Genomic DNA, 244,817 nt, shown 5'->3' with positions numbered 1-244,817 from the left:
ACAGTGGTAGGTACTTCACACATGTTCTCTTTACTCCCACAGGGTTCTCCTTGTCACCCTGAAATAACACCATTGCTGCCACCATATTTATATTGTCACCAGAAAGGTTAAGTGCTTAATCCAAGGTCACGCTACCGGTTAATGGCTAAGTTAGAAGTTGCACCCTAGTCTCTTTCACTCCCAAATCCAACCTCTTTCCACTGCGTGAATTTGGTCTCCTCTGGATAATCGGTGGGTAAAGAAGTCCTGGAGACAGTGCACCCTTCCTCCCAGTGGTTATGGTCTGGATGCAGCTTCCAGGGGACTGGACAAGCGGGCTCCCTCCCAACTTGCACGCCTCCCAAAACACCCTGGCCCAGGGAACTAGTGGAAATCAATTGAGCTTCGTCTACTTACTCCCGCACCTGGGCCCAATTTTTGCCAGGATGAGAGCACGCAAGCCCAGTGCTCTCCCTTGGACACGAGGGGGCGCCCGATGCTCACAAAATCCCTGGGATCCCAGCAAGCGTCCCGCAGCCCCTGTTTGGTAGTATTGGGAAAGAACGTGGTCCGTCCTCTCAGAAGTATCACTTAAATGAATCAAAATCTACCATGCTTTGAAAGAACCCTGGCTTAATTACTGGGATTCTGCAGTAGACACATCGTTTTGGACAACCTAAAGCCAACATACTCTCAGTTTAGTACTATGAGAATACAATAAAAGGGCAGGTCCCCACTGTCGGATGGAAAAATCGCCATCCTTGCAGCCCAGCTGTTGCTAATGCCTAGGATAACCCGGAGGAACCAGAACACAATCACTGATAAATGTAATAAAAAGCCAAGTGATCAAACATATTCCAAGGCATACAAGAAAAATAGCCCCTATCTCCAAAGCTCTGCCCATCTCGGGCGCCTCCACTCACTGCACTTGGTCACCTTTGTGCAGAGGGAACAGGCCTGGGTGAAGCTGACCACTGGGAAAAGCTGTTGTTTGTGGCACCCAGGAAGCCCAGGGAACAGCAGAAAGAAGGACGGTGTGCTCTCATTTGGAGACGCCTGGGGCAGACGCCCCAGGTGCCTGCCTCTGCACTGAGGCCTTTCAAAGCTGTGCTCTTGGCAACAGACTTTGAAATAACTGGGTGCTGGCAACACAGGCTTGGCATTAATATGCAAATAAGAATACTCAAGGCTCCCACCTCATGCTTTTGGATCTTTTTAAAAGTCCAGCCACTTACCATGACTAACATAAAATAAAGGCAGAAGAAAAAGTGGTACAACCTTTGCTTGGTTTCCCCCACCAACCTCCTTGTGCTGGAGCCAAAGCACTTTTCAAATCAGAGAGAGAGGGGGCTGGGGTCTCAACTAGGAGCAGGGACCGCTAAGGGCTAAGGATATTTTCACCTCCCCTCTCTAACAAAAGCTGGCCATGAATAACAGGCACTACTCAGCTCCATCAATCAACCTCAGTTGCTTTATTTTCATTGCTCCCAGTGTATACGAAGCTAAAGTTTGCTACAAAGCCCCCATGGAGGCATTCAGGAAATCCCGGGGATTTACTTACTGCGGGCTGGCTGTGAGCTTGCCAGGCGGCGAATGTGCACATCTTCCTTACAGCCTCCTTCCTGCCGCTCTGCCTTCCCTGCCTCTTCCTTTGTTTGCCTGCTCCCCTGAGATGGGCCTGCCAGGAGACGCCCCCGAAGCAAGCAGGTATCTATAATAAGATGTGACAGCGAGTCTGGGGACTTCGCTGGCTACACATCATTATAAAAAGGAATTCTACATCATTATCCATTGCTTTTCTGAGACACGAACGTGAGTGGTAAGGCTCTCCTGTCCCTAGCGCTCTGAGGACAAGGGCAAGCACAGAGCAGGTGTTGACGGGCCAACCTGCCGGCAAAGCCTCGTGCCCGTGGGAGAGGGTCAAACTCCAATACAACCTGCATCAGCTGTCAAACCAAGCCTACTGCAGACAGCTGAATGGTGAAGAAACAAGCAACACTTGTTGAAGTCCTTAGAAGATGAATTACATCTGTTTCAAAATTCCTGGCACCCTTGAAGAGGAATCGGAGTTCATGGACATTTCTTTGCCTTGGTATCCTCAGAGAGCAGGGGGACTTCAAGCTTTTGCTGTAGGGATCGTGCCATGAGATGAAGGGCTGGAAACAGGGGAGAGACTCTATTTTAATTGACAGCACAGAACCAGGGAGAGGTAACCTTGAATCAAATGGAATGGGATGACCACACTCACATGGATAAAAAAGAAACCCTCCCAGGTTCCACCTCTGCAGGCTGGTAAACAATTACCTCCATGTCCCCAATCCACACTCACTCACCTGCACTCCCATCTCCCAGCCCTTCACTATCCTGCTTCTGATCTCTGGCCTTGCTCTTCATATGAAACACAAACATGCACCTGCTGCTTCTGGAGACACAACCCCTTGATGGGGTTCAGGACATGCTACATCATGTTCATATGGCATCTTACGGGCACAGGGGTTCACACCTATAATCCCAGCACTTTGGTAGGCCAAGATGGGAGGATCATGTGAGTCCCAGCATCTGAGACTAGCCTCGGCAACACAGTGAGACCCTGTCTCTAGAAAAAAATTAAAAATTAGCCAGGCATGGTGGCATACACCTATATTCCCAACTACTTGGAAGGCTGAGGTGAGAGGATCCCTTGAGCCCAGGAGTATGAGGCTGCAGTGAGCTATGATCACACCACTGCACTCCAACCTGGGTAGCAGAGTGAGATTCTGTCTCTAAAAATAAATAAATGGCATCTTAGCATTTGAAAAATAACAGAAGCAAGAAGGTCACTTTTATCTCCCTGCCCTGTACTCTCTAGAAGCAGGTTATAAATCCTCGGAAGGATCTTCTGATCTCCCTCTAGAGAAAGTTATTTGAGAGGTGCCCTCCCTATACACAGAGAAAAGCTGCCAAAGACCCAGAGACACCAAGAAGAATCTGAACAAACAGGCCCTGCTAAGTTTCCCTGGTTTGTTACCATTAGACCTTACTTATTTGTCTTCCAGTTACCCTTCTCCATGGGGGATGGGAAGGCAGGCCCTGGAAAGGAATCCAGAAGGAGCATCATGGTATGTCTCTAACTTTCTTTTTTTTTTTTTTTTTTTTTTTTTTGAGACGGAGTTTCGCTCTTGTTACCCAGGCTGGAGTGCAATGGCGCGATCTTGGCTCACCGCAACCTCCGCCTCCTGGGCTCAGGCAATTCTCCTGCCTCAGCCTCCTAAGTAGCTGGGATTACAGGCACACGCCACCACGCCCAGCTAGTTTTTTTGTATTTTTAGTAGAGACGGGGTTTCACATGTTGACCAGGATGGTCTCGATCTCTCGACCTCGTGATCCACCCGCCTCGGCCTCCCAAAGTGCTGGGATTACAGGCTTGAGCCACCGCGCCCGGCATGTCTCTAACTTTCAACTGAGGCTGCTATCATGTTTTAGCATGCTTCATTTGCCAGAATGGAAGAGAACAATTTGCCTAGCCAGGACTGTGTTGCACTTAGCAAAGGATGAATTAAACTACAAATACAAATGACATGGCCCTCCATTAGCCAAGTTTCCTAACAGAGCAACCACTCCAAAAAATAAGCCCTAGGGGAGTGATGTCACCACCAGCTTGGGAGTGAAAGTCCCTTGCAATTGCCAACTGTTGGAAGGGCTGGAACACGGCCAGAAAGGAGTAGGTTATGACACAGGTGGCTGGGGTCTAGAAGACGATGAAGACATGAAACTTATAAGATGGACAGGGACGAAAACCGGGGCTCCAAGAACAATTGACGAAAACCGAATATACAGCCTTAAAATAGAATGTGGACCTAAATACCCAGGAGCAGCCTACTTTGTAAGATTTGAAACAAAATTTAATATGAATGGAGTTGAGTTCTAATGTAGTGGTGGACCAAGAGCCTTATCAGTGCTAGCAAAATGGCAGAATTCTCATAGCATCAAGGTGGTTCTGCTGATGTGAGCTGGCTGAAGGATACAAAATACATTAAAAAAATAAGAGATACAAAGTTGTTTTGCAAGAGCTTCAGCACCTAGTGATGTCTAAAGAAAATATGAAACTCCCTCAGCTACCTGAAGGGCACCGTGGTGGCAGTTATCAAAAAGTGAAACCACAGGGCCTTCCCCTCCTCCCTCATTGAGTTTAAGCAGTCTGCATTTTTCACAGAGGTAAATTTTCTAGGTACATCTCGTAGACCTGAAAGTACTGAAAAGAAAGCTTTTGTTCAAAGGAAATATATCTTAAGATACTGTAAATGATACTAATTTTTTGTCCATTTGAAATATATCAGTTGTGCTATAACAAATCATCACGTCAAGTATAACCACTGTTCATGTAGTTGAGCTTCTGGGATCAAGAAACTCCATTTAAATTGATTCCCATCACAACTGGTGGAACACATCTAACTCAACTGTAAAAACACACATCACACAATCACCTTGCTGCTGATGACATGGCCTGGGGTCTCTGCCGTCTCCCCCTCCCCTCCCTGCAACAGCCCTGCAGCCTGGGTGAGCTTGTGAGAGTAGATGGGATGATTGAGGGTTGCAGCCTGTGGAACTACTGCTGAGTATGTGGAGTGCTTTGCCTGCATCCCTGGTTTTTTTCTTTAAGTCTTTTTTTTTTTTTTTTGAGACGGAGTTTCGCTCTTGTTGCCCAGGCTGGAGTGCAATGGCACGATCTCGGCTCACCGCAACCTCCGCCTCCTGGGTTCAGGCAATTCTCCTGCCTCAGCCTCCTGAGTAGCTGGGATTACAGGCACGCACCACCATGCCCAGCTGATTTTTTTGTATTTTTAGTAGAGACGGGGTTTCACCACGTTGACCAGGATGGTCTCAATCTCTTGACCTAGTGATCCACCTGCCTCGGCCTCCCAAAGTGCTGGGATTACAGGCTTGAGCCACCGCGCCCGGCCTCTTTAAGTCTTAAATGATGCCCCTGCCAAGCCATCCTCTTGTCCCCACACTCCTCCACTCCCACTCTTGCCAAAGCACAGACTGTAACCCCTCCACTCCCCTCTGAGATTGGCCTGTGGTGATGAATTCAGGGATCTCCCCGCATCATCTCTCCCCCACTTTATCGAGGGTGCTGTTTTTTCCTCCCCCTTCCTCAAGTCCCTTTCTGCACTGTCACCACCCACTACTTTCCATGACACTTTTCTTGCTTTGGCCAGAAGCCAGGTAAACTTGGAACAGTCTCTGACCTCCTTTGTTCAGTTTTGGATCTGCATTTATTCACTTGCCACCAGCCTGGGAAGTGAGTATCAGGTCTTCAGCCCTGCCACCCTCTGCTGTCATCATCTGCTGATGAGATTTTTTGGCTCAGATTTTGATAAGGTGAAAATAACAGTCAACCTGGGTTACTCAGACCTGCCAGCTCTCAGAGTCTTTGGTGGTTAAACTTGGAGAAAGGCCTCACAAAGACACTCGGAAGCACACATGATCCCTCTGAATTGTATTCTTTGCCTTTCATTTCATCCTCAACTTTTAAAAATTGAAGAAGTTTTAAACAGGGCTCTATCTGCTCATCCTTGCAATCCATTGGGATCTAGTTTGGAATCTGGCAGCTGGAACATAAAGAACTTTGAATTCAGCACATCCTTTGGTTTTGGTGGTGCTGCATCTCAAGATCCTCAGCAGCGATTAAAGAACTCCATGTGCACCCCAGATCCTGGAAATTGATGGTTTTGACGTCCTGGCGAAGTGCTGCATTTTTCCACTTTCTGTTCAGGACCACTAAATGCTGAAGTGCGGATGCATACCAAAATAAACGCAATTCATTGTGTACCAAAAGAAAACAAAAAGCAGCACTAGAGGAAGGTTTCCTAACACTTCTCTCACTCTCTCAATCTCTTTGTCTCTCCCCCCGCCCCCTTCTTCCCACCCCACCCACCTCTTACCTTCTTTCTTTTTCTTGTCCTCTTCTCCGTTAGTTTTATTCTTGAGCTCAGCCGTCAGAGGCAGCCTTTGATGGATATGTGGTTGGTCCTTTCAGCTCATCTGGAGAAGGATGCTCAGGTGCCATTGGACTTCAGACACAGTGATCCTCAAGGCCAGGCAGTTTAACTGCACTAATGATGGACAGACTTTGAGGCAGCAGAACGTCTCTCCCCTTGAAGATAAAAAGTCGGGGAGGGATGAGGCTTGGGACGGGGAGGGATGAGGCTTGGGCGAGGAAGGGAAGTGAGGAACTTACAGGGATGGAGGGATGGGAAGGAGGAGGAGTCCTCTTTTTGAGTTAATAGAGTCAGAATCCTTTTGCTGACCAGAAGCATACATATGGTGGCTGTTTTAAGTGGAAGGAAACGACCCAGTCTTCTGAGGATACAGAATTTAAAGTTGAGCAAGGTGGCACCCAAAGTTGTGTATTGCAGAAAGGGAGGCATTCTGATCTTGCAGATGAAAGGAGTGTTTCCTGTTAACAAACAGCACAGGAAATGTGTCCTGGGTTGTTTCCATTTGTCTCTACAGACCAATGGGTCATCCTGAAGAATTAAACTTACATTCAATGTTAGAAAGGTCAGGGGTATTTCAAATTGTGCTGGTCTTGACTTCATAGCTTGCTTTTCAGAACTCATAGGAACCTTGCCCACCCCTGCTTTAGGTGGTCTCTACTTGCTTCTTCAACTCATTGACTAATGAGCATTGCATGTCTCATGCTGAACTGCAAAGTGGAATTTATTTTATTTTTTTCACTGTTTAAGGAATTTTTATTAAAGCAAGAATGTTATAATCCAAATTATGTTTCCTTGCTCAGTTTTCAATTCTGTTACTTAAAACAGAACTGACATTTTGAGCTATTCCACAGTAAAGAATTACAAAATTAAAGAAAGGAATGCTTTAAATTTTTGTACTTTGCTTAAAATTCTTTTTCCCAAGGTCTATAAATCATTAATTTGTTTTTATATTTTACTATTTTGTTGTTGTTGTTGTTCTTAAATCAGTAAGTAATCTAGGACTAGCATTATATTTGCTAGACTTGGCATTTGCTCGGTATATAAGTTTCAAAGTGTCCTTTCCTTTTTTTATTCATTTTATATTTTGCAATTTTTTTCCCATAATATTTAAGTTTTTCGGTGTTTAGATATTTTTCTTCAGTGAAGCACAAGTTTCTTTTCGTGGTCCCTGATCAATTTTAAACAGTTGGAACACCGGTGGCACTGTTAACGGCTTTCTGGGCAGCCTCTTTAGCTTGGTAGACTACAGCTTCATCAACCTTAGAACGGAGTGACTCTGGAGACTCAAGCATATGAAGAAGTTCTGAATTATCAATCTCCAACATGTCAGTGATTTTACCAGCAAGAGAAAGGTGCATGGCTTGAATTAGAGGAAACAGCCATTCACCCAACATTTGCTTTGCTCTTAAGGGACAGATGCCAACATGGAAGCAGTCAAAGGTTCTTGACCTTGTACGTGAACAGCAAGCTGTTGCATTGTAACTTGTGGCTGTGCTTTACGATGTTGTTGAGGATTGCAAACTCTCGCAACATTTTAATACTGTGGAACAGTGTGGACAGCAGTAGCTGCAGCTGCAGGATATGGACCCATTGTCTGTGTTGATGTGTTAGCAACACGCTGTGTTGACATGACTCGTGGAACCTGTGAAGAAGCTGGTCTCAGTACTAAATGGTGGTCTAGGAGCAGCTGGGCAAATAGCACTGGGCATATTTTGGAATGGATGAGATCTGGCACCCTGAGCAGTCCAGTGAGGACTTGGTCTTAGTTGAGCAATTTGGCTAGGAGAATAGTATGCTGCACAGTTGAGTCCATGGGACAGCTGCCATGAAGTAACCTGAAGGAGGTGCCAGCCGGTAGGGGTTGATTACAGGGTTGGGCACAGCTCATACACTTGCCATTCTCTGCATATACTGGTTAGTGAGTTGTGCTGATGCTTTTCTTTGCGCTGAGCTAAAGCTACATACAATGGCTTTGTGGCCACAATTCTACAGTTCATTTCTGTAACTGCTTTAGTAGCTTCTTCTGGGGAGGAGAAACATGCAAAACCAAACCCTTCGCTGTACCAAACGGAAAAAACTCTTTACGGAGACGTTCATCATCAATACCATCATCAAGGTTTTTCACATAAAGATTAACACACTGGTATCTGGTGATCCTATCTTGCTTCATCTGTTCAAATTTCCGTTTAAGTTCTGTCTGCCGTTCCACCCTTTTCTGAGCTCGAACAACATAAATTTGTTTTCCATTGAGCTCCTTTCATCTCATCCACAGCTTTCTGTGCATCTTCATGCCTTTCAAAGGTTACAAATCCAAATCCATTGGATTTTCCACTTTCTTCAGTCATTACTTTCACACTTAAGGCAGGCCCAAACTTGCCAAAGAGATCCTTAAGGAGTTCATCATCCATGTCTTCTCCAAAATTCTTGATGTAAACATTGGTGAACTCTTTTGCCCTAGCTCCAAGTTCAGCTTTTCTTTCTTTAGGAGACTTAAATCGGCCAAGAAATACTTTGTGACCATTTAGGAGCATTCCATTCATTTTTTCAATAGCTCTTTCAGCTGCTTCCTGCCTCTCAAAGTGTACAAATCCATAGCCCTTGGAACCATTTTCATCACAGACAACCTTACACGAAAGGATGTTACCAAAAGCAGAAAATGTATCATACAGTGCTTTATTATCAATGGATTTGTCCAGATTTTTAATGAATATGTCGCCCACTCCACTTTTTCGAAGTGATGGATCACACTGAGACCACATGATGGGTACTGGCTTGCCCTTTATAACATCAAAATTCATGGTGTCCAAAGCACGCTCAGCGTCAGCCGGCTGCTGGAAGTTCACATACCCGTAGCCCAAGGAGTGGTGGGTGATCCTGTCCCTGCAGACCCGGATGGAAAGGATGGGCCCGGCCGGGCTGAACTTCATCGCCTCGGTCACGTCGGGATGGAGGTACCCCACGTACAGTGAGGCCATGGGGTAGCTGGGGGCGTTGGGGTTCATCTCCCCATGGCTTCTCGCTTCTCACAGGGTCACAGGCCGCAGCCTTCCCCTGAGGAGAAGAGAGCAAGTGCCGGGGTCCGGGGGCGGAGCCGGGTAGAAGGGGAGCGGGGGTAGGCGCAGAGGGACAAAAAGCATCCGGAATCAAAAACCTGGTGGATCCGCTGCCGCTGACTGCCGGCTGCCTGCGGGGAGCTAGGGTGGCGATGTCCCGGCCAGGCAGCGGGAAGGCCTCAGTCTCTTGGTTCTTTCTTGGAGCTGCTGCGGGGCCGCGGCTGGCTGGGCAGGTCAGTCTCCACTGCTTCACCGGGTTGTTTTATAAAAGAGGAAGAAAAAAATATAAAAGTCTATGGCGGGGGAGACGCGGAATTTTTGTAAATTTTGGGGGGTTTTTTAAAAAGATTTTTTTAGATTTTTTTTTTTTTTTAATAATAAATGTGTGTTCCAAGCCCAGCGCACACACTTTGCACTCTCAGCACTAACTGCCAGGGAGAACGGGGAATTTATTTTCTATTTTTTTGTGTGTAAAATATACCTATTACTCAGATTCCAGGGAATAGCTATTGAAGAGATGTATCCTAAATGTTTTATTTCAAGACAGATTTATTTATGCAATTGTTACCAGGTGGAACATCTTGACTGTGAGTTGTCCAGGTTCTTAGCACGTTGAAAAAAGAACTGAACAAAATCCACAAAGCAACAAAAGAACGAAGTAACTCTCCTTGAAGAGGTCCTTTATGAAATAAGAGAGGACACAAACAGATGGAGAAACATTCCTTGCTCATGGTTAGGAAGAATCAATATCGTGAAAATGGCCATACTGCCCAAAGTAATTCATAGTTTCCACACTATCCCCATCAAGCTACCAATGAACTTCTTCAAAGAACTGGAAAAAAACCACCTTAAACTTCATATTGAACCAAAAGAGAGCCCGCATAGCCAAGTCAATTTAAGCAAAAAGAACAAAGCTGGAGGCATCACACTACCTGACTTCAAACTATACTATAAGGCTACAGTATAGTATGATACCAAAACAGCATGGTACTGGTACCAAAACAGAGATATAGACCAATGGAACAGAACAGAGGCCTCGGAGGCAACGCCACACATCTACAACCATCTACCTTTGACAAACCTCACAAAAACAAGCAATGGGGAAAGGATTCCCTGTTTAATAAATGGTGTTGGGAAAACTGGCTAGCCATGTGCAGAAAGCAGAAACTGAACCCCTTCCTGACACCTTACACTAAAATTAACTCCACATGGATTAAAGACTTAAACATAAGACCTAACACCATAAAAACCCTAGAAGGAAACCTAGGCAAAACCATTCAGAACATAGGCATAGGCAAGGACTTCATGACTAAAACACCAAAAGCAATGGCAATAAAAGCCAAAATAGACAAATGGGACCTAATTAAACTCCAGAGCTTCTGCACAGCAAAAGAAACAGTCATTAGAGTGAATCGGCAACCAACAGAATGGGAAAAAAAATTTGAAATCTAACCATCTGACAAAGGGTTAATATCCAGAATCTACAAAGAACTAAAAAAATTTACAAGAAAAAAACAAGCCCATTCAAAAGTGGGTGAAGGATATGAGCAGACTCTACAAAAGAAGACATAGATGAGGCCAACAAACATGAAAAAATGCTCATCATCACTGATCATTAGAGAAATGCAAATCAAAACTCTATTGAGATACCATCTCACGCCAGTTAGAATGGTGATCATTAAAAAATCTGGAGACAACAGATACTGGAGAGGATGCGGAGAAATAGGAACACTTTTACACTGTTGATGAGAGTGTAAATTAGTTCAACCATTGTGGAAGACAGTGTGGTGATTCCTTAAGGGCCTAGAAATAGAAATTCCATTTGACCCAGCAATCCCATTACTGGGTATATATCCAAAGGATTTTAAGTCATTCTATTATAAGGACACATGCACACAAATGTTCATTGCAGCACTGTTTACAACAGCAAAGACTTGGAACCAACCCAAATGACCATTGATGATAGACTGGACAGGGAAAATATGGCACATATACACCGTGGAATACTAAGCAGCCTTAAAAAACGATGAGTTCATGTTCTTTGTAGTGACATGGATGAACCAGGAAACCATCATTCTCAGCAAACTGACATAAGAACAGAAAATCAAACACATGTTCTCACTCATAGATGGGTGTTGAATAATGAGAACACATGGACACAGGGAGGGGAGCATCACACACTGGGGTCTGTGTGTGGGGAAATAAAGGAGGGACAGTAGGACGTGGGGAGGTGGGGAGGGATAACATGGGGGGGAAATGCCAGATATGGGTGGTGAGGAGGAAGGCAGCAAACCACATTGCCATGTATGTACCCATGCAACAGTCTTGCATGTTCTTCACATGCACCCCAAAATCTAAAACACTATATATATCTATATATATATATATATAGATATATATAAATTAAAAATAAAAGAACAAAGTAACAGCACAGATTTATTAAAGCAAAAGTATTTCCCACAGAGTAGGAGCGGGCTTCAGCAAGCAGTTCAAGACCCCCCCCATTAAGATTTTATTAAGCTATAAAAGTTTGGTAATGCCCCTACATGCCCTTTAGAGGCCTCCAACTGGTCACACCCTATGAAGGATTGGCCTGTGACCAATCAGTGACTGAAGTAGAAACTTCTGTCTTGTTATCGTAGGAGCTAGGATGCATGCTGTATGCTGCTTAATCTTGCCTAGAACTGGCTGTACCTACTGTTCTTTGCTTATGCCTTAACCCTTGGTTACCCTAATTCCATATTCTCCTGCCTCACAAGGACTCGACAGTTACCCTTTCCCTTTCAAGGAGGCTTGAGAAAACCTCTAATCAGACTCATGAGAAAAACTAGAATATGACCACAGGAGGCTGTGGTCATGAAGAAAGCCCCCAGGTCACATACAACCCATGATTCCCAGCCTTCCTGCCTGTTCCCACCATTCCCTCAGCTTGGGGGATATCTAAGATCTCTTGAGAAGCTATAAATTAAGAAGACAAAGAGGAAGAAGTTGAGGAAATCAAGAACAAGTTGGGACCACTAAGCCCATCTTTTTGACCCCATCTGTGGTGGGGGCTGGGAGTTGTGGCACTCTGGCTCCTAAGTGATAGCTCAGGCCTTATGGTAAGGACATGGGCTCGGACATTGCAGAGAGCCTGGCATGGAGTCCTAGTCTCACGACTTAACCTGCTATGTTCTTGGGGTATGTTATTTAATCTCCTGGCACCTAAGTTATTTTACTGAATAAAATGGGAATATGACAGTACCACCTCTCAAGCTTAGTATGAGAATTAAAAGAAATAATGCATTCAAATGCAAGCTCCATGAGAGTAGGGACGTTTATTTCATTTGAACTATAACATCTAAAGCTCACTACCGAGTCCAGCTCAGCCATAGAGACTCCCCCCACTCATGTGGCACTGAAGGTATTGAGAAGCAGACATCCACATAGAACAGTAAAGTGGGTCTCTCTGGAGGCCAACAACCTTCCACGCTGAGAGCCTCAGGGGCTGACAGGATTCCAATCTGAAGGCCTCAAACAGACTCTGAACCACTCGTTTATTTTTTTTTGAATAGGTGGTGATTCTTAACAAACAGATGTTCAGTATTTTCTCATAACACAAAAATAAACCAGACAGGCAGCTGGTGCCTGCTTACCACTGATCACAAACTAAAAAGTATTCTCCACAAGGGAGCCACGGGGGCAGGGTCAGATGTCCTGTGCTTAAAGAATTGTTTTAACCAGGGTATGATATTTATATATTGTCCTTCCACTTTAGAATGCCCTGAGTAGTTTTCTACTTGGCGGGGGGGGGGTGGGGGGGTGAGGGAAGGGGGAGAGCAGCTAGGTTTTTCTTGCCATTGTTCTTCCTAGCAAACAATATACTCTATCATACACTCAGCATTTCTCAGCAATCATACACTCAGCATTTCTCAACAGCCCACACCAGTATCCTTGGTGCTCAAATATTTGTTGAGTGAATGATGTAGGTAAACCACTTAGCACAGGGTGGAGCACAACCCATGCTCATGCAACATAGATGATGTTCTGCCAGAGATGCTCCCTGCACGCTGCTTCTAACCCATCCAACATCCACCAACAGTCCTCCTATTTGGCTCTCTCATGCAGATTTGCAAAGGGGGACTGTGGGATTGCAGTGGCAGCTAGAGACTTACTGTTGGTGCTTGGAGCCTGCTGAGGGGTGGGCCCAGCCTGGGTGAGGTGCCAAGCTGATGAATTTCACACAGCAGGGGTCCTGAAATGTTTGAGGAGAGGCGGCTGGGTGCTGGTAAAGGAGTCCATGGGAGAGCTGGCAGGAAGCCGAAGATGCAACATGCTTGGTTTGTTTCAGGAACTTTCCCAGGACTGGTCCAAGATCCAGGAAAGGAGGACTTTTTTTTTTCCTTTGTTCTGTATTCTCTTCCCTCCTGATTGTGTGACTTTCTGTTGCCAAACCACAGAACCAAGCCTCATACAATTAATTCTACAGCTGGACAACATTTGGATCAGATGAGCTCCTGTTAGCTGGAGAGAGAGCTGAACTACAAGTCAACACATTGTTTCTATGAGAAATTCATTCTCAATTCCAAATAGATGATTAATGTCCTAGGTCTCAGAATGAAATCCATTCTGTGCCCTGTCCTGGAATCCAGACAAATCAGGGCTTGTGTGGGTGTATGTGGGGAGGAGCACTAGGGAGTTCTGTTTGCATAATAAAAACCTCATAGGACCCCCAAAGAAGAGTCAAGATAGACTATGGGACAGATAGCCCCAATGCAGAAAATTCTTGAACAGATTGGAGGGATGCAAAGTAAGGCCAAGGATAGTTTAGCTCCATAACACTGCAAAAAGTTTTCTAGCAGGGGAAGAGCTCAACTGAAGAGTGTGTGTGTATACATTGGCTTGTCTGGAGGCACTGTCTTGAGAGTAGCCCTCTAAGTATTGTTCAGATTCCCTCCCAGGAAACCCTTAAGGAATCCAGTGGCACTGTCCCAGGGAAGGAAGGATACAAACCAGCAGAAAAGGCTGAGGAAAGATGTGTAACACTAAAACCCAGAGAGGGGAGTCCCCTTTCAGGCATCTATCAGAGATTTCTTATGTTGGTGAGAGGGTCCTCTCACCTCACCAAGAGCAGCGATTTTGACATTTCAGTATTGGGGATGGGGAGGAGACTGACCAGATCACCATTCAGCAGCCAAGGACTGACTTGGTCACCCAAGGGTAGGAATCCACAAGTAGTGAGGCAGGATTATGGGTGCCCACAGCCTCCTCACTGCCAGGAGAACCCAGAACACCCACCCCACCCAATCCTGCCTGAATGCAACCCTCTTAGCTTGTCATTTTTGAGAGAGTTGGAGTTACTCTTCTAAAAACACTTCCAGAGAGGGGATTCAAGATAGCCGGCTAGAAGCATTTCATACTCACCTCCTGCCCTTAGAAGAACAAAAATAGTGTATAGACGGTAATACTTCAAATACATTATCCCAGAGAGAATGCTAGAATTCAACAGAGAAGTGACAGGAAACATCAAAAGCAGGGGGAAAAAAGGGAGAGGGGCAGCCTGCCTGGCGACAATCGGCTGGGAGCCAGGAGTGCCTTCTTAACATAGGGAAAGGGTGAGTGAGAGACTTTCATTGGCCACATACCCACTGTGGGATCATGAAATCCTGGCCACAGGAGAACCTCTTGACCCTCCCAACCCCTGAAACCAACAATATGGAGCTGCTGGGAGACCATGGGATGGAACTGCTCCACAGAGGGAGTTCACACTGAGTCCCAGCACCCTTTCTGAGACCTAAGCAGCTACAGCAAGGCACCATTTTCAAAACTAGCCTTTGGCAGACTGCATGCTGTCCTGGGGCCCAGCAGCAGCAGGACTGATGTGTTATGGAAACTCAGGCTGTTGCTGCTGGAACTGGAGAGCCAGCTGGGAGCACTCCTATAGCTGGGACTAAGAAGTGAGCAAGACATGGGCTGCAGCTGCCATTTCTGGGAAGTGAGTACCACCAGAATGGAAATTGGGACACAAGCAGGGAGCAAATTGCTGCTGGGACATGGTCACCAGCTGGGTGGGGGTCTCCTGCAGCTAGGGCAGGGTTACTGCCGCCAAGACTAGGGATAAGCCCTACTGGGACTAAGGTGTGAGATGTGTGCCCCCACACACACACTGCCAATCCAGGCTATAGTCACTGCAAACGACTATACTCTTTTTGGTGACAGGGCCTGAGCATGGATGCTACCATTCCTCACCTAAGCACTCCACCTAGGGCCTGAGGATCACCCTTGCTGTCACCTCCAGGAGGTCTGAGCACAAGCTCAGCCAATCTGGCTTCACCCATTCTCAATACCAGGATAAAGCACACAGCCCAGGGCCCTGGGGATTGCCCAACTCAATCCACCACCTTTCACCTGAACACTCCTCCCAGGGACCTGCAGTTAGACCTAAACTCCCAGCACTACCACCTCAGGTGGCCCTGACCAGCAAAAGCCACCTGCAGGCCTGCAGACTGGCCTTCTCACTCCATTGGAGCCACCACCAACATCCACGCATACTGCCTGGGACCCAGAGAACTACCTCACTTCTGCTACTGCCATCACCCTTGCTATGCCAGCTATCCATGTGCTCAAGAACCCACCCATTCAACTGATCCACCACTGCCACTACTGGCATCTGAGCAATCCACCTGGAAGCCTAAGAATTGGCCCACCAACAACCATGAACACAGGAACCAGTGTACACCACCTTGGGGCAAAAATATAGGCATGCTCAGCCCACTGCTGCCACCACTGGGGCCTGAATGTTGGCACACATGGCATGCTAGTCCCCAGCACGTCACCACAGCCTCCACTAATAACCATACCCTAACTTACTAAGGAAAGCACAGATACTACTATGCTGTTTACAGTCAAAGAAATCATACAGAGACTACACTACTCCATGCACTCAGAATCAAAGCCAAAGTATTCTACCCAACCAACACCACAGATATATCTTCAGGAAAAAGTCCTCCCCTGCGAAAGTAAATTCAAAAATGAGAAGAAACAACTATTACCTCAGGTGTGAAGCTGTTACATCATATATCAACATAAGGACCCAGGAAACATGAAAAAGCAAGAAAATATGACACATCCAAAGGAACATAATAATCCTCTAGCAATAGATTTTAATCAAAAAGAATTTTTTGAAATTCCAGATAAATAATTTTAAACACTGCTTTAAAGAAGCTCAGCAAGATACAAGAGAATTTTGAAAACCAGTACTAAAAACATTAGAAAACCATTCAGGATATGAATGAGAAATTTAACAAAGAAATAGATATTTTTTAAAAGAACCAAATAGAAATTCTGTAAGTAAAAAACTCATTAAAGGAAATACAAAAGCTTTCAAGAAAGAATCCCATTATCTCAAAAATCCCTTTTGAAATAATCCAGTTAGGCAAAAATAAAGAAAAAAGATTTTTAAAAAATAAAGCCTTGGTGACATTTGGGGTAACATAAAGCAACTGAATATTTGCATTATTGGTATCCTCAAGGGCAAAGAGACAAAGGATTAGAGAACCTATTTAACGAATAGATGAAAACTTCCCAAGTCTAGTGAGAGATTTAGTAATTCAGATACAGCAGACTCAGTAATCCCCCAAAAGACTCAATGCAAAATGGTCTTCTCAATGGCACATTATAGTCAGTCTGCTTAATGTCAAAGGTAAAGAGTGAATCCTAAATACAGCAAGAGAAAAGCATCTAGTCAACTATAAAAGAACCCTTAGCAGACTAACAGCAGACGTCTCAGCAGAAACCTAACAGGCCAGAAGAGAATGGGATGACATACTCAAAGTGCTGAAAGGAAAAAAAAAAAAATTGCCAGCCAAGGATATAATTTCCAGCGAAATTGCACTTCACAAATGAAGAAGTAATAAAGTGTTTCCCACATAAGCAAATGCTGAGATAATTTGTTACCACTAGACAGGACTGGACTTACAAGAAATGCTCAAGGGAGTTCTAAACCTGGAAGTGAAAAGACAATATTTACCATCATGAAACAGAAACATACAAAACTCACTGGTAAAGTAATCACACAAAGGAGGAAAAAAAAGGACTCAAATGGTTCTACTACAGAAATTCACTAAACTACAATGACAATCAATATGAGAAAAAGAAAAGAACAAGAATATTTACAACAACCAGAAAATAACTAACAATATGACAGGAACAAAGCTTCACATATCAATAATAATTTTGAATATAAAAATATTAAATTCTGAAATTATAATGGCTGAATGAATTAAAAAACATGATCCAACTATATGCTGCTTATAAGAAACTCACCTTACTAGTAAAGACACATAGAGACTGAAAGTAAAGGAATAGAAAGACATATTTCATGCAAACGGAAACCAAAAGCAAGCAGGAGTAGTTATATTTAGATAAAACAGACTTTAAGTCAACGAACAGCAAAAAAAGACAGAAACAAAAATTTTTTTAAAAAAGGAGGTCAGTATATATTGATAAAGGGATCAATCCAGCAAGAGAGCATAACAATTCTAAACAAATATGCACCCAATACTGGAGTACACAGATTCATGAAGCAAATATTACTAGATATAAAGAGGTAGACTACAGTACAATAATAGTGGGGGATTTCAACACCTCACTTTCCATATTAGACAGATCATTTAGACAGAAAGTCAACAAAGAAGCATTAACTGTAAACTGGACATTAGACCAATGGACCTAACAGACATTTACAGAACATTCTATCCAATAATTACAAAATATACAATCTTTTCATCAATACATGGAACATTCTTCAGAATAGACCATATGTTACTCCATAAAACAAGTCTCAACACATTTTTAAAAATCAAAATTATATCAAATATCTTCTCAGAGCACAAGGGAGTAAAACTAGAAATCAATACCAGGAGGAATTCTGTAAACTATACAAATACATGGGAATTAAATAACATGCTCCTGAATGACCACTGGGTAAATAAAGAAATTAAGAAGGAAATAAAAACATTTCTTGAAACAAATGAAAATGGAACACAACATACCAAAATCTGTGGGACACAGCAAAAGCAGTGTTAAGAGAGAAGTTTATAGCATTAAGTGCCTACATCATAAAGGTAGAAAAATTACAAACTAACAATCTAACAATGCACCTGAAGGAGCTAGAAAAGGAAGAACAAACCAAACCTCAAATGAGCAGAGGAGAAGAAATAATAAAGATCAGAACAGAACTAAATGAAAGAGAGGCTTAAAGAAATACAAAGCATTAACAAAATGGAAAGTTATTCTTCAAAAATAGAAACAAAATTGATAAACCACTGGCTAGACTAATCAAGAAAAGAACCAAATACACAAAATCAGAAATGAAAAAGACATTACAACTGATACCATAGAAATACAAAATACCATCAGAAGCTATTATGAACAACTATATGCTGACAAACTGGAAATCTAGGAAATAGATAAATTCCTGGAAACACACTACCTACCAAGATTAAATCAGGAAGAAACAGAAAACTTGAACAGACCAATAAAAAGTAGCAATATTGAATAATAAAAAGTCTCCCAACAAAGAAAAGTCCAGGGCTTTTCTTTGATCCACAGCTGAATTCTACCCAATGTACAAAGAACTAATACCAATCCTTCTGAAACTATTCCAAAAAAGAGGAGGGAATTCTCCCTAAGGCCAACATTACCCTGATCCCCAAACCAGACAAAGACACAACAAAAAAGAAAACCACAGACCAATATTCCTGATCAACACAGATGCAGAAATCCTCTACAAAATCCTAGCAAACTGAATTCAATAGCACATTAAAAAGATAATACACCACGATCAGGTGGAATTTACACCAGGGATGCAAGGATGGTTCAGCAGATGCAAATCAATAAACATAATACATCACGTTAACAGAATGAAGAACAAAATCATATGATCATCTCAATAGATGCAGAAAAAGCATTTGATAAAATTAAACATCCTTTCAGAATGAAAACTCTCAACAAACTAGGAATACTTCAAAATAACAAAACAGATAACATTGTGCTGAATGGAGAAAAGTTGAAAGAATTTTCTTTAAGAACTGGAACAAAAGTATGTCCACTTTTAACCAATTCAGCATAGTACTGGAAGTCTTACCCAGAGCGATCAGGCAAGAGATAGAAATAAAAGGCATCCAAATCGTAAAAGAGGAAGTCAAATTGTCCCCCTTTGCTGATAATATGATCTTGTATCCTGAAGAGTCTAAAGACTCCACCAAAAAACTCTTAGGTTTGATAAATGAATTTAGTCAAGTAGCAGGATGCAAAATTAACATACAAAAATCAGTAGCATTTCTATATACCAGTAATGAGCTAGCTGAGGGAAAAAAATCAAGAAGGCAATATCTACAAAAAAAAATAATAAACAACATATCTAGGAATAAATTTAACCAAGGAGGTGAAAGATCTCTACAAGAAAAACTGCAAAACACCGATGAAATAAATTGAAGAGGACACAGACAAATGGAAAAATATTCCATGCTTATGGATCAGAATTAATATTGTTAAAATGATGATATTGTCCAAAGCAATCTATAGAATTAATGGAATCCCCATCAAAATACCAACACTATTCTTCACAGAATTAGAAACAATCCTGAGCAAAACAAAACAAAACAAAAAAAACCAACAAAGCTGGAGGCATTACACTACTTGACTACAATAGCTATAGTAACCAAAATGGCATGGTATTGGTATAAAAATAGACACAGAGACCAACAGAATAAAATAGAGAACCCAGAAATAAAGCCACATATTTAACAGCCAATTGATATTTGACAAAGCCAACAAGAATCTATACCGGGGAAAGGACATCCTCTTCAATAAACGGTGCTGGGAAAATTGGTAGCTGCAGGTAGAAGAAAAAAAAACTGAACTCTGTTCTTCACTGTATACAAAAATCAACTGAAAATGAATTAAACGCTTAAAAGTAAGACCCAAAATTGTTTTTAAAACTTAGAAAAAAACCTAGGGGAAACATTCTTGGACTTTCTTATAGGCAAAGAATTTGACTAAGACCTCGGAAGCACAGGCAACAAAACCAAAAATAGACAAATGGGACTATAATAACCGAAAAGCTTCTGCACAGCAAAGGAAACAATCAACAAAGTGAAGAGACCACATGTTAAATTGAAGAAAATTTTGCAAACTGTTCACATGACAGGGCACTCATATCCAGAACACACAAGAAACTCAAACAACTCCTCAGGATTCTTAAAAAGATCTGGGAGAAGTGTATTTATTTCAACAGTGGCTCTGTTCCCTGGGCTGTGATGTGAACATGGACTTTTCTCTTCTCAGCCTTGGTTTCCTATCTTCCATGTACAGGAGTGTTTACTGCTCTTCCTATCACCTTCAAATGACGGTAAAACAAGACCAAACTTTATCATCTGCTCTTCAGCCTCATTATAGATAAGATGGTGTGCATCATTTCAAAGGACCAGACAAAATCTCGTTCACCTGAGTAACCTCCTCCACTAAAAAATAAAGAGCACCAATTTCTGTTTATAATCATCATTCTCAACCAAGGCTCTGCATTAAATCACCCAAGGAACTTTTAAAAACACCTAAATGGCTGTTCTAGTTTCCGTTTGCTTCGTAAATGATAATAGTCATGGTTTCTATTGACTGAGGGTATACTTTATGCTGGGCATTGGGTTACACTCTTTTTATACACTTCCACATTGGACTCTCACAATCAAGCCCCCTATTTTATAGAGGCCACAGCTGAGGCTCAAAGAGCTTAACAGCAGGAAGATGGCCCACATCCTATGCGGAAAGGAGCTGGCTGGGAAATTGTCCTCTTGACAAATGACTGTTAGAGGAACACTAGTTATTAGAGAAACAGGAATATACACACTTTCTCCCTGGTCTGCCTTAGCCATGGACAGCATTCAAGGACTAACTATCCTGGTGGTCACTTCGGACTCTGATATCTACTTGTTTCTGGACAGTTGTTTTCTATAATTTATACCAGACTATCATGGACACATACAAAATGAACGCAGAGGCTTGATTTTTAGTCAAATTGCTCTGGATTCACTTCCAGGAAGGAGTGGTACAGAATTGGTGTGACTGAGAGCACTCAAAGTTTTTACACAGCAAAATACAACTGATTCATGACTGGGGCTCATGAAGCACACAGAAAACATCTGATAAAATACACATTTATTAGAAATTTTTCAGCAGCATAATTTCCCGTTGTTTATCTAATCAAAGTACCTTTCAAAGTAATTACAATCAGCACTCAAAATATGAACAACAAATATTTTGAGAAGGCTGGAATAAAATAATCAGTAGTATATGTTTCATTCATCCATCCATCCATCCATCCATCCATCCATTCATTCATTGTTTAACAAATGTGCAATATTAGCACAGAGAGCCAGGAATGCTGTTTGCTATGGGAAAGTGTGTATTCCTGCCATGGTTCCTGTTGTGGAGACTATACCTGCTCACTATTTAAGAGAAGAGCTGGAAGCCGGGCACAGTGGCTCATGCCTGTAATTCCAACTACTCAAGAGGCTGAGGTGGGAGGATCACTTGAGCCCAGGACTTCAAGATCATCCTGGGCAACATAGCAAGACCCCATCTCTTTAAAAAAGCAATAAAAATTAAAGAGCAGATCTGGACTGTACAGTACATTCTATTATAAATGGACACATTTAGCCAAAGGGCCTAGAAAAAGCTTAAGAATGGTTTCCCTTTCTATTCAGGTTCAACTTAGGAAATAAATAGTGATTATAATGATATTTTCATAGAAACAAAACCCCAGTTGAGGCTTTGCTTAACTGGTATTTTTATTTATTTATTTATTTATTTTGCACCTTATTTTATGAAGACACAGATTTGGTTTCAGAAATTTAGCTACTGAGCTCCAGCTACTAGGGTAGGTGACCACCTCGGATGTCAGGTGAGGGCAGAAATTGCTTCAGGGTCCATCAAGCAGAAGAGCTCATTTAAAACTACAAACTCAATGCAGGACAGTGGCACTTAATGATACAGGATTTCCTCATAGACATCACAAATAAAAATGTTGCCTTGGCAGCTAGTGAGAGAACATACATGAAACAGAGGGTTCTGGTTAGACAATGCCAACACACAGAAGGGGCAAACCGAATTGCTTTCTCTACCTTCTGTATTATCTGAGGAGTCTACAGTCAAGTTCAGATGTCTATGTTACACATAGTGGCCCTTATCTATATACCCATTAATCAAACTGACAGGTAATATTGAACATTAAGTGCTAATGTGTAAAAATGGACCCAAGAGCAGAGTCTGTATTCCTTTCCTAGATAATTTTATAGGAGATATGAGTGGTGCCTCTTCTTTAGACACGGCTAAAGGTCCCAAGTCAATTCCTTTTCCTGTTGGATCATTTACTATCATGATCACCACCCAAATCAGCAGACACTTTTATTAGCAAATTCAAATTCAGTAACAGGATAATCTTTCCAAAATTTACAAATATACAGTATATTTATAGTATTACCGTCAGACAACTTCAGTGCAAAGATATACATATAATACATGGTGATAATTATTTGTAAAAATATGAGACGGCATAAGTAAAAAAAGACACACAGGATACTCCCAACTATAGGCATACAGGAAAAAATATATTTTTCATAAAGTACTGAATGTTGACTTTTTTCATCTCTTTGTAAAAAATATATGTGCAAAAGTGTGTTTCTAATTATTCCTTAAATAGCTGGCATAGCTATACTTCAGAGTCTTCTTTAACAAGATTTGCGGTGTCTTTAAAAGTGTCTTCTGTTGCAGAATAGGTTGGCACTGGGTCTCTTTTTGAAGGAGGCTTAGGCTTAGCAGGGGGAGAAGGTGATGGAGGTGGGGTCGCAGCAACACTTTCCTTCTGTTCGTTCTCCATCTAAGAACACACCATAGCAGGAATCAGCCATATATTCCCCCAAGGAAACCATACATGATTTTTCATAAAGAAGACTATTTGTGGCCACTCTGCTCAGAATAATCTAAGTGTGTGTGTCCAATTTAACCAAGCAAATAATTTCTAAGAAAGAATGTCTGTGCTAAGAAAAATTGCTATAAATTACCTGGGCATAGATTGGATTTTCAAAGTTGGTAGTTTGTTTAGCTTTTCGTCTGAAGAGATTCCATTTTGTCACCTAAATGAAAAGGGGAAAACAAAACGCTCTCAGTATTGGAATTCTTTTGTGGGTTTCTTTTCCTCCTGTCTCAATTTTAAAATTTCTTCTTACTGAAGGATAAAGCAATTTGGGACGTAGGACCATGTGACTGAGCCCATGTAGTAAATTTTCAGTTTCTCCTATGGTCTCACTCTAGGCTCTTTTCATCGAATGGTTTTAGAAACTTCTTTAATTTCAAATTTAGAACTTACAGAATCTGTGCCATAGTGTCTACAAGCAGATCACCTGGCTACTTCAGTACAGAGAGAACACATAAAACAGACACATACAAGGTGCATCTGGAGAAAAAGAGATTTCTGGGGCTGCCTGAAAATTGGGCAGAGATAAACTATAACTCTTATTCTCTAAAATAACGGTCTTTTTATCCCTTCTCCCTTCATCATCCCCTCCTGTATCATAATAATACTAATAACAAAAACATCTAACATTTGTTGAGTTCTTACTGTGTGTCAGGAATTTTTTTTTTTTTTTTTTTTTTTTTTTTTTGAGACAGAGTTTCGCTCTCGTTACCCAGGCTGGAGTGCAATGGTGCGATCTCGGCTCACCGCAACCTCCGCCTCCTGGGTTCAGGCAATTCTCCTGCCTCAGCCTCCTGAGTAGCTGGGATTACAGGCACGTGCCACCATGCCCAGCTAATTTTTTGTATTTTTAGTAGAGACGGGGTTTCACCATGTTGACCAGGATGGTCTCGATCTCTTGACCTTGTGATCCACCCGCCTCGGCCTCCCAAAGTGCTGGGATTACAGGCTTGAGCCACCGCGCCCGGCCAGGAATTATTTTAAAAGGTTTACCAGTTTCTGATGTTTTCTTAACAACTCCTGGAGGTACGTACACTTACTGCCCTAAGTTGCTGAGCCACAGCAAGATTATACAACTAAATTGCAGGTAGAAGGGCAGGTAATGATTACTCAGGGGACCCAGAGGCCCACAAACTGGAGAGCCCAAGGAAAATCACCTTGGGCCATGGTGTGTGGCCCACGCTCTACTGAAAAGTTGCCTGTCCTGCCGACTGCCAGATAAAAACCTGGTGGGAGACAAGGGAACAGACAGCCTACTCCCAACAGAAGCTGAGGGAGCCCACGGGTTTTATGGGGTGTCTCTTACTCTGTGAAAGCAAGGCACCAGCCTGTGGAGGAATGGGGAGCACAGAGCTACAGGAGAAGTAGAAGAGGTCTTCACTTTAACCCATATTCAAGTGAGTCCCTGCATTGTACATAGTGCCCCCAAAGGGGAACATGAAGACATTCAGGTCAAAGCCCTGCCTCTGGGTGCTTACAGTTAAGTGGGGCAGGCCAAAGTCTCTTAGATGTCATTGCTTCAAAATGGAATGGCTAGCTTGGAGTTAAGCAATTACTAACAAGAGAAAAGTGATGGTGACTTTCATTTTTGCCTCCTTGGGAGATCTCATGCATATCAATGGAAAATACACTTTTGAAAAATAATAGAACTGAATCCCAGTTCATGGTTTGTTTTTGTTTTTTGTTTGTTTGTTTGAGATGAAGTCTCGTTCTGTTGCCCAGGCTGGAGTGCAGTTGCGCAACCCTGACTCACTGCAACCTCTGCCTCCTGGGTTCAAGCGATTCCCCAGCCTCGGCCTCCTGAGTAGCTCAGGCATGCGCCACCACATCCAGCCAATTTTTGTATTTTTGGTAGAGATGGGGTTTCACTATGTTGTCCAGGCTGATCTCAAACTCCTGACCTTGTGATCTGCCTGCCTCAACCTCCCAAAGTGCTAGGATTACAGACATGAGACACCATGCCCGGCCCATGTTTTTAATTGTTAGTCTTTCAACATATTTATGGATGAAAGATACATCTGTGAGACTCTGGCATGTTCAAATCAACCTAGGTGATCTCACCCAAGCGCCTCTACTGCTTTTAAGCCATGCTGGCTGTTATCTCAGTGCCCAGGAGGCAAGAAATACAGTGAGATCCCTGGACAGGCCATGGCAGACAAATTTTAGAGGGTCTCAGCCTCACTAATGTAAAAAAGTAAGAAGAGGAACCAAGGGATGACAAAGGGGAAGAGAAAGAAAGGACTACAATTGGTGAAGATCTGCTCTCCTTTGAAAGAGGCTGTCAGTATACATTCTGTTTCTCATGAGAGACATGCAGGTCAGAGGTTATGGCCTCCCCACCACATTCCCCTTCCAGCTCCAGCAGAGGAAAATCTCTATGTAGTGAATAAGATCACTAGACTAGAGATGGACCAAGAAAAAAGGCTGAGAATATACATCTGGCACTAGCCTGGGGTTGACTCAAACTTGGAAGACCAAATATATGACATTCAAGCCTCCACGTGTCTGTGGAAAATTAATCTTAAAAATCTATTTTTAATACAGCTTCAAGAAAAAATGTTCAGTCCCTTGAAAAATCTGAAACTGAAAATTCCTTTCTAAACAGGATTTATGTATGTCTGTGTGTGAGAGAGAGAGACAGAGAGACACACACACACACACACAGAGAGAGAGAGAGAGAGAGAGAGAGAGAGAATATGTGTGATATAAGAAGGAATAAGGAAGGGAATTTGAGAAGGTATACAGAAACCTTGATACAGACTCTTCTCATTAGCATCAATTTCATTCAAATTTTATTTTTATTTAAATAAGCAGACCAAGAACCAATGTTTAAGGTGATAATGAGACTGCCAAGTTACCCAGATATCAATGTTTATAGATTATAAAATTTAATAAAATTGTATCAAATGATAAAATTTCTAACTACTCTTAGACTTTCATTTCTTTACATTACTTCACAAAATTGGTCATAGAATCTTAAAACAGAGACAGTCCAGTTCCTAGTGGTTCTCAACTCAGAGTGTGTGCACATGTGTTGGGAGAGGGGAGGTGATTTCTGGAGTCACATTGAATTAAGGGAGACACTACTGGAATTTAGTGGACAGGGACCAGAAATACTGAAATTCCCTGCAGTGCATAGGGCAGTTTTGAAGCACAAAGAACTGTCCCACTCAATATGCCAATAGTGCCCCAGTGAGAAATACTGTATTATTGAGGACTTTAGCCCCAGAGGTAAAACGGTTTGTCCAGATTCAAACAGCTATATCTGGGATAGCTTCATATGTGTTCATTAAAACTAATAATTCATTAATACAGAGTTTAATGTCAAATATATTTATTGAATTTTTCTGCAGACCAAATAGTGTACCAATTGTAAAGGACCTGCAGGCATGTTTAAGAAGTTCCATCTAACGGCATTTTTTTCTTTCAATCTCCAGTATTAAACACCATCGAGGGCAATAACATTAGTTAGATGATTGGTTGGACAATAATTAAAAGATGGATGATGAATGGACAAAGAGTATGTAAATTAGTGCCATCTAGCGGTAAAGACTGTAATAGCAGGAGGGCGAAGACCAGCTTAAAGGAATAAAGATACATGTAGAGAAATCATGGCAAACAGAGCAGAATCTTTCATCTGTATCTTTGACACAAGGAAATCTTTATTCATACTGAGTCAGTTTCTCAACTTAAATGTCCCTGGTCTGAAGATACTGGATCCAGAAGTCGATTTTTTCTTTTTTGTGATGTGTTCTCCCATGTTACAACAAACATTATTCCCAACTCAATGTTAGAATGTAGCTTTATTTGGTGGAAAGTTTTTCAATCTATTATTTTTAAAAAATTATATTTATTAACTATCAATGTATCTTTAAGCCTGTCAGAGTCTCCCTCGTTTGCTTAAGGTTAATAACAACCCGGCCATCCCAAAGTTCTTTCCAAATCCCACAGTATTTCAGGAGTCAGCAACTGTTACCTGAGTTCCATCAGCATCTGGGGAAGTTGGCTTTGTCTCTGGAACTACCTCAGAAGGGTTTATGGGACTTCCATAGTTCTTATTCTCCACATTTCCAGATACAGTCACCTGTGGACATATTAAAGGCCATTACCCAATTTGGAAAGAATTCAGTAGTAAACAAATTTGCTGTAAAGTTTGTGCCAACTCTGGCTCTTTTTGCCATCTCATTCTTCCACAGACATCGTCAGGCACCATTTTTATTGCATCACATAACCCAGTAAGTCAGGTCAAAACATTAACTCCCATCATCCCCAAATCAAGAGCAGCAACCACTAATCACCTCATACCATAATCCTGGGAGGCAAATACATTCCTCACCGGTCATGCTCTCACTTATTACTAGCAATTTCTACTATATTTTCTATACCTTCTTACTCCCACTGTTGACCAAATTTTTGGATAAAGAAACTCTGTTTATGGGCCGGGCGCGGTGGCTCAAGCCTGTAATCCCAGCACTTTGGGAGGCCGAGGCGGGTGGATCACAAGGTCGAGAGATCGAGACCATCCTGGTCAACATGGTGAAACCCCGTCTCTACTAAAAATAGAAAAAAAAAATTAGCTGGGCATGGTGGCACGTGCCTGTAATCCCAGCTACTCAGGAGGCTGAGGCAGGAGAATTGCCTGAACCCAGGAGGCGGAGGTTGCGGTGAGCCGAGATCGCGCCATTGCACTCCAGCCTGGGTAACAAGAGCAAAAACTCCGTCTCAAAAAAAAAAAAAAGAAACTCTGTTTATATACTGGAAGCCAAATCCTGGAAGAACAGCAAGAATAATTCCCCAACCCCACTGGTGAACTGAGAATTCTTTCTCTGGATCTTAATAATTTCTTTGAATATTAATAAATCCTATCTTTGGAAATTAAAATTTCATAGAACTACTAAAAAGAGGTTGAATTTTTGAAAAGATGAGAATAATAGAGTTAATACTCTTCTACACATTTTTCTATAATATTCATATAATTGCAAGTTTCCCTTTTCAGACCAAATGACCATGAATATATAACAAACTACAAGGTAGACAATTCACTTCTTTTCCTATATATTCACATTCATTACTTTGTTTATTCTCAAACTTGCATATGCATTTGTATACATGACCTCATTTTATTTTAAGTGAAGATGTCAAATAAAATATCATATCTGTTTTATCATGCAATTAAAGTTTTCATATCTGTTTATTAATCAGGCAAAATGCTTTCAAGATTTAAACATTTATGATCTTAAAATCACAAAATATTTGTAAAATAAACATTTCTAGCTTCCGTATTAAAACGTACCATATCTCAAGTTCAAAAGGAGTGGAGCATAGGTGTTAACAATGTCAGTTATTTATTGTCACTAAGGCCATAGTTGTTTTGACAAGAGACACACATTCACAGTTGACAAGTACTGGAAGCAGTACTAGGGTTATCAATGCAGACCTTATAATAAGTTATTCCCTTCACCTATATTCCTGTCTCATCTCCCAGCTCTTCTTCTTCCTCTTTTTTTTTGAGACGGAGTTTCGCTCTTGTTACCCAGGCTGGAGTGCAATGGCGCGATCTCGGCTCACCGCAACCTCCGCCTCCTGGGTTCAGGCAATTCTCCTGCCTCAGCCTCCTGAGTAGCTGGGATTACAGGCACGCGCCACCATGCCCAGCTAATTTTTTGTATGTTTAGTAGAGACGGGGTTTCACCATGTTGACCAGGATGGTCTCGATCTCTCGACCTCGTGATCCACCCGCCTCGGCCTCCCAAAGTGCTGGGATTACAGGCGTGAACCACCGCGCCCGGCCCCAGCTCTTCTTCTTAAAGATCACTGAGCGATAAGGCTGCAACAAGGAAATTTAGATATCTGTCCATCAAGTCTAGAGACCTTTGTACTTTTTGGAAAAAAATCACAACAGCAAGCATAAGAGGTCCCTCTCCCTTTAATCCACCTCAAACCACAATCTTGTGATAGCAGCAAGAACCAGAGACTGGGCCCAGTCCCCCATTCCTGTATAATGATCTGACAAGTCTCCACTCCTTCATTTCACAAGTATTTGTAGATAAGCTGAGGTGTTTCAGGCACTGTGTTTACCAGGCCCCCAAAGGGACTCAGACCTTTTGCTCTGACACCCCTCAGAATGAAAGGCTCTTGGTCAGCAGCCCCAGCACAGCTGCCAAACCTCCACCACTATGCAACGGAACAGGATTCTGATTGTTTTCAGGTCTTATGTCCTTGGGTTGGTCCTGTTCCTGCAGATAGGGCAGCTGTGGCATGGACCAGTCACTACGCTTCCATCCATTTGGAAGGAAGGTTAGGAGAATCCTAAGAAGACATGACTCAATAGATTAAGATCCAGCGACAGCAGTAACTGAAATAAAGGACTGCACGGTTTCTCACCTGGGTTGGCTGAACCACTTTGACAGCACTGTCTCTGGCTGCTGAGTACATTGGGTTTTCAAATATTATGGGCTGCTTCCCCATTTCCATGACAAAGTCTTCACTCTGACGGCAGAGGGAGAGATTTACACCATACTAATCTAGATCACACACAAAAAAGGTGCCTTCCTCATACCTGGAGGTATGCTAGGTGCTATGCCCAAGTTACCCACAGGAGAACTCGCAAAAAAAAAAAAAAAAAAAAAAAAAGCCAGCAAGATACAAGGCCTCCATATGGCAAATTTTTATGCAAAGTAACATAACAGGCAATAATTTACCAACTCAAGGAAACAGAAACACTCTTCTTATATCTAAATTCTCTTAAATAACTCACTTGGGGATTGGGTCTGTGCAAGACGAAAGGATAATGGTGGAAGGAGAAGAATGAGAAGAGAGGGAAAGGAAAAGAATGGATAATATTACATTTTCAGGGAAGGAAAAAAAATGAAAGATTTGAGGGAGAAACAAAATACTGAAAGTGGTTTCCCAATACTGATTACAGAGAGCCCCTGGGTGCCGGGACTGCGGCAGCCCCCTCATAAAGTGTTTATTTGGTCATCCCAGGAGGTATTATTGTGCCCATTTTACAAACAGGGACAACGAAGGTCAGAGATATCAGCTTCATGTCTATTGTCACATACTTAGTAGGTGGCAGAGCCATGGTCTGGACCAACGCCAACTCTAAAATCACTGTTAATTCCATCACTGTACGTTGGTGGAAAAATATATGACACTAGAAAAAATATAGTTCCCTACTCCTTTTATACATATGTCATCAAATTAAAACAAAATATGTCCTCCCCACCCATTGCCCCCCAAAAAAACAGGAAGCTCTTCAATATTCAAGTCAAACTTAAGACTGATCATGATTCCAATTCAACACTGTGGCTTAGAGCAGGGGTAAATTCCAATTTTATTACTAGTGTTTTTAGACACCTTTGCGCAACAAATCTAATGTTTCCTAACTTGGTTTGTGTAGTGCAGACTTTATTCTGAGAGGCCTACTACTGATTTCAGTCTTCTCTAGATGAATTTTGTTCTTTGTAAAAAGTGTTTATTCTATAAATGACAACCTTCGAGTAATCATTTTGAAACCATACTCACCATTGCCATTGATCTGTCAATAGCAGTCTCAGGTCCAAAATCAGATACTCCAATATCCATGTTAAGATCTGCCCCTGATCTGAAAGTCACCCCATTTCCATTTTCAGAGGGTTTGACAAGACTGCTTAAGCTGGAAGCAAGTATCCAGAAAGTGTCTTGTTATTTTAAACAACAATAAGAACAAAAAAAAACAACCAACCTTTCGCAATAGTACCCTTTCTTCCACACTGCTGAATCTTCCTTAAATGCAACACTCAATTCCCACTCTAAATTTCCACTGTCAAATGGTAGTAAGTTCCCTTAGCTACCTGGAAATGTTAAAGCACATTCCTGAACCCTGAGATCTAAAAGAAAAAGCGTTCAGCACATACCAGGATAAAGCCTGGGCATCACACAGCTGCCTTTTCACTCCCCTCTGACTTGCACCCCTACCAGTAGGCACAACCATTTGGACTACAAAACACAGCTTGTCACCACTCAGGCTTTAGAGAAGAGTTGGTTAAGAAGTTGTGATTTGAAGTGACTGCCTGACATCCTCACTGCTTTTCGTTTCTGCAGAATAGGTGAACTGCGTATTGTGCTTTTTAAACTTAAAACGAAAACTAAGTCCTTCACATGGCTTCCTGTGAATTACTTAGGCTTCAAACATTAGTGTTCCCCATAATGAAACTGACCTTGGCAGCTTGGGCAGAGCAGGCAAAAGGGAGCCAGTTCGCCTATAGTGGAAGAATCCTGCAATTGCCAGAGCTCCAATTACGATGATCAAGAGGACTGTCAACAGCACAGCTACTGCAGCTATGGAAGAAGAGAGCAGAGAGCACATCAACACACGGAAGCCCTCAATCCTGGCAGAACCGGGGGGCTAGAACCACTCTTTTAAAGACTGTGTTAAGTAGAAAAGCTGTGACAGCATTCAATTTAGGGGCCATGAGTATTTCCAGGTTGCTCACATTGTCTTTTGTTTTTTTGGTTTTTTTTTTTCGAGACCGAGTCTCGCTCTGTCGCCCAGGCTGGAGGGCAGTGGCATGATCTTGGCTCACTGCAACCTCCACCTCCTGGGTTCAAGCGATTCTCCTGCCTCAGCCTCCCGAGCAACTGGGACTACAGGCGCTCACTACAGGCGCTCACTGCCACACCCAGCTAATTTTTTGTATTTTAGTAGAGACAGGGTTTCACCATGTTGCCCAGGCTGGTCTCAAACTCCCGAGCTCAGGCAATCCGCCTGGCTTAGCCTCCCAAAGTGCTGAGATTACAGGCGTGTGCCACCGCGCCCAGCTGCTCACATTATTAAAACTTACTTGTTCCTGGAGAGATGCCTTTTGAAAACGCCATTTCACAATATTTTCCGGTGTAGCCGTTAGGACACCTGAAAGGAAATAGAAAATCATTCACTAGCTGTTAGTTCTTGGACTTCTTTTCTGAGCACCTCCTGAGGTAGAGAGAGCTTTGACTGCATAAATTACATGTTGAACAGACAGGCATCCTGCATGACTTTTGTTTATTCTGCCAAGAGAAGATAAGCAGACAGAACGGGGCTCTGATCTTAGAAATTCACTTCTAATGGAGTAGCTGAGGCACCTACGGGGTCAGTCATATCACCGAAACCCATTGGTGTCTTCTCTAAGCTATGCGATGCTTCCTTGGGGAGTAAAAATGGAAACCATGGTTACGTTTTTTCTTTTATGTGCTTTCATTAAATGCTTTTAAAGACATCTATTTATCTTGCCCCAGGTGAGAGCTTTCGCAACACAGTCATCGTCTTTCCGAATCTTTCTCCCGGTCTTTCTGCTCATCATGAGACCTTGTACCAAAGCAGCACTCCAAACAGCTCTTCTCCCACGGTCCTCTTGTAATTAACAATGTCAGGTGAGTAGGAAAATGCTGTTGCCAATTCTCTTAACTCCTTGCTCCCCGAAGTGTGGTCCAAGACCCCGTAGCCTCACCCAGAGCTTGTCAGAAATGCAGAATCTCTGTGCATGAGAATGGGCCCTTGAACCAGATCACCACGGGATTCTCATGCACATTCTAGTTACAGAAGCGCTGCCTCAGTTCTCTGTGGACTCCCTCCAGGGAAGGTGAGCTGGTTAAAATGTAAGAATTAGTAAACCGGTGAGGTTCCTGTATTTGTTTTCCTGGCTACTTTAAGGTCTCAAATTTCCCTGGAAGAGGTGAGGCCTATAGCTGGGACCTCTCCATTCAGACTTACTTGCATTTGGGGAGGTCAGTCTCATCAAAATAGCAATTTCCTCCGTGCATGCACCTGCACGGTGGGGGCAGGTTGATAGGCAGTTCGATAGCTGCAGGAAGGGAAAGCCATGCGTGTGTTAGTCGGCTGTACTCAGCAGAACGCCCGCACCATGCAAACTTGCCCGGGTTAGGGGTAGGAGGAGGGGCGGGCCAGCCAGTTAGTCTCCCTGTCAAAGCTTACCTTCCCCCTAAGTCCAGTGAATTTCCCTAAAATCTTGGAGAGTAACATACATTTAGTGGAAAGAGAGGGGGCAGTGTGTAGAATTTTTCCCAAAGACTCTGGAGCATATATTAATAGTTACAAGAGCATAGTGGTAAAATAATCTCTTAAGATGTTCACATTATCATTTGAAGTTTTCAGAATTCTCCTCCATGAACCCAGTTAAAATCAAGAGTTTAATGGAGGCCCACCTTGAAACTTCCACTAAAGGCCCCAAAACATCAGTAATTGATCAGTCAACAGGCAGTTACATAGTACAGATATACAGATACTTGATAGGCAGCTAGCTAGAGAGCTCCTGAATTTTCAAGTCCTCCCAAACTGCCCTGACTCCAGGTCCCTGCTCCCAGCTCGGCCAATACATACTCCTAGGATGTACCTGATGGGTGATTAGTGCTTCAGTGTCTTGTATGTTGAAGATGCTTAATAAGCATAGATCACATGTGTATATTATTTAAAGTCTGGATACCTTCCTGGCTCAGACCTTCAATACGAGTCTCCACTCAGTGTTTACTGTATCAGACAGGCCTTCCCTGAACACTATCTAAAGGAGAATTCCCACCCACCCCATCCTCATTCCCTCTTCCCCTGCCTTCATTTTCTCCATAGTGCCACCTGACCTACTGTATATTTAGTGACTTCTCTATTTATTGTCCTATTAGAATGTAAACTCAATGAACACAGGGGTTTGTCTGTTTTGTTCACTTCTGTTACATCCAGCACTTAGAACAGTGCCTGGCACACAGCTGGCACTCAAGAACTCTTACTGAACTAATTGCTTCATTAATTATTATACCAAACTGAAGCCCTATATGGAATGACTACCATCACTCATGTTCTTACTTGGGTTAATGTTCTTTAAAACAAGAATCTTAATATCATTCACTTGGCAAAAAGTTTAAATGAGAAAAGTAGTAGATGAGGTGACAACCTGGACCACACTGCTCCTACGATGTGAAGTTGCAATGAGTGGCAAAATGATCTATCCGCAGCATGGAACACATCTCAAAGCTTGAAATTGTCCGAACATTGCTCGAAATATTGGAGTCCTACCAATATTTCCCCAGTAACGTTGGGATGAGTGCAAGAGTAGGGGAAGAGGGGAGACGAGAAGCAGTTTTTTCTCCCTGGATTCATTCCCTAAACCTGCCAACTTTTCAGCCTGCTTAGGATGAGTCAAAGCGTGGTTCCTGGTCCAACTGCCTGCTCCCCCTGGTGGTAGAAGGTGGTTAAGCGTTTTTATTTCCCCATCAGCTAAAACTGGGGAAGGCCCCAAGGATGTCAGCCATAAAATGGGTCACTAGTGAATTTCAGGATGACTTTTTCACAGGCTTTTCCCAGCACAGGATGCTAGTTAGGGACACTAGTTATTCCTCCCGGATTATTAACTCCTCAACTTAAAAGAGTCATTGAAAAAAGGTCTTGCCAAGAATAGATCATCCACAGCATTTGGAACGAAAATTAAACCACAGTTTCCTCATGCTGGTCTTCATCTCCTGATAATATAAAGCACTTTTCAAAAGGTGGCCCTTTCTTCAGATGTCAAAACTGAACATGGTTCTCTACCCTGAGGAACTCCAATTAAGGTTGAACGGATTCTGGGGCAATGGGAATCCAGCCTGAGGTGAAGGTCCTATCAAAACTCACTCTTCAAAATGTCTTTACAAAACAACACAGCAATAGATTTAGGGACACTGGATCTATATTTCTGCAGATCTTAGCAAATAATTCTCAGAAGTCCCTGGAACACGGTTCTGCTTGCCCCCTAAGTCCCTCTCAGCCTGTTCATGCCTCCCACATCCCTCATCCCTCCTTCCTGCCATCCCCATCTGCTGCAAGGGACCCAGTACACAGGGATTCTTCAGGCTCCTGAAGACAGCAGAGGAGTGCTCCCAGGCCCCCGTGGCTGCTCAGGCAGTACCCCTACCTGCATCACACTCAGTGTTGCTCCCTTCTATAAAACTGGAACCCTGGGGACAGGCACAGCTGTATCCTCCAGGTCTCAGAAGGCAGAGGTGGCTGCAGATCTGTTTGCAAGGGTTGGGCACTGGAAAACAGGTAAGACAGCAGTTAGGTCCTGATAGAATGAATAACCTGACTGTGGACGCACCCAGCAACTGAATGTTGCTCTGCCAGGTGACAGCAGAGTCTAGGCAGCATCCCAATACCTCTAGTCCAGTGCCACCTAGCTACTCACCCTCATTTCACTATGCTCTCTGCCACCCCACTGCATAGTCCCTCCACGGGCCCTCCTGCCAATTTCTGTACAACTCACATTTCCTGTTGTCATCACTTATCTTCTCTGCTGGCCTGGGAGGTTTGGAAGGTGGGTATCTGGTTCACTGCCTAACCTCAAAACCTACTCAGTGCTAAACAACTTGAGACGGTTCAAAAGACCAGTGAGATCCACATATTATACCAAGATTTGTCACTACCCAAATCTGGATAGATCATAACGCATGGTCTACCCAAAGCATACTGGATGTGATTTCCACCCCAACCTTCCAAGGAGAACTTTCTCTGGGCTTTAGTTACCTTAATTGCAAGAAAAGGGAATTTAGAGCAATGATTCCTCAGAATTGCCTGGGAGCTATTCGAAACTATTGATGTCCATTCCGAGATTCAGATTTAAATTCATCTGGAATAGAGCTCAAGTATTAGCAGTAAAAGCTCCCCAGGTAAGTTTAGAATCTTCTGAATTCTACCTTAGCATATATTATGATTTATCCAGCAGTTGTACTAGAGTAGATAACCTTTACCTTCCTTCTCAGACTAACACTCTGTGATCCCAATTGATCGTCTTTCAAGATGTAACCATAGACAAAGCATGGCTACAAATTAATAAGACATCTTCCAAAACCTGTCAAAATCTGTCCCATTACCATGTCATCAGCCCTCCAGAGAGGAGCTTTTCAAACTTGAATTGTGATACCAGTCACCTGGGGAATCTTGCTAAAATGCAGATTCGGATTCAGAGGTCTGGGTGGGCCTGAGAGACTGCATTTCTAGCCAGCTCCCTTAGGATCCAAGGCTATTGGCCCATGGCCCACACTCTGACTAGCAAGGGACTGGAGCAGTGGTTCTCAAAATGTGGTCACTGAACCAGCAGCATCAGCGTCAGTGGAGAGCTTGTTAGGAATGCAAAGTCTTAGGCCACCTCAGGCATATTGCATCAGAAGTACAACAGGTGGGGACCAGCTGTGAGAGCTGCAAAGGTACTTAGGACACAAGAGCTATTATTTTGGTCAGGTCTAGAATGTTGCTGGACTGTTTTGGAGACAGGCGATACTACTTCCAAAACAAGGGAGCCATGCCCCAGAAAAGGCATTTGCCACCCCTGTCATCTCATGGGAGTCTCAGCTCTGAGTTGCAATTTTTCAAGGCTGATCAGGGTCTCAAAATATCAGCAGACTCAAGAGAACCCTGGACTCCACCCATGACTCACATATGGGAATAGGAAGGGAGCGGCTTGTCATAGGCCACATATCCATTCAACCTGGGACTTTGCCATACCGAACACGGGGAATTTAGAGCAATTCCAAACAGCTGGGCCAAAACAGCAAGATGCTGAGTTTTGGGCTGGCTAGAATTGAGCTTAAAAGTTCTTTCATTTCTGAGATGAAAACTTACCAATTTGACAGGAACACAAGTTACTAAATCTCTCTTGGCCTCAGTTTCTTTATTTGGTATAAGAACAAAATGTCTTTATAAGGTTTTAGAGTTCTTTATAAGGTAATTGAAGTAACAGATGTCTGAATTAACACTGAAGAGAGAATCTGACGTAAGGACTCAGTAAAAGACTATTTCCTTTCCTCACTTCCCCTTGCTCCAAACACTGCTTAAGGATGAATTAGAGCACAGGTAACCTGAGGAAGCAGGGCTCAGAACTAGGAAAGTGAGACAGAGGGAGCACGTAGGAATGCACATGACTAGCCATTTTAAACTAAGACCTACATAGCTCAGGTTGACCTGACTAGCCTCACCTAGCAATGGGAAGGATAAGATTTCTGATGGCCATTTTGTGACTTGTTAACCCAACCCACACTCAGCAAGGGATTGACTTCTGCTGAACTCTGTGGCCTAGAAGTACATATCCATAACTCCACACAACGAGGGCTATTTTTACTTATCTGCTGGCGGTTTGCATAATTTCATTTGACCTCCCATTTTATCCTTCTTTGGTTAAAATGGTTAAAACGTTCCTCTCCCCCAGCACCCGTACATACACACATACCCTTTTCAGGCACCAAGAGATTAGCCTGTTATTATCTACTGCCATCTTTCAGCAGTAGAGCCATTATTTTGAAATAAGGTTTCCAAGTAATGAGGAGCATCTTATACCAAAGTTGGTGATTACCTGACTTATTGTATCTGAGTTGATGGAAGATTCGGACTTGGGTGAGCCAAGGGTTCACTACTAGAGTTTTCTCTTTCTTTCCTTGTCCAAATTTATTTTGTTTCCATACTTCTCCCTTTTCCTTAGCTATCCAGTATAACTGGTCTTCAAAGATGTCCAGGCTGTAAGGGTGCATTGCTGCTCGCCCACAGGGGAGAAACCAAACAAAAGGTTATTGAAAAGAAAACATCCAGTATACCCTAGCACCACCTGCACATCTGATGGCATTCTGCTTGAATTCTTCCCTCAGGCAATGCCTTGAAGCTCTGGGAATATTCAGGCAGACTTTAGACACACGGGACGGGGAGAGTGTGCTGCACTAGGAGGTCAAGAAGACAGAAATTAAACCACATTCATGTATACAACACCAGTAACGGGGCCCTAGCTCGCTTTCCAAGTTACTGATTATATTACATTTTTGGAAAACAATTTATGTGGCGAGATTTTATATTTTCTTTTGAACATAAGATGTCTATCTGATCAAATAGGAAAAATGTACTATGTGCTGGGTCATTACAATTCTGCAGAGTCTGAACAACAACAAAAAATGTTTCTCTCCTAGATATGTACAGTTGTGCATACTGGGCAATCTAGTAAGGTGAAAAGTTATCGAACGTGTCCAGAAGCGGTTAGACATTGATTAACATTGGTACACATGCAGCTACCTCTGTGGAGGTAACCTAACAGGAAATGCAGTTATTTCAATATCTTCTGCTGAGCTGCACTTTCTTAAAAAGTTGTGTAAAAAGGACAAATAGGATTTAATTATTGCTAATGAAATCATCTGCATTTAATTCAGCAGGTGGGAGTTGCTGGGGTTAGAAGGTGGTCTCTGAAAAATTACACAAGCCATTTCCTAAGAGCAGGGCTCCTTCTTGAGAAAATAGGCAAAGACATTAGAATATATTAATTAGAAATTTAATATATTCCATTCGAACTCATTTCTAACCTTCCTTTGCTATGACTCTCCTATCAGTCCCATCAAATTTTACGGTTTCAATAACGTCCTCCTTGAAGTCGCTCCAGTAGATCCGGTCATTGTTCAAATAATCAATGGAAAGACCAGTTGGCCAACCAAGGTTCCCGAAAACCAGGACATTGCGGGACTCTCCATTCATCCAGGCAGACTCGATTTTAGGTTCTTTTCCCCAGTCAGTCCAGAACATAAGCCTGTAACAGAAAGTTTCTTCGTTGTAGCGTCTCACCTGGTGGGACTGCATTACAGTAGAGCACAGGGCATTACCTACAGGGAAACCAACTGTTTTGCTCGGGGACCTGGGTGCTCAGGGACACTGGTTTTATATTTTACAGAAGATGGGGAGCAAAAATAGGGGAGCGAGAGTGTGTGTGATCTGTCCTTCCTGAAAACTGCACCTCCTTAATAGAAATTGGCCAAAGGATGGACATTTTCGGAAAGCTCTGCACATTTGAAGAAATATTATTGAAGGCCTACTTTGTGAGAGGCACTGTTCTGTGTTTGGGATCTGTGGGTCAAGATGGCCAGGGGGAGACCTATGTTAATTCTAGCTAAATAATTATAAGCTTGATTGGCTCATAGTACACTGAAGTTTATACACCAAACTAAACTACATTATTGGTGTAGAAATTAGAAATCAAGTGGCAACAGGAGGTCTAAGGTAAAGACCATCCAAGAGCGCAGTGACACCAGAACACCTCGGGGTGGTTGCAGAGCAGGGAGGGCTGCTGTGGTCCCATGAATGCCTTCTCAACACTGAGACCGCATAAGGGCCTCATAAGGAGAGGTTATACAAAGATCTCTGCGAAGGGAGGCGACCTCTGCTCACAAGATCTGGGAGGGTCTTTGCAGATGGGAGCTGGCAAAGAGGAGAAAAGCCTTGCAGGGCGGAGATCACGGAACACCTCAGGCTCTGCCTGGGTTCTCGGAATATGGAGTGTTTTTCATCGTTCTATGTCCGCTATACTTCTAATGCAGCTGCACCCTGATAACAATCGGTGGTGAACTTGGAGTACTAGTTTAGCATGTCTTAGAAGGATCTCAGGTGCTCTCCACCTGGCTAGCTTACTCCTTTACCCTCCCTTTCCATACCCGTAAGATCAAGGAGACTGTGCACATAATAAAAGTGTTTGGAGCCCACAGCTCCAAACCAAGCCTGGTTGCCATGCTTGCATTGGTCCCCTAGACCCATGCTGTAAATTCTGTTTTTTTTTTTTTTTTTTTTTTGTATCTCTGTATTTCCTTTTCTCAATCCCTCTTCACCCCTGGGACTAAGGGCACCCATGTACGGGGCTGGGCTGGTTCCCAACAGCATCTATCGGAGAACAAAACATACAAAGATTTCTATCTTCATGGAGCTATTCTGTTGCCTGGGCTGGCATGCAGTGGCACAATCATGGCTCCCTGCAGTCTCACCCTCCTGGGCTCAAGCAATCCTCCCATCTCAGCCTCCTGAGTAGCTAGGACTGCAGGGGTGCGCCACCATGCCTGGTTAGTTTTTTGTAATTTTAGTAGAGATGACGTTTCACCAATGTTGCCCAGGCTGGTCTTGAACTCCTGGGCTCAAGCAATCCGCCTGCCTCACCCTCCCAAAGTGTTGGGATTACAGGAGTGAACCACCACACCTGGCAACTCTTTTTAAATGTATATTTTGCATCCAATGAATAATTAACTGTAGAGCAAGAGACTATGTAAGCAAAGGTGATCTGACATTGAAGAATTATCTAGACCAGGGCTTGCATGATTTCAAATGCCTGGAGAGGAACACATATGTAAGATGAATGAGGGAGATCCTGGTTGTGATATCAAGTGAGTGGGAGAGCAAGACCCTGTGTAAGAGCTCCTGTCAGCGCCCAGGAAGGCAGACCTACCCAGTGTTACCAGTTCCTCCGATTTCCAAAGTAAGAAATACAGATTTTCTTTCTTTTCTTAAGTTTTAAATGTCAACACTATGTTTAAAAAAAAAAAAAAAAAACCTTTAAAGCTCTGTGTTGTCCAAGCCAAAAGTGTCTACAGGCCAGCAACTGCAGCTTTGCCGCCTCTAGTCTAAACCAGGCATCAGCATAGACTAAGTCTTAAATTCTGCTGAGGAATGTGTGGATTTTAGACAAACTGGGCTCTGGAAAAAATGTAGCCAGGGGCCTTTAAAGTCTCAGCAACTGGTAAATACCGCCTAATTTGGTTTTCATTAAAAATGGCGCACATGTGAAAGAAGCCAGTCACAAAGAACCACATACTGTAGGATTCCACTTGTAGGAAATGTCCAGAATAGGCAAATCTATAGAGACAGAGAGCAGATTAGCTGTTACTGAGGGCTGGAGAATGGTGGCTCAGAGGAACAGGGTTTCCTTGTAGGGTGATGAAAATGCTTTAAAATTGACTGTGATGATGGATATACAACCCTGCATATGCTAAAAACCAGTGAATTGTACACTGTAAATGGGTAAGTTGTGTGGTATGTGAATTATATTTTAGTAAAGCTGTTTTTGCTTTTGTTTTTTAAGATAGTAAGCCCAGCATGGTGGTTGCACCTGTGGTCCTAGCTACTCAGAAGGCTGAGGCAGGGGATTGCTTGAGCTCAGGAGTTCAAGGCTGCAATGAGCTATATCAGGCCCCTGCACTCCAGTCTGGTTGACAGAGCAAGACCCTGACTCTATAAGTAAATTAATTACTTTAATTTAAATTAAAAAATATTAAATATTCTGGCTGGGTGTGGTAGCTCATGCCTGTAATCCAAGCACTTTGGAGGCCAAGGTGGGTGGATTACCTGAGATCGGAAGTTCAAGACCAGCCTGAACAACATGGTAAAACCCCATCTCTACTAAAAATACAAAAATTAGCTGGGCGTGGTGGCGCACACCTGTAATCCCAGCTGCTCAGGAGGCTGAGGCAGGAGAATCACTTGAATCCGGGAGGCAGAAGTTGCAGTGAGCTAAGATCATGCCACTGCACTCCAGCCTGGACAACAGAGCAAAACTCCGTCTCAAAAAAAAAAAAAGAATTTCTATGAAAAACAGTGAAGGGATATCAGAGTGTGATCATAATATCAGACGGATTTAAACATTAGTTACAAAGGAAAAAATTAAACAGCACACTGGAAACAGTCACATCATTCAAACCACAGAACACATTTGCATCTCTTTGCTCCTAAGATATTGTGTGGATAAGATATAAGCAGCAATGACTAATGCTGAGGACAAGTACTCATCACGGGTTAATCTTATCAGTTAAGTATTTGTAATATTTCATTGCTGAGTCTCTGAAGGTATGATTTAACATATGAAATATAACAGAATCAAAGTAATAGCTCATAGTGTTCTACCTACAAATACTGGTGTATCCACAGAGGGCTAGACTGGTCCTACCCAAATAGGAAAATTATTTGGGGTTATTCAAGAAACTTTTTTAAAGTGTCACTATTCTGCAGCTAAACTAATATGTAAATACCAAGATATTTCAGCTTCCTGATTATCCAAATAAACGTCTTGAAATGTAGAGGAAAAATAACAAAAATTGTTCTCACTTACACTAAGATAATTTATAGGTAAGCTGCAAATTGAAACATTTCTACAACTGGATAATATATATTTATACATGTGTCATTTTAAATATGTACATATTTTGGATACAAATGTTTAATTATTTCCAATGAAATATGACCAAATCCCTAGCTGAATTTCAATGAATGAGTTACTTTAAAACATACAAATGAAAGGAAAAACAATTCTGCTGAAACTTTCAGTTAAAGCAGTTAAATCCACCAAGAACTTTAGAGTTCAGAGCTCTGATTTTGGCAAGGAATCCATGTAACCAGAAAGATCCTCAGATGTGTTCTCAAAGGAATTTCCCCATCAGAAATGGTTGGTTCTAGATGATTTCAAGACCATGTTCTAATTCTTGAAACAGTCATAGATGCTACTCTCAAAAACCTGAAGGACAATTTCAGTATAACTAGGAAAAAACATTAAAAGAAACAGAATTTGATGAGAATCCAGGGAGAAATATATAGAACATTGAAGACTGCTCCAAGTACTTACCCTAGTTTGGGATTCACAGCAACGGCAGTGGGTTGATCCAGGTCAGTGGAAATCAGCCACTTTCTGTACCTTCCATCAAGTTTGGCCACCTCAATGCGTTTATTCTTGACATCCGACCAGTAAATATGCCTGAATTCAGAGGGACACAGTTAAACAACCGCAAAGCCGAGAATAATCATTACTGGGTAAGAGGTTTGAAGATGAGAGCATTTTGTTTGAAAGTTCTGGCTGGTGAGAGAGCTACTCAGATACCCATCATCAGAGCGCAGTCCCCCTCTCAGAATGCCCAGTCTCTCCGGCCAAGGAATATCTTTGGCAGGTTACACTTGGAAAAGTGACGAACTGAGGGGACTCCTGCTCACCAGCCAAAGTACCTGAATCAGGCAGCTCCGCAAGGATGGCAGACACAGCAGTCAGACTAGCCTCTGGCATTTATTATGAGACATGGGCTTCTAGTAGAAATCATAAGGCACCATCGGGCTGGTGCGTTAACTCTGACTGCTCACGAGTCTACTTCCTCTTCCTCAAGAAAGAGCCCCATTAGAATCAATAGGAACCTGGCATCAGCTCAAAGATGAGTGGAAACAGCCTATCAAAATAACAAACACGGAAAGACTGTCCTGCCATATTTCCATTTCCATTCTGAGGCTGCAGGTCTCAGTCTCTTACAAGCAGAAAAGGTTCTATCACTTTCTTCATTCTCTTATTCATTAAGGCGGAGAAAGAGGTAAAACTTAAAACAAGAAGACAGATCTGCCATTGCCTGGTTGGTTTTCAGAAGAGAGTATTACTGTCTGGATGTTGAGTTCCTGACGCTAGCACCAGTTCTTGAAGGCCCTGTTTCTTGACCAAAAAATGCTGAATTGAGTCTCCTGTTAGCCTGCAGGCACAGCGGGACCCAACTGGCTTCTTCAAAGATGCTCAAGTCTTCCAGGAATACCAGCCACATTTTTAGAAAGGTGAAAAAGAATTTATACTGCAAATGACTCTCTATTCTCCAGGAGAGCAATGACCCCTGAATCTTCCCTCTCTAACATGTTTCCATTATTAGTTCATTTTCAAGGAATCACTTTCCCAGCAATGTAACTCAGTGTAAACTTCTTCCTTGAAGGAGCTAACTTCTCCACATCTGTTTGCACCTCACACATCTACCTGATGATAACCCTACTTAAGGCTCTACTTAAAGACCATCCAAAATGTGTGGCTGTGGTCCCTGGGCTACTAGAAGGTCTAGAAGAACAGAACAGACTGACATGTCTATCAACTCAATCCCAAAGACTAAACAGGAAAGTCAAATTTCCAATCTGTTTTAATTATCAAGGCTGCTAAAAACACAAGATGTAGATTGTTTATCCCCGAGATAACTACCATAGGAAAAAAAAAGTTTCACTTCAACTGCTTTTCTGGGAGAATTGTAAGGGTGCACCATTTAGTCACAAAGTAACAGTGCTACCATACAGTTAATTTTGGAATCCACAACTCTGCTGGCAAGAATGCTGTCCTAGATACAATAGTGAATCTTAACCTGGGTGCTTTTCCAAATTTTTTCACTGCCCACAAAAAATACAGGATATGATAATGTCTCCATGACATGCTTGGGTAAGTGGAGGTAGTCGCTGGGGCTTCAGCAAGCCCAACCATAGCCCGGCTGCACCTGTGGCATATCCAGGCCCAGCCTTACTCATGGGCCATGGCAAGCAATAGAGAACGCTAACCAGGAAAACAGAACAGATAAGTGGGGAAATGTATGGCAAATTTACCTTCCAACCCAGTCCACTGCTATTCCATCTGGCTGCATTACATATTTCAGTTTCAGGTCAACTTCCTGCACAGGATTATTGCGGCCGGATTCAAAGTTGGGGATGTAGGCACGTTTGATAGCACCAAACCTAGAGCCCTCCCCTCGCACAGTGTAATACACAACACCTGCAAAGGAATACACACAGGTCAGTTTCATATCAAGAGCATCAAGTAAAAGAAGAACTGGGGTCTAGTCAGGTGAAGTACTGTTCATTTATTGACATCCCTACCTTCTTCCTCACTATTGTTATAAGGTAAATAATTCAATGACATCAGTATAATCAAACCTTAAAACCTAACAAACTTGAGCTACGAGCTACAAATGCTTCAACTGAGAACTTAGTGAGATTTAGTCATCCCTATTTCAAAGTAATTGAATTTAAACGTATTTCAACAAAGTGCTTATTTACCCTTATTAGGATCAAGTTCTAGTTTCCAAAACGGAATGTATAGAGATAAACGAGGGCAGGCTGTTGAGAATTTGAAAGCATACTCAAGACCAGAGGCAACAAAGAAGCCATGTTAATGAGAAGTCCTGTTTTATATGTAGACAGATGGATGGTGGACAGCAGTCATGTTAAAAGCATAGGAAGACTGTGACTGTAAAGACATGCATTGAACACCTGCTGCCTTCCTAGGTATGCACCATTCTTGAAAAGCTTATTGGGTTGCATAAGCTTCTCATGTTCTTTTCGTATAAAAAGAACATGAATTTTTATAGGAATCTTACCTATCCTCTGTTAAGATAGGATAGTTAATATAGTATAGTTAATATGCTATATTAACTATCTCCGTTAATCAATAAAGCTGACTATCCAACTAGGTTACAAAATCCGTGATTTAACATATGTGAAATACAACAATATATGTGAAAATACAACAATAATAAATCCTATATTGGCATAGTTATTGATAGTTTTCAAAGTCTTTCATATATACTATCTCATTCAATCTTCAAAACAACTCTCAGAGGTAGGCAGGCAGAACAAGATTACTACTTTGATTTTGTAGATTAAAAAACTAAGATTCAGAGAATCGCTATGATTATTTAGGATCCTAAAGCTAGTAGATTAGGGAGACTGGCATAAAAGGTAAGTTTACAGGCATAGAAGACAAGTTTTCTGACTCCTACCTTACTGTCATCTCTCCCAACCCCATATAGAGCCATGAGAGATTCAACAATAAGCATTATTCATTTTTCCCTTCATTAGACTAAGTTTTTTTTTAATCATCTACCACATAGAGTATACTAGATGTTGGGTCAGATGCTAGGCATTTAGAGATAAATTAGATTCAGTCTTTGTCTCCAAAAAGCAGATGTCTAGAGGATAGAGAGATATTATGTGGCCAACTAGTATATAACTCAGAGTAACATGTGTCATAAAATGACACAGGCTCATGGTGAACAATCATAGAACTCTGCCAGGAGGAGTAACAGAAGCTGTCACAGAGGTGGTGACATTAAACTGGGTCTTTGAGGCATCAGTAGAAATTTTCAAGGTGTACAATGGTAGGAAAGAACAAGATCTGCAGTATCAATGACAGAAATTCAAAATACAAGGAGATGTGAGATGATCCAGAAAGGACAAACCCTAGTGATGAGAGGAGTTTGGGAAATAAATCAGGAAAGACTGGCTGGGATTCAAGGCCACACTAAAGCATCAGAAACATGCTGGATTGGAAGAGTTTCCTCTTCCACTAATGCAACAAAATTTCCTCATTAAACAATACATTCTTTAAAAATCGACACCTTAAAATTCTATAGAGTCACTTAATATCAATGAAAGATTCTGAAGTTTATACTCACTGAGGCCTGTGTCCTCCGGATCCCAATCATAATCAACAGCTTGGATATATTCTTCATCTTGAAGATACTCTGAGAAACTCTCAGATGAGAGATTATATTTTCGAATTCGAACATTGTCAGGCAATAGCAACAAAGGAGAGCTACCTGTAAACAAACAAGGGGCTACTTTATACTTTCCTTATATAAAGCAGAATATAAAATGCACAGCATATACTTGCCCCTTTTTTTGAGAACATGAGTTTTATAGGAATCTGACTATCTCTGTTAATCAACAAAGCTGACTATCCAAGTGGGTTACAAAATCCGTGACTTGACATCTTGCCTCCACTTCAAGTGGAAAGCTAATATGTCTCTTAGGGACATTACCAGTTCTTTATTCTTTGTCCTCAGTGGTAGTTTGGAACAAAGTCAGACTGGGACCCCTACCTAGAGTCCTCATTTTCATGGAATTGTTTTTATTTACTAACATCAAAATAGACAAGATTGCAGACATTCTATCTCCCAGAAGGAATACTTTTATAGGCTTACTAAAAGTTTACCAGGAGAGTCTCATTCCTCATTCTTTACTGCTAGATTTTATGACTCTTTTAGCAGGTAATCAGTTCTATGACCCAATTTAGCCTCTGGCTAGTGAAAAAATAAACCTAGTTTGTCCTTGATTTATTTTTTTAACCTAAAGCAGCTACTTAATGGTGACTCATCCCAAGATGCTCTGTCTAGAATCTTAATTTACTGGCATAATATCAATTGAATCGAATTTAAGTAACTTTTAGAAGTTCATTTTATATATTTCTTCTATCTTGACATTATGTTTTATATGAATATTCCAATTTGTTTCAGTCATGTCCTTAGTTAAAAGATTTAAACATAATAAAATTTGCTGCTTAATTACCAGACCAACTGTTCAAATGCCTTCACTCTGGTTTTCATTCACTGTCAACAGTGTTTGGAAGGTCAAATACTTAAGTATGTTAGTCAAATGTGTGCTTTAAAAGCTCAATTTGTATGAAGAAATTGAACAGCTATTTTGGCCATTTGCTCTTAATTTACAAAATAAAGTGCTATTTTCTTATCAAGTTCCTTAAACTCTAGTATGAACTTCGAATTCAAAATAAGGACTCATGCCTCTTAACTAGGATAGGATGATTTAGATCAGGCCTCTGGGATTTAGAGTATAATACTTCTGACTTAACATTCTTTCTCTCTTTTTATCAAGCCTGATTCTCAGATACTGGCAACAACCTAAAATGTAAAACTCATGACTAAAGTGCCAGACTTCTTTCTGTCTGTGATCAGTAGCCCATGAACAATGGAAAGTGGATATTTCAGCAGAGTATCCTTGATTTGCCCCAATTTGTGAGCCCTCTTGGACTACTGGGCCTCAAATCTTATTCTCAGTGAAGTGGGAGCTAGAGGGTCTTGTTACTTTCGTCTATTGACGACCATCCCGTAGGAAAGCTTTTGCTGTTGTTTGAACCTTAAGGAAGATGACCTCTTGTCCACTTTCTGAAGTTTTTATTTAGCTGGACAAGAGGCTAAATCCATTAAAATAAGTAACACCTGACTCTTGTTTTAATTGCTACGTATTTGTTGGGGGATGTCGCTATTGTTTTAAGCTGGCAGGGGAGGAGAGAGAAGGACAGACTAAAGAGGTGTTGGAAGAGAAGTAGCTGGAGAGTTTAAAAAAAAAAAAGAAAGAAAAAAGAAAAGAAAAACTCAGAATCTAAAGTTTCTTTCCTCATACAGTGTACTCATCAGTATTTATTTCCCCAAAAGTCAATTAATCCCGGAATGAACCCATCATACCCTCAGCTGCACATCGTTTTCCAAGGCGGTCACTCATAGATGTGAAGCCATCAGCACAGACACACTCATAACTTCCTTTGGTATTTCTGCAGTGCTGGGAACAAATCCCAAATTGCTCACATTCATTGATATCTGCAGGTAAAATAAAACCAAATATGCAACATCTGCTCCCATGCATTCTTTAGAGACCTGACTTCTGTTTAAGGTCCATATTCACCAGCAATGAGGACCAAGAAAGGTACAGATGAAAATAAGCAACGATACAAACATTTGAGAAACACTAGGTTTCAGATACTGTTCCACATGCTTTCCAAATATTTTCCTCGTACAATCCCGCCAAAAGGCTATAGGAGGTATGGATAATTAAGCTCACAGTTCCAAAGCTGATAAGCAATGGAGACAGGATTTAAACGGTAGGACCCTGCAATAGCAGAGCACATTTTCCCTTTCATAAGGCACCTGTTGTGTTGTCTTTTTCCGTGTCCTTTCCCTTCTGCTAACCAGCTTCGGGAACAGGAGTCACTGATTTGGTTTTCAATTGAGTTCTTAAGCTTCAGGTCCAAAATGAACTCTTAGAAAATCTTCTGACTATGATATATCATGAGTTACAAAGAGTAAATTCAAATAGTAAAAGGCACCTAACATCATGCTCATCACTCACCATCTTGATAAGCTACCTTCTGACTCCTTACCTTACAATTCTTCTATATCTGGTGTAACTGTAGGTATGTAACAAATATGTGTTGTTTGACATACGATGAAGTAAGTCTAGTTTGTTTCTTCTAAAGACTTTGATTTCACACACTGGTGTAATAAGCAGCCACCATCACCAAGGCCTTCATCATTCATATTGATTCCACAGACTTTACTGAGCACACAGTATCTGACAAGCACTTAGGTAGATGCTGGTCAGATAGCATGCATGCAGGCAGGGGGCAAAGCAATTCTTCAGTAGTTTAATTATCTAGAACCATGAAACCATGAGTATGGCACCATTAGGGGAATTAAATATTGATTTATTTAATAAAAGGGAATGGGTGGAGAACCTTAAATGTAAAGTTCATCTAAACAGGAATTGGAAAACATATACTCTACCTAGACAGGAAGTTCTGTCAAAAACACTGGTTTCAAACCCAGCTGTACAGGAGCAGATAAATCCTCCTTCATTTAATTGGGTACAGTTTTGCTCGCATATATTTTCAGCACATGTTCTTTCTTTTCCTATGTCTGAAAAACAAAATCACAGCATCACAAACCAGATCAGCCACAAATAACAGTCAAGTGGTGTAACAAAAGGAGCACCTACCCATAACCAACCATAGGACGTCTTAAAATGACACCTTTCCACAAGCCTTGGAGAGGACAGAGGGCTCTGGGTGAATGTGGATTCCTATTTCTGATAATGGCCTGAATGCCACTTATAAAAATGCATAAAATATTAAAACCCTGAGGCAATTTTCATATTATATGCAGCACTCCCAGGGTCATCCTCAGAGCATCCAATTCTGGCCTCCAGAACTGTGAAGCCTGATGCTCTTCAGCTATTACCACCTGCTCTATCTTTAATCCTACTGCAGATAGATAGGCACATATAAATAAAAGACATAGATACATATAGGTTAGAACAAAGTTACAAATAGGAAGAAACTATAAAATTTTAAGAAGACTATAATTTGCCTAACATTGACCAATTGATACATAAACACTTGATGTACATACATATATGTATATGTACATGCATGTATGTACATATGTGTGTGTATACATATATGTATACATACGTACATGGGTGTGTATAATATATGTACATAAACATGTATATGTATGTATATCAAGTGTTGATGTATTTTACTGCACCCTGGTCAACACTTGATATACATACATATATATGTACGTATATTTATATACGTACATATATATGTACATTTTATGCAAAATGTACAAAATTCATAGAAAAGAAATTTTATAGTTTCTTCCTATTTGTGAATATATATAAAAAACATGATATACATACCTATATACGTCTATATACATATATAGACGTATGTTTGTGTGTATAAATATGTATATATACATACATATATACGTCTCAGTCTCCATCTATCCTCAAACCTCGGTCTTACAGAAAAACTGGTGAAGATATATATATATATATATATATATATATATATATATACACACACACACACACACACACACATATATATGCACATACATACGTATTGTATATATGTATGTGTATATGTGTGTGTGTGTGTGTGTGTGTGTGTGTGTATGTATGTATGTATGTATACCAAGTGTTGACCAGGGTGCAGTAAAATACATAGAGTTCTAAGTCATACTGCTCTTACAGCCATAAATTAGTACACATGGAAAGAAATTTTGTACTATGTATGTATGCATCAAGGACTTAAAAATATTCATACTTTTTTACCCAGTTATTCCACGTTAATGAATTTTCCCTTGAGAAGGAAAAAAATATGCAGTATGATTTATGTTTAGTGGTTATAACAATGTTTATAATTAGAACATTTTGAAAACAACTTGAATGTATCTTCAGTGGTAGGGAATAAATTATTATAGTATACTTTAACAAATTTAAGACATTACCAATGCACCATTACTTTATGTAACACTAATGTAGAAAATGTCTGGAACACACACTAACATGTTATTAATTGCAAGACATATCTTGGTTTCAAAGATGTTGAAATATTAAAAAAAATACACCTAGAATCAATAAGTTATTATTATCTACATGATGAATTGCTATGCAAGTATTAAAATTTATAGTTTCAAATGATACTTTGACATGGGAAATATCTATAACAAATTGAAAAAAATTGAAAAGCTCCAGTTAGTATAGAATATTGCTTAATTTTTAAAAATACTAAGAAATATTTCTTGCATACACATATGCAAAACAAAGATAGCAAAAGTACACCAAACTTTAAAGGTTAGTTCTCTCTTAGTGATGGGATTCAAATGATTTTTACTTTTGATTAGTTAACTTTCACAGTAAACAAAACAAAACAAACCCAACTCATGGTTTATTTTTGTAGAGCCCATATGAACGATCCTTGTTATTTTGGGATCCAGATGTTCCAGGATAGACTTTTAACAGCTCACACTCTACCCTAACAATTCATTGCTCATCATTGCTCCAAGATCTTGTCTCTACCAACATTTATCCAAGCTGTCTGGCTTTCATCCTTGTCATTCTTATTGGTTTGCTTCTTTTATCCTCAGTTTCCATCTATCCCCAAACCTAGGTTTTACGGAAAAACTGGTGAAGATGAACCTAGACAGTGAGTGATAATGGGGGAAAGAGAGGCAGTGGTTATCTCCATTAAGGATTTAAGCTTCATCTACCTCTCAAATAAAAAGTTTCCTGGTCATAGGCTTATGAATATTTTAGCCAAAGAGACTATAGTATCTCCTGGTTCAATCCTTTCAAATCAAAATAGATTTTTATCTATCTGTTTTCTATACACAATAAGATGAACTTAATGACCTCCAGAGTCCTTTAGGTATAATGACCACATCAGTATATGTGGTCTGAGTAGACTAAAATCACTGAGTTTCAAAAAGAAAAATAATCAAAATAAAGTACATTGAAATTCAATGGAATGTTGCCCTTGGAGTGCAAACTTCAAAACTGTACACAGGAAAGCCTTATAATAAAGATCTTAGCCTTTATTATAGGGGTTCTTAACAAGTATACATTGCTAAATCACCTATTCAGATTTTCTTTTTTTCATGAGCCATTTTCAGTATTTTGTGTCTTTCTAAGAATTTGGTCACTTCATGTAAGTTGTCTAATTTACTGCCATAAAATTTGTCATAATATTTCCTTACTATCTTTTAAATTTCCATAAGGTTAGCAGTGATGTCCCCTCTACATTGCTACATGAATCTGACCTATGTTTATTACCTTGGACATCATTGAGCCAGTCACATAACCTCTATGAGTTTCATATGCATCACTAGACTTTGTAATTTCCTCCCAGCTCTGAAATCTATAAAGGGATTGGGAAACCCAGGAGTCAAGAATTTCTGGACCAAGTGATCCACTGAATGAGTCACACTTTTGTGAGGCAAGAGTACTTAACAAGAGCAGAAACCACACAATACTTCGGGATTCTTCCTAAAATGTGAGGGCTTTCTCATAATTGCTTTTCATTTGAAAACGACCACCATTTTAATCCATATAAATATTTCCCCAAACCCAGACATATGGCATTCTATTTATAAAAGAAATACCCTACTTTCCATTTTATGAAGAAGGAATAAGAAATACCAGAGAAAGAGCAAGTCAATCTATCTTTATGATCACATAAATAGTATTTGTTACCTGAGGTTAACTTCTTTCCTTTATACCTGAATGATGCTTAAAAAAAATGCTAATAAACATTCCTTTATACCTGAAGGATGCTAAAAAAAAAAAAAAAAATCCTGATGTATTTCCAGTTTGCCAAGAGAGTAGATTGTAGGTGCTCTCACTACAAAAAACAATTTTTTAAGATAATTATGTGAGATAACGGATATGTTAATTTTCTTGACTATAACACTTCATTATATATAAGTAGATTAAAACATCATGATGTATACCTTTAATTTTAAAAATTCAAATATGTGTCCCAACCACCTCAGTGATGCTTTTGGAGAAGAGGCAGAAGGAGGGGAAGGAGGGAAAAAAAGAGGAAGAAGAGAAGAAAGGAGGGGAAAAAACACAGGCAAATAAATTAACAGCACCCAAGAACTAGTATTTTAAATAAGAATTCTATGCCTCAAATTATTGGCCCAGAGAAATAAGAATTGAATTCCATATCACATATCCACTTAATATGTGAAAAGAGAAGCTGCATCCACACCTGAATTAATGTTTGTGCTACTTATTTCCTTTAAAAAGAAAAAAAAAAAAAAAAACCTGCTACTAATTAAACGCCATTTGAAAAGAAAAGTACTGTAGTCGATTTTAAGCCTTTTAACTGGCACAGACAACTGAAAGAATAACCAGTGCTTGACCGCTAGACCCAAATCCAACTTGGAAGTACTCCAAACTCCTGGAACTGTTCACCTATCAGCCTCTGGGAGTCAGAACCCAAACCTGCCCTTCAGTTTTGTAAAGTCTATCATGTTCAGCTTTTAAAATATTTAATCAAGTCACTTCATTCTAACAATAACTCCAGGTCTCACAGAAAACGCATGTGAAATAAACAGCAAGTCAACTCAATATGTCTGGTCATTCAAACCCCTTTGTAACTCATGCAGGAGAAAAACTGCCAGAAAATCTTTTGGATGCCTAAGTTAAAGGCCAAGAAGTTAAAGCACATGGAGCTCACTAGGATGACAAAGTCACAGGCTCCTAGAGTTTGAAGAATGGCCTCCTTTTTTCCGTGAGGAAACCAAAGACTGGTGAGGTCAGTATGTGACAAAGTGGCACAGCTAGTGTCAGGGATCCAGAAGCCAGCCCTCTTAACCTGGACTCACACAACTGCTCCAATGCTGCCTCTGCCATTCTGTGTGACTTCAAGCAAGTAACTTAAGCTCTCTGACCTTTATTATACAGACAGACAATAAAAACAACTCAATGGGGCTAACCTGAGTAACACATTAGATAACATATATAAAAGCACTTTATAAGTCATAAATGGATTACAAAGGTGTGACTTAGTAACATGCCGTCCCAACATTTCCATCGAAATATTGAATTAGAATTGTTCCTTGGTTATGGTTTGTTTTTTTTTTTTGTTTTTTTGTTTTTTTGTTTTTTTTTTGAGATGGAGTTTCACTCTTGTTACCCAGGCTGGAGTGGTGCAATGGCGCCATCTCAGCTGACTGCAACCTCCGCCTCCTGGGTTCAGGCAATTTTCCTGCCTCAGCCTCCCGAGTAGCTGGGACTACAGGCGTGTGCCACCATGCCCAGCTAATTTTTGTATTTTTAGTAGAGACAGGGTGTCACCATGTTGACCAGGATGGTCTCGATCTCTTAACCTCATGATCCACCCACCTCATCCTCCCAAAGTGCTGGGATTACAGGCGTGAGCCACCAAGTTGGCCCCTTGGTTATGTTAATCATCCTTTTCCCATACAAAGCGCTCCCTCTACTTTGTTTTTTTTGTTGTTTTCTGTTTGTTTGTTTTGATACAAGGTCTCTCTTTATTGGCTAGGCTGGAGTAAGGTGGCACAATCACAGCTCACTGCAGCCTCTAACTGCATTCAAGTGATCTTTCCACCTCAGCCTCCTGAGTAGCAGGAACTAGAGGTGCATGTCACTATACCCAGCACATTTTTATATATTTTGTTAGGACGGGGTTTTACCATGCTGCCCCAGCTGTTCTTGAATTCCTGGGCTCAAGTGATCTGTCTGCTTCAGCCTCCCAAAGTGTTGGGATTACAGGCGTGAGCCACTGCACCAAGCTACTCCCTCAACTTTAAAAATAAAAATCAATGTTCCTTCCAAGGTCCCCCGTGGTGTTCCTTTCTTGATCAACCATCCTCAGAAGCTTTTTCAAGTACCAAGGATACTGCATTTGGCTTAAGATTTGTTTTTAATGTGCAGATTAATAAACAAAATATGTAGCCTTAAGAGGCACCCATGAACTGGAAAGAGGATGTGCTCTGCAGTGAAGCAGACCAGAGTTCAAATCCTGACTCAATCTCTTCATGACAGTAAGATCTGGCCAATTCATTCAATCATGAGTTTGTTGCCTCATGTCTACATAAAAAAGAGGTAACAATACCTAACTCATAAGATTGCTACCAGGTACGTTGAATGTTTGACACAGTGTCTGGTCTAGGATAAGCACTCAATCACAGCTAGCTATAGGCTTGACTGCAATTCAAGCAAAAAGTAAATTCAAGAAAATGTGGTTAGTGTCTACATTATGTCATTGCAGGCTTTAATTAAGTAAACCTGAGTTACTACAATGAAGTATAAAGATAAATGTTTACTTACTGCAACCCAGTTCATCAGACAAATCACCACAGTCATCAGCATCATCACACACACTGTCATGTGGAATGCAATGGCCATTGCCACATTTGTATTCATATTCCGTGCAAGGTTTAGGGGTGGGTTTTCTACCTGTAATGTAAAAACGAGTTAAAAATCAAAACTTTTTCTTTTATGAAGCTAGATGCTTCCTTCTATGACAGAGACAGTTTTTGCTTACCAAATAAACAATTGCTTCCCTACATTTCCCAGTCTCCCTTTGCAGCTGGGTTAGAACCATGGACCAGTTCTAGCCAATGGACTGTGAGTTGGAGGAGCCATGTGTCACTACTGGGCTGAAGCAATAAAAGGCCCATGTGCTTCCTCCATGTATTCTGTGCTGCTGTAGCAACCTTGGAAACCAGGCAGCACAGCCATAAGATGCAGGAGGGCTGTGGAACCAGCACTGGCCTTTATATGAGTGCTCAATAAGGCTTCATTATGTTACACCCCTGAGACTTTAGGATTTGTTGGTTGCAACAGCAGTATTAATTGCTCTGAATATCCTAGAGTGATAAGGAAAGTAGAGTACTTCCATAAAAAATACCTAAAATATTTGGCATTGGATTAACAGTCAGGAGGCAAGCAACAAGGACACTGATATTGGAGGCAGGAAAGATGGAGATCACGTTACGCAGTGTCAAAGCATTTCGTAAACCTATCACCTCAAAAAAACTGGAAGGCAGATCACATGCTTACTGAAGCTGTCAATCATGGAGCAAGGTTAGAAGACAGAATGTTAGTAATGGGCATTGATTGCCATTCCTGAGTTGGGCAAGATAGCATAAGAAAGAGAGAAGCTAAGGGAAGAACTAAGGGTTAACTTATAAGCAGAAATAAAATAAACCCAGAAATGTGCTGTGTGAGAAAAGCCAACTGTATCTACATCCCAAACAATAAAAGTCTTAAGTTTAAAAGGCTTTGAGACACAAAGGCCCAATAAAACCTCTTCATTGGATAAAATGACTGCCCATCTATTTTTCTACATGGATTGGATGTAAGTGACAATCAGTTCAGACAAGGTATATGAGGGAAAGAAAGCAAAGAAAAAAGCAGATTTGAGAACTATGTCGCAAAAAGAGCACTAGGTCAGGTTACTAACTTTTAGAACGGATTAGAAGCAAACAGATCAAAAGCCTAGTAGGTTTCTGAGTGAAAGAATAATAGAATAAACCATAATATTATGACTGTTAGAGAACTGGGGGAGGGAAAAAAAAAAAAAAAAAAAAAAAAAAAAAAAAAACCTCTTGGGGTCCCGACCTTCTGTAAGCAAGAAGTAGGCTGAGAAACTTGTGCAGGGCCTAATGGGAGTATATTTCCCTTTCCCTCTTCATTTAAAGAGGCAAATAGACAAGGAAAAACTCTCAAAGGGTAGAGTCAGAGACAATGAGGGACATTTGGACATAGGAGTTCCTCTCAGAGCAGAGGCACAAGCTAATCAGTAAATCCCGTCCATTCCCCAAAGAAGGGACCTTTATGATGTCTTCCCAGAGTCACTATGTAATTTACTCTCCTTTCCAATCCAGTGTGCTTTTGAACATAAAGGTGGTGCTATTCATAATTCCACCAGGGCAGCAGACATGAATCAGGACTGTCCTCTGCCAGCATGCATCATCGTAGCCCAGTGGGACTTCAGAATTGCTACAGACTGGTGATTGCCATGATTCTTTTTTTCCAATGGGAATGTTTATTTCTATTGTGTTGCCCCTGTTCCACCAGTACCTATTAGGAGTCGATGGCACTGATAAAACTAGTTTATTAGTTTGTGGGTCTCCAAATCAAGAGAAACTACATCTGGAACTGATTGAGTGGCTACTGCCCATTACCCAGAGGTCCTGGATTTCAGTTTCTGAATGGACTATGAGCTATGTCCCTTGGGGAGGGGTTAAGAGTGTGAAAAGAAAATCATAAAGGAGTATTTAGTGATGCAAGGGTAAATTGTATAAGAATGAGTTCTTGCAGTCTCCCTTATACTTAGATCAGGGCCATGTGACTGGTTCTGACCAACGGATCGTGAGCACGAGGATATCTGGTATTTCCAGGTTCAGGAAGTTAAGAACCTGTGTGCCTCCACCATGTAGATCTTCTCCTGCCTTCGCAACCTTGAATGTGTTCCTGATGGCATATTATAGGATGGGGGAGAGTTGCTTGTCTGTCATTAAACTTAACATGAGTGAGAAATGAACCTCTGCCATTTTAAGCCATTGAAATATTGCAGTTTGCTTCCTGTGGTGGCTGGTAGTGGTTTCCCAGACTAAAACCCTGCTCCTTGGAAAGAATACAAGTTTATGGATCTTTTTTCCACTCTGGAATTTGACCATGTGCTACAAATGTCTTGCTTCATTTTTTTTTTTAAGGGCATTATTAGTAGGGGAAATGGAAAGAGAAAAGGGGAAGGGGAAAATCTACTCAAATTTTTAAAAAATTATTTTATGGCCAGGTGCGGTGGCTCATGCCTGTAATCCCAGCACTTTGGGAGGCCAAGATGGGCGGATCATGAGGTCAGGAGTTCAGCCTAGCCAATATGGTGAAACCTTGTCTCTACTAAAAATACAAAAATTAGCCAGGTGTGGTGACATGCAGCTGTAATCCCAGCTACTCAGGAGGCTGAGGCAGGAGAATAGCTTGAACCCGGAAGGCAGAGGTTGCAGTGAGCCAAGATGGTGCCACTGCACCCCAGTGTGGGCAGCAGAGCAAGACTCCATCTCAAAAAAAAAAAAATAATAATTTTATTTCTGGGTTTTCACCCTTTTGTGTTATGCCTCAAATAAATGTATTAATGATGTAGCCACAGATTCATCTCTGCCAGTAATAATAATAATAATAACAATAATAGGAATACAACCTTGAAGGTTGCAGTAGTGTCAAAGTCCTCCGTGACAGACAGTGCCCTCTGTGTTTCTAAGGCCACATCAATACAAAAAAATAGAATGTGGAAAAAATATGCATGTATCTTAATTTTCCCACATAATATCTTTTTAGGGGAAAAAAACTAATTGGAGTTGGGGAAATGATCTTCCTCAAGGACTTTTCTAGGCAAATTAAATTGCCCAGAAAATTGATCAACTTTCCCCTTCAATGAATAGATTTTTAAAACATTTTGAAAGTACATAAAAAGCACAGATATTTCAATGCCTGAAATCTCAAATCCAGCCAGCTTGAAACTTCCCTCTTAAACTAATCTATCACTTTTCTCTTCCGGGAAATCAATTTTCACTTTTGACAAGGATATTAGACAAGCTCCGTTGACACCAGTGCTGACTTACTTCACGTGATCTCTGCAGCCGGACACCTGCCTAGATTAGCAATTAGCAACTCCAGGCTGAAGAATGATCACATCTTATATTTGAAAGAAAATAAACTATGAATTTGTGAGGTGTGACTCAACCAATATTTAGTGTTTGTTCTCATTTTCTTACGAGAAAAGAGGAGGGGAAGGCTTATTAAACATTTAAACAAAGACTGAAAAATTAATGGATTTTCCAGCATCATGATCAAATGAGACAGGAAGAAAGAGGCAGAATTACAGGGAAGCAATGCATGTGATATGATCTTGTAAACAATTATGTCAGCAGAGATCCGCAGTCATGGGCACAACTCTGTAGAACAGAGTTCTGAACTCCCAGGGGTACATTTTGCAAACTGCCGACCACTTGGGGCCCTTCCTTTCTCCTTCTCCCTTTGACTTTTGCTTACAGTGCTCCTCTGTCTCATCAGTTCCATCTCCACAGTTATCCACACCATTGCACAGCTCGTGACCATAAATGCAGCGATTGTTGTCACACCGGAAACGGTCTGGTGAATTACAGGGAATATTCACTGAAAGGAAAGATGGAAAAATGAAATTACAAGAGTAGACTCTAAGTGTCAATATCTAAATTACTCTGGTGCCAGCACCAAGCTTGCTTCATCCATGCACTCATTCACTCATCTGATTAATCAGTCTGCAGATACATCTTACATATCTAGTACACAGTAAGGCACTGTGCTAGGCGCTAGATATGACGGGGAACAAGACACAGTCCTTGTCCTCATGGAACTTTCCTTCTGATAGAGAAACACACTTTTCAAATTAACCATTCAATTACAACTGTGAACTATCCACTGGGGTGATCTGGCATAACTTAGGGAGAGGAAGGCTTGGAAGAAACTTCCCATAGCTTCTGAGTCAGGAAGAAGCATGGCAAGTCTCTGGACCTGAATAAAGGCCTCCGTGGCTAAAGCATGGAGTGTGGAGCATAATGAGGGCTGCGAGGCTGGACAGGTTGGCAGTACACGGGCTCTTATCCTGACAGCCAGGAGGCCATCTGTTTGATCCTTCTGATGGCAGTTGTCCTAAAGTCTCTAGAGCATGAGTTGTTTATTGAAGCTTTAAATTGTGTTGGATTTTCCTTCCTGAATTCCTTCACCTCTTACATTAAAATCCATAACTCACAATCAAAACCCGAATCATCTGTTGTCCAGAGTGAGGCCTCTAGCTGCTGCCAGTACAGCTGTAAGGAACTCAAGGATAGTCCCCGGGTCCCCTAATTGTTTGGTACAGGGAACATGGTTCTCTATGCATGCACCACAAATTCAGTGAGCTCAACATACATGTGGGCTTCTTTCACATGGAGGATTTGGGCTGCCTGATTTTCCTTCCGCCTCTCTATCACACACAGGGATCAAGAAGAGAGACTTGTAATGAGATTGGTTGAAGGGAAAAGATCAGATCTAAGGGCTGGTTCTTGGAAATATTTTTAATAGAACTATTGCAATAATTATTTTCTGTGAAAGGCCAAGTACAATATTATAAAACAGTGTTGGAAATTTATTAATGTAGCTATGTCCCTGACTCTTCAAAGTTTACTTTTACTAGCCATGGACATTTTACCTCATGGAGAGAAGAGATTTCCTAAGGACTTCTTTGCAAGTTAGACATGTCTAAGATACGTCTCAAGTTTCAAAACAAGGCTAGTTCCTAATGAGTAAAGAAAAATGTGGGGATGCCACTGTGAAATCCATAATGAACACTAATTAATGTTTTCTGAGGAGGAACAAAATACTGAGACATGCCATTTTCACTAGTCAAATCTCTGGGCTAAAAATGAGTAGGGATGAAGCTGAGAAAGGGAAGGGAGGATGCAAAGTGAACTTCCAGGAGGAGTGCTTCTGAGATCCCATCTCCTAGGTTGAGGGCTTTTACTTACACACAATCCTAACGCTTCAGCTTGCATCAGAAGCATTTGAGAACCCTGTTAATGTATACATTATTAGGCCCTTAATTTTTCCACAAAATTAAGACCATTTTGGGGAAAGAGCTGAAAAAGCAAGGTCTTTGAGTTAATGCCTTTCCTTCCGCTACTTCTCCTGGTCTTGATTTTTTTATTTCTATTTGGATAGGGTGCAGCCCCTGAATTTGCATTTCTAACATGTTCCCAAATGGCACTGACATTCCTAGTCCAGCGAAGACACTTTTGAGAATTATTACCCGAGAGTTTCTCCGATGACTCACAGCATGTAGCAAAATGACTGAAACAAACTCTATTTTCCTTCACTTTCTTAAAATCAGTAGTTCTCAACCAGAGGACTAAACTAAAAACCTAAGAAGCTTTTTAAAATAAACATATGGGTAGGCTTCATCCTTGGAGATTCTGCTTTATCCAGTCTAAGCTTAGGGTGAGACCAGGGCACGTGATTTCCAAATACCCTTTCTTCCTCCACTGCTACTGACATGTACCTGAACTGAGACTCACAAACAAGCAGGGTTTAAAACATATATATATATGCATCATTCAACAAGAGGGAATTAGATGGCCTTGAATCACAATGTTAAAAGAAAGTGACTGTAAAGATTAGAAAGTCTTAGCATTTTCTAAAGGTGTTCCAGGAAGCTCTAGGGATTTGGAGAGGGTACTTCAGGGGCACCCAAAGTAGTAGCAAGAGAGGTACAGCCTCCTCCCTGCCCTTCCTCAGACTCAGCCACAATAGACCTGCCTTTATTTATGCTCACTGGGATTTCAAGCAAGATTTCCTTTAAGGACATTGTTTTCTAAGGCCACAAAATGTTTGAAACAATGGAGGTTTTCCCAGCTTTCTCAGGTTACAGAGAGAACAGAAGCTGGAAGACCAAGTGAAATAACACCAATGTTTATCCTGTGTCAACGACTGTACATCTGTCCTCCAGGCTCACAGGCTGCATGTAAGAAACATTGAGATTTGACAGAAAACGCCACTCTCGTTCACTCCATTTCGCTGCCTCTTACAGCACTGATGAAGTTCTTCATCTGAACCATCGCCACAGTCGTTATCGCCATCACATTTCCAATATTGTGGGATACAAACATGGTTTTTGCATTCGAACATAGTAGCCTGGCAGTATGCGCCATCAGGAAAGCGTGTGGCTGCCATGGGAAAGAAAACATATTCAAATTACTGTACAAATTGACTAGTTTGGGAAAGCTTCCTGCTATTTCTCCTTTGGCTCTTGCCATAGCCTGCTCTTCTTTATTCATCAAGATGTACAGTAGCCTTGACCTGTCTGAAAGTCGGATGGGCCATGTCTTAGGGCAGGTGTCAGAGCCCAGTTTCCAATGGCATGAATTATCCTGTGGACAGCATTGAACTTAGTCTCTACAGGCAAGTGTCGGGACTGGTTTGACCCGCTTACGTTTATAAAGTCTCCTGGGCAACCACATCATCAACAGTAACCATCATGGATGGTTATCAGGGATGCTAGTTATTGTTGATGGATCAGCAATAAGGATGGATCAACAGCTTGCATTATTCAATTGATCCATAAAGACTCAACTTTGAGTAATCATATTGGCTTTCCAGTTTTAATCATTTATAAACCCCTCGTGTGACTGAGAAAAATTTTAATGCTATAAATTCAATATGTTCTAATATCCAACCCAAGTTCTTTATACTACTGTTTTCATTGCTTAAATATTTGTTTTTAACCTGAAATGTTTTTCAGTCAATTAATGATTTGTATAGTAGCTTATAATATATAAATAAATTGTTAGCACAGATTACTTAATACATTCTCCGTTTAAAATACCAAGGAAGTGCACTTGAATGGCCATTACCATATATATGATTATGGTGACTTAGAACTGATCATTGTCAGTGCATGCTGAACAGACAATACCTATGGCCTTTTAATCTAAGAAGTGATAGCTAACCGATGTCTAAACGATCACGTCCATACTCCTAGGTAAGTAGTACTACATATGTGTCTAGGGACTTACGACAATCAGCTTCATCAGAGGCATCCAAACAGTCAGCGGTTCCATCACATTTCAAATCACTGCGTACACAATGTCCACTTGTACACTGAAAATACTCAGGATGGCAGGTCCTCATCTCTGAAGACAAAAGATCATCATTCCAAGAAGGCCTTGTCATTTTCAGTCAGATATTAGGTACCTGGAGTACAGTGAGTACTCCGTCACATTCCTATCCACGCCCTGTGACTGACTCGAAGCAAACCCACAGCTTGTGGTTAGCAAATTAATAAATTCTCAAAACTCACACTTTCCCCACTCAACATACAGAGACAGAAGTACCTTGCTCCCTTCTATTAAATAATCTCCAGTTCTTAAGCTTTTCCTCAGAAATCACAACTCCCCAATTTTCAATGTTTCCTAATTTTCCTAAGACCTGACACCTAATCAGTAAAGAGCTATAAAAATTACTTGGGGTTTAGGATTCCTCTTTCAATGATCTGACCTCTACACAAGAGCGTCACAGTGGTACATGTATATTCCTTAGGGTGACTTTCTGTGGACTAGTAGCAAGATCAATGTCTTTGTTTACAAGGCTAAAGCAGATTAAAATCTGCTCTTAAGAAGTGTTGAGATTAAAATTAGATTTTTAAAAATTCCTTGCTATTTGTCTCTATTATGACTGACCTAGACTGCTATGAGTTAAGAATAAAGCACAGGAAATACAGAGCACAGAAGATACTGTGTTATGCTAAGGTTTATATATTACACATATGAAAAGTGATTTTCCTCCAAAAGCCTTATAAACACTAATTTGAAGTCCCTACACTGTCACAGTACAAAATTCTACGGTAAGCTTCGCCAATGACAGTTACCACAGTCCCGTTCGTCTGAGTTGTCCCCACAGTCATTGTAATGGTCACAGATCCATCGCGAGGGAATGCACTGCTGATTGACACATCGAAACTCGCTCTCTGTGCACTCCCGGGGGACTGGAAAGGAAAGGCACCTGCCATGAGTGTGCACCAGGAATCACACACAGGAGACATCTTGTGAGCTGGTCAAAGTACCCTGGGTGCCCAATGCCCTCTGCTGTCCTAAGCCCCAGAGGTGTGCTTGGGCAGGTCATTCACCCTCCAAAACTAGACCTTTTACCTTAATTTTGAGTCTGGAAAGAATGGCCTTTATTAAGAGGTTTGTCCAAAGGTGATTCTTATCTCTTTCTTTCTTCTTTTCTTTTCTTTTTTTTTTTTTTTGGAAACAGGATCTTTGAAAATTGCTGGCTTTGAACTCCTGGACTAAAGTAATCCTCCCAGCTCAGGCTTCTGAGTGGCTGGGACTGCAGGTGTGTGCCACCCTGCCCAGCTTGATTTTATCTTAAGATTTTTTTTTTTTTTAAATTTCATGAAACTCTAGATAACCTCTTATAGCATTCAATATGAACATTTATTTATTTAAAAACATGCCAGTTGGATTATCCTTTTGTGTAAGTCTGTAGCTGAATGATATTTTCAGGTGAATGATATTTTCACCTTCCAAAAGGTGAGTAAAGTTAGAATGTATTTCATTAGTCAATTAGAAACTGACACATATCATGAGTCAGTGATATGTGCTCTGGGTAGGACTTCATTAAGCTTGTTTTCAGAACACAAAATCGAGTGTGTTCTGACCATCTACTTTGATATGATTCGGTCTCTTGGCTTCCTTTCCTCATTTTCCCTATCAAATGCCTTGTAGTCATACCTTCAACTGGGAGAGAGAAACTGAAACTTGTCCTGTTATTTAATCATTAACCCTCCTAACATAGTCAGCTATTCCAAGAAGGGTAATAATCCAAACACAAGTTCTCTCTCCTCTCCTATGAAGGCCATTTTGGGGAAAGAGCTTCAGAAGCAGTGTTCTGGTTTAGCACTTTTCTTCCCTCTACTTCCCTTCGTTCTGATTTTCTGTTTCTATTTATCTTATTATATTTTTCCTTTATCATAAGTCACTCAAGTTCTTTTGGGAAAAAAAAAAAAGTTGAGTGTAAATAAATTCAGTACACAAAAGATAAACTTCAGTAAATATCTTCCTCCAAAAGCTTGATTTGAAGTATCTCAAAAGGAGATGCTTATGTCTTTAGTGGACAAAAAAGTAAAAATGTACTGACCAGCAGGAAGAAAGAGATGTCATCCTACCCAATGAGAATCAATGACATAGACAGTTGAATTACAGAAAAAGAGCAAACGTCTCAGCTCTGGTGGCACATAAGGACCACAGGACTGTGAACACTCACCACAGTTTTCCTCATCTGAGTTATCACCACAGTCATTTTGCCCATCACATTGCCAGCGAAGAGGGATGCAGTGGTGATTTTTACAGCGGAAATCCCCCACAGGACGGCATGTTCTCTCCTCTGCAAAGCATTGCAAAGACTTCATAAACCAAAATGCACAAAGTAGTACTAGCTTCTTTGTGAGACAGTCTGAGAATTGTGTTACCATATTCTTGAAGCTCCCAGAGAGAGGAATGCCAGCAATATTCACCGTCAACATTCCCTCTTTTAGCTACCCTGACCCCAATCTACTTCTTGAAACTAGGTCCATTCCCTTTGGTAGAAACTGTGCAAAAAGATGAAATGGTATCTGGTTTGTAATTTGCAACAGAGGCCTGGTATGGGAGGCTCAAATGATGCCAGAATAAATAGAATATTTCAATCACATTGTCTTCAGTTGATTGGACTCAGTGTTCTTAAAGCAATCCAGTATCTTCCTTACTTCTCTTCCAACTAAACCCAACACGCATACTCATAGACACTTTGGTTTCATGTTAGACTATATGACTAAAATTGACAAATTCCTTTAATTTATCTGGCTTTCCCATGTTGCCAGAGGGACTACAGATGTCCAGAAGATAAGAGGGAAAATCAGAGAGACATTCAGAATATGAAAATCTGCAAATAAGAAATATTCTAATTTGGAAATATCCTTTTGAGAGATAGATACCAAGTCTTTCCTCTAACCCCTTTCCACCAATTTCAACCAATTTATCAAATTAGACAAACAATTTAAACTTGTCAAGTGTAACTAAGGATTCTACATTTGGAAGAAATTATACAAGTTTCTAACATCTTAGTAATGACATCCTCAAGCATAGCATGATTTAAAATGCTATAAATTAAATTGCCCCAGTAATTCTGCAAAATACGACAAAAAATTTAACATGTTCTTAGAAGAATCAACAAGCTTTTTTTTTTTACAGAGGTAAGAAAAGATGACATGCAGCCGGGCGCGGTGGCTCAAGCCTGTAATTCCAGCACTTTGGGAGGCCGAGGCGGGTGGATCACGAGGTCAAGAGATCGAGACCATCCTGGTCAACATAGTGAAACCCCATCTCTACTAAAAATACAAAAACTAGCTGGGCGTGGTGGCGCATGCCTGTAATCCCAGCTACTTAGGAGGCTGAGGCAGGAGAATTGCCTGAGCCCAGGAGGCGGAGGTTGCGGTGAGCCGAGATCGTGCCATTGCACTCCAGCCTGGGTAACAAGACCGAAACTCCGTCTCAAAAAAAAAAAAAAAAAAAGATGACATGCGAAATCCACTCTCATCTCTCATCTAATAAATGGCGCGTGACATGTGAAGTTTCTTGTCCCACTCCACTCCCCCGCGAGCCCTCCTACCGCAGCCTTGCTCATCACTGTTGTCCCTGCAGTCGTCCACACCATTGCACACGGCCCACTTTGGGATGCAGCGGTAATTTGTTTTGCAGCTGAATTCTGTGAAGTTATCACAGAGATGGGCAGAGCTCACTGAAAAGGGAGGAGGCAGTAAAGTCAGAACTGGAGGAACGAGAAGGCACCCTTCCACTGCCACACTGAGGTCGAGGTACTGAGGAGTAACAATGACCATGTTACCAAGCAAACTGACCCTGGCATTAATGTGTCTGTTTTATGATCTGCCTACCATGAGCAGAAAAACAGTCCTAACTTTTCACACTATCTCAGCATCACTCATTTGTTTTATGGTATAACTTTGTGGGTGGGGTTGGGGAAGGGCAGGGTTTGAAGTTAGACATCCTATGTATCAAAAGGAGGTATTAGCCACTTCAGAAACAGTGTCTGGTTCCACCTGCAAGCCATACAGCTATACTCTGCCTTGCAGTGCCAGAGTTTGCAGGAGTGTCAAGGGAGAGCATCCCATCAGGGTGAAAAAGAAAGCTCCTTGTCCTCTCTTGGTCCACATGGAAGTTTCCTTGTGTCTCTCCACTCTGGTCATGCCTTGGCCCTCCCACAGGAACTTACTGCATTCTTCAATGGGCTCATCCGAGTGGTCTCCACAATCATTATCCACATCACACTTCCAGGCCTGTGGGATGCAGCGGCCGTTGGCACAACGGAACTGGCCCGGCCGGCAGGTCCGGCTGGCACAGTGGGAACTGTCTTCATCTGAGTTATCCTCACAGTCATTAAATGTGTCACACTGCCAGGATTCTGGGATGCAACGTTTGTTGGCACACTGCCACTCATTGGTGTCACAGCGGTGATTGTCTGAAAGCAGGGACATTTGGTTATCAGCTTGGAAGGCATCAAGAATGGAAGGTCCTAACAGACACTGATGAATCCTGAATCACTCGATCATGATTCTTTTTAGAGGACTTATTTCCTAATGTACTTATCAACCAGTACGTCTACATGGGGCACTGCTTTTGACTATTACTGTCTCCCAAATTCTTAAATATCTTTTTATTGCATGCAGTGTAAGAACTGAATGCCCTGACCCGTTAAACATACCTTCCTCTGTCCCTATTATCCTACTGGAAAATAATCTTCAACCTTTGTGTTTGTTGCTGTTATTGATGTGTTGTTTTTAGTTTGGGGGGGATTTTATTTTTTTTGCCTATTTAATTATTTATTATTTATTTTTCTTGAGACAGGGTCTGGCTTCATCACCCAGGATTGAATGCAGTGGCACAAACTCAGCTCATTGCAGCCTTGACCTCCCAGTCTCAAGCTATTCTCTTACTGCAGCCTCTCAAGTAGCTGAGACTACAGGCACATGCCACCATGCCCAGCTAATCGTTTGTATTTTTGTAGCTATGGGCTTTTTCCATGTTGCCTAGGCTGGTCTTGAACTCCTGGGCTCAAGCAATCCACCTGCCTCAGTCTCCCAAAGCATTGGAATTACAGGTATGAGTCACTGTGATCAACCTTTTTAAATCTTTTCGCCTTTTAAAATAGAAACATAAATAAATATTACAACTGAGAGTCCCTCTTAACAATGGGGTTGGAAACCCCTCATTTTCTCCTCAATGTTAGCTCTCAAAGGGGATTCAGTGCCTTGTACATGGCAAAGAGCCACCAATAGAGACAATTTACTGTTTACATCAACCATTTGCCTTGTGAAGACCTTAAGACTTCTTTTAAAAACTTCATAAAAATAGAAAAAGGGTGGAGCCTGAGTTTCCTTCTAGGACTTTTTAACTGGTTTTTATTTCATGATATTCAGGAAATACCCACAGAATCATGATTGTATAGAATCAACACAGAAGTGGGAAAAAGAGGCATAAAGCAATTCAACACACCACAGAGAAGACGGTCTTCATCAGACCCATCAGGGCAATTTTGGTGAGCGTTGCATAAAGACTGCGGGCTGGTACAGTTGCCATCACTGCACTGGAACTGTCCTAGCCGGCAGAAGCGCTGTGGGCAAAGTGTTGGTTCATCAGAGCCATCCGAGCAGTCTTTCTGTCCGTCACATTTCCACCAGATAGGGATGCACCTGCACAGGGAACATATGGCACTTCTTTAGCAAAGCACCAGGAGCAACAGTAATCTGGAGAGAAGAAGTCAACACTGAATTCCAAGAAATGATATGCATGAGTTCCCCTGTGGCCCCAGAAGAGGATCAATTCAATCTCAGTTACAGTGGTGTATTTTCAGAGAAAATATAACTTGGCAAGATACAACAGGTTTGTTAAGATCCAAATACGCATTGAGAATATGCCTTAAGGATGATGAATAAATTCCTTTCACAATAAACAATATATAACCAGTGGGTATTTGGAGTTGTGTTCTAGGAGCAGTCAGTGATTGGTTGAGATTGTCTGCCTGGGTGATATAAAAGGCATTCAAGTAGTGTTTGGGAAGTCTGAAGGCAATAACAATTGTTGAGGGTCTTTTCACGATAAGGGTATGCTAGATTCTTAATCTCAGATATCTTAATCACCACAGTCATCTACCTCTGCATCTGAGACGCTATAATCTGTATTAACGCCTCTCTTCATGCCACTCTCTAACTCCGGTCCTCTAGTCATCAATGGCCTGTGGACATTGTTAAGGAATGTGGCCATGTTTCATAGCAAACACAAACGATCAAAAATGGCTTTGAATGTGTAACCCTAGAGCCCATAGCATAGGCAGCTAAGGAGCTAGGCCAGCATAGGCTTGGAAAAGACAGTGAAATTCTATTGCTTCTGAGGACTATTTTTCAGTATGTACTTACATACATTCTGGCTCCAACACTCAGGACAATTAGAAATGAGAAATACATGGCTTGCTCCCTTTCTATGAAAGCTTGCATATATAGGCATAACAGTTTGGTGAACAAATTCCTTCTGTTCATAGAAAGGATTATCTGAAGTTGGAGTCTGAGAGTCTTGCTGTGTTACACACGAACCAATTTAATTCACCAAAACCTTGTCTCATTAGAAAACTCCCATCTCTTGGAGCCTTGAGGGTCAATGTCTGTCCAAGGGCTAGAGAGGCACTGAGGAGAGGGGAAAGAGAGGCTTACTTTTCATTGTTAGCACAAAGGAACTGGGTGCTGGAGCACATGGGCAGGCAGTAGGTGCTGCCACTCAGCTGAAGAGTGCGGAAGTCATCCGGACACTCACAGGTGAACCCTTTTCCTCCTGGTTTGATGAGGCAGAGATGAGAACAGCCACCATTGTTGGTACCACAGGGATTGCTTACTAGTGGAAAAGGAAGAAAATTATGTTCATTGGGGCTTAAAGACAGTATTAAGCACAGATTAGCTGATTACACAACTTTATATTAAACTCATCACCTCTTAGAGAACAAGAAAAACAACGATCCTAGATTTATTATTTTCCCCAAAGTTCCTAAACAAAACAGATAATGGAGTTATATAAGCGACAACCCTTTGCTTTAAGAAAGTTCATTTATATCCTACCAGAGGTGAGTCATACCCACTGGTGTTTCTGACTAGAAAAGATGTGTTTCTCTAAGTCCTGGGACAGCAGGCAGTAAACTTTGCGTATAATCATGTGCCCAGACATAGCTTTAAGTTTTAATTTCCAACAGATGCTATACTCACTCCCTCATTCTAAGTATATAGGTACCAGAGGTTTGGCCAAAACTAATGTAGATGAATAAACCGAGTGGCATCTTTACTAATTTTCTGGGTTACCACTTATTTATTTATTTATTTATTTAATAGGTGAATACTTATTTGAACTTCTTTTTTTCTTTGTTTGTTTGAGACAGAGTCTCACACAGTCACCCAGGCTGGAGTGCAATGGCATGATCTCAGCTCACCACAACCTCCGCTTCCTGGGTTCATGTGATTCTCCTGCCTCAGCCTCCCAAATATTTACTTAAACTTCTAATAAAATGATATGAATATTAACTTCCAGAAAGAAATACTGAATTTCTTTATTTTGCTAATTCTCATTTTTCCTTAATTCCAAGTTTATCATGTTTTAGCAAGACATCACAACAAAGCAGACCAACAAAAACCCAAAATATACTCCAGACCTTTATTACATTATCTCTAAATCATAAAGTTGCCTTAATTGCATAAAAAATAAGTTCACAATCAAATAAAAACAAGTTCTTATTTATGAAACGCACTGCTCTTGACATTATCTTCTAGAAGATAAGAATAATATCTATTTTATACATAATACAATATCATACACATTTATTTAGTATTTAGTATTCAAGGCTGAAATGCCATATTTTTCATTCCTTTAAAATATTCCAGTCCTCCCACAGATAAAGTAAATATGGCAACACAATAACTGTTAAATCCTATCAAAAACAAAGAAAAAAATATGATCTTAAAGAATTGAGCAAGTTTTAAGAAAAAGGAGAGTTCTAGGTAGTCTTTCCTAATGGAAGAGGCATAAACTCTAAAAACATCTACCTACTCTCAACTTTCAGCATATGCTTTGAAGGAAACACTAACAAGTAACAACAAACTCTTTGTAAATCATAAAATTCATGCTTAAAGACAATAACAACATGCACATAACCCAGGGCAACCACGCCAAACCCCTCAACCACTTACTCACCAATGGGCTGCCTATATGGATGGTACACATGGATATCAAATGGTCTGTGTGTTGTGTTCACCAATGTCTGTCTTTTTGATCCATCATATTTGTTTCCCTTTTCCACTGTCCTTGTATTCCAATCTGTCCAATAAATAGTGTCTTCAAAAATGGTAATAGCAAAGGGGTGAGGCAGTGTTCCATCATACACTGTGTGTCGATTGCGGCCCTCCAAATCAGAGTACCTGCAGCAGTAAGCAGAGACAGTCACATGACGAAGGAAATCCCTCTCCTCTAACGTCTTGCAGGATAAATGAATTCACAAATTAGTTAATAAAATTCTACCTCCTAGAGATAATGTAAGTTCAAATCCTTAAAACTCCTCATCTTTAATTAAAACAAAAACTAAACTTAAAGGATTTATTCAAATTGAACAAAAGATGTAGAAGTGAAAAAGCAATGCTTAACAAAATAGGAATAGTGTCAGGAGGTTAAACAAATGCTAAGTCCTAACCACAGCTGTTTAGGACCTCTTATGTTGATGTTCCTCATTAAGCACCCTTTTGACACCCTGGGGTGAACATCATGTGTGTTTCTTCTAACACCATTGGAAGAAACCAGAAGACAGCAATATAGTACTGTAATTCTACCTTCTCATTAACATTCAGGACGAGAAGCTATTCTAGGAGATAGCTGGGTTCTCAGAATAACCTAAGAGGAACACAACTTACAGGCCTGCAGGGTTAACTTTGCAAACAACAGCAGGACATTTATTACTAATCATGCCATGACACTATTAGCGAATACTTTTCCAGATGCATAAGCCTCCAGAGAAGGTTCTCAGATTTCAAAATGTTACAGAGGATCCTCAGTCAAATTTCCAAGTCCTCTCAGTTTTAAGGGCTCATTCATTACTATAGGTCTATATCAAAAATCATTTCTAAAATAGTGACAATTTAATATTTTTAAAATTTGGAACTGATCCTAAAATTCAAACAGGAGATAGAACAAGCTAGCAACTAAGAAACTGATGTTAGCCATGCAATGTTAAAAATATTTCCAAAAATATCATAATTTATAGTAACTTATAGAAGCCATAGGGAAATCTGAAGATGTGCTTGGCCTCTGTTGATAAGGATGTAGGTGAATGACCAGAAATTAGTCACCACCTGTTTTACTTATTTGAGACAGTCTCACTCTGACGCCCAAGCTGGAATACAGCAGTGCAATGTCAGCTCACTGCAACCTCCTCCTCCTCCTCCTAAGTTCAAGTGATCCTCCCACCTCAGCCTCCTGAGTAGCTGGGACTTCAGGCAGGTGCCACTACATCCAGCTAATTTTTGTAATTTTTGTAGAGACAGAGTTTTGTCATGTGGCCCAAGCTGCTCGAACTCCTGAGTTCATGCAATCTGCCCGTCTCAGCCTCCCAAAGTGCTGGACTATAAGCATGAGCCACTGCACCTAGCCACCATCTATTGTATAAAAAAAAAAAATCATAGGCCAGAAAGTAGTCCTGACACCTTTCCTTTCAGTTCCTGTGTAATCCCTGTAGAGAGATCTCAGACACCTCTATGAGTATTTTTTGTCAAGGGTAGAACTACAGGCAAAGCTCCAGTGATTTGTTGGTGCATCCCAAGATGTACAAGGAAGGAACTGGATGCTCTATAAAAATATATTGTTTTATGTGTCTATGAAATATAGTTCTGAACACAGTCATTGCGACCTCTCCAGGTAACCAATTTAATATGGCTTATGAATATTAAAGTTTCCTTCATTCCCAGATCACAGTGCCTCATATTATGATTTGACTTCTAGACTGAAATCCACTGCCTAAATTTTAGAATCCATCTACATAAATAATCTATATTAGACCTTATCAGAAAGTGAACAGAATATTGTGCAACTAGAAAATTTCTTTTTTCGCTTCTAATGCTCCTGGAAACAGTGTCTAAATGTATGCTGAGTGAAACCTACTAAGCTTTCAAGACCCAGAATAATCTATAAGACCCAAAGAACAACAAAATTCCATGAGAAAGTTGTTGAAGCTTCTATGGGACAGAGTCTCGCTCTATTGCTGAGGCTGGAGTGCAGTGGCACAACGTTAGCTCACTGCAACCTCTGCCGCCTGGGTTCAAGCAATTCTCCTGCCACAGCCTCCCAAGTAGCTGAGATTACAGGTGCCTATCACTATGCCTAGCTAATTTTTGTATTTTTCGTAGAGACGGGGTTTCACCATCTTGGCCAGGCTTATCTTGAACTTCTGACCTCATCATCTACCTGCCTCGGCCTCCCAAAGTGCTGGGATTACAGGCATGAGCCACCACACCTGGCCTCTTTGAACATCTTGATGCTTCTACTGATTCAGTATAGGACTGTATGGGAAGCTAACTCAGCTCTTTGATGTGCCTTTCAAGAGAGGATACACACATTGTGGGAAGGGCTAAGGGTATCACCATCAGTATATCACATCAAAATGGTATAAGTAAACTAGAAGTAATACTTTACCACTTCTGATTAAAGTTAGTCTCTACTCTAAGAGTGAGTTCGTATCTGCTATGGTAAATTCTGCAGTGAAAATGCTAAGGGCTATCTTAGTGTAGCAAATGAACCAGTTCAATAAGAGAACATTCTGGGATTGATTGATTATGCCTGTCATGAGCACAGGAAGGAAGAGCACTAATGTGCCAGGTATTCCTTCTTTTTCAGTATGCCAGGTTTTCCTTCTTTTTCAGTGGCATGTCCCAAGGGCGTATGGTGTTAGAGAACTTCAAACTTTTCTACTACACTAACTTTGGCAGCAAAGTAAATATAACAGAAGAACAAAATTTCTATTAAAAAAAAAAAAAACAACAAAAAAACAGGAACTTTGAAATAGCTCTACTGAATGAATGGCATTTCCATGATTTTGAATGCAACAGGCTGTACCTGGATCATTATTCATAAATTCTTATGCAGAAGACATTACTATGGTCCAACTAGGCCACAACTAGCAAAATTCAAAATAAATACATATATTGGTTGATTAATAATGTGCATCATCCTTTTTATAATGAATACTTTTTATTGAACAGTATATTTAACAAACCTTAAAAAAATTATCCTATTACCAGAAAGATGTAAATGCCTTATCATATTGGATTAATGTTAACAGACTCTACTGCTACCTAACACACTGCACTGTACTTAACCATAAATGTGCCAAAGTATTTTAGGGAAAGTTTTTCAAATCCTTTTATTCTTTCCCTTTTCTCAAATACTAAAATTTATTAATCATATACTTCATAGGGGAGAGCAAAGTAAAGAGATTAAAAAACTAAGATGAGTTGCACATTGAGCTGACCACCATGGGGAGAGATTATTAGCCCCATTTTCTAGATGAAAAAAAACAAGAAGAAGTAAAAATGCCAGGTCATAAACCCTGATCCATATGACTTCAAAGTTCACTCTTTCTATTACACCACACCATAGAGGTTTAGTTAGAAGTATGACTTCCTCCGAGTGACTTCCAACAGGCAGGCCAGTTAGACAAGAGAGGGAACTAATAGACTGAATCACAAGCTCTGATGTTTGAAATAAACAGTTACACAATTGTTTTATGCTTTTCTATGTACGTACTCGATATAACCCAGGTGGGCATCTGCCCAGTATAGTAGATCATTGGTGTAATCAATGGTGATGCCATTAGGCCACTCTAACTTGGTGGAGATAATCACAGACTTGTTGGCTCCATCCATGCCTACTCTCCCAATGTATGCACGGTGACCCCAGTCTGCCCAATAGATGTACCTGTCAGGGCAAACAAAAAGAGTCAGTCCCTGATGCCACAAGAAGTCAGTAGCCAAAATATACACCTTTTCTCCATTTAGAGAAATGGAGTCTACATTCTATAGAGCCCCTCAGAAAGGAAAGAGAGCTAACAGCAAATAATCTTTAAAAGAGAAAGGAAGGGGACAAGGTAGAGAAAGTGCTCACAAACAAACATAACTCACTGGATTTCAGTGGCTTTGATATGGAGAGTCCAGTAAAGAAACTGGCTTTTCAAAACCACAATTTTGTTTCCATGCAGCCAAAATACACGACGTGAAAAGTACAAACGTGTGTCAGGTCAAAGAAAACAGAAAAGCTGATGATGATGTGAAGAAGCCATGCTTCTACTCATTACACTGAATGATTTACCCAGTAGGAAAAGCAGAAGACAGACCCCAGGAGGACACTGGCCTTGAGATAGCTACATGAACAGCCTTTTTGGTAACAGAGGTGAACTAGGGAGGTGAAAGAAAAGTCCAGGATTGCAGGGAGACAATTACCCATATTGAGGGTGAAGGACAATTCCTCTGGGATTATCAAAGCAGAAGGTGTTGTTGGCATCCACACAGTGCTGGGCCAGCATGCGACGGTGTTTACCATTTAGGTCAGAGACAAAGAGGCTATCCAGGTGGGCATCCAACCAGTAGAGCTTTCTAAAATGGAAAGCCAGGAGTTAACTAATACAGTTACTTTGTGAAATGGTACATATTTAGCCACACAGTTTTCTATCCAAGCTACTTGAGCATCACAGACCGTTGTTAGAAGGCACATTTCTTCACACAAATGAGGGCAGGGGAAAATAGGAAGTTGGTCTTTCTGAAGTGAGGCAACAGAGGGTACAAGACTGTGTACAATAATTCCCACTTTAAGGTGCTGTCATGTAGGAAATATTGGGGCCAACCTCACATCAGGGGTCTGGTTTTACTTTCCTCATGCAGCATAAGGCACCCTCTTCAGGCAATGCAAAGGCTTAGTGGAACAGGGAAGCAGAGGTGAGTATCACGCATTACAGTTTAAATGGTAGAGTCAAGGAAACAGACCTGTTTAAGTGTGTCACTGAAACTGCACAGAGCAACGCTGATTTATGACATCCTTAAGATAAAGATTATGATATCTGTAGGATAAAGAGACATCCCTGCCTCTGTCAGACAAGCTGTCAAAATGAGTTTCTTAACCTGTGACATGTTTTACTTAATCAAACCTAAGAAGCTTTAGAAATGTATTAGGATCTGTTAGAAACTGCTACCCCAAGGATATTTCAGTTATAAATATATTTTTATTCAATAAAATTTATTTTTTCTATAAGATTCTTTTTTTTTTTTAGATGGAGTTTTGCTCTTGTTACCCAGGCTGGAGTGCAATGGCGTGGTCTCAGCTCACCATAACCACCGCCTCCTGGGTTCAGGCAATTCTCCTGCCTCAGCCTCCTGAGTAGCTGGGATTACAGGCACGCGCCACCATGCCCAGCTAATTTTTTGTATTTTTAGTAGAGACGGGGTTTCACCATGTTGACCAGGATGGTCTCGATCTCTTGACCTCATGATCCACCCGCCTTAGCCTCCCAAAGTGCTGGGATTACAGGCGTAAGCCACCGCACCCGGCCTCTATAAGATTCTTAACCCAAGGTCTTTACACAGAATCAGGGAAGCCAGCTTTGGGGATCTGTGTACTTTCTAAAACGAATGTGAAATTTTAAGAGTATAAATGCCTAATTGCTGTTATCCAGCAAGGGGCCCATGGCTTTCACCAGAGTCTTAAACTATCCATAACCTTCCAAAGGGTTAAATACCCCTATAAAGAGAGGGTCACTTAGGATTTGATATTCAATTCCAACCGGCATAAGAATGATTTTCCTTCTAAAAGACTTGAATGCCTCTTTGCAATAAGTGACCCCTTATCCATTCATGCTGAATATCTGAATAGTTTAACTTAGGTCAGTAGCATCGTTTCAGGCTTAAGCAAGAAGGAATGAGTATGCATATATATGCACAAGTCTTGCCAGTTAATTCACTTGGGTAAATGGGTAATCCTGATGAATGAGATGGCTACAATCTTGGATTCCATCATTGTAAACACTAAGAACAGTGGCAGTAATAGTAGCTAATTCTTGAACACTTACTAAATGCCAGGCCTTAGACCAGGGACTTTTTAAAACATTGTATTATTTCAGATCACAATAGGCTTAGAAGGAGTTGCTATTACTATTCTTATCATATTATTATTCCTGCTGCTATTATCATTCAAGTGCTGGTAGACTGGCTACCCCATAGGGCACTCTACTCTATTGAGCTTACTGCTTTCCCATTAATTTCTCTTTTTTCCACAATTAAAAGACATCCTGTAAGCAGATTCTTTTCAAGAGAACATGGAGAAGACATTCCATCTTGACTACTGGAAAACTTAAGATAACTGAGAGCCAACAGTATCTTCCAATGTGCATAATGGTTTAAAAAGTTATATCAGGGCCGGGCGCAGTGGCTCACGCCTATAATCCCAGCACTTTGGGAGGCCGAGGCAGGTGGATCACGAGGTCAAGAGATCGAGACCATCCTGGTCAACAAGGTGAAACCCCGTCTCTACTAAAAATACAAAAAGCTGAGGCAGAAGAATTGCTTGAACCCAGGAGGCGGAGGTTGCGGTGAGCCAAAATCACACCATCGCACTCCAGCCTGGGTAACAAGAGCAAAGCTCCATCTCAAAAAAAAAAATAGAAAAGAAAAAAAAGTTACACCAAATGTAAGGGCTTTGGAAACCAAACATATAGTGTTGGCAGCAGAAATCTTTATTAATATTGGGGAAAAAAACTGTTCCTAATTTCAGTGTAGCTAGTATCTTAGAACTGCCCCCTACCAATGTAAATGTAACTGGGCTCCATTCTCCCTTTGTGTTTTTAGGAATGTTGAGCCTGGTTGTGCACCTTCCCGGACTTTCAAGAAAAGTTCACCCTACCCTCGCCCAGAGTTTCTTGCCCATCTTCATCATATATAGTTAATTCTCTTCTGATCAAGAACACACCTAGATAGAGAGGAAAGTAGCTGAAATCCAAAAGAAATGTCCTTCTACCAGTTTCTGAGAGAGAGGGCTGAATGACAGTATCTTACAGTTCAAATATTATTTTTTCTGCACTGGAACAAAGGATAGTGGCAAAAACAATACCATATTCAGTTCTGTTCCTGGAAATCATTAATCACTATACTTTGTGACATGTAGGATATATACAACAGGAACTGATATATAAAATAGGAATGCTTAGTCCATGTTTCATTCATTATTCAGCAAGCACTCAGCACCTATGTCAGGCCAGCTACTGGTCAGAGAGAACTAGGAAGCAAACTCTCCTCATCTGTTGTAGGATCTTTACCCTTAAGGTGGTCAGATAGGAGGATTTGGGGAAGACTCCTCTGGAGGTCTGGGCTGACTGCAACAAGAATCTTCACAGCATAAACGGCTGCAGCTTGATGTCCACTGACCACCAGGTCCATTAGTTTATGCTGCCAAGAATCTGATAGATTTGATATTCAGCTGAGAGGTTAAGAAGTGTGGTTGATCTGGTAGTTAAGTTAAAGTATCACTGGCCTGCCCTGAAGACTGTCAGTTTCTGGAAGGGAAGTCTCAAAGCAAAAGTCTCATGTTAGCCATTCTCTAGTTTTCATGACCAGCCCATGTGGGGAAGGACTAGTATTGGCTGTTTTTTTTTGTTTCATTTTGTTTTGTTTTGTTTGAGACAAGGTCTCACTCTGTCACTCAAGCTAGAGTGCCATAGCATGATCTCGGTCCTATAACCTCCATCTCCTGGGCTCAAGGGATCATCCTACCTCAGGATCATGAGTAGCTGGTACCACAGGTGTGCACCACCACACCTGGCTAATTTTTTAATTTTTCACAGAGACAGGGTTTTGCCATGTTGCCCAGGCTGGTCTTGAACTTCTGGGTTCAAGCGATCCTCTCACCACAGCCTCCCAACGTTCTGGGATTACAGGCATGAGCCACCACTCCCAACTAATGACTAGCATTGTAAGCAAGCCTATGCATTCCAGAAGAGAAGGGACCATGTTTGCCTCATTTCCTCAAAATTCCTACTGCTTATCATCACACTGGGCATGTGGGAGGGACTCAGGAAGTAATGACTGATTGCAACAATGAAGGCATGAATCATGCCTCATTTCATCGCCAGTTAAGTGAACGGCCAGCAACAGTGAACTCTCTTCCCTTGCAATTCCTCTTTCCATAAAAAAGATACCATAAATTCTTAAAATAATTAGATATTCCCTCCTGTATCTCTCATTTGAGTATCAGATACAAAGCAGAAAATAACCCTGCAGAAGCATTAAATGTATCTGCATATTAACCCAAGTTGAAAAGAATAATTTCCTATCGAGATGAAAACGTGGTTAGAATTTTTTTTAATTTTTAACTTCTAAAAAGCTCATCAATGTTTTCTTACCTGGAAACCCAGTCTACAGCCAGACTCTCTGCAGCTGGTAGTCTGTGGCTTATGATTGTCTCCTTGTTTGTCTTATTCAGAAACATCCTCTCAATGACTTGCCTGTGCGTATCAATCCAGTACAATCTCTTTTCTACTCGGTCAAAATCTAATGCCACAACATTGCCCAGTCCTTCCAAGATGAGGGAGTAAAAATAGCCATCTACAGTTAGATTTCTCAAATAGTAACGGTTACTAAAAATGAGATACGGTTCGATGTTACTGTTCTGCCGGCAGGTCTTTCCATCTGGTTCTCGGAGGTAGCCTGGGGCACACTTACAGATGTAGGAGCCTATTACATTCTCACACTTCTGGCTACAGACAAAGGGCGTCTCTGTGCATTCATCAATATCAACACAAGTCCGCTTATCGGACATGAGCTTATAACCAGGACGACAGGAACAATAGAAACTGGTTAAGGTGTCTGTGCAGTTGTGATCGCAGCCACTGATTGAAGGGTTCTGACATTCATTAATGCCTGTAGGTAAAAGGCAGTTCTTAGAAATCATAAAATATCAACAACCACTCACTATAATGATTCAAAGTCAACATTTCTACTAAACAGTGTCAATTCTTAATGAATCATGCTAAAATAAGACAGACAACAGAGACTTCCAAAGACTGCGGATTATTGAAAAGTCACTATTTTTCAACTTCCTCACCAACTTACTCCTTCATCAGTGGTTTAAACAACTAATATAGGAGAAAGGAGAAAGAAGAGGAGAAGAAAAGAGCCTGGCCACTGTGCTGGTAAAACAGAGCTCAGGAAAAATTTTCTAAGTGCTCTGATTTGTAGTATCTTTCAGTGTGACTGTTGACACCGCGATCAACCTCAGGCTTCCAGTGTGACATCACTGAACATGGAACCACGAAGAAATGCACACATTTGCCTCTCACAAGACAGCATGAGCTCAACACTAGGTGCAACACAACACTACACGTCCCTCTGGCTGGTCCTGTAACACATGGTCAACCTCACTCAAAAATGATCTACGTACGGAGGAGAGCATGTTCTTATTAGCGCTCTATTCATCAAGGAGTAATATATTAAAACTTCATGCACTGCAAAATCCCTGATCCAAATATCAGGCCAAGTTCTGCTGCTAGTTTACTGTGCACCCCTAAACAATTCATTTCCCAGATAATAAGCTTTACAGTCTTATTACGTGCAAAGAGAAGAGGGTACACAAGGTCACTGGGACTCCTCCTAGTTGTAAGAGTAGATGTTTCATAGGTTTGGAAGAGACCTAATGAGATCACTTCCTCTTCAAACTAAAAATGTTAATTTGAATTACGTACTACTGAGAATTTCATTCTTATAGTTTAGGTAAAGCTAAATTAATTAAAATGTAATGGGAATCTATATGAATTAAAACTAAATATAAGAAAGTTCCATATGATTTTTGTGTAAATGTCTAACATGTTTTTCTTAATTTATTAAATGGTTCTTGAAACTTATAGAAGTTTTTCTTATAATAGAGCAAAAGCCAGTTCTTAGATTATTTTTAATGTTTTTAAATTTCTTTTATTCTTGAACTTTTAAGTTCAGGGGTACATGAGCAGGATGTGCAAGTTTGTTATAATAGGTAAACACGTGCCATGGTGGTTTGCTGCATAGATTTCTTAAAAATTATGCATAGATATTCTCTTCTCTACATTTCCACACCAGTTTCTGTCTGGAATTTAATTTGGATGTTATTTCATATAAATCTTATCTTTCATATAAGGACAAAAACTACCTTATATGCTTCTGGGTCCATTAGGCAAACGCATTCAATAAGTACTGACAACGAATCAGTGGAATAAAGAAAACATATGAAATTATATAATCTCTCCCTCAAAGTATGTACATTGTTATTACAGAGACAATACCAACATACATGAAACAATGGCTACAAAGATTAAACACCACAAACAAGATGAACTGCCAATATTATGGAGTTCAAGACAGTGCTAGGCAAATAATACTCATGTTATAGATTCCTGACTGCTTTACTTGCGGTTGGATGGCAGAGATATTAAACTCTCCCATTCAATTACCTGAGAATGAAAATGAAGAACAGGCCAAGGACCTCTAGCAGAGGGTTGCTTCAGGCAAAAAGTCATTACAAGGTTCCCTTCATTCTTGAGTACCTTATTTGGCCATGACATTAAATGATGGCGTGAATACCTGTTCATCTTCTGTTCTCTCTAATGACTGTCTAAGTAAAGAATTGGTCCAAAATAATGTGTGTTCCCATCTTATATACCAAGAAACCTTGGTAACCTTTTGCTATATCAGGAATAGTGACTTTATGGTAACTTTGTAGTTAGAGGACAGGTTGGAAAGTCTAAGTTGCAAAGGGTTAAGAATCCATATTCTGTCTCTCCAATTTCCTTTTCCCAAATCCTCTGTTGTACTCACCACAGCCTTTCTCATCACTGTTGTCCAAACAGTCATCTAGGTGGTTGCAGAGTTTCATCATCTCGATGCAGCGCCCATTGTCACACTTGAACTCGTGAGGTGGACACGTGGGTTGTAGGGTGTGGCACAGGTGCGTGAGCTCATCAGATCCATCACCACAGTCATTGTCATCATCACAGACAAAGCTTTTACTAATGCAGCGCCCGTTCTGACAGGTAAACTGATTCTCTTGGCAGGTCGGGTATGAGCAGCCCCTCTCATCGCTGTAGTCACCACAGTCGTTATACCGGTCACACCTGCATCACAAGATCCAGCACCCTTTTAGAAAGGTTGACAACAAACCTCAACTACTACTCCTTCTCTATCTAACTGAGTGCCAGGCCAACCATTTCAATAAGATCACCAGTGTCCTTGGTCCCCTTTCCCCCAAAGTTGTGAGCAAGTTTCCACACAACTTCCTCAGGGGCTGGCTGCTACCATTAGAAGCGTGGATCTATAGCTATTAAAAATAATTGCATTCATTTTTTCCTTCGTTGGCCAACCAACTAAATAGAACTTTTGTAATTTTGGTATACATCAGATCTATGAGACGGCTTATGAACACTGGCACTATCTATGTTCAATAGATAATGAGACAGCTGGTGGGCACTGGCAATGTACTAGGTAATCACATGATGGAAGTGCCCATACCCAAGTGGAAACTTGTGGGGTGAGTGCTATATATTATAAATGATAAGATTATTGGGTATGTCCTCGAAGAACACATATCTTCCCACTGGTAACATTTACATTGTCAGTTCTGTTTCTTCCTTCTTTCATTACACTTCTGCCATCTACCAAGAGATGTGAGTTTCCATGGTGATGTGAATGAGGGCAAGCTAGTGGGTTAGCATGGCATACTGGCAAAGGAAGAAGGCATGCTGTAGTAGTAGAAGCTATCTTGGGACCTAACATATGCAGGCATCATTATGACAACATAGTTTCCTGAAGTTCTGTGAGCCAAACTGGTCTTTCTTCTCCATATTACCCCAACAGCCCATAAAAGTTACGATGACTAAAGTGGGTCTCACATAAGCATAAAGGAATCTTTGACAAGAATGAACAAAGCTAATGGTTTTAAATAATTTAGCACAGAAAGCACAGGAGCTGCACATACAGCATTACAAGATATGAAGGCACCAACGGTGAATGTGGTCAGTTTTACAACTGACCTATAACCAGATCTGCTAACCAGCACAGCCATCCACAAACCCAGGGCCTTGTCAACCTGATTTACAGCAAAATGTGTGCATGTAATTGTGAAGAAAGTTGTGGTCAAGGCAGACTGGCTCAGCTCCACTGGGTCTCCTGGGAACTATTTAGCTCACTTCCAAATGGTTAGAAACACCAGTGCTTTCCTTTCCCTAATTTAGATCCAATGCAAGAGGAAAACAAGTCACCAGGTGAATCCACCAAGCTTTCAGACACTATTGCAAGTCAGTATTCCAGCTCACCACCAAGCTGTCACCACTTAGTTTTATCATCCATGATTTTCAGCAGCATCAGTAATAAGCCAAGAAAAAGTCAATAGGGAAAAACATCTCCTGTCCCACTGTGCCAAATGGGGGAGCACACTTTCTGCCAAGCAAGCAGGGAGATGCACACTGACACCACACCTAGTGAAGCCCACTCCAAACGCACAGATTTTTGGCTTATTTAAAAGCTGATAGCTCAGGTTTTCAAACAGTATTTTTTTTCTCTTCTATCATAGCCCTTTTCAAGGAAATTCAGAAAGCTCAAGGAAAAAGAGATAGAGAGAGAGAGAGAGAGAGAAAGGGAAGGAAAGGGAAGGGAAGAACAAGGGAGAAATGAAGACAGGGAGGGAGGAAACATGACTGTGCTGTGAGATCATAGCGATGATAAAGGAAGAACACAAAATTAACACCTGCTACAGTTCTTGTGCCTAGAGTCTAAGCCTAGGTATTCGAAATATATTTACATCTAAGACTAATGCTATTAGCTATTTGTGAAATTCAGAAAACACAATAGAACTCTTGAGCAGTAGGGAGAAAATATAGACAAAGAATTATCCACTTTAGCTGGAAAAAATGAAAATCTACACATTACATCCATATTACTTAAATCCAAAGCATATTCTACTGCAGCTTCACTACAAAAGAATACAGCTCCATCTCTTGAATGTCTTTGGATTATCGGTGCACAAACTACCACCTCTCAACAATGTCCACTCATCAGAGGATGAATCACTCACAGAGTGCATTTTCTTGATAGCATTTACCTCCTTCTATATCACTGCTGAGTCCCTGCTCCTTCACCTCTTCTTTCCTCAGGATCACAATAAACACACCATTGTGTACCACACAGGACTCCAGTGGTACCTTAGTGCCTGTTGATTAGCTGCCTGCCCCTCCAGTCAATGACCCCTGTGACTCTGCTGCTCTGATCTCGTGCCTACTTAGTATATCTTTCCCACTGTCTTCCTTCGTACGCTAGGAGCTAGCCATTCCTGTTGCGTTCAGTGTGCCTATATCCGTCAACAGTCCTTGACATAAGCAGTATCTCTTGGTGGCTCCAGTTCCATGTGCCCAAATGCCTAAGACATACTTTCACCTCAGGAAGTCCTACTACATCAAGCTCATCTTCCACCTTGAGCAAGCTCCTTTCTGGACTACCCTACTTTTGTTAATGCTCTTACTATTCCCCGAGTCAATCAGGATTAAAACTTACAAATTGTTCTTCTTCTCCATTTCCTTCCACAATCCAAGTATTTGTTAAGTGGGATGAAGAGAAGTTGGGACATTAAGAAAGTATATAAACCATTTGAAAAGGCCCATTTGGAGAAAGGTGAGAAGTCGGTGGAATGCTGCAGGAGAGGTCCCCCAAACCAGCAGGCTGTGAGCCGATTCTGTTTGACCCACATGGTGTTTTTAAGAATTTCAAATTTTGTGTCCAGCATTTAAAATCAGACTATTTTGTATGAAAATCCAGATTTCCAACTTCCCACAAAAAGAGAGCATCAGAAAGTCTGGCCTCCCAGCCCTCCTGCATGATATTGATCAATGTCTGCATCCTTAGTTGGAGACATTGTCTCAGTTCACTCCACCTGCCTCTCCTTGATCCTGAGCCTAAGAGCCAACCTCTATTTATCATCATGCTTGTGCTGTTATCTTTCCCATAGCAGAGAGAGGAGAGTGAAATAGTTATTTAAGTATCTAACTTTTTTCATTTTAATGCAGTCATATTGGTATAAAGCCAGATATATTACTATCATATATTAAAATATTTTCTTTTGCCTTTTTTTTTTCCTTTTGATTTTAAAAGAAATCCAAACACTTTCATAGGCCACCAAAAGCATCATAGGCCACTGTGTCTAATAGGTAAGTCAGCCCAGGCCACATGGACATTTGAGGCTTGCTGGGTAACTGTTGAATCCTCAATTCACCTGAATACAGCTGGGATACACAGTCCATAAGCACAGGTGAATTCGTTTTCAGAGCAAGTTCTTCTGGTGCAATTCTGATTCTCATCGTAGCCATCAGCACAATCCACATCGCCATCACAGACCCAAGACTGGGGAATGCACCTCCTCTCCGGAGGTCTGTTATTCACACAGAAAAAATCGGTATGCGAGCAGTTTTGACTCTCTGAAACCAAAGCACACAAGAATCAGAAAGCATAAAAGCTCAGTGCAGCAGCTAATTCTCTTTGCTTTAATGTTACTTACCATTCTAAGGATGAAAGAAAATGGGAGGAAAACACGTAGACAAATCACGTTGCTATTGTAACAACAGATCAAAATAAATATACCTCCAAAAGTTCCATTTAAATTGCTTTGGACCCTGGCTTTTTCAAAGAAATCAGTATAAGAAAACACCTCGTTTATTTTTTCCATAAAATACTTTTGAATGGTCATACTTTTTCTCTTAGGACTTCAGAAAACCACTCCTATTTTGTTAATTGGATACCAAATGCCTTATATTTTGGTAGCTTTTTTTAGTTTACAAAGTATAATCACACAGGCACAATGTGAGACAGGCATTTTTATACCAGTTGCATAGATGAGAAAACTGAAGCTCAAGTTAACTGGATGTCTCAAAGTCATAAAACTAGGTGAAGAGCTAGGGCTTCAAACCTGTCCTCCAGATTTATAGCTTTTTCAACTACATTATAACTACCACCCCAAGCAGTACTGGGGTGGAGAGGAAAGGCATATGTTAAGAGTTGTCAGAAACCATGATGCCAGGAGGAAAGAGATGAGATGCTGACATCGAATCATTAGTGCCCACAAAATAAAAGAATGGGTATTTTATCCAGTCTCATTGCAGGTGAATAAGAAACAAAAGACAGAAGGAGATCTTGGTAAAAAGAGATGAGAGAAATGCATATGCCACAATCCATGTATGGGCAGCTGTCAACCACCCATGTCAGTGGATAGGGTGGACAGGGTAAATGTGGAGTTGTGGCCCACCACCAGTCACAGGAAGGTATCATCAGATGCAAGCAGCAGGGAACCATTAAGTCTATTGCCCTACCACAGAAAGACATTCTCCTAACACTGGTTAGATTAATTCTTGGACTAGCTAAGATATCCATACCCTGTTGGTAATGAAAATGATGTTCTATTATCTACTCAAGAGGTATAACACCCCTCCCTCCATATCACTTTAAGGTAACAGAGTAAACGAGAGACAATTCATTGTTATACTGTGAAAGATGCTACTAAGAGTGGCCAAACACTGGGTGCAGTGGCTCATGCTTATAATCCCAGCACATCAGGATGCCAACGCAGGGGGATTGCTTGAGCCCAGTAGTTTGAGACCAACCTGGGCCATATAGTGAGACATCATCTCTATAAAAAAATACATTTAAAAAATCAGCCAGGCATGGTGCTGGGCCTATAGTCCCAGCTACTCGGAAGGCTGAGGCTGGAGGAACGATTGAGCCCAGCAGGCGGGGGCTGCACTGAGCCATGATCATGCTGCGGCACTGAGCCATGATCCCACCACTGCACTCCAGACTGGGCAACAGTGTAAGACCTTGCCTCTGAAAAAGAAAAATAAAGCGGCCAGCCAAGTCTTTTGTGGGCTTTTTGCCCTAGAAATGTAGGACATTATGTCCATCAGCCAAATGCAAGAGAAAGAAAGTAAACATAAAGTCATTTTTCATCAATCTGAAGCATTTAAGTGGATGATACCAAACACTCCAGCATGGTGAAACAAAGGTAACATCCTATCTAGGTCCACTCAACTAAAGAGAAATCTGCAATCATACTTTCCAAACACAGAAAAACAACTCTACTGCACTTCCCCGGAATGTGACTCTGCAAAGGAATCATCAGCTTCACTTACCACACTGGTGCCTTTCATCCTCGTCACTCATATCCCCACAGTCATTATCACCATCACAGATCCATTCGCTTGGGATGCACCTCCCATCATCACACTTGAACTCATCACTGAGGCATGTTCGCACCTGGCGACCTGAAAAGATCAATAGCATTCTCAGTAAAAAAAAACTGTTTGTAGTCCAGGAATCTGGAGAGAAGCTGGCTGTAGCATGGGCTGTCTAGAAAACCTGAAACAGAGCATTATTTAGTTATATACATCTAGATAATGCACATTATTTAGTAATATACATGAGACTAGTACCAGTGACCAACAGTTTGAGGTAAAAGTAGTCAACTGACAGTGCAAAGCCCTAATTATCTTTGGTACTAAAATGAGATACAATATTCCCTATGGGTATGGTAGAGAAAGAGCAGTTCTTTTCCCAGGGAAGATATGAATTACCTACTATTTCACATGTTTCTATTTTAAAATCTACTTTTCTTCCAAAACCATTTTGTTTTGTGCAAATTCTCTCCCGCCTACACTCGCCATCCCCAATTCCTTCTTCTCTTTCCTTCTTTCCATAACACTTACCACCACCTTTCAACATACTAGACAATTTACTGATTGGTTGCCTGTCTCCCCTCTTTAGAATATTAGCTCGATCTGGGCAGGGATCATTGTCTTATTCACTGACACAGCCCAAAATTCCTACAACATGGCTGTTCAATAAATACGGAATTAAAATAAGTCACTGTTCTACTGCAAATTAGCCATCAAAAACTCAGACGCTTTAACCCTAACCCCACGTGTTCCTATTTAACTAATCAAGGTGTTATAGGCTTCCAAATCCAGGGTGCCCTGGAATTAGTCTAAGGCAAAAGAAAATATAATTGCAACGGATAAAGACACAGCCTAATAACAGTAACAAGAAACAGGTCCTTTCAGATGCTGCTATGAAAAGCGTGTACATTGATCCAGACTTTTTGAAGAGACATATCCCCGTTGACACAGCAGCACCACTTCTGGACATCTAGACCATAAGGATCTTTCCATTTGTGCATAAAGAGGTTTCTGAAAGGATGTTCACCCTGGCACTGTTTTTCATAGTGGAGAAATGGAAACAAACTACATTATCTAACCACTAGGAAAAGGATAAAAATACATGGACCATTTGTATTTCAAAGTATTCTTTGGCAGTGTACAGGAGTGAGGCAGGTCTGTATTTGCTGACATGATGTTAAGCTTTTTTGAAAAAGCTAACTGCAAAAAATACATATAATAAAACTGTGTTTTTAAAAACTATATATCAATATATATAAAAGTAAAGTAAGATATATAAAAGATAAAAGTAAGAAGCATTCACAACCACACTTAATAGTGATTATCTTTGAGGAGTGAGGGATGGAAGAAGGATGACGAAATGTAAATTTTACTATTGTGTATATCTCGTTATTGCTGTAAAATATATTTCTGAATATTATTACTTTACTATAATTAGGATATATATCATATATAAATTATGTGATTATTTTTATTTAAATATATCAGGTCATTGGTACTCATTGCTATTACTATAGCTTTCATTACCATAGAAAAGTTTAAAAACTCATGTTCATTCTTCGTATATCTGAACCAATAATTCATACATCTGAACCAACCTCCAAGACTATTCCACTCATCTAGTAGCTATTAATTATTTCCTTTACGGATCCTCAAAACTCTATGTGCCCTTTGCTTTCTATAAAACTTTAAGTGTTGGAGGAAAAGAACTTAGTGAAGTACTCCAAATACCACTCTTAACACAGAATTTAAACCTGAGAGAAATTTGGAATAAAAAATAGCTTGACTTCAGCAATAAAACTATACTAATTATCCTAAGAAAATATCCTCAAAATAAAATGTCTCAAAATGTGGTGTTAATATTTACTGTAACGATATATACAATGGAGGAATAAAATAAAAGCAACCTAATGCTTAATAATAGAGGCAGTTAACTTGATACCATAACCACTCAATGGAATATTATAGTCATTAAAAGGCAGTATGAAGACTATACAACAAGGATGAGCAAACTTTTTCTTAACTAGGTAGTAAATATTTTTGGTTTACAGCCCCTACGGTCTCTGTCGCACCTACTAGACATTGCCATTGTAGAAGGACAGCAGCCATAGATGTGATGTGGCTGCATTTGAGTAAATGTATCTGTTATCTATAAAGATGGGTAACTGGCCTAGAGCTAGTTTTCTGACTCCTATATAGCAATATATGATTTATTGACAGGTTTTTTTGAAAAAACAATGTAGAAGGTTGTATTTTTACATTTTTACAATTATGTAATAAATGTGCATGGGTATAGATTAGAATTTGCAAAGGCAAATAGCAGCCTCCAAACGTAAAGAGGCAAAACTGCCCCCAGGAATACAACCAGATGCCTCTGCAACTTCTTGGAGATCTTGTGCTCATAAGCTGGCAGAGAGGCAGAACAGAAAGAGGATGCATGCTCCTAATATACTCCTTCCCCATGTACGTGACTCCAATCACTTTTGGATCTTCTGACAGCTTTCTGAGCCAATAAGCATTCAACCAAATTCAGAAGCTCTATGTGAGAGCCAACTGAAATTAACTTCTAACAGCCAACCACCATATTAGATGCATCATCAATATAATCTTATTTTATCAGCATCAATCAGCAGCTTCCATATCCTGATCAGCTTCCCGCACAGTGCTCTACACTAACAGATCGTTAATGAATATCTGCCGAGTGGTTTTAGCATTCCAGATGAAAGCTGGGGCAGAAAGTGCAAGCATTCAGCAGCCATGACCTTGGCCTGTATTTGAAGTGGTTGGAAGAGACTGAAGTTGTCTAGGTGCATTGTGATGTTTTTCATGCTTGCTTACTCTCTTACCACAAGAAGCAGGTTCATCAGAGGCATCAGAACAGTCTGCTTCGTCATCACAATACCAATGCTGAGGAATACAGTGCCCAGATGTGCACTGGAACTCATCGCTGCTGCACGTTTGAGTGGCTGCAGAAGGGAAAGAAGATAAAACCCATGAGCAAAATGCAAGCATGTTCCCATCAGTCTTAACAATCTGCCTGTATCTCTGAGCTAGATGATAGTTGCCAAGAAAGGAAGATTGAACCTGGAAAATGGGTGTTGGTTTAAACTTTCTACGGAGAGGGAGAAGTATGGGAGACAGAAGGAAGTCAGTCCTGCCTCAGTTCCCCAATTTTGTTTTTCTAGATTCCAGAAATTTTTAAAATATATATATATATATATATATTGGCAAAGTTATCTTCTCATTCATCCTTGGAATACCAGACTTTTATTTGAGTAAGTGGGAAACTCTGCCTATGTTTGAACATTGACTCTTTTCTCGAGTAACTTTAGGTAGCTCTGGTCATATGCATTTTCCAAATTGTTGTGTGGGTGCACATCTAATTCAAGTCTTGTAATTCTTCTGGTCTAAAAAGGCTCTCTGGCTTTGGACCTTGATATCTGACTATTTGCCAGGGTAAAACTGAAATGAAAGCAGAGGTCCCTGAAAAGTCAGCAATCTATCTAGTCCTATCTGGTGGCTGCATCCTGAATTCCTCTTCCTTGTGCTGCTGTTACTAGATCAGATTCCTCTTCTTGTGCTGTAGCCTGGCTTGGTGATAAGTAATTATGATTATTTGGTTTCCTTGGGAAGGGACCCGTAGCAAGAGGTTAACCACATATGCCTAGAACACAGAAGGGCAATTACTAAATCCTTAAATTATGAATTGTTTACTCGAATGGTTTCAAAGTTATCAGACTTAAGAAAGGCCTTTTAATTTGAGCTATAAATACAGAAAATTGTTTGAATGAACCAAATTGCTAAGTATGAAATAGAGATTTCTGAAATTCAAACATATCTAGGTGATATAAAGATACTTTCAATTACTGATCAGGCACAGTGGCTCATGATTGCAATCACAGCACTTTGGGAGGCTGAGGCAGGTGGATCATTTGATCACCCAAGAGTTCCAGACCAGCCTGAGTAACACAGCAAAAACCCTTCTCCACACACACAAAATACAAAAATTAGCCAGGCATGGTGGCATATGCATGTAGTCCCAGCTACTCAGGAGGCTGAGGTGGGAAGATGACTTAAGCCCAGGAGGTGGAGGTTGCAGTGAGCTGTGATCATGGCACTGCACTCCAGCTCAGTGACAGAGTGAGACTGTCTGAAAAAAAAAAATAGTCCTCAATTTTAATGGCCATTATAATAATATTAAGAGTAAATAATAAGGGTTGAATGGGCAAATTCTGCCTGAGTACATGAAGAGGAAAGGCTTTCAACACTGGGAGAAATGACTCTCCAATAGTAGCAGATGTCTTGAAGAAATATTTGGGGTCTGGGAATTCCAGCCAGGGAACAGAGAGAAAGAGCTTCTCATACCTCTGCAATCACATATGAAAGCAACTGCCTACCACCTTTACTTAGAAGGTCAACGTGAAATGACAATCAAAATCAGCCCAAATACCCACACTTCATATATTTTTATTAGCTCATAACATGCATCTCTGGAACGATGGAAAGAGAAGCAGTTTTATCTTACTCACTGCAATAAATAGGGTTTTCATCGCTGTTATCTCCACAGTCATTGTCTCCATCACACAAATAAATGCGAGGAATACAAATATTTGAATTCTGACATTTTGTGTATCCAGACTGGCAAGTGCGATCAGCTTGAAAAAGACAACCAGATAAACATTTTGAATATATCCACCAAATATGTACTATGAACAGTATCCGTGCTAACCGATCTATTGTAAAACTCAAACCACAGGAAGGGTGGCATTTTCAAAGCTATTAAAAAGGCAGGATCCATGACACTTACTCCTATATCTGTATTTACGGATTCTATAGTAAAAAGACATATTTCCAGCTGATACTGGGGAGAAGAGACACTGGTTAGTAACTTAAATAATCTGTTTTCATTAATTATTAGTATCAACAGTTCCAACTCTTGGTCAAATAAACTATGGCATTTCCACACAATGGAGTAATATGTAGCTATTAAAGGAATAAAGATTTCTTTATACTGAAAAGTAATGACAGTATAATCTTTAGGATATATTCTTAATAGCAAGAAAGAAAAATTAAAAACAGTAGCCTATCTTTTGTATAAGAAAAATAATGATATAAGTGTGTGTGTGTGTGTGTGTGTGTGTGTGTCCAGCAAGAGAGAGATACTTATATTAAAAACAATAACAAAGAAAAGATAAACTAACAAAAATTGTCATCTCTCTGGATGGATTGAGAAAAGCACAGAGGAAGCAGAAAGGAGAGGAAGAAATGAAGGACTTCTATAAATGTACCTTGTCAAACAGTTTTAAGTTTTGAACTATGTATATTATTTTATACAAATAAAATGAAAATGAAAAAAGAAAATAAAACTTGGAAAGAACCATAAATGAAGCTAACTATATATCGTTAACAGCATAACCCTGCAGAAAAAAAAATCCAAGTATCTTTAAAATCGGTATTTTGACTGCATATCTCTAGTGGGACATAATCTAAAAAGCAAGGAGAATCTTGCATTTAGTAGATTTATTGTTAATAGTATTATTTGACTGGTTGTAATAATGCTGAAATTATTATAGGCATGTTGAAATTACTATAGAATAAAACAAGTAACGAATTAATGTCAAGAGAAACCATGATTTTAAGCATGAGAAGAGAATGTGATTATAAAATCTAAATGTAAACAATCTGAAATCTTAAATGTAAATGGGAAACATCAATAAAACTTTTTTCCTTAAAAAACATATTTTCTAGCTCTGACCATTGAAAAGGACTAGAAGCAATGAAAGCTAAGTAGGAACGAGCACCTCAACCCAGTGATAATTTCTAAGTACCACAAAAGGAATGAGGTCTCCTTGGATAAGAGGCTAATTCCAGAACTGGGACAGGAAATATAAGACAAGCTGGAGCTTTAAGAAGATGGATTGGGGTCATGTCAAAGAACAGAAAATACAACGTAAGGACCCCCATTGGCCTAAGTTTAGATGACTAGGCACCAAACAGAACAGTTGACAGCACAGTATTAAAACTCATCAAATACATAAAGACCAAAAAGTTCAATATAATATTAACAAAAGCTTCATGCTCCAATCATTACTCTGAAACTTGACAAGAAAAAGGCATTCATCCTGTAGATTCTAATCACCAACAAAAGCTGATTAAGAGAAATGTCTTCTTTATAAAACTTCAGCTAATAAATGTGGCAGGAATACTAGAATTCTAAAGTGCCCATTTCATAACCCTTAAAGAAATAATAGGTTTATGGAACAACGTTCTTAATACCATGGGTGCTAAGACCATTGGGTGAAAGGATGATAGGAGCTTCAAAGAGAAGATTCAGGCTGACACCAGAATCCACTTAAACTGGAGCAACGCAACAGCATGTGCCTCATGAGGTGATGCAATCGGAAATGCACAGCTCCACCTCTCAAATACTCTTACCCAAAGAACTGCACCTGTTATGATCGAAACTCTAGGTCGAAATACCAGTTGACAGGAAAGAAGAGGGATAAGATAAATTAAATGGATCAGTTATGCAATTAGTCAAATCCAGAATGTGAGATATTCTACAGGATAAATCACCCAATTTTTCTAATGCATCAATGACATTAAAAAGTGGGAACTGTTGTCGCATAAAAGAGATTGAAGAATTACAACAATCAAAATCAATTTGTAGATTGACAAAATTTGAACATGGACTAGGTACAAAGGGACATTAAGTAAGCATTGCTGATTTTGCCAGGCATTATAATGGCATGGTAATTGTTTTCCAGAATGTTATCAGTGAAGTGCATGTCTTGGAGTCACTTTAAAAATACTAGAAAAAGGGAGAAATTCATGAAACAAGATTAGTATTTGTTGGTCCTTGCTACCACGCCCAGCCAAAAATTCATGTTTTAGATAAATTATATTTTATATTTAACAGCCTACAGCACCCGGTATTCCCAGGCAGTCTCCCATCCAAGTACTAACCAGGCATGACCCTGCTTAGCTTCTGAGATCAGACAAGATCGGACGTGTTAAGGGTGGTATGGCCGTAGACACCTTTGTTTTTATATTATCTCCCATGATCCAAGACTTCAGACTCCCAAAAGCACAATAAGCACTTAAGGTAAACTTACGGCAATTTTTTTCATCTGAAGTGTTATTATCGTGGCAATTGTCTACACCGTTGCAGACGAACTCGAGAGGTATGCACCTTCTGTTACTGCACATAAACTCCGTGGTGGCATTGCAGTCCCTGAACAGGCACCCTTCCTCATCACTGCCGTCACCACAGTCATTGTAGAAATCACAGCGGTAAGAGTATGGGACACAACGCCCATTGGCACAGGTGAAGGCTGTCGGTGAGCAGGTGTGGAGTGCTAAGAAGAGGAAAAACGTGAGAACAAACCCTCTCTATTAAAGCATTATCCTAATTTTTAAAAAGATACAATTAAATAAAAGGGACACGTCGAATTTACCTTCCAAGGCAAAGAATGCTGCAAAATGGACTGCGTGCAAAGTGAGATAACACTTTAAATTAGTCAGATTAAGCAAAACATGTTGTACATCTTTCTTAAACAAATTATTTTAGGTATAAACCAAGTAATTTAAGCACAGATCAAATTCATTCTATTTCTCTATACTCGACCACAGAAAAGCATGCAATTATAGTTTATTTCAGGAAAATAAAAATTCCTAGCCCCTATCACAGTCTGCTAGGAAAAGGTAACCAACCTCAGAACTCCCTGAGAAAGTCCACTGTGTTTTACTCACTCCATTCAGATGGAAGCTGAGGATTGGACATTATTTTCATAAAACTATTGAAATAGTGACCTTTGTGCTATGAAAATTAGTAAAATGATACACTTCCTTAGTCCCAAGCTAAAGCCATGCTTAGCAGGTACCATGTCTCATGCTAAGGGTTTTTTACATATTGTTTCTCTTACTCCTCACAAGAATCCTAGTAGTAGCTCCATTTTACAGATGAGACGTCTGAGGCTTGAGACATTAAGTAACTTTCCCAGGGCAATACAGATTACAAATGCAATCACCAGGATAATGACTGTGCTTGTGCTCTTAACCACTATAGAGGTGATTTAACAGAAACAGTCTGGATTATCAGAGGAAACATTTTTCAGCTCTACCAGGATGCCTAGGCACACATTTCAAACCCACTCACATACAGCAGGATTCTGTACCAAACACTTGACATCAAGGTGTCATTAGCTCCTACCAAAAGCACCAACTCACCACAGACACTTTCCATCTCATCACTGCCATCCCCGCAGTCGTTGTCAGTATCACACTTCCACTCTGCTGCGATGCAGCGCCCGTTGGAGCAGGTAAAAGAAGATGCGCCACATCGTTGACCATTGTCCACAATGCAGTGCTTCCTGTTGTTGGCCAAATACCAGTTGCCCTCATGTGGACACTGGCACTCAGCACCATTTGGACCTGAATGAAGATAGTCCCAGAAGAAGCAAAAGATGGATGCAGCCACCATTCGCAATGTCTCCTCCTCCACAATAGTACTTGCAACAGTGTCTACATTAAATGCTCTCTAAGACAAGCCATGGAAATTCTGCCCATTAACCTTTCAACTATATTCTGAGTCACTTTTCCATCAAGAAGAGCAATCACCAATTTCTAATAAAGGCCTGATTCCTTCTATACAACAGGAAATATCAATGACTCTCTCTTCTAAGCATAATTTGCAAAGCAACAACATCAAAAGGCACATCTTCTCATGAATTTGTTGTTCTTTATAAAATGCATGATAAAGCATGTAAGATCCCACCTGCAAATATCACCAGGAATATTTCTAACTATAAATAATACCTCTTAAGCAGAAAATGTAAATCCTTTTATAAGGAAGGTAGGCTCATTGATAGAATTCCTAGTCAAGACATTAAGTAAGGCATCCAAGGCCTTCATCTTTCTTTCTAACTCCATCAAGCTTGTATTTAAAATGCCTTCATAAGCTGAGCACCACGGCTCATGCCTGTAATCCCAGCACTTTGGGAGGCCGAGGGGGGCAGATCACTTGAGGTCAAGAGTTTGAGACCAGCCTAGCCAACATGATGAAACCCCGTCTCTACTAAAAATACAAAAATTAGCTGGACATGGTGGCGTGCACCTGTAGTCCCAGCTACTAGGGAGGCTGAGGCAGGAGAACTGCATGAACCCAGAAGGCAGAAGTTGCAGTGAGCTGAGATCGCACCACTGTACTCAATCCTGGGCAACAGATTAAGACTCCATCTCAAAAATAAAACAAAATGCCTTCATAAAAAGGGCTCCATATAGAATAGAAAATAAGTCTACCAAAGTCTTCCTCTCAAAATATAGCCCCAAGTCTGTTTTATAAATTACCCTAAAATCAAAGAGAATTTGGATATTTTTTCTCTGAGTAAGAGCTTCAGCTTTCCTTACCAATTGGTATTGTGATCATTATTCTCATGTTTCAGTTTTCATGGTCAATGCCTTACCTGGTGAACAGATATGGCTGCAGCCCCCATTAAACTGTTCACAAGGGTTGTTACACTGTTGTTTCTGGTTCTTCACAACAATGTTGATTCCTCGGGGCTGGAAGAGCAAATCTGTGGTAATTGCAATCTGACCTGATCCGTCATATTTGTTAGCTCGGTAAATTCTTTGTGTGTATAAGTCAGTCCAGTAAATATGCTGGCCATAGAGAGTCAAGCCAAAAGCATGAACAGCTGCATTGACAATAACTTCACGATCCATACCCGTCAGAGTGCTGCGTTCAATTCTTTGCCTAAAATGAAGCAAAAAAATAAAAATAAAAAAGCTGACATCTCAAATGAGACGTTTTCAACTGGCAACCCAATGTATGGGCCTCATCACTGTTTACACGAGCCCCCAACTTTCTTTCCAAGTGGGGCATATGGCAGCTAGAAATGTTTCTTCTGGTTATGGGAGGTCTTGTTTGCTTATCAAACAATGGCCTATATAAAATCATTGACTTCCAAATACGAATAGTAATCCTACAAAAGGAACCAGGTGGACTTTAGAAACAGGAAAATGTGAAATAACTCACGTAATGCATGGAACTCAGTGTTGAGCACAATAAAACTTTTTCTATCCCCCGTTTTTAGTGGCATTTTCAATTTGACATTTATTGAGTACCTTGAGGTGTTTACTTGGAATAACCCAAGCTTAGACCCAAAGCATCACTGCTTTGTTTCAAATAGGAGAATAAAGAAAAGATCAGGATGTTAGGTGCCTGGCATTACAAGACTAAAATTCCAAAGAAATATGCAAGAAAAATTAAGATTCCCGATATGTAGACACCAGCCATTATGGGCAAAAATCATTTCATCCCTTCAACTATGCCTTTAGGAGGACTGGAATGTGAAACATTTGGAGGGTACTTGGAGAAGTTACATAAAAAACTAGAGGGGGCAAAAGGAAAATATTAAGAAATGTGCTGAGGAGAACCTTGCCAGAGAAGAAAGAGTCTATTTAAAAAGATGACCAAAAGTCAAAGAGTAAAGAAAAGAATTTTCTAACAGATACTGAATGATCAAGCCCAGAAAAAAACTTAATAACAATGGGCATTTAAAAGTCATTCAGATTTGATGGCACTTACCTAGGGCCTGCAGAATGTAAATTGAGTAATTTCATTTTTAGTTATTAATTAAGTTACATTTATAATTATAGCTGAAATTATAGATATATTTAGTAATGCATCTTTAGATATCTTTTAGTTCATAATTATTCAATGCATGATATAAATTTTCACAGGTATGTTCACCAAGTTACAATATAAATATAGTTCCTAAAACTGACTCTATAAATTTTGTTAATGTCTATCTGGCATATTACATTTTCATCACATGATGCAAATCCCTCTTCTTTGGAAATGGGAGGAAAAACTCTTCTTAACACCCACATGAGTAACCAGAGACACCTACAGACTAGGATCAACCCAGTAGAGAAGGTCCTCCTCGTAGTCCAGAGTCAGCCCACTGGGCATGACCAGGCTGCTGTTCACAATGGGTACCCGGAAGTTTCCTCCCAATGTGGCTCTCTCGATTTTGGCATGCATATCCCAGTCAGCCCAGTACAGGTACCTAGTCATACAAAAGGAGTCAACAATTAATTCACAGGAAACCTCAGAGTCCTTTAAAAAACAACAAAAAAAGGACAACATTCTTTAATTGCAAATTTCCAGTAACATGGCCAAAGAAACCCCATTTTCACTTACACAACTCGTCCAAAAGGGATATGTTGAGTCAGTGTGTTGACTTACTAGTATGTTGCCAACCTTTCTGCTATCAGAGGGAGCTACATGCTGCACTTTCCTTCCCAGGTAAAATCACTCAATGTGTTTTCACCTTTGAATCTGTAGCCATCGTGTTATACGCTCATAACACATTGGCTGTCTATGAACATCATTTCAGGCCCCACTCTTTAGAGAAATAAGCAGATAGAAATATAACAAAGAAGATGATGGCATACCCTTGGCAGGGATCTAATACAATTGATCTTGGTTTTGAAACACGGGCTATCACAGTACGGTTGGACCCATCTTCAGCCATGGAATTAATCGTCTGGTTGAGGTAGTCACTGTAATAAATTCTTCTAGTAATCCAGTCAAAGGCAATGCCATCAGCAATCCCTATACCTGGACACATACCGACAGACACATACACAAGCACATACAAAGGCATTAGAGTCTCAACATGCATTAGAAACACTCAGTCATCCATGTGTGTTGACCCCATTGTGTCTACTTCTGGGACAAGCAGCGCCTGGAGTGTACTTACCTGAAGCAATGACAGTTGGAGTATGGATTCCTGAAGACAGGCTGACATAGGAAATCTGGCCACGTCCAGAGACTAAGTTTTGCGTGAAGTAGATTCTATCACTTACAGTGTCATAATCTACAGACATGACAGTTCTTCCCACATTTATTGTTTGGAAAGGTGGGCTATGGTTTTCAGGGTCCAAATGTAAGCTTCTCAAGGAATCAGACAAGGCAAAGATGAGAAAATTTTCTGTTGAAATGGCACAACTCCGGCCATCACTTTGCAGGGTCCCAAAGGCACAGTCACATTTTGGGGTGTTCAATCCAGGTAGAGCAAAGCAGAGGTGGGAGCACCCACCATTATTTTCCAAGCAAGGGTTGTTGTTGACCTCTGCTGGTGACCGGGGCTGGACTTCCTTGTCAAAGATGGTCACATCTCTTAGCCAGTTGATATTGTCCCTTATCACTGTGGGGGGGTCTGTGTTCTCCGGTTCCTTGCTAGCTTGGAAGACTTTTTTCAAATTCCTATCTACCCATATGATAGAATTTCTAAAAACAGTGATGCCATAAGGAGTTGGGTAACGACTGCCATAACGAATCACTTCAGAGTTCTCTCCACTGATATGAATCCTTGCAATTATATCTAAAGAATCATCAACCCAATAAACGTAGCCATTGCTGCGGTCCACTGCTAAGCCCCGTGGTGTGACAATGCCCTCTGACACAAGCACAGTTCGATTGGTACAGTCAAGGGCAGAACGCTCAATCTTTGGTCTCTGCCCATAGTCAGCCCAGAAGAGGTATCTGTTCTTGGGATCTACAACGATATGCCTAGGCATGTCCACTGTGGCTTTAAGAAGAACACGGCGGTAAGTAGTATTGATCCGAAGAACTTCTATCAGTGTTTCAGACACAAAGGCATTGGTGAAATAAATATTTCCTACAGGAAAATGAAAGTGCATGTTGGTCAATGGAGAAGCAAAAAGAAAAATGGGGAGAACTTTACAAATTCACAACAAAATATATAAGGTTAAGGTTTACATCACAACATGTTGTCTTTTCCAAGATGATAAATAAGTCTCAGTCTAGGCTTAGAAAAATAAAAACTTACTCCTAGGAATTAAAGAGAGTGAGTCTTCAGATTTAGAGAGAATGTACCTATCTTCAGCTCCTAAAGTAGATTAGAATTTATAGCAACATCATAACCCACTTTCTACTGAAAGGTATATTTTCCAGAATGTTCTTCCTTTTCTACCTGAAACACTAAATGCTTAACACCTATTTGAAAGTCTCTAAATATATATTGCTGTAGCATAACTTCTACCCCAATGTGATAAAAGTAGCAAAGAGGGAGCACCAGCAACATCTCAGGTTGTTACTGATGCTATCAAATGTTCTTTGTGCTTAAGGTTAACATGAAGTTTTTCCTTAGCACAATGTAATGCTAGAATAAAAATATAACTTTGTGAAGAGAGTATTTAGAGAATGATCCCAAATTACTGATTCCATGTAGTTGAAAGCCTGTTGCTGAACTATCAATACTACTAAGACACACATATTTTGTTCCTATATCTGATTCAAACCACCTCTAGAGAAATGAGGCCAAATGCAAAACATGTTACTGATAGATTTTTCATTACCTAACTCTACTTGCTATGTATGTATTTGCTCACTTACAATCCTTTAATCCAAGATTGGCAAACTTTTTCTGAAAAAGGGCCAGATAATAAATACTTTAGGCTTTGCAGAACATATGGTTTCTTTTACAAGTACTCAATGCTGCCACTGTAACATGAAAGCAGCCATAGACAATACATAAATAAATGGGCATAGTTATGTTCCAATACAATTTTATTTACAAAAACAGGCAACAGGCTGCATTTGGCTCACAAGCCATAGTTTGCTGACTACTGCTTTATCTACACCCTCAGAAATAGTACTTTGTAATCAGGAATGAGAGTTAGGAACCCAATTAAAGCTTTATTTAACCATATTACCATATTTACTTTTTGCAATAAACTCTCACTATAGTACTTAGATTTTCGTAACACATGCTAATATTTCTAAGTGATACTTCCCAAGCTTGATCCAATGTTACTGATTTTATGTAGAATTGGATTGTATTCCAAAATATGTAATAGCACTAATTATGAGTTTTATTTTTACTCAAATGAGTGATAAAAATGAGTGGTAATTCAAGCTAACAAGCATGAATCAATACAACTAAGTTGATGTAATACTGGAACAGGCAGTTAAATAAAATTACTAATAAAATATCTCATAATCTAAATAATTTTTATATATGAACAAAAGGAAGCAGTTAAGAATTTGGCAACTAAAATTCTTAACTTTAAAGCAAATGAATGCTGTTCCATAGTTTATATTATTTATCTCTTTCTCTTGAAAATTTAGAAAATTTCTAATGCAGAAACTAGTTACAAGTCAAAGTGAAAAAAAATCCACATAATTTAATATTTTAGACATTTTTGTCTTCAGATTATGTTAATAGAAGAAAATGATAAGGATTAATTTGTTATGAATCTGTAAACTGAAACACCGTATCATTTATCAAATAGATACATAGCTTTATCTAGATACAACGTATCTTAAATGATCTTAATACTTGTCTAGAAAAACAAATCTGTAGCACATGCAGTTAGGCTAAACTTTTTCTAGCATAAAATAAGACGACAGAGATGCAAACACATTAAAATCACATACAGCTTACATACCTGCTACCCAATCCACTGCAATACCCCGGACGCCATTTTCCCCTATTCCCTGTGTGACAATGTTCATCAAAGAAGATCCATCTGGTTTAATTCTACGGATTGCATTATCAGATGTCACTGAGCTACTAAAATCACACCAATAAATAAAGCCAGAGGACATATCAACATCCACATGCAGGGCATTTCGTCCTGGAACAGTTAAGAAAAGATAATTCAACAATGCTGCCACTGGAACTAGAACTCTTAAATGTTTGTCCTTCCTCTCAAACCCTCATTCCCACCCCACTGCTGAGCATCTCCCCATTATAAAATGAAATCCTTTTTTTCCAGTTACAGTGAGCAGACCTGCAAACCACAGCTTGATTTCTAAATACTCTTTTCCCCAATGTGGACCTGTGGATCCCAGGAGAAATACTGATTATAGGGTTAGCCAGGGAAGGTATGAGGTGAGCATGAAATATCTTATTGTACCAAGAAACAAGGCGTACACAGAAGTATACAGGTGGCCACATGAAAAGGCTCTGCCTGGCCAAAATGGATCAACTAGGACATCAAAAGAAAGATTACAGCAATTGATTATAACACACTGAATTTAAAAAGATAAAAATTTGACCCCACAATGATAAATTTTTAAAAGATAAACTGGGGGGAAACAAAGAGCTCTCGTTTATAGAAGATTACCTAACAAACATAAAGGGAATGCTACAATAAGAAAATCACCATTTTGCAATCCTCAATTATTTCAGACAAGGATCATCAATGGCTGCCAAAACCAATGGGTAAAAGGTGCTTGGAAGGCAAGATGTTTACAGGGCCTAAGAGTGACTGCATAGATTTCACACAAATTAAGAAGGAAAAAAATACACTTTTGAAAAGCAGCGATATAGCAGGGACCACCTTAACCAAGTGATCAAACTCAAGCATCACTAAGAACAGGACAAGCTGACATTATGTTCTTCCTAATAAGATTCTGTATCAAGTACACAGCATAACCTATATTCTTGTTAAATGTATTTAACCTTGATCTAATCAAGCAATTAGACCTAACTTCCATTTCATGAGAGCTGCAGGATGAAAATGAAAGACAAGCTAAATATTTAGACAAATCCTCAGTGTGGGATTCTCAAAGACAACAGTTCTGTCTCTTTAAAACATCAATGTCATAGCAAAAAGCTAGAGGCAAGTACTCCAAACTAGAAGAAACTAATGAGATATTCCCAGTGCAATGCATGAATCTTGATTAGGTCTTGGATGGAACGAAACAGCTATATATAAAATGTTGTGAGGCCAGCTGGAGAAATATGATTATGAATATTTAATAATACCCTTTAAAACTGTGTGCTAGCATATGTAGGGATAAAGTGGCATGGCATTAAAATTTATTTTCAAAAGGTTCATAAAAAATGAATGTGAATATATCTGCATGTACGTACACACACACACACACACACACACACACACACACACACAGATTGAGAGCTCCAATGTGATGGAATGTTAACTGTTAAATCTTGTTAAAGAGTCTGAGGATATTTGCTATCTTTCAACATTTCTGTGTTTGAAATTTTTTTAATGAAAAGCTGGGGGAAAAAACTATCGAATTTGTAATATTTTTACAAGATGGTAACTTAGATATGGAAAAACAAAGATGAGTCATGAGTCCATGTGAACATGACCATCAGGCAGGAGGACGTGTGGGCCTGGAAGCTCTGACTCCTTCCGCTAGGTGCATTTCTGACCATCTCTTCCACCCCTTCGTTCACTTCAACCTTTTCTCTTTTCTTTCTGCCCTCTGTATCTATCTTTAGTCTGTGACATTCTCCTAGCAATGCTAGAAATCTTTTAGTTCTTCTTGTGCTAAGGTACACCTAAAAACCTTGGTTCATCTAGGAAGCAAGTGATCATTTTACACATTCACAGTATGTAAGCACAAAGTGCTGCAAAATACAGTTACTAAGGAGAGACTAATACTGTGAACTCTTTTGCTTCAATTCACCAAATATATATTAATAAATCATATTTGTGGACTATTTCATTACCATATTAAATAGTAGTATATTTTCTACCCTGAATCTCCATTAATAGAAACAGGGCAGAGTTCTTTAGAATACCAACTCTGTAGTACTTCTTGCAAACCCATGCTACATTGTATATTGCTCTAGGCCTGGGGTTCTCAGCGTGATCCATAGGATCACCATCAGCATGCCCTGGGAGTCTATTAAAAGTGCAGATGCTCTGGCCCTACCCCAGACTACAAAATTGGAAAAATATGGGGATGGGGCCTGGAGTTGTGTGGTCATGAGCCCTCCAGATGATTCTGATACACCCTGAAGTCTGAAAAACACTTTAGGCTGTGCCATTTGATTTAAAGGGAAAGGCAAGCTTCATTATGCACTGAATCCAAACATAAATAAATGCTTTCACGGCACCAGGGATTTCAGCCTGGTCCCAGAGGAAGTCAAATCTGACTTATACTGGAATTGGCATACCTTGGCCTGCCACTGGCACCATGGTTTCTGAATGATCTGACAATTCCAAGCTGAAACCTCTGATTGCAGACAGCATTGAAACAACAATGAAAGAGTTATATGGAGAGCAGGACCGATTATCAGGATTGAGTTTAAACCCAGTGGCACAGGCGCAGGAAAACAGTCCTCCTGGTATGGGCAGGCAAATCTGCTGACAGGCATTCATGTTGTTGCTACAGCCATTTGAGGATTCGGCAGCATCTAAATGAAAACAAAATCCATTTGTAACTTTTGATCCTAGCTACTTACCACCCCATCTCAAATTTCTTTGAATCACCAACTAATTTATTCTTAAAATTGATAACTAACATATAGCAGCTGAATTAACAAATGAAAAACAATATTGGAGAGATTAGAGGTTATACATTAACACCTAAATGTATGAAAGCAGTATCCCAACTACTGTATAATAGTTACAGAATGGGGCTTCAATTATATTCTTCTATAAATCATGTGAGGATTAGGGAGGTCAGTATATGAATCTGTTCATAATTTTCCTATGAACTGGCACTTATTATGTTCCATTACATGATCAATAATGTGATTGTGTTGTTTTTTTTTTTAATATATGAAATAAGAAGATTTAAAGACTATTCCTTGAATTAATGGCATTTGCAGTGACCTGGATGACGTTGGAGGCTACTGTTCAAAGTGAAGTAACTCAGGAGTTGAAAACCAGACATTGTATGTTCTCACTGATACGTGGGAGCTAGGCTATGAGGACACAAAGGCCTAAGAATAAGGGTGGGGGGCACAGGATAAAAGACTACAAATAGGGTGCGCTATATACCACTTGGGTGATAGGTGCACCAAAATCTCACAAATCACCATTGAAGAACTTAGTCATGTAACGAAACACCACCTGTACCCCAATAATCTATGGAAAAATAAAACTTTTAATTTCTATTGTATGTGTTTCTTTCACTTTCAGTAAAAAAAAAAAAAAAAATTAAAAATACCTACTGACAAACTTAGGTTATAGGACAGGAAACAAATTATTTGATCATCTTTGGTTGGAGACTAAAGCTATAAAATACACCAAAAAATAACACCTGTATCATAATGCTGACTTAAAGGAGTAAATCAGAAGTTAGATTATCTTTGAAAAAAAAAATGTTGAAATAGGAAATATACAGAAGTATTCCTTTTAAATTAAAACTTCCATCCCATTAACACTTTTCCAGCAGGCATCCAACTAGTATTTCCTGAGCACCTTCTATGAGCCGGGCACTATTCTAATCACTGAATATTGAGAAGTAAACAAGATAGACAAAATGCCTGCCCATACAGAGGTTATATTCTAATGAGTAACACAAACAGATAATATGTCAGGGAGTGCTATGAAGCAAAAGCAAAGTAAGGAACTGAAAGTAATGGGAAGAGAAAGGAAATAAACTTACTCTGAAGTCCATCTGGCCTTTCAGATGCCAAATTAGCCCTTGGCACTTAACCTTGCTTAAGACTTCATTACCACTTTTTAAATATTTTGGGTAATTTCAATTTGTATGCATGTGTATGTACATGGAACTAGGTGTGGGTGTGTGCTTACAGATGTAAGTTATGTGTGAATACGCATTATACATCCGTGAATGTATTTCAGCGACAAATACTTACTGTGTCTGTGATAAACTCGAAGACCCCTCAGATTTGGAACATTATTTCTCAAGACTATTTTGTTGGCCCCAGTGGCCTTGTCAACTCTTTCAATGGCCTCATACTGTTCATCAGAATAATAAAGGAAAGAACCGTAGACTGCAAGTCCCCAGGGGTGGGAAAGCTCGTGTACCAGGATCACTCGACCTGTTCCATCCACATTTCCTCTTTCAATCTAAAGAATTGAAATTTTCATCAGTTTCATGGATTCGTAGTGAAAATTTGGAACACATAAACACTAATATTCTCCCAATTTTAACGTCTCACATTTATACAGCCTTCGATCCCTTACAGAAATTTTCACATCTATTCTCTGATTTGATAAGCAAAACTATTCCAAGCAGCAGCTCAGGAAAATGTCATCATGCCCATTTCACTGATAATGAAGACAGAGCTCACATAAGTCAGTCAACCTTTTCAGATGGCACAGTGAAGAAAAAGTAGCTAAACCACTAGTCCCTGCATGTGATATGCTGGTCAAGGATGTACTCAAACATCTAAGTATGGGCCTGACTGGAGCTGACTGACCCTGGGTTTAACACCTTCACTGACAATTTCTGTAACAGAGATTGGAAATATGCCCCCAAAAAACCACAGAGGACAGCAAGACAGGACGGGGCCAAAGATGGTGCCATTATTTCGGAACAGATAACAAGCTTTAATCAAAATGGCTTGGGAAAACTGGCAAAGAACCACAAGAATAAAGTCCCTAAGTGGAAATGACAAGCAATCTGCTTCTGGAAAAAAAATGAACTGCAGTTGTAGCTGGTTTAATTTCACTCCAAACACCTGCCTCAAGTGCCCATTCTGTGCCGAAATATGGGCTAGGTATTGGTAAGAGACACAAAGTGTGGCTTTACTGCCACACCTGACAAGGAAGCCCAGCAGTTACAAGACCGGTTATGCCCTAGAAACTGACAGAAGTTCTAGAACTTAGAACATAAGGAAGATGAGCTTGGAAAAGAGCTGCAGAATCAGTGAAGACCAGGACTGGATTAGCTGAGCAAGCTCACGGAAGTGCTGGGAGCTACTCCTCCGGGTGAGGCTCCAAGCTGAGCCATGATCCAACTTGCTGATTGTGGCTTTATGAAGAAAACATGTCTCCAACATGAAAACAGGCTTCACCACTCAGGGCCATGCCTAGTCCAGGCTGGAGAGAGGTTGCTCAGAATGGTGGGGGTGGCAGAAAAGATCTGGGCATGAATGAAAGCCTGAGGATGGATTGCAGGATTTGGTGATAAGTAAACCAGGAGAGCAAAGAAGAAATAGGGGAACTAGCCTAGGAGAAAGGTTGGAGAGTCACACCACTGACAACCTCACAGATTTTGAAGCCGTGTCCTGTCAGATTTGTTTGGTGAAACCATACCATGTAACAAGAGCTCCCTCATATTGCGCACAGGCACCAACTCTGCAAAGTGTTTTCACATACGTCACCACTTCTTTTTAATCTCCAAAGCTTACCACCATTATAGGTCCATATTAGGAGTGAAGTTAATATTTGTTGAACAAATAATGAACTGAAAGCTAAACCTATTGCACAATATTATCAAAAGCATCAACGTCAAGGATCTGAAATAACTACTATTAAAAAGCAAGAAAGGGACTAGCATATATTCAATTCAACACCCAAAGCAATGCTTAATCAATAATTATTATTGAGCACCGTCTATGTGCCTAGCCCCAGCTCAGCTGCATAAGCACAGCAGTGAATACTGTATCAATGAGTGAATGAGACTTTATAGTTTCTGCTTCTTATTGTAGAATGTAATGAACCCAATCTTGGAGCTTAAAATTATCAACTAAATAAAGTTTCACATGTGCATTAATCATGTTAGAATATTAGAGAATAATGTGTAGCTATGAGGGGATGGTGAGCTCAGAAGCTTGCTAGATAGATAAATAGATACATACATACATACACACACACATAGGTAGATACATAGAATATACCTATATCCTATACAGAAATATAAATTGTATGTTCTATATATATTATAGATATAGTCTATATTCTATATTATATTCTATTTTATAAATATGATATCTATTCTATATGCCGTATATAGAATAGATATGTATAGATATATATTATGTACCATTTATATTATAGATACATATCCTATATATATATATGTATATTCTTTTAGTCTCTATAATTGGAGAACCCAGAGTACTTTCAAAGGAAAACACTGAAATCACTGAAACATGAAAGAAATGGCTCTGAAAGGTCAAGTAAGAAATGACAAATGGAATTAACTTATCCTGAAGAAAAAAAAGGTTGGTGGAAAAATTAATAAACATTATCCTATAGGGAACTATGCACATACTATAAAGAACTGGACTTCAGCTAGGGTGAGGTATATGCAAGGGAGAGAAGTTATTGGGAGAAAGGTCAGTGAAACACTGGTACAAGTTACTGAGTAAGACTCTTCAACAACCACTGCCTGACAGCTCGGAACACTCAGCATCAGTTACACCAGCTCAGCATAAAGACCAAAAGACTGAAAGGGTGCTCATACCACTCCTCTTCCAGCAACTGCCCAGTAGAGTTTCTGTTCCTCAGTATCAAGGGTGACACACTCCAGGTGCTCAAGGTTCCCAGTGAAGATCGTTTTTATGGATGTGCCATCCATGTTAGCACTGGCAATTTTGGCAGGAATCCCACTGTCAGTTCCTTGGTCTGACCAGTATAGCTTCCTACAACCATGAAAAACATCAGCATGTAACAAAACAGAAGGTAGATTTGAGTCAGTGACATATAATTTAAATATTTAAATGGCAATGTGTATTTCTTGTTCTCATGATGCTCACAATCCAATAGGCAAAGGCTGAAACATTAGTATCTTGTTGCATACAATGTGGATGGGTACTTAACCAGTGTTCTCACTTATAAGTGAGAGCTAAACATGGAGCACACACAGACATAAACATGAGAAGAACAGACACTGTGGACTATCAGAGCAGGGAGGAAGGGAAGAGGGCAGGGGTTGAAAAACTATTGGGTATTATGGTCACTATCTCTACAATATACTCATGTAACAAACCTACACATATACCCTCTATTATCTAAAATAAAAGTTGAAATTTTTTTAAAAAAATCCCTGCTTGCTCCTTAGTACTCAAAAGAATAAAGTCCAACTCCTTAGCATGACATTAAAGGCCCTCCATGATTTGTCCCCAAATGACCTTACCTGCTGTATCTCCCATGTGGTCAATACCTCCCTACTCTAAGCCTCTGGTTCCAGCTCTCCCCACAGTCATGCTAAGTGTCACCAATATAAGAATACTGTCAATTCTTATAATGCTATTTTAAAATCTCTAAAATTCTTGTTTGTTTGGAATTAATTTTAAATCCAGTGTTGTTCATTCGAAGACCATAGAACAAAATACAAACAACATCTTGCACATTAAATATAGGTCAGAGCTATTTCTCTTTCTTACTGAGATCTGTTGTTTTTCAAATGTTGACATCTGAAGTCAGAGGATGTCCTAAATTTGAAATCTTCCATTTTGTCAGGCCCCGACACTGACAAGAGCAATGCCGCATGGAAGACACGTGCCATTTACAAATACTCACCCACGAACAGGATCAACAGTTATGCCAATTGGCAAGCCAACTCCAAGAGCTGTCCCGTCATTGGTAATCAGTGTTTTTCTGTATCTGATATCTCCATGGAGTGTCAAAACCTACAGCATAAAATCACTTATTGGAGCCGAGTTTCATAAGACAGCCAAAGAAAACTTAGATGAAGGAGAACGCATTACAAAGCATGACTAGGGATAGATAAGAGAGGGTTTGGATGAGATTCAGATCATCTCTATTGCACTTCAGGGAAATGAGGAAATTAGCTCAATAGGAAATGAGAGTAAGAGAAGGAAGGCTGGGCGAAGGTGGCTCATGCCTGTAATCCTAACACTTTGGGAGGTTGAGATGGGTAGATCACCTGAGGTCAGGAGTTCAAGACCAGCCTGGCCATCATGATGAAACTCCATCATTTAAAAAAAAAAAAAAAAAAAAAAGAGTAAGAGAAGGAAAAGCACCTCCCAAGTTCCTACTTCTAACCCACCTAAAATTTCAGGACAGAACATTTTTATGGATAAAAGAAAGATTCAACTGGGAAAACAGCAGAGCCACTGCCTGAAGAAACTATGAAAATCCTTCAGAAAAAGCTAAGAGAAATCTCTGGAAGACAAATGAGAACCCCCATAGCTTTCCTGCACCACAGTGACCAGGCCATGACACTCAGTGGCCAGTCACTGCCAACACAGTTGATCAAAACAGTCCAAATTTACTCAGAGGTACAGTGAATTCTGTCCCAGATCAACAGTCTAAGCTGAAACACATGAGCTGAATTCTCTGCCATGCCAGGTCCTGACTGTACAACCTGAGGCAAATAAATTCAACTCGCTGAACTTAGTTTATCAGTCACATGTGGATGAAAGCATTACCTTCTGCATAGAGCCCACAGGACTAAGAGATAGCACAGGTAAAACACTTAGCACAGCACCCAGCACAACTGTGTACAGTAAACTTCTCCTATTGTTTAACGGGTCCATCTACTGGTCAGTTCCTCCATATGAGGTATTAGAGCAAGCATTATTGTATTTGATCCTCACGAATAATTCTGTGAGGTAGATCCCATTATTTTTCTCAATACAGATGAAGAAAAAGAGGCCTAGAAAGGTTTAGTGGCTTTCCCAATGCTATCTGTTTGTTATTCTTACTGCTACAATCGCAATTTTTTTGTGTTTTTTTACCAAGAACATCAGCAAAGGGGAAATAATCACAATGTTAACAGGACCCTGATACAGCACATAGAAATATGGTTTATTGGACTAGAAGGAAGTTTCTTATGGCAACAAAGCTATTTTAGTATGTGTCTGAGACAGTCTAAGAGACAACTAGTAAGAAATTAGGAAATGCCTGTTGAGCCGGTCGCGGTGGCTCAAGCCTGTAATCCCAGCACTTTGGGAGGCCAAGGCGGGTGGATCACGAGGTCAAGAGATCGAGACCGTCCTGGTCAATATGGTGAAACCCCGTCTCTACTAAAAATACAAAAAAAAGTAGCTGGGCATGGTGGCACATGCCTGTAATCTGAGCTACTTAGGAGGCTGAGGCAGGAGAATTGCCTGAACCCAGGAGGCGGAGGTTGCGGTGAGCCGAGATCACGCCATTGCACTCCAGCCTGGGTAACAAGAGCGAAACTCCGTCTAAAAAAAAAAAAAAAAAAAAAAAAAAAAAAAAGAAAATGCCTGTTGATTTTTACATTAAGGTTTTTCTATAAAGTTGCTTTTCAATACAAATAGATCATTTGCATTTCTCTGTCTCTTAAATATGCATACATACACACACACACACACACACACACACATATATATTTTTCTCTCCCTCATTCTTTTCTCTAGATTTTTCTCTCTTTTGTCTGGTATCTTTCACTCCTGCTTGGACTAAGGTAACTTTTCTCAGTTGCCTCTTTCTGCTATAATCTCTCTCCTTTTCCTAAGACTAAGGATCTCTTTGGTTAAAAGCTCCTTTCCTTGTTTTCTGGAATATGTAGAGTTCTCTCTCACACTGCCACTCTGTAGGCTTCACAGTTCAGCTATAAAATTTCTTTTAGTGGATGGGCACACAGCTACCCCTAGTGGATTTCTCTTTTATTTTCAAGTTGGAGTTAAACGTGAAAGGAATATTATACAGGTAAACAGCAAGTTAACACGATTCCTATTTTGTTAATTAATCCAACAATCTCCTGGAAGAATTATTTATAATATAAATTTACAATTTAAAATAATTCTTGGAAAACGAATTATGTATCATTTAAATTGCAAATAATTTAATGGTTTTAGTGAGAAACACCAATAAAACTATTAAAAGGGCAATTTGCCCTTGGATCATTATTCTCATAGGTCTTTTATGGATCTTCTGAAAATATTAATCATTTGAAGGAAACAGTGCTCTGTATTTACAGGATACCACAGTTTTATGAAGTACTTTCACTTATTCACCCAAGAACTCCATTGTACAGATGAGAAAACAGAGGCTCGGAGAAGTAATTTGTCCAAGGTCAAACAGCTCATGAGTGGAGAAAACGCTGTGCTGTCCCCAGTTACAAAATGCATTTCCATGTTTCAGGGTCTTTATTCAACTGTTTTTTCCTGCCTGGGACACCTTTTCCCTACATCTTCATTTGGCAAAAACAAGATCAGTTGTTCCCCCTCATCCATGGGGGACACATTCCAAGATCATCAATGGATGCCTGAAACCTCGACTAGTACTGAACTCTACATATACTATGTTTTTTCCTATACATACACATCTATGATAAAGTTTAATTTATAAATTAGACACAGTAAGAGATTGAGAGTAATCAGAAAATAGAATTATAACAATATACTGTAATAAGAGTTATGTGAATGTGGTCTCTCTCTCTCTCTCTCTCTCTCTCTCTCCTTTTAAATACCTTATTGTGCTGTATTCACCTATTCTCAGGCCACTGCAGGTAACTGAAACCTCAGAAAGTGAAAGCCTCGGATAAGGGAGGACATATTAGTCATCTTTCAAGACTCAGCTCACAAGTACCCATGAATGGGAAGTCTGCATGCTCTCTCCCCTCACTTTTACCTCTGCCTCCAATCACTAGCACTTGATATTCACTGGTCTTACAACACTTACCACAGTGGAGCACAGGTCTTTGTTTATGTATCTATCTCACAGATATGTGAGCTACTTAAAGACAGGAAAAAAATGTTTTATTCATCTTTGAATATCCAGGACCAACTGATTCATAGAAAGCATTTACTAGTGCTCGTTAAATGAATGAATAAAATGAGCAAGCAAGCCAGACTCAAAGCCAGGTCTTTGGGCTCCAAATCAAAATATCTTTCCTATGTGCCATACTGCATCGGGCTGTAATTACAAAGTTTTGGTTCATGTGGCAAAAGTGGCCTTTCCAATCCATACACACACGCATGTTCAGTTCTTCTCCGACTGGCTGCTATTGCATTGTGCCTAACACTAACAGGAAAGACATGCCCCTGCTTTTGGAAAACTATCAGTTTAAAACAGAAGAACCCCATTTACCAAGCAAGATACCAAGAGACAGAATAAGAGATGTGAATTTCGTAGTAAGGGTCTTAGGCAGTAGATGTTGCCTATATTTAATGGGAGGATGATATTTTTAGTTGAAATCATGAAAAATATTTTCTGCCACTGTCAGAGGGGTCAACCAGTCTGGATTGTTGGAGTTGTAGTTTATAAAAGTGCAAAGAGAGAATACTGCCCCGAATTAGAGCAGCAAAGCTGACCATTTAAGACAATTTCTTAACTTCTGTGGGCTTTGGTTTCTTAGGTTAAAAAAAACAAAGAGCTTGAACCAGAGGAGCCTCCAAGGGGCCCTTCCTGTTCACACCTGATGATTCTACCTGGTTTGAGATATCTGTGCATATTGCAAATATCCATCTTACCATGAATGGCTACCAGACCTGCCTGCCCTCAGGAATGTTGTGAGGATTAAATCAGATGTTAGTGAAAAACCTTTGTAAACTCAAGCACTGTTCCAGTGAGAGCTCTTTTCTCTGCCTGGGACACCTTTTCCCTACTTCTTCATTTGGCAGAAATGAAAACAGTTATCCCCACACATCCATGGGGAATATATTCCAAGATCATCAGTGGATGATGAAACCTCAGATGTTACCGAACTCTACACAGGCTATGTTTTTAGTCTATAGAGAGTGTTTTTCAGTATAGATAGGTGCTCTAAATTAGCCACCAGGCTGCTGTGCACATTCCTCACCTTTAGTATTTATCTTTATGAACGCACCAAAGAAAAACTGTCTTGCCAGGTGGATTTAGGGCAATCCACCTAAAGCAGTGGATTGTCAGTACTAACTATCCCCCTCCAAAACCTTCTTGCTTTGGGAAGTCTCCTGTGCCTCGTCTAGAATTTCTTCTCAGAATGAGAGTAAAAAGAACACTTATCATGAAGAAGAGAGTATCAAAGGAATTAGAATCAAGGTTCTACTTTATGTTTTACTGTTAGAAAAATTGTAATGGAGCCATAGAAATATTTCCATCTAAGAACAGAGGCAAACTATAAATTTGGCTGATAACTGAAATAGCATTGAAGATTAGATGAGGAAAAATAGTAGGAAAATAAAAAAATTAAAAATCCCTGCTTACCATAATCTTCCCTTTATGGTGAATTCCTTATGTAACTTTTATTTATCTTCTTATATATTATTTTTTAAATTACCTAAAATACTTTTATGGAGACATGGTAGTATCAATAATTAGGAGGAAACAAAATAGAGCAGTAGAAAGCTCAGATAATTTATTTTTGCAAGCTGGGTGTGGTGGCTCACGCCTACAATTCCAACACCTTGGGAGGCCAAAGGAGGTAGATCACTTGAGGTCAGGAGTTTGAGACCAGCCTGGCCAACATGGTGAAACCCTGTCTCTAACTAAAAACACACAAAAAATTAGCCGGGCATGGTGGTACATGCCTGTGATCCCAGCTACTCAGGTGGTTGAGGCAGGAAAATCACTTAACCCAGGAGCTGGAGGTTGTAGTGAGCCAAGATGATGCCACTGTATTCCAGTTTGGGTGACAGAATAAGACTTTGTCTCGAGAAAAAAAAAAAGAGAGAGAGACAGACTCTTTTAAGGCATTTTTCCTCCGCTTCAGAGACTTTGATAGTTAACACTAATATTTTTTCCCTTTTTCTTCTTGCTAAAAATGATTCCAAAATCCATACGAGATCTATTCCTGAGAATATGGTTTACATGAATCTAAATCCAATGCTTGTGTAAATAGTATTATGGAATCGTTACCTCAATTGACTGAGTTCTAGGATTGGTAGAATAAAGGTTTCTTGAAATCCAATCTAAGGCCAGGTTCATAGAAGACCCCACCATAGATAGAGAAGCAAACACTGTCCTGTTGGTGCCATCAGTCTTCACTCTGTGAATTTCACCCTGGAAAGAAAGACAAGGGGAGGTGAGCAGTTTCAAGGCCATGGCTCCTGCATAAGAACCCTTTCTTCACTGTGGCTACTGCCAGCTGCTGTGTTTCTTGAACACTCCTCATCCTCAGAGGAAAGGCAAACAAAGGTTCAGCACCGGTGGGTAGGCTTCAAAGTATTTTTCAGTGTGTCACAGGAATACACAAGGCTTACTATTCAGGCTCTCTCCAGTACTGGCTACAGAGATAGTTCTTAACTACCACAGGCATTAAGACTCATAAGAAACACCTAAGTCACAGATGTGGCTCAGAAGGCCAGGAGTGTATTTTGCATACGGGTGATAAACATGAAATATAAAGATCTTTCTTTTCTTCCCTGTTTCTATTCTCCTTGCCCTTTTTTCATTCTTACAGGTTTTTTCCCTGAAGGCTGAAGAAAATGTCCCTTGAGGAAGAGAACTGGAGGAGTGTTCACGTTTACCCTAGAGGCACAGATTCTGAAGGAAGGCCCCAGCACCACATCAAATGCTTTCACCGAATTCCCTTAGGGAACTACTACTTTTGTCTTGAGTTTCGATCATTTTTATATTCGCCTAATATTTTCTACTAGCTTAAGACTCCTCTAGGGGCAAGCTTTGTGACTGCTGCTTCTTGGCATGTATTCTGTGGTAAGAAGCAGGTAATGCAGTGGCAGGGCAAATTGTAGGCACTTCTACAAAATATTTGCTGAATGAGTAAATAATACGCAATAGCTTAAATTTGTTTCTTATTCTAAAGCTAAAGAGTTTTATGATCTTTGCTCCAGGCCAAGCTCACGTTTATACCCCTCATTGAATCCAAAAACTTAGTGATAAATTAATTTCCACATCATTTCCCTTTTACCCACATAACAAAAGTGTGCTTATAAGAAAACATCAGTGCAGGCAGGCTCTTCATGAATAAATTACATACTTGGAATGTTATTCAAAACTTACCGGATTTTCAACCCAATAGATGTATTGCTCAGAGTCATCAAATTCAACATCTAAACCATTCTGTATCCCTGCTATGGGGACCATAGCATCATTGCTCTTCACTTCAGGATTAAGAGAGATTCCAAAAATTATATGTTGTCTTACAGTTATTAAGAATGGTTGTTCATCTGTGAAAATAGAAGAATATCAGTCAAAATCATGTCCCACTATTCCCAGACATTTAGAGTCATGGAAAGCAGTGGCCTATTACAATCATATGGGCTAAAATGACATTGAGCATTGCAGCAATAAATAGAATGTACTTTGTCAATCATGGGCCTTTCACAGGGTTTCCGTGGGCTGCTGGGCCACAAGACCTCCAACCCCACATATAGCACTGTCTAGACTTCTTCAAGGCAGGTATTTATCTTACTCTTCATTAAGTCCTTACTTACACTGATAAGCTATCCATGTTTGCTAAACCTCACAGACAGGAAGTTCTTTCACTTCCACACAGACAAACCTCATTAACACTGAACTCAGGAAAAGGAGAGTTGAGTTTTGGGGAAAAAAAAAAAAAAAAAAGGTGGAAAAAATTATTTAGACTATTCCTGTGAATGGCAGCTTACTAGTTTTAAGACTATTCAGAAAATAAAACAACACTACAAAGTGTTGCCTAGTATTTATTGAAACTTTAATAAATCCAATGTATAGTCCCATCAATTGTTATTTGACTAGTGTCTGTCTTCCCTACAAGATTTTAACTCCCAAAGGTCAATGACTGTGTCTGATTTGCTCATCACTGTGTCCCAGGTCCTGGCATAAAATAGTTGCCCAATAAATTTTGCTAACTAAATGGATGACCACATGACTGCATAAATGGATGAATGCTTAGGTGAATATGTAAATAGTATCTTCCAAAGTTTGCAAAACTATCTACACATTGTAACTTAAACATTCCCATAATATATTAAACTATCAGTTCACTTTGCCTCCTGAATAATTAATAAAAGCTCCTTTTTCAACAATAATTTAATCTTTATTCTGATCCCCGTCAAGATTAGAGTTTTATTTTAAAATTCCTTTTTGAGTAAAGGAAAACTTTTGAATCTAAGTTTTGTATTAAGATACATTATAAGATATATCACATATTAAGACAAAGTATGAAATGATTAATGATTACATAACTTCAATAAGCTAAAAATGGTGTTCTCATTATTTTTATAGCCTGGGAAGCTTTACGTCTTCAGCAGGATACTTGGGTACTTTCTCCTTACTCATTTTCACATCTCATTAGCTTTTCCTTGTTCCTATCATTTCTATTACTGAGAAATAAGTCAGTCTCTATTAACCTAGGACAAATTTAAATTTAGTCTAATGTAAATTTTGTAACTATTAAGCTTTACATTTTTTTTTCTTTTTTCTTTTTTTTTTTTAATAAAGAAGAGGTTTCACCATGTTGATCAGGCTGGTCTTGAAATTCCGACCTCAGGTGAACCGCCTGCCTTGACCTCCAACATGCTTGGATTACAGGCATGAGCCACCACGCCTGGCCAATGCTTTACATTTTTCAAGTACTACAATGTATAGTCTTTCACAAGCAGCCTGCAAAGTTGTTTTCAGCTGGAGCAAATGAGACTTGCAGGAGCTCCATGACTTCTGCAGGAAACAGTAATAGGAGATGGACCCCGCCCATTCACTTCCAAGCCCTTCCTCTGTCAGCTGCTCCACATTGAGTCTCTTCCAAATGACTGCAATTGCAGAGAAAATCGCCTCTCATTTATTGAGAACATATGCTACACTGCATACATCAGGTAAATAGTTCCCTTAATTTATCTCCCTCAAGCTTCCTAATCTTGTTGGTTAGATAGGTGTCTCCCCCAGTTTGCAAATAAGACACAAAAAAATCAAATCAAGCAATTAAAACAAGGTCACACAACCAGGCCCCCTGGACTCCAAAATCTATGTTTTTCATCATTGCACTGCAAATAGCCAGGTACTACTTATTGAGTATCAAATTACCACTCATTTCATTTGGTTTAACTGCAATAATAAAAAAAAAAAAAAATGTGGCCGGGTGCGGTAGCTCAAGCCTGTAATCCCAGCACTTTGGGAGGCCGAGGCGGATGGATCACGAGGTCAAGAGATCGAGACCATCCTGGTCAACATGGTGAAACCCCGTCTCTACTAAAAATACAAAAAAAAAATGAGCTAGGCATGGCGGTGCGTGCCTGTAATCCCAGCTACTCAGGAGGCTGAGGCAGGAGAATTGCCTGAACCCAGGAGGCTGAGGTTGCAGTGAGCCGAGATCGCGCCATTGCACTGCAGCCTGGGTAACAAGAATGAAACTCTGCCTCAAAAAAAAAAAAAAAAGCTAGATTATGAGTTTCAGCTGTACCATGAAATTATATTGAGATATTTAATTGTTTATTGATTATATGTTATTAATGTTCCTTGGCTCGGTAGAAACTGTATCTCTGTCCCAATTTTATAGGGGACTTTAAATTTGTACTCACTCAAAACCTGATGCTACCCTTTTGAATGGGTAATCTCCCTTTGCTTAATTGGAGTAATTCTCAGCCAAAGCATTGTTCAGGGCCTAAAAACTCTGCATATCTCATCCATCATATATGGGCCTTCCTGACTTCTCCATGGTGCTCTTCCCTTAAGCACCACCTGCTTTTACTCCTTCCTGGAAATCATGTCTTAAGCCCTTAATCTGATAAGGGCTGGCATATTAAGAACATTTACCACCAATGAACATTTGCATGCAATGGACTAGAGAGCAGGACCTCCTCTAAGGCCGCACTGGCTGAAACTGTGATCGTCATGGCGGGGGATGACATCAGGGGAGCAATAGAATGGAAGTGGCCAGTAAGACAACAGGTGGCACAGGGAGGTGCCTGAAAAGTGCTATGCGGGAAAGCAAAAGGAAGCGATTTCACAACACTGCACACGTATCTTAGGACCAAATGGGTAAAAACCAGAGGACTGGGGAAAGAGCAAAAATCGATATTGGAGAGCTTGTCTTTCACTCAACATTTACTGAGTGCCGCCAAGAACTGCCACCGGCAATAAGCTGGTCTGAGCATACAGCTACAGACCAGGTAGAGGCTTTGTCCTCAAGAAACATAGCATCTAGAGGGCAAGACCAAGTATATGAGCCCTTACAATTCATTATGACAATGGCATGAAGGGGTAGGCACAGAAGCATCTAGGATTGGATGGAAAGGAGTTCAGGAGGTAATGACAGGTAAGTTGTCCTAGGTCGGTGTGTCTCTGTCTTTTGATATTAAAGATTATCTCCCTATTTCTATTTTTTCATGTCATAATCCCATTAATGTTAGTGTCAGCAGAGTCATGAAGACACTATAGTCAGGAAAGGGAAATCAATGTTGTAATTGAATGACAATATATATGACCCCCAAACCTAGGTCCTCCTTAAATCATACCCTGCACAAGCTGATCAGCACTGCAGCCTTCCCTGGAGCAAGGAGAGTCCTCTTATCTTGCACAAAATCACTCAAGCAAGTGCCTTGTGCTGCTGAGACTGAGTCAGAAGCCTATTTGTTTTTGGAGTAATTTTAGGGTTGCTGAGGTGATGTTTGGTTTGAATTTTGTTTATTTGGTTTTGGCATTATGGGGAATGTATTTTGTAAAGAATAAAAAATGAGGGCCGGGTGCGGTGGCTCAAGCTTGTAATCCCAGCACTTTGGGAGGCTGAGGCGGGTGGATCACAAGGTCAAGAGATTGAGACCATCCCGGTCAACATGGTGAAACCCCGTCTCTACTAAAAAAATACAAAAAATTAGCTGGGTATGGTGGCGCGTGCCTGTAATCCCAGCTACTCAGGAGGCTGAGGCAGGAGAATTGCTTGAACTCAGGAGGCGGAGGTTGCGGTGAGCCGAGATCGCGCCATTGCACTCCAGCCTGGGTAACAAGAGCGAAACTCCGTCTCAAAAAAAAAAAAAAAAAAAGAAGAATAAAAAATGTCTCATATAGAGAAAGCACTCATTATAACATAAAATTGGAAATAAATAGAACCATCTCATAATTCCGCTATCCAACTATAATCACTATTGGCACTCGTGTGTTTTTGCTTCCAGACTTTTTTAATGCATGTTTTTACAAGGCCAATATTGTGCAATATCTGCTTATTTAGCAGTATCACAGAAGCACTTCCACTAAATTCCAGCCACTTAGTAAACACTATTTTAAAAGCTATTCAACAGTCAAATCAAGTAAAATGTCTCCACCTGCAAATGTTAACAAGTTTTCTAAACTTCTTTATGGAAAAAAAAAAACAAAAACAAAAACGTAGAAACCTTTCTTCAGTTGACATATACTGGCAATCATTTACTCAGCTGGTGCTCTGAAACCAACCGGGAAATACCAAAAAAGTTCCACTTCAGTAACGTCAACCCATGAGAAAACCGCTAGTGGAATTATTTGTGAAATGACAAAAGACACTATTTAAAATTAACACTTATCAATCATCATCAGAGAGTAATGTTAATTACGCCAACCCCCAATGTGCAATTCAACAATCTTTGTGTGCTGAAAGAATGCTTTGTATCCAAAATGTCTACAGCCCAATTTAATCTTCTCCTGAAAGACTCTGGGGACACACTAAATTAAACAATGTCAACCAGGATTAGGTACATAATAAGTCTCTGAGGAAAAATGGCAAAGGCCAGTCCCTCTGTGAGAATTACCAATAATTAAAATCTTTCATCATGAGAGTATCATTGCACAATATTGCATGCTGATGGAATTTGATTTTCAGTAAGCCTACATCTGCAAAATCTCTAAACACTAAAAATTTCCGGAATTCAGTATCTATTTTTCATTCCAGATTAGGACTAAATTTCCTTCTAGATTAGGACTCTTTTATCCCTTAATTTAGGAATGTATGATCATTAAACATTTAAGTTGAAGTCTACAACAATTTTCATCAGTATCCAAATACATTCATTTATACCTCTTCACTGAGAAATGAAAGAAACTTGGGTTTAGAGTAACTTCGTAGATTTTTAAGCAATAAAGAATTATTTTTTAAGTGTGCTATACACAAATACACACTCCAGAAGAAATCTGTTTTGTGAACTGGCTCCAACTTTTCCTTCTTTTCTTACTCCCTTAAGTACTTAGTATAATTCTCCACACACTCTTTAATCGACCCAGTTAAATATCTCTAGGATGAGAAAAATATTAAATTGCTAAAACAGTCACTTACAATATCTCATGCAGAGATAATTCTCCTTCTTAAAGTATCAGATGGTAATAGCAACAGTCCTGAAATTGGAGTCAGAAGACCCAGGCTAGAAACATGCATTGACTATTGATTATAAGAATAAAAATGAGACAATGGAGCCAGGAACAGTGTCTCACACCTGTAATCCCAGCACTTTGGGAGGCTGAGGCAGGCAGACGACCTGAGGCCATGATTTGGAGACCAGCCTGGGCAACATGGCAACACCCTATCTTTGCAAAAAAAAATACATAAAAATTAGCTGGGTGTGGTGGCATGTGCCTGTAGTCTCCTCTACTCAGGAGGCTGAGGTGGGAGAACTGCTTGGGCCGGGAAAGTGGAGGCTACAGTAAGCTATGATTGCACCACTGCACTACAGCCTGGGCATTAGAGTAAGACTCTATCTCCACCCACCTACCCTTCCCCCCCTACGCCCCGCCAAAAAAAGAGAGAGAAAGAGACAATGGACATGAAAAATTGAACACAAACGTTGAGAACCTACTTCTTAGGTGTAGAATTTAGAACTTCCCATTATCATGGCTTGTCAGAAAAGTCTAACTGTACCCAGGTGAGAGAAAATATGAGGTTACCAAGTGTTCAGTCACATGCACAGATAACATGAGCTCCATATACAGAAACTATATTACAACCAAGGCACTCAGTGACATCACCCCATACAACACACATCATTCCGCAGACACCTAAGGGATCAAAGGACAGCACACGTTCAGTAGCAAGTGGGTTTAGTTTCCACTGCTGGGCACAAACTATGACCAGCTCCATCTTCAGAGCACACACAAGGAGCATACTATACCTCTCAAGCAATTCATGAGATCAGAAGACAGACTCCATCCTGAAGGACAAGCACAGGAGTAAAAATAAGGGCCCTGTGAGGAAAGCAGGCACAGATGGCTGCAGCGGGCAAAGGCACACGGATTCATGGCTGTATGAGAAAGAGAAGAAAGCACTGGTGAGTGGAAAATCTCTACATTAAAATCAAAACAGAGTACGAGGTAGGGGAGCGGGGGGTGGTGCTTAAGTACATTTTTACCGCTGCTGTTTTGTTTTCCCTAAACTACTTATGTTTTCAACTTCCCTAGCATTAGGCTTTCAACTTACAATTCATAAGAGACACAAGAGAATGACTCAAGGTTACAGATCAAGCCACTCTATAACTGGATTATCAACAAACCGCCGCTGAGTAATCTGGAACTCATAATAGAAATACGATGCCAAATAATCTGTCTCCTTGCCTGACCTAAAAGAGATCTTTTTGCGTTAAACAAAAGTTGTGTGTTTGATGTGTGACCTTGAAGTTTACCTAGAGTCTTCTGGATTTTTGGTTAGATAATAATCTTTTCTTTTTCTACTGCTGATATCTCTGTGTGGTCTCTGCACCTTGAAAATTGGGAACCTGTGTGGCCCCCACACGGGATGTTCCCTAGAGTCTATATATTCCTATTACACATACCATGTTATTAATAGATTATCAGTCCATTCATTCACCAGAAAAAATGGCAGGTATTCAGTGTATACCAAACACCATCCTAAGCACGGGGGGTGCTCTAAAAGTGGAGTATATAGTCTAGCAAAAAGAAACAGAACTAAACTCGGAGAGAGAGAGGGGTGGGAAAGAGAGAAAGAGTGATATTTCAGAACACGAGGGTAAAGAGCAAATGAATTGTGAGGGGGTGGCTATATTAGGCAGAGTGGTCAATGAGGGCCTCTGAAAAAGTGGCATTTAGGCAGAATCCTAAATGACATGAGGAGCAACTCATGCAGAGATCTAGAAGAGAGAAGTTCCAGGCAGAGGAAAGAGCCGGGGCAGAAGCTGAGAGGCGGGAAGTCACCTGCTGTGCTTCTGGACCATAATGAAATCCAATGTAGCAAAAGCGAGTGGGAGAAGAGGGCCAGGAAGCAGCGGCGGCCACACTCTGAAGTGTGTGAGAAACAGCTGGAGAGTTTTGAGGAGAGACGATTAAGTGACGATTATGTGACTTATCTCCCCTCCCACCAGAAAGAACAGTGCAGAAGCTGAATCTTTCAATCACCTGGCCACCCATACCACGCACTTTAGGACGGCTCGCGCTGCCTACAGCAGAGCACCTATAAGGCAGTGGTGCCATAATAAACTAGTCCTAAAAGTAAGCTGCTTTCAATCACAGGGTGGTGGCAGTAAGAGGATCGAAGGTAATATCTCGTCTGCACTCTATTTGTCAGCTGAGGAAACGGAGACTCACATGAGGTAGCAGCCAATTGCTGAAATTATACAATTCGCATATGCTGTTGTTATATCCATGGTTTGAATTTTCCATGGTAAATAAAAGTAATGGCAACGTCAGGACTGGGGAAAGCATAGAGTGGGGTGGTTTGTAAAGAGAAAAGGAAAATGTATTGCCCAAAGAAATGGGTCTGTAACAGTGTGCATTTAGCATTCCCAGGGGCAGTCTTTTCCAAGCTACTTCCAGGCAGGATGTTTCTCTGTACCACTCACAGTTTGGTTGTTTCAAAGGATGAACCGCAACAATCCCAAGGGGCCATTGAATATTGTACATTACAACTGACTGGTTCCCCCCATGCCACTTGTTGGCTTGCATAACCCGACGAGTAGCCCGGTCAGTCCAGTACACGGAGTCTTCAAAGACAGTCAGGGCATAGGGATGCCGTATAACCTGTGAGGCAGTAGAGAAGAGTGAGACCTCACCCAAAAGTAGCAGCCAAGGTGCACTGCGTCAAAGAGGATATCTGCTCAAGATGACGATCTCCTTTAGCATGTCATTATTTACTAAAAACAGAAGGAAGTCATTGTGCCAAAGAATGGCAAAAAATACACAACTCCTCCCATATCCCACTAAACTATTCAATGTGAAACTATTCACATTCACGTGTCATTTACTCTTTATGTCGTCTTGATAATTACACTGGGCATCTATTTTACAAATGAAGACAAAACTGAAGCACAGAAAGCAAAGGTGTATCGGGATCACCTACTAGTTAGAAGTTAGATGGAACTAGAGAGCTTAGAGACTCATCCCCCATTGCCACGCCCCAGCCCCCACTCCATCATCAGCACCCTTCTCCCTGCTATTTCCACTGTCTCGTGCTGCCACTCACTGAATCACATCAATCTATTACAGGTGCATCTTTCCTTCAAGTCACAGCAACTACAAATAATGGCATTTTTTTCTTTTCTTTTACTAAGTTCTGGGATACATGTGCGGAACGTGCAGGTTTGTTACATAGGTATACATGTGCCATGGTGGTTTGCTGTCCCTATCAACTCATCATCTAGGTTTTAACCCCCACATGCATTAGGTATTTGCCCTAATGTTCTCCCTCCCCTTGCCCCTAGGCCCCAACGGGCCCCAGTGTGTGATGTTCCCCTCCCTGTATCCATGTGTTCTCATTGTTCAACTCCCACTTATGAGTAAGAACGTTTGGCGTTTGGTTTTCTGTTCCTGTGTTAGTTTGCTGAAAATGATCGTTTCCAGCTTCATCCATGTACCTGCAAAGGACATGAACTCATTCCTTTTTATGGCTGTATAGTATTCCATGGTGTATATGTTTATCATTAATGGGCATCTGGGTTGGTTCTAAGTCTTTGCTGTTGTAAATAGTGCTTCAGTAAACATATGTGTGCATGTGTGTTTATAGCAGAATGATTTATAATCCTTTGGATATATGCCCAGTAATGGGATTTCTGGATCAAATGGTATTTCTGGTTCCAGATCCTTGAGGAATTGCCACACTGTCTTCCACAATGGTTGAATTAATTTATACTCCCACCAAAAGTGTAAAAGCATTCCTATTTTTAATGGAGGTCAATAAGAGCTCTTTGATAAAATATGTATTTTCTGTATTTTTCCATTTAATAATGGAAATATTAAATGTGAAATATTAAATATTAAAAGTGAAAATAAATTCAACAGAATCTATTGAATAAAAAATATTACATAAGGAACAGGCTATAATTTGACCAAGAAATATAAATCTAGTTAATTATTTTTGAAGACAGGGTCTCACTCTATTAGCCAGGCTAGAGTGCAGTGGCACAATCATAGCTCACTGCAGCCTCGATCTCCCTGAGCTCAGGTGATCCTCCCACCACAGCCTCCCAAGTATCTGGGACTGCAGGCACACACCATGCCCAGCTAATTCTTGTATTTTTTTTTTTTGTAGAAATGGGGTTTTGCCATGTTACCCAGGCTGGTCTTGAACTACTGGGCTCAAGGGATCCACCAGCCTCAGCCTCCCAAAGTGCTAGGATTACAAGTGTCAGACAATGTAACCGGTTATTATTTTTTGCTAGACACTTTTTTTTGTTTATTTGAGATGGAGTCTTGCTCTCTAGCCTAGGCTGGAGTGCAGTGGCACAATCTCGGCTCACCGCGACTTCCACCTTCTGGGTTCAAGTGATTCTCCTGTCTCAGCCTCCTGAGTCGCTGGGACTATAGGCATCCTGAGTCACTACCATGCCCGGCAATTTTTGTACTTTTAGTAGAAATAGGGTTTCACCATGTTGGCCAGGCTGCTCTCAAACTCCTGACCTCAGGTGATCCAATCGCCTTGGCCTCCCAAAGTGCTGGGATTACAGGCATGAGCCACTGCACCCGCCCAGTTGACACAATTTTTAAAGGTGTAGAAGCAACAGATTCACATCTACAGCTCAACTAAATCACGCTAGTTATAAAAATCCTTCCTGGACATGGCACAATCTGACCATGAACTGCAATGAAAATATTCATTTTCCTGTTAGTTATTTGGGATAGATTGCTTCTCACTATTGCTTGGATTTCCTGGATTGACCTGATAATGTCTATGACACAAAAATTAATTTCTTAGCTTTTTGGATACTTGTCTGATTGCTACCTATCCAAAACTGTAGTTTTAATTTGGTTTTCCTCACCACCAACTTACCAAATCACTGGCTATCACCTGTCTTCGATGGTGTCCATTATAATCGCAAAAGTCTATGTAATCAAGATAGGAGTCCATGAAGTAGAGCAGTCTGTTGGGGTAGTCAATAGTTAAGCCACAGGGCCAGAAGATCTTGTCCTGGACGATGACACTACGCATGCTGCCATCCATGCTGGCTCGCTCAATGCGGGGGTGGTGGCCCCAGTCAGACCAGAACAGTAGATGCTCACTGTGAAAAGAAACAAGTTACCAGTTGGAGGGGACATATTTAAATATGAAAAGTAACTGTCATTTTAAATAACACAACATCCTGTTTAGGCCCTGCTTAAAATAAATCACCTCTGGTTCAGAATAGATGCACAGAGTTTATTATTTCCTCTAAGTGTCACAAAGTAAAACGGTCATGCAATCCCAAGCCATCCAGGTGTTTTTATAGTGTTCATAAAACGTGTAGTACGTAATGTCATAATGTTGCACATTATGACATTGAAATGTCTCATGGCCAATTCATATTTAAATACAATCCACAAATAGTTGATCTAGAAAAATCCATTTGTCCTTGTTTTTCTACCCTGTCATGTTTTAAGATAAGGAAATGAATTTATTCTTTATCAGGAATTCATCATAAATTTCACAGGTGTGTATGTAACGCTTCACAATATCTAGGAAGTCAACATCACATTGAAGATAACTTGCCTAATTTACCATCCTGAAGAAAAGAATCAAACTTATAAAATCTAAGTAAATTCAGGGAGAGAAGATCTCAAAAATTTCTAAGCACATGGGAGAATTTCTCTTTCTTCCCTTTAGGACCAGCAGGCAAAAACTACCTCTCTTATATGACTTAAAAGGGAGCTCTAATAAACAACATAAAACTGAAGCAGAAAAATCCAGCTTTTTTGCTGTATGATCATGAGTTATCAAAGTTACAGCAAACTGGCCCCTCTATGGACTATGACTGCATGCAGTCATTAGAAACTTAATTTTTAATTATATGACATTACAAAAATTGTATTGCCAAGCTAATAAATCAATGTGATCTTAAAATAAAGTGAACAAACAATTGCTCTTATGTACTTTATGAAGAAGATAATTCAAATAAAGGAGAGATAGCAACACCCAGTTGGACACCTACCATGTCTAAACAAGGGATAATTTTAAGTTTTGCGTATCAGCAACATGCATATCAGCTACATCATGTTATTGTTTTTCCCTCATCATAACCATGTCAAGGCAACATAATTGGGAAAAAAAAAAAAAAAAAAAAAAAAAAAAGTCTTACTTTATTCTGGGATCTAATGCCAGTCCTCTTGGGTTTGTTAGGTTTTTACTAATCAGCACAGTTCTGTGGCTTCCATCAATTTTAGAGACTTCAATTGTTTCCAGAGCGTAGTCTGTCCAGTAAAGATTACGACCTACCCAATCTACTGCAATAGTTTCAGTCAAGACAATGCTACTGTCAAACACCTAAAGACAAAAGTGAGCAAAGAGTGAATTCTAGAGCAAATAAATGAATGCAAACATGGATATCATATAAAAATGCAGATTAAACCATGTAACTTGTCCTATAATCACTTGTGGAGATTAGAAAATTTTGTCTTCCCATGTAGCTAACCACCAAATCAACAGTAGAGTTTTCTGAGAAAAGTATACAAGATTTTGTCGCACTGAATATTCTAAAATAATTGCATTGTTGGTTAGTGCATTGTTTGATTTTGGTTTCAAAAGTGTTTGCAATTAATCAAAAGCTCTCTCCATTTGCTTAGTTGGCAACATTATGAAACTTCATAGTGTTTGCATGCAAAGAATAATATCTCTATTAATTAAGCACCAACAATTATAAAATAAAGTTGTAAGAGGCAGAGGCAACATAACTGTCAGGAGCCAAGAAACTGAAATTCTCGGAGATGGATTAATATAACTAATTTAAAGCTAAGAAATGCAACCTCTTAGCTTTCCTCTGCTGTCATCCACTGCAAAAGACCGCAAAAGGAACCTCAGAGATATTGTGAATTATCTGCATCACATGACCTGGAATTCCGAATCGTATCTCTGCCTTCAGAGCCCACCCTACTATCTAAAACAAGTTCGTAGTTATGAACATGAAGGCATCTTAGGTGTGACGTGGCCCAGAAGGTACCATGAGAGCTACCCGGATGAGGTGGGGCCTTCTCTCACTGGTGAATAACAGCAAACAGACCCAAGATAGGGGCACTAGCCAGGACAAAGGTCAACAGAAATGTACTTACTACTCTTCTGTCCGTTCCATTCTGAAACGCACTCCAGGTTTTACCCTGAGTTGCATCAGACCAAAAGATACGACCACTAATTGAATCAAAATCAATAGCTACAATGTAAGAACCATTCTCCACCAATGAATACATATTGTGGACCTGGGAGGTGATATTGTCAGCAATAATTTTGTTCTGACTTGCTACAAGTAACAGCAGGCTTTCAGATGCTGTACAAGAAAAAAATGCAAAAATGTCAATGATACTGGGAGAAAACATAAAATAACTCTTTAAAATATTTGATTCAATACTTTGGTAACAGAAAGAAGGTGTAATTCCAAACTATAGTAAGTGGGGGGAATGCTTTTAATCACTTCATTCTTAACCTTAATAGTTAGCCGATTTTCATGAGTACTTATAATAGACTCTTTCTTGGATTATATTTAAATGTGCTTCTAAATACTAGTCTAAAGTAAACTATGCTTACATTCTTCCTTTTACCGTATTTATTTTTGTATTTTGTTTATCTTTCTTACTATTTAGTAGATTGTAGGCTTCTGGACAGCAGGAATCATGTCTTAAATATTTATGCTTTCTGAGGCCCTCAGCTACGGCAGAGAGTTCTATTTCTCCCCAACACCCTCTCTCCTCTTTTTCTTTTCAGTAATAAAGTATGCCAGGTTTTAGCTTGGCACAGACTGACCAGAGAGGTATCTCTCTCCACTTAAGTTTAGAGTAACCACACGACTAAGTTCTGACCAACAGGATGTGAGTAGAAATTACGAACCAAATTTCAGGTCACATTATAAAAAGGAAGTGCTTGCCTTCCACTTTCTCTTTCCCTCTCCTACTTTCTAAATGAAAGTAAAGCCTGAAGAATTGGAACTCTTGATATAAGTAACATGATGAGGAAAACAGAGCAGCCCCATGCCTTGGACTGTCCGACATCCAGACTCTTACTTATAAAAGAAAGACACTTTCTATTTTTCTTTTCGTTTCCTTCATTTGATCACTTTGAAAGCGATCAAATCAATCTACTAATATATAGTAAAAAGTCACTTTCTTATAGAAATTGAATTAACGTTGGTTGAATTCAATTAATTAAGCATTATATAAAGACGCCTAAACTGCAGAAGTCATTTTAAATAATATAAAAACCATATGGCATTATCTTAAATACTTTCAAAAATATACTTGTATATTATTTGACCTCTAGTTTCCAAAATACACCAAGAATTTAATGTATGTTACCTCATTTAATCCTCTCAAAAAATAGAGGTTTAAAGAGATTGAATAATCTTTCTAGGATTCGAGTTGATCTAACTCCTAATCAACATTGTCAAATGCCCACATGCGCCATTTGATTTTAAGCTCTGGGATGTGCTGATAAACCGGCTAGGGTTAGTGTAGCAATTACCTGCGGCTTTGCAAGTCCTCCCATCACTTTCTAACAGGTAGCCTGTATCACATGAGCACCGGAAGGAACCTCTCAGATTGTAACACTGCTGGCTACAAGAGCCTGGAATATCACATTCATCTACATCTTCACAGGTTTTAGAATCATTGGCAAGTACAAATCCTGATGGACATAGGCATTTAGCCCCAAAGGGCTCTTGAACACACTCGTGAGTACAACCACCATTGAAATCTGAGCAGCTGTTCTGGTCTAGAAAAAAGAAGGAAAAATAATGAAAAAAGAAAATCAAGAATCTATGCTTCTTTGATTCATTCTTATGCAATAGTTATCATGCAGTATCATGCCACCTTCAATATGATGCCCAGACAAAAGCTAAGTTCAGCATTAACATGGATGAGCTCCACAGGCTGTTCAGGGTTTCCCTGATTTGCCTGAGGATTTACCATCCTTCCTATCCATTGGAATACGATTGCCTTCTTCACTACAACCTGATAGTATAACTCCATTTAATGCAACGAGAGTCCTTGGGAAAAGATTGTTGACATCAAGGAAGAAAAGTGTCATTGATAGAGCATGCAAAGAGACCTAAAATTGTTTCTCGTTTTCTTCCTCTGAATTCTTCTATCTATAGAAGAATTCTACAGAATTTCTAGAAAATCTATGAAGTGAACAAAGGGGAAAGGCCATTGAAACATTAGAGTACACAGATCCACTAACACATCATCATGCCTTACTTTCAGAGCCAAAATGAAAATGCCTAAGGCCATCCTAAGACAGTTCACATGGCTGAGGATGCAAATACCCTCGATTTCCATGTGTACTCTAACATATTTGCAAAAGTCATAACACAGAACATGCAATAGTAAGGGAAGTAAGTTAATATAATCAGGACATTTTCAGAAAAAATGCAACACATAGGATAAGAATCTGAAATACTTCACAATCATACCTGGCTGGGGTTCATCTGAGAGTGAGCATTGATTAAAGAGGAAAGAAAGAAATGACAGTAATTAGGATTACATGCCAATCACAGCATTTTAATCACAGCAACACAAATCCCTGGACTTCATTTTTTTTGTGACAAGTTCTGATTGAAATTAGAAAATATTAAAGTTAGAAAAATTAATAAGCACATTACCAACAGAACCAAATTTAATTTGACAATCTAATGGCCTCAATTTAGTCTTATTTTTTGAAACAAAGACATAAAAAGAAGTAAAAACACATAACCAAGTGCAAAGGATTTAATCAGAAAATTATCCAATGGTGATGTATTTTAATTCAATTACGGTTACCCTCTACACAGATGTGGACTCATAGAGGAACTGAAATCCCTTCCTAAAAAGCTACACGGTGACTGTGACAATGGTGATACACACCAGGCTACTGGTCAGAATGAGTTTATGGTCAGTAAACTGTGGTCAGGAAACTTACTGCAAAGTGGGGACTCATCTGTCCCATTGGGGCAGTCAAAGGTGCCATCACACACTACACTCAGATTCACACAGATGTTATGGCCAAGACACTGCCATTGCCAACTAGGACAGTGAAAGGGCTGTGTAGGGCAGTCCTTCTCATCACTCATATCCCCGCAGTCATTGTCCTGATCACAGAGCCATGCCCTGTGGATGCAGTTTCCGTTGCCACAGAGGAAATATGACGAAGGGCAAGTCTTGGGGACACAGGCATTGTGCTCATCAGATCCATAGAGGCAGTCCAGATGCCCATCACACTCCCAGAACTTCGGGATGCAGTCACCATCTTCTTGGCATTGAAATTCATCTGAGTGGCACATACCAGGAGGCCTGGTGGCTAGAAGGAAAACATGGTGGAAATGGGCTTGTGAACGTAATTCGTGATCCCTTTGATTTTGGATCCAATAGTAGGTGTATAGTAATGACTATGTCAAAATTAATACTGAAAGCTAAATAATACAGAGTCTTCGCCCACATAGTTAGAACATAGAAATATTTCTATGTGGCAACTAGTGGATTTGACAACAGACAAAGTACAGGATGCACACTGCTGACTAGAAGCTAAGTACCTGTGTCAAAAGAACATTCTGAACCAGGCACAGTGGCTGACACCTGTAATCCAAGAACTTTGGGAGGCCAAGGCAGGTGGATCACAAGGTCGGGTGATCGAGACCATCCTGGCCAACATGGTGAAACTCCATCTCTACTAAAAATACAAAAATTAGCTGGGTGTGGTGGTGCATGCCTGTAGTTCTAGCTACTCAAGAGGCTGAGGCAGGAGAATTGCTTGAACCCGGGAGGCGGGGGTTGCAGTGAGCCGAGATTGTGCCACTGCACTCCAGCCTGGCGACAGAGCGAGACTCTGTTCCAAAAAAAAAAAAAAAAAAGAACATTCTGTTTCTTATGTTTCTAATGTTCTTCCAATTGCAGATTCAATAATAAAGTTTATCTTTCTATGAAAGAATTACCAGAACATTGTAATACAGCTTAAATAGCTATGGTTACTTTGAACTTTATGTGTTTAATATTATGTTTGGGTATTATTATTTTCCCTCAAATGAACTATACCAAATGAAACCAGTACACACTAAGTACACTAAAGGTGATGGTAAATACTTAATTCTTTGCAAACTTTCCATTATGCATTGAGCAGTCCTGGAGAGACAGGTAAGTACTGCTTCCCTTTTCACAGGGGTAAGCCGAAACTCTCTCCCAGGGATCTCACAAGGTAGCAGCAAGCCAGCAGCAATTGACAGTTTAAACTCAACTCATCACAGAATTTTATGTTTCCAATGTGAAACAGGAAAATTGTGATTAGGAATTTTTAGATGCTGTGAAAACTGTAAAGTACATAAGCATTTTATTTTTAACTTTTCTTTTTAATCCATGGCTTTATACACTACCTTCTGACTTGGGAGGAAAATTCATGAAAACCTACTTTCCAAGGTCTGAAACACCATTGTTCAAACAAATGTTCAACTCACTGATGAGTTTTTGCAAGTTTAAAATCCATTTAACATAAAAAGTGAGCAAATAACAAATCCTGTGAGTACAGGCCTTCAGTCTATGAAGATTATAGATCCATCAGAATTATTTTGTATGAAGTTCTACTTGAATCCTCCAACTAGAAGACATTTCTTTTCTCTGAACCTTCATAGGTTCATTTCCAAGACCCTTATAACTGTCTATCTTGCTTAATTGTCTCTTGCCTTCTATAATCTCCCTTACCACAGTCTAAGGACAAAGGCTATAAATAACATCTTGGCAGATATTCAACACATAATAGCGCAAAGAATAAATTTATGAGTCAGCACCGAATACAGCTCCATACCATTTCCACACCATGATTTGACCTCTCTACTGAAACTTAAAAGGAACCAGTAAAATATACTTATATGGAGTAAAGCCTCAAAAGTTTAAACCCACTAATGTGGGAAGTCCTAAGAAAAACTAAAAGTGAGAACAAAAATATCTAAGAAATATTTAGCCTAACAAAAAGACTATTAGAAGTGTCCATTTATACAACCACTTGATTCACTAATCAAACATTATTTGGAAATGTCTACTCAATTTTATTATGTGTTCAACATTGCATTCCTTTGAGGATACTCTGTAGTTCAGGCTATCTTTCCCCCACTTTGTCTGAGTTGGGAAACATTTGTGGTAATATCAATACTGGTAAAAATGGAATGATCCCTTCGTCTCAAACATGCTAGTATGTGTTACTTACGACAGCCTGCTTCATCCGAGTTGTCACTGCAGTCAAAAACACCATCACAATGTTTTGTGATGCTGATACATTTATCCCCACTGGCACACTTGAATTGAGAAGCAGTACAGTTTAATACTAAGAACGAAAGAGAAAAGCATTAGAAATTAGCTCAGGGCTAAAATGACTAAACACTGAGATTTTTCTTTTATTTATTTATTTATTTATTTTATATATATTTTATTGCAGTTTAGGTTTTGGGGTACATGTGAAGAACATGCAGGATTGCTGCCTAGGTACATACATGGCAATGTGGTTTGCTGCCTTCCTCCCCATCACCTATATATGGCATTTCTCCCCATGCTATCCCTCCCCAACATCCCAACACTGAGATTTTTCTAAGTAAATACTGTGAATAAAAACAAAAGCAAAGCACTTACCACAACCAACTTCATCAGATCCATCAACACAGTCCCTGTCCCCATCACAAACAAAGGATATGTCGATACATCGATGGTTGGGGCAATTAAACTGACTAGGTTGGCACGTCTCTGTCGAATCTAATGACATCCGAAAACAAAACCAACAAGTTTATTTCCTATGCAACAAGTACCAGAGCCAAATTAAAAATGACTAAGTGGCTACAGAAGTTATCTCAATTGAACGTGTGTTCGAAATTCTTTCCAATCAGCCACATTATCAAAGTCAGCTCAGCAAAAGAACTCAAAACTAGGATAGGTTTTAGAATTGACAGGGCAGAGTCAGAAACCATGACCACACCTTGGAAAACAGACCACATTTAGAAAGTTAGCATCATGTGCTTGGACGGGGACTACATCTCATGAATACTATGAAGTCCATGACTCTAAACCAAAGCCAATGGCGCCCAATTAGGCAACACAACCAGCATGACCCACATGCCTAGTAGCAGCGTGTAGACAGGCCCCCAAAACTGGATTTAATCCAAAGTCTAAACAGAAAAATGCTAAAAACAGGGTCCTACCTTGCTATTAAGACCATATCCTTGGAGTCAGATGCAGTGGCTGGTCCCACCCACAACTTGAAGTTATATTAAATACAGGCTCATAGAGTATGAAAGCTAGACAGAATCTTGAAGGGATCTTAAAGCTCATCTATTCCAAAAGGTAGTGGCTTGCCAAGTCATGCAACCAGGACTAGAACGTAGCCCAGGGAACTTTGCTCCACCTTAAACTATTATTGACGACCAAATAAAACAAGCTAAAGGAAAGCAGAACTGGCGGGATGAAAAGCAGGTGGGTAAGATTAATGGAAATTTAAATTTTCTGTGCCTCTTTATTTTGTTGCCTTTTTGCTTGTACCAAATGAAAAGAAACATCAATAGCCAAAGGTCTGGATATGTTTATATGATTTTTAAAATTGTTTTCAATATATAAATAGATAGTTGAGGAATTTTCACTTTTTCATTTCCTATCTGAATTGAAGTGTTTGGCATCAGAGATAGTCCTTGCTTTGCTTCCATAGAACTCAATACTTGTAGGTGGATGCTAAGCATCCCATCTGCAGGCACATGCCTTTGTTCTTACAACCTATTGATACAGAGATTGACAAGTGGAATAGAAGTACTACAGAGGCAATGAAAATTGCAGGAGCCTTAGAGGAAAGAGTTGAAGGCTGTTTGGTTGCTCAGGTCTATTTATGAGGCTGACCAACCAAGAGAAATCAGCTCAAAACTTACTGCAGTTCTTTTCATCTGATCCATCCCCGCAATCATTGTCTGTGTCACAGACCCAGTTCATTGAGATACACTGGTGATTATCACAGGTGTACTGGGTGTCAAGGCAGGAAGCAGGTGCTTCGGTGGGGCAGTTCTGCTCATCACTGCCATCCACACAGTCGTTGTGCTTGTCACAGTGCCAGTGTTCAGGAATGCACTCTCCATGGCCACAGGTGAATGCCGAAGGTGAACAGGTATTATCTACGACAGCGACAAACTAGTTATGAAGACATTTGTTGTTAAAACCTTTTAAATGAGTTCTTGCCTTGTAAAGGCCCAGTTCTTCACCTTTTTCAGTGGAGGCCTTGTACATAATGAGAAACGTTCACCAAGAGATGCCACCATAATTAACATCATTACTGATTGGCATTTATTTGGTGCATTTTTCTAAGTCACGCACATATACACATCATATACCTTCTCTTTAAATCCTCACAAGAATACTATGAAGTACCTATAATTATCTGCACTTTACAGATAAAGAAATTGAGGCTGTGAGAGATGTAGGAACCTGCTTATGATTCACGCTGTGGTTAGATCAACTCTAACGCTCATCTTTAACTTTCAAGCTTACTTCCTCCAACCACAATTTCAAATTCAGACTACAGAAAGCTTGAAAATGTGTCATATGAAAAGTGCAAATAGATAAAATATTCAGGTAAAATGCTGTGCTCTTAGTAACAAAAAGGTAATACACAAAAACATGGATATTTAAGAAATTTCAGAAAAATGTACAAATGAGCACTTGACTCTTTCAAATCTGTCCTTTCTCTCCAAAAGAAAGGTTATTATTAGTGTTCATTTCACCTTGATAGAGATTTCTGAGAATTCAACTGTTCTCTACCTTTTAAAAAAATTTTATTATATTACTTTGGCCCTCTGCAATAGCGTTTATTAGGCCTCAAATTATATAGACTAGATTACCATCAAAAGACAAATATAAAAGTTAAGATCACCATTTCATTGTTATTTTACTCTAACATGGGGGAAAAATATAACACATGAGATTTTTCAAAGGCTATGAATGCAAGTAGTTATTCTGTCATACTAGCCTCTCAGTTACAAAGGTTAGGTCTAGTTTATTTTTGGTTTTTGTTGTTGTTGTTGTTGTTGTTTGTTTGAGGCAGGACCTCGCTGTGCTGCCCAGGCTGAAGTACATTGGCACACTTTTGGCTCACTGCAACCTCAACCTCCCCAGCTCAAGCAATCCTCCCACCTCAGCCTCTCAAGGACAAATTTTTGTATTTTACAAATCTTGTGAAAATACAAAATACAAATTAGCTGGGTGTGGTGGCACGTGACTGTAGTCCCACCTACTTGTAATTCTTTATTTTTGTATTTTGTAATAGTCCCAGCTATTTGTAATTTTGTATTTTTTTGTAGAAACCAGGTTTCTCCATGTTGCCCAGGCTGGTCTCAAACTTTTGGACTCAAGGAATCCTCCTATCTCAGCCTCCCAAAGTGCTGGGATTACAGGCATGAGCCACCTTGCCTGGCCAGATCTAGCTTATTTCAATTTGACTTTTTGAGGAATTTGCTAAGACGTAATGACTGCATTGGTCCAAATAGCCAATGTCAAAGAAAAAATTTGTTGAAGATAGTCTAAATCAAGCCTAGAAACCATCCATAACATTACGAATGAAATTTCTTGCTTAGCTTCTGAAAAGCCTTTGAAGTCCATGTTAAGAATCTGAAATTCTAAAAGGTATTGTTTCCTATATAAATAACTCAAGCTTTTGCTTATTTTCTTCAAAGCCCACCTCTACTCTATTCATCCCAGGAAATATCGCCAGTGCATAGCTACTTACTAAGTGTGCCACATAGTTGCTCGTCACTGTTATCATGACAATCATCGACTCCATCACAGCGATAGTACTGGGGCACACATCTGCCATTTTTACAGGGGAAGGAAAATAAGCCACACTGCTCCGTGGGTGGTTCATTGCTTGGGTCCCCCTCGCACGTCAAGTGATTGGAAGCCAGCCTCATTCCATAAGGGCACCCACACACTCGCTGGAAATTTGGCACCGGGAAGCAGAAGTGGCTGCAGTCACCATTGGGATGTGTGGGTTGACTACAGGCATTAGAACCTGCAAAAGCAAAGCCCTTAGGTAGTCAGTCATGTACATTTCACTAGGTGGGTCACGGGTTTGATTTGTGAAGGAAAAAAAATGGAACAAAACATTTTTCAGACCCAACACTAAAAAGCACCTTCCTCTTGGAAATCAACCTGCCAAATACAACACTCCATTTAAGTACGGAAAAGTCCTAAAATGTGTTTTCCGTGACAACACATTTAAGGCTATAGCAGCATGGGACAGAGATTTAAAGTCTTAATGCTCTTAGATTATGTGAACGACGAGAATATAAAACTACCAGGAGCTAGACCTTTAGGTAATAAGTACTTAAAGAGAACAGGAGAAACGATAACAAATAAATAAACCCATACAAAAAAAAAAAAAACAAACTGGGCAATCTCACTCACCAGTCTGGATGTTGATATCATACGATTTCAAATGCAGTAGGTAAGCAATGCCACTTCGGATAACTGTCATTCCTCCACCATCCGCTTTCCTGACTCGAATAATGGCACCCAGTCTCCAGTCGGTAAAAAATAAATGCTCTGAGAAGAAACATAGGTAGATTAGTATTTTCAGTCACAGCTAACTTGAGAAAAAGCAATAGGCTTGTAACACTTCTTCCACATATGAACATCTTCCTTCATAAATATCTGTAGTATGTTTCCGTAATCATTTTCCATGACTTGTTACTCTCTAGAAATGCTCTGTGGAAGTCTGTATGTAAATAATACCAGGGTTCAGGTTCAGGCAAGCACATGTGGCTTTATGACGGCATTTAGTAGCAACTGAGTTTAGTTCTGCATACGTAATAGTAAAAATCAGAATCAGAGCAATCTTCTATGGAGCACTAAATGAGGCCTCATAGGTCTGGGCTCTCATTCCTGCTGAGTGCTTTTAGTCAAATACCACATTGTGTGAAGGAGACAGTCTGAATCATTCCTGAGATCCTTCCCAGGTCAAACAGTTCATATGTTTTAATGAGAACACTTAAACTGGGTTTTTGGGGTGTTTTTTGTTTTTTGTTTTTTGTTTTACCCTCGACTTAAGTAAGTTGTTGAGAAGGAAAAGTACAAGTCTAGCCCCAAAAGAAACTTTCAGTGTATGTTTGAGGATCAATAAAAATCTCAACCCAAGTGTGCACACACCTCCAACCACACCACTGATGTTCCATGGCACTCAGAATGGTAAGAGAGGTGATGTCAGCTTCTAAACAACAAAAAGTTAATCATGTTCACGTTACACTAACAACTGCAGCAGGAAAGCAAACATGTATTTTTAAAAGAAATAATTGCATCAATGTTGATTTTCTCTTTAATGATGGTTTAACTAGCTAGAAAACCCTAATGAATCAGAAAATGCTTAAGATGTCATAAATTTTATTTGACCAGTCTCCTTATCTGTGGTCTAATCAACGCCCAATCAGTCATTGGACTCCCTAAGTCTTCTCTCTAGAGACTGGCAACCCCAGCCCCACTACTCACAAAGGTATCTTAATGTGCTTTAAAATCAAGAAGATCTAGCCCTTTAGTAAAAAGGTACATAATTTCTATGGTGTTGCACAACAAAAGAACTTTCCAAAAGAAATTCACAATGAAAGACAATGCTGAAAGAAACAATTATTTTGTTTTGGGAATGTTGCATTGTCCTAGTGGGTATGCATTCACTTTTTTCACACTGATGAAACCAAGAGATACTAAAACTATGTTTTCTAGAATCCCAAAACATTCCAGCCCAGAACAGGCAAAATTCAACATTTTTTTAATGTTTCTATGTGACAGCAAATAGCGTGTGTCTGACATCATTAGTGAGATGGGAGTAAATCCATGGTGGCGGCAGGAAGGGAATGGGAGGAGTATTTATAATTAACTCATCAAAAATCTCATGAGCATTTTTTAAATACCACACACTCCTCCACAGATAAACAGACAGCAGGACTGGATATGCAATATACTTACTAACTACTCATTCCACACATACATTCTATACGTGTGAGAAAGTCTTTGATTTATAGTGAGTGTCTAGTTTTTTCAAGCACTATGTTAATTATTCAAAGTAGGAGGTTTCAGCCAGGGACACAACTAGCATATACAAAGGGCTTTTGGTAGACCTAAACAAAACAGGACCCCTTTAACTGGAGTCATCATGGTTTGTCAAACAGACTCAGGATAGATTTCAGTCTCTCCTTACCCTCTTGGCCTGGTGTTTTTATGCAGTGCACAAGCTATACAACTATTCACAGAGCTCCTGTTTTCAAGACTAAGCAAACCACCTGTTTCATGGTACCAGGCTACATTCGTATTCCTGGCAACTCAACTCACAACAGCATGCCTGCACTCAAAAGGGGAGCTGCAAAGGCAGGTGAGCACTGGCTGTGCTCATCGTGACTGCAGTTACTCAGAATTCATGCTTCCCACCAATCCTCACTAGTAGCATGAAATTATTTGGAAAGGTTGATTAAAAAAACGATTAGTATGTCTTGCTGTTCTTCATAAAGTATAACCTAACACTTCTGTAAAAGATGATGTCAGTTCCCCAACATTTTGAATAAAAAGTGAACATACAGTTGATGAATATGTGTCATGGTTTTTTGCAAAAGGATTTATAATGAGATTATTGTAAACACTGGAGAACAATGAAATGCTACAATAGTTACTATAAACAACTCTTGCTGCTTTATTCTTGAAAATGAAGTTAGTAATTTACTGTTTCCTCATGTGATACTTGCATAACTAAGTACTTGGGATGTTGAATTACACAATACATGTAATCTGTACCTATATACATTGTCAACATTATACAAATATGTGCAAAATAAAATCACACTCTAAAAGTGAAATACACCATCAACAAACCAAATGTTTTGTCTATATATAACAGCACCATTTTAAATTTTTTTCATTTTAAAGGGGCCAGTTCTCTGGAATTGTGAGAATGCCACATGAGGATGAGATTACTGTTGTAACTTGCAACGTATAAAAACAATAAGCACTTTTGTTTTAAAACATACCTCCAAACACGGTAAGTCCAAATGGGTGTGTCATCTGCTCTATATGACCCAGTCTTCTTCTGTCTAAACCATCAAACGTGCTGTGCTCAATTTTATCAAAATAGGCATCTATCCAGTATAATCGTGAAGCACTAAAATAATAAAATATTTAGTTACCGCACTTTGGGAGGCCAAAGTGGGTGGATCACCTGAGGTCAGGAGTTCAAGACCAGTCTGGCCATCATGGTGAAACCCCATCTTTGTTAAAAAAAAAAAAAAAAAAAAAAAAAAAAAAAAAAAATTTAGTTACCTCTTGTCCAAAAACTATCAGAGTACCCTTACTGAGGTCATTCAAAAACAGTAGGGTCAGTTGACACATTTAGTAAACAAAGTTTTTTAAATTTAAATTACATTTATTAAAAATTTAATAGGTTTATGTCCCCCAGAAACAGACAGCTACTTTCATGAAGTGGCTTTCAATTAATTGTCTTAGAAAACTTACAATGTTGCTATCTTTGAGCCAGGAATTTTATTTTTCACCACAGCAGTAGCTGGCCAACTATGTTTATGTTCTTTGTATTTTCATTCAATATTCTTCTCCCATCTCCAATTAATTATTTAAAATTCTATGTGGGCAAGCAGTCCCAGTTTCCTTACTCCATCATACCACCCCAGACTGCCTCATTATGTGTTCTGCAGTAAAAGGGAACTAAGTAACAGGGATAATGATTCCTACTTACGCCCAATCGATGGCCAAGGCATTGGGCCATCCAAGAGTAGTGTTCACTATAGGCAAGAGGTGAGATCCGTCGCTCCATGCTCTCATAATTTTAGCAGGACGGAACCAATCAGTGAAGAATAAATACCTAGAAAAAGCAGTAGTAAATCAAGGCTGTTAACACTGGGACAAATTACATGAATTCAAGAGATTTAGAACAAACAGATTCTCCAGATACTGCAGCTGATTTTGCTTTCTGTATATGCAATTGAGCTTAACATATTTAGTGTATCGCTGACATAATTATCAGTTAAAATTTTAGTTATCAACATGTAACCAAAGCCACAAATACAAATGGCATTAAAATGGGCATTGAGAGAAGAGAACCACTGTCTTAGACTTTAGAACCTAAAACTATTATTTATCATATTCTCTAACAAAACACAATTCAGGTTACCTATTAAATATTCCATGCTGTGAAATAAAATAATAAACCACAAGCAGAGCAAGAAATCAGATTTCAATCTCTTTCTCTCTGGATTAAACATCCAGGATCCTCTAGTCATTCTTCCATAAGGAATTGATAAATTTCCAGGAAATCATTCATCTTGGATGAGGAGAGCATCCCAATCAATGCAATGCAAACAGTATCTTACCCAAGGTATTTTCTAATACCGTGAAGAGTAGAAAAAGATAAGTCCAGAGGCAAAAAAAAAACAAAAACAAAAACAAAAAACCAACTTTTTTCTCTTTTTCTCTTTCATAGGGTCCAGAGGAATCAAAATTAGTCTTTTCCAAAATGTAACTTTCTAAAATGTAACTACTTCATATCATTTTAAAAGAAAGAGTCATCAGGAAAGGAATTCAACAGTTTTTCAAAACCAGAGGCCAAAGGTTTGGGTTAAGACAAATTCATTAGAAAAATAAACTGTTTAACTTGGTATAGGGCAACGAAATTTCTTATCAATAATAACATCAGTCTTAAAATGTGTTTCTTTTATTATCTTACAGAGAGAAAATTAAAGCAGACACTCCAGAGGCAGCAGACTTTCTTAGGCACACAGGCATTCCAGTCAGGCGGGTCTGGAACTGGAATACTGACCGTTGCCTAATAGCTGCGGGCCCTTTCACAAGTCACTTTATCTCACTGGGCCTTAGATTCATTCTCTCTAAAATGGGTATTTACACATACCTCCTTCACCAACTAGCTTTGGGATCTGGTAAGATCAGACATCTAACGGCAGCACAGGGACAGATGTTCCCTGGGAAATCAGGTGTTAGGGAGTTACCAGCCATCTTTTTTAATCATTCCACTCATAGACAACACATAGCTCAGATTTGTTCTAAATAAATACAGTAGCTGTTAAACATATTTAAATAGGAAAGGTAGGTAGGAACCGAAAAGGAATACTGTGAACTATTCTGCCTTTCCTTGTCTGGCACTACCAATTATAGAATGATGAAACATGAAACTCTGTGGTCTGAAAAACTTTTTATTCTGAAAACTCCTGAATGATTAAGCAAGTTTTGCTAAGCTTTATATCAATATTTTAAAGCAGGGAAAGAATTTGAGTCTTTTCTGTTAATTCCGTTGCCTGTTTACTCCTCCTCTACTGAATCTATATTACATTGTGTGGTCCTCTGCAACTGTGAAAAAAAACTACTCTTCAATGAAGACTAGGAAAGCCAAAACTTAGAAGAAAGGCTTTGAGTTTAAAAACAATTTTTTTAATCCTCCAGAATAAAGTTTTTGAAGGAGAAAAGTAATTAGTGAAGCTTATGCTAAGGAGATACAATTTAAGGTGATTTCAATTAATGCAGTTCAATCTTACATTTGGTGAACTTACCAAATCCCTAGGACATCACTTTTCAATGACTGTAAAAGACATTCAGTTTCAAGCTCTTAGGATAACATGAGTACACTTACCCAGCAAGAGGATGAATTACCACTGATCGTGGGTTATTTAAATACTGAACTACTGTGCGTCTCATTTTATCAGCTAGTCCCATGACACTGATACTCTTGTAATGAGAGTCTGTCCAATAGAGATTCTTTGAAATCCAATCAAAAGCCAAACTTTCAACATTTTCCACCCTGTTAGCTGCGAGAATTTCTCTTCCTATAATTTAAAATATGGACATGTTTTAAGCTAAATATATTTTGTAAGACATCAATTTTCCTACTAATGCATATTGAAATTTTGTGTCAGAGTTAGAGTGTATTTCAGGAATACATGTGGAATTCTTTAAAAAAAAAAAAAAAAAAAAAAACTGTAAGCTGCTGAGCAATAACATGAGATAAACCTAGAATCTATCCATTCCTCAAACTTTGGATCTCAAAGAATAGATATGATACTGACAAACAGAACCAGGAATGGTATGGCCTGGATATACTCCCATGTTCAATCTTCCAGAAAAAATTTCTCACTGCAGAACATCTGAAGAAGAGATACCTGAGTTCACCTACTACCACCCGGAGACAGCTCTGATAAGCTGACACCACCAGGTACGACCTGAGGGTAACCCTGAGGTATCACCGCCCAGCCCTCTCATCAACAGTCTTCCACAGCCACAAAGTTGCCAAGTTTGGGAAAAGACCAGCAGAGATACCAGAAAGGAAATCAGAACTGAGGGTTTAAAAAAAAAAAACAAAAAACAAAAACACTTTCCTCTTTATGTAGTTGTTATGCCTTCTTTTCTCCCTGTTTTCTTTTTTTCACTAAAGAAAATCTGAATCAGAATAAACAGCCATACCTCTTTCTTTGCAGTAGGAAGAAAAAAAAAATCCTACTGCTTTTTCTATTCATTTATTCAGCAAATTGTGAAAAGAAAGTTCTCTATGTGATAGACAAGAGACTATTTAGAAAACACAGTACTGCTAAGAGTGATAATAATAATCACAGCTTAGATTAAATGTGCACTTACTATGAGGCAGAAACTGGACTAAGTACTCTACATGGATACATCCATCATCACAGCCACTCAATCAAGTAGGCCTTAGTACCATTCCTATTCTATAGATGAGGGAACCAAGCCAAAGGGAAGTGAAGCATCGGAAGGTAATTCACAGTGAGGTGGTGAAAGAGGAGGAGGCAACTAGGCCAAGAGACAAAAATCAGAGCGTAATGGTTGTTGAGATGGAGGGATGTATAGGATGGCCTGAGAGCACGGACTCCTAATGGACCACTTGGCAAGGTGGAGGTCTGGGGTGGTTGACAGAGACAGAGACTGAAAACTCCACATGTTCTAGGAGCATGGCTGGAGGTTAATGAGTCAATGATAGAGGCTAAAAGAGAGGGAGATGTTGATGATGACCACCAGGTGGGGATAGGGCACCAAGAAAGGGGTGAGTTGTCCTGCCCTCCCTCTAAGGCCTGTGAGAAGTTGGATGAAGTATCCACTTGGTTTAAATGTGATTGTAGGATATCCAGATGAGTTATCCAAAAGGCAGCTGGCACTGTGGGTCTGAACCTCAGAGAGATAACTTGCATAGAGATTTTATCATGACCTACAAGAAGGCTTCCTTGGTCTTTCCCTCATTCCCCAGGTTAGGAGGAAAAACACTCAGTAAATGCACTATATCAAAGCCTCCCCACAATTATTTATAGTTGCTACATAGATGATAATCAAAGGCATGAAAGGTATGAAATTACTCAGAGAGAGGAAGACCAATGTTGAACACCAGATTTACAGTTTTTTTGTAGAACTGGCGAAGGAGAAAAGATCTCCAGGGTACACTAGAAAAAAAAATGATTACAAAACAGAAGGAAATCCAGGAATGTGCTGTCATGGAAGAAAGAACTTTTTTTTTTTTTTGAGACAAGAGCCTCGCTCTGTGGCCAGGCTGGAGTGCAGTGGAGCAATCTTGGCTCACAGCAACCTCTGCCTCCCGGGTTCAAGAAATTCTCCTGCCTCAGCCTCCCGAGTAGCTGGGACTACAGGTGCGTGCCACCACACCCAGCTAAATTTTGTATTTTTAGTAGAGACGGGGTTTCACCATGTTGACCAGGATGGTCTTTTGATCTCTTGACCTCGGCCTCCCAAAGTGCTGGGATTATAGGCGTGAGCCACTGCACCCAGCCAGAAAGAATTTTTGAGAGAAGATGGCCAAAGTACCAAATACGGGACTGAAAGGCATTGTTTAGTTTAACACGAAGAGATTGGAGGTGACCAGGATGAGAGGGGTTTCAGTTACCCGGTGGGCAGATTGCAAGAGGTGAGGAATCAATGAGAAATATGAAAGTGCAAATCAATCTTTCAAGAAACCTGACCATGAAATGTGAAGGGGTTATCACTAAAGAGGAACATGGAGTGAAGGGTAAGTTACGTATTTTTTAGGATGGGAGCAGCTTGAGGGAAAAGTCAGTAGAAAAAGAAAATTTAGAAAAGAGAAGGGATCATTGATGGAGGGAGTTCTCCCGAGGGCTTCATTAAGCTAATCTTGACTTTTAATGTGTTTTTTCTTTTTCTTTAGACAGCTGTCCCCTAGGCTGGAGTGCAGTGGCACAATCATAGCTCACTGCAGCCTCAAACTCCTGACCTCAAATAATCCTCCCAAGTATCTGGCACTACAGACACACCACCGCATTGGCTAATGTGATTTCTGACAAATTTCCTGCATATACTGTGTACACATTCAAAAAAAAAAAAAAAAACACAGAGAACAATAAAATGCCTCCCTCACCAAAGTATAGAGAGAGTTTAACCAATGACTATGAAGAATATTTTAAAGGGTAGCTTCCTCAGCATATGGACTTGGAGTTTACCAACAACACAATGAGAATTCCAGATCAACAAAACAAAAAGAAGCTGACCTGTGGAGGTGCCAGTGGGAGACTTGACCTGTGTGCAGCTGAGAAAGCCAGTACTACCTTTTGCTGAGAACCAAGCTCGATTGCAGTTCTCCAAGCTCAGTGGGCCTGATTCTAAGTCCTCAACAAAGATAATTTCTGGTTCAAAATAAGAGATTGACCAACCAAACTTGTTTATCTCCTCTTCCTTCCAAACTCTACTTAAAAGACAGTAAAAGAGCAGCAGATGAGCAATTCCAACAAAGGTTTGAAAAGTAAGTTATTGGAGGAGTGATAACTCAATCAAGAAGGGGAAAATGCTACAAACTAAGTGTCCACAGAAGAGAGACACACACCCACATACGCAGAAGCCTCAGTGCACTCACACTCAGAGACACTAGGTCCTAAGAAAGGCAGGGGTAAGGAACTAAGGACTCAGATAAAGTCAGGATAAGGAGCAGTCCAATGCCCAGGTCCGTCCCAGATCCTGAGTATCACGCCACTCCTCCATCTCTCGTAAGGGACCAGAGATTTTCTTCTCTGGAGGAGCTGAAGCAGAATGGCTGTGGGTTTGGGGCACCGTGCTCAATGGAGAACTGAGGTGGACATAGAACTGGGTACAGGCCGGGCGTGGTGGCTCAAGCCTGTAATCCCAGCACTTTGGGAGGCCGAGGCGGGTGGATCACGAGGTCAAGAGATCGAGACCATCCTGGTCAACATGGTGAAACCCCGTCTCTACTGAAAATACAAAAAAAAATTAGCTGGGCATGGTGGCGCGTGCCTATAATCCCAGCTACTCAGGAGGCTGAGGCAGGAGAATTGCCTGAACCCAGGAGGCGGAGGTTGCGGTGAGCCGAGATCGCGCCATTGCACTCCAGCCTGGGTAACAAGGGCGAAACTCCGTCTCAAAAAAAAAAAAGAACTGGGTACAGGAGGATTATAAGAATACTGAAAGGGGGCCCTCAGCTCCCTTTCCTCTGTCCAATCCCAGAACACACACCACCATCTCCCCACATCTTCCCCTTGCCCCAAGAAGGAGAATGGAAGCACCTATGAAGGAGAAATTGATCATCTCCAGAAAAGAGTCACTAATGCTGCCTTAGGGAGCAATCTGGCGACCAAGCCACCTCCCCGCCTGCAACTCACCAGCTGACAAGGCCTATCCACACACAGAGACTTCCTGGTCAAGTTTTATAACCTCACACTTAATACCAAACCAGCATCACAGACATTTGGAGAAAGCTTCCATCACAAAGAAGAAAATTGAAAATAAATCAAAAGGAAAAAGGAATCCAGAGAAAATGGAAACAGAGGAAGATCAATTTTTAATATCATATCCATATTCATATCAAGGTCATATTCATAGAACTGGTGTTCAGAATGGCACTGGACTCGGCGCTGGATGTTAGAGGTCACTGGAGCAATGTCTTCAAATTCCAGATTTAAATTAACTTGCAACCTATACCCAGCCAGTCAAGATGGAGAGCAAAATAAACACAGTCAATCAAAGACTCAAAATATACGCCATCTGCTTATCCTTGTCAGGAAGCTACTATATAATGTGTTTCAGCAAAATGAGGAAATGAATCTAGAAAAAGAAATAAATGGCCTGCTACAAACAGCAGGTCCAGTGCAAGGGAGAAGCAAAGAGAAGTCAGAAAACAAGAGCTGTGCGCCAGGCCAGAGAAAAACCAGTCCCAACTGGAACAGGGGAGAGAGGCTCCAGAAAGAAAAATACATAGATAGATAGATTGCTTTCTATCTTGTCTAGGCATTTGATAGAACTATTGGGGCATTTGGGGAAAATAAAAAATATAAAATAAAGATGGGGCAATTGTCAAAAATTGTCAGGAAATGTCATCCTAGGATACTAACTGGTTAGGCAGTGACCATTATTTATATTTATATTATATTAACAATATAAACACATAGTATTAACTTAATCAAAAATTACAATCAAGCTTTTTAAGGAGAATGGGGGGAGGGATGTCAGAAACTGGGAGAGAAGAATGATGTAAGAAACCAAAATGCTCATCTAGAACAAGGAAGTAAATATCAAAAATGATAAATCAAGAAACAGTGGTATAAACAAAGTATTTAGAAACGTGGAGACAAAACAAAAGAAGAAACACTCAAGAATTGTTCCCTCCCCAGAGCAGGTCTGGACTGGGAGCAGGGTAGAGTGGGGAAATATGGTTTTATATTGATAGCAGATATAATGATATGCAACATTTGCTGAATATTTGCTATTTTCTAGTCATATACTCTAGGTCGGGTGTCCCCAAACTATGGCCCCGCGGGCCGCATGCGGCCCCCTGAGGCCATTTATCCGGCCCCCCGCCCCACTTCAGGAAGGGGCACCTCTTTCATTGGTGGTCAGTGAGAGGAGCACAGTATGTGGTGGCCCTCCAACGGTCTGAGGGACAGTGAACTGGCCCCCTGTGTAAAAAGTTTGGGGACGCCTGCTCTAGGTGCTTTACACGTATTAGCCTAAAATTCTCTCAACAACCTTATGAGCAATGTATGACCTGCATATTTAGAAAACTGAGGCATAAGGAAACTGAGTAACTTCCCCAAAGTTACAAAGCTAGGAAATGTGGGAAGCTGGGATTCAGAACCAGGCAGTGTAGCTCCTAAACTGGCCCTCGTAGTTGGTATGTTACATTGCTTACAGATTTGATTACTACTACAAGCTGAACCATTGGCATTTACATAGTCCAACATCCCTAAAGAGATGTCTTTCCCTTTAATCAATCTGGCTGCTTGAGTATAAAAAACAGCTTCTAATAAATTAATCTATTAATGGTTTCATACACTTGACATTCCTTTTATGTTAATATTGGTCATTGTTAAAATACACACATGTTTGTAACACTATTTTTTTTCCCCAAGATAGGGTTGCACTCTGTTGCCCAAGCTGGAGTGCAATGGTATGGTCATAGCTCACCACAGCTTGGAACTCCTGAGCTCAAGAAATCCTTCCACTGCAAACTCCCAAGTAGTGGGGACTACAGGAAAATGTCACCATGTCTGGCTAATTTTTTTCCTTTTTTTGGTACAATTGAGATCTCACTATGCTGCCCAGGCTGGTCTCAAACTCCTGGCCTCTAGTAATCCTCCCATCTCGGTTCATAAAGATAACTTGTTTCTAAAATGAAGGAAAAGTGTTTGTTTTACCTTAATCCATTAAAAAAAAAATAGATTTTCTCAATCTAAAACCATTTAGGAAGCTTAGTAAAGACTCTGCTTAAGAAGTAGACACCAAGTTTTAATTATCAAGTTATTAGTATCACTGCAATAAACAGGCAAGACATACACACATAAACACACACGCGCACGCGCGCACGCAAACTTTTCTCACCTGTGCCATCAATCTTTTGTTTAAAAATCATGTGTTTTGACATATCTGAAAAAAAGATAGTGCTTTCCTTCGCATCAAAATCAATCCCAACAAAGAAGGAAGGATTTCCTGAAACTGGAAGCATGACATCTTCCTGGGTAGACAAGGTGAACGGGATCCCACGAACAGCAAGTTGGGATGAAAAGATGAGGAAATTCTGAATAGCTGTAGGAAGAGGAACACAGCATAGTCAGCCAGAGCATGGTTCCTGCCCCTCCTCCCAAATTCCAGATAAATGCATCCATAGAGCAAACATTAAATCGTAAAATATAACTCTGAAATAAATATTAAAAATAAAATTGTGGAAAACATAGAAATAAGAGAGAAGGGAAAAAAAAAAAAAAGGTAACCAACTATGAGGGTGATACAAGCATTAAATTTTCCTTCTTCCCAAAGAAGTATCCTTAAAATTTATTCATCTGAAAAATTATATCCATATGCTTAATTTATAAAATGGTATTAGCTGAACTCTATAGTAATTCCATAACAATCCTCAAGTTGGATTAACTTTTGCATAGAGATCTACACCAAGAACCTCACTGTAGATACCAAGATAATTAACAGTAACCAGAAATACAAAGAAATAAAGGAGTAAAAGAAGGGAAGGAAGGAGAGGGATAAAGCACATAGGTCAGAAGAAGTGCCGTTTAAAATCAAAGATTGTGACAGTACGTCAGGAATTCAAGAAGATGAAGGAGGTGTGCCCAAGACAAAGATAAAAATTGCAGGAATGGAATTTACAAGTAAAATTATTAGACAACCCACTAATGATATAATAGCTATAAATACACAGTTTTGTTTTTTTTTTTTTAATGAGGGTGATCTTTCTGAATCTAGGACTAGCTAAGAAGTTAACAAATTTGTCTGAGTTAGAATATGAGAATTTATTTACTGCGCTAGAAACAGCAACATTTGGAGAGCAAGAATTTGTCACAGGTACAGAAAGGAGAGTTTTAGGAGTGAAAATAAGAAAAACAAATATTGTAGGAGTGCATTTCATCATCAGCTGGGGCCCAGGCAATGGCTTAAGTAGGAACAGATGTGTAGGAAACCAAAGAGGAAGAAAGCAAACCTTCAAGGTAAGAACAAAATCAGGTATATGGAGGCAGATACAAGAAAGTTTAAACTGAAAGGTGAAATCATACATGAGGAACTGAGTCACTCCAATGCTCAGGAGTTTACTTTGGAATACAGGAAAAAAAGAAAGAAAGAAAAGAAAAAGCAGATTGGATTCAGATGTGATTACCTGGGAGTCTAGGAGCAGTCAAAGTGGGGAGAAGTGCAGTACTTCCCATCAAAGTTAAGACTAACATCTAAAGTAGAAAAGGTATGCATAGTATGGAAAAGAGCTCAAAGTCAATAGGTTCTGTCATCAGATAGGATTAAAATTTAAAAAAAGAAAAGAGCTCAAAGTTTAGTCATATAGAATTTCAAGATCATAGTTAATAGGAGAAAAAGGTTTCAAGAAACAAAGGGGAAGGGGCCCAGCACTTTGGGAGGCCGAGGTGGGCGGATCACGAGGTCGAGAGATTGAGACCATCTTGGCCAACATGGCGAAACCCCGTCTCTACTAAAAATACAAAAAAAAAAAAAAAAAAAATTAGCTGGGCCTGGTGGTGCGCATCTGTAGACCCAGCTACTGAGTAGGCTGAGGCAGGAGAACTGCTTGAACCTGGAAGGCGGAGGTTGCAGTGAGCCAAGATCACGCCCCTGCACTCCAGCCTGGCGCCTGGCGACGGAGCGAGACTTTGTCTCAAAAAAAAACCAAAACAAAACAAAAAACTTAAAAACAAAGGGGAAAGGGAAGCGAAGAAAACCCTAGATGTGGGATTAAAGCAAAATCCCAAAAGACAGAAAATTACATTTTCAAACATAGCTCTGTACAGTAGAAGTCGTGCCTACCAAGGAAGACACCCTGTGGGCTGCGGAAAGCTTATTTGCAGTGAAGAAGTTAGAAAGGGAGCTGGCCCAGTTCAAGAACAGCAGTTAGTCTAGTTAGAGGCTTGGACACATATACACCTGTGCCACCGGCCAACGATGTCCAAAACAGGTTTCTTACCAATGCAGCGGCGCTCATCCATATCCAGTTGGAAGCCGAATGTGCATTTGCAACGGAAACCCAAACCATCATTATCTGTTCTGTGGCTGAGGACACAGACCTGCTCACAGCCTCCATTGTTATCTTTACATGGATTGGTAGCTGGAGGGAAAAATGCACAGGGATAAATTGCAATTAGAAATGTGTAATTATCCAAGACATGAAGCTACTTCTAGCACCTTTTCACCTATAGTTGAAATAGAGTAATGAATTAGTAATGCTTTAAAAACATCACTAACTGGTTATTACTGAATACATCCACATCTGGCTATAGTAATCCTCCCAATTTTACTGCTGCTGCCCCATCCACTCTCCAACTGATAGTGGCAAAAAAGGCCGGGCGTGGTGGCTTAAGCCTGTAATCCCAGCACTTTGGGAGGCTGGGGCGGGTGGATCACGAGGTCAACAGATCAAGCCCATCCTGGTCAACATGGTGAAACCCCGTCTCTAGTAAAAATAAAAATTAGCTGGGCCTGGTGGCACGCGCCTGTAATCCCAGCTACTCAGGAGGCTGAGGCAGGAGAACTGCCTGAACCCAGGAGGCAGAGGCTGTGGTGAGCCGAGATCGCGCCATTGCACTCCAGCCTGGATAACAAGAGTGAAACTCCATCTCAAAAAAAAAAAAAAAAAAAGAGACCACCAGCCTTAGCAGGGCACCTGAAGTCTGGACTCACCTGAGCAGAATCTAACAGTTAAACAACTTGCCCAACCTTATTCAGCAGCTAAACAGCTTACCTAGGATTCAAAGCCAGATCTGATTCCAAAACCCTAAATGTCTGCAACACAAACCAGTTTGTATTTCCAAAAGCCACTCTTAAAGTAGTGACCTTAAGAAGATCACACTATATGGTACAAAGGCTGCGACAGCTAGAAATTTTATATCTGCTTTTAAGATTGTCTTCTTAGCCTTCTTAGATGGATTGATTTGGGAACACAATAGGCAGATGTCATTCTAGCCAAATAATGGAAATACTCATTTGAGCGAACACATTGATCATTCATTTAATGGATCTAATATGCGGGCAGGTCTAAGTTTAATAGTTGTGAATTGAGTCTAGAAACTATTCCAAATAGGTATTTCCAAAAATGTTTTCAGATGAAATATATATTTTCGGATAAGTATATATTTTCCCAGGATGATGACATTGAAGGACATTCATCTAAATATGTCAGTTCTAGTGGTTGGACTTCTGTTGAATTAACAAAATTACTTAATAGTCTTTTCATCCTAAATAGATCCATCACTTAACACAAAAGGTTTTTGTTTGTTTTGTTTTTAAAGACGGGGTTTCACCATGATGGCTAGGCTGGTCTTGAATTCCTGACCTCAGGTGATCCACTCACCTCGGCCTTCCAAAGTGCTAGGATTACAGTTATGAGCCTCAGCACCCGGTCAACATGAAAGGTTTAAAGCAAATCTGTTTTTCTCTAAATTGCTGTTCACCAATATTAAGCTTTCTATCAACATAGTAGAATTTATATTTCTTTTTCTTTGATCCACAAGCAAATACAGAAAAGAGCCATATATAGTTCAGATAGATGCGTCAAAGCTCAAGCTATAACCTGGAAACATAAACAAAGCTTGCCAGGTGCAGTGGCTCATGCCTGTAATCCCAGCATTTTGGGAGCTGAGGTAGGAGGACTGCTTGAAGCCAGGAGTTCCAGAACAGCCTAGCCAACATAGTGAAAACCCAGTCTCAGAAAAAAAGAAAAAAATGTATGGTAAAATAACAGAAGAAGACTAAACAGTGTCTGAATCAAAATATTTCTTTTTTAAAAATAAGTGACCAGCCAGAGAGACACCAAACCCAGTTGGCCTAAGAAATATTAATCAGAACCAAAGAACAGGTGCCATACATATGCAACAGAGAAGAAGAAAGAAATGCTTCTGACACAACCTAAAATGAACACTTAGACGTGTCATTTTTTTCTATGGGACCTGTTTCCTTAACTGTAATATTAGAAGTTTGAAATAGAAAATGTTTTTCCTAGTAGAATGAGGATAGATATTTTGGTTTGGTTTGTGAGCTGCTATACCCTCAAGCATCTTTACACGTGCCAATAAACGTCTGTAAAATAAATCTCTAAATTCCCTCTAGATCCGCCATTTAACTCTGAAATACATCAGTTTCTCCAGAATGTTCCTAATCTGCAGAACCAGTTTCAGAGAGTTTAACACTCTGGATAACCCTTCATATACTTGAGAATGCCACCCAAATCACACGAGACCCCTCATTATTAACCAAGCATGGCTACCACTTTTCTGAGGCTTACCATAGGGCTGACTGAGAGGATGGTACACAGTCACTCCATAGGGCTTCAGGGAAGTCTGGTAGTACACTTGTGGGTTGGTCTCTGTGAACTTGTTTGCCTTCAGCACGGCCATCTTTGTCCAATCAGTAAAGAAGACCTGACCTTCAAATAAGCTTATTCCAAAAGGATGCGGAATGAGGGAACCTCCATGAACTACAGTCTTCCTGTTATAAAAGATACATATATACCAATTTAGTAGTTTTGCTTTATTATAATTAAAGCTGTACTTAGTTCACTTAAATGCCTGAAAAGCTAAATAATTTCTTTTCACAAATATGGAATAGATAGAAAAGATATATTTTAGACATATATTTATTTCTATCTACATATGATAGAAGGATTTTCATGTTGTCTCTTGAAAAAGACCCTTGAGATACAGGCGATGGGGAGGAAGGCAGCAAACCACATTGCCATGTATGTACCTATGCAACAATCTTGCATGTGCTTCACATGTACCCCAAAACCTAAAACGCAATAAAATATATATTTTAAAAATTTTTTAAACTTTAAAAATAAATAAATTTAAAAACTCTCGAGACTTACATTCCAGTCCCAGTCAATCCTTTAGCTTGTCCTAGGGTTTTGTGGTTTTTTATGGTTTTGTTTTTGTTTTGAGACAGAGTTTCGCTCTGGTTACCCAGGCTGGAGTGCAATGATGCGATCTTGGCTCACCGCGACCTCCACTTCCTGGGTTCAGGCAATTCTCCTGTCTCAGCCTCCTGAGCAGCTGGGATTACAGGCACGCGCCACCATGCCCCGCCAATTTTTTTGTACTTTTTTAGTAGAGACAGGGTTTCACCATGTTGACCAGGATGGTCTTGATCTCTTGACCTCGCGATCCACCCGCCTCGGCCTCCCAAAGTGCTGGGATTACAGGCGTGAGCCACTATGCCCGGCATCCTAGGGATTTTTTTAGAATTTACTGTTTTCCCATTTGCTCTTCATTCCTTTTAGCTTGCCCCACATCTAAAAGACTAAGATGTGAAATAGCCTTTTGAACACCATATGTGAAAGAGTATACCAGGACTTTGAAAGTCTGGGAGAAGATGGCTTCACCAATTATTTTCCACTGCACCACTGACCATTTCCTAGCGATTAGGGAGCAGAGCAGTGAGTGGTAGAGCTCAAGCCACAGCAAACACCCAGGTCTGTTCCTGACATCACTATAAGGAGATCAAGAAACAATGCCACTACCAATCTTATGCATCTGCTTGATGAAAATGTCAACTGATCATACTTGTCATGGAGACCCAAAGCCATTTAACTGGGATAAGAAAACAGAAGTAAAATTTCCACTAAGCAAAGAGTGTAAATCAACAATGCTCCCCATGACTACGTTTCCATAAACAATGATTCTGTTAGACACACGAACAGGGTGAGGTGGAGGACGCTTGATATGGGAAAACTTGTATTTTCTTTATTTGGGCATAATACAAAGACCTCAAGCAAAAATCTTACCATCCCCTGAAAACTAAAAAGCACAACAGAGCTCTAAGAAAAGATTTGAAGATATTGAAGCTGGGAAACACACTAAAGAGGAGTAAACAAAGGAAAGTAAGGTGACAGGTTAGTGCACACTTTGAAACATTCCATAATGACATGGTACATTAAGATCAGAAAATAGTTTCTTTTTCAATTAGCAAATTCCAGAACCCTGAATGCCACCTGCTGGCAAAGCGAGAGATTTTATGATTTCAGCTCTACTCGCAAGCTTTAGTATTTCTTTGATGTTTCCTCACAGTCAGCAAACCACTCAAATCTTTCCAAATCTTCATTGATTTTTGTCTTTTATGTTTTACTTTTTTTAACTTTAGTAAAAAAAAAAAAATTTGAGACTATATAATATAAATGCTAAAACATCGCAAAGAGAAAAAAAATTAGGCAATTTCACAATTGTTTCATGTGACTTACTGGGTTAGCTAATTTTTTCCTAAAATTTATTCATATTCTCCATATGGAAACTAGTCTCAGTGATACAAAGTCACCACATTAATACCCAATCACTTCATTTAACCAAGCAGTTCTAAGGATATACAATCCAGTGGCAAACTGTGATATCATCCTTACAAAATGGAAATGCAAGAGGAAACAAAACTATCATATTGCTTTCATTGAGAAAACAATAAAATCAGATCATTGGGAAAAATTAAAATAACCAGCCTATTTGCTGAATCCACAAAGAATAATTTTTGTGTCAAAATTTGAAGAACATGTTTTACTCTATTTTTGAAAATACCAAAAGGAGAAGTTCTAAAGTAGTTTTTTACATTAAATTATTGTTAACTCTAATCAGAGTAAAAAGATGAAAAAAACAAGTGCCATATTCAGCCAGGTGCAGTGGCTCATGTCTATAATCCCAACACTTTGAGAGGCCGAGGTGGGAGGATCACTTGAGGTCAGGAGTTTGAGACCAGCCTGGGCAACCTGGTGAAATCTCATCTCTACTAAAAATACAAAAATTATCGAGGCATGGTGGTATACCCTTGTAATCCTAGCTGCTAGGGGGCTAAGGCAGGAGAATCACTTGAACTTGGGAGGCAGAGGTTGCAGTGAATCAAGATCACATCACTGCACTCCAGCTTGGACAACAGAGGAGACTCCATTTCAAAAAAAAAAAAAAGTGCCATATTCTACATTCAAATATTACCTTTTAAGTATCTTTGTATACCAAGAAAAAATACAACAAAGAGAATTTCTCCTTGAAAATATATAAAAGCAGAGTAAAATCCAATTAATTCCAGTGGATAACATCAAATACCTAATGAAACATGCATTTATTGGGGGAAGGCCGGAAAATTAAAAGGGAAAGTGGTCTTGAGAAATAAAGCACGAATGAACTCAGGAGTGAATGAAAATAACGTGCATCGTCTGGGACTGAGGGAGGAGTTGGTGAGGAGAAATCAAAGAACAAATGCTGGAGGTTAGATTTCATTTGTGTTTACCTCTTGTGTTATGGGACACAAGAAAAGTTAACAAAACAGAGCAGGTCACTTCATGCAAAAAATGTCAGTACGAAGATCATTAAATCTATCATGTCAACCAACAAAGCAATATTTTAATTCTGGTCCTTTGAAATTCCTCTCCAGCCATTTTATACACTTTCCCCAAAACTTCCGAAGCCATAAAAAAAAACTTCTTAACGGGAGGCCAAGGCAGGTGGGTCACCTGAGGTCAGGAGTTTGAGATCAGCCTGGCCAACATGGTGAAACCCCACCTGTACTAAAAATACAAAAATTAGCCAGGCATGGTGGCAGGTGCCTGTAATCCCAGCTACTCAGGAGGCTGAGGCACAAGAATCGCTTGAACCTGGGAGGTGGAGGTTGCAGTGAGCTGAGATCACGCCACTGCACTCCAGCCTGGGCAACAGAGACTTTGTCTCAATAAAAAAAAAAATACTTCTTACCTTTGAATTCCATCATAAGTTACAGTTTCAATGTAATCAAACCGAGAGTCAACCCAGTAAACACGCTTCGATATCAAATCCAGAGTTATCCCAGCAGGCCATCCCAGCTTCGTTTTCACCAAGTCCTTACGGTTGCTGCCATCCATGAATGCCCTTTCCAGCTTAGGTTCCCCGGAAAGGCTCTCCCAATCTGAGAAAAATAAATAACTACAAAAGAAAAACAGAAGATGAAAGAATCTGGTATTTTACAAGTTTACTCACTAATTTTTTTTTAATAATGTGTTTGGATCGATGGAAATTTTATCCCACTGATTAGAGAACCACAGGTGTATAACACAACAGGGAAATTAAGTATTTTTACAAACAGAGACTGTGGGATCAACAGGAGCATCAACAGTTCCAAATAGCAACTATTATGATGCACTAATATGGCAGCCTAAAAGTTCATAGTCAGCCAATCAGGAACAGTGGTTCATGCCTGTGGTCCCAGCACCTTGGGAGGCTAAGGCACAAGGATCCCTTCAGGCCCATAGTTCAAACCTGGCCTGGGAAACACAGCAAGACCCCGTCTCTACAAAAATTAAAAACTTAGCGGGCATGATGGCACCTGCCCATAGTCTCAGCTACTCAGAAAACTGAGGTGGGAGGATTGCTTGAGCCCAGGAGTTCAAGGCTGCAGTGAACAGGTGATTGTGCCACTGCACTCCATCCTGGGCAACAGAGCAAGAGCCTGTCTCAAAAAAAGAAAATCATATTCACCTTCTGAAGCTTCTCCTCTGTTCCCTTTATCTGTCCTTTGCTTCTCTTTTTTACACCCAGGAAAACTTATAAATACCTTTTAAAATAAGCTATCAAGCCATTTTATTCCTCAATTTTCCTTTCTGAGGCACAGCCGGAGAACATTTCCATCATTTTCAAGGAAGGACAGCTGATATAATGAAGTAAAACTGAATAATCATCATTCACCAAGACTAAAATAACCTAAAGCTTATCCAAGGGTCCTGAGATCCAATTGTGAAATTCTAGGAGAAAGCTAAGTCTCCTATAACACTTAATTTAAACCTGAAGAAAAGCATTATCGGGTTGCTGGGTTGATTCAGACTGAACAACTTGTAATGAGAAATTAGCATTGATATCTCAATCCCAGCCTGTATCAAGAAAGTTCTGAAAGAAATAGTTCCAACCTCCTTTCCCATCTTTAAAAATATTTACAGCTAATTCATGTTAGAATAATCATCTTAATAATAATAAAACATAAGTAATATTCAGTTGCAATAATATTATTAGATTTTGTTAAAACATGGAATCCAATCTCTTAGCTAGAAAAATGTGGCAAACATTAAGATTCGTACCCCCAAAACAACAAGTATTTTTAGTACACCAGTGGGTATGTTTGGATGACATGTCCTTAAATAGAATTATATTTAATGAACTCTCCTAAAGCTTCTATGAAGAAGGGTACAAAATAGACGTGGGTTCTAGAGTACAGAGCCTAAAAGAAATCAGAACGAGCTTTCAATTAATCCAATGGCTATTCAATGTATAGGGGGAGAGATGAAATTCTAAAAATACAGGAATCAATATGTTTTCACATCACTTACCCAACAGTTGGGTCCACGGCAATTCCTCTAGGATTCCCCAAGTTTTCAGTTATAAGGGTAACCCGGTAGCTTCCATCCAAATTTACCATATCTATGCGGTTGACCTTGGTTTCCACCAGATAGAGTTTATTATTAACCCAGTCCACAGCCAGGTTCTCTGGAGTGTCAACAGAAATATTGAGAACCTCTTGGATATTTAAATCGTTAATGTCAAGTGAAAAAACCTAAAAGAAAAACCAAAATTATTATAGTTATTCACCATAACTAACCATGTGTTTTGTTTTGATTTTTTTTAGCTATAATCAAATTAGAATTGCTAAATATTCAAATTCCCAATTTTTAGAAATTGCACACATTATTTAAATAAATGAGAATTGTATTGAGGGTACAATAAAATGTAAAAGGAATAAATAAAATTCCATAACTCTTTAGGAGTTTCTGAACTTTATGTTTCAAAAATCTCTATTGCATTACTCCAAGTTGAGATGAAACCCATCACAATTTCCAGATAAGACAGTGTAACAAAATTTTGGCCATTAAACAAAATACTGTCAATATTTGTTACTAAATCCCGAATTATAGCTCAATTTAGAAAATGCAGGTAAAAATCTGATTTTTATCATCCAGAAAAGAAGTGTGCTTTTTACATTTTAAATGATCAAATATCAAAAATTACTATCAAATATCTATCCAGTTTTGAAAGAATGTCTACTATTTCTTTTAATTAGGCTTTTGGACTCCACTTTGAATACAATTAAAAGTTGCTCAAGGCTAATCCATATAATAGACTGCTTTGTTTAATAGGTCACATGTAATAGTATAGCATGGAAAAGGTGCTGATTAACATAAAATATCTCAAGGGCCTTTTTTGTTAGAAAACAAAGGAACTTTCCCCTCTACTCCCTCCAAAAGTAAAAGCTATCAACAATTTGTGCTCAGGTTTCCATTCAGCTCCTGAAATTTCTATTTACCTTATTTTGCACGGTGTCTGTCCAAAAAACTCTTTGCAGGTGATAGTGGAAAGCCACACCCACAGCCACTCCACGATTCTGAGACTCCATTAGGATCCGGAAGTTCCTTCCATGAATATCACCAATTAATAAATCCCGACCATTGGAGAAGATAACGGAGGCCTCACCAACTAAATGTGAAGAAGGAAGACATCACCACTCCTTCAGGTGAGCAAAGATGGGGAAGCAGCTTACAACTGATACGCTTTTTGCTTTTTTAAATGCTATCCTCTATGTTGTCTTACCTGATTTTAACATAACGCTCTGAGGCAGATAGCTATCATTCTATCCATTTTACAGAAGGGCAACTTGAGGCACAAAAAGGTTTAATGAAGTGCCCAAAATCCGAGGAAGTTAGCAAGAATTTGGTAAGAATTCAAGTATCCTGGTGGTAACCCAATGCACTTTAAATGATACTGAGGCGAACATTTCTCAGGTATTTTCAAGACTCCTTGATGATATGGGCACCTTACCCCATGTGCAACTTTAGATTGTGTTAAACACGGAAGACATTTTAAAGATTAACAGAAAATTACTCTGAAAAGCGTGGTAATGGTGGTTCCAAATCTGTTCCGTCTGTATACTCACAATTATGCAAAATGATATACGAACAAGGTATTAATTGCAGTCTTACTGGCAATAGCAAAAGATAAGGAATGATATAAAAGCTCATCAGTAGAGGGCTAGTTAAATAAACTATGAACATCAATCAAAAAAAGGAATATTATGTCATTATAAAAAAAAAAAAAATTAAGGCTGGGCGCAGTGGCTCACACCTATAATCCCAGCAGTTTAGGAGCCCAAGGCAGGTAGATCGCCTGAGGTCAGGAGTTCAAGAGCAGCCTGGCCATGATGGGGAAACTCTGTCTCTACTAAAAATACAAAAATTAGCTGGCATGGCAGTAGGCACCTATAAACCCAGCTACTCCGGAGGCTGAGGCAGAGAACTGCTTGAACCCAAGAGGCAGAGGTTGCAGTGAACCGAGATCGTGCCACTGCACTCCAGCCTGGGCGACGGACACAGATTCCATCTCAAATAAATAAATTAAATAACTAAGAAATAACTTTATGTGCTGATTTGGAAAGTTCTGGAAAATATCTTAAGTACAGTCACAAGACGCAGAACTGCGCATATAGTTTACTACCATATCTACAGCATAGTACTGTATATCTATAGTTAAATATCTATATTTGTATATTCTTATTTATTCATTTAAAAATCTCTAGAACTGAAATAAAGAAACAGAAATTATTCACAGGAAAGAGGAAGTGAAAACCATGCAGACGGGAATAGGTATGAAGAAAGACATTATACTATATATCTTTTTATAATTTAAAATTTGTGAACATATAAATATGTTACCTGTGCAAAAACAAACAAACTGAATTGTTAAAAATCAGCTGAACCTAAAAGTAAATCAGGTATTTTTATGCAAAAACAAACAGAAAATGGGCCATTCATCAATCATGGGTGCAGTTAAGTTTCAGAAGACACCAAAGACACTTCAAAAGCAAGTGTGAAATAACTATTAGAAAATAGGAGTTTATATTGATACCTCCTTCCTGAGAAATCCACGGCGACAAAATGCTTTAGAGTGCTCATCTGGTTTTTGCAGATTTTCCCCATGACTTTTCTCTACTACTCATTACTATTCTCTACTTTTCATACTCTTACATTGATTCCAACAAACTACCCAGAATTAGGGCATTTAAAAAGTTTTTAATCCAAATTTAGCATGTCCATTTGGAAACACCCCTCGATTTTGTAAGAACACTGAGAAAATTATTTCTGTAGATAGTCGTCACTACTTTTGTGGTATGTAATTAATTAAAAGTTAAATATCCAAGCCAGTCAAATGTAGGCATAGCATTTATTCCACAATTAAAGGTAGGTGGCATCATAGCCTAGGTCAAAGTAAACAAGCAATCAATTAAAAAATATTAATAAATTCACCATTAATCAACAAATTGGTCCTTAATAATCAAAGTAAGAATTAATGTTGACCAATTCTTCTATGCAGCAGGAGCCATCCCTGATTTGTGATGATAAAACCCTGCTAACCACATAAATGCTGATAATTCTGTTGTCATCAGAAGGAAGGAAAGAAGCTGTTAGATTCTGTTTACTGTTCAGAGACACAAGTGTCCATAATTTACTCACAGGAATCATTAGCTTTGCAATGCTGTCCACGCTCCAAGATATATCCTTCTTCACAATGGCACAGGTGATGGCCAGGTCGGCTTTCACACCTCTGGTCACAAATTCCCCATATCTGGCAATCATCAAACTCTGCCATATGGAAAATACACATTTGTAGTAAAGGTTACCAGCATTTCTTGAGCACTCTCTGACAAAAATCCTAGATAAGATGGCCAAGAATGTGGTGTTGCCCCCCATGTCTAAATAAACACCCTCTGAAGGTAGGCACAGGTTCTAAGAATTTATAACAGTCATCTTCATTTAAGGAAAAAGAGCATTTACATCATTTTAAAAACCTACATGAAGGATAACTTTACAGAAAATGCACAACACTTCTTGAATTCATAGCCCTGTGGTATTGCATTTCATTTATTAATGTCAGTTTATAAATATGTAAATTTTAGTATAAATGTTTCTCTTTAAACCATGCTTTCCAATATGGTAGCCACCAACCCCCTGTGGCTCTCTAAATTCATCTTTAGATTGACTAAAATAAAATAAAATTAATAATTTGCTTTCCTAGTCACTTGCCACACTTCAAGTGTTCAATAGCCACATATGACTAGTGGTTACATATTAGAGAGTGAAGATACACATTTTCATCATTGCAGAAAGGTGTATTGGACAGCACTGTTTCTGAATAAAATAAGACCTGCCTATAGACAGCCCCTCTACAAGACACAAATCTATGACTGCAACAAAGTATTTGGAAAGGTCTATTTACCCAGCTGTCTTTCCTCTGATGTCAAAAAATTACAACCAAAATTAAATTGAACTTATTTTCAACACATCAAAAATTTCTTCTCCTCTACTTATTTGGTAACTTATTATTCACTCATTTAATAAGTGTTCATTGAAAGTCCCTTATATGATAGAGCTCTGTTCATTACCAGAGAAGTCCCAGTTCTACTGTATAAAAATTGTTCCAATATAATTGACATAAACAGTATAATATGGAGGGGAGAACACAACAAAATAGTAAGAGTCTTTCTTAAAGACTATAAGGCTTCAGGGGTGCAGAAATTGTCTTATCCTTGGTATATCCGACTTTCCAAGTCCATGTCCACACTCCATCATCCTTTACCCTGCTCTCTTCTCCGGGAGGATGACCTATGTAAACTATAACAATGGGGTTCCCATGCCCTCGGGGCTTCAGATAGATTATAATTTCTGAAACCCTTCCACTCCCGAGTCTAGAATTCTCCAGATTTCTATGATCTGATTACATTTGCAGCAACTGTCAGAGCTGTGAATCAGGTTCAACCATTCCTGCTGGGTGGCCCACTATTCCGTGACCCACCAACTAGAAAAGCCCAACAAAGTTCTTTTGTTTTTTTTTTTTTTTTTTTTTTTTTTAGAAGGAATATCTGTCTGTTGCCCAGACTATAGTGCAGTGGCACAATCTCAGCTCACTGCAACCTCCGCCTCCCGGGTTCAAGCGATCCTTCCACCTCAGCCTCCCGAGTAGCTGAGACTACAGGTACGTGCCACCACGCCCAGCTAATTTTTTATATTTTTAGTGCAGACAGGGTTTCCCCACCTTTGCCAGGCTGGTCTCGAACTCCTGAGCTCAAGTAATGAGCCCACCTTGGCCTTCCAAAGTGATGGAATTACAGGCGTGAGCCACTGCACCCAGCCCCAAGAAAGTTCTTCTAATGATCCCATTTTCCCAGCAGATGAAACATAATAACATGAGCCAGCATGTCTTTCTTTCCAAGGACTGTGACTAACCAAAGGAAAAAACCCAATCCAATCTGGACATGACCAAGTGAAAGGCCATGTGAGGGTGTGAAATGCCCTTATTGATGAATCCCTTCTGTGCCTTCACCTCAGCCCTGAGAAAGCTCCACCTGAGGCTTTGCCTCCACAGGAACAAAAAAAGTATAGGACATTCTCCCTCAAACCCCCAGAATGTCATAACCTCACTTTGAATGCAATATCCATGAGACTATGTCTAAGGATCTGGAGTCACTCTGAGCAGAAGTTCTGAGGTCAAACAGAAGGAAACCAAAGGTAGAGAAGTCATAACTAGGAATTCTCTAGCAAAATTGCCCTTCCTATCACCTGCACTATAAGTACTTTAAAGATTCGAATGAGTGGGCCAGGCACAGTGGCTCAGACCTGTAATCCCAGCACTTTGGGAGGGCGAGTTGGGAGGACTGCTTGAGTCCGAGGGTTTGAGATGAGCCTGGGTAATACAATCACTTTATACCTACTAAAAAAATGTTTTTAATTAGGCAGGCATAGAGGTGCATGCCTGTAGTCACAGCTACTCAGGAGGTTGAGGTGGGAGGCTGCAGTGAGCCATGATCATACCACTGCACTCCAGCCTGAGTGACAGTGAGATCTATCTCAAAAAACAGGCTTTGAATGAGTGCATAAAATTGCTGTCACTTTTGTGACAATATGATTGTATCCTTGGATCACTATAGAGAAATATGAAGGTTAATTAACATCCATCAGCAGCCAGCGTGAGGACAAGAAAATTAAAAGTAGAATTGAGGGTTTTCACGAGAGTAGAAAAGATAGTGGGAACCACACAAAACACTGAAACACTGCTTTACAATCCCCCTCTCACTCCAATACCTTCATCTATTTTTCTTTTCTTTTTATTCTTTTTCTCCTCCCACCAACAAATACTGCTGTGAAAATAATTCAAAAACTCCTTTTTAGCTGAGACCCCCTCGGCCACCCTCTGATCCATCTGGCTGTGTGAAACCCCACCATGCTGAATGACCTCCTTGCCCTCACTCTGCACCACGATGTCATTCTGTCAACAAACAGCATGTCCTGTCAATCAGAAACAATGAGCCCAGTAAACTGCTTCAGCATGCCTCAGAGCTTCCACTGCCAGGTCAAGACTACCAGGGGCAGATGAATGGTAGAAAGACACAAGATTTTGTGTCAGGATTATTCAATGTTATTCTTGATTACCACGCTGGCATTCACTGGGGAGCCACGTCTAAGATAATAAATGTTGCATAGGTTTCCAACACCTGAATCCTCTGTAATGTATCAGCCATGCAGAGGGTTATAGCCATACAGAGAGTATTTGTTGAAATGAAATGCTTGAGAGAGCAAACCAAAGCAACAATTCCGAAAAAAATTCAGCTCAGCTGAAACAAGTGTAACTGGTTTCCTAATGCCATGTATGTAGAGTTCTCTACAAAGAAAGAAAAATAGTCTTCTTTGAAATCAAGGTGGAAAAAAAATGTTAACTCAGCTTCAAAACTCAGAAGCAAATGACACATTCTAGAAGGACAGTGAAGGTCACAGAAAAGGTCTCTGCAGGTGGTAGGGGGCCTCATATTCACAAAGGCCCTCAAATGTAGACTTTTGAGATTATCTCCAAATGAGGTTGTCTGTACTAAAGTCCCAGAAACACGCTACCGGGAATGAAAGAAGATGTCTGTTGTGGAACTTAAAATTAGTGCCCCAGAATTAGAACACACTACTTCCAATGTGCAGTTAACTGAGTATGTTCTCCAATCTTGAAATGATCTTGTGCACAGCATGATACTGCGATATTCTGCTTTACGTTCGCTAGTAGGTTAAATGCAAAATGTTATGAAACAAGAACCTTGTTAGGACAGTCTTTCACTTTGAAAGGGGCTATAGAAAATTGAAGTGGCCTGAATCTCTGACATTGAGGAAACCCTAGACATTTGAAAATACAACCCAAGGCTCACCATAGACTTACATGTTGGAAAACAGAGAATGTGCTGTCTGGACTCTAGGGTGGAACAAAAAACTGAGAACAGCTTGCGGGGCATCACAAGACTGAACTAGGGAATCCATAAGAACAAATCACTTTTCCTGAAAGGACTTCATGGCCTATCAAGTTTCAACTGTAAGACAGCTCAGCCCCAACTCCTCTTTGGGAGTTGATAAAGGAAAAGGAGAGGAAAGCTGATGTAATGCTGAGAATGTGGCTTCTGGTATTTCTTTTCTTTTTTTTTTTTTTTTTTTTGAGACGGAGTTTCGCTCTTGTTACCCAGGCTGGAGTGCAATGGCGCGATCTCGGCTCACCGCAACCTCCGCCTCCTGGGTTCAGGCAATTCTCCTGCCTCAGCCTCCTGGGTAGCTGGGATTACAGACACGTGCCACCATGCCCAGCTAATTTTTTTGTATCTTTAGTAGAGACGGGGTTTCACCATGTTGACCAGGATGGTCTCGATCTCTTGACCTCGTGATCCACCCGCCTCGGCCTCCCAAAGTGCTGGGATTACAGGCTTGAGCCACCGCGCCCGGCTGGCTTCTGGTATTTCTATTGGAACTTCTTTTCTAGTAAGAGAAAAGGAAAATGCCCAGAGAACTAAAAGGCTGGGAATGGGATTGGCAGCTGAGTAGCAGTGAAGGGAGGCAGAGGAGCCTGGCATTTGCCAAAGACACAGGAACAGCTTCACACCCACAGATGAGCCCCACTCAGAAGAAGTGAGGCTGCCCTTCTGCCCAGGGGTGCCTGAAACACAGGCAGGGCTCCCAGACTCAGGTCGCCTCCTAACCAATAAGGGCATTCCTGTGAAAAGTACCAGTAAATTACTTGAATTCATCCCCACTATAATGATAAAGATAACAATAAAACACAAAAAGTGTCCTGCAATCTTATTTAAGGACATTTGCAGATCATAACATTTTATTTATAAAATGTTTTGAAATGATTTGAAATTTGGGGGCCTTCTTAAATTATTCAGAATTCACTTAAGTCACTTGATCTTGAAGTACTTTGTTGAATAAAGTTACTTAAGAGGAGCAATTAGATGAGCAACTTTGGGATGTGGTCCTGAGATTAAAAACCTACAATTACCCACCGTGAGCACCAAGGAAAAGCTCAACTGGATTGTTTTACTGGATGCAAAAATCCAGCTTTTCTTGGCATACGGTGAGTAAGTGAGCCCAATGATTATCATTTTCAGTAACACTGCAGAGCAGACTATCTCAGGAATTTCAAGTTTAATTTGCAAACCAGAGTCTATTTCTGGTATGGATACGTTTTTCTGTTTGCTAGTACTTCTGCTGAAAAGAGAAAACATAAAATAAAGAAAAAAGAAAGGTTTTTCTGGCAATGAGTAGTTATTAAGATCAGCCATATTTGACAAAGTATAATTATGTTGGAAGCCATGAGCTGAGTCTAAAGATGGAATAACTTCATTACGTTTATCCAAATTCAATATTTTTTACCAAATTATATTAATATTTTAGAAATGATTTCAGAAGAAACACTTCTCTAGAAGCATTTCTTACACATTTCATGTTTGTTTTTTAATCCCAAAAGCCCTAAAGAATACCTCACATTTCTAAGGAATATCGAAAGAATATAAATATCCTGGGAAAATTCTGAATCATTTTGGAGATAGAGATGATAGTGGATAGTTTGAATTGCCTTTCAGATGGGTTTTCCAAACAGCAGCAAAAACAGTTTTCTTTAACCTCTGTGATCACCTCCTGCTAGTATATTTGTTGTCCAGGTATCAAAAATTAGATAGAAGGAAAAAGAGATCAGAGCACCAAAAACTCACGGTCCAAATTCTAAGAAAACGAAAACCGATGATAGTTGACCTAACTCTCCCATCATAAGACCCCATCCTAATCGTGGTGAGCTATAAATCTGGCATCAAAACCAAAAATCTCTCAGTGGGAGAAATCACGTCTGAAGTCAGAGAGGAGAGATGTGAGGAAATAGCTGGAAGCATCATAATAAAAAAATCCGCTCATATTGAATGATCGCCCCAAGAGTATGTCACAATCGGTGGAAATAGTAGGCAGCATAGCATGGGCACCGACCCACAGTCACCTGAGCAGTGACCTGGTGATCCTCTGCTGTGTCAGGTAACAACTCTTTAGTTTGTGGGATCCTGGGGACATTTGCGCATCTTGGAGAGGAGGCCAGGGGAGCAAGGTAAGGGTGCTTGATGGGCTTAAGCAGCAGCTATCTACCAACCTCATGGAAGTAGTTTAGTACTCAGTAACCAATATTGCTGCACCAATCCTGATGCCAAATACTTGAAAAAACAGAAAAGGACGACCTCCCTCATCAGGCAGTGGATAGGTTCCAGGTAGCTAGTCAACTTGCTCATCACAGAACCACTCTTTTGCCTTGTACACCACACCAAAGCTTCTCAGAGTTAAAATTCCCTATATTCCAGGTTTTCTGTGAGGTCCAGGTTGCTCTTTGTCATGACAGACTGTGACGACCCTCCACAAGTACAACCTCTTGACGTCAGAGATCGAGGGACCTCTCAGTGTACTGTAATGAAAGACAAGTAGTCCCCACCCCCCATCACTTACCAACACAGGTACGGCTGTCATTGTGGTTAATGCTGTAACCTGGAGGACAAAAACACACTCCTCCATATGGTGTTTCACGGCACTGGTACTGGCAGTTCAAGGCAGAACACAGGGTCGTACCTAAACAAAGAAAAGAACGTTGTTAAATGAATGGCGACCTCTGGACAAGACTGATTTACCTAACAGCTTCGTTTTTCATGACTGACAGCTAAGTACGCATGGAGGAGATGTACAGAAAAATCTGTTGCCCTTCGAAGCTTACTGCAAAACTTTGCAATAAAAAGCTCAACTGAGACAGGAAGATTGCTTGAAGCCAGGCGATCAAGACCAGCCTGGGTAACATAGCTAGACCTCATCTCCACAAAAAGCTAAAAATAAAAACATTATTAGCCAGGCACAGTGCCTTACACCTGTAATCTCAGCACTTAGGGAGGCTGAGGCAGAAGGATCACTTGAGCTCAGAAGTTTGAGGCTGCAGTAAGCTATGGCTACACCACTGTACTCTAGCCTGGTGACAGAACAAGCGCCTGTCTCAAGCAGAAAAGAAAAAAAAGAAAAAGAAAATGGAAAAAAGAAAAGTTCCTTTTAAAAGTTATAACTATGTGCAAGTATAAGTCACTGTAAGTCTTATTTATTAAAAAAAAAAAAAAAAAAAAAACCAGGTAATGGGTCTGTCTTTGTATCTTTGTATCTACATAGTAAAAAGGGCTAAGAACTTCCAAGTGACTGGAGCAAGAATAAGACCTAAAAATATTAACTGTGGCTAACTTCAAGAGATGGGATTTCAGGTGATCATCTTTTTTTCTTTTGGTTAATTTTTTTTTCCAACTTTTGATACTATGACTACACATCTCTGATTAATTTTTAAGCTTTTTAAAATGGGCTCCCGAATGAAATAGAGGGAAAAAAAAATACCATAGAGGTCACTGCATCTTTAAATGTTATGTCCAATTTTTGTCAGGAAACAAAAAATAACCTTGGGGTTGCAGTTACATGGGCACTTCCAGGCAACCACAAACTTAGTTAGAGTATATTATTGATGAAATCAGGGTTATAAATGGTATTCCCTTACAGGACCGTCAGTTGTCCACAGAGTTGATGGGTTGACGGTGGGAGGAATATTCAACAGTCACAAAAGAAGAGAAAAAAAAATCCCTAGTTCCAGTTAGTTTCCTCAGAAATGAGTGTGGTCACACAAGACGTAATCAAACAACGCTATGCATGGCCAACTCAATTTTGCCATTGTAGAGGAACTCAAAGTACATAACCCAAGAACCAGAAGCTTTTTTTTTTTTTTTTTTTTTCCCCCAGTACAGCTAGACAAGGCCTTTTTCTATAAGCCAGGTAATAAAGTCTCCAGAACAATTTTAAGGTCAAGAAAATTGCCATTGAAATAATCCTCCCTGTGTTATGTGTTGGGGATTGTGGGTAGGCGGGTTGGTAAAAATTGTTAAGCTTCTCCCATCAAGAGATGGCATCTATTTCTTCCATCCACTCGGGTTTGGCCAAGTGTCTTGCTTTGAACAATAAGACTTGAGTAAACTTGGCATAAGTAGAACTTTAAATGTACTGGAGCCCTAGGGTTTCTCTTTCAACCTCTGGATCAACAAGGCTAGGCCAGCCTAAGCTTTTCTTGCAACATCCTGATGTGTGAGTGAGCTGATACAGGCCAGAGGAACTACCTAGCCAACCCACAGAACTGTGAGAACTAAGACACATTTGTCCACTTAAGCCACTAAGTCTTGGGGTGCTTTGTTATACAAATGCCAACTGATATACTCTATATTTGAACATCTGTTCTAGAAAACAGAAATATTTTTATCTGAAAGCTACCCAGGTAAATTTCTATGCTTACCACAGTATTTTCCAGTAGCAGTACTATTTTCATCTTCTTTTCCTGGGCAATCTAAAACCCCATCACAAACTTTATAAATGGGGATGCATCGTCCCGACTCTGGGCAAGACCATTCTCTCGGAGAACACTTATCAACACCGTGAGGACTGCTTTCTGTTGGGAGGGTGGGGGGAGAGAGAGTTACAGGCCACAGGAGAGGTACAGCCAGCTCTTTTTTAATCAGTGGTTAAAAGAGGATGTAGAGCAAGTCAGACAACAGAAATCTATAAATGATCCACCTTTTACAATTAGCTAGTCATTTCTAACTCTACCACAAGTCTTTTACTGAGATTCTAAGGAGAGGCATAATGGAATTCCTCCACTTTTCCTGGAAAAGACAGCTCCCAGCCAGATTATAAGAATAAGAAGGCCGGGTGCGGTGGCTTAAGCCTGTAATCCCAGCACTTTGGGAGGCCGAGGCGGGTGGATCACGAGGTCGAGAGATCGAGACCATCCTGGTCAACATGGTGAAACCCCGTCTCTACTAAAAATACAAAAAATTAGCTGGGCATGGTGGCACGTGCCTGTAATCCCAGCTACTCAGGAGGCTGAGGCAGGAGAATTGCTTGAACCCAGGAGGCAGAGGTTGCGGTGAGCTGAGATCGTGCCATTGCACTCCAGCCTGGGTAACAAGAGTGAAACTCCGTCTCAAAAAAAAAAAAAGAAGAATAAGAAGCAGATACAGGCCTCAATTATCAACAGACTAGATTCATAACCCCCTAGGAGAAGACGCAGTTATTTAAATCCTGAATTCTAGAACTAGGGCCATCAAGGTAGCTCCGGAATTACTGAGTTTGTGGTTGGGCTTTTTGATTGGTTTTGCTTGTTTAGTGAAATGTCAATAGTATAAGAAAAGCCATATCCCAAATGTAGAAAAACCACTTGCTGGAACATAAAAATATAAAAGCACGTGTTATGTTCCCAGAACAAGCACTTCCCTTATCATACCTGGGACTGGAATGGTGCAGGTGACTTGCTTTAGGGTGCGGGTGCTAGTAACTGCTAAACTGTTGGAGGTACTGCTGATGATGTCAACAACATAAAGGGGTAAATATCACTGGCAATTTTCTTCTCACAGAATCTTTAAGCACTTCCCTGGATAGTAGCTTCTCCTACACTTACCAATCCCCAGCTCCACCCCACATGTTCCCAAGATGGCCTCTCTTTCACCACTGAATGTCAGTGACTCATCTGGGAATCAGAATTTACAAAACCAAAACAAAAAAAACAAGCTGAACTGTTACCAGGGTTCAAAGCCATTTTTAAAGATTGTAAGGTCTAAGACAAATGACAGTTTTCACTATTTTCTCTCCTTCCTCAGCCTATTAGTTTTCTATAGGTAAATCTATTTAAAACAGGCAGTCTTAAAGGGGGAAAGTGAGACACGGATATAGAAGAGGGAGAGACCGTCCTACTTTTTATGCCTTAAAGACAGAAAGAAGAGGATTATAATTTCATCTATATTTGAGTTCTGAGTCTTCTTAGGAAAAGTTAACAAAGTCACCTTCTTCTTCCCATCCGCCCCGCCCCACTAAGCCCCTAAACAACCCCTTCAACTCCAGCCATTCCTGAGGCTTGCTTGTCACACAAGATTTCTAAAAAGGAAAGGAGAAAAACCAAGTGCTGGAAAACACTTTAAGGAAATGCTCTTCAGTAGGAATCTCTTCCCTCCTTACCACATCCATCTTCGTCTCCATTATCTTTACAGTCGTCTTCTCCATCACAAACCCAGTTTTGATAAATGCATCGGCCATTGGGGCAAGTGAACTGGTAACCGCCGCAGGTCGGATAGTCTGGAACAAAGCAACAGCTGCACCCCCAAGACACCAATCGCCTGGAGAAACTCAAAGGGCTCTCACCTCACTGCCTAAGCAGAACCCCTAGAAACTGAAAGTCTGTCTCAGTTGAATCCCTGAAGTATCGTGACAAAAAATTGTAAAAGCAGGAAAAAGAGAGAGAGAGAAAGAAGATAACGGCAGATTTGGGTTCAGGAAATGAACTCAGGTGCTGGTTTCTGGTTTTCAAGATTAAAAACTAGGTCAGCTTGGGCAACATGCGAAGACCTCATTTCTACCAAAAATACAAAAATAAAGATAAATAGCCAAGCATGGTGGTACATGTCTGTAGTCCCACCTACTCTGGAGGCTGGGGTGGGAGGATGGCATGAGCCCGGAATGGGAGGCAGAGGTTGCAGTGAGCTGAGATCGCACAACTGCACTCCAGCTTGGGCGACAGAGTGAGACCCTTTCTCAAAAAAAAAAAAAAAAAAAAAAAAATCATTAAAAACAAGATGGTTTGCAATACTTTGGCACAGAATAGAGAATGCAGACAAACATGCTACAGACATGACAATGTCCAACGTTCTCATACTTTACCACAAGCTCTGTAATTGCTAATCTAGGACCAAATGATTCTCAGTCATCCATTCCAGGATGTCACATTCACTTTAATTCTCTGCCCCGTAAATAAGCCTGGGTTCCAGAAGGGAAGTCAAGCATGGCTCATAGAAAATTAGGGTGATATCGAAAATATTTAACAACACCCTAAGACGTGGATATCAACCAATCAAAAAAGGTATGGAGGGAAATCATACATTTTAGTAAGTAAATCACCACCAAAAGCTTCCAACTTACTGGAATTAGTAAAACTCTCTCATGGAGTCTTCTAACTTTACTCATTCCAAAAAAGTAAGCGGAGAGAAGGCAATAAGAGAGGTCATTTGCATTGCGGGCAACAGCATGGACATAAAAGCAAGGTCAGAATGAAGAAATAGAAGCAAGAAAACCACCTATACCACACTGAAACTTTCAGGCCGGGCACGCTGGCTCACACCTATAATACCAGCACTTTGGGAGGCCAAGGCGGGCAGATCACTTGAGGTCAGGAGTTCAAGACCAGCCTGACCAACTTGGTGGAAACCACATCTCTACTAAAAACACAAAATTAGCCGGACATGGTGGTGCATGCCTGTGATCCCAGCTACTAGGGAGACTGAGGCAGGAGAACTGCTTGAACCCCAGAGGTTGCAGTAAGCTGAGATTGCGCCACTGTACTGCACCCTGGACAACAAAGCAAAACTCCGTCTCCAAAAAAAAAAAGGTAAAAGAAACGTTCCTGGCCGGGCGCGGTGGCTCAAGCCTGTAATCCCAGCACTTTGGGAGGCCGAGGCGGGTGGATCACGAGGTCAAGAGATCGAGACCATCCTGGTCAACATGGTGAAACCCCGTCTCTACTAATGGTGCAAAAAATTAGCTGAGCATGGTGGCGCGTGCCTGTAATCCCAGCTACTCCGGAGGCTGAGGCAGGAGAATTGCCTGAACCCAGGAGGCGGAGGTTGCGGTGAGCCGAGATCGCGCCATTGCACTCCAGCCTGGGTAACAAGAGCGAAACTCCGTCTCAAAAAAAAAAAAAAAAAAAAAAAAAAAAAAAGAAACGTTCCTGATCCTCCAACTTGAATGCGGTAGGAATTTTGAGGTAAAGAGGAGAGTTAGAGCCACTCCTAGGGAACTGCCTTTCCCTTAAAAGCCCTCCTCTCACTGGACTATCAAGGTTATCAGACCTATTCTTGAGGTATGGGTCATTTGAGAATCCAGTGATACAACATATCCTGTACCCCTGGAGCCTAAGGACGGAAGGCAAACTGCCCATCAGCAGCCCTTTCCATCTACACAGATCCTTGGAGGATAAACGAGCCCAGGTCCAGCAACACCACAAAGGCTCATGCCATGGCCCCTAGTGACCTTCTGATTCCATCTGCCATCAAACATAGTGACTCTTTTCCTTGAAAAAAGGAAAAGAGGGGATTGGTGAAGGGGATACATTGGTGGAGGAAATAAACCAAAACCAAACAAAACAAAACACTTCCAACAACTTGACCCAGCATAAAGAAATCACCGTACTGCAAGCATGTTCGTCACTGCCGTCTTGGCAATCATTGTCACGGTCACAGACGTAAGCGTGAGGGATACACTCTCCACTGCCACATGAAAACTCATCGTGAAAGCATATCTCAGCTGCAAACATAAAGTTAAGAAGGGAAAGAAAAGAGAATTTAACTCCACTGTAGCCATTTAATCTCATAGGAAGATCATCTCCAGTTTAAAAAGAGATTCTTATTAAGAAGTGGTGTGCTGGTAAATGTTTTAGAACCGATTCTCGGCCAGGCGCAGTGGCTCACACCTGTAATGCCAGCACTTTGGGAGGCCAAGGCGGGTGGATCACAAAGTCAAGAGATCGAGACCATCCTGGTCAACATGGTGAAACCCCGTCTCTACTAAAAACACAAAAAATTAGCTAGGCATGGTGGCGCATGCCTGTAATCCCAGCTACTTGGGAGGCTGAGGCAGGAGAATTGCCTGAACCCAGGAGGCGGAGGTTGCAGTGAGCCGAGATCGCACCATTGCACTCCAGCCTGGGAAACAAGAGCGAAACTCCATCTCAAAAAAAAAAAAAAAAGAACCAGTTCTCCAGGAACAAAAGATCCTGGTTTGCAGTGTTTGCGTATTCTGAGTGTGTAAATACTCCTACCAACGGCTGACTTCAAACTACCAACACGAATTCACTGAAGGTGAACTTGGGAAGAGATGCACATAGCCACTATAAACCAGCTTCGGCACATCTTGTGCACAATACTTACTGCAGTTGAGTTCATCCGAGAAGTCCCTGCAATCAACTTTGGAATCACACTTCTGACTGTTGTTATAGCAGGCTCCATTGTCACAAGTAAGTTGCTCACATGTTGGGTATTCTGTTATTTAAAAAAAAGAAAGAAGAGAAGAAGGAGAAGGAGAAAGAAAAAGAAAGAAAGAAATGAAATGAAAACAGCCAACAAACATCAAATTTCCTTCAGCAAACATCTATCGAGTGATTGCTATATACAAGTCACTAAATGTTGGGCATATATTGATACACAAAAGAAATATGGTTCCTGGCTTCATGGAGAGTACGGCTGGATAGGGAGACAGACATTAATGAAATAAGACACAAATGGTAAATTACAAACTGGGAAAAGTGCTAATGTGGAAAGTACAAAGGACCACGAGACTGCAAAGCAGAGGGATTTGGGGGCCCAGAAAAGTCTCCCCTAAAGAAGTGACTTTTGAGCTAAAAGATGAAGAATGAAAAAGAATTTAACTTTAGTTCAAAATGGAACACTCTTTTACATAACACAAACAACATCCCATGAAACTAAAGTACCACCACACAAGCCTGGAGAAAAGACAGGCCATTTCTTCCACTGGGGGCTTGGAGAAAGAAAGCAAGCCTAGAGTTCAGGAGCCCTGGCAACCCAGAGGTAGCACTCAGCAGCTATTTTCTGTGACTCAAGCTTCATGTCCTCTCTATGTTGCTACTTCCCTATCCGCATATTTGGATCATGTACTGCACAGGTTAAAGGGGCCTGAAAAGACCGTGTCTGGTAAAGCATGTTGAAAAGCATAATGTGCCCTGGAAGCACAAATTATGGTTGCCGCGTTATGTACATATGGCTACTTCACTGCTACTCATTGGCCCTAGTTTTCTAGGTCACAGTGGAAAATCAGGAAGTCCCTTACAGGAATAACATGCTGTCTGTCCCTCCTCTCTACCTACCAGACTTGGACCACCTGTCCCTCATGACTTCTTACTGGAGGCTTTATTCTGTGCATTGTTTATGTTACCCCCATAACATAATGAAACTCCCTGAGATCAAGGATCCTGTCTTACTCACTTTAGAATCCCCAACACTTAGTACAGGGATGGGACCTTTCTCGCTGTGCTCAAGAAATGTTCAATATTGCTGTCATTTACCACAGGTGAACATTTTGGTTCATTTGGCTTTTTAAAATATTTTGAAGTTCTGCCTTTTATGGCCTTTCAATACCCTCCTTTTCACAAATATGATGTCTTCCTTGGTCTGACTCTATTTTTCATGAAAGATTTTTGTAGTGATTCTCGTGTCCTCTTCGGATTTCTTTTTAACCAAGGAAAAGGTATGTCTTAGTTGAGATTTCAAAGACCCAACAATACAGTCTACTTTGAGTCTCAATTTTGCATTTAAGAACCCAATTTGAGATTTCATAGACAATCAAAGATACTGAAGGTAATTCTTTGGATAGTCCCAAGTGGTTTCAAGCAGAAACCATGCACAAAATTCTGTGCTAAAACTGTACTGAACTTGTATATTAACAACTTGCACTTTTTAAAAAACTGACTCTCAATTGATATTTTTTCATTTGTTTTTTGGCATAGTAAAGGAATAAGACTAATTCTTCTCATATCCAGAGGTTCAAAGCTAGTTTATTAAGTGTCCTTAAATATCTCAATTGCCAGAGTTACATATAGTTAATCATATGTGAAAATGGATGGCATTTTTAAATAGCTGGCTAAAATTTAAATTTTTTTTCTGAATTTTATATAGCTTTTTAACAGTCCAAAAGTAAGTCGATGCCTAGGGTTATTGCTGTATTTCCTCACTGAGATAATATCCCTTACAGACATGCCTTCAAATGGGTCACACAACTCTTCCTCCAAGAGATGTTTATTAATTCTCCCTTCAAGAGACCAGGTGAGACCAACAAGAGATTCCTTTGCCCCTGTGGGCGGGATAGCTCCTAGAGTCAATGTGTTATCTAGCCTTTTAAGAGCAGAAGCAAAAGTTTACTGACATGACCCTTCCCCAACCAACAAACAAGGCCAGCTTGATATCATCAGGAAGGGTATTGTGGTGGCCAGAGGTCAGCAGTTTGACATTTGGAATGAGGAATGAACAGCTTTCTTGTCTCCATCCACACTGATAAAGAATCTCTCTCAATCAGCAGAGGACCTTGCTCACCCCTGCACACCTTCTGATCTCTTCTGTGCACAGTTAACCTGAGCTGTATACTCACAGGGAAGAGCTTCCTAAGTCCACTAAATACTGAAAATACTTGGAAATCTGTTTCCAAATAGTTTTCCCTCTTTGGAAGAGACCCACGCAGAGAGAACAGGTCCAAACTGTTAACACTGAGCAAAGAAAGAAATGAATGGATTCTACTACTCTTGCTAAAGATGTTAATCAGTTTCAATCTACTCCAGAAAACACTAAGTCGCCTGGCGTGGTGGCTCAAGCCTGTAATCCCAGCACTTTGGGAGGCTGAGGCGGGTGGATCACGAGGTCAGGAGATCGAGACCATCCTGGTCAACATGGTGAAACCCCATCTCTACTAAAAATACAAAAAATTAGTTGGACATGGTGGCGTGTGCCTGTAATCCCAGCTACTCAGGAGGCTGAGGCAGGAGAATTGCCTGAACCCAGAAGGCGGAGGTTGCGGTGAGCCGAGATCACGCCATTGCACTCCAGCCTGGGTGACAAGAGCGAAACTCCGTCTCAAAACAACAACAACAACAAAAAAAAGAAAACACTAAGTCAGAATGCCTTTGAGCTTCCAACTGGGAGATACCTAAAATCTTATTTTTTGGTTTATTTGCTTGGCCAGCCTGAGTTTAACCTTCATCCCATACAGCAAATCCATCATGTGGCTAAAATGTCCTGCAAGACTTTAAGTATAGGGTAAAGCGCAAGATGAGAGAAGATCATATATAAGAAAACCAAGGCAACTCTTCTGTCTGAATTTTGTTTTAATGGAAAGAACAAGAACTATAACTTAAGCCTCAGACCTTTAAGGCTTTTCTAACATGAAAAGGTGAAAATATCCTTCCTCACGCCACTCCTTGCTTCCCCTTTCTTTACTTTCTCCCCGTCCCTGCCCCCAAAATATGCATACATGACTTTTTAAATGTTTTCACTCTGGATGATTTGGTTTGGAGCAAGAAAGTTCCATGCTATAGTTCTGTTTACATAATCAGGGCGGAGGGTGTAGAAATGTAGCTTGAAGACCTTGTGGACCTCTTAGAATGGAAATCATTTTAAGCAGAGTATCACACAGCAGAGGAAGATACAAATATAAGGCACTATTCATTATTACCTCGATGGGAAGACTGTAAACACATTTTATTCTCACAATTTGACAACATGGCTGAAAAGAACATAGAAAGAAGACCATTATGATAAAGAAGGCATTTTTTTTTTTTTTTTTTTTTTTTTTTTTTTTTTTGAGACAGAGTGTCGCTCTTGTTACCCAGGCTGGAGTGCAATGGCACGATCTCGGCTCACCGCAACCTCCGCCTCCTGGGTTCAGGCAATTCTCCTGCCTCAGCCTCCTGAGTAGCTGGGACTACAGGCACGCGCCACCATGCCCAGCTAATTTTTTGTATTTTTAGTAGAGACGGGGTTTCACCACGTTGATCAGGATGGTCTCGATCTCTCGACCTCATGATCCACCCGCATCTTAAAGGTAGGTGAGGAAACGAAAGCCAAGATTGGGAAACACACACACACACACACACACACACACACAAACTTACTGATACAGGTCCAGCCCACCTGGGACTTTTCAAGGTCCTAGAGTCATCCTTTATTATTACTTTTCAAGATCCTAGAGTCTTCCTCTTTGTTACTTACTCTGGCTCCAAGACAGATTAATCTAGTCAATGCAATGATTTGCCAGAAAGAGTCTACCAGTTTGGCCACCAGCACTTACTTGCAAGTACAACTCACAAAGTTAAACAAGCAATCATCATCATCAATAACATATATTAAAAACTATGTGCTAGAAACGTGTCAAAGTACTCAATATGTATAAACGCACTTCATCTTCATAACAACCACATGAAGTAAATACTACGATGACTCCCATTTTATAGAGGAAGAACCGGAGGCATTACAAGATTAAGGAATTTGAAAAAGGTCACACAACTGGTAGAGTTGGAGAGTCAGAATCCAAATTCAAACAACCTGGCTCCACAAGCCGTGTTACTAACCATTACCACAGATACAATTCCCACTTATAGGCTGCAGAATAAGTAAAAGGAAGAAGGGAAAAATCAAAGAAGAATGAAATTGAATGTAACGGTAATTGAAAATTCTTAAAAGAGATTATGAAAAGGAAAAAACCCAAAGTGAAGGGGGAAAGAATTTCTTTCTTCCCATCAATTTCCCATCCACATTGGGAAGAAGACAGAAGTGGGGCCAACTCTAGTTTCCCACAATTTATGGCATAGTCAACAAAATAGTTCAATATAATATTATCTAGGAATTCTAGGAAACCTATGCAGGAAAAAACAACTTTCCAGAAGGAGCACAAGGACAAATAGGAGAGTCAGTAACAAAAACAGACCATCAAGTTCAAATCCCATAAAGGGACCACCAACACTCCCCACGCCCCGACCCCTGGTAAATTTCAAGGCTCTAAAGGACTATCTCCTAGGAAGTGCAGTAATATACAAGGGAAAAAAACCAGAGTACTATTTGCTGCCTCTTTCCAAAAATAATTTGAAGCAGCTTTCAATAAAAAGTTATATAAAACCAGATTTATTTTTAAAAATTAATTCAGCACCTTGGAAAGAGAAAGAAAATATGGTCATCCCAAGGGCTAGTAGAATTGAACCAGCATCAAGTTTAGTCTGGGCAGCTTTCAGGAAGCCGAAGCAAAAAGAGGAACACGCTAAGTTATCTAGTTGTCCTTGGCTCCCTGCCTTTGTGCTAGCTGGTCTTAAGCCTCAGATTCCTAGCTGGTCTGTATCCACGATGACCTGATCTGAGACCTAAATTAGAAATGTGTCTGAGAGGGTTGCTCCAAGGATTCTGGATCCATGGTACTGTCTTCTTCCCAGAGCTATCACCAAAAACTGTAAAGGAGGTAAAAACTGACATTGTTCTAAATTCCTTAAAAAAATTTTTTTAAACCTCACACAAGTTCTATCACAAAAGTGACTGCAACAAGATGGAAAAACGTGTATCAAATGCTCTAGGGAATAGTACAAAGAAGTAAGATTAAGATGCCTTCTTATGGGTAAGCAAACGTTTATAATGTGCATCATATTTAGTGGCAGTGGGCTACATGTTTTCTTTCAAGGCCAGACAACACCATGTTCCATACCTTAGTGGTGATTCCCAGGGACCCACCTGGGCAGAACAAAAGACAAAATCTAATCAAAGAGACAGGAAAACTAGGTACACCCCAGCATTATAAGAGTAGCCACTTTCTAATCACTAGAAATCGTGTGGCTCAGCCTCCTGCTGGAAACCTAACCCCAAGTAATTTGAATATTCATCAGCAAATCATTGCTGACTAAATGTCAATATCCTAGGAACCAGTTATTCTGCAGAGTGCTGTCTTCTTCTTAATTAGAATTCTCTTGTGCTCAACATATATTTATTGAAATCTGACTTCGTAGACACTGTGCTAAGAATTAAAAGGAAAACAAAATTACAAGTAGCAATTCCCACAGCATTTTATTAATCAATGCATTCAAAAATGATTATTGCACACCTGTAGGTATGCAAGGTACTAAAGAATGAAATAAAATCCAATTTCTCACGGAACTGACATTCTGTTTCAGAGAGTGGAATGGCGGCTATTAAAGTAAATATCTCGAAGGGAAAAAAAGTTGCAAAAATAGAGCTGGATAAAAGGTAAAGAGTGACTGTGGTGAGTAATTCTCTGAGAAGTGACATTTGAACAAGAACCATTAGGCTTAGCATAATGGCGGTCACTGGTAGCATTGAAAAAACGTTTTCAAGAGACTGCTGAAGATGAAGGACTGTTTCCAGTGGGTTCAAGAAAAAAGGACAATCAGTTAGATACATTACATATGTGAAAAAAAAAAAAAATTTTTTTAAGAAAGAGAAAACGACAAGACTAAACGGAAACAGCCATTAAAGATAATGCTAAGAAACTCTATTGTAAAAGGGAGCAGAGTAATTGGGCAATAGCTAAGAGGGATCTTAGGCTCTTTTTAAAGACTGGGGATATTTATAATGTCCTTGTATGATGGAAACTACATAAAAGAGATTTTTCTCTCCTTTCTCCAGGTTTCAGGGCTCTGAATCCTAACTCAATTGTAATAATGCTAAAAAGGTACATCTGTGATGTGGCAGGGAAGATGGGGTCCTTTGGAGAGTCACCTGCTTCTTCTTTCTGGCTTCAGGAAGAGAGAGAATAGGGATGGCAAGGCTGACTGGGCAGCTTAAATGTGGAACTGAGTGTGAAGAACATGTTCTTCCCGCACCCTCACAGTCCACAAAATGACTTTAACCATCTTCTTTATTCCCCTCCTACTGTTCCCTCAGCTGGAGCTTCAGCAGTTAGAGATATAAAGAAAAATGTTTAAATTCTGAAGAGCAGAAAGTCAATAGAAATAAACTTCTGGGACAAAGCAGCCCCAGTTGCAGGCCGACCAAATACTGCTGATTACCGGCAAGAAAGCCTTCATTGTAACAGGGATTTTACCCTTTCTTTGGCATTCCTAAGTAACAAAAGAGAAGTGCTGCAAACCAACAGTAATTAGCAATAGTTTTATTCACACCAAAATCATTCTAATGTGGTGCTTGAAAGAGCAAAATAATCTTTTCACTTAACAGAAAAAAAAACTGCACTATTTTTGAGTAACTGAAAGTCACTTCAATATATTAATTGAATGACCCATAATTGCTGCATTGTTCTGATGTTTATCTTAGACCCTGCATGAGTGGTTTTTCCTTGATGCTAATCCCATTAGAAGTAAAATGGACCACAGTTTTGAATCTCTCTGTTCTTTAAAAAAAAAAAAAAAAAAAAAAAAGTTAATTGACAAGCTGTTTAATACAAGATGCCATTTCTGACCAGATTGAATAATAAAAGAACTAAGGTGGAAAATGAGCTTTTACCTGTTTCACAGAGAATATATATATATTCAGAAATATTTCTAAAAGGGTATAATAACCACCAATGATTTATGCATATGAAGATGAAGCAGACAAAAAGACCAAACACAATAAGAATCTTTCATACTATATACCAAATTTATCTCAAAAATAATCTTTTTTTTGAGACCTTAATATCCTCACCTTCCTCACCATCTTGACCATTCTCTCACCTCCTCTCTCCCTGCCTGCCTCCCTGAGAAGACTCTTACACACCACTCTTTGTTCTGTAAAGGAATGCCTGAAATGGACACAAGGTGCTCTGTCTTGGAGCCCAGTGTCTTGACTTTAAAAGTTTGAAAGGATACTAACTACAACGTAGGGGTCTGGAATGACAGGCAGGGCTATGAACTACAATGTCAACCTCCCTAATCCTTTTGAATATTGGAGGGAAGAATTGAGTCCTTTTTGGAGTTTTTCCAATATCCATTACTATTATTAGGTGGTTTCCAGGTACCTAATATATTCATTCCTCTAGTCCATTCTACTTTTGAGAAATAGAAAAACAAGAGCCCCATTCACAGTCTGATTCTAAGTTTGTCCACAAGTAATGATTTCTATGCATCATGTCACGTCTCATGAAGATGATTTCTGGCTAAGCCTCACTTAATCATTGATCACATGGAAATATTCTAACTTCAAGCAACTAGTAACAGCTGTTATATATCTAATGTAACATTTAAAACAGCTAAGTACTGCAATGACTAAATGGATTTCAGCACGATCATCAACAGCTACTTACATCACAAAGAGACAGCTAGCCCGTGTCTCCTAATGAAAATACACACATTTATGTAAAAAGTATTCTTGCCTTCCCTTGTTCCCCAATAGGGGAATTCTTGCACCTGTTCAGTCCCCTAAATTAGTGGTTCTCAACTGGATAATTTTGCTCCTGGAAGACATTTGATAATGTCCAGAGACATTCTGAATTGTCACAACTGGGCAATGCTACCAATCTAGTGGACAGAGGCCAGGAATACTGTTAGACATTTGACAGGGCACAAGAGCGGCCCCCGACAAGAAAGAATTGTCTGGTCCCAAATGTCATTAGTGCCAAGGTCAAGAAACCCTGCTCCAGGTCTAGCTACTAATTGCCAGGAAACACAGAGGACAGAGAACATGTTAAAGGACACCAGGGACACAATGAGCACAACCCAGACTGTGGGAAACTCCAGAACAAGTGACCTGGGTTTTTTTTGTTTGTTTGTTTTTTTGTTTTTTTTTTTTTTAAAAAAAAACAAGTAAATTGCAAGGGGTAAAGAACAGAAATAGAAGGAAAACCCACGAATTGAAAGGTTTACGAGACATGTCAACCAACTTGAATGTAAAGATTTTAATAATCAAACTGTAAAAAATAACAAGATGATTGGGGAATTTAAAACACTGACTGGATATCTGATTATTTTAAAGAATTGTTTAATTTTTAGGTGTGATAATGATATTATGGTTATGTTTTAGTTCTTATATTTTAGAGATAAATACTAAAATATTTAAAGATGGAATTATATCATGTCTGAGAAATACTTCAAAACAATGGAGGGAATAAAGAGAATAGATAAAACAGTTCATCATTGATGTAACTGAGTAATATGTAAAAAGGGGTTCAGGGGTTCACTATACAATTCATGTTTCTTTTGTGTATGTTCAAAAACCTTCCATACTAAAAAAGTTTTAAGCAATAATATGTAAAAATAATAGAATAGCTAAGTAACCTTTAAACAAAAATATTTTATAAATTTCTATTGCTAAAGAAAAGTATTTTGGGAGCACAGGCATAGGGTTTAGACCCAGGTTAAAATCCTGGCTCCGCCGGGCGCGGTGGCTCAAGCCTGTAATCCCAGCACTTTGGGAGGCCGAGGCGGGTGGATCACGAGGTCGAGAGATCGAGACCATCCTGGTCAACATGGTGAAACCCCGTCTCTACTAAAAATACAAAAAATTAGCTGGGCATGGTGGCGTATGCCTGTAATCCCAGCTACTCAGGAGGCTGAGGCAGGAGAATTGCCTGAACCCAGGAGGCGGAGGTTGCAGTGAGCCGAGATCGCACCATTGCACTCCAGCCTGGGTAACAAGAGTGAAACTCCGCCTCAAAAAAAAAAAAAAAAAAAAAAAAAATCCTGGCTCCCGGCTGGGCGCGGTGGCTCAAGCCTGTAATCCCAGCACGTTGGGAGGCTGAGGCGGGTGGATCACAAGGTCAAGAGATCAAGACCATCTTGGCCAACGTGGTGAAACCCTGTCTGTACTAAAAATACAAAAAATTGGCCAGGTGTGGCGGCACATGCCTGTAATCCCAGCTACTTGGGAGGCTGAGACAGGAGAACTGCTTGAACCCAGGAGGCGTAGGTTGCGGTGAGCCAAGAATGTGCCATTGCACTCCAGCCTGGGCAACAAGAGCAAAACTCCATCTCAAGAATCCTGGCTCCCCTACTTTTGCATCGTGATCGTCTTTACAATCTCTGTAAAACAGACATGGTCCTCACACCCACCTTGCGGTGTTGATGTGAAAAGTGAGTAAGATGGTGGATGGTGCTGAGTGACTGGCAGTTCCCTTTCCCGCTCTCCACAAGAGCTTTAAACAAAGAAGGAAAACAAAATGGGACCACTCCTGCACCCCATACCCCATACTGGCATTTTCTAAGGACTTTGATCCAGGCCATTTATTTCCCTCTTGTACAATTCTGACTGTGACCAGATCAAAGCACTAACAAAGGAATAGGAAGATTCTTTTCTACATCTCCTCTGATGTGTGAGGTTTCTTTTCAACACTCCTCCAAAATTGAAACTTAGTAATAAATAAAGAAGGTAGAGGGAAATAGGAAAGAATACCTCACTGCAAATCCCTTACAGGCATGTGATTCATTTTAGGTCACAACGTGCCCTGAAATGTTCATGACTTGTATGATTCCAGAAACAATAAGCCAAATTTGGTTCTCTTTCCTTAGTGAATCTTTATTTCACCAATTGTTTGTACCTAAATATTTTTAAATTTAAAAAAAAAAAACTTAATTAAAAATTCCTGCCCAGATATAATAGCTTATAACGCTCACTTCCTCTCCCTCATTCCCTTTTACAGCAGCTACTTGCATATTCGTATCCTGCCAGGTTTTTGCCAGAAAGTTCATTGGCAAAGTTGTAGGCGGTTGTATTAGTGACTTTAGACTTGGCTGCAAACATTCTGTTTCAGCTGACTTTTATTTTCCACAAAGTAGCATTTCCTTCAGTCCCACTGCATTTGCAATAAAGCACTCATTTTTGTCCACTTGCAAATAAGGGATAAAAACACAGACTGTTGGCTGTTGGCTGATAGTACAGGCCTCTGGTGCTCTCTGAACTTGTACAGGATAGGGCTTTCTCCTCCTGCAAATAAAGCCCACCATAAAGAGCAATCACAAGACTTGGAACTAGAAAACAAATTAAGCCCTATCTCTACTATACAACCTCAAACAAGTCACTCTACTCTTTGAAGTTTTCATTTATTCATAAGAGATTATAATAGTGCCTGCCCTATTGTCCTCATAAAGGAACCTAATAATAACAACTAGAGTTTATATCATGCTCTGAAATTTACCAAATGCTAATGCTACAAAATATATCATATGATTTATTACTAATATTAATCATTTTTAATATTAATCATAAATCATGATATATTTTGTAGCATTTATGATTTATTACTAATAAAAATATTTTCTTCATTTGCCTCAAGAAAGAAACTACTGTGTGCTTTACAAAATATTCAGAGGAGAATCCTTGACTCTTGAACTTGCCCTTCTGTGGTATCCACACACACACTGTCATCTCTAAACTTGCCAGAGTTGAGTCTAAATTCTTTGCATAATTTCCAGAGTGAAGGTAAATCCACTGTAATCTCTTTCAAAAAATTAAGACACATACACACATATCTTTATTGCAGCACTATTTACAATAGCAAAGGCTTGGAAGCAACTCAAATGCCTATCAATGATAGACTGAATAAAGAAAATGTGGCACACATATACCATGGAATACTATGCACCCATAAAAAAAGATCGAGTAGCCGGGCGCGGCGGCTCAAGCCTGTAATCCCAGCACTTTGGGAGGCTGAGGCGGGTGGATCACGAGGTTGAGAGATCGAGACCATCCTGGTCAACACGGTGAAACCCCGTCTCTACTAAAGATACAAAAAATTAGCTGGGCATGGTGGCACGTGCCTGTAATCCCAGCTACTCAGGAGGCTGAGGCAGGAGAATTGCCTGAGCCCAGGAGGCGGAGGTTGCGGTGAGCCGAGATCGCGCCATTGCACTCCAGCCTGGGTAACAAGAGCGAAACTCCGTCTCAAAAAAAAAATAATAATAATAAAAATTAAAAAAAAATAAAAATAAATAAAAATAAATAAAAATAAATTAAAAAAAAAAAAAAAAAGATCGAGTTCACGTCTTTTGCAGGAACATGGATGAAGCTGGAAGCCATCATTCTCAGCAAACTAACACAGAAACAGAAAACCAAATACCACATGTTCTCTCTCATAAGTAGGAGTTGAACGATGATAAGAACACATGGACACAGGAAAGGGAACATCACACACTGGGGCCTGTTGGGGGGTTGGGGATAAGGGGAGGGGGAGCATTAGGACAAATACCTAATGTATATAGGGCTTGAAATCTAGGTGATGGGTTGATAAGTGCAGCAGACCACCATGACACAAGTATATCTATGTAACAAACCTGCATGTTCTGCACTTCCCAGAACTTAATAAAATAAAAAATAAGTAAAATTAAAAATAAGAATACTTAAGATGAAAATTAGAACAGAACTGTACGAGGAACTCTGCTAGGAAATGCAGAGACAAAGACAAATAGCACAAACACTTCTCTCAAAGAAAAATAACATGCAAAGGAGAAAGCACTGAAGAAGCGTCGTTTTTAAAAATGCACCATGTGGTCATGGTATGGAGGGAAGCATGGGTCTTTCCTTTGCACATATGCAAGTATTTCTTCCATGAACAGTATAGCTTGAAATGCACAGTGACTAGGAACAATTTGCTTCCCATAATCAATGTATGATAGCTCCTAACCAAGGCACGGCACCATATTAGGATATTTAGCAAAATTTACACAAGATAGTTCTTTCATCAGAAACCACTAAAAAAAATTTGTATCAAAGGAAGGAATTTATAAACAATCCAGAAAACTAAAATTAAACCAAATTATTAAACAACAGAGGAGATATCCCATGAGAACAGGCTAAAACTTGAATCTTCAGCTGGGGATATAATAATTGAAAAGTTTATGATCCAGGTTTCTAAGGTACATAAATATCTGCCCACCAATTAATGGAATATGGGGATAACTCCTTGAAGTTTGAAATACAAATTTAAGAGCAAACTAAAGGAAGTACAGTCATAATCGCATAGCGCTCTTTCAGTCAACGACAGACTGCACGTATTACATGTACTACAATGGTCCCCTAAGGTTATAATACCATATTTTTCTATGTTTCCATATGTTTAGACATGTAAATACTTAACATTGTGTTCCAATTGCCTGTAGTAGTCGGCACAATAACATGGTGTGCAGGTTTGTAGCCTAGGAGCAAGGGTATATACCTAGGGTATATACCATGTACCCTAGGTGTGTGGTAGGCTATACCATCCAGGTGTGTTTAACTATATTCTATGATATTCACACAACAACAAAATTCCCTAACAACACATTTCTCAGAATGTGTCCCCCTCATTAAGTGACTCATGAGTATATCTTTATATAGCACACAGTAAAATTATGAAATGCAGGAGTGCACTTAAAAGACCTGTCAGAAATATATATATGTATATTATATATATATACATGCACATATATGTGTGTGTGTGTGTGTGTGTGTGTGTGTGTGTGTGTGTGTGTGTGTATAACTCAAGGAACTTCTGGAAACTCATAAATGATAGACTTATAAGAGCTTTTAAGGGAAACTATGGGTCGGACATGGTGATTTACACCTGTAATCCCAGCACTTTGGGAGGCCAAGGCAGGTGGATCACCGGAGGTCAGAAGTTCAAGACCAGCCTGACCAACATGGTGAAACCCCATCTCTACTAAAAATACAAAAATTATCAAGGTATGGTGGTATGGTGCGTGCCTGTAATCCCAGCTTCTCAGGAGGCTGAGTCAGGAGAATCACTTGAACCAGGGAAGCAGAGACTGCAGTGAGCCAAGATCACACCCTTGCACTCCGGCCTGGGTAACAAGCAAAAGTCTGCCTCAAGAAAGAAATAAGAAAAGAAAAGAAACCAGAAACTAGGCATGTCTTAGATTGAGGACAATTATATGAACTATAGGACTGACATCGCAGACTAATTCCTATCTTCTTGTATCCTAACAGTTCTATATAAGCCTCAAAAAAGGAAGACTGTTCTTGATTGTTCTTTACTTATCTATTACTGCATAATGAACCATGATTGCACTTTCTTATTTTGGTGTGGTAACAAACATTATACATAGAATGCTATGATTTATATGTCTTATTTTGTAGTGATCAGTTACAAACATAGTATGCTGCTGTAATAGGAAAAGCCATTTTCAAAATGTAACACTTTTCCAAAGGTAATCTGAAAAATGTTGAGTCCATAAAAGCAGGAAAACTAATGAGAAATTTGACCTAGAAACTTACTATAGACATGTAATACCAGTTAAAATTGACCAAACTGGATTCTGTACTCAATGTATTTAATTATCTTTTTGGATTCTCTGTTAAAAGTTTCTTACTACAAAAAATACAGAAACTTGATGTGCTAAGGCAAGACACTCTTAGAATGTCTTGTTAAAAATAGACTCTGATCAGAACATCACCCCTAATCCACAAAAGAATCTGACAAGAGATTGCAATAACAAGAGACGTATTATAGGCATTTATGTCCATCAACAAATCTAACAAATTGATTAAAATGCCAAAGGGACAAGGGTGAAACCAAATACAGTTCAAGGACTCAGACTCACCGCAGTCCTTCTCATCAGCTCCATCTAGGCAGTCTCTGACGTGGTCACACCTGTATTCACCTGGGATACACTGACCATTGGAGCATGTTATCTGATGACTTGAGCATGTACTTTGCGCTGTGAAGAGAAAAAATTATTCATTTATAATTATTGCTAGATACAGACTAAACTATTGACATTAGCAAGGATATTGCAAAGCATAAAGTTCATAGGGACACAAGTACCCAGCTACCACCAAGCTAAGCTTACAATGCAAAAGCAAAAGCATATTATCAAAATGCCCACAGGATAGTGTCCACATTCAAGCATGCTAGCGTACACAATTATGTTATCAACATATGTAAGGAATACAATACAGATTTTTAAACTATATGGTAAAAAGGGTTAATGAAATAAAAATTTTGTAGATATAGGTATTAACCAAAAACTGGCAAGGTCCGTCCTCCCCCCCACCCATTGAAATCCTTTTATAAACAAGAAGGAGGCCGGGCACAGTGGCTCATGCCCATAATCCCAGCACTTTGGGAGGGAGTTGGGCAGATCACGAGGTCAGGAGTTCCAGACGAGCCTAGCCAATAGGGTGAACCCCTGTCTCTACTGAGAATACAAAAATTAGCTGGGCGTGGTGGAAGGTGCCGGTAATCCAAGGTACTCAAGAGGCTGAGGCAGGAAAACTGCTTGAACCCAGGAAGTGGAGGTTGCAGTGAGCCAAGGCTGCACCATTGCACTCCAGCCTAGGTGACAGAGTGAGACTCCATCTCAAAAAAAAAAAAAAAAAGAAAGAAAGAAAATAAAAGAAACAAGAAGGAAATATACCAAAGCTTTAAAAGCAGTTATTACAGAGTGGTGTGAATATAAATAGAAGTGATTTTTTTTTCTGTGTAGTTTCCTTTATCCTATAAACTGTCTACATTAACCATGTATCAATTTTATAAACAGAAAAAAAAAAATCAAGCTAGTCTTATTTTATCCCATGTTGATTAGTATAGATGAAAGCAGAGTATCAGCAGTTCATCAGATTTGCCTCCAGATAAAACAGATAAAATCCAATGAACTGATGCCCGCAAGCATGATGTGAAAGCTATCCTGTAAATGCAAAAGCAAAAGTATAATTTTCTAAGGCAAGAATTACCACAACATGGTAACACTATCTTACATGGGATTTAAAAATTGTCTACATACAAAGAGCTTTGGGGGAAAATGTGACCCTTTAAAAAATGTAATATAATCCTCTAATGGAAGAAAAAAGGTTTGCCCTCAATTTTTACAGAGCTTCCTATACTTCTATATAGTATAGAGATTTAGGTTCAGCAAAAGTTGGTTTTCTGATAAAATTAGGTATCTGTTAAGGAATGTATCATCAAAACTTAACATGAAAAACCTTTGCAAAAGACAAGGAAACCCAGCACACTGGCTTGTGCCTGTAATCCCAACTACTTGAGGAAACTGAGGCAAGATCACTTGAGGCCAGGAGTTCAAGACCATTCTGGGCAACATAGTGAGATCCTTGTATCTTTAAAAAAAAAAAAAAAAAAAGCCGGGCGCGGTGGCTCAAGCCTGTAATCCCAGCACTTTGGGAGGCCGAGGCGGGTGGATCACGAGGTCAAGAGACCATCCTGGTCAACATGGTGAAACCCCGCCTCTACTAAAAATACTGAAAATTAGCTGGGCATGGTGGCGTGTGCCTGTAATCCCAGCTACTCAGGAGGCTGAGGCAGGAGAATTGCCTGAACCCAGGAGGCGGAGGTTGCGGTGAGCCGAGATCGCGCCATTGCACTCCATCCAGCCTGGGCAACAAGAGCGAAACTCCGTCTCAAAAAAAAAAAAAAAAAAAAAAAATTAAATTTAGTGAGGCACAGTGTCTCACTTCCAAGTAGCTGTAATCATAGCTATTTGGAAGGCTGAGGTAGGAAGATCACTTGAGCCCAAAAGAACTTCTCTTTTTATATAGTTAGAATGAGCTATAATCATGCCACTGCACTCCAGCCTGGGCAGCAAAGCAAGACTCCTGTCTCTTAAAAATATATATGTAAAAGATAAGCAGACAGTGACAGTTTTCAAGGTGGTACTTGAAACTTCAAACATATAAAAATTATCATGTGATAAGATATTTTATAAAACCACAATTAACACCCTTCTCTATGCTTAATTGATTATATCCTCCTTGTCATTTTCTTCCTTCTTTCTGTTTAATTAATAAAATGGTGTCATATAATTCTGGAATGTAAACAAAATTTTTTCAGTCAGCCTATTTCTAACACTAAATAATTTTATATTTTCTCTTAGTACCTTATACCTGTGGGTCCAATTTTACTTCTATTAACAAAGGCAGAATAGATTTTTCTAGAAGGCACTTAAATGTCTGAATTCTGCCCATGGCAGCGACACAAGTTTATGTGAAAATGGTTAAAAAGATTCATACTTCCTTATTGAATTTCCATATAACTTATTTAAGTATCGATTGCCAATTTCCACATAAAGTTAAAGAACTTTTTTTTTTCTTTTGAGACAGAATTCACTCTTGTTGCCCAGGCTGGAGTGCAATGACACGATCTTGGCTCACTGCAACCTCCACCTCCTGCCTCAGCCTCTTCTGCGTCAGCCTCCTGAATAACTGGGATTACCGTCAGGTGCCACCAAGCCTGGCTAATTTTGTATTTTTCATAGAGACGGGGTTTCTCCATGTTGGTCAGGCTGGTCTCGAACTCCTGACCTCAGGTGATCCACCCACCTCAGCCTCCCAAAGTGCTGGGATTACAGGTGTGAGCCACTGCACCCAGCAAGAACTTTCTTTAATTCCTGAAAAGACAAGTCATGAGTTGTCTCAAACAAAACATGAAAAGATACTAGGTCAGGTATCAGTATTATTTCAATTACCTTGGCTTTCTTCTTTACATCAAGCCCAAATAATTCTATATTTTGTGCTTAGGATTTCAAAGGGCTTATAAAGGAGCAATTAAAAGCTCATTCAAATGTAGAGAGAGAAAAAAGTAAAATTATGTCGTTCTCAACCAATCTTTCACAAACACCTGTTGAGGGCCTATTATGTACCACACAGTATAGCAATATGGAAATCCGCAGATGAACAAGGCACAATCCCTACCCTCAAGAAGCTCATAGTCTTCTAGGGGACACTTTAAGGAGTAATTAGAAGACAGCAATGAAAGCGGATTATAGGTACACAGGAATGACAGAAGCATTAATCAGGGAACTTAATTCATTCTGGATGGGAACATGGATGGGGACAGTTTTCATGAAAAGTGACACCTCCCTTGGTCTTAAAGAAGCAGCAGTCAGGTAGGCCAAAAGCAAAAAGAGCTGTCTAGCACTGAGCATTCAGCATTCACGCAGCTTGCACAGAGACAAAAAGCTAAGACACGGCATGGCATGCCCACAGGAAATGAAAGCACTTCTATATCCAAGTGGCTACTTCAAGGCAAGAATAGCAAATGATAGTCATAGAAAAATAAGCGCCAGCCACATTTTGAAAGCCACTGTAAACTGTGTTAGGGAATTAGAACTTCCTCCTGGATTTAATGGAGAGCTACCAAAGCATCTTAGATAGATCAGCATCAGTGTCAGAGAGAATCTAAGGATGCACAAGACTGGAGGCAGGGAGGCCAATCCAGAGGCTGCTGCTGTCATCCAGATGAGAGATGTTGGCAGTGGGAGCAGAAATGAAGAGATGGGCCAGACATTGTGGCTCACACCTGTAATCACAGCACTTTGGGAGGCCAAGGTGGGTGGATCACTTGAGGCCAGGAGTTGGAGACCAGCCTGGGCAACATGGCAAAACAACATCTCTACAAAAAAAATACAAAATGTAGCCAGATGTGGTGGCATGCGCCTGTAGTCCCAGCTACTCCAGAGGGTGAGAAGTAGAAGGATCATTTGAGCCCAGGAGGTCACGGCTACAGTGAGTCATGATTGTGCCACTGCACTCCAACTTGGGCAACAGAGCAAGATCCTGTCTCAAAAAAAAAAAAAAAAAAAAAAAAAAATTGTCCTTACTAAAAAAATAAAAGAGAGAGAAATGAAGAGATGAAATTCAGAAATATTTATGAGGCAAATTAGGCAGAAGTTGGTGATTAAATGTGGGCAATGAAAAAGAAGACAGAATCAAGAATAACTTCCAAGTTTCTAGCATGGGTGCCTAGGGGATTGTGATAACCCTTTCATGTTAATTGATTGTATTTTTCCCATCACTTACAGCAATCTTTCTTTTTAATCTAATAAAATACTTCCATTATGAAAAACGTTTCACAAATTTAAAAAGTAAAAGAGCATCCATCTGCATATTTTCAATAGTTTGAGACTGATTCTGTCTTTTCTGCCAGTGCCTTATAGTGGGTTAAATGCTATTTCTATTAATAAAGATAAAATATATAGACCAGCTAATATAGAAGAAAAAGCCAGTTCAGGAGGGAAGATGATTATTTGCAGTTAGGACACCTTGAGTTCGAGGAACCTTACAGAGGTCCAAAGGTAGTTGAGTATACAAGACTAAAGTGTGGGCTAAAAATCTGGGTTCTAAACACAGAATTCAGTCTCATCAGGCCACAGAGTCACCAAAATCATGAGAATGTGAGACTATCCTAGAGCATCTAGAATAAGACACTCAAGCCCTTGAGTATCTCAAGGGCTGAGTAGAAGAGGAAAATAAAATTGAATGACCAAAGCAGCTCAGAAGAGAGCCAGGACTGCTGGGAGTCGTGGTAGTCAAGGGAATAGTGTCAAGAAGGAGGAATGGTCTCCAGAGTCAAGTGCAGTAGAAAAGTCCATCCAGTGTGTCAAGGAAGGAAAAGTGCCCATTGCAAATCACCAGATTCCTCTGGTGGCTTTACTGAGCACAGAGGTGGCATATTTTGTCTTTGGCTAAAAGATATCTAATGGAGAATTTTTATATCATTAAAAATGGGAGAATTGCCTTGTGAAATCCACAGTCATTTAAAATAGTAGGCAATATTGTTTAAAAATGTCTGCTATAGGCCGGGCGTGGTGGCTCAAGCCTGTAATCCCAGCACTTTGGGAGGCCGAGGCGGGTGGATCACGAGGTCGAGAGATTGAGACCATCCTGGTCAACATGGTGAAACCCCGTCTCTACTAAAAATACAAAAAACTAGCTGGGCGTGGTGGCGCGTGCCTGTAATCCCAGCTACTCAGGAGGCTGGGGCAGGAGAATTGCCTGAACCCAGGAGACGGAGGTTGCGGTGAGCCGAGATCGCGCCATTGCACTCCAGCCTGGGTAACAAGAGCGAAACTCTGCCTTAAAAAAAAAAAAAAAAAAAAAAAAATGTCTGCTATAGGCTGAGCATGGTGGCTCACCCTTTTAATCCCAGCACTTTGGGAGGCCGAGGTGGGTGGATCACAAGGTCAGAAGCTCAAGACCAGCCTGTCCAATATGGTGAAACCCCATCTCTCCTAAAAATACAAAAATTAGCTGGGCGTGGTGGTGGGCACCTGTAGTCCCAGCTACTCAGGAGACTGAGGCAGGAGAATTGCTTGAACCTGGGAGGCAGAGGTTGCAGTGAGTCAAGATCGCACCATTGCACTCCAGCCTGGGCAGTAGAGCAAGACTCTGTCCCAAGAAAAAAAAAAAAAAGACCGCTATAAACTTATCTCCAGTCTTTTCCCAAGCAGTTTCCCTTAGTAGTTCCATTGCCCTCTGTAAAGTATTATTATTAGCAAAGAGTCATCCACCACACAGTGAATCACAAAATAAAACTCAGCTTTCATCCCACTCTGTGAGAAGAGTAAGGGAAAATAGACCCAAAACTATACAGCCAAACCCATCATTTATGCATTTAGTATCTATTTATTAAGAACCTCCTCCCTGTCTGAGAGAATGTCAGGACTTCGGGATGCAAAATTTAAGATTAAAGCAGCATTTAAGCAGTCAAGACAGGCCAATAGGATAAATATGGGAAAGCAGAAAAGTAAGGAAAAATTGGATAACATTACTGAGCTGGGAATTAACCAACCCTGGAACAATCTACAATTAGGCTTCTTATTATGTGAGATAATAAATCCCCTCTTGTTAAACTTTCTTGAGTTGTATTTTTCTTTCCTTGCAGCCAAAAACACACATAGTGATACAAGAATGATTTTAAATTATACAAATGTCCTTAATAGAGAAAGGAATGGAATGACACACATGATAGACAAATTGCTTGACATCTTTTTTTTTTTTTTTTTTGAGATGGTGTTTTGCTCGTTACCCAGGCTGGAGTGCAATGGTGCGATCTCGGCTCACCGCAACCTCCGCCTCCTGGGTTCAGGCAATTCTCCTGCCTCAGCTTCCTGAGTAGCTGGGATTACAGGCACGTGCCACCATGCCCAGCTAATTTTTTGTGTATTTTTAGTAGAGACGGGGTTTCACCATGTTGACCAGGATGGTCTCGATCTCTTGACCTCATGATCTACCCGCCTCGGCCTCCCAAAGTGCTGGGATTACAGGCTTGAGCCACCACGCCTGGCCGACATCTTATATTTATCCAACATTACTCTCTTATCTGAAATTATTTTCAAGCCAGGCATGGTGGGTCACGCCTGTAATCCCAACATTTTCGGAGGCCAGAGCAGGAGGATCACTTTAGCCCAGGATTCCAGACCAGCCTGGACAATGTAACAAGATCGTGTCTCTACCAAAAAATTTAAAAATCAGCTGGGCATGTTGGTGCGCACCTATAGTCCCAGCTAGTCAGAAGGCTGAAGTGGGAAGGCTGAAGTGGGTAAATCTCCCACTTCAGCCTTCTGACTAGCTGGGACTTTAGGTGCTTGAGGCTGCAGTGAGCTGTAATCGCACCACTGCACTCCAGCCTGGGTGAGAGAGTAAGATCCTGACTCTAAAAATAATAATAAAATAAAACTATCCAAGATCAAGGTGCTGGCAAAAATTAATAATACTAATAAGATAAAAATAAATAAAATAAAATTATTTCTAAACCTGCTAAAACATTCTTTCTAGTTTTATCCCAAAGAAATGAGAATTTAAAGAGTTTTTTCCAGGTTACTGAGCCAAAGCCCCTCAATGTCCAGGGATGCCACAGTTGCTAATATCCGCTTCATTACTACCATTTTCCTTCTTTCCTGACTCATCCTATGGTGGCTGTGGCAGCAGTCACTGAAGCAACCACCAAGAATCCCTCCAACAGACCTAGCTACTTCCACTCAGTCATAAAGAAGAGTTTAACATTGGGGCAGAAGGGGTGAAAGGTTTGAATACAAAGTATGCCACAAGAGCCAAAAGATTCATCCAGCTGCCAACCACACACATGAAGACACCCGGCTATACGCACCAACAAATATTTGGTTTCTTTCTTGAGCATAACATAATCAAAATTAAAGACTGGGAACCTATTTTATTTCCAAATTTCTGGGGTATATTCATAATTCTTCAGTATATCCGTACTTTCAATATCATCCAACCCCTGAATGAGATTGCTGGCATAGGTTCCCTGGTGACTTAAGGCCCCACTCCACACTGATAAAGAATCGTCCCATTGTGTGTAACCTCTTTGCGGCTGGTTGGGTTGTAGGAGTCCACAAAGCCAGAGCAGGATTCCTCTCCAAACACTTACAGCAGTGCTGCAGTTCATCTGAGCCATCATCACAGTCTTGATCTTGGTCACACACCCAGGAGTTCGGGATGCATTGCCCATCACTCTGGCAGTTGAAATAGCCCTGCTGGCAGGTCACAGGAGCTAAAACAAACCAACAGAGGACTCATTATGGCAAGCATCCTCCCCATTATAGTAGCAAGCTATGCTTGTTCCACAAGAATATATCATGTCAACTCCTGCTCAATTTATTTGAAGGCAAACAGTAAACAACCCTTATACTAGCGTCTGTGGACCCCAATCAGAGTTCACTGTCAAATAAGCTCAGCAACAAACTCGTGAACCAAATCAACATTAAAAACACAGAGAATAAACAAAATAGCAGATATACACACAAATTATGACAAAGGTGTTAGGTTAAAAGCTTAAATCGAGTAAAAATAAACCATGAGTTATTGTTAAACTATTCGTTTTGTAATAGCTAATAGTAAAGTATAATGATGAACTCGAAAATCCATGCGATTTGGAAAAGAAAACCCAGAATCAAATGATTATTGCTTCCATGATTTACTTGCTTTTGGATCTTCGGCAGTTTCTCTGAACCTCAATGTATGCATCATGAAATGGGAACTATACTCATTTCACAGTTTGTTGTGAAAAATAAATAATGTATGCCAAACACCATGTAATGTTAGTTGCTATCACTGTGGTCATTGGTATTGTTGTTATTGTTATTATTTTTACAGGTCAATAAAATACAATACAGGTAAAAATCTCTAAAGAGTGTTGGCATAGCTGTTCCTTTATTCCTTTACCCCAGATACACTGCTGCTCTTGCCTTTTTGCTTTTATTATTTAATCAAAATGAACTCAGTAAGCCCAGAGGAGGCAAATAGATAGCACATGATTGTGTCTCTACAAATACAGCTTACTGCCTTGTTAGTCCACAAACTAGCAGCATCCACATCAGCAGGAAGTTTCTAGAAAGGCAGAAAGAAGCTCAGTTCCTACCTCAAAATATGGAATCCAAACTTGCACTTTAATGAGCTCCCGGGTGATCCACTTGTGCATGAGCTTTTGAGGAGCACTGTGCAGCACCCAGTCATTACCCATTTTCAAATGCATTGCCATCTAAATGACACACCGAAGTTTGACTGCTATCGTGTGTCCTAAGATGGCCAACAATTCAAAACAAAAATTTTGCGCCTGCTTTCCTGATTTGTGAAAGATAACCTTTGTTAGTTCACCTGCTGGAATAAGGAAACTGCAGATGTACGACTATCACCTGTGGGAAGTCTGGAAGAGCAATGGGATCTGTGCATGGACTTACCAACCATCAGAACTTCAATAAATGACTTAACTTCTCCCTGTCTCCTAATCTGAAATCTACCTCAGAAGATTAGTGAGAAAACTACACGACAAAATGTATGTGAAAGTCATTTTAAAATCAGTTAGATCTGAGGTTTAATACATGATCCTATTTTTTAACTAGAATTTTTTAATAACATAAATCACAATAACCAATTCTGTGATTTCTTTATGATAATTCACATAAGTTACTCTATACCCTTGACATAAAAATGGACTCTTCCGCCAGGCGCGGTGGCTCAAGCCTGTAATCCCAGCACTTTGGGAGGCTGAGGCGGGTGGATCACGAGGTCGAGAGATCGAGACCATCCTGGTCAACATGGTGAAACCCCGTCTCTACTAGAAATACAAAAAATTAGCTGGGCATGGTGGCGCGTGCCTGTAATCCCAGCTACTCAGGAGGCTGAGGCAGAAGAATTGCCTGAACCCAGGAGGCGGAGGTTGCGGTGAGCTGAGATCACGCCATTGCACTCCAGCCTGGGTAACAAAAGTGAAACTCTGTCTCAAAAAAAAAAAAAAAAAGGACTCTTCCTTGACTTACAAATCATAGTAATTCACATAACATTATTTTTTGTTTGTTCTTGTGGGTGCACAAAATTCACTAAGCAAACATCAGAAATAATCACATATAGGCTTCAGAAAATTGTAACCAAATATCTTTCCATAACGAAGTTGTGGTCAAGGGATAAAGGTAAGATATAAACTGATGTAAATTGAACCCCTACCTCAGAAAGGACTGAAATAATTGCTAACACCATCAGTTCTCTATTCAACCACACAGATCTCAAAATACTTGGCCTTGCCTCTGTCACTAAAAGGCATAGCTCTTCTCTGTTACAGCTGAAATCACCATGAAGCACTTACATTACTCAAAATAGAGCTTAGCCTGGCCCCTCCTCACTTACCACAACCAATTTCATCTGAGTCATCCAAACAGTCTTTGGTCCCATCACACCTCCAGTCTTTAGGGATACAATGCCCATTTCTACAGCGAAAATGCTCACTGTCACATTCTGCAACAACAGACAGAAATTTTAAAAACTTATGCCATGCAGATACTTAACTGCAGAAATATACATTTTTGATAAAAATGAAAAGTTATTAAACTAATTAAATCAAAGAAATGCAAATTATAAAATTAGGCAAACATTCTCCCAATGATAATATAAAAATATTTATTTGAACATCCAAAGGAAGAAAGTGATTTTCATACACATAGTGCGTACCTTGATGTAACTCATTGGAAAGCAGTTTGACAACATGTATCTTGCTTTTCAAAAATATCTGATCTTTAATTTAGTACTTTTACTTCTAGGGTTTTTTTTTTTCCTAAGGAACTAATCAAAGAAGTAGACAAAGATTTATGTATAAAGATTTTTCATCACATTATTTATAACAAAGGAAATTGCAAACCTCTTAAATGTCTAATAATAAACGGATTAAATTTTTTCACATCTATATATTGACAGATTGGTAACTTATAAAATGGTGATGGAGAATTTCTAAGTACTTAGAGAAATAATTTAATGTCGAGAGAGATCCAAGACGGCTGATTACTAGCAGCTCAGGATTGTAGCTCCCAGGGAAAGCGCAGAGGACGAGAGGACGCCACACTTTCAGATGAATTTTTGTTGCTCACGGACCAGGAGATTCCCAGCAGAGCAGCCCCACGGGTCGCTAGCGCAACTCTTGTGGCCCGCGCGGCGGTTTTGCCGACACCCCAGCAAAACCTTGGTGCAGAATAAACGGGACTGGGTCCCCTTTTGGCCGACGTTTGGAGCTCAGGGAAGGCAGAGTCGCCTATTCAGCTGATTGAAAAAGGGACTCAAGAAGGAAGCCAGACCGGAGATTCCCGGGCAGAAAAGCACCACCAATCTTAACGCCGCTGTTTGCGCCTGCGCAGTGGGTTGCTCAGTTTCTGGTGCTGGGAATCAACAAGTTGGACTTCCACTCAGAGACCTAATTTGAAAGTCAGTAATTACAAAGATGATAGGTGGATAAATGTACAATGATGGGAAGAAATCAGCGTAAAAAGGCTGAGAATACCCAAAATCAGAATGCCTCTCCCTCTACAGGGGATCACAGTTCCTCATCAACAAGGGAACAAGGCCTGGTCGAGAACGAGTGCGTTCCATTAACAGATTTAGGCTTCAGAATGTGGATAATAAGAAACTTCTGTAAGTTAAAAGAACATGTTCTAGCCCAATGTAAAGAAACTAAGAACTTTGAAAAAAAGGTTTGACGAAATCCTAATGAGAATAGACAATCTAGAGAGGAATATAAGTGAATTAATGGAACTGAAGAACACAATACGAGAACTCCGTGAAGTATGCATAGGTTTTAACAGTCGAATTGATCAAGCAGAATAAAGGGTATCAGAGGTTGAAGACCAGCTTAATGAAATGAAACGAGAAGACAAGATTAGAGAAGAAAGAGTAAAAAGGAATGAGCAAAGTCTCCAAGAAATATGGGACTATGTGAAAAGACCTAATTTACATTTGATAGGTGTACCTGAATGTCATGAAGAGAACGAATTCAAGCTGGAAAATATTCTTCAGGATATTATTCAGGAAAACATTCCTAACCTAGTAAGGCAGGAAAATACTTAACTTCAGGTAATACAGAGAACACCACAAAGATATTCCTCAAGTAGAGCAACCCCAAGACATATAATCGTTAGACTCACCAGGGTTGAAATAAAGGAGAAAATTCTAAGGGCAGCTAGAGAGAAAGGTCAGGTTACCCATAAAGGGAAGCCTATCAGACTCACAGCAGATCTCTCAGCCTGACACCCTACAAACTAGAAGAGAGTCACGGATCAATATTCAATATCCTCAAAGAAAAGAATTTTCAACCCAGTATCTCATATCCAGCCAAATTAAGCTTCATAAATGAAGGAAAAATAAAATTTTTCATGAACAAGCAAGGACTCAGAGATTTCATCACCACCAGGCCTGCTTTACAAGAGTTTCTGAAAGAAGCACTATACACAGAAAGGAAAAACCAGTATCAGTCATCCCAAAAATTTACCTAAAGGTAAAGAGTATTTCCATAATGAAGAATCTATATCAACTAATGGGCAAAATAGCCAGCTAGCATTAAACGACAATATTAAACTCACAAATATCAATATTAATCCTACATTTAAATGGATTAAATGCCCCAATCAAAGACACAGGCAAATTGAATAAAAAGTCAAAACCCGGGCCAGGCGCGGTGGCTCATGCCTGTAAATCCAGCACTTTGGGAGGCCGAGGTGGGTGGATCACAAGGTCAAGAGATCGAGACCATCCTGGTCAACATGGTGAAACCCCGTCTCTACTAAAAATACAAAAAATTAGCTGGGCATGGTGGTGTGTGCCTGTAATCCCATCTACTCAGGAGGCTGAGGCAGGAGAATTGCCTGAACCCAGGAGGCGGAGGTTGCCGTGAGCCGAGATTGCGCCATTGCACTCCAGCCTGGTAACAAGAATGAAACCCTGTCTAAAAAAAAAATAGTCAAAACCCATTGGTTTGCTTTATCCAGATCCATCTCATAAGCAAGGACACACAAAGACTCAAAACAAAGGGTTGGTGGAAGACTTACCAATCAAATGGAGAGCCAAAAAAAAAAAAAAAGAAAAAGAAAAAAGAAAACAGGAGTTGTAACTTTTGTCTCCGACAAAATAGACTTTAATAGTAACAAAGACTAAAAGAAACAAAGAAGGACATTACATAATGGTAAAAGGATCGATGCAACAACAGGAGTCAATGATCATAAATATATATGCACCCAATATAGGAACACCCAGATACACAAGACAAGTTCCTTTTTTTTTTTTTTTTTTTTTTTTTTTTTTGAGACGGAGTTTCTCTCTTGTTACCCAGGCTGGAGTGCAATGGCGCGATCTCGGCTCACCGCAACCTCCGCCTCCTGGGTTCAGGCAATTCTCCTGCCTCAGCCTCCTGAGTAGCTGGGATTACAGGCATGCACCACCATGCCCAGCTAATTTTTTGTATTTTCAGTAGAGACAGGGTTTCACCTTGTTGACCAAGATGGTCTCGATCTCTTGACCTTGTGATCCAGCTGCCTCGGCCTCCCAAAGTGCTGGGATTACAGGCTTGGGCCACTGCGCCCGGTCTGACAGGTTCTTAATGACTTATAAAGAGACTTGGACTCCCGCACAATAATAGCGAGAGACTTTGACACCACATTGTTAATATTCGACGGATCAAGGAGATAGAAAATTAACAGGGACATCTATGATTTGAACTCAAACCTGGAACAAGTAAACTCAGTGAATATTTATAGAATTCTTCACCCCAGGTCCACAGAACGTACATTTTTCTCAGCATCATATTACAACTATTTTGAAAGTGACCACATAATTGGAAGTAAATCACTCTTCAGCATTTGCATAGCATTTCACAGACTTAAATGAAATATTGGTTAGCTGTTTGTTATTTTCTTCCCTTATTCCTTCCTGCCTCCGCTGTTAAGCACAATTATCGACATAAAAGAGGTTTTTTGTTTTGTTTTGTTTTGTTTTGTTTTGTTTTTTGAGACGGAGTTTCGCTCTTGTTACCCAGGCCGGAGTGCAATGGCGCGATCTCGGCTCACCGCAACCTCCGCCTCCCGGGTTCAGGCAATTCTCCTGCCTCAGCCTCCTGAGTAGCTGGGATTACAGGCACGTGCAACCATGCCCAGCTAATTTTTTGCACTTTTAGTAGAGACGGGGTTTCACCATGTTGACCAGGATGGTCTCGATCTCTCGACCTCGTGATCCACCCGCCTCGGCCTCCCAAAGTGCTGGGATTACAGGCTTGAGCCACCGCGCCCGGCAAAAGAGGTTTTTTAATACCTATTTTTAGATTACATTCCAGCCTGGGCAATAGACCAAGACTCCTGTTCTCTCTCCCCCTTTCTCTTTCTCTTTCTTTCAAAAAAAAAAAAAAGAAGTCCTTTCATTGGACCCTGCCTGGTTTGAACAAATTAACTGTAAAAATAATAATAATAATTTAATGTAACAAAAACAAGGATGTAAATTTTTACATAAAACAGTTACATAAGAAAAAAAAAAGCATTAAAAAGACCAGAATATTAACAGTGGTTATCTCTGATTGATTGATAATATCATGAGTAACTTTTCATTTGCTTAACTGTACTTTTTTTAGTTCCTTATCTTATTTTTTAAGATATACAGCAAATTATGGCCTTTCATTCTTAGATTCTAAACTAACCAATATTTTGGCTTAGTTTTTAAAAATTAAGTTATAACTTGCCAGATCCATAAGCTCATTTCTGCAAACAATTTTTTAAGCCAAAGAGCCAAAACTAAAACAAAACCAGAGTATATAAACTTGACAGCAAAAGTTGACACCCAAGTGGCAGCGATACTCCCTAGTGATACTGGAAGGAGAATATAACTTAAACAAGTTCACTTCACTGAACAAATACATCCTGTGATTTCCCTAGGTCTCCCCAAAGACCAAAGTTCTCCAAATACCTGGCCAGTGACATTCCCAAGCATTATGTGCCTCACAGAAAAAATTTTCAAAGACATCAGCCAATACGAGCCCAAGTTAGAAAATACTTAAAATTATTCTATTCTTTCACAAACCCACAGGATAAAGGAGCAATTTTTGGCATTGGAAGAATAATTGTATCTTCCCCGTGTATTTAAGCAATCATGCTAAATTACCTATTTCAATTTTTTGATAATTAACCAAAATTAGGTATATATACAGATCAATTACCTACTCCTAAAATAAATAAGCAGTGTGCTATCCTGACTTGTGTAAATGCAGGCATATCAACAGCATGACATAAACATAGTAAAGTGATCTATTCCTAGGGTATATAGGCTACTTTGTTCATGGAATGTTCAAATCTGATTGTCTGGTAGTGACATCCTGATTTATAATGTATGCTGCAAATGGTCAGAAACTTCGCTTGGCTAAATGGTGGTACCGAGTGGTACAGGAGTATGTACACCCAAATACCTTCTATAGACTAATGCATGATGGTGTTTGGTGGTGCAGGTCTGAGGTTGGTGGTGCAGGTCTCTTATCAACTACCTTTAAAACACAACAACCTCCCTTGCAAAAATGCCCCTAAGGAATGTACAAATTCACTCTGGAATCCCAGAACTTCTCATTGGATTTTGTTCTACAAAGCAATATTTCCATGGGAGATTAGGGGCTTTGGAGGTTTAGCTATTAACACAACATATATTAAATCACTTTTATCAATTAGGTCTATTGTTAGTAATTCAACATAATACATTTATAAGTTCAGTACATTTGTCTCCCTTAGTATCTAAGGTTGTAAAGGTAGTATCTTCTGGTTGAAAACTTATAACAATCGTAAAGAACAGTCCTCTTACAGAGAGTTTCATATTGCCATGGAGAAAAGAAAAATATGAACTGAGAGACTGAGTATTTAAATTATCAGAACAATTTATATTGCCTGTTTTGATAATATATATAATTAATGCTATTTCTTAAGCAACTTTTACTACAAGTCCCATTTTTAAGGGGTGGGGGGACTTGTTTGTTTTTCCAAACTAAAATACCAATTTAAACACATCATGAAAAAACACAAAATAGAGACCCAAAAGTCATTTTATAAAATACTTCAAAGTCAATTATTCAAAATCACACATGTAAAAAATGAAACTGATGGGGGAAATGTTGCAATTAAGTAATTTTTATAGGTAGTGATTTTTACATTTGATCTCCCCATGACTCCATTATCTAATATATCAAATCCAATTTTCTGAATTTATCAACAGACCTATGATAATTCATTTGTCGAATTCACCTTTTCAGTAATAACTTTCATGCCTGTTATAACTCCCAAATAACTATTGTTTGGAAATAGTTCTCCAGAAAAAACAAACTGATACTTTATTATTGCTGGGTACCTCTCAGCAATCCGCCAAAATGCTCCACTGGCTTCAGAAGCTCATTCTCTCATATAGGGAATATGCGTTGTTTAAAAATAAACCACTAGTGAAAAGGTCTAGATTAGGTCTGATAACAATTGCAGGTGCCCCGACTTCAATTGATCTAAATGCACTTTATTTTCTGAGTGTTTTGTTTTACATAAATAGCCTTTATTCACAACCCTCCAAAAGTTTTATCTAGATATTATCTACATTTTGTTATTTAAGAATTTGAAGCTTTAAAAAAAAAAAAGATAAGGGGATTATTCCACCCACAGGGAGGGGAAAAAAAAATCTATATAGAGCTGGCTTTAAAACTTTGTTTAGCAAATAGTCTCTAAACTGCCATATTCAACCAATCCAGTTTTAACCAAGAAGTAATCTTGCAAACAATCAGTTATGTATCTTTAAAACATTTAAAACATTTTCCAGGAGCCTCTCTGAACCTGTTCTGGTTTGGGTGCTGCCTGATTTTAAGAAATTAAAAAAAAAAAAAAAAAAAAAAAAAAAAAAAACCTCTAGTAAAAACCAAGGAGGAAAATATATCCACATTGAAATTAAAAACCTTTGTTAAGAACCAGGCAATCATCATAAAGGAACCATCAAAACCAAGTGAACACCCTACCTCCCCAGCACCAGCCCCTGCCTTTCCCATGAATCAGAATAGATGGTGCAAAGATGAAAAGAAGTATTCATACAGCACTGAAATGACATGCACCATTCTAAGTGCTCTGCCAATATTAGCTCATTTAATCCTCATAATAACCCTGTGAAATAGATGCTGTTATTATGAACGTTTTACAAATAAAGAAATCAAAGCACAGAGCAATTCAGTAACTTGCCCACAATCCAATAGCAAATATGTGCAAAGCAAGGATTTGAATCTGACAGTTCTGATTCCAGCATTCATGCTACTTGACCACTATTCTACATTCCCTTTCACCAAAAAAAAAAAGCTTATTCCACTAAACTCAAGAATGAATGTGAAAATCTGATATTTTTCTCCAAAATTGCTCTCAACTAACATTAACTGAGTTCATTATTGGACTGGTGTAGAATCCATAGTGCTCATATACTTCAGGTGGAGAAAAAGAGTAGTCTACTTGGTGACTAACAGAGCATTAAAAAATTACTGGATTTAGGACACACATATACCTGACTGTTGCATGGATTAAAAAAAAATTTATTAGATTTAGGAAAAATTGCACCAATCAAAAACAATGCAATAAAGTTTTTACGCATTTTGGTATATTTATATTTTTATAAATATAAAATTTATATTAGCCATAGGGATCAACCTGCTTCACAACCTCATAGAGAGCCCAAAGCTAGAAAGAAAAAAAAAAAAAAAAAAAAAAAAACAGGAGTAATCCTTTCTTAATCAGTAGCCATATCCCAGGCTTTGGGCAAGTGTTGGACAAGAATGTGTTAAGATAAGATATTAGAATAACAGATAGTGCCCAGAGAAAAGAAGTCATTTGCCTGTTTGTTTTCCAGAGCAAGGAACAACCCTTGATTGAGAACATTCCTCTGTCATTTGCAGTCTCTGGCACAGTACTGGGTGCTTATGGAATAGCTAATGCATATTCGTCAGGAAACACAGAATTCTCTTTGTAAAATTTAGCCTGCTGGGACCATTATATATCAGAAATATAAAAAACTATCAGAGCAAACAACAAGACATTTAGTAGAAATTTACCATCTTAAATCCATAGAGAGAAAAATGGAATCTGGAATAATGTAAAAAAAGAGGAATATCTAGAAGTTTTTAAAAAAGAGCAAAACATTGAGTCATATTAATAGCAGTTTCACTCTTTTACCCTTTCCTTGTAAGTTTCTTTTTCTTTCCATAAATTCTCTCTCTTTTTTTTTTTCTTGAGACAGAATCTCGCTCTGTCACCCAGGCTGGAGTGCAGTGGCACAATCTCGGCTCCCTACAACCTCCGCCTCCCGAGTTCAAGCAATTCTCCTGCCTCAGCCTCCTGAGTTGCTGAGAATACAGATGTGTGCCACCAGGCCCAGCTAATTTTTGTATTTTTAGTAGAGATGGGGTTTCACCATATCAGTCAGCCTGGTCTCAAACTTCTGACCTCATGATAACCTGCCTCGGCCTCCCAAAGTGCTGGGATTACAGGCATGAGCCACCACGCCCGGCCCCATAAATTCTCTTCTTAGAAGAGAAAGGCAAGTGGTAGTCAATGGAACATTGTCCAAAGTTAACGGAGTAAGGTAATTTCTATGGCAAATCCTATTTCCCTGCTAGATCCTCTTAACACATGCTGGTCCTTCCAAACACTTGGTCTACCTGAGGAGGTACATGTCCTCTTCTTTAAAATGTCAACAACTAAATCACATTTTAATAGTCCCACCTTCACTAAACTCAAAGAAACAAACAAATTTAAAAGGCAATTCCTTATCCATAATTTTTGCTTCACTTTTTCTCTACTTAATTTTGATTCCCATGGTATTGATAGACATACTTCTGATATTCATAAGTTAGCTGACAGTTCACTGCAATTCCCATAACCTTGCCCACATAAACAAGGCCAGTCTCCTTTTGAAGATTTAGGGTAATCTGCTTATTTCCAAAACTTTACACTATAGTGATGACAGCCAAGGGTGACAAATTATGTAGAGCACCGTACCCTGTCTAGTGTCAAATTGATGGAATAGTCAAGGATCCAGTTAATGAAACTGAAACAAGCCATGAACAGCAAACCAACCTACTATTCTCTTTCTGTGCAACATTTTAACTGCCTGGTTTTCCTTACAGATCACCAAATAGGTAGCAGGAATTCTTTTTTTTTTTCTAATCCAGTTTACAAACCATTGAATAGACTGCTTTGTCCAAATTATCGTTTCAGAGCACTGATGTTTTCTTAGAGCAAAACAATACATTTATAAGGACATTTCAAGAAGTCAAAGATTTGAGGACAGGCTGGGCGTGGTGGCTCAATCCTGTAATCTCAGCACTTTGGGAGGCTGAGGCGGGTGGATCACGAGGTCAAGAGATCGAGACCATCCTGGTCAACATAGTGAAACCCCGTCTCTACTAAAAATACAAAAAATTAGCTGGGCATGGTGGCACGTGCCTGTAATCCCAGCTACTCAGGAGGCTGAGGCAGGAGAATTGCTTGAACCCAGGAGGTGGAGGTTGCGGTGAGCCGAGATTGTGCCATTGCACTCCAGCCTGGGTGACAAGAGCGAAACTCCGTCTCAAAAAAAAAAAAAAAGATTTGAGGACAAAACCTACAATGCAAGTTGATGCATTATCATGTAGACACAGATTTTAAGTGCTAAATAAATAAATAAATTAATAAATAAGGGCCAAAAGAATATGACGCCAGATTCACTAACGCCACAGACAAATTTATAACTACTATGTGCAGTTATCCTCAGATCAGTGGAAGAAAAAAGAAAAATAAGATATGGTCCTTTTTTGACAGAGCCTAAGTTTATTGGGGGCAAAAGTGATTTATATGTTATAAATTAAATATCCATGCAATAACAATAGCTGTTATTTATTGAGCACCTACTGTGTGTTAGACAATATGTAAAGCTTTATACATATCCACTGGATGGATCCTCTTTGAACTGTATGATGTGAGATTTATACTTATTTAATAGAAGAGAATCTGTGCCTCAGTGACATTAACCAGCTCCCTCGGGGCCATCAAGGTAGCAAATGTCAAAGTCTGATTTAGCCCCAGGACCTGTGTGACTCCAGAACCTGTACTTATTTTATCATTTCACATCCTGCAAACAAAATGACAGCATTTGTTCACCCAAGCTTGCCAGCAGTATTTTAAGTGTTTCCCATGAATTACCTTACTTAACCCTCACAACAGCATTGTGAAATGGTATTAATGGCCCCATTTCACAGACGAGACAATGAGGCTTGACCAAATCTCACAGCTAGTAGGTAGTGGAGCACATATTTACACTGAGGCAGTCTGACTCCAAACCTATGTCACATGACAATAGACAATTTGGTTCCAAATAACAATGGAGATAATAAAAACCCACTGGCCTTGGGGGGAAACACAACACTGCAGGCTGGTGTCATCAGAGAAGTCTTCACAAAGAATTATAAGACTACACTGGGTCTTTGTGAATGAGCAGGATTTGGGGAGGTGAAGAGGGAGACCAGGCTTTGTGTGTAGGGTCAAAACAACTTGACAGGCCAGGCGTGATGACACATGCCTGTAATCCCAGCACTTTGGGAGGTCGACGGGGGCAGATCACTTGAGACCAGGAGTTCAAGATCAGCCTGGCCAACATGGCAAAACCTGTCTCTACGAAAAACAACAACTTGACAGAAAATTAGCATGGGTGAGGGTCTAATAAGTATGACCCAAGCAGTGGGAACCTCTTGGAGAGCAGCAGGCAACAAGGCTGGGAAGATGGAGGAAAAAGAGCTTTGAGTACCAACCGAAAGAGTATGAGGGTGACTACTCAGGTAGCAATTGAGTTAAAAGTGAAGATCGCTCTGGGTAGGTAAAGCCTGAGCTAGCATATAGATTTTGACAATGAGAAGAGCTTGGAGCTCCACTTCAATCCCCAGAACCTCACCCCAACCATGAGTCCAGTGAGCAGGCTGGTAGGTGCTTCACCAAGAGGCTGCTAGCAGAGAATGGTACCACCCTGCAGCCCCTCCAGCTGCCCCAGGCTGATCCAAAGCAGCCCTATTTGCATGGCAAACTACCAACAGGTTCCATGGGGCAGGGGTCCCCAGACCCAGGGCTACAGCCCGGTACTGGTCCGTGGCCTGTTCGGAACCAGGCTACACAGCAGCAGGTGAGAGGCAGGTAAGCGAGCATTATTGCCTGAGCTCCACCTCCTGTCAGATCAGTGGCTGCATTAGATTCTGAAAGGAGCACAAACCCTACTGTGAACTGCATATGAGAGGGATCTAGGTTGCACATTCCTTAGAAGAATCTAATGCCTGATGATCTGAGGTAAAACTGTTTTATCCTGAAGCTATCCCTCCCTCACCACTATCCCACTCTCTGTGGAAAAGCTGTCTTCCATGAAATCAGTCCCTCATGCCCAAAAGGTTGGGGACCATCGCCTTAGGGCATCGCCAACATCCTAGTGACCATCCCCCACCATCCTCTCCAAGCTGGCCGTGTCAATCCAGCCAGCTCTCAACATAGTCAGTTGATCTCAAAGATTACTTAAATATTTGCTTAGTAATTGAAATAAAGTGCCTTTCCAATAACCAAATGCCAGGAGAATGAGATATACTACTTGAGGAACCTCGCAATTCTGAGCAATGAGAAATTTAACTGAGCTGTTTATAACTGAGCTACCCTTCTCCATTTCCATTTAAACACTAGTCACCTGTCTTTCTTCCCTGCCCCCAGGGCTCTTACATCCCGCTTCTGTTTTCATTATGTACCTCTCACCTCTACAATCAGGCAGTCCATCAGCACTAAAGAGCATTATAAGCAAAGCCACACTTCTCTGAGGTTCTTCAGAGGACACTATTGGCATTTAGGATAGGAAAATTACTCACCTTGCACAGATGTCCTGGGCAGAGCAGTATGTACGTCATCCCTGGCTCCCATTTGTAGAACACCAGTATTGCCCTCCCCCCATCACCATGACAACAAAAAACACTCCCATGCACGTCCAGACACCGCTTGAGAGTGGCAGCACCACCCCCAGTGGAGAACAACTCCGAACCTCTAAGTGGCTTGGACAGTCAGAGCTCAAAATTATTTTAGCCTACTTGAAAGAGAGCATCTTAAAATAATAATAATAATAATAATAAATTCTTCCATTCTAAAGATAATAAAATTTCTGAAACAGCAATCCCACTCCTTCCCACCCACCAATAAGAGCACCTAGGATTGGGCAATTTCACCCTGCAGCTGCAGCAACTTGAAATGAACTCCCCTGGGAGTGTGATAAAGAATCTAAGTTCACGGCCGGGCGCGGTGGCTCAAACCTGTAATCCCAGCACTTTGGGAGGCCGAGGCGGGTGGATCACGAGGTCAAGAGATCAAGACCATCCTGGTGAACATGGTGAAACCTCGTCTCTACTAAAATTATAAAAAATTAGCTGGGCGTGGTGGCGCGTGCCTGTAATCCCAGCTACTCAGGAGGCTGAGGCAGGAGAATTGCTTGAACCCAGGAGGCAGAGGTTGCGGTGAGCCGAGATCGCGCCATTGCACTCCAGCCAAGGTAACGAGCGAAACTCCGTCTCAAAAACAAACAAAAAAGAATCTAAGTTCCAGGAAGGCCTGTTTCCTCCTGGAATGCTCCATTCCATTGCACATCCACAGGTCTACCCCTTCAAATGGGAAAGCATCACATTTGAAAAACACAAGCATCTGAAATCCTCAAGTAGTTCATCATTAATGTAAAGGATTGTGGCTAAGAAAAACGGTCATAAACACACCTGCTTTATGGTGCAAACTTTTCCCATCCATCTTCATTATCAGAGCCAAAAAAATAATTTCCTCAAATGTCCTCCCCACCACCACATGCACTCACAAAAAACCAAAAATATAAATTGACAATCACTTAAGTCCCCAAACAATCCAAAGAATCTCCAAGTTTTTACCAAGAATGCTGAGCAAGCAAAACTTCCTATCAGCCAGCATCAAAGCACTGAAACTGCATTTGTATCGCTCTTCCCTGTGCTCCCCCTGAATAGCTCATGCAGTGCTTTCTCTATCAGCTAAGTCACCGAGGTTCCTGGAGAGGGACTATCCCAAGACCTTCTCCTCTGCCCCCCATCCCGACTAGGGACTAACAGGTTATTTACATCTTTCATGCTAAAAGAGCTACACTTACAGGATGTTGAGAAAGAACACTATCCAAACAGAAGAAAAATTAAGATGGCCTGCCTGCCCAGGTGAATAAAGACCCAACGAATCAAACTACTTAAAAGAATAGCATTGCCCTTCAGCACCTGGTGATTTAACACACCCTGTGCAAAAACTATAAATCATCCCATTTAAGAGTGGATTTCCAGTCCCAATCTCCCAGAGAATTCCTATATGGCTTTTTGATTAACAATATAAATTACTGAAAGATGGTTGCATAGAATCAAACGCTAAGAAAGAAAATGGACATTCATGAGAAATAAATGACAAGAGAGACGTTAGAAAGGCAGCTTTCCTGCTTAAGGCTTTTGAACGATCTTTCAGACTAGCATTAACAGACAGCATCAAACCATGGTTTTCCTGATTAATTAGGTCCAAATGTTGAACCATAAATGAAACTGACATGGATATGTTAAAGCTACAAGCATCACTTTCATTTTGGTCATCTTAATAATCAGATGAGATCACCAGTTTATCAAATGAATGATAGCTTGATACTCCAATTATGACAATAACGACAAGAAGAGAAGAAGCTAACCCTCAATTGGTGGATCTGGTATTTCCCCATAGTCATAGGGTAAATTATTTATAACTACAAAATGGACCTTCTTGACTGAATCATATAAACACCTTGCAGTATTCCTTCTCCCTAACTCCGTGTTATTTAGTTCTTGACTATCACAAGAGTTACAACAAGCTCTAAAGACATGAGAAGAGAGAGAAGATGTAAAAATAGGGAGAAAAAGAAAAAGGGAGAGAGAGGAAAAGAGAGAGGGCAGAAAGGAGAGATGTCACAGTTAGCAATCAGTGTCCAGACAGTAAATTTAACGAGACCTAGCATCTTGCATCCTAGCCTTAGTTTAAATGACACCTGGCATCTCACACTTTAACCTGAATTTGGTACAAAACGGCAACTCATCCTTATTTGGCTATGGCCCAAATTCAGACTGAACCAGTATGTAATTGCTAAGTGGGTTTACAGGCAAGGGCAAGTTACATAGGAATTAAATAACCTCCCATTCTAAATGTGTACATTTTCAGAAAGTAGAGATCAGGTATCTCTCTCTATATATAGATATATATATATAGGTATTGATCGACTTACAACCTACGCAACTTACGACCATTTGACTTTACGACCACAATCGCTAGCCAGGACTGCTCTGCATCTGGCAGCGCAAACATTGCCCAGCTGGGCATATGACAGTGCGGACCAGCTTCTGGCAGCACTACCATCTCCACGTGCACCATTTCAACTGTTATCCCAGACTCCGTACAGCAAACTCAACTTACGACCAAATCGTGTTACAACCGGTCTGTCGGAACCAATCATGGTCGTAAGTCGAGCACTAGCTGTATACACACACACACACACACACACACACACACATATATATGTATATATATAATTTACTCTAATGAAACCAACGCTTCGTTCAATAAGCAACTCTGATGATAACTCTTATCAAAAAATGTTTATACTTGGTGATGATGAGGCTCATTTCATTGTTATTCACACAAATACTGAACTTTATCCACAGTTCATGTGTTAGATTAATAATTAAGTTGCACACACATGCACACTTCAATCTTGACCATTTAGTTATGGGTATGTATGGCTTCTGCCAACAGAGTATGAATTTTCTAAAACTGCTAAGAAATATTGTGCAGCAAGAGTGCCAAAAGATTTCCAACAATAAGTTAGAAAGCCTTTTCTTGGGCAATAAGTACTGATAATTAATCATCTAGTAAGCTGAAGTCAACATTTTTAATAAAAATGTAATATGTCATTCCTTTTTTAAAAATTGTTTTTGCCACTGTTTTACACAATATTTTTTGTACTTTTCCTTTTTAGTGACAAGTTATGCCTTGGAAAGGAAAGTTTAAAATTCTCCTGCCATGACCTGGATATATGAAATACAAAGAAATGAAGATCAGATGAGATTAAGCGACCTCTGTATTCCCAGAGCCTGTTACAGAACCTCCTAATACCCAGCCTACACTCAGTAAATGAACAATATATGATGTGTTAGAATATATGTGTGAAACCAACATGATGTCCAAAAGATGATAAAGAGATCTGCAAGGAAGGAAGAAAGGAAGGAAGAAAGGAAGGAAGGGCTACAAGGGCACATCTTATCCTGCAATCAAAAATTGCAATTTGTATTATAAGCAATTTGCTAATGTAGCATAATCATGATTTTAATTTCCCTATACAGAGACAAACGTAATGCTGAATCGTTGCCTTGTAAATCTATAAAGCCGGACCTATTATATTTGCAAATACTCTCATGGTAGAATGACACTAAATTTCCTGTGTCTCCCTACTGCATTGCTTTTAGCAGACTGAGCAAAAAAACTTCAGAACATGCCTCACCAGCATGTTATCTTTGCACAAGGAGTCCCTTGGTTTGTTATGCCTGGGCTCAAATACATTAGTAGGTCTCCAAATCACGTTCAGGCTCTGTAAATGTCATCACTTCACCTTATAATGTGATTGTGATGACTTGAAACAATTCAATAGCTTGTTGACATGTAATCAACAATATTACATTTTCACCAACTGATACCCACGTGTAATAAGGTGGTGTTCAGGTTTCTGCCCAGACGTGGTGAATTTATAATGTCCCAATATTAACACCAACATGAATAAAATTACAAGTTTATCTGCAACGACTGTCAGAAACAGAAAGAAAAAAAGCAGAGTATATTTCCTAAGATTTTGCCTAATCTATGTTTTAAATATAGTAAAAACCTTTGTCACTATTATAAATATAAAATCTTAGAACTTTAATGCTAAAAAAAAAGTACAGTTTCAGTAATAAACTGTACCAGAAAGTACATACAATAAAGCCATTTGCTTACTGGAGTTCTGTTTGTATTATATTTTTTTAAAAGGCAATTAAATAAAATGAAATGATATTAGAGAGTTAGCCAAGCATAGAGTTTTCAGCGGCCATCTCAGTTCTGGGTGTTGGGTACGTACAGTTTCTGTCCTGGATTAGCAGGAATGAACTAACATGCAGAACATAGATCCATAAGCATTGTACTAATTAAGATTTAAATAAAATTCAGTAAGAATGGCTAAAATAAGATGAATAACGATGGACAAAACAATAGCCAGAGGGCCAAGAGATGCACGGCTTTCAACTCTGGCAAAGCACTGACTGTCCCTATTAAGTTCCATGAGGGCAGGAACTGTGTCTCATTTACCACTGAATCTTCGCTCAGTAAATATTTGATACTGAACTGGCTTAGCTTGATGAACATGAATTTAAACTAATACAGTACGCCGTTTTCTTACCTACAAAATTTCTGACCTGCAAAATCAGGTTATGGTGAAGATTCAAGAGGTTCCTGTAAACCTCTGGCACAATGCCTGAAGCATAGCCACCCATCCATGAAGCGTGGTTCCTTCCAGGGCATTCCCACCACTCGGCTAACTCTAACATTCAAAAAGTTGTTCCCCTACTTTCTGACTGAGAAAAAACTTGCAAAATCTAAGCCACCTTGCTTGGTAGGATGCGCAGCGCTGAAAGCACAGGTGTTACTGGTTGCCTCCACGGGCCAGTCAAGGGCAAGAGTGAAAAAATCAAGATTTATTCTAAGAAACACAGGTCAAACTAGAGCCAAAGCAAGCTTGCTCCCAATTTGCTGTTTTCTTGTTTATGTACTTCTGATGTTTACTTTCTTGTTTACATATTTTTCTATTTTCCTACAATGAACATTTTTATTATTTTGTCTCTTGTAAACTACTCATGTTTCAGGTGATCCTCTGGAGTTTTATGTGAAATACTGCAGCTGTATAATTACAACACCAAAAAGAAACGGATGATAAATATACAGGCTTTCTCAGAATGAACCTCAAGTCATTATACTATACATTAAACTTGGTCATAGTTATCTATCATCATAAAAAGGATTCCTGTTGACCTCAACTCATGTTTCAGCATAAGCCATAGAATTAAGGACATAAAGAAATTCAGGCTTAATCAACAGAAACCAAGCGAAAAAGTTTTCCATTTAAAAAGTCTGGCCAGCACAGTAGCTCATGCCTATAATCCCAGCACTTTGGGAGGCCAGGAGTTCGTGATCAGCATAGACAACAGAGAGAAATCATGTCTAGCCGGGCGCGGTGGCTCAAGCCTGTAATCCCAGCACTTTGGGAGGCCGAGGCGGGTGGATCACGAGGTCGAGAGATCGAGACCATCCTGGTCAACATGGTGAAACCCCGTCTCTACTAAAAATACAAAAAACTAGCTGGGTGTAGTGGCGCGTGCCTGTAATCCCAGCTACTTAGGAGGCTGAGGCAGGAGAATTGCCTGAGCCCAGGAGGCGGAGGTTGCGGTGAGCCGAGATGGCGCCATTGCACTCCAGCCTGGGTAACAAGAGCGAAACTCCGTCTCAAAAAAAAAAAAAAAAAAAAAAAAGAAATAATGTCTAAATAAAAGAAAGTTCAGAGATTTCTCCCAGGTTTAAGATAATTAATTTCAAATTTTTTCTAAAAGCATTAAGGCCAGGTGTGGTGGATCACTCCTGTAATCCCAGCACTTTGGGAGTCCGAGGCAGGCGGATCACTTGAGTTCAGGAGTTAAAGACCAGCCTGATCAACATGGTGAAAACCTGTCCCTACTGAAAATACAAAAAATTAGGCCAGGTGTGGTGGCTCACGCCTGTAATCCAAACACTTCGGAGGCCAAGGTGGGTCGATCACCTGTGGTCAGGAGTTCAAGACCAGCCTGACCAACATGGTGAAACCCCGTCTTTAAAAAAATAATAAAAATACAAAATAAATAAAAATACAAAAAATTAGCGCACAGTGGTGTGTGCCTATAGTCCCAGCTACTCGGGAGGCTGAAGTGGGAGAATCTCTTGAACCCAGGAGGCAGAGGTTGCAGTGAGCCAAGATAGCGCCATTGCACTCCAACCTGAGTGACAGAGTGAGACTCCATCTCAAAAAAAAAGCATTAAAAATATTCACTATCGCTGGGCGCGGTGGCTCAAGCCTGTAATCCCAGCACTTTGGGAGGCCGAGGCGGGTGGATCACGAGGTCAAGAGATCGAGACCATCCTGGTCAACATGGTGAAACACCGTCTCTACTAAAAATACAAAAAAAATTAGCTGGGCATGGTGGCGTGTGCCTGTAATCCCAGCTACTCAGGAGGCTGAGGCAGGAGAATTGCCTGAACCCAGGAGGCGGAGGTTGCGGTGAGCCGAGATCGCGCCATTGCACTCCAGCCTGGGTAACAAGAGCAAAACTCCGTCTCAAAAAAAAAAAAAAAATTCACTATCCTAGTTCTCTAAACTTTCTCTTATATAAAACACAAAAAAATTCAAAAATATTCTTTGACTAAAATAATGTATGATAATGACCTTCCAATTCATTCAAAGAAAAACTTCATTATCTTGTTACCTTATTTCTGGCTGAATGAGAATAGATTTCCATATACCTAGACATGCAGCCCTTGCGAAAGAAGGAATAAGGCTGGGTGCAGTGAGTGGCTCACACCTGTAATTCCAGCACTTTGGGAGGCCGAGGCAGGTGGATCACTGGAGGTCAGGAGTTCAACACCAGCCTGGCCAATAAGGTGAAACCCTGTCTACTGAAAATACAAAAAAAAAAAAATTAGCCGGGCATGGTGATGTGCACCTGTAATCCCAATTACTCAGGAGACTGAGGCAGGAGAATCACTTGAAACCGGGAGGCAGAGGCTGCAGTGAGCTCAGATGGGCCACTACACTCCAGCCTGGGTGACAAAGCAAGACTCCATCACACACACACACACACACACACACACACACACACACACACACAAAGGAATGAAATACCCATTGCCATGACCCCACTTCTATGCTTTTCCATTAATGAAACAAAGAGACCTTATCACCCTCCAAAATATTCTCCACTGCACAGAGCAAATGCTCCAAACTAAATGCAACCCAACAAACAGGTACTGAAGCTCTGGTAGACCATTTATCTTTGCGCTCTTAAGGTAGAGTAACACTTGTCAGGTCACAAGCCCTGTTGCCCACAACTGTTTGGCTGTCCTCAAGCAAGCCAATACAACTATCCCATCTCCTTCCAGAAACCAAGAACCTAAAGTTAGCCAGTGTTCCCTGGGAAGAGTTATGTTCACTCTGTTTACTATAAGCACTCAACACTTCACAAAGTTTGGTGGGTAAGGTTACAAAGAGGGAAAAGCAACTTAAACTTAAAAGGCTGTTCTGATAGTTCAGGAATGAGATGGGTAGAGCCTTATCTAGTTAAATGGCCCCACCTCTGCCTGACTTCCCCCACCCCTGTCTAAAAATCCTTTCCTTCTCTCTCCCTCAGATCCCCATAACATGGCCAGAGTTTTCATGACCCCAAAAATCTGCTCCCAGGTGAACTTATTCACAGGAAGGTCTGAGTGATTCTTAAAGCCTTTGTCGGGTATTTGCACTTTCAGCAGAAAATAGAAGCCCTCCACGGAATGAATTTTCTAATTGTGGCATTTTAAGCATTCCTAATGCCTAAATACCTTCCTCACCAGCTTGATGGAGCAGATTGTAGGGGAACAGAGTATCTTATCAGGGCTTCTAACATCGTACCACATAGGTTGTGGTACCATTTATAAGGCCATCTTTGCTAATGCCAGAAACCTCATCAGCAGTGAGATAGCATTTTCCCATAAAAGCACAGGCCAGTTCAAATACAGTCAAAAGGCTTTTCAGGAGAATTTGGTGACATCTCTGGACCAGTGTAATGTATTTCAGATTAATCTGGACTGAAGAAAAAGGCCCTAAGGGAATATTGCAAAAGCAATGACTCCCAAGGCCTCAAAAGAATCAATTAACACCTGAACATGATTAATGAAACACTGGCACTGGGGCTCTGCTGTAAACAGAAAGCCCTTATCCTACTATTTGTAACTCAAAGAACTCCTTCCACTGGAAACAAAAGATTCATCCATTCCATCCAAAGTGGAATATATGTGTATGTATGCATGTATACCTACACATATGCACACAAAGGAGCCCAATGTTACCAGGCTTACTGACCAAAAAACAGACTTGAGGCCAGCTGTCGTGACTCACGCCTGTAATCCCAACACTTTGGAAGGCTGAGTCCTGGGATCGCTTGAGCCCAGGAGTTTGAGACCACCCTGGGCAACATAGTGAGAGTCAGTATCTACAAAAATAAAACAAATTAACCAGGTGTGGTGGTGCACACCTGTAGTCCTAGCTATCCAGGAGGCTGAGGTAGGAGGATTGCTTGAGCCCAGGAGTTTGAAGCTGCAGTGAGCTATGATCATGCCACCGCACTGCACTCCAGCAAAAGAAAGAGAACAAATGGGGAGGGGAGTGGGGAAGGAGAGAGGGAGGGAGTAGGGGAGCAGAGAGAGAGAGAAAGAAAGAGAGAGAGAGAAAGGGTAGAACAGAGGGAGCGAGGGAGGGAAGGAGGAAAGAAGGAAGGGAGGAAAAAAGGAAGGAAGGAAGGAAGGAAGGAAGGAAGGGACAGAGAAAGGGAGGAGAGAGAGAAGGATAGAAAAGAAAATAGACAAAGTGCATTTCAAAAGGCACACTTTATAGAGTGCTCATGTGGCCATATGTTTGTTTACCATCACTGGATTAACTCAAGAAGTTTCAATAAATTTGTCCCCCTATTGATTCAACTATTGCTACATATGAAATCATTATTTCTCCAAGTATATCAATCTGTATTTTCCTTCTTCCATTCTGTTCAGCATGTCTAAAAGTCAACAGCTTTCCCATACAAGGTTAAGAAACAAAGTCTGAATAGCCAGATGGAGGCATACTATTGGGAAACTACTGTGATATTACAGTAGGGCAAGGAAGGGGAAGAGCATGCCAAGACTGCTTAGAAGCCAAGTAACTGTCCAGGGGAAAGTCCCTCTAGTCATATACCCAGGGTTCAAACCACTGCTCCACCTCTTACTAACTCTCTGACAGCCATTTAATTTCTGTGCCTCAGTTTCCTCATCTACAAATGGAGATAATAAGAGCTCCTACTCATAACATTCATCTGAGGATAGAGTGAGAATTATGGGTCTGGCACAGCAATGTTTAATAAAAATTGATAACTTACCATTTTTAAGCCGGTGGTTTCTGATCCTTTAAACTCCAAATATTGTCTCCCTCTGAATTCTACAGTTTTTTTCTGCTTCATGTATATTTGTTTATATAAGAATTTATAGGCCGGGCGCGGTGGCTCACGCCTGTAATCCCAGCACTTTGGGAGGCCGAGGCGGGTGGATCGCGAGGTCAAGAGATTGAGACCATCCTGGCCAACATAGTGAAACCCCGTCTCTACTAAAAATACAAAAAATTAGCTGGGCATGGTGGTGCGTGCCTGTAATTCCAGCTACTCAGGAGGCTGAGGCAGGAGAATTGCCTGAACCCAGGAGGCGGAGGTTGCGGTGAGCCAAGATCGCGCCACTGCACTCCAGCCTGGGTAACAAGAGTGAAACTCCGTCTCAAAAAAAAAAAGAATTTATATATATAGCTCTTCTATATTCATCCTCTGCAACCTGGTTTGAAAATCTATTAAAATAACCTAATTATGTGGCATATTCTCCCAAAAGCTGATTTAATATAGAAATTTACTCTCTTCCCCATGAAATATTTCTTAAGTCTAAGATTCACAAAAGAGCAACATATTCATATTCAAGGTAAAACTGAACTAGAAAAAATAAAACTTAACTCACAAAGATAGGCAAATTTATTCCACATACTTTCAAAAATATATCACTACTTAGGGAAATAAATTAACTAAATTTTCTGGTTGATACTGGCTGTGTTTTCAACAATTATATTTCGAGGGTGTTTAAGAAGTTTAGTAATAATAAAAAATACATGATCGGCCAGGCGCGGTGGCTCAAGCCTGTAATCCCAGCACTTTGGGAGGCCGAGGCAGGTGGATCATGAGGTCGAGAGATCGAGACCATCCTGGTCAACATGGTGAAACCCCGTCTCTACTAAAAATACAAATATTAGCTGGGCATGGTGGCGCACGCCTGTAGTCCCAGCTACTCGGGAGGCTGAGGCAGGAGAATTGCCTGAACCCAGGAGGCGGAGGTTGTGGCGAGCCGAGATCGCACCATTGCACTCCAGCCTGGGTAACAAGAGCGAAACTCCATCTCAAAAAAAAAAAAAAAAGAATGAAATGCTATAGTTATGGTGACTATATTCCGCATATAGTAAGTTTCAGTGTATGAGAGCTCTTATTACCAATATCATCCCTTCCTGCCACTGTTCACTCCTATCAACCAAGATGGGCCCTCAACAGAGGCACTATTGGCATTTGAGCCTGGAAAACTCTTTGCAGTATGGAACTATCCTGTGTATTGTGATGGTTTAGCATTCCTGTCATCTGCCCTCTAAATGCTGGCAGTGATACTCAGGCATTGTGACAATCAAAAAATGCTACTACATGTTTCCAAATGTTCCCTGAGGGAGATGATCCCTAGTTGATTCCACTGAACCAAGTTGATTCCATTGAACAAACTAGGAAATCAATGAACTAAACCCAACAAAATGTCACACACCATGCCCAGATGAGCAACAAGCTGAAACTTTTTCACATAGGAAAATCCAAAAAAATCATTGAATATTTATGGATGTAATTAACATACACATACATTGAAAAGACATGTCTAGGCCAAGCATGGTGACTCACACCTGTAATCCCAGCGCTTTGGGAAGCCAAGGCAGGTGGAACACGAGGTCAGAAGTTTGAGACCAGCCTGATCAACATGGTGAAACCCCATCCCTACTAAAAATACAAAAATTAGCTGGGCGTGGTGCTGCATGCCTGTAATCCCAGCTACTCAGGAGGCTGAGGCAGGAGAATCTCTTGAACCCAGGAGGCGGGGGTTGCAGTGAGCCCAGATCATGCCACTGCACTTCAGTCTGGGCGACAGAGTGAGACTCTGTCTCAAAAAAAAAAAAAGAAAAGAAAAGACATGTCTAACATTTCCATAAATCAAACATACCAACTTATAAAACAAATAATATTTATAAAACAAATTATCAAAAACAGCAACAAACTGAACGAAGCTTTCTCTTTGTTCTCTGGTGACTCTCCTTTTCTCATCACTTCCAGGTGCACAAATCTAGCTCTGCCCTCATCATCTGTCACCCAGATAATCCCAGTAATCCTCTAACTTAACTAGTTCATCTGCTTTTTCTCATTGTGCAAGTTTCTTTTTCTCTTTACAAAAAGAAAGTCTGATTATTGTACTTCCCAGCTTACATTTCTTCAAAGGCACCAAACTTCTTAGCTTGACATACAAAATCCTCCACAGTCCATCCACTCTCCCAGCTCCTTCAAGACGCAGTTCAAATGGCAATCCGTGCAGTCTTCCTTGGCCGTTGGTCCTCTCAGACCTACTTGACTACATCACTGCCTTTCCTGTTCCCCCAGACTTCTATAATAGCATCTCCCACCCTGTAGCACAATTGTTTATTTGCATGTCTTATTCATCTATGCATCTTGCTAGTTCCTGACTAAATATGCTTTCAATATATATGTGTGTGAAATAAATACATTAGGGATCATTTTAACTGTAATTATTAACCAAGTCTAGCTTAACAGCTTTCTTGCCTATTGAATGTCTCACTGACCTTTCTGTAGTTTCATGAAATAATGAGGAACTCTTACAAAAGAGAAAACTCTTCATTGACTCTGATTCTTACATGCTCTGCCTAAAACCTCTCACAAAATCTAGTGTTCCTCTTCAAGTGTAGTCTTCCTTGGGCAAATCCTTCTTGCAGAGAGGACACATCTGACCTCCACTTAGACCCATGTTTCCACCATTCCTGTTCTCGGAGTTACAGAGACATCATCAGCAAGCTCTGCATAAAACCAAGTTTACATGACACATGCACAGGACACCTATAATGGAAACACCAGGTCCACCAAAGTTAGAACTTCTTGGCAGCTTGACATTTGGATCTGTGCCTTCAAGACCTTTTTTTGTCTAGTAGTTTCATCTCCTTTAAAAAGCTGTATTTTTCCCCAGCAATTTCTATGAATAGAGAATTTGGCAAGTGGTTTCTTTATTTCAAAAAACCACAGCCTGGTGGCTGCTCTGCTGCATGACCTAACCAAGAGCTGGTCAACTATGAATGATTTAATATCAGGTTCCCTGTGGGGCCAAATGTTTACTGAATGCTCACCAAGAGCCAGGACCTTACGTGTTCACAATGTTCTTTAAATATTTCGAGGTATCTGTAAGGTATAAATTACTAACACCCATTGTATAGTCCAGGAAACTGAAGCTCAAAGAGGTCAAGTGGCCCAGAGGTACACGTCTGGAAAGCAGTCTAGCTAAAATCTCTGAGCTCCAATTCCAGACTCTGTCCCAACACCAGAAAGGGTTTGGCCACAAGTTAACTATGTTCAGGGTAGATCCTGCTGAGACTGAAGACCCTTAGGGAAGTTGGGAAGGGGTAGTGGGGTATGGCCAGGAGGCTTCTATAAGAATAGGAAGAGCCCAAAATTGTGCTTGGCAGCCAGAGATTTAAATTTACAACTGTGGCTTCAGCTCAGTCTCACAATGTAGTCTACCCTTAATACCTTAAGGAACGCCGTAGGAATTTTCTCTTTATAAAATGTGAGCATAACACAGAATTTTTGCAAATACACAAATATTTACTAACTCCTCAAAAGTTATTCAAGATGCCAAATATCCCTTCCTGAAGCAACCATAAATAACCCTATATTATCTGTCCTACCGTGAAAATCCTCAGAGAACACAATGGCATATTCAGGGGTATAGGGTATGGTTTTATAATGTTCCAGCTTACATTTATTGGAGACATAGACACAGTTACATAAGCAGGGAACAGAATTTTCAATTATAAAAATTCTAAAAAGTAACAACATTTTAGTTGTATATTTGTATGGTATTATTTATTTATTTATTTAAATTTTTTTTTTTAAGAGACAGGATCTCGCTATGTTGCCCAGGCTGGAGTGCAGTGGCTATTCACAGGTGCAATCCCACTACTGATCAGAACGGGAGTTTTGATCTCCATTTCCGACCTGGGCCAGTTCACCCCTCCTTAGGCAACCTGGTGGTCCCCTGCTCCCGGGAGTTCACCATATTGATGCTGAACTTAGTGCGGACACCCAATCAGACACCGGATCGGCATAGAGCACTACAGCCCAGAACTCCTGGACTCAAGAGATCCTCCAGCCTCAGCCTCCCGAATAGCTGGGACTACAGGCACCCACCACTGTGCCCTGCTATATGGTATTTTTTAAATGCAATCAAGCTTTACATATGAATGCCATCAATATATCCCAATATTTTGTGAAATTCCCTCTAAATGGAGCACATAAGATATCCATTAAAGTTTATTTTTAGCTAAAAGCCAAACCCTGTTTCATTTTATTGTAGCCTTCATCTAGTTTTAACTTAGAAAAAAGAAATATAACAAGGCATTAAGTGACTTAATAAAAGCTTATCCTAGAATGCATTTCAGGGTTACTTGCCACACACACCCCAACAACTGCTCTCCCTAAATCATTCTTTCCAGATGTGCTGAGATGAAGGAGCAAAGGTGTCCTGAAGCCTGACTTTCCCTTAAAACTGTATATTAAAAGTTTCCCTGGTATGCTCCTCTCAGACTAAAACTGGCTTATGATTAAGAGTGGCAGGGAGGGAAGGAGATGAGAAGGAAACCCTCTCTAATTTGTCATCAAAAAAATAAATCAGAAAACAGCCTTTAATCTTAAGAGTACGATTTACTGATTTAGTCATTTATTTACAGAATTGATGGAAATTGTTAACAAGGAGTTAATTGATTTAAGTCACCTGATTACCACAGTTAATTAACCACACTGACTTAATCTTCTTTGAAAACATCAACTAATCATTTCCCAGGTGTCAAGGGCTAAATCGTTAAATAAAAAATAAACCTCTGTCCTCCTCTTCAAGAAAGATTTCTCGAGTGTGTTTTCTTTACGGATTCCAATCTAGCAACAAGCCAAGTTTGGGGAAATTTTGTTTTTATATGGCTCTACTGAAAGACCTGCCGTTTTTCCAGAGTTTTTTCTCCATTATAATAAAGGAAAGGCAGTCTTGCAACCTTACCATGAGTGTCATTTTGAATAACTTCAAAAATGAGCAAGGAACAGTTCTTAAATAAAAATGAACAAATAAAAGGCAATGGAGACATTCATCTGGGAAAGTCAGTTTTCAAAGAACTTAAAAAAAAAAAAAACAACGCTTTATTGGGACGGTGTGACTACAAAGGAATAGCACAAGGGAATTAGCAGGGGTGACTGAACTGTTCTCATCCTGACTGTGGTTGTGGCTACACAAATATGTACATGATTAAAATTTACAGAACTGTACACATACACAGAGATTTTAGCCTATGTTAATTTTTAAAATAAGATAAAGCACTTCATAGAGGCCAATTCTCTTTTTTACAGGTAGAAAAACGGAGGTTGATCACTTGGCCCCGCCTCAAAAGGGAAAGCGGGGGCAGTGAAAAAAAAAAAAAGAAAATCGGAAATCCATCTTACATGACTCTTGCCATTCTTGTTCTCAGTTAGCAGAACAATTTCTTCTCTTCAAAAACAAGAACAAGAAAAAAAAGTCAATTGCCTTTGATCCTCCAATGTGCCCATAGAACAGCAAGGTCTTGGAAGGAACCAAAGTCCCAGGTCACTGTGACAAGTCACGCTTAGGCCTCCTAAAGGGAAGAAGTAACTGGAGCTTTAATACAACTCCATCCTTCTTCCTATCCCTTTCTCCTTCCTTCAATCACAGCAAAATGCTTGAAAAATAAATCTGGATTACAGTGGGATTTTGTTGCACATATTCACAATCAGCAACAACTATTAAAGACCCTTTTGATTTCCCTTACAGGGAAGTGAAAGTGTTCAATACAATATGATCCTTCTTAGCTCAAGGCTCTCTTGGTGCCATGTTCTCTCGTCTGCACTGTTGAGTTTAATTATTTACAGCAAGAAGCATCTAACTTTCACTGCCTTTCAGTTAGTACGTTCAATTTTTAAACCATGCATTTTGTTTTTCTGTAGACTCTTAGCTTTCAATGATTACTTAGCAAATTCTTTCAACACCTCACTGCACCAAATATTACGGAAGAAGTAAATTCTTATCTCAGAAGTGACCTTGAAAAAAAACGCAGAATTTTGGTAGATAAAAACCAACATTTAACAATTGATTGAGACGTGTATATTCATCTTTAGGCATTTGCAAATTCTTTTTTTATTACACAGTAAGTTAAAAAGAGAGCTGGGCACAGTGGCACAGATCTTAGTCCCAGCTACTCAGGAGGCTGAGGCAGGAGAGTTGCCTGAACCCAGGAGGCGGAGATTGCAGTGAGCCGAGATCGCGCCATTGCACTCCAGCCTGGGCAACATAGTGAGACCCCCATCTCTACAACATAAAATTTCTAAATTTTTTAATTAAATATAAATATAAAATTTAAATATAAATATAATAGGATTCCCTATTAATAGTAATCATTATGGTCTAGATAAATTACAACTGTCATGTACATTAAAATCCAAGAATCTCTTCTCAAACATACCAGGCACCAATGAATCCCCAAGGAATGGTTGATAGAATCTTGCAACTGTGTTGCTTTTAAGGACAACTTTTTCTTTTATTATAACAACTCAATTTCTATTGCTAACTAGAGGAAGGACAGCCATACTAGAAGTTTGTTAAGTTCTATCTTTGAGGCCCTCCTAATAGATCTCAGCTGAAATTCCCCATAGAAGCCATTCTTAGAAAAAGCACAACCACGCCGGGCGCGGTGGCTCAAGCCTGTAATCCCAGCACTTTGGGAGGCCGAGGCGGGTGGATCACGAGGTTGAGAGATCGAGACCATCCTGGTCAACATGATGAAACCCCGTCTCTACTAAAAGTGCAAAAAATTAGCTGGGCATGGTGGCACGTGCCTGTAATCCCAGCTACTCAGGAGGCTGAGGCAGGAGAATTGCCTGACCCCAGGAGGCGGAGGTTGCGGTGAGCCGAGATCGCGCCATTGCACTCCAGCCTGGGTAACAAGAGCAAAACTCCGCCTCAAAAAAAAAAAAAAAAAAAAAAAAAAAAAAATAAGGGTTCTGCATTCAAATATTGGTTCTGCCACTTAGTAACTGAGTCGCTTTGGGCAAATTAACTCACCTGTCACTGTCTTGGTCCTTTATCCATAAAATTGTTTATTTATTTATTTATTTATTTTAAGATGGGTTTTCACCATGTTGGCGAGGCTGGTCTTGAACTCCTGACCTCAGGTGATCCACCCACCTCGGCCTCCCAAAGTGCTAGGCGTGAGCCACCACACCTGGCCTATCCATAACATTTTTACTGTTACTACATAAGTAGGTAAACTAATACCTACACAGTAATTAGGCCAGTGCCTGGTATAGAAAGCACTCAAATAATTTAGTCGTTTTTACTGTGGCTTATTTCCCAACTCCTCTACTCATCCATGTGTGGAATTCCATCATTCTTCTGCCTCCAACCTAATTGTTAGGTACGGAGTCCTCAAAAGAATGGGGACTGAGCCAGCGCGGTGGCACGTGCCTGTAGTCCCAACTACTCGGGAGGCTGAGGTGGGAGGATCGCTTGAGCCCAGGAGTTCTGGGCTGTAGTGCGCTATGCCGATCGGGTGTCCGCACTAAGTTCGGCATCAATATGGTCACCTCTCCGGAGCAGCGGACCACCAGGTTGCCTAAGGAGGGGTGAACCGGCCCAGGTCGGAAACGGAGCAGGTCAAAACTCCCATGCTGATTAGTAGTGGGAATGCGCCTGTGAATAGCCACTGCACTCCAGCCTGGGCAACATAGTGAGACCCAGTCTCTAAAAAAAAAAAGAAAGAAAGAAAGAATGGGGACTGATATGAGGGAGACTATGCCCAGGAGACCAGTGGCCATGGGTCCTTTTCAGCAGTTGGGGGCCCTCTTTGATTGTGCCCATTTTTCCTTCATTCATCAGGAACAAGACTCATGAATGTCCTGACTTGACATGTGATGTTTTTTCCACCACAATCCATGCTGCCTCCCTGAGTGGAGAAACCACTCCCCTCTTCAAAGAGGGCCTTTTGTTTAATCAAGGCTGTTTTCACTGTGTCATGGTCTCAGACAGCTTTCTTTTGTGTTCTGTTTAAATACAGAATGACAGTCCACTAACATGAAGTCTAAAAACTTTGGCTTATCTTTTTGTAAAAGCTACTGTATCAAATCTGTACCAAAAATAGCAGAATGACCCATTCTGCATGTACAGAGGAATTCTCACAGGGTAACCAAGTATCTGGGATGGAAGTTAAAAAGAAGGATGCGGATTCAGCTACTCTCAAATGCACTGGGAATCACCAGCAGGGCGGGAGTGGGAGGCACTGGGGTGAAGAAAAGCGGGGAGCCAAATGGAGAGAAACAGCGTTGCTAAGCCACTTGCTTTGATAGAGACAGCAATTTTCTCTTTTCTCCATCAGGACCCTGATGGGGCCTCCCTCCAGGGGCCTCAAGGAATTAAGGGCTGGTAGTACCAGGGAATGGTGATCAGCTAAAGATGCCCCTTCTTAGCACCCATGGTGGCATCTGTCCATTCATTAATTCAATGTATATTCATGTATGTAGCCCTATTCTGGACACTAGGGAAAGCAATGAATAAAAGAGATGAAAATCCCTTCCCTTGTGCCATTTATATCTCAGAGAAGGGAAGACAATAAGTAAGGAACTAGGCAAACAACTAATTAAGTTACGTACCTTATGTCAGATGGTGGTAAATGCAATGGAGAAAGTAAATCAGGAAGGAGGAGATTGGGAAAGAATCAGAGAAGGCCACACGGAGAGGGTAACTTATGAGCAAAGACCTGTAGGAGGAAAGGAAGTAAGTCATGCACCATCTGAGGCAAGAGCATTCAGGAAAAGAGGGAGCAAATGCCAAGGCCCAGAGGTGCTCACCATGTCAGGGACAACAAGGATGTCACTGCCTGGAGCATGGTGCATGGGGAGAGGAGAAGAAACTGAGGTCAGGGAGGTGATGTGAAGGCCAAATGGTTAGGGGCTTGCAGATCATGGTAAGGACTTGGACTGGCTCCTCACAAGATGGGAAGCAGTGGTACACCCAGAGACACGCCATACATCTTCCCCTTACGGGAAGGACCAGCTGCGAGGAAGGACTTTCTTCCTGCAACCAGCTCCTTTGGGGTCTGCCTCAACTATAGAAAGCCACCTGTCCAAGGCCATGTCCTTCCCAAGACAGGCCACATCCAGTGACTGAGCAAGGCCATTTCAACCTGACACAGGACATTCTAACAGGCAACTCTTGCTCCAGAGCTTATTCTGGGTTGACGAAGGGCTGTAGAGTTCAACTTCTTCTTCTGCCCATCCTGCTTCCTCCCTTTCCCTTCACAGGCATTGTTCTTAATAAATATCTTGTACTCCAAGCTCCATTTCAGTGTGTTTTTGAGCAATCCAACCTGTGTACAACAGAAACCATGGGAGCTTCTGAACAGAGGACTGTGATCTGACTGATGTTCTAAAAAAAAGTTGCTAGAGCAAGGAAACCAGTAGGGAAGCTATTGCCATCATCCAGGCAAAAGAGAGCAGCCGTTGAAACAGGATGGCAGAGGTGAAGATGATGATAAGTAATCGGATTCTAGATTTATTCTGAAGATCAAGACAATGGGATTTGCTAAGGAATTCTGTATGGGATAGAAATACAAAAGAAAAGTCAAAGTAGGAAACAGTTTGAGGCCTGAGCACGGATGGAGAAGCCATTTGTGGAGATGATAAATTCCACATGGAAAGCAGGTTTGGGCATTAGCGGAGATCAGATGTTTCATTTTGAACATGTTAAGTCTGAGATTACTATTAGCCAGCCAGGTGAGCATTTCAAATGTGCAGTTGGATATGTAGGTCTAGACTAGGGTAGTGGTCTGAATTACATTCATAAATTTGAAAGTTGTCAGCATGTACATGGTAAAGAAGTACATATGAGGCCGGGCACGTTGGCTCAAGCCTGTAATCCCAGCACTTTGGGAGGCCAAGGTGGGTGGATCACGAGGTCAAGAGATCGAGACCATCCTGGTCAACATGGTGAAATCCCGTCTCTACTAAAAAAATACAAAAATTAGCTGGGTGTGGTGGCGCCCAGCCTGTAATCCCAGCTCAGGAGGCTGAGGCAGGAGAATTGCTTGAACCCAGGAGGCGGAGGTTGCGGTGAGCCGAAATCGCGCCATTGCACTCCAGCCTGGGTAAGAAGAGCAAAACTCTGTCTCAAAAAAAAAAAAAAAAAAAAAAAAAAGGGGAACTGAGGTCGGGCACAGGGGCTCATGCCTGTAATCCCAGCACTTTGGGAGGCTGAGGCAGGAGGACAATTTGAGGTCAGGAGTTTGAGACCAGCCTGGCCAGCATGGTGAAATCCTGGTCTCTACAAAAATACAAAAATTAGCCAGGCACAGTGGCATGCACCTGTCATCCCAGCTTACTCAGGAGGCTGAGGCGGGAGAATCGCTTGAACTCAAGAGGCAGAGGTTGCAGTAAGCCAAGATCACACCACTGTACTCCAGCCTGGGTGACAGAGCAAGACTTCACTGCAAAAAAAAAAAAAAAAAGTATGGGGACTGAGATAACAGAGACTATGCCCAGGGACAAGTGGCCCTGGGTCCTTTTCAGCAGCCTGGGGCTCTCTTTGGTTATGCCCATTTTTCCTTCTTTCTTCAGGAACAAGACCCATGAATGTCCTGACCTGATATGTGATGTTCTTTCCACCACAGTCCATGCTGCCTCCCTGAGCTGGGAAACCACTCCCTGCTTCAAAGAGGGCCATGAGGCCAGGCGCGGTGGCTCAAGCCTGTAATCCCAGCACTTTGGGAGGCCGAGGCGGGTGGATCACGAGGTTGAGAGATCGAGACCATCCTGGTCAACATGGTGAAACCTCGTCTCTACTAAAAATACAAAAAATTAGCTGGGCATGGTGGCTCGTGCGTGTAATCCCAGCTACTCAGGAGGCTGAGGCAGGAGAATTGCCTGAACCCAGGAGGCGGAGGTTGAGGTGAGCCCAGATCGCGCCATTGCACTCCAGCCTAGGTAACAAGAGCGAAACTCCGTCTCAAAAAAAAAAAAAAAAGAGGGCCATGAGACAGGATGAGGCCACCAAGGAGGTAATGTAACTAGAGATGAAAACAGGTTGGGGAAATAGACAGGAACAAGCATGAGATACCAAGGCAAAGCCAGCAAGGAAGAAAAGAAACCAGGAAAATGCAATTTCTTGAACATTTAATTAAGTGTTTCAAGGAGGGAGTCAGCATATACTGTGTCTGATGCTGCTAACCAATTAAATAAGACCAGAGCTGAAAAATAATCTTTAGATTTAACAGCATGGAGGTCATGATTGACTTTAACCAAAAAACTATCTGTCAAGGGTAAGGTTAAAGAAAATGTCATGGATTTGAGAAAATTTTGAAAGATAATTACAGGCCGGGTATGGTGGCTCGTGCCTATAATCCAAGCACTTTGGAGGCCAAGGCAAGTGGATCACCTGAGGTCGGGAGTTCAAGACCAGCCTGACCAACATAGTGAACCCTGTCTTTATAAAAATAAAAATAAAAAAAGAAAGGTAATTGCAGTGGATATAGGCACATCTGTATAAGAATTTTACTGTAAAGTGGAACAGAAAAAATAGAGTGATAGCTAGAAGGGAATGTGGAAAAAAAAGAGGATTTCATAAAAGACAGAGGGGACAATTGCCGAGAGGTGAGAGGGAATGGGATTTAGAACATGAATGAAATGGTTGGACTTAAAAACATGGAAAATTCTTCCAGAATAATCGGAGGAAAGACAGAATCTATAAGCTGAAGTTCAAATGATGATAGCTGAATTATAGAAATGTATGGAGTTCTCTTCTGGTTGCTTCTATCTTCACATTTTTTAAAAGGCTAACTCTACAGCTAAGCAGGTGATACCAGAGGTTTGAGTAAAGAGGAGAAGATATAAGGAAGCAGGAGAGGCACTGGACAAGCTAGGAAGCAAGTCCTGAGCTTGAGATCAGCTTCATGAATGTAAAGCAAGGCTAGTCAGTATACTTGTATTTTTCTCCTGCATGTTTAGCTACAGAGCTGCAGATGTGGAGAATCGGGTTTAACCAGAATCAGGAACTTGCGAAGCACAACAGAGCCAGATAAAGAAGCCAAGCTGCTGCCGGTGTATGTATGCAAGGAAGTGAAGTTAATCATCGCCATAAAATAAAAATTGAGGAAGTAAATAGATGAGGGATTTGAGGGACAGTAAAAATAGATGAGGGATTTGAAGGACAGTGAAGAGGCAGTAGAATCAACGAACTGTGAGTCCCAGTGAGGTCAACAAAGGGTTGAGGCTAGGATACAAAGGAAATGAGCTATGAAGTTTATCTACACTTCCATTCCAAGCGCAGAACGAACAGCTTCTCTAGAAGCCAGTGGACTATGTCAGGGGTGTTCTGAGATTAATTCCTGACTTAGGTGAGAAAAGATTAGAAGACCTACAACAGTTGTTTACCTCAACAAATCTGATGACCTTGAGAGGGTCTTGGGCAGGGGGGAACTTTAAAGTTGTCCAAGGTAAGAGCAAAGCATACAATTAACACACAAACAGTGGCACATTTAGGGAGGGTTTCAGGACCTGCCATGCTGGCCAAAAAAGGAGGTGGTCAGGAATGAGGACAGTACTTCATATTACCCTCAGACTTAGAATCCTGTCCTTGTTAATGTAGCTATCTTGTAACATTCCCATCCGAAAGAAAGAGATTTAACAGAGTATACTTAACTGCCACTGAAAAAATTTGCAGTGGCAAGTCAGTTCATCTCTAAGTCTGTTTACAAAACCAAAAAATGAGAGGGGTTACATAGATCAGACATTCCCAAAATTTGTCCAGACCTCAGAATCACCTGAAAACTCTTAAAAATACAGATTTTCCAAATTTTCTTTATCTAGTCTATCACTGATGGGCATTTGGGTTGGTTATGGCACATATACACCACGGAATACTATGCAACAATTAAAAAGAATGAGTTCATGTCCTTTGCAAGGACATGGATGAAGCTGGAAGCCATCGTTCTCAGCAAACTAACACAAGTACAGAAAACCAAACACTGCATGTTTTCACTCATAAGTGGAAGTTGAACAATGAGAACAGATGGACACAGGGAGGGGAACATCACACACTGGAGCCTGTCAGGTGGTGGGGGCCAAGGGGAGAGAGAGCATTAGGAGAAATACCTAATGCATGTGAGGCTTAAAACCTAGATGACGTCGGGCACGGTGGCGTGTGCCTGTAGTCCCAGCTACTCGAGATGCTGAGGTGGGAGGATTGCTTGAGCCCAGGAGTTCTGGGCTGTAGTGCGCTATGCCAATCAGGTGTCCGCACTAAGTTGGGCATCAGTATGGTGACCTCCTGGGAGCAGGGGGACCACCAGTTTGCCTAAGGAGAGGTGAACTGGCCCAGGTAGGAGATGGAGTAGGTCAAAACTCCCGTGCTGATCAGTAGTGGGATCGCGCCTGTGAACAGCCACTGCACCCCAGCCTGGGCAACATAGTGAGACCCCGTCACTAAAAATAATAATAATAAATAAATAAATAAAAATTGTAAAAAAAATTTCAAATAAAACCTAGATGACAAGTTGGTAGGTGCAGCAAACCACCATGGCACATGTATACCTATGTAACAAATCTGTACATTCTGCACATGTATCCCAGAGCTGAAAGTAAAATCAAATAAAATAAATTTTTTTAAATACAGATTTTTATATCCCTGCTTTAGCAAGGATGGATTTTGATTTAAGAATCTATATACTTGGCCGGGCGCGGTGGCTCAAGCTTGTAATCCCCGCACTTTGGGAGGCCGAGGCGGGTGGATCACGAGGTCAAGAGATCGAGACCATCCTGGTCAACATGGTGAAACCCCGTTTCTACTAAAAATACAAAAATAGCTGGGTGTAGTGGCGTGTGCCTGTAATCCCAGCTACTCAGGAGGCTGAGGCAGGAGAATTGCCTGAACCCAGGAGGCGGGGGTTGCGGTGAGCCGAGATCGCACCATTGCACTCCAGCCTGGGTAACAAGAGCGAAACTCCGTCTCAAAAAAAAAAAAAAAAAAAGTATCTATATACTTTTTAAAGTTCCTCAGGTGATTTTGATGACATGCTGAATTTGGGGAGCTAGCTGACTTTATCTAGGGTCCTTAGAAATTGTAACATTCTGTAAGTTATTGTGATGAAATAATACTTTTGAGAACATAACTGAAACCTTCTCAAAGTTGAATTCCCCCTAGATAGGATCAAGGAAACACATAGCCGCATTTGCCCTGGCAGCCATATCACAGTCATATGGGAAGCCAGACTGAACACCAAGGTGAAACTTAGGGGGGAGTAAGGTCAAGAAAAACACACACAAAAAAGAGAACTGGAGCCCTGACTGTACCTCGCCTGAACCCCACTCCGCCTCAGTATTCTTTACTCACATGAGCCAATAAATACCCTTTATTGTATTGGCCACTTTGAGTTGGGTTTTCTGTTTCTTGCAATAAAAAGTATCCTCCACACCCTCCCCTACATCAAAATTAAACCAGTGTGGAAGTACATGGTAGCATGTATCACCTCCCTTCTAGTGAGACTACAATGCGGATAGGATTGCCATATTTCAGACAAAATGCTTCCACTCCTAAATTCAACTTTAAGAATTTCCTGATAAAATAAATTATTCTGGCGGGGCATGGTGGCTAACGCCTATAATCCCAGCACTTTGGGACACTGAGGCGGGAGGATCAATTGAGCTCAGGAGTTTGAGACTAGCCTAAGCACTATGAAGAAAACCCATCTCTACAAAAAATACAGAAATTAACTGTGTGTGGTGATATGTGTCTGTAGTCCCAGCTACTTGGCGGGGGCCAAGCCGAGAGGATCGCTTCAGCCTAGGGAGTGGACGCTGCAGTGTTCACATCACTGCACTCCACCCTGGGTGATCAAGTGAGACCTTATCTCAAAAAATAAACGATTTTGATTTTTTTTTTAACCTTTACTCAGGAAATGTTCTCTTTGTTAATGAGATAAAAACCAAAGAACTGAGGCCAAAGTGACATGCAAATCACTGACACTGTAAGACAGAATATTTTTATATAGGAGTCTGAGACTGTCCAGCAATACAGAAGTGTAGCTATGGCCAGGCACGGTGGCTCAAGCCTGTAATCCCAGCACTTTGGGAGGCCGAGGCGGGTGGATCACGAGTTCGAGAGATCGAGACCATCCTGGTCAACATGGTGAAACCCCGTCTCTACTAAAAATACAAAAAAACTAGCTGGGCGTGGTGGCGCGTGCCTGTAATCCCAGCTACTCAGGAGGCTGAGGCAGGAGAATTGCCTGAGCCCAGGAGGCGGAGGTTGCGGTGAGCCGAGATTGCGCCATTGCACTCCAGCCTGGGTAACAAGGGTGAAACTCAAAAAAAAAAAAGAAAAAAAAAACAAGTGTAGCTACTTTCCTTTTCCTCTTTTTCAGGTTTCCTCAACACCTTCAAAGGTACTTAACGCTGTTAACCTAATGTGAATCAGCAGATCAGTGAGGAAATACTAGGAATCTTCATGTGTTATTGGCTGATAACACATAAATTTAAAGGAGACCTTGGGTATTGCTTGCAAACTTGGATCTCAAGATCTGGACAATAAACACGCCATTGTATCCATGGTAACAGTGGCTCAACTATTCAATGCACAGAATGGTAATTACATTTCCTCCTTTCATTCATTTCTCACTGTTTCCAATAACCTGGGGGTCAGGCATGATCTGAGGGCTAATGACCAAAAGTAAAACTTCAGATTGTCTAGTCTGTCATTATCTAGGAAAGACTTACATTTCTTTGCAATGAATTTCAGTGCTATCCTAAATCGAAAGTACCCTAATGTAAAAGTTAACCATCCTACTTTCATTATGATAATGTCTCCATTTTCTCAGCCAATGTGATTAGAGATAAGACTTCGATTAGAGACCAACTAAGTTAGCATCAGCAAAGAGTACATATATCTGGCATTTCTGAATTAATCCAATAAGGCGTTATGGATACCTGTTCTACCATTTACGGGAGAAGTTCCTAGGTGAAGTGCTAAGGACGCTCAGATATGTACCAAGATGTATTGTGTCTCCACAGAAGCATCTTAACCTGTCTCCAGACTCTTGAAGCTTCTTTCTCTCTACCCCATCCTTATAGCTGAGGACTAGTGCTTGGAAAAGGGATAAAGTCTTAGGAACATAAACATTGGAGTGAAGTAAATTGGAAAAGGAGCAAGAGCCTAAGATTCCCAGAAAAATGAAATACTACACTGGACTCAAGGGATCCTGTAGCCTGGTCTCAGCTCAATTTCCAGAACCTTCCTATCACAAAGCTCTGCTCCAAATAAGAAAACTTTAGGATCCAAATAAACCTTCTAAAAGTCCTTCTTTCTCCTGTTCTCCTTCTAAACTTAAAATTGCAACATGTTCACATGAGCACAGATCATCACGTCTTATATCATAATGTTTCCAATAATTTTCTCCTTTCAATTCTGTAAGTTACTCCAGGGCTACCAGCTCTTAAGAAATTTCTGTAGCTTTTTCAAGTGCGTCTTCACATATAAAATGGAAATAACATCGCCAGTCAATTTTATCCGATAAGGTGTACTGGACACCTGTTATTGTTGCATCCCAGCATCTGTTCGTCATTCTCCCAATAGCCTTACCCCAGTTTCTCTCTGGACTTCACCCCTTAGTACATGATCTCAAGGACTGAGTATATAGCCCAAGCCTAAGCCATGGGAACACATCATGAGCCTGGTTTCACTGACTGCTTCTCCAATGAGCTTACGACCTAAGCAGAGCCCCTGAGATGCAACTGAAACTTTTGCTGGGAATAGTTAAGATTAAAACCCTTATTCTTTCCCAGTGGACATGAGGAGGTGGCTCCAGAGCCACTGACAGCCACTGTACATCAAAGGAGAACATGTTTAAGAATGGAATCATCTCAGAGCCAGGAGATGGAAAGAAAAACAAGATTGGCGTGACATAGTTTGAGCCTCCATTTTATGTTAGGTTGAACCAAATAAAATTGCCAATATTTGACTATTTCTGCCTAGAAAAAAAAGTGAGTCTCAAATGGATCAACCTAATTATCTGTATCTTTTCAACTATATATTTATTTTCTTTGAGACAGGGTCTTGCTCTATCGCTGAGGCTGGAGTGCAGTGGCACGATCACAGCTCACTGCAGCCTTGACCTCCTGGGCTCAAGTGATTGTCTCACCTCAGCCTCCCAAGTAGCTGGGACCACAATGCCACATCACCATGCCTAGCTAAGTTTTTGCATTTTTTGTAGAGACAGAGTCTCACTATGCTGCCCAGGCTGGTTCTCGAACTCCTGGGCTCAAGCAATTCTCTTACCTCAGCTTCCCAAAGTGCTGGGATTTATAGGCATGAGACACCACACCAAGCCTCAACTATGTCTTTCAATAAATTTCCTTTTTGGCTTCAGGCAGTTTAACTTGGGTTTGTGACATTCACAAACATAACAGTACTAAATAATATGTGAAGCTGTGGTAGCCACTATAAAGATGTAACAACACACACAGGTGCATCATTCACAGACCCATTTGTAAAGAAGATACTAAAATATTGCAGTACCTCCCTCCCCTCAAGTTTGGAGAAAGTAAAATTCTCAGAGGATAATAATGATGAATGGAGTGCTCCCTTCAGCAGCACATATACTAAAAATTGGAACAATACAAAGAAGATTAGCATGGCCTCTGCACAAGGATGACAGGCAAATTCGTGAAGCATTCCATATTTTTTAAAAAGTTAAAAATAAAAAAATGATGATGATGAATGGAAATCTGTATGAGACTTCGCAGTTTATTAAACATTTCACATTCATTGACTCTGCATAACCACCCCGTGAAGTACATATATGCCCATTTTATAGATAAGAAAACTGCCCCAGAGCATCCAGAGTGTGTAGTACTGGATTTCCCAGATAATAAACGGCAGAACTAGGAATCAAACTCAGATCCTCTAGCTTCAAAATCACAAGCCCTTCCCACTGTATCTCAAAACACTGTAACTGTCAAGAAATTACTTAGAAAACATTTCCATTAGGACCACATGAAGAACCACAGAAATGCTTTTGACATTTCAAAACAACTACTATATGATCATTACCATGAAGCATCCCAAAACTCTGATGCTGAAACATCTCCAGTCTTTCTAATGCTAGTGAGATTCTGAGCCGGGTTATTAGGAATGAGTCAATGACTATCTCAGAATCTGAAATGCAAAACTGCAGTCCATTTTAATTGAGATCTAGACACTCCTTTTCAGTTCTCATCTCCCTTAATCTTTCTGTAAGTATTGATACTATGGACTCATCAGCACACTGTTGACATTAATAAATTTTCTCTTTTTTCTTTTTTTTTTTTTTTTTTTTGAGACAGAGTTTCGCTCTTGTTACCCAGGCTGGAGTGCAACGGCGCGATCTCGGCTCACCGCAACCTCCGCCTCCTGGGTTCAGGCAATTCTCCTGCCTCAGCCTCCCAAGTAGCTGGGATTACAGGCACGTGCCACCATGCCCAGCTAATTTTTTGTATTTTTAGTAGAGATGGGGTTTCACCATGTTGACCAGGATGGTCTCGATCTCTTGACCTCGTGATCCACCTGCCTCGGCCTCCCAAAGTGCTGGGATTATAGGCTTGAGCCACCGCGCCCAGCGACATTAATAAATTTTCATGGAAAAAAATAAACATTCACAGAATACACAATAGCAGTAACATTTTTTAATTACTCAAGACTATAAAGTTAATAGGATATGATATAACCTTTGATTTATACCAAAGTTTTCATCAAGCTTATTTTTTCCATACTAGAATAGGGCTTCACAATTAGTACTTTTTAGTTGCTCTAAATTCATGCAGTCAACCTTGAGAATCACTTTCCTATCAATTCAACATTCTTTCATAAGCACCTTCTACTTTCTACTTACCTTGTAGCTACTAAGACTTAACAGAGGCTGGGAGTGGTGGCTCACACCTGTAATCCAAGCACTTTGGAGGCCAAGGTGGGCGAATCACCTGAGGTTGGGCGTTCAAGAGCAGCCTGACCAACATGGTGAAACCCCGTCTTTAAAAAAAAAAAAAAAAAAAAATACTTAACAGAAACTCCAAAGCCAATGTGACAATGTGCTTGCTTCGGATCACACAGGAAATACACCCAGGTTCTTGATAACATTATTTTAGAATGATAATTTAAAATTTTAATTAAAAAATTTTGGCCAGGCACAGTGGCTCATGCTTGTAATCCCAGCACTTTGGGAGGCTGAGGTGGGCAGATCATCTGAGGTTGGGAATTCGAGACCAGCCTGGCCAACATGGAGAAACCCCTGTCTCTACTAAAAACACAAAATTAGCTGGGTGTGGTGGCACATTCCTATAATCCCAACTACTCAGGAGGCTGAGGCAGGAGAATCGCTAGAACCCAGGAGGCGGAGGTTAGAGGTTGTGGTGAGCTGAGACTGTGCCATTGCACTCCAGTCTGGGCAACAAGAGTGAAACTCCATCTCAAAAAAAAAAAAAAAAAAAAAAAAAAACCTGTCAGGGTTTTTACAGTGCCTGCCTAGAGAGCGTGAACAATAACTATGACCTAATAATTACATTTATTAAGCCTAAAAACCTAGTCCTGCAGCAGCCTGCACTACAAAACCCAAAGATCTTCAGGAATGTGCTTTGATGGCTCAAGAATTTGAAAAATTGATCTGCAGGTATGGTCATTAGGAGTAGGGACATTGTCATGGCATCACTTCTGGACCAGGCTGAAAGCACATGGTACACGGTTGTAATAACCTATTACAGGATTCCTCTTTGGCCTGGGACAGGTAACCCATCCAATTTTTTTTTTTTTTTTTTTTTTTTTTTTTTTTGAGGCGGAGTTTCACTTGTTACCCAGGCTGGAGTGCAATGGCGCAATCTCGGCTCACCGCAACCTCCGCCTCCTGGGTTCAGGCAATTCTCCTGCCTCAGCCTCCTGAGTAGCTGGGATTACAGGCACGCGCCACCATGCCCAGCTAATTTTTTGTATTTTTAGTAGAGATAGGGTTTCACCATGTTGACCAGGATGGTCTCGATCTCTCGACCTCGTGATCCACCCGCCTCGGCCTCCCAAAGTGCTGGGATTACAGGCTTGAGCCACCGCGCCTGGCCACATCTAATTTTTTTTTTTTAAGATTCATCTGCTCATCAGGCTGTGCCTTATCAAGGAATCTAGAAATCTCAACCAAAGAGGTGGGAGTGTTCAGAAGGCACTCTAAAAATGGTCTACTCTAAGTTTATACCTTAGCTCTATCAAAGGCACATGTCCTTAGGCAAGAAACATATTAACTCCCTTCCCTTTCACCCCCTCAGCCTCTTTCTTCTCCCTCCTGGGCTAGTTGCTTATCTGTAAGAAAAAAAAAATGCAAGCAGACCAGTTGATATCTGAGATTCCCTCTAGCTGTAAAAAGTCTGAGTTTCTATTAAAATGAGATAGTTGCTTGACTGAAGGGAGTTCAGGCAGAAGCCTTAGGAACTTTTTCAAGTAGAGAAAGAGAAGCCAACAACTTGAATGAAAGCAACTGTGAGGTTCCAGAGATGTGATGGAATAAAAACAATACATGTTTGCTATTGGCCCCACAATCCTTTTAAACACATAAACTTCATGTGAAGACATAATTGTCACAAAAGCTGATACTAACTCTTTTTTTTTTTTTTTTTTTTTTTTGAGACAGAGTTTCGCTCTTGTTACCCAGGCTGGAGTGCAATGGCACGATCTCGGCTCACCGCATCCTCCGCCTCCTGGGTTCAGGCAATTCTCCTGCCTCAGCCTCCTGAGTAGCTGGGATTACAGGCATGTGCCACCATGCCCAGCTAATTTTTTGTATTTTTAGTAGAGACGGGTTTCACTATGTTGACCGGGATGGTCTCGATCTCTTGACCTTGTGATCCACCCGCCTCGGCCTCCCAAAGTGCTGGGATTACAGGCTTGAGCCACCGCGCCCGGCGATACTAACTTTTAAGGACATTACCACATTTTTATTGAATTAAAGAATATAACATTGGGCCACGTATGGTGGCCTGTAATCCCAGCACTTAGGGAAGCAGAGATAGGAGGATCATTTGCAGCCAAGAGTTCGAGACCAACCCGGGCAACACAGTGAGACCCCATTTCTATTTTTGAAAAATAAGTTTTTTAAATTAATAAATAGAATACAACTTTGTTTAAGGTCAATACTATTTTCTCAAAAAAAAAAAAGAAAAAGAAAAAGAAAAAACTTCCAATCACATCCTAGGGTCTGAGAAGTCTTCAGAGAACTGTTAGTGAAAAATGCTTAAAGAAGACTTTCCTATGTATATTTGAAAATTGGAAACATGAAGAGGCAGCAAAAGAATGTTACTTTAAGTGTTGATATATAATTAAAATATTCTGGTTTTGGTTTATTTTCTAGTTTATTTTCACTGTCCACATGCCTTACACCATGCTAAGCACTTTACATATTTTATCTCTTTATGCTCACAAGAGATCACTGGATAAGTTCTCATATTATCTTGTCAATTTTGCAGATAAGGCATCTGAGCTATGCAAAGTTGGTTGACTTTCTCAAGGTCACACAGCTAGAAAGTGGTAAAGCTCTTGTTGGAACCCAAACAGCTTGACTGCAGATTCAGGCTCTTCAAAATGTTTTTTTCTCGACAAGCATTACACAAAAGATAAGGAAAATACAAATAATTTTAACTACAGATATGGTACAATTTTTTTCAAAGACTAATCATAGAATACTCAGAGCTCTTTTCTCCCCCTCCAATGTTTAGTGATGCAAAGTTTGCCGTGGTATCCTGTTTAAAATGTAGTGCTTAATTAAATAAAGGCTCTTATAATGTCCCTATATTTTACTTCATATATTAAGTCAGGATCATTACAACAAGATTTAGAAATCTCAACATATCAGGCTGAGGACATTCAGAGGAAATGTACCTTAAAATGACAAATTAGGAGAACCAGGAATGAGGAGACTTGGGCTAAGGTCTTAGAAACCTGAGGAGAGATTCTGAAAAAAGATCCACAGTTATGAAGCAGCAGGTGGTGAGGAGCTGCAAATTGCCCCTCAGCTTCTTTAGGAACCTCACATATGAACAGTAACTTAGGGAGCATGACATTTTTTGTACAAAAGAAAAAAGAAACTGGGCAAGGCACGGTGGCTCACTCCTGTAATCCGAGCGCTTTGGGAGGTCAAGGCAGGCAGATCATTTGTGGTCAGGAGGTCAAGACCAGCCTGGCCAACATAGCAAAACCCTGTCTGTACTAAAAAAATAAAATAAAAATAAATTAACTGGGCATGGTGCCCCGGGCTTGTAGTCCCAGCTACTTGGGAGGCTGAGGTGTGAGGATCGCTGGAACCTGGAAAGTGGAGGTTGCAGTGAGCCCAGACTGCACTACTGCACTCCAGCCAGGATGACAAAGTGAGACTCTGTCTCAAAAAAAAAAAAAAAAAAAAGAAAAAGAAAAAGAAAGAAAGAAAAGAAAAACAGAGAGAGAACCACATACTGTAGCAATTAAATTATAGACTCTGAATTCAGAATCCCTTGAGTTTCCCATTTTCTAGCGGTATGACCTGGAACAAATTACTGAATTGCTCTCTGCCTCCACTTTCTCATCTGTGAAACGGGGATAATAAGAGTACTTACTTCTAAGGGATATTAGGAAGATTGAGTCAATTAGTACGAAGTGCTTAGAACAGGGCCTGCCATGTACATGAGTATGCTGTGTTACTATTACTATACACATTATTATTATATATTATTATCATAAAATGAAAGATGTATGGATGCAAAAAAAACTATCAAGAAGAGTAAGTACTGGTTATTTAGTGACTAAACCATCAACCCAGGAAAAAGAACATCTCTTTTGGTTGTACAGAGACATAGATGAATCAAGGTAAGATTTCCTTTTGCCGAGCAGTGACGGGAACGTAGTAAATCCCATATCTATATTTAGGACATGAGATATAACCCTAAGCATTGTGCAAACTGCACGATAATAATAAACCCTCTTTCTGCGTTACCAACACTGAAAAAAGGTATTCAAAGCAAGATTCTTAATGATCTCTCCCTGCCTGTCTTGCCTTTCCGAAGACTTTTGCAAGACCCGTGGGGTTTGTTAGCGTTTCCAAACTTCTTCCCAGGAAGTCTGAAATGGGTGCTGCTAGGAGTTGCTGTATAATTACTTACTTGATTCCCTCTAAGGAGCTTACGCTAAGAATTGAGGAAAGAAAGCAGATTAACCATTTGAATACATGCCACGGCCCATCTACAAGCCCTCCCCTCACTCCTCCGTAAATGGGGGCTTCCACAGTCCCCACCCGTCAACCCCAATATGTGATCCAGGAAAATCAATTTATTGCATTGGCTAATCCTACAACAATAGGGGTTTCATTTTCATTGTAGAGCAATTAAGTTGTCCGACAGGAGGGAAGGAGCAGGAGGGGAAAGGGGGGACTCTCCCATCCCTGCAGACAGATTAGCCCCCGCGGTGGCAGCAGCGTCCCCTCTGTCTGTCTGGTGGTCGGTCACACGCAGCTCCTGGCTGCTACCTAGCAACGCAAAGCCAGGGGGAGAGCTCGCCGGTTCCAGCCTCCTCCTCGCCCATTCATCCCCGGTCTGGTCTCTCTCTCTTTCTCTTTCTCTCTCTCTCTCTCTCTCTCTCTCTCTCTCTCTCTCTCTCTCCCCCCGTCTCTATTCGCCTCTCTCCTCTCTCTCCTCCCAGTAGCTCTCTCTCCCCTCCTTCTCTCCTTTTCCTCTCTACTTGCTTGTCTTACCCTCTCCTTTTCCTTTCTTTCTATTTTTATTCTCCCTCTCTTTCCCTCTTCTGTTTCTGTTAAAACATAAACTCTCGGACAACTTGAGAAAAGTTTAAAGCATTTCACACCAGAAACTTTCTGCATTCGAGCCCCAAAACTCTGGCCTAGCAGACGGGCCCCATTCATGAACACAAAAGCCCCCAGCTCCCAGCTGGAAAGGAACACTTCAAGAAAAGACTCCAGTCCCTCAGCCGCTCTCTCGGCCAATCCCACCTCCCGACCTTATCTTGGCTCGTAAGTGATCTGTGTGGTGAGAGCGGTCTCTGGGGGTCACCGCGGGACCAAGTTTCGCCGGTGGTGGGAGGGGTGCTCTGGCCCGCGGCCCTGAGCGCTCGAAGGGATCCAGGGAGGGAAACTGCAGGTGGAAAGCTGCGCTCGGAGCAGAGCCCGGCACCGCGCAGCCGCTGGGAGAACTCCCGTCTAGAGGGCTGGCTGCAGACGGCAAAGAACCTCGTTCTCTCGCCAAGCGCTTTCCATAAGGGTCGGGACAAACGCCCATGGGAACAAAGGGTCTCCTTGGGGTGCGCTGTCACCGAAACTGGAGGTTCTGCTTTCTCAAGTTTGCTGCCGCTCAGTTTCTGGCGCGCGAAGGAGGGGCGCTCCCGCTCCGGGTTCGCGAAGCAACCGGAGCGCCCCACCGGGAGAGCTCCCGCGCGGCAGCCCGGCCCTAGTCCCTGCCGGGCTGCCCTCTTCTCCGGCCTTCCGCGGAACTGACCCTGCCACAGCCTGGGAAGTGCGCGCTCCGCGAGAGGCTCCGGCCGGGCGCTTACCTTGGCCACTGGCCGGCGCTAGGCAGGCGGCGAGAGCCAGCAGCAGCGTGCACACCACTGCCGCCGGCCGGCGCTCCATCCTCGCGACGGTCCCCGGCCTCGCCGTTGCTTCCCCGGGAGGTGGGCGCGCGTAGCACACTGCACCCGCAGCGCCTCCGCTAGCTAACGCTCCTTGAGGTCTGCACCTCCGCCCGCTCCTAGTGGCCAAAAGCCTGCCCCCGCGCCCGAGGCATCCCGTTTTCTACCCCCGCCAGTCCCCACCCTCCAGACAGTGCATAAAGCCCTTTAGACCCGACCGCCCCGGAACAAGCATAAGGGAATCCAGCGGGCAGGCCCCCTGCCGCCCGGCCCGCCCCCTGCACTTTGCAGCTCAGGGAGGAGTGGGCACTCGAACACACGCGCCCTCACACCTGCACACTCCAGAGGCGCGTGCGCACTCACACACGCACTCATACGGGCGCATGCACTCCTCAATGTCACACCAACTGATACAGGTTCACTCATAGACACCAGTCACAGACGCGCGAACATTCCAGTCACACTTCAACGCCGACACACAGTCCCCTTTACGCGTGCAAACACGAGCACTCTCCCGTGCGCACACTCTCACAGGCACACACACACGCTCATACGCGCTGCCCTCGCCTCTCCGCAAGGTTTTCCCCCGCACAGAAGCTGGCGAGGCAACTCACGGGGAAATCTGCACGCACGCAGTTTTACTAAATGAGCAATGGAAAGGAATAGGCGAGGAGGAAAGTCAAGAACAGAGAAGAGAAAGAAAACTAAGAAATGGAAAAGGACAGAAGCCAGAAAAGTAGAAAAGTAGGAAGGAGAAAGGAAGGGAAAGAGGCGGAGTGGGGATGGGAAGGAGTAAAGAGCCTGAGGGATGGAGATCTGTGACTTTTATTCCTGGCCTGATCTCTCTGGGGTCCTTCAGATGTCCTGGTTTCCCCTGATAGGATACAGGCTGATGAGATGGGGTGCTCTCTGTTTTTACAAATTAGAGAGGAGCTGAATCTTTGTTGGGGAGGTTGAATCCTTGTTTAGTAATTATTCAGCACCACATCTACAGGTGTCATGGCCAGATTGCGCTTCTTACGAGTCTGTTCATTTTGAAGCAAAATTGAAAACAGTAACGTCTTCTCTGTGGTTTCGGTATCCTTTTTTAAGAGAGAAAAACAAGAGGTTCAGAGAACCTCCCTTCTTTGGGGCCGCTTTGGATAGGCTGGCAAGGGGCCCGGACCCCAAAAGCACAAGTGAGCCTGGCACGCGCCCTCAGCGCACGATCCTCAGCCTACACGTACATCAGAGCCCACGGGAGCGGGGGTGTGGGGCGTGCGGGGAAGAGAGTTGATGCAACTTATTTCCCGGTGCTGGGAGTTCTTTGTGGCGAGGAGCTGTTTATGGCCCTGAGGCCATTCCATTATCTCCAGCTCCAGCCCCTGAACTAGCGCGGCAGCTAACGCCAGCTGCCGGCTCCTGGTCCAAGAAGTCAGGAGCCCTTTCCCTTCAGCGATGGGGGCCGTGACGCACGGAGGAGACAGCCCTGGACGCACGTGGTCGCTGGACAGGTTCCCGCTGCCTCCCCTCCCTGGGGGCGAGAGCCTGCCAGTTACTGCAAGCCCCTTTCCCCAGAGCACCGGTCGTCTGCGGCTCTGCTGACCCCAACAGTCCGGATCGCGTATTTTCCGTGGG

The 244,817-nt window shown here is 40.5% G+C and overlaps 1 protein-coding gene, 1 non-coding gene and 2 pseudogenes across 2 annotated transcripts; 1 reads left to right on the top strand and 3 right to left on the bottom strand.

The window, feature by feature from the left end:
• Positions 1-6,690: 6,690 nt before the first annotated feature.
• On the bottom strand, positions 6,691-8,977 carry LOC101030371 (polyadenylate-binding protein 1 pseudogene; annotated as a pseudogene).
• A 12,216-nt stretch (positions 8,978-21,193) lies between these two features.
• LRP2 (LDL receptor related protein 2) lies at positions 21,194-243,335 on the bottom strand. The gene is made up of 79 exons (XM_074399509.1): positions 243,123-243,335; positions 197,575-197,682; positions 195,323-195,445; positions 187,743-187,859; positions 173,650-173,760; positions 172,913-173,026; positions 170,690-170,806; positions 168,975-169,127; positions 167,120-167,239; positions 160,793-160,921; positions 158,593-158,762; positions 157,622-157,845; positions 156,021-156,227; positions 152,579-152,781; positions 150,266-150,406; positions 148,168-148,371; positions 141,944-142,136; positions 140,039-140,164; positions 139,320-139,450; positions 136,717-136,854; positions 136,040-136,321; positions 134,193-134,432; positions 132,916-133,035; positions 132,497-132,613; positions 130,226-130,603; positions 128,792-129,040; positions 127,393-127,604; positions 126,426-126,610; positions 125,144-125,372; positions 122,721-122,898; positions 121,041-121,169; positions 114,997-115,163; positions 113,893-114,036; positions 108,640-108,749; positions 107,582-107,759; positions 105,024-105,237; positions 103,371-103,610; positions 100,882-101,070; positions 98,169-99,089; positions 97,861-98,026; positions 97,314-97,472; positions 95,865-96,154; positions 94,630-94,833; positions 93,516-93,758; positions 90,930-91,055; positions 89,247-89,366; positions 86,359-86,490; positions 84,453-84,654; positions 81,011-81,306; positions 78,568-79,084; positions 74,624-74,776; positions 73,932-74,102; positions 70,338-70,561; positions 68,816-68,993; positions 67,605-67,801; positions 66,325-66,570; positions 65,704-65,832; positions 64,321-64,440; positions 62,921-63,037; positions 62,070-62,186; positions 61,083-61,220; positions 58,534-58,656; positions 54,802-54,930; positions 48,936-49,067; positions 47,841-47,972; positions 46,035-46,178; positions 44,188-44,353; positions 42,428-42,556; positions 38,364-38,584; positions 37,376-37,552; positions 34,946-35,065; positions 32,758-32,848; positions 31,850-31,917; positions 31,226-31,346; positions 30,552-30,681; positions 29,409-29,513; positions 27,001-27,108; positions 23,113-23,184; positions 21,194-22,928 (listed from the first exon to the last, which is right to left on the bottom strand). Exons 1-79 carry the CDS (start codon positions 243,199-243,201, stop codon positions 22,761-22,763), a joined length of 13,971 nt encoding a protein of 4,656 aa, XP_074255610.1. The 5' UTR covers positions 243,202-243,335; the 3' UTR covers positions 21,194-22,760.
• On the bottom strand, positions 93,318-93,436 carry LOC120364518 (5S ribosomal RNA; annotated as a pseudogene).
• Positions 236,159-236,266, top strand: LOC120364390 (U6 spliceosomal RNA). The gene has a single exon (XR_005579652.1). It is a non-coding gene; the product is annotated as a U6 spliceosomal RNA (small nuclear RNA).
• Positions 243,336-244,817: the final 1,482 nt, after the last annotated feature.

This window comes from Saimiri boliviensis, chromosome 5 (genome assembly GCF_048565385.1).
Source record: "Saimiri boliviensis isolate mSaiBol1 chromosome 5, mSaiBol1.pri, whole genome shotgun sequence".
Classification (NCBI taxonomy): Eukaryota; Metazoa; Chordata; class Mammalia; order Primates; family Cebidae; genus Saimiri; species Saimiri boliviensis.
The sequence above is the reverse complement of the archived record's forward strand: the minus strand, read 5'-3'. Positions and strand labels throughout refer to the sequence as shown.

Coding starts and splice junctions, on each gene's coding strand:
- LRP2 (XM_074399509.1), bottom strand. CDS start 243,201: ATGGAGCGCCGGCCGGCGGCAGTGGTGTGCACGCTGCTGCTGGCTCTC. Junction 115,164..121,040: donor TCTCATGAATTGCTTGAGAG/GTATAGTATGCT, acceptor CTATTTTCACAG/ATGAACAACCATTCTTAATA. Junction 38,585..42,427: donor GCTGTGAATCCCAAACTAGG/GTAAGTACTTGG, acceptor TTTCTGTTACAG/GCTTATGTTCTGGACTGACT.